Source organism: Homarus americanus, unplaced genomic scaffold, assembly GCF_018991925.1.
Source record: "Homarus americanus isolate GMGI-L3 unplaced genomic scaffold, GMGI_Hamer_2.0 scaffold17515, whole genome shotgun sequence".
NCBI lineage: Eukaryota > Metazoa > Arthropoda > Malacostraca > Decapoda > Nephropidae > Homarus > Homarus americanus.
In genome coordinates this window covers 781,421-1,069,778 of record NW_024733365.1, presented here as the reverse complement: position 1 = coordinate 1,069,778, position 288,358 = coordinate 781,421, and the positions used below count along the sequence as shown (strand labels likewise).

At 42.1% G+C, this 288,358-nt stretch overlaps 2 protein-coding genes across 9 annotated transcripts; both read left to right on the top strand.

Annotated features, from left to right (window-relative positions):
- Positions 1-53,642: 53,642 nt before the first annotated feature.
- Positions 53,643-167,021, top strand: LOC121869784 (innexin inx2-like). 8 transcript variants are annotated; one of them, XM_042371351.1, is made up of 4 exons: positions 53,643-53,900; positions 110,254-110,382; positions 162,529-162,718; positions 164,035-167,021. In XM_042371351.1, exons 3-4 carry the CDS (start codon positions 162,537-162,539, stop codon positions 165,155-165,157), a joined length of 1,305 nt encoding a protein of 434 aa, XP_042227285.1. In that variant the 5' UTR covers positions 53,643-53,900; positions 110,254-110,382; positions 162,529-162,536; the 3' UTR covers positions 165,158-167,021. The 8 variants fall into 8 exon arrangements, with proteins under 8 accessions (XP_042227285.1, XP_042227287.1, XP_042227284.1 ...); XM_042371353.1 differs by lacking the exons at positions 53,643-53,900; positions 110,254-110,382 and adding an exon at positions 71,556-71,664; XM_042371350.1 differs by lacking the exons at positions 53,643-53,900; positions 110,254-110,382 and adding an exon at positions 110,424-110,444.
- Positions 167,022-173,249: 6,228 nt separating this feature from the next.
- Positions 173,250-187,116, top strand: LOC121869783 (innexin inx2-like). Its single transcript, XM_042371344.1, has 3 exons — positions 173,250-173,393; positions 180,749-180,938; positions 185,622-187,116. Exons 2-3 carry the CDS (start codon positions 180,757-180,759, stop codon positions 186,787-186,789), a joined length of 1,350 nt encoding a protein of 449 aa, XP_042227278.1. The 5' UTR covers positions 173,250-173,393; positions 180,749-180,756; the 3' UTR covers positions 186,790-187,116.
- Positions 187,117-288,358: the final 101,242 nt, after the last annotated feature.

Below are 288,358 nucleotides of genomic sequence, written 5' to 3'. Positions count from 1 at the left end.
CACACTCAAATACACATAAATACCTACACAGCTACAAACACACACACACACACACACACACACACACACACACGCACATACACACTCATATACACATAAATAAACACACACACACACATACTCATATACATATAAATACCTACACAGCTACAAACACACACACACACACATACTCATATACATATAAATACCTACACAGCTACAAACACACACACATACACACACACTCATATACACATAAATACCTACACAGCTACAAACACACACACACACACACACACACACACACACACACACACACACACACACACACACTTAGACTTATCGCTGGTTCATAAACAAGATCAGTTTCACACACTTTTGATGATGAGGTCATTCTCTTGGCTGTCCTAAACTGTGTATGATTCAGTCTTTTTTATACATTAGGACACCTAACCTATGAATGTTTTATACATTAGGACACCTAATTAAAGATTGTTTTATACATTAGGACACCTAACTTAAGAATGTTTTATACATTAGGACACCGAACTTAAGAACGTTTTATCCATTAGGACACCTAACTTAAGAATGTTTTATACATTAGGACACCTAACTAAAGATTGTTTTATACATTAGGACACCTAACTTAAGAACGTTTTATACATTAGGACACCTAACCTATGAATGTTTTATACATTAGGACACCTAATTAAAGATTGTTTTATACATTAGGACACCTAACTTAAGAATGTTTTATACATTGGGACACCTAACTTAAGAACGTTTTATACATTAGGACACCTAACTTAAGAATGTTTTATACATTAGGACACCTAACTAAAGATTGTTTTATACATTAGGACACCTAACTTAAGAACGTTTTATACATTAGGACACCTAACTTAAGAACGTTTTATACATTAGGACACCTAACTTAAGAATGTTTTATACATTAGGACACCTAACTTAAGAACGTTTTATACATTAGGACACCTAACCTATGAATGTTTTATACATTAGGACACCTAACTAAAGATTGTTTTATACACTAGGACACCTAACTTATGGAAGCTTTATACATTAGGACACCTATGGATGCTTTATAAATTAGGACACCTAACTTAAGGATGTTTTATGCATTAGGATATCTCACTTAAGGATGTTTTATACATTAGGACACCTAATTTAAGGATGTATTATACATTATATATTGAGGTTGGATCTCATATGAAGAGGTAAGGTAGGAGTTTATAGTGGTAGGGTGTGAAGATAATACTGTATATTAACACAGGCTCAGTACAAGTGTAGCATATAAAACACAAATGCGTGTTACTAGCCATGAAAAGGTCACGACTCTGTTCTCTGCACTTTTCCCGTATCTGACGGGCAGCAAAGATCATGTCAGTGGTGCCACGTGATGGCTTAAAGCCACATTGAGATTCTGGGAGGAAGTTTTCCGCCTCAGGAAGAAATCTGTTTAGGTCTTTAGGAGGACTCGGGCGATAATCTTGCCAGCTATAGACAGCAGCGAGATCCCGCGGTAGTTGCCACAGTCTGACCGGTCTCCCTTGTTCTTATAAATATTGACGATGGAGACATCTTTAAGAGCTTGGGGGATTTCCTCCTGTTCCCATATATTCTCCAGGAGAGAGTGGAAATGGCTGGTAAGCAGAAGTCCTCCTGCCTTATACAACTCGGCTTTGTTATTTTTCATCTGTTTGATGGCAGTGGATACCTCATCCAGGGATGGAGGATAGCTGAGGTGTGCCAGCTCTAGATGCTGAGGAACCTGCTGTGAAGTCAGGACATCCACATCGGTATTTCGCTGAGCAGTGAATGGTAGTGCTCTTTCCAGCGCTGACGGTTGCATTCTTCGTCTTTAATTGGGGAGTTACCATTGGACGAGGGAAGGGGGACCACGCCATGAGTAGTCAAGCCATTTTTTTTGTATATTGTTTTAGCGGAATTGAAAAATTCGCGCATCTTGTGTTGATCCGCAAAATTTTGCTTTTTGCATGCAATATCTTTCCACCGTTCGTTCATTAGTTTGCAAAGGTATCAGCTTTAGTTCTGCCAGCACGTTCAGTAATGACGAGTCCCTCGATATTCGGGTTTTTTCAGTCAACCATTCCTGTTTTTTCTTTTAAACTGGCCGAGGGTCTCATTTCAGGTTTTTGTGATGCCAGCTTTGATGGGACTCCATTCGGTACTGGGATTTTGGTTGTTTGTTATTGGATTGTTTATCAGCCCATCGTTGAGCTTCTCTCTGAAAGTATGTGCTACCATTGGATTCTCCAGTCACTTGGTGTTAAAGCCTCTTCTGGATGCTTGTTGCCTTCGCCGTTTTGTGGTGAGCCACGCATGGCTCGGGTGACGAGGACATCTCGGCTATCTCTTTCTCTGATAATGATGTAGTCAATGAGATCCCAATGTTTTGATCGTGGGTGTTGCCAAGAACCATTGAACTTGTCAGCCTGCCAAAACAAGGTGTTGGTGATAGTGAGGTTGTGTTCAGCACACTTGTTGAGGAGGAGCTGGCCGTTGGGATTACACTGGCCTAGTTCATTTCTCCCAATGGTTCCCTGCCAAACATCAGCATCTCTGCCAACTCTGGCACTGAAGTCACCTAGGAGTACAACCTTATCTTCTCTGGGGATAAAGGTTCGCACTGTTAAGGTCGGCATAGAAAGACTCCTTGATGTCATCCTCTGCATTCATTGTTGGGACGTATGTACTGATGAAGAAGGCATGACAAGGGTGATTTATTGGGACTCAGATCGTCATGAGGCGCTCGTTGATCCCAACATGCATTTCAATTAGCCTATGCAGGATGGATTGGCGAATGGCAAAGCCAACTCCGAAAATGCGATTCCTCTCTCCAGCAGGATTAACCTTCCAGAAAGTATAGCTGCACCCCCATTCTGTGAGTTGACCCTCGTCTGGGAGCCGGGACTCACTAATGGCTGCTATGTTGATATTATACATAGACAGCTCTTTTGCCACAATGGCGGTTCTTCTTTTAGGACGCTCATTTGTACCAGTATCTTGAAAGATCCTGACATTCCATCCAGCTCTCATGAGAGGTTGTATAGTTTGTTTTTGTTTTGATCTGTGATTACGATTATGTTTTCGACCACATTAGGATGACCTTAATGGGTGCGGCTGTTCAGTAATTTTTTATTTTTGTTTAGGAAGACTATGGTTAGGGCACCTTTTCTAGCCCCCTTCTCATGTAGGGTGAGCAGAGTGGCTCCTGGAAAGGGTTGCTGAGTTGCACAGACAGGACCGGATTGCACCGCTGCCTAAATCCCAGTGCATAAACGACCATCTTAGCTCTGCCGCCCATGTGCAGAGTTATGACTGAAGACTCCCGGCAGTCATCTCTGCCTGTCCCCGTCGCCACTCGTCTGTCGTCATAGGACTTTTCGGGGTATAGGGGTTTTGATGATGATGAGAAGTTGATGAGCTGGATGATGGCTGTGCGTGAGTTGATTTATGTGGTGACGGAGGAGCACAGGCTGCTACCACACATCTTGGCTCTCCCTTTTCCTGATCCAGTGGTGCAATTAGTTGCAAGGACTGGAGATAGGGAGAGTTGCAATGGACTGTAGCCTGTCCATCTTGCATTGCTTTCATCTATCTGTGTAGTCGTTGGGTTCCCATGTCGGTCACATATTCTGCCTATACCGCCGTGGTCTTACTGGAGCTCTGTAAGCATGTCTGCCAGAAGCGGGCTCCACCACAGATTTTTCGTTTGGTGTTTACTCCCATAGCCTCTTACCTACCAAGGTTAATCTGCAAGGCAGCGGGTCAGTGGTTGGTAGGCGCCAGGACGTGTCCACATGCCAGTGGGCCTATGTGCCACCCCTCTGGGGCCCACTGCTACTCCGAGATCCCCTGCTGTTCTAGCCTGGGCCGACGAGGCACCCTGTTACAGTGTGTTGCCACGAGGAGGAACATCAGGAGTCTTGATGGTGAAGAGGCTGTGTACTGGCAGGGGATAGCCAGCGGCGGTAGCTGAAAGCGAGAGGAGCAAGCAGTGCTTGCACCTTAACACTTACATAATGCTGCCACACAAGACGCATTTCACCACCCTGTTTGCGAAAACACACACACACACACACACACACACACACACACACACACACACACACACACACACACACACACACACACACACACACACACACACACAGTATCACATCAACTCTAGAGCCCCGATTTAAACTTCACAATACCAAAGCAATAAAACACCAAATGAATCATTAGTATAGTACATTATCCTTCGACTACCCATTAAATATAGTTTTTGCAACACCAGGAAAACATCATATTTAATTTAGTATAACGTTTTAAAGCCAAATATAATATCATGAATATATACCAGAATATATGATTACAGTAGCATATCAACAATACGTTACAGTGAGACGTGAATGATACAGCAATGTGTCCTAAGTATAAGTAATTACTGTAATACCTGGTAATTGACATTGAGCTCAGGTAAATAATGTGAGCGGGGTGAAGTTATACTTGGGGGGGGGTCAGTTGAGGAGTTTTGAAGACAGATGATACTATGGGTAAATGATAAGAGCAATACTACTAACAATAACAATAACAATAACAATAACAATAACAATAACAATAACAATAACAATAATAATAATAATAATAATAATAATAATAATAATAATAATAATAATAATAATAATAATAATAATAATAATAATAATAATAATAATAATAATAATAATAATAATAATAATAATAATAATGTTGTTCGCCACATACAAATGAACATAAACACACATAGAGCTACCCGACGCACCTGTATTCGAGGGTGATCAAAGTTAGAGTTGGATGAAGGGGAAAAAGTCTCTCAGATTTTATGTCAGTTCAAAAAACACACTGGTATACAAATATGTCCTCCAGTTGGAAATAATATTTGTGGGTATCGTAGTTTATGAGAGACTTTGTGACGTATAGGTGAGACTAAAGGTTGTATAGAATGACGTGGGCGACGAAGAAGAAGACGAGGTGGTGTTTGGGTGGTAGACGGCTTGTTAGGTTAAGTGACAAGTAATTCAGGCCACTTTAGCTGTAATGATATAGTTAACTCACACACACACACATACACACACACACATGAAGGCGTTGTGCAAGGTGCTTCAAGACCCTGACTCCTAAATCACTTAAGAACCATTAAAACATCGTCCTGAAAAGGTTAAAACAGCATACTCAAAGGGTTAATGAATCTTCCTCAAAGGGATAAACCATAGTCTTGAAAGAGTTAAACCATTGTCAGGATGGGTTAGGTTAGGTTTGGCTTAGACAGGTTAGATTAGGTTAGGTTCAGTTTAGTTTAGCGAGGTTCAATTAGGTTAGGCTAGATTAAATTAGTGACGTACAGTTAAATCAACTACTGTATAGGGTATCACTATGGGTTGAACTTGACCCTTCGGGGAAGTTCAAACTATCCCTTTTACCTCTCTTACGCGTAGTCTCGTCTCTAAAGGGCACGACAGCCACTAGGAACACGGGAGAAAAAATCTTCAGTATACAAGGAGGTAGTGTGACCGGCACTGTACTCGACCACCTTCACTTCTCCAACTACAAAGTAATTTACGTATTTACAACTGGGTGGAATGGAGGTGCCCGAGTGAGAACTAGGGACCCTGAGGACTGGAGGCGAGTACTGTATCCACTCCTTAATTGTCCGTATATTAAAAGAGGTTTTTATATTTTAGGGAGTTATAAGACTTAATACATCAAGTTAGAAAGAGTCAATACATGTAAGTTAGGTAGTTAATACAGTTAAGTTAAGAAGTTTATATACTTAAATAATGTTAGGGAGTTAATACACTTATGTTAGGGAGTTAATACACTTACGCTAGGGAGTTAATTCACTTATTTTAATGACTTAAAACAGCTAAGTTAACTGGTTAATAAATTTAAGTTAGGGAGTTAATAGAGTTAAGAGAAGTTAGAGGATCGCATTACATTGTGTGAGCAAGAGAGTGTGGTCACCGAGCTTTCTAACTGATGGGTTAAGAGGATAATAGCTTGTTGGGCCTCTGGGGGCAGGAGATCCTCAGTGTCTGGGGGCAGGTGGACCTCAGTGTCTCTGTGGGCAGGATGACTTCGTTCCCAGTATATCTGTGGGTGTCACGTGAACGTGTTTTACATTTATATTTATATTTATATAATATCTATGGGCCATACTTTCTCTCTATTCATACTGTGGCTATGTGGCTTGGGATTGCATCGTACATAGAGTGACCATATTTCTTGGAGCTAAAAGCGAGACATAACAAAAATCATGAAAAAAAACCCTACAGCCCGTACACCAACACCGATTATACAGTTATACTTGACCCAAAACCAAAACATTTATACATAACAATAGTATTTGCCTACTTACCTTCTAATGCTCGTAATTTTCACTGGATAAGATTTCTTTTAACACCCCAAGAGTTGATTCTCGCCTATTGTAAAATTCCAAACAGGTTTGCTTAAGTTAATTTCCGTGACTAGTAAGGCTTTGAGGGTTGAGACTTTTAGTTGTGATTTTTCAAATGTCCACAGCTTGTTCAGTTGAGAGAAAACACGTTTGGTATATGAATTTGTTCCAGGAAGACACAGAATGAGCAGAATCAATTTTAATGTGTGCTGCGTTCCACACCGACACTTTTCCTCATAAATATAACTTGTAACACTAATTCAAAATCCATTGTTTTCTCAGCGTCTTTAACGAGGCCCACTGCATATGTGAAAAGTCTTGCAAGTGACCTGACCACTTGTGTAAATACTGAACACATGTCATGAAAATCTGTAACTATATTCGTCAATGCAGATGAGTCAATTAATCCATCTTCTTCAAGTTTGTCATTCTTGGATTGCAGATTTTGCTTCAAATTAGTGATTGTGATCATAACTTCTACTGCTGATGGATCTTCCCCTTCAATCTCTGACATGACTTGATGGAAAGTGGTTGACTGACTATGCACACAGTTAAGCCAGACTTCTGCACAATGGTTCTCAAAAAAAATCTTTAGCACAACCGGACACTTGTTGTGACTGAGAAAATACGACTTTAAGCCAGAAAACACTGTAAAGCCTCGCACACACACCAAGATATATTGAAGGAGGGAGGAAAGAGGGAAAGAGGGAGGAGAGAGGGAAGGAGGGAGGAGAGATAATAGGGTTAGAGGGAAAAGGGGAAGGAAGGAGAGGGAAGGATGGAAGGAGAAAAGCAAGATATGGAGGAAATGAGGGAAGAAGGGAGGGAGGGAGGGAGGGAGGGAAGGAAGAAGGGGTTAAGACTGGAGGGAGGAAATAAAGGGAGGCAGGAGAGAGGAAAGGAGGAATTAAAGAAGGAAGGAAGAAAAGGAGGGAGAGAAAGGAAAGGAGAAAACATTGAGTAAGTAAGAGAGGGAGGGAGGAAGGAAGGATGTTAATGAAGGAGGGAGAAAAGACGAGGGGGGGGGTGAAGGGAGGGAGCATAGAAGAGAGGGAGGAAAGGAGGGAGGGAGGGGGGCCATCCGTAGCACCCGGCCGTGTAGAATACTGAAATAAAAAAGTGTATATTGTCATGCCGGCAGACGGTCAGCGTTGTTTGGCTGGCTGCGCAGGTGGTTGTCTGGCCGGTTGACAGAATGGTTGCCTATTTGGGTGGCTGGTAAATAGTATGTCTATCTGTCTGTCTGGTTAACTGATTGGCTAACGGCCGGCTGGTTGGCTGGCTAACTGGCTGTTGACAGAATAAACGATTGACTGGCTAAATGAATGGCTGACTGGCTGCTCCTTGTGGCTGAATAGGTCGCCTCGTCAAGTTGCCCGACACATTTGTCAAGTTTGAAGGGTAGTTAGTTGCTCCTCTGTTTGATTACCCGTGTGCCTGGGTGATTGCTTCTACTTGGCACATTAGCGTGTGAGTGTCTAAGCGTCGTTTTACTTTGATAATTAAGCTCGTTGATCGGCTACTTTGATAATTAAGCTCGTTGATCGGCTAAGTGTTTTATGATCGAGTATTTGGTTTATTTTCTCAATGTCTAGATATAGGCCTAATCCGTGTTTATTTGTCTTTATGCGTCGATTCTGTCTGTCTATCTGTCTGTCGTATATTGTCTATTAGTGCTCATCATGTAAGTACTACCTGATTACCTGTCTGTGTCTGTCATTTCCTTACGTCCTCTGTCTGTCTAGTTCAGTGTGTTTGACTAGTTCTTTCTCTGTACGCGATTTGTCTTTACCGATTGCCTTTGTATTTATTGTTCATTAAGTACTGTCTGTCTGTGACTATGGACAGCTTAGCTACACTTGTCTCTCTGTAAAGGTCACTTCTGTGTACCTTCTGTACGTCTGTGGTTGCCTCTGATAATAGCTGTTTCTTGAGCATTACCCACTTCTTAGACTGTGATTGAATGTTGCCCCTTTAACTTGGGGTAGTGACTGTATTGTTGTTGTTATTGCTGTTATTATTATTATTATTATTATTATTATTATTATTATTATTATTATTATTATTATTATTATTATTATTATTATTATTATTATTATTATTATTATTATTATTATTATTATTATCATTCTGTAAAAATCCTACAAAAACATTACAAACATTATAGAAATTTTTTTTTTAAGACTCTAGAAAACTAGCCCGAGAAGACGACGCTGGGCAGTAAGTTAATATATTATGCCTGAGGAGGAGAAGACCCACCCGGAGGAAGGTATAACGCGACACCTGATTTATCGGGAACAAGTTCATGAACGAGAACCGTGTGCGTTGTGGTCCTGGTGGTGGGATAAGAGGTAGGGAGACATACAGGGGTATCTTAAGGATCAATACAGATAAGTATACGCTAGTGAACTATTTTCATCACAACCTCTCTCTCTCTCTCTCTCTCTCTCTCTCTTACTCCCTTGTACCTTTCGATGGGATGAATGAAGGGAGAACAGAGATCCCAGACTTAGGAGGAAATAGATTAATACAAGCAAGGTAATGACAGTGTCGGAGGTGAAAACTGGACTAACAACAAATATCACACACACACACACACACACACACACACACACACACACACACACACACACGTAAACATGATCTACAAAGTGAATCCTTGACACACACACATACATACAGACTAACGACGTCTCATAACAATGCAAATGCGTAATCTATAATGGAAATATGCAAGTAACATCCTTACATACAGAGCGCTCATAATAGCCCACTTGTTATTCAGTAGCTGTTGGGTGTATACGATAGTCCATGTTAGCGAGGTGTTGGAGTAGCCACATCACGCCCATTTCTGTGTGGGGAAGGCCCTGCCAGGATCACCTGATGACTAACAACTTAACCTAACCTAATGTAATTTAACCTACTCTAACCATACCTAACTTAGCTAAAACTAACGCTAACCTACCTTAACCTAACCTAGCCTAACCTAATATAAAGTAACCTAACCTAATCGTCAGGTAGCGTTAAGGCAGTTAATCATCAGTTGAAATAAGCTGTGGATTATTCTGTATATGCTCTTTTGTTTTGATGTGTGTGTGTGTGTGTGTGTGTGTGTGTGTGTGTGTGTAAAGTAATATCAAATATACGCTATGCAGATGATTTTGTTCTTATCACAGCTTGTGAAGACACATTACAAAAACTCGTTCACAGATTATTGGAAAACGGAAAAAAATATGGTTTATGAGTAAATGCTGTAACGACTAAAGTAATTGTTGATTCCAAATTGGAGATAGATCCCAAAATAAAGATTATGGAAGGCGACAGGGAACTTGAACAAGTGGAAACTCTTGTGAATTTGGCAAGTAACATTACCTGTGGTGGTTATTGTACTGAAGAAATCAAAATAAGAATAGGGCTAGCGAAAAAAACAATTAATCATCTAAAAGACCTAATGAATAGGGACATTAACTTCAATTTGAGAAAAGACTGCAGAAATGAATATGGCAAGGACTGATGTATGGGTCAGATACGTGGACACCATCAACAGACACTAAAAAGAGGTTGGAGGCCTTTGAAATGTGGTGTTATAGGCGGATGTTAAGAATAAGCTACACTGACAGGAAAACAAATGAAGAAGTACTGATATTAGCAAAAACTTAAAGACAAATACTTGAAATGTATAAAACAAAGAAAAATGAGATACTTTGGTCATATAATTAGGGCTGAGGAGATAATAACAGAAATATTAATGGGCCAAGTTGAGGGTAGGAGGGCCAGGGGGAGGCAGACACTGGGATGATGAATGAAATTTAAAACTGGGGCCCCAGAGAGATACAGATCCTTGGAGGATTGGTAAAAACAACCCGAGAACTTTTAGAGAGAGAATACAACGGAATATAAAGAAGAGTGAAGGAAACGGGAGTCATTAACAAAGAATGAGGAAACCACAGATGTACACGGAGATAGATGGATAGATATACAAACACACTAGCGTATAGAAACACAGACAGACAAACACACAGACAAATACTTAAATAATCAGACATTCTAGTAAGTAGACGAACAAAATAAATTACTCGTGATTCAACAGAGACAGACAAACATACAGGTATACGTTCAGGAACACACACACACACACACACACACACACACACACGAACCTTGTCAGTAGTACATCCCGCATGGTGACTCACTGCTAGGAGGTGGCGAGACAGCGTCCCTGATTATTTGTCTCACTAGGACCACCAGCTGCTACCTCCCTCCTTCCCTCCCTTACAGTCCACCACTACCTTCCCTCCTTCGCAGTACACCACCCTCCTTCCTTCCCTATCTATCTCCTTTCCTTGCAATACACTAAATCTCCCTCCATCCTTCCCTTCCTTACAGTCCTCCACCTCCTTCCCTACTTCGCAGTACACCAAATAACACCACTTCGAGGAATTCACTAGCATTACAGGTCGACAACACCAGACGGAAAATAGAAAGGGTAAATAACTAAGAAAAAACTAGTAAATCCAAACCAGTCTCCCCGAATTCACAATGATACCCTTATGCAGAAGGAAAACCTATCCATTAGTAACCAATAATGCCCAGATAGAACACAAAAGCAGAGGCACCCTCCTGGGCCTGCAAATATCCACGACAGGTTACTCCCATCATGTCCACACCAGGAAGGTAAAGGCCAAAAGAGATTTGAAAAAACTATACCGCTTTAACGCACTTCCTGAGAAAATAAAACTCCGACGGGTTACATCACTTATCATACCAAAATTAACTTACCCAGAAGTACCTCTTCATACTATGACCACCACCCAATTATTAAAATTACAGGTGATCCAAAACGAAGCCTGATCACAGGTGAAAGATACCCCTTCACTAGAACCACAGCCGAGATACAGAGAGACCTGAGAATAAGACCCATCAACCAGCAGCAGCACGCCCTGGCCAGCAGAGTCTGGCAAAAGATAGAACGATCAGAGCAAGAACTCCTTCAAAGACTCCCACCAGATAACGACAACAATCATACATGGTCCAAAAAAAGTTACCAAATCTCAAAAATTCCATTCCCACCCCCGACCTATACGGCCAGGCAATAGACAACCTCCTTAGACCGGCATCCGCCAGTAGGGTCGGTGGAATATGACATACGACCCCCAAAACACCCATATATGGGATAGGGTAGGCTGTCTAGTGCCCGTACCGACAGACAGTAACTAATTCAGGACACAACCCTAAACACTATTGGCTTAGCTAACCCCGCCTCCTCCTAAATTTCTTCAATTTCCGAACTATAACTTCCTTCCTCCACCTCTAAACTTCTTTTACCCCTTTCTTAAAAAAAACAAAAAACTCCCTCCCTCTATCCACACCTTCCCTAATGATACATCTTCCCTCCCTTTGAAGCGATTGGAAGCAGTTTTGAAGACGGACCTGAAATTTAGCAGGGAGAAGCAATTGGCCTTGAGGAAGGTCGTACACTGCCTCCTGCCCTCACCCTGACCATAAATTTACAGACACGAATAATTTACAACATCGGCATAAGTGAATCCTTTTTGGGGGACCGAAACTCCATTGAAGGTCACCTGACAGCTAGAGAAAATCATCAGTTATCAAAGAGTTAACTGTATACAACAACTTACATGATGTTAAGAAATCATTATTGTTACCATAGTGTAAGATATATCAGGTGTTGGGAAATAAGATGATAGTAGATTTATTTCAGGATGCTGGATTTTTTTTTTTTTTTACTGTGAATGACTTGTATTTGGTTTCTCCGGTTAAGGTAGCCATCAAAAACAACCTCAAGAAATTTAGTACTTTGTCCGTGTCTGAGGACTGTACTATCAAGGTGCAGGCGTCCAGATCAGAGGGTAAAACTTTATGTTTTGTGTAGTGGGGTTTATCAAAGTTCAAAGTCAGTTTATTACATATTATCCAGTTTCCTGACTTTAGCACAATTCATGATTCTTATCAAGGAATGAGGATCTGCGTGTCTTGCAAATAAAATATACTTTACGGGTGTGCTGGAGCGGACTAAACAATGTATGTACAACAGGAACAGTACTGGCCCAAGAATGGAGCCTTGTGGGACGCCATACTAATAGGCGAGGCCGACAATATCAGAGGCTTTTGAGAGGTCCTGAAATACTGTACTCCAACTGTGAACCGATTGTCTTTAGAGGAGTACAAAATGTGTTTGGTGAAGGAGAGTTGTGCACTTTGAATTGATCATCTTGTTCTGATGTAAAGAAAGTATTTTGTGATGATGTTAGTATCACAACAGAAGGAGTTTGGTCTACTATAGGCCAACTTCTCGAGTATCTTAGCGCTAGGGGGATTGATATGGGGCGGTAATTCTTGAAGAGACCTCTATCACCAGATTTTTTATATGCTGGGCAAAGTTTAGCATTTTTCAGTTTATCAGGAAAGACGCCACAAGTGAAGGAGTTACACATGTGTAAAAGAACAGGTAGTAATAGTAGGACCACTTTCTTTATGATGTTCATTGGTATACTGTCGTCGCCTGCTGCCGTATCTTTGCTGTAACGGGGAGGTGGGGGACAAGAACAACTCATTTCGTTATCTATTCCTGCTGTGGATCCCCTCTCACATAGGCATTAGTGAACATGATTGAGTTGATGCCTTAGCTAACTTGAGTCAAACAATGACAATGTTGAATAAAATCTAGGACTGTCAAACAGAACCCTAAAATGTGAAATAAGAAAAGAGCTTGCTGATGAATTTGAAGCCAGTAGATAAGTGCAAACAGGCACTAGCCAATCCATTGTACACCATGATGAGATGTATCAAATAAAACATGTAAAGGAGAAAGCAACACGATCACTAGATTACAAGATGTTATAACCGCTAGACTAAGGTTAGGATATAAGTACCTCTGGCAGTATGTCCCTCAAGCAGATGTGAACAAAACTAAATGTAGATTGTGTGGCCAGACATATGGCCACACACTCCAACACTACGTCTTAGACTGTGAAGAAAAATAGAACTTTATAGAGATAGATCCAAGCACACCGTTTATACAATGACACAGCACTTTATCCCTGATGACAATAGAACTGATATACTAAGGCTGTATCCACACTTCCACTCTAATACCTAATTAAAATTCTATGTACCGACTTTAACAAATAATGTACTGGAAATACTCTGTAACATTCATTGGCATAATATCAAAATCACTGGGGTCTGATAAACACCCTTTGTGGCCTGTACTCTAGAATCCTTTTTGTGTTGCCGCTCACAGGATGAGTATTGGGTGCACAATAAACTAGCTGTTGTCTGCGGGTAAATTAAAAAATCATTCCTTTTATTGATAAGGAATTTTCTCAACATGTTCCTGAATAGTGATAAAGTAATCATGAAGTGGTGGCCAGTGAGGGAAAGTTCTGCTACAGTTGCATCATCACTTGTAAGAGATTCCTGCCCTAGTGATGCATATCCTCCCTCCACCGCTATTCTCAATGGTACTCCCCCCCCCGCCTCCCTCCACTTCCCCCAGAGTGTTTAATGGTACAATTATTTTCCTCCTTCCTTCCTCTTTCTTACCAAGAAGTAATGAACATAACATCCCTTTAAACACTAGGAAAAGACATTCCCGCAACTTTCCTCTTACTTCATCTCGCGGCCTGAGTCACCATTGGTCGCCTCTCACCCTATGCTAGACGTCATCGGCTTCCACTTCCCGCCGCAGTAAGGAAGTTTGCTTAGTATTCTGAGTACGACGTCATTCCTATAAATACGACGTCAACCCCTGAGTACGATGTCAACCTTTGAGTACGACGTCAACCTTTGAGTATGATGTCAACCCTGAGTACGATGTCAGCCTTTGAGTACGATGCCAACCCTTGAGTACGATGATTTAACAGCTTAATACGATGACTACGATGACTTAACTCCTTAAGTATGATGAATTATCCTTTGAGTGCGATGTCTAAGTCATTGTAGTCAAGGGGCTAGTTAAGACAATATACCCAATGGGTTAATTTAAAGTCTCATTTACACATAATTGTAGGGTTTCAATTGTTTCTCCTACTTTCACAACACAACATACATACAGTATATCGTTTCTCACGTTTGAATTTCTAAATGAATTTATTATTATTATTATTATTATTATTATTATTATTATTATTATTGTTATTATTATTATTATTATTATTATTATTATTATTATTATATTTTCGTCCCCAGGCCCTGATGTAAAAAAATAAAGAGATAATTCATCGTACTCAAGGGGTCAAGTCATTGTACTCAAGGGGTCAAGTCATTGTACTCAAGGGGTTAGGTCATTGTACTCAGGGAGGTTACAGTTCCAAATTACACTTAATAGTACGCCTGGTAAAAATACAGTCCCACACTTTGTTGTATTATATTGCATTATTGTATTTCTGGTATAATAAACTGCATGTTTTATTTCAGGATTATATAGTATTATAAAGAATATATCCGAGTATAATTAACTATAATGTAGTATATTTATTTATAACTTATAGTATAATCGTCAGGAATTATACTTGATGACCTAAGATGGAATTTATATCAAAGAAATAATATATCTAAGGAACAATATAACTAAGGAACAATATAGCTAAGGAACACTACAACTAAGGAACAATATAACTAAGGAACAATATAACAAAGGAACAATATAAGTAAGAAACAATATAACTAAGAAACAATATCACTAAGAAACAATATAACTAAGAAACAATATAACTAAGGAACAATATAACTAAGGAACAATATAACAAAGGAACAATATAACAAAGGAATAATATAACTAAGAAACAATAAAACTAAGAAACAATATAACTAAGAAACAATATAACTAAGGAACAATATAACTAAGGAACAATATAACAAAGGAACAATATAACAAAGGAATAATATAACTAAGGAACAATATAACAAAGGAACAATAGAAGTAAGAAACAATATAACTAAGAAAGAATATAACTAAGGTACAATATAAGTAAGGAACAATATGACTAAGGAACAATATAAAGCTAACTAGGAAAATCTTTACACTGACAAGAACAGAACAAATGTGACGGAATTAGGAAACTCAGCAATAGACGAACGCAAGTGGTGAGGTATCGATGAAGGCTAAATGGACCCCTGGTTTGATAGGCTCCACCACTCACCCCATGCACCCACTCCTTCCACCCCATGCACCCACTCCTTCCACCCCCACCACCCACTCCTTCCACCCCTACCACCCACTCCTTCCACCCCTACCACCCACTCCCTCTACCCCCACCACCCACTCCTTCCACCTTCCACCCACTCCCTCTACCCCCACCACCCACTCCTTCCACCCCCCCCCCCACCCACCACCCCCACCCCACCCCTCCACCCACCCACCCCCACCCCAACCCCCACCCCCCCCACCCACTCCTCCACCCCCCACCCCCACCCACCCACCTCCACCCCCACCACACACCCCCACCACCACCACCCTTCCACCCCACACACCCCCACCCCCACCACCCACCCTTCCACCCCTACCACACACCCCACCCCACCACCCACCCTTCCACCCCACACACACCCCACCCCACCACCCACCCTTCCACCCCCACCACACACCCCCACCCCACCACCACCTCCTTCCACCCCACCACCACCCCCACCCCACCACCCACCCCAACCCCCACCACACACCCCACCCCACCACCCACTCCTTCCATCCCCTACCACCCACCCTCCACCCCTACCACCCACCCCACCCCCACCCCCACCCTCCTTCCACCCTTCCACCCACCCCACTCCCCCCCACCACACCACCCCCCACCCCACCACCCACCCTTCCACCCCACCACACACCCCACCCCACCCCACCCACCTCCAATCTCACCACACACCCCCACCCCACCACCCACCCTTCCACTCCTACCACACACTCCCCACCCCACCACCCACCCACCCCACCACACACCCCTCTACCCCCACCACCCACCCCTCCACCCACACCCCACCACCCACTCCTTCCACTCCCACCACCCACTCCTTCCACTCCCACCACCCACTCCCTCTACCCCCACCACCCACTCCCTCTACCCCTACCACACACTCCTTCTACCTTCCACCTGACACCAGTATTCCTTCCTAAAATGAGGTTACAAGTGAAAAGCATACTGTGCGTGTGTGTGTGTGTGTGTGTGTGTGTTTGTCCTTGAATATCTGTGTGTACAAGTTTCTCAGCACGTTTGTGTGCGTGTGTTTTGACAGCTGTTTTGTGTGTGTGTGTGTAACCACCCGAGTGATGATATAGGAGTATCTTGCACAGTGGAGGATGGTCACATGAGCCCCAGTCATTATGGGGGCCCACTAGAACTCAGGTCTATTAGGACTAGGCCTCAGTGTCGTTACCCAAACCAAGCCAAAGTTAACCCAACTTAACCTAACCAAAACAAAGCTAAGTTAAGTTAGGTTAACTTAACCTAACCTAACATTTTACACAAGGCACTACAGTTCTTCCATATCTAATCTATCGTATTTATGTTCTGATAATTTCCACACTCGGGGAAGCAAAAATTAGCTTGTGGGACGCTCTCGTAACATAAATATCTTGACGACAACAAGAAAGAGATTATAAAATATCCGAGGCATCCTCCGCCACCTAGCGTGACGTCACAAGTGGGGGAGGAGCTTACGTCATACCTTGTTCCTCGTGTTCGTGTTCTTGTTATGATATTTTTATTACCTGTACATTTCACAAGTCAATTTTTGCTTCCCCAAGTGTGGAAATTATCAGACATCAACAAAGAATATTTATTACCCTTTAAAATATGAGAATAGAAATACGATAGATCAAATGCTAAATAAATATCGTACAAACTGACCCAAGGCCTTACCTGCAAGGCTCGAGTCAACCCTTGGTTTGATTGGCTTCAAACCTATTGGGTAGGTTTGGTTATGTTAGGTTACGTTAGGTTAGGTTAGGTTATGATACGTGAGGTTAGTTAATAAGTTAGGTTAGGTTAGGTTAAGCCCCATTTGACACCACGCCAGTACCACACTCCTTTACCTGGGCACACACACACACACACACACACACACACACACACACACACCTTGCCACTCTCCTCTCTCACCTCTCCGACCCTCCTTCCCTCTTTCTTCTCCATCCTTCTCTCCTCCTCTCTCTTCTCTCTCGTCTCTTTCTTCTTCTCTTACCTCTTTCTCTTTCTTCTTACCTCTATCTTTTTTTCTTCCCCTCCTCTCGTCTTCCACCCACCTTCCACCTCTTCTCTCTATCTCTCCTCCTCTTCCTCTTCACCTTCTCCACTTCTTGTCTTTTTCCACCCTCCTCTTCTCGTCTCCTCTTCTCGTCTTCCCCCACCCATAACCTCTCCTCCCTCCCTTTCTACACCTCCTTCTCCTCATCCCCCTCCTCCTCTCATCTTCCTCTCCCCCTCCCCTCCTCCCCAACACCCTGGAAACCTGCCTGCCGACCACACAGGCGAAGGAGTGTCCAAGAAGAACCCAACAAGTTTCCTGTTTTTTTCCCCTTCGTCTCGTCATTTTCTCAAGTAAAATCGAATCGTCCATCTACTGGTCAACTCTAACCCATCAACTAACAAACCACTAAATGATGGAAGTCGACAAAATTGATTCGCCTAGGCAGAAACAGGCAAAAGTCACCACAAACGGCCACCTGTGTTCCCTTGACATTTGACACACGTGGACTCCAGCATCGGTGGTGTGTGTAGGTATGTGTTTGAGCTGTGTTATTAATGACCCGCCACACACCACCATGTCCCCATCTCCACAAACACACACACACACACACACACACACACACACACACACACACACACACACACACACACACACACACACACTCCCACACAGGATCCCACACACACCACCACCACAGCAGCCTACACATACCACCACCCCACCACAGCAGCACACACACCACCACCCACCACAGCAGCTCACACCACCCCCACCACAGCAGCTCACACCACCCCCACCACAGCAGCCTACACACACCACCACCCCCACCACAGCAGCTCACACCACCCCCACCACAGCAGCTCACACCACCCCCACCACAGCAGCCTACACATGCCACCACCCCCACCACAGCAGCCTACACACACCACCACCCCCACCACAGCAGCCTACACACACCACAGCAGCTCACACAATGTATGCAAGTTAATCGTTTTTGATGTTTAATTTTCGTGCTTCAGCTCTGGTGGTGGTGGTGATGGAGGTGATGTCAGAGGTGGTGGTGGTGGTGATGGTGGAGGTGATGTCGGTGGTGGTGTCACAGGTGGTGATTGTGGTAGTGGTGGTGATGGTGGTGGAGGTGATACCGGTGGTGATGTCAGAGGTGGTGGTGATGATGGAACTGATAATGGTGGTGGTTGTGGTAGTGGATGTGGAAGAGGTGGTGATGGTGGTAGTGGAGGTGGAAGAGGTTGTAATGGTGGTGGCGGTGTCAGAGGTGGTGAAGATGGAGGACTCAGCTAACACAAACATGCAGGCGATATATACACACACACACACACACTTTGAACAGTATTATACTGTACGTGAATGACTAAAGTTAACGTAGACCTTGTAGGATGTCACTTGTTCATAGAGAGACCTTGTAGGATGTTACTTGCTCATAGAGAGTACACTTGTTCGTAGAGAGACCTTGTAGGATGTCACTTGTTCATAGAGAGACCTTGTAGGATGTTACTTGCACATAGAGAGACCTTGTAGGATGTCACTTGTTCATAGAGAGACCTTGTAGGATGTTACTTGTTCATAGAGAGACCTTGTAGGATGTCACTTGTTCATAGAGAGACCTTGTAGGATGTCACTTGTTCATAGAGAGACCTTGTAGGATGTTACTTGCACATAGAGAGACCTTGTAGGATGTCACTTGTTCATAGAGAGACCTTGTAGGATGTTACTTGCACATAGAGAGACCTTGTAGGATGTCACTTGTTTATAGAGAGACCTTGTAGGATGTTACTTGCACATAGAGAGACCTTGTAGGATGTCACTTGTTCTTAGATCTTTGCTTGTGTCCATCGATGTCCCCCGTTCTGAGTTTCATCCCCTTCTGAGTGCGACGTTCATAAACTCCCAACGCGAGGACAACAAAAGCAATCCTAGTCTTTGTTTTATTCCACACAAAGTCTGTTCCTTCTTCCTTTTTAAGCAACGTGAACCTCCACTTAGTAAAATGCTACTACAACCACATAGTTGGCACGGGTAGTCCCCAATGGAGATTCACGTTGCTTAACAAGCACAATGAACAGACTTTGTGTGGAATAAAACAAAGACTAGGATTGCTTTTGTTGTCCTTGTGGCGCGGTGGTAGCGATCTCTGTTCACAATCAGAGGTCCAGGGTTCGATTCCCGACTAGTGAGGTATTGTTTGTATATGGAAGTCCGCGTCCTATATGGACTGATTATATATATATATATATATATATATATATATATATATATATATATATATATATATATATATATATATATATATATATATATATATATATATATATATATACATCTTGATAAAATCACACGGGAAAAGGGAAACAGGAGCTCTGTTGTTTCCCTTTTCCCATGTGATTTTATCAAGATCTATCTTATCCACGTTTTTATTGTGAATCTACATGATATATATATATATATATATATATATATATATATATATATTATATTAAACAGTTTGCTTCTAATTACAGAGTAAAGCTTTTGAAGGATTTATTTTACAATGATTGATAAGGTGTTGGTTAATCTTTACAGCATAAAATGACGAATCCATAAATACTGTGCATTCAATATTTTTCTCAAGGGCCAATCATAAAGTGCTTCTTCTATCTTGTTTAATTTATTAGCTTTTCAATAAAGTCAATATACAATATATCTTCAACAAATTTATTAGATAGAGTATTGAGAGAATATATCCAAGTTACCCAGAGTAGGAGGGCGCGGACAACCACGCTGGCTCAGGTCACGCCCACACCGTCCACACTGAAGGAGAGTGTCAAAGGAGGTGCTTTTGCTGGGTCAATATGAGTATACTGAGGTCAAGTACGGGATTAAGATGCGACTTGTAAGATTAAGTGTAGATAAAATGTAGCCTTAGGCGCTAGAGGAACGTTTTAATAGACCGGCTGTATAAATAACATACTGAGAGGCACTGTTCAACTACACTAAGACCGAACGTTACAAATCTCTCTCTCTCTCTCTCTCTCTCTCTCTGTCTCACCAGGTTGATCTTTGAGAGATGACTAAACATATACAAGGCAGATTAAGATGGTTGATTAAGAAAGCTGTGGAGACGTGTTATAAGACCACTGTAGGACCAGCTAGTGTTGTAGTCCCTAATATATGTATACACGCAGGTGTTGCGCCTTGGTCCACAACACGCTCTGGTTTTCAAAGAAAGTACTACTACTACTTTTTTTAACGTGACCTCCAGCCTTCCCCGGTAGCCACACCTTCGTCCCAGTTTTATTACCTTAATATTAAATATCCTAATACAAAAGTATCTACCCTGGCTGTGTTGAGTTAGTTGAGCAGCATTCAGTGACTGTTACCTCATAGTCAATAGCTGCGACCGTTGTCGGCTTTAGGGTCGAACATCTCACTCCCCTGAGGATAAGCAGTGCAGACCTAAGCAGAGAGAAGGACAGTCGACAAATAATAATAATAATAATAATAATAATAATAATAATAATAATAATAATAATAATAATAATAATAATAATAATAATAATAATAATAATAATAATAATAATAATAATAATAATAATAATAATAATGAAGACAAAGTACCAAGATATAAGGGCACTGTAGGACATAGGAGAAGACACCAGTACACAGAAGAACTCAGCACAATACAACAGGACACAGCAAAACACATGAGAACACAGAATGACACAGAAGTACACAACAGACCACAGGACACACCAGGACACACCAGGACACATCAGGACACATCAGAACGCAGCAGAACACAAGAGGGACACAAGAATATACAGCAAGAAACAGACTAGGTGTGTGTGTGGGAGACTTAGGAACGTCAGAGCTGTGTGTGTGTGTGTGTGTTTGCAGGTGTCCTTGGTGAGAGAGGCAAACATCTGTGGTAAACTAACAGTAAGGTAAGATGATAAATGTCACTAACTGGGACGTAATTAGTTCCTGTTGTATTGGTCTTGGGATCCTGCCAATCGGAAAGGTCAGCTGGGGAGGCTCACGGCAGGGGCAGTGTACCAGTAACTCAGTGAAAAACCAGTGACAACCCCTTGTACGTTTCCGTTTCACTCTACTTAAGATTAACCTCCTAACACCCTAACGCAACCTGGGTGGGGGGGGGGTAGATCAGGTTAGGTTAGGGGCACAATGTACTTAATAACTCAGTGAAAAAAAACCAGTGACAATCCCAATACGTTTCCGTTTCCTCGTATTGAAACATAACAATGGTAGAATATGGATCACCTAAAGATTAAGCCCCCCTAAGGTTATTTCACCTGTTAATTTAATACCGTAACGCTACCTTGAAGGGTTAGATTAGGTTAAGTTATGTTAGATTAGTTTATGTGATGTTGTGATATATAGTATGTTATGTTATGTAATGTTAGGTTAAGTTAGGTTACGTTAGTATGTTATGTTATGTAATGTTACACTAGGTTAGGTAAAATTAGATGAGGTTAATTTACATTATTTTAGGTTACGTTACTGTTCTTATCACAGATAGTGATGAGGTATTACAAAAACTCGTTAACAGATTTGTGGAAAAGGTGAAAAATATGTTTTAAGAGTTAATGCTGTAAAGACTAAAGTAATGAATGTTTTCAATGTGGAAACAAATCATAAAATAAAATTTATGGTAGGCAACAGGGTACTTAAACAAGTGGAAAATTTTGTATATTTGGGAAGTAACATTACCTGTGGTGGTAGATGTATGAAAGAAATAAAAACAAACACTGTAAAAGGCAAGCAAAAACAGCTTTTAATAATCTAAAAGACTTAATGGAAAGGGACATTAACTTCAATTTGAGAAAACAGCTGCTGAAAGGCAATATATGGCAAGGACTGATGTATGGGTCAGATACGTGGACACCATTAGCAGACACTAAAAAGAGGTTGGAGGCCTTTGAAATGTGGTGTTATAGGCGGATGTTAAGAATAAGCTACACTGACAGGAAAACAAATGAAGAAGTACTAATATTAGCAAAAACTTAAAGACAAATACTTGAAATGTATAAAACAAAGAAAAATTAGATACTTTGGTCATATAATTAGGGCTGAGGAGATAATAACAGAAATATTAATGGGCCAAGTTGAGGGTAGGAGGGCCAGGGGGAGGCAGACACTGGGATGATGAATGAAATTTAAAACTGGGACCCCAGAGAGATACAGATCCTTGGAGGATTGGTAAAAACAACCCGAGAACTTTTAGAGTGGAGGACTGAGGTCGCCAACCCTCAGACATGAGGACCGTACTCCGGGTGATTGATGTTACGCTAGTTTATGATATGTTAGGTTAGATTAATTTGGATTAATTTAAACTATGTTATGTTAAATTATGTGATGTTATGCTATGCTAGGTTAGGTTAGTTGTCTGTTATGTTAAGTTAACGTTAAATATGTTGTGATGTGTACAGATAAAGAGGAAGAAAGCCTTACCCAGCTACTATCAGGATGTCATTAACGTTATCTGTAAATATCAGTTCCATTGTCTTCTATCACCCTGGCTCTCACTTTATCACTTCCGGGGTTCCTCAGGGTTCCTTACTGGCACCGACTCCTTTCTCATTACCCATTAATTATTGCTCTTCTTTTAGTGACAAACAAACTCTCGTCATTCTTCTACAGATGACTCAACCATCCATAGATGGCCAGCGGGAAACATTAACCTGTTATCCTTCAGAGCTTCTTAAACATGATATAGATATATAAAACCAGGCGAGGTATGATACAATTCAATACAACTCTCAATGACATCAACATCCCATCAGAGTATTTTAGGCATTACCCTTACTTCAATTTTACCATGTCGAACTTCCTCAGAATTTTAGCGAAACCAACTTCTATAAATCTTGGACACATCTTCAGAACCAGGCACTACTTTACCATTGAATAATTGTAATTCTGTCTTGTAGAACCATTGCTAACCAGAACTTAACTCAATTATGCCCCGGTTTGGCAATGGAACTCTTACGTTGACTCCTGGCACAGTGTTTCTTGTTCTTATTTATTATATAATCACATACACTTCAAAACGGCTAGCTTCACATACCTGTAAACTTTGTTAAGAGATCATCAGTGAATACAACTCTCTGATCTCTGTTTGGATTGTCTTTTATTCTTAAGAAATAAATATGTAATTTTGCTGTAAAGTCGTCATTATTATTATTATCCCACCAACTATTCTTAATATTAGTATCACTGTCATTACCACCAATATTAACCATATCACCAATATTATCTCCCCTGAGGAACAATATAACAGTTTAATGTGTGAAATAACAATGGCCTCAACATAACAGTAGCCTGAACAAATGTCAAGAACACTACCTCTGTACATGGCGTTCACCCTGAGTTATACAGTATCGACTACCTGCACCTGCCAACCTGGACAAGTCAGTAATCCCATCTGAATGACCCATGAACTTCACCACTCAGGTACTTGGTGATGCCTACCTGTACACTACCTGTACCACATAATGAACTTAAAGGTGTTGGCTAACTGACCTTCTGTACCAGACGAGAGAAAGTGTATTGATCAAATAATAATAATAATAATAATGATAATAATAATAATAATAATAATAATAATAATAATAATAATAATAATAATAATAATAATAATAATAATAATAATAATAATAATAATAATAATAATAATAATAACATACATTCATACGTTGTCCCATATTCAGTCTTCTTTCACACACACACACCCTTGCTGCTCCCTTTCACATCCTCCCTCTTGTTTCCTCTCTCACACCCCTGCTTTGGTCTCATTTCATACCGACATCAAACCTAACCTAACTTTTTTGTATTTATTCATGTTTTTGTTTTTCATGTTTTACTTCTTTCCTTCTTTTCTTAATCTATGTTTTCTTGATTTTGATTTACGTTTGTGTTGAATCTGACGTTTTATCCCCCTTATTATGTTCAATTACCTGTACAGACACCCACAAAAGTCATGTCGTCTGTCCTACTGTTTCACGAACCAAAATTTTCAGACTCGTGAATCCGAAAAATTTATTGACCGTGTTTACCGATTCGAGTTCACGAGTCTGAATCCTGGGGTTCGTGAAACGGCAGGAGAGACGACAGGACTTGTGTGGGTGACTGGACATTGTTAATTAAGTTTCATTCAGTTAGTTTCCTTCACTTCATATGTCTTAGTGGACTATCTCAATTCTTCGGTTCATTTTCACTTTTAGTCAGACTGATATCTGGTCAAATACAATTAAATCATAAAATACGTGGCTTTTATTAAACAGATTTGTCCAGGTAAAGATTAGGCCCTGGTTATTTCACCCCAGGCTCCGTTGTGGGTCATTTGACCTGTGCCCGGGTGGGCTAATTCCAGTAAAAAAAAAAAAAAAAAAAGTTACTTAACCTAACCTAAACTAACCTCAAACAATCAATCAGAGTAACGTCCTCATATCTGAGGGTTGGCTACCACAGTCCTCCACTCTAAACGTACTGGAGCTGTTTTTACTAATCCTTTAAGCTAAGCTAAGCGAAGCTAACCTAACCTAACCTAACCTAACCTAACCTAACCTAACCTAACCTAACCTAACCTGGGGAGGAGGGGCAAATGCTCAGGCCATCAAATAGTCACCATTATTTCTAGCTCTGTTGGAAGCCTCCCAAGTATATATCCTGTTCTCAAGTGTTCTTAACCCAGTCGTCGCCGCACCTCAAACACGTATAAGTCAGTGACCTAACCCGCTTCACTGCCCGGCTGCCCTTCGCTCACAACCTACCCAAACCAGTTATCTACATCTCGCTTATTTTATTAAATTTACCTAATGATTGTAATATATATTTTTGGGGGGTTGACAATTTATGATCCAATTAAAAGCTCCAAACTCTTATTTTTTTTATTGGTCGAGTAAATAATAGTGAAAAAAAAATTTTATTGGTCGAGTAAATAATAGTGAAAGGTTATGTGCCAATGTTATCCATTCTGTTATTTTTCATATTTTTAACCTCTCAGGTAACTCAGTCCTAAAAGTATCTTTATATATATCTGTGTGAGACGATATGGCTCTACAGACGAAGGATTTTGACAACCCTACTGAGGTATCTGGAGTTGCAGTCTCGGAGATAGTTTTTGGAGCAAGTTACACAACACTTTGTTCCCTTCAGTCGAACTTCATTCACCACTCACCTCCTTCATTCCTTGCACTTTTATTTCTTATTATGGCATGTATCTCCCTTCCCTTACACAATACCTAATTAATCTTCAGCTCTTTAAATATACGAAATATATCCACCTCTTTTCACATAGCTAGAGACATATTTTCATCTTTCATATCTACAACGTACTAGATAAACCTGACTTATAAATAGGTCACTCCGTCAGAAACATTTGCCATTATAAAGATACGTTGTCATGTGTAGCTCACCTCTCTTAGTCAACCACAGTACGAGAGAAAGTTCCTTAATAGTCTGGTTCTGTAGATAAATTTTACTAAATACGTTTAATCATTCAGTAAACACTATATACATCTCAGTATATTTACAAAAGAATCCTATAGATGTGTCTCAAATATGTATTATAGAGGTATGTACTATTTATATGTATTATAATTATTATTTAAAGTATTAACGGTATATACGTATTATGAATGTATATTATGGATTATGTGAGGTTTATTTGCAGCATTATCAAAATGTCATGACTCGTTCTTGTCGTGTCTTGTAGCAGTTGACGACTGTTGGAGGTGAGGCTGTGGTAAATCCCTACAGTGTGGCGCCTTATCATGTCGTCAACGTTCTCACCTGACCGGGGACAATGACATGGTCCTCAGCGAGTAAGTTCAGCCTGACAGCAACGTATCAATGAGAACACGGAAACTATTTTATTCAACACGAACAAGCCATTAAGTATAGCAGTGGTACAAGACGTTTAGGTTAGGTTAGGTTAGGTAAGTATTAGGTGGTTAATCTTAAAGTGAAATAAACTGGGGTGAGGCAGAATCTCCAATTTAACCAACCATTATATTGTACCTTAAACTGGATTGTACAATCACAGACAAAAGTCACGTCGCAATCTTGTCCGAAGATTAAATATAACTCGTGAAACATTATGAGAGCCCCCTACAAGGCAGAGCGCACCAAAAGTTTAAGCCCTTCGGAATACGTTTTCACCAAATTTCACGCCACGACTTTTGTCTTACATTGTACACACACAAAAAAATATCTTTACAATTTTGTTTTAGGCAATATAATACAACGGACTAAAGGTTTTGACAACAGCAGCTGCAGTGTTCGTTTTGTAATTCATCATGACGTAAAATCAATTAGTTATTATACCTACTGTAATTCTCAGAAATAAACATCATTTATGAAGGCCTACCATACTCTTACACCCGATGTCTCCTGAATTGTGAACAGATTCCCCCAAGACTTAGCAAGGAGGTGGTGTTGATACTCAGAGTAAATCTCAGATGAAGCTAATGAGCACCACGATCTTATATATTTCTACGATACGATATATCTTTACTCAGGTGGTAAGCTATCAGTTAATATACACATTTGGCGCCTACCTGAGCCAAGGTGTGCAATCATTAAGCCACACACCTCCGCCATGGGTGGTCAGAGATAATCTTGAACTTGTATGTTGACTTTTATTTTTTAGTCCTGATCAAAATCTATGGGTTCTCTTCAGTAACAAAATTTTGATTTCGTTTCTAAGTTAAATTAAAATAATTTTAATTTTTTTTTGTCAACCATGAGTCAGTTATGTCTTTTCTCTGCCTTCTGACTGACTCGCTGATTCACTAACTCACTGACAAAGAGAGGAAATTAAGTTAGGCTGGGTTAGGCTGAAGAGCAGAGTATAGTCGAATAAAAAATTTTCAGATTAGAAGTTGTCAAGAGGTCACCCAGCACTCACCTGGCTACACTTCTCACAGGTAGGCTATAGCACCAAAGAGAAGGAGGTGTACCAGCATAATGTTATGATAGTCTCTTTGGAATACCTGAAAGTTCGCCCCAACTCCCAACTTTTTTCACCTGAAGATTAACAACCCAAATGTTAACTTAACCTAATATAACCTACCATAACCTAACCTAACTTATTTCACCTGAAGATTAAGAATCCTAATGCTAACTTAACCTAGCTTACTATAACCTAACTTACCCAAACTTAACCTAACTTACACCTACTTAACCTAACCTTACCAAATCCAACTTTACTTAATCTTACTTAACTTAAACTACCATAAGCAAACGTCAGCTTAACCTAATTTAACCTAACAATCTAACTTACCCTAACCTAACGACCTACGCAAACCTAACTGTCATGGGTTGCGTTAGGCTTACCCACGCAACCAACTCCAAAGTTTGTTTTACCAGAGATAAGACGCCCGGCGAGGCATAACTGGGACATGTATTTTTCAATTAGTGTATGTTAGCCAGCCTTTAGGGGGGTGGGCAGTGAAACAGAGTTGTACTGTTCATCGCTTCACACCCAAAAACCTCATTTTAAGGAGTATCCCCTGAGCCATGGGTTAGTTAAGACGTCGTCTCCATCCTCTCCCTCCTGAAAGGGGGCGAGACACCACACCACACAGAGTCCTCCACCGCCACTCCGTCCTGTGAACCGTCGTCGACACGAGACTAAGCGTGTTAACCTAGGTTGTTATCCCCGTGGAAATATCACGTGTGGATGCCTGGTTGCGACAAGAGCAATCCAGGCTGGCCTATCAAACCTACAGTAAATGGTTAATTAATTCACGCTTACAGAGTTCTCCTGCACGACACCCGTCTACAGTGACCGTGATCGACACGAGACTAAGTGTGTTAACCTAGGTTTGTTATCCCCGTGGAAATATCACGTGTGGAAGCCTGGTTGCGACAAAAGCAATCCAGGCTGGTCTATTGCACCTAATGGTTAATTCAAGTCACGCTTACCAGTTCTACTTGCCGCGACAACCGTCCACAGTGACTGTCAGTGACGCGAGACTATGTGTGGTAACCCAAGAGTACCTTTTTGTTGTTATGGCCGTGGGAAGAAGTTCTTGTGATGAAGCCTGGTTGCAACAAAAGCAATCCAGGCTGGCAGTAAATGTATCACTTGAAGAATTAAGGCTCTGTTAAGTCATACCACAGTAGAGTAATCACATGTGTCCCCAAGTTGGAAATTCCCTGTTTTAGAAGATTAATTTTATTACAGCGTGAACGTGAGTAAATCATATATCCATGCAAATTGTAAATCATTGTATGGAAGCTTGACAAATAAATGTAAGTGCAATTATCTGCCCGTATCTGTGATCCTATCTTATTATTACTAAAGGTAATGACTGATTGGTTATGACATAGTATAACCAATAACTTAGATGGATGTTGAAAATTAAATGAATTCATTAAATCATCATTTATCAAGTATAAATCATGGAATGTCGAGTGGTGGAGTGAACTTCTACGTAGATACCCCATAATCTCCTGTAAGTAATCAGTGTGAAGGTATCGAACTCTACGGTAAGAAATAAGAAATACGACATATTATTATCTTTATATAATATAATCCACTCCTACTACCACCGATTCATATCAAAACCATGACACTAACTAACCAAACGAATAATTAAAGATTAGAATAAAGTGAATCCTGCTTTAATTATACGAACGAATACTTTAATAATTTTACCTGAGTACAGCATCAGGTAAGAAAGGCTTGTTCGAGTATTACTTTACCAAAATACCCACTTTTCCACAATATATCAAATCGTTCTTCTTTTCATAATTTATTCTCTTTCTCACTACAACATAGACTACCATAGGTTTTTTCACAACATAAACTCGACGCACTGGGTTTTTTTTTTTATTCTCTGATGACAATGATGTTATGATTTCAGTAGTTACTAAATTTACCCACATCCGGCCAGGTGGTGTTTGTGGCGTTTGAACAATATCTCCCAGTGTAAGTGTTTCGACATCTCTATCTATACTTGTCTTTTGATATATCTCGCATGTGTTGTCACGTGTAGGGGAGAGTTATCATGTGTAGGGGTGTGTTATCATGTGTAGGGGTGTGTTATCATGTGTAGGGGTGTGTTGTCATGTGTAGGGGTGTGTTGTCATGTGTAGGGGTGTGTTGTCATGTGTAGGGGGTGTGTTGTCAAGAGTGTGTGTGTGAATGTGTGTGTGTGTGTGTGTGTTCGCACACAGGGTGGTGAAATGCGTCTTGTGTGGCAGCATTATGTAAGTGTTAAGGTGCAATCACTGGTTGCTCCTCTCGCTTTCAGCTGCCGCCGCTGGCTATCCCCTGCCAGTACACAGTCTCTTCACCATCAAGACTCCTGATGTTCCTCCTCGTGGCAACACACTGTATCTGGGTGCCTCGTCGGCCCAGGCTGGAACAGCAGGGGTTCTCAGAGTAGCAGTGGGCTACTGCTACTCTGAGAACCAGAGGGACGGTGCATAGGCCCACTGACATGCGGACACGTCCTGGCGCCTACCAACCATTGCCGGGCTGCCTTGCGGATTAACCTTGGTAGGTATAAGGCTACGGGAATAAACCCTGAACGAAAAATCTGCAGTGGAGCCCAGCATCAGGCAGATGTGCTTACAGAGCTCTAGTAAGACCCCAACGGCGGTATAGGGGGAAGAGATGACCACCATGGGAACCCAACGACTACACCGACGGACGAAGGCAATGCCTGATGGACAGGTTACTAAGGCGAAGCCCAACAAACTGGGCCATCGGCAGTCCATTGCAACTCTCCCTCTCCCCAGTCGTTGCAACACTTGCACCACTGGACCAGGAAAAGGGAAAGCCAAGATGTGTAGTTGCAGCTTTTAGTGCTCCTGCCTCACCACATTAATCAACTCACGTGCAGCCATCATCCAGCTCATCAACTTCTCATCATCAATACCCCTAAACCCCCAAAAGTCCTATGGCGACGGACGAGTGGCGACTGGGACAGGCAGAGATGACTGCCGGGAATCTCTCAAGTCACAACTCTGCACATGGGCGGCACAGATAAGATGGTTGTTTATGCACTGGGATCTATACAGCAGTGGAATCCGGTCCTGTCTAGAAAAGGTGCCCTAAACAAAGCCTGTCTAAAAAAACAACCTGACTGGGCAACCGCACCCAGTAAGGTCATCCTTATGCGGTCAAAAACACAATCAAAATCACAGATCAAAACAAAAAACAATTATACAACCTCTTATGGTCGCTGCATGGAATGTCAGAACCCTTCTGGATACTGGCACAAATGAGCGTCCTGAAAGAAGAACCGCCCCTGTGGCAAAAGAGCTGGCTAGGTATAACATCGACCTAGCAACCATTAGTGAGTCCCGGCTCCCAGACGAGGGTCAACTCACAGAGTGAGGATCTAGCTATACCTTCTTCTGGAAGGGTAAGCCTGCTGCTGAGAGAAACCACATTAATGGTGTTGGCTTTGCCATCCGCCAACTCATCCTACATAGGTTAACTGAAATGCCTAGTGGGATCAACGAGCGCCTCAAGACACTCCGAGTCCCACTGAATCACTCCTGTCATGCCTTTTTCATCAGTTCACACGCCCCAACACTGGATGCAGAGGATGACATCAAGGAGGCCTTTTATGCCAACCCCGACAGAGTGCTAATCTCTATCCACAGAGAAGATAAGGTTGTGCACCTTGGTGACTTCAGTGCCAGAGTTGGTAGAGATTCTGACATTTGGCAGGGAACCATAGGGAGAAATGGACTAGGCAAGTGTAATCCCAACGGCCTATTCCTCCTCAGCAAGTGTGCTGCACACAACCTCACTATCACCAATACCTTATTTAGGTAGGCCGACACGTTCAAGGGTTCGTGGCAACACCTACGATCCAAACACTGGCATCTCATTGACTACATCACTGTCAGAGAAAGAGATCGCCGAGATGTCCTCATCACCCGTGCCATGCGTGGCTCAGACAAACTGCGACACTGACGATCTGCTCGTCAAAGCCAAGCTCTCACTTCACGTCGCCCCAAAAAGACGAAGGCAGCAAGCCTCCAGAAGAGGTTTTAACACTAAGCGTCTGGAGGATCCAGCAGTAGCACATGCTTTCAGAGAGCAGCTCGAACATGCGATGATAAACAACCCGACAACAAACAACCAAATCTCAGTGCTGAATGGGGTATTCTCGACACTGTCATGACAAAAACCAGCAGAGAGACCCTTGGCCAGATCGTAAAAATACACCAGGACTGGTTTGATGAAAATGACCCGGCAATCACTGTACTCGTCAATGATAAACGTGCTGCTTTAACTGACTGGCAGGAAGAGCCCTCAGTCTCAGACCAAAGCTTTATACCTTCCGCAAGAAGAAAGCTGTGGTCCAGCGGGAACTTCGCAATCTAAAGAACGACTGGTTTGGAAATGAAGCATGTGAAACACAAAAATTTGTAAATCAACATAAGATGCGCAAATTTTTCAATTCCACTAAAATATTTTATGGGCCAATCACTTGACGGTAACTCCATAATTAAAGACGATGAAGGCCTCCTTCAGTGCTGGAAAGAGCACTACCATTCGCTGCTCAACCGAAACACCGACGTGGAAGTCCTGACTACCCAGCAGGTCCCTTAGCATCCAGAGCTGACCCACCTCAGCTATCCTCCATCCCTGGATGAGGTAGCTACTGCCATCAAACAGATGAAAAATGACAAAGCCTCAGGGCCTGATGGAATCCCAGCCGAGGCGTATAAAGCAGGAGGACCGCTGCTTACCAGCCGTCTCCACTCTCTCCTGGAGAATATACGGGAAAAGGAAGAAATCCCCCCAAGTTCTTAAAGACGCCTCCATCATCAATATTTATATGAACAAAGGAGACCGGTCAGGCTGTGGCCACTACCGCGGGATCTCACTGCCGTCCATAGCTGGCAAGATTATCGCCCGAGTCCTCCTAAACAGCCGTCTTACTGAGGCAGAAAACTTTCTCCCAGAATCTCAATGTGGCTTTAGACCATCACGTGGCACCACTGACATGATGTTTGCTTCCCGTAAGATACAGGAAAGTGCAAAGAACAGAGTCGTGACCTGTAGATGACTTTCATCGATCTAACCAAGGCCTTCGACTCGGTCAACAGGGAAGCCCTCTGGTGGACCCTCAGCCATTTTGGCTGCCCACCAAAATTCATCGACATTATGAGGCAACTCTACGATGGCATGAACGGCAGTGTCCTGCGCAATGGCACCCAGTCTGAGTTTTTCTCCATCCAAACGGGAGTTAAACAAGGGTGTGTACTGGCACCAACTCTCTTTTCCATTTTCTTGGCTGCCTTCCTTACTCGTGCCAGGGCCAATCTTGCCAGCGGGATGGACATCGAGTACCGGATGAAGGATCTTTCCAACATCAGACGACTCCAGGCAGGAATAAAGGTGTTGAAACCTGCGGTGTAATGGTCAGCATGCTAGCCTCGCAAACGAGCGGACCTGGGTTCGATCCCCTGGCAGGTTGAAACTATGGGCAAGATTCTTTACGCCATTTGCCTCTGTCTACCCAGGAGTAATTGGGAAACTGTGGCCGGCCATCTTCGTTACACGAGGGGCAACCATTATTTATTATATATAGGGGTGTGTTGTCATGTGTAGGGGTGTGACACGCCAACTGGACATAAAATACGTCAATTGGACATTCTATTAAGCACAGAAGCACAGGGAACTTGATGGTGTGATAAGAGCTGACTGTAAGATAAAACCTGTTTAATTTACTTGATGTAGTCCTCTCCATACTCTACCCCTGTTAACACCTGACACAAGCTTACCCAACTTGCACCCACCCACACCTGACCATAAGTTTACCCAAGTCATAATACCCGGGTGTGGGTAGTTACACATACCCACAGCATCAATAAAAATTAGCAAAATGTTACTGGGACCAAGACATCTCCTACAGGCATGAAGACCAGTTTACCGCTACTGTATTGTAGTGTTAATAAACTGGTTTGACTGTATTGCAAACCTTAACATTACCGGCTTGTTTGCCGCCCCGCTATCATGCCCTACTTTTGTCACTTCCTCTTATTTCTTGCCCCATTCACTTTCTACCTTCGTTTATTATCTCTCTCTCTCTCTCTCTCTCTCTCTCCGCTCATTATAATGCTGATCACCCTGGCAGCTGCCCACTAAGTATTGACTAAATCTCCAGAATTAATTTGGACTCGGAAGTGAAACCTAACCTAACCCAAAGACCCTAAACGTAACGTAACCTAACCTACACCTAACTTAACCTCCCTTAATCTATTCTAACCTAACCTGACCTTCAGGTGATCCAATCAGACTAGAGTAGAATGATTTATATCACTTGTTCTTATTAAGTTCGGGGCCCTGTAGCCCCCCTCCCCCCTCCTCTTTAGGAACTCTTGCTACAAGGATTGTTTGATTTTTTTGCTCCTAAATGACAGTTTTAGGAATGATTCCAAGTACGAAAATTTACGTGTCTGCCAGCTGGGTGTAGGTTCATTTGTGGTCGGTGTCGACCACTTATATTTCATTATATAAATAATCTTTAAATGAATTACAGGAATGATAACGTCATGGGATGTAAATGGTTAAACAACTAAAGACACACACACACATATATACAGGTATATATATATATATATATATATATATATATATATATATATATATATATATATATATATATATATATATATATATATATATATATATATATATATATATATATTTATATATATATATATACCTCACTAGTCGGGAATCGAACCCTGGACCTCTGTGTGAACAGAGATCGCTACCACCGCGCCACAAGGACAACAAAAGCAATCCTAGACTTTGTTTTATTTCACACAAAGCCTATAGATATAGATCTGTATATAGTGGGGAGGAAAAAATTGTTCACTGTGTCGTCAGGAAAACAATGAAGAAAGAATATGTTTATTAAGGAAAAATCACATGAAGAACAAACACATCAACCTCGACCTGAAGATGACACCTTCTTTGTGCTACACATTAATTGAACTGCACGTCTTTACAGGATGTGATTTAATGAGCACTTCAAAATGGAAATTGATGCCCCTAAAACCACACCTGAAATCACTTACTTTTAGTACTTTTCTGCAGCAGTCAGTCGGAAGTTGGAATGTCTCTGATGATCTTATCAAAGACCTTGAAAAGTTTGTCCGTACATTGTATGGCAGCAGTAGTTTGAGTGTTGATGACTTGCGACACTTCCTGCTCAACTACAATGATGATGTATCAACAAAGACAACCAACTACAGTGAGTGATCTGTCAACACTGTCTCCAACAAGAGCTGCCTTGATCAACACACAGGTGACACAGGTAAAAATTTATAGCCATAGCAGAACGACTACAGCCATGAGAGGGTCTGGTTGGTTAGATCATGGTGGGTGAGCCAGTCGGGTGTAGGACAACCCCCCCCGGAACAAATAATAATAATAATTTTTAAAATAATTATTTTTATTCTTTATTATTTACAGAAATATTTACACAACCATACACATGAATATTATAAAGGGAATATCATACCGTATCTAGGGGAACAAAACCGATAAAAAAAACATTATTCTAGAGCCCATTAGTGTCCAGGTTCATTTGGAGTTCATTTTATTTCCATCTGATGCTGAGGAGGATTTTCTTTAAGGTGTTGATACTAAATAAATACTGTATATCATAACAATAGCGGATCCAAGGTGGCGAGATATTTTACACGAGACAAGTGACGGGAGTTGTCGTGTTGGCGCCGAAATTACTGACCAGCTTGTCATGATAAGTGCCGACACGAGAACATATTGTCACAGGTCAATCAGTTCGGGATCTCCACCCCAGGAAGGGTAAACTTCAGGTGGGGTCATGTCAAATGTGTGTTGGCTATGTGACCTTAATCTACCCTTACATGACCTGTCACCCTATTGTTACAGAGTATATCCAATGTATACATTATTGTGTATCTTGATAACCTACTAATGAAGATGTAAACAACAAACATCAACAGTAGATATTTTCAAGGGTCATTTTCCCGAGTACCCAATCAAACTATTGCATTCCTTTAATCATTTATAACCTCCTATACTGTTCTCGGCCAAATGAAGGATGATGACCTTACACTTAATACCGATATTCCCACCAAACAACTTTGTCCAGGTAAAGAAAAACGTTTTCAAGTGAGGGGATATAGATATATATGTCCCTATTTAGTGACACTTATTCACTTAATTATGAAGACAATATGTATAGACATCTTGAGAAGTAATAATAAAAAAATGGGGGCTTTTGTCCTACTTTGCATTTCAACTTAGGTAGTTTTGTCCGGGGGCTTTTGTTCTTGGGGGATTTTGTCCTGTGGCCTTTTGTGCGAGAGGGGTTTTGTCCTTTAGGACTTATCCGGGTTGCTTTTGTCCAGACGCCTTGTCACTTTGGTGCCTTTCTCACTCTGTTGTTGATGTCTGGCCACCACAAGACCTGACAACCGTGACGCTGGTGACTGTTATGATGATATAATTATTAATATTGTGACAATTCTGATGATGATGATGATGATGATGACAGTGATTAAAAAATAAAACAAATATATTTTACAATTCCCTTAACAACACCTATATTGCTTTTTATATTTATATTCGCTATAATATATTCAGTTTATATTGTAAACTGATTAACATTAACTTATCATTGAAAATTTATTGCACTAGAAATTATAAAGGATGACTTAACATGTATAATTTTATCAATCAAACGTCATTTCCATCAACTATAAACCCACGTGGGCCACACCGCCGTCAAGTGATCCCACACACAACTGACAGACACTTTAATTATTAAAAACATCTCTAAATCCGTCATTTAGGAACCAAAGAGTTAGAAAATCACTGCAATAAGAGTTCCTGAGGTCGGTGGAAGGGGAGGAGGTTGAGAGGGGAGGACAGGAGGTGGGAGACGGGATGGGAGTGGTCGGGTGGAGGAGGTAGGGATGGGAGACGAGAGGGGGAGGGAAGCGGAAGGAGGGATACATGGCAGGATATCTGTGCTCTTCGATAAAGTTTCTTTGTTCAATATAAATTCGTATATCCGATGCCCTCAATCCTTCCTTTAACATTCATAAGTTGTGCTTTTCTTTTATATTATCCTCTATACAGTACAGTATTATTTCCCCTCCCATGCACTTTTTTTTATATTTATTTATTGGGCACCCCCTACATCCTTGTGTACTGCTTCTCTCCGATACATCCTCCATCCTCACAGGTGTCAGGGGTCAAACATCTGCCTCCGTATCTGACCCCCCCCCTTCTCCCTCCAATTCTCTTCCCCCTCCTTTTCCCCACCCAGTTGCTCATCACTTCCTCTCCGAATATAAACATCTGTCGTCCATCACTATAGAGGAGGGACTGTGAGGAGGGAGGGGTGGTCGTACATCATGAAGGGGGGGCGGGTCTGGAGGGAGGGAGGGATGGACGGTCGTTCACCATGATGGAGGAGGGATACAGTAAGAGGGAGGTGGAGTGGCAAGGGACGTGTACTGCCAGGGGTAGTTAACAGTTAACTGTTGCATGAGGGTGGTGTCGCCAGGTCGGTGGGTAAGTGGGTGGGCGGACAGCTTGTCGCCCGTGTCTGCCCAGGGCGGTGGCTGCTGTTGAACTTCGGCTACTGCTGCACATCTGCTGCGGCTGGACATCTGCTGTTATTGTACATATGATGTTGCTGTAAATCTTCTGCTATTGTCCTAATATTGCTGACCTGTGCTGTTCCTTGTGGAGCAATTTTTGTTGTTTTGCTTTTTTTAGCAGTGTTGCTTCAGTGTTCCTGATGTGCTGTTGTTGCTCATGCCACGTTAGGTGGCGTCGCTTCTGTGCTAATGGATGCTGTAACCTTACCCTCGTTGTGGTTGCTATCCTGCGACTGTAATAATGCTGTTTTTCTGTCTTGATGTTGTTTAGTGTATCTCATTGGTCACGTAGTTCTGCTGTCAGTGCTGCACGCTGTTGTTGGCAGGATTCCTACTTGCGAATCCAGGAAAAAAGTAAACAAATAAAAGTCACAGGAAAAAAGTCACTGAATCTAACCTAACCTACTTTAGCTGTTTACTGCTGATGTATCTGTTTCTAAATATATGTAGGGGTGTGACCTTAAGTAGTAGTAGTAGTAAAAACAGACCGTCGTAGAAGGAACAGATGAGGCACATCAGCAAGTAGGGTGAACGTAAATAACGTGGCCTCCAGCCTCCCCCAATAGCCACACCTTCGCCACCATTTATTTACCTTAATATTAACTATCCTAATACATAAGCAACTATCCTATCTGTGTTAAATTAGTTGAGCCGCAGATCGATGCGGCATTCGGTGACTGTAGCCTCATAGTCGATATCTGCAGCAGTTGACGGAGTAGGGGCAGAAGCTCTCGTTCCCCTGAGGCAGAGCAAAGCCGACCGAAGGAGAGAGAAGGACAGTCGACATCTCATCCAGGCTGTGACATAACTTCTGGGCTGCTGCTTCTGTTCGGACTCAGCTCCGCGAGTCTGGCGTAGAAACAAACATAGGCTGGATGAATATATGAGCGATAGGGGTTGGGTGTAAACGGGACTGCCCAGTATGGGCCAATAGGTCCGCTGCAGTTTCCTCCTTTCTTATGTTCTGATGTGTTCTTTGCAACTTCAACTACTACTACTAGTAGTAGTAGTAGATATTGACTGAGGCAAGTCACCGAATGCCGCATAGATCTGCGGCTTAGCTGACTGAGCTTGGGTAGCTACTTTTGTAATAGGATATTTAATATTAAGATAATAAAATGGCGGCGAAGGTATAGCTGATGAGGAGGCTGGAGGCCAATAAGTAGTAGTAGTAGTAAAAACAGACCGTCGTAGAAGGAACAGATGAGGCACATCAGCAAGTAGGGTGAACGTAAATAACTACTACTACTACTACTACTACTACTACTATTAATAATAATAATAATAATAATAATAATAATAATAATAATAATAATAATAATAATAATAATAATAATAATAATAATAATAATAATAATAATAATAATAATAATAATAATAATAATAATAATAATAATAATAATAATAATAATAATAATAATAATAATAATAATAATAATAATAATAATAATAATAATAATAATAATAATAATAATAATAATAATAATAATAATAATAATAATAATAATAATAATAATAATAATAATAATAATAATAATAATAATAATAATAATAATAATAATAATAATAATAATAATAATAAGAATAATGATAATAAAAAGATATAACAATAATAATAAAAATTATAATAATTGTAGTTACTACCACGACTACTACTATGCTGTCACTCGGAATCGAGTATGACGATCATCCTGAGGATGTCACCTAAGTTGGTGAGTTCTGATGTGACTAAAGAGGCCGATACGAGACCGGCAGAGTTGTTCACAGATGTTGCACATGTGTAGGGCTACATCTAGTGCGGGAGGAGCGGTGGCAGCCTCTTTCCGGCGTTGGCGCTGGTCTCCCTCGGCATGCAATCGGGCTAACTCGAAAGTACTGACACCTTGTGTGGTGCTCCTCCAAGGATTACGGTGTAGAGTAATCGACTCCCAGTGAGGCGGTCGATTTGGCAGTTTTTCAGGTTTGTCTTAAGACTACAGTATATCTTTTCAGTTGCTCACCAGCGTTGCGTTTACTATTCGTTAGGTGACCGTAAAATAGCTGCTTTTGCAGTCTACTGTCGTCCATGCGGGTAACATGGCCAGTCCAGCATAGCTGTTCATGGATAATGGTAGCGTCGATGCTCCTACAGTTGGTGTCAGCCAGAATACTGAAATTTGTTCTCTTGTCTTCCCAGCGAATTCGGAGGATGGAACGTAGACTACGTTGGTGAAAGTTTTCAAGTGCCTTGAGGTGCCTCCTGTATGTGACCCATGTTTCGTTGTGATATAGCAGGGTGGGGAGGACCACTCTTCGATATACGTGCAACTTTGCATATAATTTCAGCTCCCTACAGCTGAAGACATTGGTACGGCGTCTGCCAAAGGCTTGAGATCCACATCTGATCCGATGTAGAATCTCTTCATCGATGTCCGTAGTGGTGGACAGGTGGGAGCCGAGATACCGAAAGTGGATAACATTAGAGAGGGTAGTACCGTTAAACTGGATGAATGGTGGAGGTGTGGCTGAACCAGGGGCAGGATGAAAGAGAATCTGATTCGAACGTACATTCACCTCAAGGCCGAGGTGTGCATAAGCATCTGCGTAGGTGTTCAGGATATCCTGTAGGTCGCGTTCAGTGTGAGCGACAAGGGTGAGGTCGTCTGCATACTGAAGTTCAATAATGGAAGCTGCCGACACCTTTGCTCCTGACTGGAGTCGTGTTATGTTGAAAAGACCCTTCATCCGGTACTGGATGTCTATCTCGCCAGCTAAATTAACACTAGCACGAGTATGGAAGGTAGCCAAGAAAATGGAAAAGAGAGTTGGTGCCATTACACACTTTGGTTTACCCCCATTTGGGTGGAGAACAACTCAGACTGGGTGCCATTGTGCAGGACACTGCCGCTCATGCCATCGAGGAGTTGCCTCTCAATGGTGATAAATTTTGGTGGGCAGCCAAAACGGCTGAGGATCCGCCAGAGGGCTTCCCTGTTGATCGAGTCGAAGGCCTTGGTTAGGTAGATGAAGGCCATGTACATATCACGACGCTGTTTTCTGCGCCATTACTGTATCTGGCGGACAGCAAAGATCATGCCAGTGGTGCCACATGATGGTCTAAGGCCTCATTGGGATTCTGGGAGGAAGTTTTCCGCCTCAGAAAGCAGTCTGTTTAGAAGACTTGGGGGATAATCTTGCCAGCTACGAATAGCAGCGAGATTCCGCGGTAGTTGCCACAGTCTGACCGGTCTCCCTTGTTCTTATAAATATTGATGATGAAGGTGTTTTTAGGAGCTTGGGGGATTTCCTCCTTTTCTCATATATTCTCTAAGAAAGAATGGAGATGGCTGGTAAGCAGAGGTCCTCCTGCTTAATACACCTCGGCTGGGATTCCATCAGGCTCTGAGTCTTTGTTTTTTTCTTCTGTTTGATGGCAGTAGCTACCTCATCTGGGGATGGAGTGGGCCAGTTCTGGATACTGAGGGACCTGCTGGATCGTCAGGAATTCCACATTCTTCATCTTTAATTAGGGCGTTACCGCTGGATGAGCAGAGCGCGGCTGCGCCATGATTGACTGGCCCATAAAATGTTTTAGTGGAATTTAAAAATCACCTTGACTAAGTAGTTCACATTTGTCCACATTAAATTTCATCAGCCATTTTCAGACCATTCGAAAAATTTGATTAAATCTTCCTGTAGTTTTGCGGAGTCATCGTTAGATTTAATTACACGCCCTATTCCCGTTTACACCCAACCCCTATAGCACGTATGAATCCAGGAAAAAAATCACAGAAAAAAGTCACAGAGCATAACCTAACCCAACCTATTTTATTACTTTAAATGTTAATGCTAATTAAATAAAATGTGACTTTTTCCTATGACTTTTCTGTTCCCTACGACCACGTGTTACATCCACAATACCAGCAGTGTGACGACCTACGACCACGTGTTACCTCCACAATACCAGCAGTGTGGCGGCCTACGACCACGTGTTACCTCCACAATACCAGCAGTGTGACGGCCTACAACCACGTGTTACCTCCACAATACCAGCAGTGTGCCAGCTTACAACCACGTGTTACCTCCACAATACCAGCAGTGTGGCGGCCTACGACCACGTGTTACATCCACAATACCAGCAGTGTGACGGCCTACGACCACGTGTTACCTCCACAATACCAGCAGTGCGACGGCCTACAACCACGTGTTACCTCCACAATACCAGCAGTGTGACGACCTACGACCACGTGTTACCTCCACAAGAACATAAGAACATAAGAATGGAGGAAACTGCAGCGGGCCTATTAACCCATACTGGGCAGTCCCGTTTATACCCAACCCGTATTGCTCATATAAGCATCCAACCTATGTTTGAAGCTATCCAGCGTATTCTAGTTAATGATTATATTTGGTAACTTGTTCCTACCAGCAGTGTGACGGCCTACGACCACGTGTTTACTCTACAGCACCATTACTTACATAATTATGACCTGTATGTTAATTTCATGCCTCCTTTTTTGTATTGAACGCTTTTGTTAAACAATGTACTCCCCAATGCCCTCTTTACCTCATACAGTAAGTCATTATTTTTTTATTTTGTCCATTGTATATTTTCAGCTTCTGGCTGTTGTGCTTTTCAATAAACAGTTAATTATTATTATTAACACACACACACACACACACACACACACACACACACACACACACACACACACACACACACACACACACACACACACACACACACACACACACACACACACACACACACACACACACACACACACACACACACACACACACACACACACACACACACACACACACACACACACACACACACACACACACACACACACACACACACACACACACACACACACACACACACACACACACACACACACACACACACACACACACACACACACACACACACACACACACACACACACACACACACACACACACACACACACACACACACACACACACACACACACACACACACACACACACACACACACACACACACACACACACACACACACACACACACACACACACACACACACACACACACACACACACACACACACACACACACACACACACACACACACACACACACACACACACACACACACACACACACACACACACACACACACACACACACACACACACACACACACACACACACACACACACACACACACACACACACACACACACACACACACACACACACACACACACACACACACACACACACACACACACACACACACACACACACACACACACACACACACACACACACACACACACACACACACACACACACACACACACACACACACACACACACACACACACACACACACACACACACACACACACACACACACACACACACACACACACACACACACACACACACACACACACACACACACACACACACACACACACACACACACACACACACACACACACACACACACACAGAGGTCTGGGCAGGTGAGAAGAGGAACAAAGGTATAGAAGCAGAACAGGTGCTACTAAGTTAATGACACTGCTGGTTGTAGGTGTAGATGGTGGAGTAGTGGAGGTGCAACTGCCACCTGTTCCCACCACATCACCCATTACCACTACCACCACCACAACTAGCGTCTCACCCCCTCCAAACTAAGACAAGTGATGGTTTGTTTACATGGCAAGAGTGTCTGCTATGAGAGTTAATCTTTGTAAGGGAGAGTTAGTACAGGTGAGAGAGAGTTAGTACAGGTGAGGGAGAGTTAGTACAGGTAAGGGAGAGTTAGTACAGGTGAGGGAGAGTTAGTACAGGTAAGGGAGAGGCACAGGGAGGGTGTGTGATGTGATGTTGACGGTGGGCGCAGGTGTGGCGGGCACCAGGCAGGTTGAGGGGGGGTGGGGCGCCAGGCTAGGGGAGGGTAGAAGGCCAAACTGGAGGAGAGGAGGGAGTTAATGGATGAGAGGGGAGAGGAAAAGGAGGGAGGGTGAGGATGAGGGAGAGAGAGGATAGAGGATGAGGGAGGAGACGGATGGCAGAGAATAGGGGAGGACAGGGAGGGGAAGGAGGGAAGGGTAAAGAGTGAGAGAGGGGATGGAGGGAGGAGGAGAAAGAAGAGGGAGGGAGGATAGAGGATGAGGAGGGAAGTGGAGGAGAGGGGGGTTGAAGGGTGAGGGAGGCTAAAGAGGAAGGGAGGATTGAGGATGAGGGAAGAGGGAGAGTGAAGGGTGGGGGAGGGTAAAGGGGGGGGGAAGAGTAGGAAGGATAGAGGGTGTGGAAAGAGGGGGGGAGGGAGGGTGAAAAAGGTGAGGGAGGGTGAAGGGATAAGGGGTAGGGAGGGTGGCCAGGATACCTCTCTCTTCAGATGGTCAAAACATTACAATTTTCGATTAAAAAATAGAAGTTGTCCAGGTTAAAGGTGAACAGGTGGTACATACAAGCCCAAGGTAATTATACCTCAGGTAGTCTTTACATAAGATAATAAAAGGAAGGTAATTCTTGAAGATTACAGCCAACCCCAGGTAAATAATCTTAATAATTATCACTAAAGTTGCACCATAAAACAATAAATTGAAATATGATCAACGTTTTCCTTTTCATTTTTCCTCGAAGTGGTCTTGTATAAATAGGCTCATCCCGTCTGTCAGTACACACACTACTACTGTACAACTAATACTTTGCTGTCACTCGGAATCGGGTATGGCGATCATCCAGCCACGATACAATTACAGTATATGAGTTATTAATGATGTCACCTTCCCTGGTGAGCTGAGATGACTCGAGAGGTCGCTGCGGGACGGCAGGGCCGTCCACAGTGCGGGAGGGGAGGCGGCAGCGTCTTTCTGGTGCTGGTGCTTGTCTGCCTCGGTAGGCAGTCGGACTAACTCGAAAGTATTGACACCTTCTCGTGTGGTTCTCCTTCAAGCGTTACGGTGCAGAGTGATTGTCTCCTAAGTGAGGGTTTGTCTTATAACTATCCTTATACCTTTTCCGTTGCTCGCCAGCGTTACGTTTACCATTTTTTAGGTGACTGTAAAGTAGTTGCTTGGGAAGTCTACTGTCATTCATGGGTAACATGGCCAGTCCAACAAAGCTGCTCATGGATAATGGTAGCCTCGATGCTCCTACAGTTGGTGTCAGTGATAATACTAGCTTTTGAACTTTTGTCTTCCCAGCGAACTCGAATGATGGAACGCAGACGACGTTGGTGAAAGTTTTCAAGTGCCTTGAGGTGCCTCCTGTATGTGACCCATGTCTCGCTGCCATACGAAAGGGTGGAAGGGCCACTGCCTGATATTCGGGAAGCTTTGTAGATAATTTCAGTTCCCTACAGCTGAAGACACGGGTACGAAGTCTGTCAAAGCTTGAGATGCACATCTGATCCGATGTTGAATCTCCTCATCGATGTCAGTGGTGATGGGCAATTGGGAGCCAAGGTACTGTAAATGGGTAACATTACAGAGGGTAATACCATTAACCTGGATGGATGGTCGAGGTGTGGCTGAACCAGGGGCAGGCTGAAAGAGAATCTAAGTCTTACATACATTCACCTCAAGGATCTGCTGTAGGTCGTGTTCAGTGTGTGCGAGGAGAGTGAAGTCGTCTGCATACTGAAGTTCAGTGATGGAAGTGACCGACACCTTTGTTCCTGCCTGGAGTCGTTTTCTGTTGAAAAGTCCCTTCATCCGGGACTGGATGTCCACCCTTCTGGCAAAATTGGCACTGGCACGAGTAAGGAAGGCAACCAAAAAAATGGAAAAGAGAGTTGGTGCCAGTACACATCCTTCTTTTACCTTCGTTTGGATGGGGAAGAACTCAGAATGGGTGCTATTGTAGCTTCAACAACTGAGGTAAGAGATAGCCCCGTTTGTTACGTTTCGCCTTAGCAGCCTGTCCAGTGTCCATCCTGCATTGTATTCATCTGCCGGTGTAGTCGTTGGGTCCCCGTGTTGGTCACCTCTCCAAGACAAAAATGAGTATTTGCTCGAAACAAGTCTAACAGAGTACTTGGGTTAATACAAAGGAGTGTTAGTTACAAAACTAGCGAGGTTAACCTAAGACTATACCTTGCGCTTGTGAGACCTCACTTGGATTACGCGGTTCAATTCTGGTCACCGTATTATAGAATGGATATAAAATCCCTAGAAAGCATTCAGAGAAGGATGACAACACTCATCCCGGGCATTAGGAACCTTGAGTACAGATACAGATTAAAGAATCTTAATTTGCACTCCCTCGAGACGTAGAGCGAGGGGTAATATGATCGAGGTGAGTAAATGTAAGTCAGGGTAAAACAAAGGTGATGTTGCAAAGGTAGTGAAACTATCCAACCAGGAGTGATCTCGTAGCAATGGTTTTAAATTATACAAAGTTAGATTTAGTACAAATTTAGATTTAGGCGCCAGATAGGTAAACACTGGTTTTGGAATAGAGAAGTGGATGAGTGGAACAAGTTACCAAACATCATCATTAACTCGAACGCACTAGGTAGCTTTAAATATAGGTTGGACGGATATATGAGCGATAGGGGTTGGGTGTAAACGGGTCTGCCTAGTATGGGCCAATAGGCCAGCTAGAGTTTCCTTCATTCTTATATTCTTATGTTCATTGGAGTACAGATAGGAGGAGGAGGAGGAAGAGGATTCAGAGTGCATGATGTTGGGAGAACACAGGGTACAAATAGGATAAAGAGAGGGGTACAGAGTACAGGATGTTGTAGGACACGGGGTACAAGCAGCAGCAAGAGGAGCCTGAAGGAGGTACCCCAAGGCACACACAACCTCCTGTACAACTGTGGGTGTTGCAGGTGGTGGCGGGTCACGTTCTGCCACACACACTCCTTCAGCAGATACCTACGTAGAAATGATCCTCCTAGCTAGCTGTTGGAGTGTGGACCTAACTAACTGGATCACTTCAGGTACGACAGGAAGAAGATATCGTTGAAATTACAAGTAGACTCTATCATACTTAAATGGCATTTCTCCGCACAGGTTGGGGGGACGGAGAAAGTAAAACTCCAAGTCTCTGTTGTATAAATCGCTCACCGGGTCACATGAGCGTGTACATTATTCATTAAGACAAACAGGGCATATTCTAGGTTATGAAGCCACCTTGAGTCATGGGGTCATGTCTCAGGCCATGGGATCATATATCAGCCCACGGTGTCAGAAGCAAGGTTGTGAAATCATAACTTAGGTCACGGGGTCATAATCGGGGTATTGAAACCATTACCCCCGGTCACGGGGGTCATAACACATGGACCTGAGCTACTAACCAGATCACGAGGTCATGTTACTGGACCACTGCCTCGGGTGATACTCGAGGTTACGGTTGACCTTTCGAGGCAGTAGTATAGGTAGCGCCCGCCAACAACACCCGCGTCACTCGCAGGTGTACCACCACCAAATAACCAATTCAACGTATACAGTGGCATCACCTGAAGATTACCTCCCCTCAGCTTATTTCACCTGATGATTGAACACCTTAACAATATCTGTGGGGAGTTAGGTTAGGTAAAGCCAGGTAAGGTTAGCTTCAATTATGTTAGGTTAGGTTAGGTTTCAAGTAGTTAATCAGAAGTTGAAATTACCTGTGGTGATTTAATTTTCAGGCAATCATATCCTGTGTGTGCACGTCAAGGTATGCTGTAAGAGGAGTATAATGAATATGTCTATTGTTGATGTTATATGATGTGATGTGATGTCGCGCTTAAATTTAAATTTGTCTAATTTAAAACCATTACTACGAGTTCGCTCCTGGTTGGATAATTTAAGTACCTTTGTTATATCACCTTTGCTTAGCCCTGACTTCCATTTATACACCTCGATCATATCGCCCCTCACTCTTCGTCTCTCGAGGGAGTGCAAATTAAGATGCTTTAACCTGTCTCTGTACTCAAGGTTTCTAATGCCCGGGGTTAGTCTTGTCATCCTCCTCTGAATTCTTTCTAGGGATTCTATATCCATTCTGTAGTACGGTGACCAGAACTGAACGGCATAATCTAAGTGAGGTCTCACAAGAGCAAGATATAGTTTTAGGATAACCTCGCTAGTCTTGTAACTAACACTCCTTTGTATGAACCCAAGTACTTTGTTAGCCCTGTTTCGAGTAAATAAGCAGTTTGGTTAGGTTAGGTTAAGGTTTATTAAGTTACAGGTAGGTTAAGTTAGGTTAGGTTAAAATAGTTTAAATTTAGGGTAATTAATTTAGCTTAAGCAAGCTTATGTTAGGTTAGGTTTGGTTAGATTAGGTAAGTTAGCGTCAGGATGCTTTAATCTTTGGTGGGATAAGCTTGAGGTCGGGGGCTAATCCTCAGGTGACCTATGTAATTACTATTCAACAACATCAAAGTTAACCTTAAATCATTAAAAATCAATACAGTAAGATTGACCTTGAGATAGCTTTGACGGGCGTTAGGACTGACATATTCGGGTACTAACGGCCTTACCAACACGATAACACCAGTCAACTGTTTCATAATCATACTTGCAGCTATCGTACTGCTGGGTGGATGCACTAGCGTGGTTAATGTTTGTGTTGGTGGATGGATTATTTATTAAATAACCTCCAGCTATATTGGTTAGGTAAATAAAGTAATGTATGCAAATAAATCCCTGTAGGTGCGCATGATCCCTGTATATGCTGTGGTTATCAGCATATACAAGGTAATGTAATGTATTCGTAACCATATTAGATAAATGTAAGATAGTCCTCTCAAGTTGTTCTTTATCATATCGACTTATTGTTTACCGTAGTTTGCATGTGTGTACTGTTTATGTACTGTTTATGTACACTGGCGTTGGAGGGTTCATCATAGCCTGTTGCACCCTTCCTGGACGGCAGATCACTACACCTGGGAACCAGCAGACGGTGGAGCCTGGACGAGGTATTTAATGATCATCTGGAACTGGAATTCATCTGTCCTTCTAAGTTGTAATTGTTTTATTGTTGTTAAATAGACATTGGTGACCGATAATACGTAGACTACAATAATACACAGTATGTAGAGAAAGAAAGATATATATATATATATATATATATATATATATATATATATATATATATATATATATATATATATATATATATATATATATGTTTCTAATCTATTCAGGCTATTGTGGGTGGCTGTTGGGGTAGTATCGGCCATGGCCTATTGTGAGTTGCATGGATGACACCAACCCGATACGATACGAAGTCTTTAGTTAAGAGGTGAAAGAAGATTATTAGGGGTTGAAGGAAAAGTGGTGAACTGAAATACAGTAGGAGTAGGAAGAATCTGGGCTCAACCAGATCGCTTCAACACCAACCCAAACTAAGGTCATTGCTTATGTCTTTCCTGCTGTAAGGAATAATGAACGAGTGATGATGATTATACTATAATATATTTAAAAGGTTTATACATTAGAATATATCCCCATTATTTGTATTTAATATATATAATACAATAAGTAACTAGTATCTCAGGATATTAGTAAAGTCAAACACCCCCTTGGCCTCTCCAGACACAAATAGATGCAGTAGACGATAGACACAAGCAGATATATGCTATACTCTACTGAACAAAGGTTTTACACTTTTGACGTTTGATACACAAATACCTAAGCAATAGGCCTGTTCCAGATCCACCTCGACCGTCAACAAGTAACCTGAGACTTTAAAACTAGTGAACGTATTTCTCTTTAACTCGTTTATAATGTGTTAATCTTTACAGGAATCGTGCGCTACCATTCACGGATTAACTACGCTAAATCAAAGAGGTCCAAAAGTGTATGTGTGTATTATGCAAAACCAATATTATCCATACAGACAACTGGAAATATATATGCATGCACACACCTGCCAGACGTACACACACACCTGCCAGACGTACACACACACACACACCTGCCAGACGTACACACACACACACCTGCCAGACAAATAAATCATATACTAGACAACAACACGGAGGGTTCACTGTACACGTATTGCACTACTACCACTATCACCCCTCACCACCACCACTATTACCACCTCTCACCACCACCACTACCACCTCTCACCACCACCACTACTACCACCCCCCACCACCACCACTACCACCTCTCACCACCACCGCCACCACTACCACTACCACCAGTCTTTCCCTACCAATGCATTCTTCTCTTACCACCATCACCACCACTACTACTACTACTACTCCCACCAGTACCACACTCCTCCCTCCCTCCATCTATACCTACACCTCTCCCCTTCCCTCTCACCCAGTACCCCTCCCACCCCCCCTCCCTCCTTCCCCCCTCCCTCCCCAGATAGAAACAAAGGCGTAGAGGCAGGCGCTGGGCAGGTGTTTATCTCGGTAGCTCAGTGACATTTGTCTAAAAACTGGTGGGGAGGTGGGGGTGAGGGAGGTGGGGGGGGTGAGGGAGGTGGGGGAGGAGATGTGAGGAGGGGGGAGAGATGTGAGGAAGGGAGTAGAAGAAGGAGGGAGGAAGCATGTTGGGGAGGGGGAATTGATGGAGAAGAGGGAGGTGAAGAGAGTGGTGGAGGGAGGTGAGTATTGGGAAGGGGGGATATGGAGTAGGGGAGGAATGGTTAGGGAACGTGGGTTGGGATAGAAGTGTAGGGGGAGACGTGGTAAGAGCTGTGAGGTGGTGGTAGAGGGTAAATAATCGCTCAGCCACACATAAACACCCCCCTCCCCCCCTACTGTTACCCGACTCTTAGCAATACACCTTACAACATGTGTATGTGTGTGTGTGTGATTGGATGACCTTTCCATGCCATCCAGTGTGTATATAATAATAATAATAATAATAATAATAATAATAATAATAATAATAATAATAATAATAACTACACCACCAAGAACAAGAAGCAAGGTTTACAGCCGCAATTTGGGGTACACAGATTACAAAACACAGGATGACTCAAAGTTGCCGACGTTGACATGAAAAATATCATTATATATGTTGCTAAGAGACCGAATGTTCCCAGTTACGTCAATATATTGCTTAAGAGAACAGTTATACAAGGATTGGTCTTTACAGAAGTTTATTAATGAGTGTTGAAGTAATGTGAGTGTTATCCGACAGTCGTGTGTGTGTGAGTGATATGGGGGTGTTGGTTGGCATTGTTCAAACACACCCAAGACATAGTTTTCCTCGTGTTTGTTTCAATATTTGCAATTATAAGAGCTTGGGAGGCAGATAAGTTATATAGTAACACCCTGAGAATAATTCTTTTTTAGAATGTTTTTGGATTTTTTTCTGTTATTTGACTTTTCTTTGTGCTGTAGCCTAGTCGATATAACACTCGCTTCAAATCCTCAAGGTTTCTAGTTAGCGCACCGGATACACCCAGTCCATTCAGTCATGATGTGGATTTTACAAGAGGGGAAGCGAAGGCGACCGAGTGCCTCGTTTAGTAACTAAAGTTCAATATTCATTATGGTACATCTACACTTTCTCCTGCGTGAGCCTCGGGCGCCACGCTGGAGCTAAGTACTCTTATCGTGACCTCATTTACCTCATATAATTATAATGTAACACTTGAACACCCGAAATGTTTACCAAGGTACAGTACAGTCCCCTTCACTTGTGCGTTTACAGGAGCTCATCCGGTTTTGTGCAGTATGGCATCCCTGTGTTTGTTTACATTTGACAGAAGGAAACTCGCATTTGTAAACATACTATGGAATCAGAGTAAAGCAATATTACAACTAATAGCTCAATGTAATGATTGGTGGAATGTTTATATGACGAGCCCCTGTAAACACATATTTAAGGGAACTGTACATGATGAACATTGTTATGGCTGCCTTACTGGTTGTGTGTAACTTGATCCACTTCATAAACAATGGGCAGTGGGGTGTTATATATAGATTTACATGTGTGAGTTGGTTTGTATTTTCAATAGACAAAGGAACAAAACTTCACATTTATGAGAAATTTGGTTCGTGTTCACTGACATGTCTTTCCTAGCTTGACAAGAACTGGTTACGCTACAGGTGGAATTTGCCGCTTCTTTGGAAAACCCGCTGACCATAGCCAGCCCGGTCCCAGTCTGTTGACCCAGTCTGATAAAACAATCTGATATTTGATCCTGGGGAGTGTTATTCCTAGCCTATGGAAATAATTGTAAGTAAGGCCGTAAAATTCAGTTTCATGAGTACTGTGCATGTAGATTGACATATTACAGGCTTCGTTGACAAAATATTCCACCCAAGAAAATGATCAAAGTTTGACTATGAAATTAACTGTACCCTTTAATAAAATCTGTAACGACTTCCAAAATATTTGAAGAAAAGTTACTATAATATCTCTGTCTATAGAACTCACAGTAAGTAAACTGAATTACCTTCACTTGCCTTACCTGAGGGAAAAGAGCCAGGCGAGTGTTGGCTGACGTCATACTACCTCTTGATCACTTTTAATGTGATACCTTTGAGGATGATCAACAATTTATTTTGTCTACACCTTAGACTTCATGATCATGTTGCCATTATATTCTTAACTATTGTAATTTAATTATGGCGGACAATTCCCTTCGACATCACAACACCCACGTACCCGCCTAAACGACTGACCACACATAATCCTTATCTCCAACTCACTGCTAAAGTGAGAGCTCTTGAACGCACACACTTAACCTACAGACAAAATAACATCACACAGACCATCTACCTATACACTGACGGCTCTCTTAAGGACTGGAAGTGCTGCCATTGCGAGTTAGTCTAACGGTAATGTAATAGAGAAAGGAGCTAGAATAAGTAACTGGGCATCCACTCTACAAGCTGAACTATTTGCCATACTCACAGCCCTGAAACTTGTTGAAGACACTGCCACTGACAGTCTCATTATCACTGACTCCCTGTCCTCATTACTTGCGCTTGAGTCTTGATACTCTCAGCTAAACTCAAATTGGCACCCACTTGCCTCTGAAGTCAAACACAAGCATATGTGTCTTGTTGACGGGATATCAGGATGAAGTTGCTGTGGATCCTCTCTCACCTAGAGAGTTGATGCCTAAGGTAAACTCGCGTCCAACAATAACAATGTTGAATACAACCGAGGACTGCCAAAGAAAATGTTAAAAATTGTAATCAGAAAAGAACATGTTGATGAATTTGAAGCCAGTAGACAAGTGCAAACCCATTGTTTACCAGGATGAGATGCATCAAGTAAAACATTTATATGAAGCAAGTAATAAGATCACTAGATTACAAGATGTTGTAACCGCCAGACTAATGTGAGGATATAAGTACCTCTGGCATATGTCCCTCAATGTAAAGTGTGTGGCCAGACACATGGCCACACACTCCAAAACTACGTCTTAGACTGTGAAAAAATAGAACCTTATTGGGATAGATCCAAGCAAACCGTCTATGCAATAGCGCAGCACTTTATCTCTGATGACAAGATAGCTGGTATCCAAGGCTGTATCCACACTTCGCATCTAGTACCTAATCAAAACTCTGTGTACCGACTTAAACAAACAATGTTCTGGAAACATTGTGTAACATTCATTACCATAATATCAAAATCACCAGGTTTCGATAAACACCCTTTGTGGCATGGGGTGCACAATAAACTAGCTGTTGTCAGCGGCAAAGGTAACAAAAAAAATCACCACCCACTGCTTACTCCACCCCCGACCGCCCTCACCCTCGCGACCTCACTCCCCACCCATCGCCCTGCAGGCTCCTCACCACCCAAAACCTCCCTCACCACCCACGACCTCACTCACCACCCACGCGCTCTCTTACCACCCTCGACAGCTATCCCCTTGCCACCCTCTCCGGGCCACCCAGTTTGTGCCCTGCCGCCCACCTACTGAGATTTACAGCGTATAAAAGGTCTTTTGTTCTGTCTTTGGTCATGATGGACTAAATGTTTAATGAATGTACAGAGCGTGAGTGTCGACTCTTGTCATGTCACGTACATGTCATGTCATGGTGGTGGTGCTCCGTCATATCATGGGTGGTACTCCATCATGTCATGCCATGGTGGTGGTACTCCATCATGTCATGTCATGGTTGTGGTGCTCCGTCATGTCATGGGTGGTGTTCCACCATGTAATGTCATGGAGGCGTTGCTCTATCATATCATGGGTGGTGTTCCACCATGTTGCAAAGATGCTACAGGGGCGGTACACGCATTTTGCAGGAGTGGTACAGGGGTGTTACACGTACAGTACATAGTTGGTTCAGGAGTGCTACAGGGTTTGTACACACACACACACACGGTACAGAGAAGGTGCTGTGGCTCGTCGTACCTCAGGCAGGAGCAGCAGGACCAGGGGAGAGAGGGAGGGAGGGAGTAGTGTCTATCGCCACAACCCTCCACACCCAGCGACTCAACACACATTCACCCGCGCCCACACCGCCCGCGTTCACTGCCACGTGTTGCTAGTCTCTTTTTCACACAGTGCCAAATCCAACTTTGTTTTTCTTATATTATTTCGGTGATTTTACGAGTGCATTGTTTTGAGCGCCAGTGCCAGAACACAACTACACTACTGGATTCTCGACGGAGTGCCACCACCTTCACCGCCTCCCTAACTAGGATTGTGACGGTGCCATGAGTAGAGGAGGTAGGTCATGATGTTTTAAGGGTCATAGTTGAGGTCACCTGGACTTTATTTTGCTCTGTATCTTGCTTAACGTCACTAACTATGTGTAGTTTGGACAATGTTACATAAAAAAAATTATTATTCCCAGGTGTCGCTCGTCGTTCGTTGTCCATCTGTCGTAAAATTATCAATAGTGAATTTTTTCCCCTCCAACCTTCTGTTGCCGTAGTCGTCGAGGACCTCTTGAAGACCTTGAAGCAATACAGGTCTTGTTTTTGTCTGCTGCGTCCAAAATGAAACGGTAAGGGGAAGTGTTAGCGAGGCGAAATACACAGCTAAGAGTACTACAAACTTTGTTATGAATCCTTACCAGTTTTTACCACTCTGTGTCTGTTGTCAGTGGACACTAATTGCAAACATCTGTGCGGCTCTAAAACAAACACGAATCTCTCTCAGCATTTGTCGTGTGTGTGGGTTGGTGTGTGTGTGTGTGTGAGTGTGAGTGTGTATGGGTGTGTGTGTGCGTGCGCGTCGGGTGGTTGAGCTCGACGTAGGACGGATGTGTGCGTAAGCTAACCGTAGCGAAGGTCTTCCGTGTATGTGTGTGTGTGTAAGTGTGTGCGTGTGTAAGTGTGTGCGTGTGTAAGTGTGTGCGTGTGTGTGCGTGTGTGTGTGTGTATCAAGGCAGTGTAGTCACCATCTCAAACACACATTCAATGTAGGAAGATTCTAACCCCATTACCACACCACCAAACCTCCACCAAATATACGCAAAAATCATCTTTTAGCCTCCGTGAAGACAACAACAGGGAGTTATCAGTGTAAAGTGTGACCTAATGTGTTCTATTGTGACCCTAATGTGACCCGAGAGTGAGATCGAGGGATGGATGTCAACCAAAAAATCAGATATAGCAATTTTACTTCAAATACTTCAAAATATTCGATATTATGATGCTGGGATGGTATGGTGCTGGGATGATGTGATGCTGGGATGTTGTGATGCTGGGAAGGTGTGGTGCTGGGATGTTGTGATGCTGGGATGGTGTGATGCTGGGATGGTGTGGTGCTGGGATGGTGGTGTAGTGCTGGGATGGTGGTGTAGTGCTGGGATGTTGTGATGCTGGGATGGTGTGGTGCTGGGATGGTGGTGTGATGCTGGGATGGTGGTGTGATGCTGGGATGGTGTGGTGCTGGGATGTTGGTGCGATGCTGGGATGTTGGTGTGATGTTGGGATGGTGTGGTGCTGGGATGGTGGTGTGATGCTGGGATGGTGGTGTGATGCTGGGATGGTGTGGTGCTGGGATGGTGGTGTGATGCTGGGATGTTGGTGTGATGTTGGGATGGTGTGGTGCTGGGATGGTGGTGTGATGCTTGGTGGTGTGATGCTGGGATGGTGTGGTGCTCTGGGATGCCTGGGAAGTGCTGGGATGTTGTCATACTCTGATCTTTCACGTCCTCCTCTCTTCCTCCATCGTCCTCCTACACCCACGTCCTCCTCCCCCACGTCCTCCTACACCCACGTCATCTCCACCCACGTCCTCCTCATTCACCTCCTCCACCCACGTCCTCCTACACGTCATCCTACACCCACGTCATCCTACACCCACGTCCTCCTACACCCACGTCATCCTCCATCCACGTCATCCTCCACCCACGTCATCCTACACCCACGTCATCCTCCAGGCACAAGATATACGCGGCGAACCGTGGGTACATTCTTCTCAGATATCCGGTGAATTATCCCCGCCACCCTTGTCTCTTGTGATGACTCAACTGTGAACTCCTAGAGAGACTGTGATGTTGTGGTGCTGTGATGTTGTGGTGCTGTGATGTTGTGGTGCTGTGATGTTGTGGTGCTGTGATGTTGTGGTGCTGTGATGTTGTGGTGCTGTGATGTTGTGGTGCTGTGATGTTGTGGTGCTGTGATGTTGTGGTGCTGTGGTGCTGTGTTGCTGTGGTGCTGTGGTGCTGTGATGTTGTGGTGCTGTGTTGCTGTAATGCTGGGTTGTTGTGGTGCTGTGATGTTGTAATGCTGTGTTGCTGTAATGCTGTGTTGTTGTGTGATACGAGATTCTGTTGCTATAAATCTCAGTTACTACAAACCTAGGATGCTGTAGCCCCCTATGCTGTAAACCTAGGATGCTGTGGCCCCCTATGCTGTAAACCTAGGATGCTGTGGCCCCCTATGCTGTAAACCTAGGATGCTGTAGCCCCTACGCTGTAAACCCTGGGATGCTGTGGCTATGCATAAGCCTAGGATGCTGTGGTCCCTACGCTGTAAGCCTAGGATGCTGTGGCCCCCCTATGCTGGCAACCTAGGATGCTGTGGCACATGCTTGTAAACCTAGGATGCTGTATTTTACATGTAAACCTAGGATGCTGTGGCCCCTATGCTGAAGCCTAGGATGCTGTGGCTATGTGTAAACCTGGATGCTGTATTTCATAGCTGTAAACCTAGGTGTGCTGTGGCCCCTATGCTGCAAACCTAGGATGCTGTGGCCCCTAATAACATCAACCCTACAAGATGCTGTGGCCCCCCTACGCTTCTTGTAAACCTAGGATGCTGTGGCCCCTATGCTGTAAACCCTGGGATGCTGTGGCCCCCCGCTGTAAACCCTAGGATGCTGTGGCCCCTATGCTGTAAACCACAAGTGCTGTGGCCCCTATGCTGCAAACCTAGGATGCCATTTTATGCTATAGCCCTAGGATGCTGTGGCCCCTATGCTGCAAACCCCTAGGTTCTTTGGCAGCCCCTATGCTGCAAACCTAGGATGCTGTGGCCCCCTACGCTGTAAGCCTAGGATGCCCAATGCCCCTTTCATAATAATACTGTGTACGTGTGTTTGCTGTGCCTAAGTCGTTCCTTCAGAAGTTCATAATGTGATAGGTAAATTAATTATATGTTTGTAGGAGTATTAATCAGTTAATCTCTCTCTCTCTCTCTCTCTCTCTCTCTCTCTCTCTCTCTCTCTCTCTCTCTCTCTCTCTCTCTCTCTCTCTCTCTCTCTCTCTCTCTCTCTCTCTCTCTCTCTCTCTCTCTCTCTCTAATCTGTAATGTATCATGGGATATGTCCTTATTGATAATCTGTAATGTATCATGGGATATGTCCTTATTGATAGCCAGAAACCTAGTCAATTTAACCTTAACCTAAAGTAAATAATCATTAATCTAACCTAAACCTAACCTAACATAACCTCCTTAACCTCCAACCAAAGTAACCTAACCTAACCTAACCTCCTTAACCTCCAACCAAAGTAACCTAACCTAACCTAACCTCCTTAACCTCCAACCAAAGTAACCTAACCTAACCTAACCTCCTAACCTCCAACCAAAGTAACCTAACCTAACCTCCTTAACCTCCAACCAAAGTAACCTAACCTAACCTAACCTCCTTAACCTCCAACCAAAGTAACCTAACCTAACCTAACCTCCTTAACCTCCAACCAAAGTAACCTAACCTAACCTAACCTAACCTAACCTAACCTAATCAACCTCATACATATAAATAAACCCGGGGTATTTGATGAAGATATGGGTCAGTTTTCTTGCATGTTTGTGTGTAAGGATTAGGGATACAGGTTCGCTTCCTGGGATTACGACTACAGGTCCATGTCTAGGGATTAGGGATTGGAGGTCCACTATTGGGATTAGTTTTACTCTGCTAGACGTTTGTTGCTCTCAATAGCCGACCTACAGGAATTGCTATATATACATGAAACAGGTGTGTGTGTGTGTGTGTGTGTGTGTGTGTGTGAAAAAGACGTTCATAAACCATTATAAACACATTATAAATGTCTTCTCTTCACACACACACACACACACACACCTAATAATTACCATTAAACACAATAACTAAACCCAGGATGAACTACTCACTGCGGTATCACGTTAAATTATCAAGTTTCAATGTAGATATTTTGTTTTATTTCCATCTTCTTTTTTTTACCAGGAGAACTAGAGTTAAATGTCCAGTTTCTCACGATATCAGGTTCATTCAGGCTCTCTTAAGGTCTCCCCAACGTCTGAGGACCTGTTTTTTTTTTTTCCAAGGGTTGGTAAGTTAACACGATGTTACCTGAGCTTCCATTGGTTATTTGTACGGTGTTACGGCTCATCTTAAAAGCTCACAGGTAGGACAACGCAGGTAAATTAATTACATCCCCATAAACACACTGTTATCATCTATTGTACACACACGCACACACACACACACACACACCAAAATCTGTCTTGCAAGCTTTTGAACAGCTAAAATGACCTCTTAAGCGTACGTCCAGTACATACCGTTCGGGGATAAGCTTAATATTGTATTATAGAACATTGAGTTAAAAAGTCGAAAAGGAGTTGAATATGTGTGTGTGTGTATGTGTATGTGTGTGTGTGTGTGTGTGTGTGTGTGTGTGTGTGTGTGTAGAGATGCAGGTATAATCAATATATATGCAGTATATATAATAAACGCAGGTCACATAGTGCACTTCCGGGGTGGGTGGGACATGCGGCTACTTGTGTTGTTTAGTGAGCCAAGTGATTATGGCCACCTCTCAATGACCTAACTGCTGGATGAAGTAAGTGTTTGAGGATCTTATGTATTTCAAGTGAGGCTAAACGTAGTCATTGGCCCATTTCTCAGTGAATCTTACTCCTGTGATTCGCTCGTTACTACAGGTACAGGTATGCAGTCTACAGGCCGAACTTAGGGGAAATTATATAAATTTACGTTGGGAGCGGTAGGAAGATAAAGGGAGCCGCGTGGACCCACGGGGAGAAATAGGGAGCCGTTGGGATACTCAGAGAACCATGGGAGCCGTGAGGAGCTGTAGGGAGCCGTGAGGAGCTGTAGGGAGCCGTAGGGAGACAAGAGGCCCTGAGGATCCATGAAGAGACTTAAGGAGCCATAGGGAGCTGTAGTGAGACTTAGTGAGTCCCAAGGATTCATGTGGAAACTAAGGGACCCCAGGGGATCCATGAGTAAAGTTAAGGAGCCCTGAAGAGACTTTGGGAGCCCTAAGAGAGAGACTTAGGGAGCCATAGGGGGTCGTGTGAACACATGGGGAGCCTTGTCGACCTCCCACACAGTCAATTACTCGACCAAGACACCGGGGTGGCCTTATAATGAGTACTCCTGGGGAATTTTTTTTCCTAAAGACCCGAGGATCATTACCTGAGTCACCACAGGGACTCATCAGCCATAAGGTAGCGAGGGAGTTGTTGTACCGGGCGAGTGTTGTCACCAAGTGGGAGGAGGGTGGTGGAGGTGAGGACGGCCTGGTAGATGAGAAACCAGCGTAAAGGAACGATGGTACTTGAGGCATACTACAGAGAGAGAGAGATAATTGCTAACCTCATTCCTGTGATGAGGAGGTAAAGATTGACTTATTTTGACAAACCTATACCTAGACACGGAACCTAACCTAACTTAACCTAATCTAATTCCTGTGGTCGCTCCCTTCGTCAATATTAGATCTTATCACTCCCTTTCCCTTAACTTTAGCAAACCAAACCTAACCTAATTCAAACCAAACTTAACGTAATCTTACCTAATTTGACCAGGCCTAACCTAACCTAACCCCCTAAGGTAACGGTAACATAAAGGTGTTTGATCTTTAGGTGAGAAGGGCTGGGGGGGGGGGGGCTGAACTTGAGGTGATACGGCAAAGTGTTCCCAGAGGCCAGCAGCCATCAGGGGGAACAGCTGAAGCGCCTCTGGCCACGCCCGAGATCTGGGAAGGTTTTCAAGGTTTATGTAGTTGCCTGTAGGTGGGTCTCTGTGTGGCTTTGTCTGTCATCCCTGATATTACTATTGTGTGTGTGTGTGTGTGTGTATGTGTGTGTGTGTGTGTCTGTAGAGTGAGTCATGTGCATGTCTGTGTTCGTACGCGAAAATGTATGTGTGTATGTTTACGTGAGGATGTATGTGTGTATGTGTACGTGAGGATGTATGTGTGTATGTGTACGTGAGGGTGTACTGGGGACTTCTAATAAGAATGTTTACGATAATTCTTCATTATTGTGGATCCAGTAAACAGTTCACTAAGTCGTCGGTGTACAGGAGACAGCGTGGCCAGCAATGCACTCTACTTCCTTCACTTCCACAACCGTAAAATCACGTACCCATTTACAGCTGGGTGGAGTGGAAGATCCCCGAGTGCGAGCCAGCGATGCTTAAGACAGGAGGCAAGAGCTGTAGCCCCTCGGTCACTGCACCCCAAGTAGTTATGAGTACACTGACTCATGTATACTCGGCATTAACATGTTCACAGGTGCGCCGAGCTGACTACCACCCAACATTACCATAATTAAGGGTCATTGGTACTTCTACGTGTACAAACTTCCCTTTAAAAGCTCCATCACAAACACCTGTGCAGTCATTATACACCTCCTGGCCGTGTTACATTGCAGAAAAATAAACATGAGAATAATTTTCAATAATTTTGGTTTTGATGAAAAAGAAATACCTTAAAATTTGTCAGAAAAAAAGTAAAATACTGATACCAAAAGAACTTATGAGATATACTATATATAAATATATATTAGGTTAGGATAGGTTAGGTTAGGTCAGGTTAGGTTAGATATAATTACGATTGGTTAGGTTAGGTTGTGTTACTTTACGTTAGATTACCCAACAGTAGTAGACACAATGGTAGTAGTTACAGTAGTAGTAGATATAATTGGAGTAGATGTAATTGTAGTAGACACATTTTTTAGAATAAGTAGAACGGGAATAGATAAAGCGAGGAAAAAAATAAGCAGGTGAGCCCAATGTTTGTTTACACTGATCAGCTGACCGCCTCGACCGGAGAGAGAAATCTTGATCCATATTAAACACCGAACTCTGATCTGGAACGATTCTTGTAAACAGTGAGGAATATGGCCTTAAATACCGTTAAACCTGCATACTACTGGGATGGCTTATCACTTCATTATAGACAGACGACTATAAAGTATAAACGAGTTACTACTATTGGTTGCTGTGGTTCTTCTTGTTTCTCCTTTTATCTTTGAGAGGAGTTACGTGTACTAATGTCACATAATGGTGGCGTGTTTATTATAATTATATTCGCACACATGAATTAAATGGCACTCATATAAATTTAGTGGCACTCACACGTCTGTAGCGGTACTCATACACAGGAAATACTGTCACCACTAAAAAGGTCACCAATAGTGTCATGTCCCGTACCGGTAGTGCCTGGTTTCCGAGTGGTTGGTCCCTTGTTTAAGACTGAGTTACCGGTTGTTGGTCCCAAGTTTAAGACTGAGTTACCGGTTGTTGATCCCTTGTTTATGACTGAGTTACCGGGTGTTAATCCCTTGTTTATGACTGAGTTACCGGGTGTTGATCCCTTGTTTATGACTGAGTTACCGGTTGTTGATCCCTTGTTTATTACCGAGTTACCGGTTGTTGATCCCTTGTTTATGACTGAGTTACCGGTTGTTGATCCCTTGTTTATGACTTGAGTTACCGGTTGTTGATCCCTTGTTTATGACTTGAGTTACCGGTTGTTGATCCCTTGTTTATGACTGAGTTACCGGTTGTTGATCCCTTGTTTATGACTGAGTTACCGAGTGTTGATCCCTTGTTTATGACTGAGTTACCGAGTGTTGATCCCTAGTTTAGGATCAGTATACAAACACCGTATAAAGAGAGCGCAGGTATATGAGAAATAGTTAAACAGGAAACCGATTTGATCAAGTGTACACCACCAACGACACCATATGCTAAAACCTAGTCAGGTCTCTCTCTCTCTCTCTCCATCTGATCCTACGCACCACAGCCTTTATCATTACTATCTGGTCCTCTTCCCTATGTTTTAAATAACGTTTTGTTGACTCACTTATAATCTGACTGACTCACAGGAAGATAGCAATACGTTTAAGTACCTCATCCCTTCCTCGAGGATGTGCAAGGGTAGGATGGCTGTTTTACCGTGTTGTGTGAGTCAGTACCAGTAGTATAACCATGTGTGAGTCAGTACCAGTAGTATAACCATGTGTGAGTCAGTACCATTAGTATAACCATGTGTGAGTCAGAACCAGTAGTATAACCATGTGTGAGTCAGTACCATTAATATAACTATAATCATAACTACCAGCTTGTTGTATAAACCTAATTGGTTCATAAATATCCGGACCACATCGGGAGATACACCTAACCTAACCTAACCTAACCTGACCTGACCTGACCTAACCTAACCTGACCTGACCTGACCAGTGTGTGATATATGATGTCAGACCCACACACCCTGGGTTTGACTAGTATTACTCCAGGGTGAACTAAAACAGTGTAACTTGTATCTAACTCTATGACAACACTCCCCTAGTCCATCGCCAAGTATAATTGTGTTCTGTGAAGGTTCGGTATCCCGTCTCTGTATCGCCGTCACCCTCACAACTTCAAGTAACTAACTGGCTGAAGTCGAGGGTAATTGATCTCTGATGAATATAATATTTTATAGGAAGATGTTGACTAATACAGACTGAATCGCTGCTACCTAATCTAATTATCTACCTGTTGAACTACGACAATATGAACAAGGTCTCTCAGAAAAATAAATATGTACACCGCCTTAATTTTTCTTTTTCGTTGAAGATAACGTGAATGTTTATATTACTACAACAGCTACATTGTCAACACTTGTGGGTGACCTCGTGGATCAACAAGTGAGGACGTTGTATTACAAAAGCAATATTGTCCTCAGTTGTTGATGTGCGAGGTGTCCCATAAGAATTGACAATGTAGCTGTTATAAGACAAACATTCACGCTGTCTCCACGAAATTCTGTTAGGTAAATGGGTGTATATCTTGCTGAGACACACTGTATTTTTTCACCATAACAACCCCCTGGAACTGTTAGGTTAAAGTCATCTACGGTTTGAAAATATACTATCCACCAGTATAAGTTGGCACCTCGGGTACAATTTATTTTTCTAATTGGACTGAGTACACTACCAGCTGCACCTAGAATGTACTCAAATACATGATTATAATACGTTTAGTACACTAATGCCTATTACTTAGTTTGGTGATGCTCTGGATGTTGTGTTTTACTCGCTGTCTACCACACTTACTGTTTCACTTCCCATCCGTCAAACGTTGTGTTGTGTTGTCAGTGTAGGTGGCTAGTATTTGTATTTGTGATACGTAAAGTACTTTAGAGGTGTGAGAGACAGGAGTGACTAATGGAGGAGATCTCTCAGGGGTGTCGGTATGACGTCCGTTCAGTGTGTATGTATATCCTGTATGGTGGTGCCACAACTTGGCCCCAACCACGTAATGGTGGATATGGGGCGCCTTAGTATAAGTCCTAATGTTAATAGTGTCCTTTGGCTAATAGGTCCCAGGCTTAATAGTCACTGGTCTTAATAAGTCGCAGTGCTAATAGGGACTAGTCTTAATAGGTACCACTGTTAATAGACGCCTTAGAACTAATAGTTTCCATTGACAATAATACCCAGTTCTTAATGGTTCCTGGACTAATCGGCCCCAATATTAATAGCACTCAATCGGTTTGTATACTTAGTAATGAAGTAATGAACGTATGTATGTGTGTGTGTGTGTGTGTGTGTGTGTGTGTGTGTGTGTGTGTATAGTGATCATAATCGGTCTGTAACTCTGTATGCTGAGTAATGTACGTATCTGTGTGTGTGTGTGTGTGTGTGTGTGTGTGTATGTGTGTCTCTATAGCGATCATACTCCTCTAGTGTGTGTGTGTGTGTGTGTGTGTATATATCCAGCGCATGGCGACTCGGTATACACTATGAAGGCAGTGTTGTAGTGCTTTGCCACCCTTGTACAACAGTGTCCTTGTACACGATCCAACAACACAACCTCAACCACACACTCACTACCCCTGTCACTCACTCACCCTCTCCTCTAACCCACACACTCACTACCCCCTGTTACTCACACACACATCCCCCTGTCATTTACACACTCACTATCCCGTCACTCACACTATTAACACCCCCTTCTTTTAAATCTAAGAAAAAAGTCGCAAGAAAAAAATGTCACAGAACCTAACCTAACCTAACCTAACCTAACCTAACCTAACCTAACCTAACCAACACTTTGATAAATACTTTTATTACTAAGGGACTCTTGTCGTCTTGTCGTCACTAAGGAACTCTTGTCGTTACCAAGGAACTCTTGTCGTTACTAAGGAACTCTTGTCGTTACTAAGGAACTCTTCTCGTTGCTAATGGACTCTTCTCGTTGCTAAGGGACTCTTGTCTTTACTAATGGATTCATATAGTTACTAAAGGACTCTTGTCGTCGTTGCTAAGGGATTGTTGAGACAAGACTTCACTTACAGAAATCCTCACCAGCTCTACTGCGGGTTACAGGACGCTAGGGTATGTTAGGCCTTTTAACTGAGTGTAACTTATACCGAGTTTGTCACTATAATTAGCCTTAATTTCTGATTATTTGATACGTATCATTGATGCTATTGATTGCTTTCATACCATGCTGTAAGAGAGTTGTTTGTGTTATATGATGTTTGGTATTATTGTTATAAGTTCAGGACATACTTCACTATCTTATTATAATCAAACTCTATTTAAATTAGATTAGATTAGATTAGGTTAGGTTAGGTTAGGTTAGGTTAGGTTAGGTTAGGTTAGGTTAGGTTAGGTTAGGTTAGGTTAGGTTAGGTTAGGTTAGGTTAGGTTACGATACGTTGTATTAGACCACTGAGGTTGACTGTAGACGTGAAGACGATAAAGATTCTTTTTTGCATACGTTAGTGATCCCAATGAATGCGTCCCCCTGACAGACATATATAGATAGACATGAGAATATTTACAGGCCGCGGGGAGATGTGGAGGAGAGGGTGTGAACGAGGAGGAGGAGGAACAGAAAGAGGAAGGGGTAAAGATGAAAAATGGGTGACAGGGAGAGAGGGAGAAAGAAATAGGGAGAGAGAAACGGGTGGGAGGGTGGATGGGTGGGTCCCTCCTGACGCAACAACTTTCAGCTGTTGAATGATTCGTGTTTGACTTTTAATTATCTGTTGAATGAAAGAACGTATTCAAATCTAATAGACGCATCAACAAGAAAATACTCGTATACAAAGAGTTGAAGAAGAGGCTTGGTGCTTCCTGCCTCTTACCCACAACAGTGAAGCGGCTATGAAGGAATGATCCATTAAGTGGAAGGAAAACTGTTGTGTGTAAAAGCAAGTCAAGGATAACGGAATGAATGAGAGAGAGAGAGAGAGAGAGAGAGAGAGAGAGAGAGAGAGAGAGAGAGAGAGAGAGAGAGAGAGAGAGAGAGAGAGTTACAACCAACAACGAGCGTAAATATATTTAAAAAAAATCGTCTATATGGGAATTAGGGAAGGAAATAAATGAAGGTATGGTTAGGTTAGGATAGGTCAGGTCAGGTTGGATTAGGTAAACGTTATGATAGTTAATCTTAAAGAAATATAAACATGGGTGACTAATCTTCAGGTGGTCTGCGGGACATAACATATGATGACAAATAAAAGGAAGAAATAACTTACAGAAGAAAAATTTAATTATACAGTAATAAAAATGATAAAAAAATAGTTAGAAAAAGTGTGGAGTAAGTGCGTGTGAGTGAGTGTTTGAGTGAGAAGAAATTACGAGTTTGTGAGTGAGTGACTGTATGAGTGAGAAGAAATTACGAGTGAGTGAGTGAGAAGAAATTACGAGTTTCTGAGTGAGTGACTGTATGAGTGAGAAGAAATTACGAGTGAGTGAGTGAGAAGAAATTACGAGTTTCTGAGTGAGTGACTGTATGAGTGAGAAGAAATTACGAGTGAGTGAGTGAGTGAGTGCGTGTTTGAGTGAGAAGAAATTACGAGTTTGTGAGTGAGTGACTGTATGAGTGAGAAGAAATTACGAGTGAGTGAGTGAGAAGAAATTACGAGTTTGTGAGTGAGTGACTGTATGAGTGAGAAGAAATTACGAGTGAGTGAGTGAGTGAGTGAGTGTTTGAGTGAGAAGAAATTACGAGTTTGTGCGATAATGAATGAGTGAGTGAGTGAGTGAGTGAGTGAGTAACATAGCCTAGCCAAACCTAAACCTACCTTAACCCTTATCCGTTTACTGCTTACGTTTGCACAACAAGTAAGAAAATGAATAAGAGTAGGATGTGGGTAATACTTAACCCAAAAATGCATTTATATATCCCTGAGTTATGTTCTATGGCGATAATGAGGAGGTTTAGTGTGTGTGTGTGTGTGTGTGTATGGTATGTGTGTGTGTCTGTGTGTGTGTGTGTGTGTGTGTGTATGGTATGTGTCTGTCTGTCTGTCTGTCTGTCTGTCTGTCTGTCTGTCTGTGTAAACTGAACTGTGATGATAGTGTCGTCGGCCAAACTCGTGTTAATTAATGCTGTATAATCACTGTTGTGTATAACTTCACTTTAACAATTAAGATCTCTAAACACTACCATAGACCATACACTACCATAGACCATGCACTACCATCAATTAAAACTATAGAGAGAGAGAATAATCCCATGAATAGAAAAAAAAATATCCAGATCAAAGTCACTAAGCAAAGAGAAATTTATTTTGTGTTATTCTGTTTAATTTTGAAACACAAACAATACTTAGTTTGTCTGAGGTAAATATTCTTAAGGGCGGCGTGTTGTTAAGAAGCGCTGTTGATGGGGTGTGGTGGGGTGGAGGGGGGGAGTTAGGGAGATACGCAGACTGACGGGGAGAGAGGACGGAGAAAGAAGAAGGGAGAAAAGCTGCGAGGAGATAGATAGAAAAAGAGAGAGGAAGAGGGGAAAGGAGGGAGGGTAGGAATGATGAAAAGAGGGAGACAGGGAAAGAGAGAGAGGGAGAGAGGAAGATATGAAAGGAGGGAGGGGGGATGGATGAAGGAAGTGAGAGAAGGAAGGAAGGAAAAGAAGGAAGGAAGGAAGGAAAGATGCACGTAGGGAGACGAGGAAGAGAGAGGGAGATAAAAGGGGGGGTGGGGAGGGGGGGGTGAGGGATGGAGCGTGGTGGAGGTTAAGGCTAGCCAGAGAGGTTGAGGGTGACCGGCCATGAGAGGATGAGACTCCTCCATGACTCGACCACAAACTGAGGAATTTACCGAGTTATAAAACTCAGGAGCTGTGAGGAGCGTGTTTGTGGCCGCCTCTGATGCTGTTGACCACATTAACATAAAGCGATGTCATGGCCTCACCTTCGTCTGCCTGCTCCTGACACCTTAAACCTGGTGCCCCTAAAACCTTAAACCTGCCCCTAACACCATAAACCTGCCACTGACATCTTGAAACTGCTACTAAAACCTTAAACCTGCCACTGACACCTTAAACCTGCCCCTGACACCTTAAACCTGCCACTGACACCTTAAACCTGCCCCTAACACCATAAACCTGCCACTGACACCTTAAACCTGCCCCTAACACCTTAAACCTGCCACTGACATCTTGAAACTACTACTAAAACCTTAAACCTGCCACTGACACCTTAAATCTGCCTCTGACACCTTTAATCTGCCGCTGATACTAAACCACATCACTTGACACCTTTTAATCTGTTCTCTGACACCGTAGACCCGTTGCTGATTTTAACCTGCCACTTGACACCTTAAATCTGCCCTGACACCTTTAATTCGTCAAGGATACCTTAAATCTGCATGTGACGCCTCAAATATGTACTTTCTACCAAAGACTTACAGGTTAGTTAGGTATCTGCTTCCTTTTGTTAGACCAAGGCGGTAATGTAAAAATGTTTGATCCTCTCAACTTTGGATCATCATCTTTATAAAGCTATTGTTTAACCATTGACATTGTGTTGTGAGGCACATGGTCTCGCCTCTCTCTCTCTCTCTCTCTCAATCTCTGAGGCGACAATGATCTCTGAAATGACACTCTCCTATTCACCAGGTTTTACACACACAGCTGTGATGGTAATGCGAAAGCAATATGGTGAGTATTTGTTTGTGTGTGTGTGTGTGTGTGTGTGTGTGTGTGTGTGTGTGTGTGTGTGTGTGTGTGTGTGTGTGTGAGTTTATCCATATAAAGGAGGCAGATGTACCAGGGAGGAGGGAGGGAGGAGGGAGGGACAGATGTACGCAGCTGTAGATACAGGGGAGGAAACGTGCTGGGGATGAGAGGACACACATACACACACACACACACACACACACACACACACACACACACACACACACACACACACACACACACACACACACACACACACACACAGCACTATGCAGATAACAGTAACAACATAAAAACAAAGAGTTGTAAACATTATCCGTTTGGTTATGATAAATGGATATTACATTCAGATTAACTGCGATGAAAATTTATAACTTGATAACGAATAAGTGAATAATGCTGAGGTCAATTTCACTAAGATTACTGCAGTTTAAAGATAAATTTAGATTACATTAAGATTCGCCAACCCCCAAATTATTTTACCGAAGACTTAACCTAACCTAACCTAACCTAACCTAACCTAACCTAACCTAACCTAACCTAAACCAAATCATCATAATATGTTGAGAAAAGATCTCTTTCCAAAATTGTGATCTAAGCTTTTAACTTTTTTGACCAAGACAGTTAGTTAGGTAGTGAGGTGTAAGGGAGGTGATGTGGGAGGAGCCAGCGTCGTATACACAGGTGGGTCAGGTGTGGTGGGGCTAATACAGGTGTCCCGTGGCAGGTAAGAGTTACGACGGAGATACACGTACAGGTGAACACGTGGATAGTTTACAGGGAAGAAAGAAAAGGTGTGCAAGGGAAAGTGTTCAGGTGTGCAAGGGAAAGTGTTCAGGTGTGCAAAGGAAACTGCAACTTGTGTTTAGGGAAAGGCAGTGTGTGTGTGTGTGTGTGTGTGTGTAATAATAATAATAATAATAATAATAATAATAATAATAATAATAATAGTAAAAGTAACATAAGTGATGCGTCAAGTGTATCTTATAAAATAACAAGGGGGGAGAAGGCCATTCAACAGGGAATTTCAGCATAGTAACAATATAAAAGTAAGGTTAGCAGGGAGTGAACACACTATACTCTTTCCACGCTAACCTGGCCCGTAGGCCCCACCCCTCCTCTATACTAATAGCTGATTGGTTCATAGAAAATTCAACCTAAATGTGTTCCCAATTGGTAAGCAGACCTGTTATTATCTAAAACCATGTTAAATAACCTAGGTTATCAAAATGCAAATCATTTAAAGGCTTTAGCTCTTCAGAGAAAATGTTAGAAATTTTTCATTAATTATTATAAAATGGGAACCAATCAGCTATTTGTAGCTAAAGACGAGGGGCGTGGCTTATGGGCCAGCTTAGCGTGGGAATACTGTAGTTAACTATGAGTTGTTGATAATTTTTACAGTGGTTGGGATTGGGGTGTTCTTATAGTGATCAATACGTGGTCATATAGGCTAAATGCAGACGGGGGGATCTCGGGCGGGAGCAGGGGCCGGTGTCGAGGATGGTGCAGAAGCTTCACCCAAACTTGCAGATGAGGTCATGGCGATGATCAGAGAGAGCTGAGAGGGTCAGTGTATTGAGCGCTTCTTGATATGTGGAGTAGGAAGAGGAGAGAATAATCTTGCACGCCCTTTTCAGTGTATGTGTGTGTGTTAAGAGAGAGAGAGAGAGAGAGAGAGAGAGAGAGAGAGAGAGGAACGGAGGGATGGAGGTAGGGAGGGAGAGTGAGGGAAGCAGGGAGGGAGGGGCCGCAATAACACACCCTCCACGTGCAACAGAGAGGTGGGCGACATATAAACTAGACTCAAGTCGGCTTAACAGTTTAATGTGGCCGCGGGGTCACAGACAGCCAGATCTGACACCGTGTCCGAGGCAGGGCAGACTTCCTCACAGGCTGTGTCATACACCACTGGCAGATTACCTCGTATGTCGTTGAGGGACGCTGCATCATGTTGTGTTAGATCTGTGTCAGTTGCCTTTCTGTGTACCTGGACGACCTGGTGTACGCTACTCCGTGGACGACCTGGTGTACGCTACTCCCTGGACGACCTGGTGTACGCTACTCCCTGAACGACCTGGTGTATGCTACTCCGTGGACGACCTGGTGTACGCTACTCCCTGGACGACCTGGTGTACGCTACTCCGTGGACGACCTGGTGTACGCTACTCCCTGGACGACCTGTGTACTACAAGACATCAGCTGTCATATGCTGTGTCATAACTTATATCAGATGCTTCATATTATGGGAGGTGTGTCATTTGTTATGTCAGTGGTGCCAGGTCATAATACATGTGTCATATTGTAGCAGAGGTATCGTGTCATGAAGGATATGTCTTCCGCTTTGTCGTATATTAGATGTTGTGTTAGAAGTCGTATCGTAAATTGTGTCACGTGTCAGATCCTGTGTCACTGAATATATCACATATAGGGTGTCCCAGAAAAATGTCCATGCCTTCCTCCCTACCTGCTCCCTGAGACACCGAGTTGGAGGGAGGGAGGCAGGGAGGGAGGGAGGGAGGGAGGGAGGGAGGGAGCAGGCAGGGAGCAGGCAGGGAGCAGGCAGGGAGGACAGGGTGGAGGGAGCAGACAGAGAGCAGGGAGCAGGCAGGGAGGGCAGGAGGGAGGGAGAGAGGGAGCGAGGGAGGGTCATTTTTCTCTGACACCCTATATTGTGTCAGACGTGCCAAATACTGCCAGGCACTGTAAAAAATGCTGTTATGCTTTGTCATACAGTATACTATGTAATGCGTCAGATGCTGTGCCAGAAATGTCATGTGTCATAGATAATTATATCTTATATTAAATGGTGTCAGAGGCTGTCACGATCTACGGTGTGCAGTGTCATACATTACGTCAACTACTGTCATTCAGTGTTTCATTATGCCAAGTGTTGCTATGACTGAGACTGTAGTAGACACTGTATCTAATACTGCTTGCGTGGTGTCATATCCCACCATACACCGTGTCATATATTTTCCAGGTGCTGTCATACACTAACACACACACACATTGTCACTACACCACCACCTGAGCTGATATAAACGAGTTCTCCTTCCTAGACTCACCTCTATCCTCTTACCCGCTGCTGTGTATTTCCTGTGTCTTGTATAGGTGTACCGACGTGTGTGTGTGTGTGTGTGTGTGTGTGTGTGTGTGTGTGTGTGTGTGTGTGTGTGTCTGTGTCTCCCTGTGTCTGTGCCTGTGTATGTCTAGGAGTGTATCGTGTGTGTGGGAGTCTGTATATGGTGTGTATGTCTGTGTTGATGTGAGTCTATGCCTTTGTCAGTCTGTGTAAGATACATGTACTATATAGGAGTGTATTTCTGCGAGTATGTCCGTACGTAATTCTGTTATCCATGTTATGTGTATGTATTTTTGTCAGTAATGTATCACGTGCATGTATGTGGTCTGTAGTGCCTACTTACATGTATACCTCATTTGGTGTGTGTGTGTGTGTGTGTGTGTGTATGTGTGTACTTGCAATGTATCACAGGCACAGAGTCTCAGACACTCCCTAAAACTGCCCCCTTCCCCTTCAATCTCCCTCCCCTTCCTCCCCCTTATCGCCTCCCTCCTCTCGCTCTCCCATCTCTCCTCCTCCGCCTCCTCCCCCCCACCCAGGCAGTGTGCCGGCCACTTGTTTCCTCGGTACACCTGTCTGGGGGCGGAACACCTGTCCATTGATCCAGCAGTTGGGTGTTTGGTAGCGTACACGAGGGTGTTAGTCTGTGAGTAGCGTGTGGAGCGGCAGTGTACACCTCTCCTGTAGCAGCACAGCGCCTCCTTCTCCCTCTTCTCTCCACCTCAATCCTGGATTCCTCCTCAGACGACGAAGACTACAACTCAGGTAAGGACGACAGCAGGAAGTTGTGTGGGTGGGAAGGAGGATGATAGTCACAAGAACTTCACCTCTCGTCCACTGAGGTGTTTTTTTTGCAGTGATCTTTGACAATACCAACGACTGCCGTGTGTGTGTGTGTGTGTGTGTGTGTGTGTGTGTGTGTGTGTGTGTGTGTGTGTGTGTGTGTGTGTGTGTACGTCTCGTCAGTGGTAGCGTGGCTGGAAGGTGTTGTTGATCCTGAGTTATAGTCGACGTAGACCATACCTGGCCCCCTTTGCCGTGTATCTCTGACACACATACACTCCCTCCCCAGCCCTCACACCACAACTTCATAGCGATGTGCTGTGCCCCCCCTGGCCCACATACACTCCTCACAGCCCCTCACACCACAGCTTCATAGCGTGTGCTATGCCTCCTGGCCCACACATACACTCCCTCACAGCCTCACACCCACAGCTTCTGGCGTGTGCTGTGCCCCCTGGCCCACACATGCACTCCCTCACAGCCTCACACACAGCTTGCGTGTGCTGTGCCCCCCTGGCCCCACACACACTCCTCAGCCTCACACCACAGCTTCATAGCGTGTGCTGTGCCCCCCTGGCCCACACCTCCCTCACAGCCTCACACCACGGCTTCACATAGCGTGTGCTGTGCCTCCCCCTGGCCCACATACACTCCCTCCTGGCCTCACACCACAGCTTCATAGCGTGCTGTGCCCCCCCTGGCCACTGCCTCCTCCACAGCCTCACACCACAGCTTCATGGCGTGTGCTATGCCTCCCCTGGCCCCACACATACCTCCCTCCACCCAGCCTCCACACCACAGCTTCGCGCGTGTGCTGTGCCCCCCTAGCCCCACACATACACTCCCTCACAGCCTCCACCACAGCTTCATAGCGTGTGCTGTGCCTCCCTAGCCCCACACATACACTCCCTCACAGCCTCACACCACAGCTTCATAGCGTGTGCTGTGCCCCCCCCTAGCCCCCCACATACACTCCCTCACAGCCTCACACCACAGCTTTGTAGCGTGTGCTATGTACCTCCCCTGGCCCACACATACCTCCCCTCACAGCCTCACACCACAGCTTCATAGTGTGTGCTGTGCCCCCCCCCTGGCTCTCGGCACAATACGTCTACACACTTCCAATAACCAGAATCAAAGTGTAAGTTGTTCTAACACTCTTGGCAGCTTTCTCTTTAATCAAACGTTCTTTCTTCAATTAAGAGTTTTATTGCTATATGTTCAGAGAAAATTCATCGCTTCTGTGTATCTGATATACTGTAGACGCCTAACCTAACCTAATCTAACTAAATCAAACCTAATCTAAACTATCCTAAACTAACCCTAATCTAATCTCCCCATAGGTAGCGTTAAGGTGTTTAATCATCAGGTGAAATAAACTGGAGGGGCGAATAATAATAATAATAATAATAATAATAATAATAATAATAATAATAATAATAATAATAATAATAATAATAATAATAATAATAATAATAATAATAATAATAATAATAATAATAATAATAATTATTTACGTGATCCGACGCCCCAGTCCTCAGCCACATAGTGTGTCTGTGTTACTACCTGTTGCTTCTCTCTCATCACAACCCCTTCCCACCACACACACACACACACAGACATTTTAGACATTTACAATCCCAGGGTTGTGTTGACCTTCGTTGGTTGAAGGAGTTAGTGAGGGATGCGTGTTTCTCTCTGCCTGGTGGGTTATCCAGGCCTTCTTTCTCTTTCACAAGTAAACAATATCACCTCTATGCGGGATGCTTTAGTGCTTCGACGCTTTTGTGTGGTACTGAACTGTTGGAATCGGGCTGGACTGCTCTCTCTCTCTCTCTCTCTCTCTCTCTCTCTCTCTCTCTCTCTCTCTCTCTCTCTCTCTCTCTCTCTCTCTCTCTCTCTCTCTCTCTCTCTCTCTCTCTCTCTCTCTCTCTCTCTCTCTCTCTCTCTCTCTCTCTCTCTCTCTCTCTCTCTCTCTCTCTCTCTCTCTCTCTCTCTCTCTCTCTCTCTCTCTCTCTCTCTCTCTCTCTCTCTCTCTCCTCTCTACTCTCTCTCTCTCTCTCTCTCTCTCTCTCTCTCTCTCTCTCTCTCTCTCTCTCTCTCTCTCTCTCTCTCTCTCTCTCTCTCTCTCTCTCCAATTTTAAGCATTTCTTTTATTAAGGCAAAGGTTTGTCAAAATTTATAAGCGAAATCAATATTTAAACCATAAAATGGATTCTCTATAATTGTCTTAACAGAAATAGTGAAATGTTTATTGTAAGGTAATGGTTACGTTGGTGCTGGCTCTTATAAAGCATTGTTGGAGGTAATGTATAGCAGCTTTTGAATATGTGAGACTCCTACAGCAATTACACGATGCGATATAATATAAATAAATCGATTTAAAATATTGGTTATGCAAATTTAATAATAAATAAAGGTTTAATTTATATTGACGTTATTCTGAGATGTACATGAGGTAATGTGTACATGAGGTATTGTGTACATGAGGTAATGTGTACATGAGGTATTGTGTACATGAGGTATTGTGTACATGAGGTAATGTGTACATGAGGTATTGTGTACATGAGGTATTGTGTACATGAGGTAATGTGTACATGAGGTATTGTGTACAATTGTACATGAGGTAATGTGTACAAGAGGTATTGTGTACATGAGGTATTGTGTACATGAGGTAATGTGTACATGAGGAATTGTATACATGGGGTATTGTGTACATGAGGTAATGTGTACATGAGGTATTGTGTACATGAGATAATGTGTACATGAGGTATTGTGTACAATTGTACATGAGGTAATGTGTACATGAGGTATTGTGTACATGAGGTATTGTGTACATGAGGTATTGTGTACAAGAAGTGCTGTGTACAAGAGGTGGCTGTGTATGTACAGAAGGGTACAGAGAGACGTTCGGGCTCTGAACATCACCATGACAAGTGTCTGACTCTCGCTGGCTTCTCAGGTGGTTATATTTGTACACATGTAAGCAGACGTAAATGTTAAGCCTCTGGTCATTAGAAGAATGTGCCCAAGAGTAATAACTTTTATGATTTTTTTTTAACTTCTGACAGCCCCAAGACGGTCGTGTACTTCATCTTAATACATATAAATTAATAGCTTCATAAAAACCTAACCTAACCTAACCTAACCTAACAACGTCTTATATTAAACATAGAAAATTTTCCCATATACGAATTTATTTCTAACAAGTTATAAGAACATAGAGTTAACCCTACTTGACAAATCCGTCTTACTATGTGTTTAAAAGCCTAATCGGCCATTATTCTTATTTAATGTGACATACGCTTATACTGAATGTACTTATATACACAGACAAACACAGTAACTATGTTAATGACAATAATACAGTATATTTCTCGGTCATTCTTTCATGATATGTGAAGACCATAAATGTTGTCACCTGTCATAAATGTTGTCACCTGTCATAAAGGTCGTCTCGTGTCATAAATGTTGTTTGTCATAGTCTCGTGTCAGTTAACGAACAACAAAGTTACTTATTTCCCTGATTAACCTTACATGAGGTTTAACTAGAATTAGGATCACCTGTAGATTAGCCCACCCCAGCCTATGTCACCTGTTGATTAACCAACCTAATATTACCTGGAGGGTTAGGTTAAGTTAAGTTAGCTTAAGTTAGGTTTGATTAGATTAGCTTTAGATTAATTTAGATTAGATTGGGTTAAATTACTTAGGCTAGGTGAGTTTAGATCAGCGTTAGGTTAGATTAGATTAGGATACGTCAGGTTAGATTAGGTTACAATAGGTTTCGTTAGGTAAGGTTAGATCAGCGTTAGATTAGGTTAGGTTAGGTATGTGTTAAAGTGTTAAATCATCTGGAGAAATAAGTCAAGGTGTTTACTCTTCAGGTGATCCAACTATTTATGGTTTAAAAGATATGAATCTAGAAGGTAAAGGTGCAAGTGTAGTGACCAGCCTCGGATGATGTACTGCCTTCATGGAACACTGAATGACAGAGGGTAGAGGAGGAGGAGGAGGAAGAGGAGGAAGAGGAAGGGGGGAGGAGGAGGAGGAGGAGGAGGAGGAGGAAGGTGCTAGCCAACTCAACAGGTGACACTACACCACACACCCTCTCCTTTAACGTGTGTGTGTGTGTGTGTGTGTGTGTGTGAAACAAGTACGTATACTCAGGTTAACTTGAGTGAGGAAAGTGCCACGTATATACTTAATAAACGCGGCGGGGTATAACCACCCAAATGCTAACCTAACCTAACCTAACCTAACCTAACCTAATGCTAACCAAACCAAACCTAACCTAACCTAACCTAATGCTAACCAAACCAAACCAAACCAAACCTAACCTAACCTAACCTAACCTAACCTAACCTAACCTAAATGCTAACCTAACCTAACCTAACCTAACCTAACCTAATGCTAACCAAACCAAACCTAACCTAACCTAACCTAATGCTAACCAAACCAAACCAAACCAAACCTAACCTAACCTAACCTAACCTAACCTAACCTAACCTAACGCACGGCATGAATAGCGATCTGTGTTACTTGTATCAAATAACATCAAGTTACATTAAATGACATAACCTGTACGTTCTGTTAAATTATAATATTAATTCTTTGTTGCCTCAGAAAATTCATTTATGACAAGTTGCCTCACATATAAAATAATGATCGACAAGTCCCTGTGCACCTACAATACTGAACAATATTTGTGTTCCTTATTAGTTACAGATAGTACAGTGTTTTTTTTTTTTATATTACGGTAAATGTTGGAAATGGTCACAGTAAATGTTAGAAGTGAATACCATTTCCAATATTTCCTTTATTAATAAAAAAAAAAAAATATAGGTATAACAAGGTACAACTGAACAGTATATTGGTAATTAATTATTCCGAGCACAAGGACTCTTTGATCAACTTGTATATAAAATCTGAAGCTAAATCATAACTGTGTAATGACGCGCATATAATATCCTTATTGATAGCGGGACGCATGGTGACACTGCAGGATATACGTCCTTAATAGGATATCCTGATGACTAGTCCCCTACCCCTAGCCTAAACTAGCTCTAAACTGACACAAACCTAACCTAACCTGACCTCACGTAATATAATTTACCCTAACCTAACCTAACCTTACCCCCCTCCCGCAGAGAGCATTAGAATGGTTAATATTCAGCTGAAATAAACTGTGGTGTTCAACCTTCAAGTGATTCCTTACGAGAAACATTCATCTTAGGAACTTTTAAGAATGTTCGTCTTGGGTGAGCAGATCAAGGAGGCCGCCACACTGTCTTGGTTATCTACTCAGCGGCGGAGTCTGTTTGTTCCATTACCAACCTAAGACAACACCCATGTGCCCCAGTTAACACCCCATGTCTGCTGTGTGCTAAAATAACATGTCTCCAGTTAACATCCCTGTCTACTGTGTGCTAAGATAACACGACACAGCTCCAGTCAACACCCCCTGTCTGCTGTGTGCTAAGATAACACAACACGGCTCCTGTTAGCACCCCCTGTCTACTGTGTGCTAAGATAACAGAGCTCCTGTTAACACCCCTTGAGTGAAGGTCGAATGTAGGAAGGAGGGAGGGAGGGAGGAAAGTCGAGTGATGAGAAAAGGAGTGAGTGAGAGACGGAGAGAAGAGAGGGCTCAGCAGGACGGCTACGGACACCCACCTCCTGCTGTGGTGTACTGGCGGTAATTATAGGGTGAGTTACTCCAGTCTGCCCCTCACAATACCAGAGTTCTGCCTCACCCTTTCACTCTCCCACCGACACACATCTGTCCCGCCGAAATTAAGGTTTATTACTATCGTATATCTCCCGCGCTGAGACTCTAAAAGGGCGCTGAGACTCTAAATGAGACTTGAGTATTGTCTCGTGTGTGGAGGAGGAGGAGGGGGGGCCACTGGACCACAAGGGTGGTCAGGGAGGACAGTGGTGGCCTCCAAGGTAGTCAGAGAGGATGCTAGCGAGTGGCCTCCAAGGTGGCCAGGGAGGACGCTGGTGGCCTACAAGATGGTCATGGAGGACGCTGGTGACCTCCAAGGTAGTCAGAGAGGACGCTAGCGAGTGGCCTCCAAGGTGGCCAGGGAGGACGCTGGTGGCCTACAAGGTGGTCAGGGAAGACTAATTTGTTGTCAGTTTGAAAAGACATTATGCTGACGAGATCATCTCCTGCACGCCTTTGACCTGCTCCTTCTCTTTTTTCTTCAGTGTTTCATCTTTATCAGTTTCGCTTCAAATCTCCTCTTAAGGTGGATCCACGGAGAGCAGTGAGGGAGGGAGGATGCGAGAGAAGGGGGTAAGGAGGGAGAGCAGAGAGGGAGGGAGAAAGAGGGAAGGCATCTAAAGAGAGAATGAAAGAGTTACAGTGGAGAAAGGAAAGGAGAAAGGAAGAGAGAGGGAGGTAAAGAGAGAGAGAGAGACAGAGGAGGCCGGGAGGGAGGGAGGGAGAAGGGAAGAGAGAGAGAGGAGTAAATTGTCTTTTATTTATACAACACAAAATATCAATAATTGTAAATATAAACAGATGATTATACACTCGCCATTAGTGTTCACATGTATAATGGACACTTAATCCTTGCTACAATTAATGACAACAAATAAAGAATAGTAATGATACGTTATCCATTGAATCACTGCCAATCATTTTTACAGCCCAAAACTTCAATTAGGCCAGTTGACATCTGGAGGCTTGTTAACCAGTCCATGAATACTTTAATAAATAAGGAAATGGTTATCATATTGGTGAGTTTGAAACAGAAACACCCGAAATAAAACAAGTTATGATTCATATGATGAGGAGAATGAGAGACAAGGCAAAAGAAGTGAACAAGGAGTTACTGAATTACCATTGCAACAAAAGAAGTTTCGCCACAGATGATGTAAGTAAGAGAAAACCTTGGATAATTTGAGAGAGGGCAGCTGCCAAAACTCGCTTTACTGCTCAACAAAGTGAAGGAGCCGCCCAGTACCTCCTGCCGTCCATCTGATTGTCAACTCATGGCCAAATAGATTCCAAACAATGGACATCTTTAACCAGCTCGACCCAGCCAATCACAAGCCACCGAAGAGAATGTGTGTGTGTGGCTATTTTTACATTTACACATTGAACAGTCTATGTTTAGGGAGTCTGTGTAATATTGACTTGGGGTTTGTTCATTGTAATTGTGTTGAACACAATATTACACCTTAAAGAAAAAAACATTTTCCTCGTTAGAGTTTTTGAGAATACAGATATAGGCTACCAGTTTAAAGACTTATACTCTACTTCAAATGTTTTCACAAAAGGAACAGTAGCAAGAGTAACTCGTACCCCCTGCCTGAGGCCTCGTCCACAACCCAGACTCAACTATCACTCACTTCTCGACTGCCTCTCTATTCAGGTTACTAATCGTTCAGACAGCCTCTTGGGCTGTCTATGTCTGTAGGTGTTGGCATTTAGCTAACCGTGAGGGAGAGGTACTGTGAGGGAATTATTTATTTATTTTATTTTTTTGCCAAGGACGGCAGGTAGTTTATTGTGCACCGCACCCCATACCCATCCTGTGAGCAGTAGTGCAAACAGGATTCCAAAGCAGAGGCCACAAAGGGTGTTTATCAGACCCCAGAAGTCATGATATTATGGAATTGAATGTTACATAGTATTTCCAGTACATTGCTTGTTTAAATCGGTACATAGAATTTTGATTAGGTACTACATGACTTAGTATATCAGTTATCTTGTTATCAGAGATAAAGTGGAATGCATTATGTACACGGTGTGCTTGGATTTATCCCTATGAGGTTCATTTTTCTTCAGTCTAAGACGTAGTGTTGGAGTGTGTGGCCATATGTCTGCCTGTCTGGCTACACACTTTACATTTAGATTTGTTCTCATATGCCTGAGGGGACTACTGCCAGAGGTACTTATATCCTAACCTAAGTTTGGCGGTTATAACATCTTATAATCTAGTGATCTTGTTACTTGCTCCATATACATGTTTTACTTGAGACATCTCATCCTGGTAAACTAGTGCCTGTTTACACTTGTCTACTGGCTTCAAAATAATGCACCAACAAGTTATATTCTGATTACAGTTTTTAGGGTTCTGTTTGACAGTCCTAGATCGCATTCAACATTGTCATTGTTTGCCGCAAGTTAGCTAAGGCATCAAGTTAATAAGCAGCATGGGTCAAAGCGACATTCATGCGTTAATGACCTCGTTTAACCTGCCATTTGAGCCATTGTATACCATCAGCCCCTTACGACATGTCTAGTGTTTCAATCACAAATGATGGTGATATGTGACTGATAGTTGAAGACACATATCTGCCTCACTCTGCCTCTTAAGTAACTAAGTAACTAAGTGTACAGCAACAACATGTACAGCACCATGTATTGTACACTATCTTCACCTGAAAAAATATTGCATGTGTTGTACTGAAATAAATTCGTAACCGTTGCCTTCATCTAAGATAAACAGAAAAAATACAGGTCGATATTGCTTCAGTTTGGGAACTCATGCAGGGAGGGGACGAAGTTTTGTTTGAGACAGTACAATCCAGTCAGCTTTAGAAATTTATAGATTTGCCGATAACAAAAAGTTACAGTTATATAATTTATTGTTTCTGCTGATTTAATGACACAAATTCATCCTCACATGGCCTTGCAAGGTTACTGTGTTTGTCTGTTTAGAAACAAATATAATAAAATGTGATTATATGGTAGGACCGGAAACATAGACTCAGTGACAACTTAACACCGACTGTAATGTTTTGCCTGGAAGGACTGTGTCTGTGTAACTGTGTATCTGCGTGTCAATGTGGTTTGTCTGCCAGTGTCGTCTGTGTGTTAGTGTGGTCTGTGTGTTAGTGTGGTCTGTGTGTTAGTGTGGTCTGTGTGACTGTCGTCTGTGTGTTAGTGTCGTCTGTGTGTTAGTGTGGTCTGTGTGTTAGAACATAAGAATGGAGGAAACTGCATCGGGCCCATTGGCCCATAGTGGCCAGTCCCGTTTACACCCAACCCTTATCGCTCATATATCCGTCCAACCTATATTTGAAGCTGTCCGTCGTATTCGAGTTAATGATGATGTTTGGTAACTTGTTCCACTCATCCACTACTGTATCTCTAAACCAATGTTTACCTATTCCCCGCTTAAATCTAAATGTGTCTCTATAAAACCATTGCTACGAGTTCGCTCCTGGTTGAATAATTTAAGTACCTTAGTTATATCACCTCTGTTTAACCCTGACTTCCATTTATACACCTCAAGCATAACGCCCCTCACTCTACGTCTCTCGAGGGAGTGCAAATTCAGATGCCTTAATAATATGTCCTTATACTTAAGGTTCCTAATGCCCATGATTATTCTTGTCATCCTCCTCTGTATGCTTTCTAGGGATTCTATATCCACTCTGTAGTACGGTGACCAAAACTGAACCGCGTAATCCAAGTGAGGTCTCACAAGAGCAAGATATAGTCTTAGGTTAACCTCGCTAGTCTTGTAACTAACAAGTACTTTGTCAGCCTTGTTTCGAGCAAATACACATTGTTGTCTTGGTTTAAGATTCCTACTTATCATTACCCCTAAATCTTTCTCACAGTCGTATTTCTCTATACCAACGTTATTTATCTCATATGATATATGGTTTCTCTGTATACATCTCCTAGACTATGTACTTTTACATTTGTTCACATTAAATTTCATCTGCCATTTTTCAGACAATGTGAAAAAATAGTTTAGATCTTCCTGTAGTTTAGCGAAGTCCTCGACAAATTTAATTTCACGCCCTATTTTAGTATCGTCAGCAAATTTACTTATGTTACTATTTACGCCTATATAAGCCTATATCTATGTCGTTTATGTGTATAATAAATAGTAATGGCCCAAGTACTGAGCCTTGGGGTATTCCACTAGTGACGTCTCCCCAATCGGATTTAGTGTCATTAATGCTGACTCTTTGTTTCCTGTCCTGCAACCACGCCCTAATCCAGTTTAGAACATCGTCAATTCCATGAGCCTCCACTTTACGTATTAGTTCTTCGTGGGGGACCCTGTCGAAGGCATTGCTAAAGTCCGTCATCCACTGATTCGAACACAGATGAAAAGAATGATAATAGATTTGCCAGACATGAACGCCCACTTGTGAAGCCATGTTGGGAATCATTGATCAATTTGTGTTTCTTCAGGTTATTTCGAATAGAGTTTGAAATTATTGTTTCCAGTAATTTGCCTACAATTGATGTTAAACTAATTGGACGGTAGTTAGAGGATAGTGATCTATCCCCCTTCTTGAAGATCGGTATCGCATTCGGTATCTTCTAGGATTCTGGTACAACACCTGTTTTTAATGACATTTTAAATAAGTTTGCTAAGGGCATACTAAGCTCTTCCTTACATTCCTTTAATACTCTGGCAAATATCGGGACCTGGTGATTTATTAGCTTTTCGTTCATCTATTTGTTTATCCCCTATACTCCTCCTCCATATCGGCAAACATGGATCACGAGGAACATGAACTAACCACAGATGATGGCCAGTATCCTTACAGCTAACTTCTGCTGATGATGAACACCCTCACCTCATTCACCTCTACTCGATCCTCACTCACACCCAGCCTCACCTCACTCACACCCAGTCTCACCTCACTCACACCCAGCCTTACCTCACTCACACCCAGCCTCACCTCACTCACACCCAGCCTCACCTCACTCACACCCAGCCTTACCTCACTCACACCCAGTCTCACCTCACTTACACCCCTTGCCTTACCCCACTCACACTCAGCCCTGCCTCATTAGTTTCCCGCCAATCGTAAAGTGCATGAAACTTTTAATGGTCACATAAAAACGCAACATATGTATTTCACCGCAAAACTTTTAATGATGATAATTTTAGGTGATTTGTGGCTCCTGACTCTTTAGGAGAGAAAACGGTTTTATTGGTCAATTCACACGCACAGTTTATCTTACTTAAATTAACTTAACAAACAAGTTAGGGTAGTTTGTTGTAGCGCTATTGGGGTTGGTTAGGTTAGGGTAGTTGGTTTTAATGAGAAATAAGCTGGGGGGGAGGGGTAATTTTTAAAATAAAAAAAATGCATTATGATGGTTACCGGAGCAGAGTGTTCATCTGCGGCTGTGGCCAAGCTCTGAGACGGAGGTCCGACATGCGCGAGCGATGGTCTGGGCGGGTGTTTACCAAGCTGCTGCCTGTGTGGACACGAACAGCGTCTAGCGAACAGCGAGCGCGTGCAAGGTAAACATACCTGCTTGGCTGCCTCCCGCTCACTCCATGTTCCACCAACCTGGCGGAACCAATGAACACACACCAGCCACGTATTGCTCTTAATCATATATGATAACTAAACACAACCATCTTTACAGACAGGTGCAGCAGTTCTTGGTGAAGTACAGGGGCACCTCTTGGCCTCCCTTCCTTATTGTCCGTGTTAATGTAGAGGAGATGTGAGGCGCTCTGGTGCTCACGCAACAAGGGCTGAAGACAGACAGACAGACAGACAGACATCTATATACAACAGCAAACAAACGGACCCATGAAGACAGAAAGAGAAGTACACAGAAACTATAATGTCTGTGAAAATACAAATAAAGACAACAATGGTCAAGAAAAACATTAAATTTTGTCAGAACTTTGATGATTAGTTCAAGAAGTTAACCTCTCACGTGTCACCTGAGAGTTGAGGACTACCGGGCAAATATAAACGCCGAAATCTGACCCGAATTTTCGTACTTGGTTAGGTTAGGTTAAGTTTGGTTGTGTTAGGGGTATAGGTAAGGTTAGGTTAGGGTCTGTTTAGGGTAAGTTGGGGTAGGTTAAGTTAGGTTAAGGATAGGTGAGGCGAGATTAGATTAAGTTAGGGGTAGGTTAAGTTCTGATGGGACAGGTTCAGTTAGGTTAAGGTATGTTGGAGTTAAATTAGGTTAAGTTGTGATACGGTATGGCCAAATTAGGTTCTGCTTGGGGAAGGTTATGTCGTGTTAGGTTAGGTTAAGTTAAGATGAGTTAGAACAGTTTCAGCTTACTTATGTAAGGGGTTGGTTATGTTATGTCAGGTTATGTTAGGAGCAGTTTAGGTGAAGAGTATGTTAGGTTAGATTTAGTCTGGTTAGGTTAACAGTAAGTTATATCAGGTTGGCTACGAGCCCAAATGAGAGCCACAAGTGACTCTCAGATCATTCCAAGTTCAGTGTTGGTGCTTCAGTTTCCGCACTTCCCCACGGCCAAGGTACTGTGTTAGTGCCTCAGTGTCAGCGCTTCCCCACACCGAAGGCCACACATACCTGAAACACTAAACCTGGGAAGTGCTCGATAAATACCACCAGAGTTTGACGTTTCATATTAAATCATTTCTCTTACATTCCACCATTACGTTAAACAAAGACGCTATTGTTATTGTACAGTCTCAAGGACCAAGTGTTTTTGTATGTATTTAAGAGGCCGTAACTTACCAGACTGTTTTAGGAAAGTTTATTATTGTGACAACCAGAATCGTGTTGTGCTTTCTCTGAGATCAGTCTAGCAATTACAGGGAATCTACTGTGTAACTCGGAAATTTTTTTTATCTTTCTCATCCTCTTAATATATATATATATATATATATATATATATATATATATATATATATATATATATATATATATATATATATATATATATATATATATATATATATGTATATATAATTTAATTGCCGATACCTTCTATGTATTTATCTTTTTAGGAGATTGCTGACTGACTGGCCATAAACGTTCATGTCGAATGTAGATGTTAAAAATACATGTAACTAGGAAGATTCACACATAACAAACCACACCCAACCTATTTTAGGTGTAATATTGCTATATTATGATAGTAAACGACACGCCTTAAATGAAACTGGTCAACTTTCAACATGCACAAATTAATTTCCATTGAGTTATAGCGATAAAAAAAAAATTCCCCAGTCGTCAAAAACTGTACTTGCTTTTTAAGGCTAAGTCGACAATTATCTTTATTTAGCGAGGTTTATATATTTGGTAAGGCTAAACAATTTTAGAGTGTTCCTACATAGTGATCCTGTGATCGTTGTTGTCGCGTGTCGTGGAGGTCAGACTGAAGGACACCTCAGAGTTATGGCGCTACTCTCTATTGTCCACAGTCTCAGATATTTTTACGTTTAATAAACCTCGTAAGTGAAGATGTAACAATACACTTACTGACCTAACTTAAGCACAAAAATAGCACCTAAAAATAACATGAAAATTACGCTGAAGCATTACTTGACTAGATGCATTCATTTAACACCCGTAGGAGTTCACCGTAGAAAATCTTCATCAATATAATCTTTATGTTAATTTACTCTGGTGTTAAAGCAGTGTCTCAGTGTAATCTTACGTCATTGGTCAGATATAATAGTTTTGGTGTATTTAGCTTAACTCAACTAGTTAAGATATTCATGGTATGAGAGTTTGGGAATCTAGACCGGCTCTTGTCAGTTCATTCAGGAGATTAACTTCAATTTGAGAAAACAGCTGCTGAAAGGCTTTACATGGCAAAGACTGATGTATGGGTCAGAAGCTTGGACGCTTTCAGCAGACTCCAGAAAGGGGTTGGAGGCCATTGAAATGTGGTGTTATAGGCGAATGCTAAGAATAAGCTACACTGTCAGGAAAACAAATTAAGAGGTACTGACATTAGCAAAAAACTTAAGAGAGAAATACTTGAAATGCACAGAAAAAATGCGATACTTTGGCCATATAATTAGGGAAGAGGTTAATAACAGAAATATTAATGGACAAAGTGGAGGGTAGGAGGGCCAGGGGGAGGCAGAGGCTGGATGGGTGAATGAAATTAAAACTGGGTCCCAAGAGAGATACAAATACAAAACCCTGGAGAATTGGTAGAAACAACCTGAGAACGTTTAGAGTGGAGGACTGTGGTTGCCAACCCACAGATATGAGGACGGTAGTCTGATTGATCTTGTGTGCGAGTGTGGGAGAGAAGGAGGAAGAGGATGAGCAGGAGGAAGAGAGCCAGAGTCCGTCCAGAACTCAGGTGGTCAGTACAGGAGTCTCAATTCTTGGTGTTCATCCATGTCCCGTGGAGACCAGACTGTGCCATCGTGTCTCACTTACTGCCTTTATAACACACCATCGTCTCTCATCTCTTAAATATCACGGGCTGAAGATGAGGTATCTACCCCATCTCCTCTAACATAACCTAATGCTCACATACCTTAACCTAATCCGACCTAATATATCCTAATACAAACCAAACCTAACATAACATTAACCTAAGCTGACGTAGCATAATATAACCTAACCTAACCCCCCAGGTACCTAAATTGTATCTGATATTCATTCGAAAATTATCGACAAAGTTAATTGTGCTAAGAGTAACCCTGACAATGATTACCGACAAATAATAATGTAGACAACCCGAGATCACACACACACACACACACACACACACACACACACACACACACACACACACACACACACACACACACACACACACACACACACACACACACACACACACACACACACACACACACACACACACACACACACACACACACACACACACACACACACACACACACACACACACACACACACACACACACACACACACACACACACACACACACACACACACACACACACACACACACACACACACACACACACACACACACACACACACACACACACACACACACACACACACACACACACACACACACACACACACACACACACACACACACACACACACACACACACACACACACACACACACACACACACACACACACACACACACACACACACACACACACACACACACACACACACACACACACACACACACACACACACACACACACACACACACACACACACACACACACACACACACACACACACACACACACACACACACACACACACACACACACACACACACACACACACACACACACACACACACACACACACACACACACACACACACACACACACACACACACACACACACACACACACACACACACACACACACACACACACACACACACACACACACACACACACACACACACACACACACACACACACACACACACACACACACACACACACACACACACACACACACACACACACACACACACACACACACACACAAAAATACCCGTATATCCAGCCTCTCCACACTGTAGGGTTGAATGGTATATAACGTGTATGTTCTCTACCTAACAATCAGAGATATATCATTTATAAGCTGTTACCGCAAGCAGTAATGAGTAGGATGACCCATAAACAAATATCATGTTGGGTTGTAAGTCATGTCATGTTTATTGGGCGTGCCTGCCCGTATATAGAGTATTGAGTTGGTGGAGATGGAGAGGTTGGGGTGTTGGGTGGTAGTAAGGGGAGTTTGTTTGCATATAAACGCCTGAAGCAGCAAAGTCGGCCAGCCAGGGTTGGGGGCATGTGACGCCAGGCAAGGCACTGCCACTGTAGCTATCCCCATCAGAGAGTCAACACCTAACCTGTTTCTCTTGAGACCTTCAACACATAAGTTTAACCTGTACTTAAGTTTACACAGGTAGACTGTGTCCATTGTATTGCATTAACAACGTGGAAATATGGCAACTTACTGTAAGTACTCATTATAAGTGTTAGGATTATACTAATTACATAGCTATGATTGTTATGTGAATATATATTGGATTAAACATTTATGTATGATTGCCTATGTATGATTAATATTTGAAATACTAAGAATGAATTGTATTCAACAGATTTGACCGAATTATAACGTTCGTGTCCAACGTGAAAAGTCTGAGTATTCCTTAAACGCTCAGAAGGCGTTTACATAAGCCGTATATACCAATTACTATATCCTGCCGCCTTGGCCTCCAGACGAAAATAATTTAGTTTTTACTTTCTTAAAATTTGACAATTAAGTAATAGTTTTTATAGTCGTATCATTGTGTTAAAGGAGAACAGGACTAATTAACACGAACACCTGGTGATAGTAAACATCCTAACCTCCGTCACTGTCTGTCTCACTGGTGTAACTTTGGATCCCTTGATAATTACCTCTCCTCCTCCCCCCTTACTTACTTTATGAGTAACCACCGTCATATTAACCTAATCTAATCTAACCTAACCTAACCTAACCTAACCTAACCTAACCTAACCTAACCTAACCTAACCTAATCTAACCTAACCTAGCATAACACAATATAAATCTAACCAAACTTAACAATATATAACCTAACTTAACATAACTTCAATCTAATCTAACTTAACAGGACATAACCTAAACAAAAAATAAACTAACTTAACCTAACCTAACTTACCATGATATAACCTAACCTATCATAACATAATCTAACCTACCAGGAGCGTTAGGATGCTTAGTCGTCAGGTGAAATAAGCTGAGGCTAATCATCAAGTGATTCGAAGTTTTAGAACATCAGAAAATAAGAATGGAGGACACTGCAGCTGGCCTATTGGCCCACACTGAGCAGTCCCGTTTACACCCAACCCTTACCGCTCATATATCCATCCAGTCTATGTTTGAAGCTACCCAGCTTATTCGAGTGAATGATGATGTTTGATAACTTGTTCCACTCGTCCACTATTCTATTTCCAAACCAATGTTTACCTATCTCGCGCCTAAATCTAAATTTGTCTAATTTAAAACCATTACTACTAGTTCGTTCCTGGTTGGATAGTTTGAGTACCTTTGTTATATCACCTTTGTTTAGCCCTGACTTCCATTTATACACCTCGATCATATCGCCCCTCATTCTACGTCTCTCGAGGGAGTGCAAATTAAGATGCTTTAACCTGTCTCTGTACTCAAGGTTCCTTTGCCCGGGATTAGTCTTGTCATTCTCCTCCGAATTCTTTCTAGGGATTCGATATTCATTCTGCAGTACGGTGACCAGAACTGAACTGGGTAATCTAAGTGAGGTTTCACAAACGTAAGATATATTTTAGGATAACCTCGCTAGTCTTGTAGCTAACACTCCTTTGTCAGCCTTGTTTCGAGCAAATACACATTATTTACTAGGTCTAGGATTCCTACTTATTATTACTCCGAAATCTTTCTCACAGTCGGATTTCTCTGTAACATCGTTGTTCATCTGGTATCTGGTTTCTCTGTTTACATCTCCTAGACTAAGTACTTTACATTTGTCCACATTAAATATCATCTGCCATTTTTCAGGTCATGCGAAAAATTTGTTTAGCTCTTCCTGTAGTTTTGCGGAGTCCTCGTCAGATTTAATTGCATGCCCTATTTTAGTGTCATCAGCAATTTTACTTTTGTTGCTGTCTACGCCTAAATCTATGTCGTTTATAATAAATACTAATGGTCCAAGTTATAAGCCTTGGGGCCCTCCACTAGTGATGTTACCCCAATTGGATTTAGTGCCGTTAATGTTTACTCGATTTTCCTGTCCTGTAACCACGCCCTAATCCATTTTAGAATAACTCCCCCAATTCCACGAGCCTCCACTTTTCGTATTAGTCTTTCGTGGGGGACTCTGTCGAAGGCTTTGCTAAAGTCGAGGTATATACCACATCATAATCGTGTCCGTCATCCACTGATTCGAAAACAATTGAAAAGAATGTTAATAGATTAGTCAGACATGAACATCCATTTGTGAAGCCATGTTGGGATTCATTGAACAACTTGTGCTTCTCCAGGTGGTTTCGAAGAGTTGGAAATTATTGCTTCCAGCAATTTGCCTACAATTGATGTTAACCTGATTGGACGGTAGTTAGAGGATAGTGATCTATCTCCCTTCGTGAAAATCGGTATTACATTCGCTATCCGCCAGGATTCTGGTACTACACCCGTTTTTAATGACATGTTAAACAAATTTGCTAAAGGCATACTAAGCCAATAGTAGTGGTGGACAGTGGTCGTGGTGGCCATAACCATGGTGAGACAGTAGTAGTGGTTGACAATAGTTGTGGTGAAAGTGTGGTTTTGGTGAGGATGTGGGCGGGGTGGGGATGTGGTCGTGCTGGGTCAGTGGTCGTGGTGGACAGTAGTCGTGGTGGGTATGTGGTCGTGGTGGGTATGTGGTCGTGGTGGGGATGTGTTTGTGGTGGGGATGTGGTTGTGGTGGGGCTGTGGTCGTGCTGGGTCAGTGGTCGTGGTGGAAAGTAGTAATGGTGGGCATGTGGTCATGATGAGGATGTGGTTGTGGTGAGGATGTGATCGTGCTGGGCCAATGGTCATAGTGGACAGTGGTCGTGGTGGGGATGTGGTCGTGGTAGGAATGTCGTCGTGGTAGGAACGTGGTCGCGATAGGAATGTGGTCGCGGTAGACAGTATTGGTGTTGGGGATATAACCATGATGGGGTGTGGTCGTGGTCGGGATGTGGTCATGGTGAGACAGTGGCATGACACAATCGTTACACGCCAGCACCCTCAGCACACACCTTATCAGCGCCTAAAGTTTCCTCTCACAAATTGGACGTGAGAGCGACATGTTGTGTTCTACCACTGGAGGGGAAATGTGAGAACACTGCTGCACTGTTAATGTTTCATTCATGACTCAGTGGTAGAGGTTCCGAGGGTATTAATATATGTAATGCGTTAATACACAGGTGCACATGCGGACCCACGTACTGTACATGTAGCACACACACACACACACACACACACACACACACACACACACTGTACGCTTCCGAGGGGCTGTCTCCACCTTTCAGTCACTCACCTGTGGCGTCCCCCAAGGCACCAGGATGGGACCACTCTGCTTCCTTATGCTCATCAATGATGCCCTAAGAGAAACCCCTGCTCGCTGGAAATATGTCGACGACTCCACCATTGGGATCAGCGTCAACAATTCTGCTCCCAACTATACCGCCCTTCAGGATTTAATGAACAGTCTCCAAAACTGGGCCACCAACAACCATGTCACCATCAACCATACCAAGACCATGGTTATGCACATCAACCTCTCCTCCGACATTGTCCCACCTCCTTCCAATACTCTAGGTCCGAACACACTCCAGGTTGTAGATTCCACGAAGCTCCTCGGCGTCACCATAGACGACAAACTAAATTGGAAACCACACGTCAGTGAAGTTGTCAAATCCTCCAGTTTCCGTCTCCACCTCCTCCGCCGACTCAAGTCCCTCGGAGTTCCTGCACCCGAGCTCCTCAGTGTTTACACAACATTCATACTTCCCAAGCTCACCTATGCCTCCCCCACCTGGTCTTCCTCCCTAAATGCCACACAACGTAAACACCTAGAAAAAGTGCAAAAGAGGGCATGCAAGATTATTCTCTCCCCTTCCTACTCCACATATCAAGAAGCGCTCAACACACTGACCCTTTCGACTCTCACTGACCATCACCACGACCTCATCTGCAAATTTGGTAAGAAGCTTCTACACCATCCTCGACACCGGCTCCTACTACCACCTGAGATCCCTAGCCCGAGAATTGCTGTTCGACACCACAACCGCATCCAGCCCATACGTGCACGAACTGATCGCTATAAGAACAGCCCAGTCCCAACCATTGTAAAAATTATCAGTAACTTGTAATAGACCAGTATATTCACTCCCAGTAAACACTACTCCTTGCACTGTCACTATGTTGAAATGCACTGTAGTTTGAGCTTTTCCCCATCTAGTTATTATATATCTTATTTATATCACTTATGTTACTTGTATATTATTTGTAATTCGAAACCCATTCCCCAAATATGTAACTGTATATTTTCAGCCTTCTGGCTGTTCTTTCAATAAACCGTTAATTATTATTATTATTATTATTATTATTATGATGAACTGATCGTTGAAGTCATCTCGGTGGCTATCAGAGAACGACCTCTGTTGTCAGGTCGTCAATAAAGACCGTGTTAGGTCGTCAATAGAGACAGTGTGAAGTCGTCAACAGTGTCAGGTCGTCAACAGAATATTTAAGGTGTAGTTTTCCGTTGGCAGAGTGGATACAGTACTAGCCTCTTGTCATCAGAGTCACTGGTTCGTGCCCAGTACCCACAGTTCACCCTGATAAGCTATCTGACTACAGTTGGGGGAGTGAGGGGTTAAGTACAATGTCATCTTGTGCACCGAGAAAAAAGTTAGGAGTGAATGCGTGTGTGTGTGTGTGTGTAACGTGTGTGTGTGTGTGTGTGTGTGTGTGAGTGTGTGTGTGTGTGTGTGTGTGTGTGTGTGTGTGTGTGAGTGTGTGTGTGTGTGTAACGTGTGTTGTGTTTGTTTGGCTATCTATCTATGCATATGTTACGATTTTTTGGCGGAATCGGTTATTTTTGCAATATTACCGACATGCACATTGGTAATTCTGCAAAATAACTTACAGACAAACTAAACTTACCTGAGTTTATGGTTAGGTTTAGCTTAGGTTAGGTCAGATTAGGATGGCTTGTGTTGATTGATACACAGTTAAGTGGTCGTGTTCTTTTTTTAACTTTGGTTAGCCTGTTTGTTAGTTATTTCGCAAAATTACCAATATGCATGCCGGTAATTTTGAAAAAATAAACGATTTCGCCATAAAAAACGTAACATATATACTGTATCAATCTACGGTAAGCATCGTTCTATCTACTGTACTGTATAACCCGTACTATATGAATCATTTAAAGCGTGTTATCAGTCCTGGTTTTATAAATTCATTAATATGTATCTTCGCCTCTTGACTATAAACTTAAGCTTAAATAAGAATAAATAATACTTTATAACAAGAATTAAAGCACATTTAGTGGTTCTTGAATACTGAGTAGACGCGATCCTGACGTGGACACTTATTGTGGGACACTATACTGGCGGTAGGACGAAGACGATCAAGAAAATCACGTAAATAAAGAAATAAAATAAAAAAAAAGTCAAGAAAACGACGTAAGAAATTAAGAAAATCAAAGATAATCAAGAAATCGACGAGAAACTAAACAAAACAACGATAATCATGAAAGAAACTGGAGACTGAATGCGAAAGTGAATAAAACCAAAACAATACAAGGGGGTTACTGTAAACTCACCTTCCTTGCCTTCTAACACAACAAAGCCTCCACAAGCACAGGAATTTCCCTCTCCTCTACCCAACACACCGAGATTCCACGCCGTAGTGTTCGTTCAGCCACTGTGACGAAACACCTCAACCTTAATAAACTGAATGGGGGTGTGTGGGTGAGTCTTCTATTATTGTTGGAGTAAATGAGTTAGCTCGCCTTAAAGATTAACCTAACCTAACCTAATTCATCTTAAACCCCTTAAATAGAGTTAGGGTATGTAATTATTATCGGGTGAAATAAGCTGGGGGGGGGGGGGCTAATTTTCAGGTGATCCTCATAGTTTCAGGGAGTCATAGTTTTCCCGGTGTGTGTGTGTCACTTAAGAAACGGGGCTATCTGGCTTATTTGCAATTCATATAAGTATACATGGCTATAAATAAACCCGGTGACTACACATTGGTCGCTTTGTTATAGCTGAGGATATTGCCATAGTGTTGTTTTCCGACTCTCTCTCTCTCTCTCTCTCTCTCTCTACGCCACGGCTCTCATACGCACATTTTTAGTCAAGCAGCCAAAGAATGGAACCGTGAAATGTTGGTAATATAAGCTTTTTTTTGGCTGATATCACTCTGGCTTCCTTAGGCATGTTTGACTATATAGCGGTATATACTCTCGTGCGATAACAATATATCTTTCATGTTATCATACATTTTGATTTTCGCATTTGTTGGTCTTTATATCTGCCAGGTTATATTAACCATTGATCCATATTTATTTAGAGTTACATCTAGCATAAATATATACCATTAATCAATAATAAAATTCATGTCATCAATTTCCTCAGTTGTAAAAAAAAAAGAATCATTAAATTGACAATAATTGTAGTTAAAGCACTATAGAGGCAGTACACAGCTCAGCTACAAGTAATGAATCACAACAGCAGTTATATAAGAATAGTTACACCTCATAAACGTATCATAAACTACAATTTATTAATCATCATCAAAACTAACATCTTCATCATCAATTGAAGCAAAATCACCAGCCTCGACAGCGACTGTGTTGGGATTGCTACAGTTACCCATGATAAATTATTCGTAGTATAACATATACCTCAAGTTAATCATTGTATTCTCAGATTTTGCACAATATGGGCGTGCAGAAAAATTCACCAACCACTTTTGATTACTTAATTTTTGTCACTTCCGTGTAGTAACGTTCTTGGTTAAAGAACTCACTCTTAATAAACGTCACGATACTATACTCTTTATATGGGCATTATGGCAGCAACAATTCAAAAGTGAATACTCTTAAAAAACACATTTCAAAAGAACTTATAAATATGATCGCAGAGTAACATGCTCCAAGATGCCAGCTTGGTATCAATCGGATTTCAAAACCTGAGGCCTGAATACATTCAAGTCAGCCCCAAATCTTCATATTACCTTGATTTTAAGGCTCACTTAAAAATCAGGCCACAGTTCTCAAAACAGACATGTAGTTTCCCGCTATCCAATCTTCCATGCACGCGCTACTGGTGAATTGCTTGTTCTTCATAGTTCACTTCTGGCAGCCTGGAGTTTCTGCACCCCCACCCCCCTTACAGGCTGCACCACATAACGTGAGCAAACAAAGAAGGTTTGAGCAGCTGGTCACTCTCCAACGCTGATGACTGTACGGTAGTCGAAGCAAACCACCTGAACAAACTTGAGACTATTAGTAAGACATAATAAAGTCGAGTACAAGACGGGAATCAAGTGGAGATTATAGACACCACAGTTTAATTTACTAGATGACTCGACACCCTAACCTAACGTAATATCTCCAGGTACCGTTAGGGTGTTTAATCATTAGGTAAAATACTCGTAAGCTAAAGGGCTAATGTTCAGGTGATCCCAAGAAAGAAGCCTTCAGGTGTTGTGAGTGTGTTTCTCCGTCCGGGAAGAGTTTTTAAATATCTTTAAACATCCGGGATTATGCCTTTATTATTTTTCTTCAAAGGTTTTCGATGAAAAATTGACCATGGCGTAAAAATGATGTCTAAAATTGGGTCTTGGAAGAGAGAGAGTGTTGATCATTGGTCCTGGTCTATAGTCTAGTTCGCTGCACCGTTCAGTTTTCGTCGTGGACAGGTACGATTTTTCCAAAGCCTCTTCCCCTGACTCAGTCACGAAACTAATTTCAATGTCCTATTTGAGTCCGTACTGTGCACACTAGCGATTTTTCAAGAAATATTTATTTGATGTTTTATTTTGTTATCCCTAAGCACAATGCCAAATCGAAAATGTATATTCGCAGCAGAACTAATTTGAGTGCTTTTGAAGTGGCAGAGAAGAATGGGGAACTGAGTGCTTGGTATGTAGATCTGGTACTGATTTCTCTGTGGCAAATAAAGGAGCAAATGATTTACTGTACAAACTCATGTGAACTCAGACAAGCACAAGAAAGCAGTTCGAGGAGAGAGCTCATCAGCTAAATGGACAGACTGTTTTGTAAAACCAGGCAGTAAATGAAATGATGCTTTTACTGCAGCACATATAACATTAATACAACACGAATTAGTAGTTACTGGTACAAATACCCCGCTCACCCCTCTCGGCAGAATGTCCCCTTTCTGAATATTCAGATATGGCAACACTACAGTGCCTACATAATCTAGTACGGGAGCTTTCCCTTGATGAGGACAAATTCGTTGATTTTAGATTACCACTCGCTTATTTCAAAGCCTAATTAAATATGACATCAAGAAATTGGACACACACTACAGGAAACACACATTACCTCAGGAAAGGCTGGCCATTTGCCTAAAGTAAAATCCGAACATACTCTCTCTCTCTCTCTCTCTCTGTGACCTCAACAGCGACAGCACTATAATCAGGCCAACCACGCCATTATAACAGTTTATAACACACTCCACACACACACACACGCACCCTGAAGATGACACCCTCCTCCACCCTACTGTCAGGGAGCACTTGTATTACCCTTCAGTGTAATAACTCCCTAAAATGTAATATCTCCCTCAACAATCACACACCATTTGGCATTGTCAAATTCACCTTGGAAGTTGAGGATAAGGAAGGTTTGGGCTGAGGTGTTAGCTATGTAGTGAGCTATGCAGTGAGAAGTGCTCTTCCCTGGGCGAAAACCACACAGTACAGGTGTGAGTCAATCTTCCAGTTAAGGCGGTGGCGGCTCAGGCGTTTCAACTTAGAGAAGCAGAGGAGAAAATTGGTATCTAGTCGTCGTATTTTCCTCGTCTAGATACAGGGATGGTAGTGACAGTTTTATACACAACAGGCAGCTGTCCTGTGGCATATTAGAGATAGTTTGAATAAAGTGATTGTAACACGGATTTAGAACACAAAATGTTATTCCATCATCGGCAGGGACGGTGGAGAGACATCATTAATAATTCCCACCCGTTATAGATAGTCTCCATCTTGAAGGGTGTCCTGACATCTTCCCCCCCCCCTCCCGTGAGTGAGTGAGTGAGTGTGTGAGTGTGTGCGGTCTAAGTCAAACTGCGTGTTGGGCAAAATATATGTTAACTTCATTTGGTTTATTTGATAATTTTAATGATGAAATTGCGACTCCCACGCACTGTCTCTTTTTTGTTTTGTTTTACGTTTGTGAGTCAATTATCTCACCCAGTCCTAATAGGCTCTAATTGGTCTGGCTCCTATCCTAACCAGTTCTTACCTAACCTAACCTAAACTAACCTAACCTACCCAAGCCTTACTTAAACTAACCTAACCAGTCCTACCCAAGTTTTACCTAACCTAACCTAACCAATTCTACCCAAGTCTTTACCTAACCTAACCTAACCAATTCTACCCAAGTCTTTACCTAACCTAACCTAACCTAACCTAATCAATTCTACCCAAGTCTTGTCTTAACCTAACCTAACCTAACCTAACCAATTCTACCCAAGTCTTTACCTAACCTAACTTAACCTAACCAATTCTACCCAAGTCTTTACCTAACCTAACCTAACCTAACCTAACCTAACCTAACCTAATCATTAATGTATCTTTTTTCTTTCTTTGTGTTTCCAGGTGAGTGTGATTACCTGGCAGCTGGTCGCGGCTAATGAGGTTAATGAGGTAGGTGATGGTGAAGATATACCTGTCCACAGACTGACCACTGTAACGTCACATATAGCTGTAGCCTGACCACTGTAACGTCACATATAGCTGTAGCCTGACCACTGTAACGTCACATATAGTTGTAGCCTGACCACTGTAACGTCACATATAGTTGTAGCCTGACCACTGTAACGTCACATATAGTTGTAGCCTGACCACTGTAACGTCACATATAACTGTAGCTCACATACAGCACTGTTAAGATGGCGCTGTGTTAACTTTGCTACGGTGGTACTGCTGTGTTGACGTTAAGATGGCGCTGCTGTGTTGGCGCTGCTGTGTTGGCGTTATGTTGGCGCTGCTGTGTTGGCGCTGCTGTGTTGGTGCTGCTGTATTCGCCTGCTTTAATGAGCCAAACGAGTGTGTGTGTGTGTAGGGGAGGGAAGAGGGAGGGAGTCTCAAAGTCATACAAGAAATCCCGAAAGACTGGTTTCTATTTTTCGTGATCTCTCGTCTAGATAAATAAAACTGTTAGTTACGCTATCTTGATGTACTCGGTTATCTTGATGTACTCAGTTATCTTGATGTACTCGGTTATCTTGATGTACTCAGCTATCTTGATGTACTCAGCTATCTTGATGTACTCAGCTATCTTGATGTACTCAGCTATCTTGATGTACTCAGCTATCTTGATTTACTCAGCTATCTTAATGTACTCAGCTATCTTGATGTACTCAGCTATCTTAATGTACTCAGCTATCTTAATGTACTCAGCTATCTTGATGTACTCAGCTATCTTAATGTACTCAGCTATCTTAATGTACTACTAGTTTAATGTACTCAGCTATCTTAATGTACCTACTTATAGAGGTGTGGTTAAGTTGGGGGTGTCCATTAAATGAGTCACGGGTATGGCGGGTCTTGTGAGGATTGAAAATTGCTCTCTACTTCTGTACCTTGGTACTCGCCATAGCTTTAAGACTTTCTTACGTCTTTGTCTCCACTGTGTGTGTGTGTGTGTGTGTGTGTGTGTGTGTGTGTGTGTGTGTGTGTGTGTGTGTAGCCAAGGTCATCTCCCACACAAAGAAACAAGGCTGGTAGAGAGAGAGGAGAGAGAGAGAGAGAGAGAGAGAGAGAGAGAGAGAGAGAGAGAGAGAGAGGAGAGAGAGAGAGAGAGAGAGAGAGAGAGAGAGAGAGAGAGAGAGAGAGAGATTAATGTTCGTGTCATTTCATAAGCCATGTCGAAGGTTAGGCTTAGGTTAGGTTAGTTTGATAAGGTTGAACGAAGCGACCCAGACACTTTCGTCCCTCCCTCGAAGATTAGCCAGTTCAGTTACTCACACAAGATTAGCCAGTCCAGTTACTCACACAAGATTAGCCAGTTCAGTTACTCACACAAGATTAGCCAGTTCAGTTACTCACACAAGATTAGCCAGTTCAGTTACTCACACAAGATAAACCAGTCCAGTTACTCACACAAGATTAGCCAGTCCAGTTACTCTCACACGGATGATTCACCATTCACTGGGACACCTCAGAGGGTATTGATATAAGGCAGTTCAGTTTCAGGAAATATGATGCCATTCGGAAATTCTTGGTTGGAGAGGTCACTCAGAGGACCTTCCAAGGACCACGAGAGGCCTGTCAGCACTTAAGATAAACAGATAAGCAGGATATGAGTCGTGTAGTCAAGATTTGTATGTGATTTCTGTTCCTGTTTCTCTACGTTACCTGCAGCGTTACTATACTTGCTCTACGTTACCCGAGGTGTTACTGTACTTGCTTTACGTTACCTGCAGCGTTACTGTACTTGCTCTACGTTACCTGCAGCGTTACTGTACTTGCTTTACGTTACCTGCAGCATTACTGTACTTGCTCTACGTTACCTGCGACGTTATTGTCCTGTGCTCTACGTTACCCGCAGCGTTTTTTTTTCTTCCGGGGAATAGCCCACCGAAAGGGCGAAAAATAAGAGTAAGACGGAATTAAAAATTTTATTTTTTTTATTATTAATCTACACCACGAAGATGCCGGAAAACCAGCATTTTGAAGTAAGACATTATATGAGTATAGAAACACAGAAGAAGGCAGAGCATTCCACAGTTTGGTTGTGTGGGGAAAAAAGGATGTACTATAACGGGTTATTCTAGTGTGACGGACATCCACAGAGAAACGGTGGGCACCGCGGGCAAGATGTGCGTTACGAGCCCTCGGCCTTGCCGGCGGTACACAGGATGCCAAATCCAACGAACATCGCCCGTTAAAGTAACTTCTAAAAGAGAGAGAGTGAAGCAACATTGCGGGGAAGAGAAATGGAAAAAAGATAATCAACTAAAGGAGGAGAGTTAATAAGACGAAATGCCTTTGATTCCACCCTATCTAACAGTTGGACAGAAGAAGAGCCACCCCAGATATGAGAGCAGTACTCGAAGTTAGGACGAATGAATCCCTTATATACTTACTCGTTACTCCTGCGTTAGTACACGACTTTACTGACTCCTTTAGATACTCTCTCTCCCTAACACGTGATCGAAGTAGAAATACGAGGGAAGGAAAGAAATGTGAAATTTGGGTGTGTGAGTCTTCAGGTGATCCCAAAAATGGGTCACACGTCACTAATGCACTTAACCTGCTGTTAAGCTATGAAGCAAGTATCTATGTGAATGTCGACACACTTGCCTGGCCGGTGAAGGTGGAGAGTGTGACGAGGAATACAGTAAGTGGGTGACGAAGTGACCTGTCGTCTTGTAAGGAGGGACAAACGTCAGACCGCTCTTATGTAAACAAGAGAAGCGAGGATGACGGCCACCTCAGCAAACAACTACACCTGCAGCTTTACCCTCAGTTACACATCATTCAGGTGTTTATACAAGTATTCTAAGTATCTGAAACCATGTGAAGATTAGGCACTTCCACCTTATTCCTTCCTTGACCGGAGGTGGTTAGGTTAAGTTAAGTTAAGGTGAAATAAACGTATCTTCATATGACCCATTAATCTACTATGTGACGGACATAATCCTTAAACAAAACACAGAATATTAAATGACCTTCTTGAGTTTCCCACCGAGTCAGCTTGCATGTACTGAGTCAACAGGATATTGAATACATTTTATTTATGGCATCAGCAGAGAATGTAATGTGTTACTGTTTACTCCCAGCCCTCAACCCTTGCTGGCCAACTATTACCTCCTTGAGACAAAGAGGAATGTTGCTGTGGAATAGTAGATAATATATAAAGCTAATAAACAGATAATATGTAAAGCTAATAAATAGATAATATATAAAGCTATTAATAGATAATATGTAAAAGATAGTTAATGATTGATAATTTTCCTTTGATGACATCAATTGCCTTAGGTACGTATAACCGATCATCGCCAGCCTCAAATACTTGAACTCTTTACACTGAAGGAGAGATACTAGATGATCCAGCCCCCTTTAGGGCTACAGGGATGATGATTGACTCTAGTGGTAGTGTATAGTGACTCACAGACTCACGCCAAAGGTAAGGTGGAGGTGAGAATTATGAGCACCGCAAAACACCTCCAGAGAGACTTCCTGATAGGTCAGGTGAGGCCTTGAGCTGTGGCCCCAGGCGAAGCTCTTGGTCTGGCTCCCAGGCTGTTCTCTCTCTCTCTCTCTCTCTCTCTCTCTCTCTCTCTCTCTCTCTCTCTCTTTATCTATCTATCTATCTATCTATTTATCTATCTATATCTTCGCCAAGACAGCCAACAACACCCTCATAAATAAACACCTTTAAAGATTCTACAGTCACAAGCAGTTATGACCAGTAGTAACTTCACAACATGAAATACCTTGGACTAAAAATAAACTAACGCCTCTCTCTCTCTCTCTCTCTCTCTCTCTCTCTCTCTCTCTCTCTCTCTTTTGCCAATAGGACGCAACAAGTGATACCAATCGACGCTGGGAAGAGGCAGGTGCCCTCCGTTCTCTAGTTACTAACTCCGACGGAGAGAATATCCAGGTTCAGTCAGTGTTACCACCACTACTGCCTGTTGTTACTCTGATATGTGAGAGACTGTCTCTCCCTGTCACCTGAGACTTCGTACACGGCATCATAGCAACGTGCTATAGTTTTTCTTGTGTTGAGATATCGTGTGTGTGTGTGTGTGTTGCGTTGTTTTCGCTCCTGTAAGGACGTGTTCGATCTGTCGTGCTTAAGTGAACACATCATCGTTGTCATAACCTCGCTGACAGACGGTTGACCGCAGCCTGGCGTTGTACTTCTTCGCCGTGTAACAGTATCTTCGTCCACAGTGGCAGTAAACCCGGACACATGAGGCGGCAGTCCATGTTTGTCTGTCAGTCGCGATATACATCACACCATTAACAGTAAGAAGGGCGGTTTACTACCATTCTGCCAAACACTCGCTCTTAAACCTGCTCGGCCAAGCTAACACCGAGTCCCTGTATGTAGGCGTCACTTGTGGTTTATCTATCGGCCGGTCACCGCAATTCGACCGGCCAGATCAAGTTGCTGGACCGCCCCTCACCACGCCTTCCCCCTATGGGCGTATGGGCGCGGAAGTCATATAATGGCCCCACGCCCACTCGTCTCCCGCCTACGCCCAACACGATGGCCTCGCTGACCCAGAGATCACGTATTGCCTGGACCTGCTGGGTGTTGATTTCATATTCCATTGTGAGGGTGTGACTCAGCCTATGTTAGTGGACCGTTGACTCAGCCTATGTTAGTGGACCGTTGACTAAATATTGGTTATTGGACCTGTGACTCGGCAATGTTAGTTGACTTGTAACTCAGTGTAGGTTACTAAACCAGCGACTCAGTGTAGATTAGTGGACATGTGATACAGTGTAGGTTACTGGACCTGTGACACAGTGAAGGGGAATAACGCTAAACGCTCATGGGTCACTCCTTCACTCAAAGTTAATGGGTGATGTGTGTGTTATATTGCGTCTGTGAATCAATGTTTACATTTTTAAGCGTGTGGCGACCTTTGGTCCAATGGTCAGCATGCTCACCTCACAAGCGAATGGACCAGGGTTCGATTTCGGGCAGGATGAAACTATAGGCCAGTTTCTTTACGCCATTTGCCTCTGTCTACCCAGCAGTATTTGGGAACCTGGATGTTAATCGATTTGCGGATAGTATTCCGGAGTAATGGTTAGCCAGTGCAGTTGGCGAGTTGTCCGGTCTTCTCGTATTATTTCTTGACACTGGGTCATGCAACTCGTTAACTCAGGGTGTGGTTGTTGTGTTGGCGACAGCTTCTACACCTTAAACAAATTCACGCCTAGGTGGCCCTATAGGGCCGGCCATCCTCGTTACACGAGCGGTAACCATTATATTTATTATACATTCTAAAGCAGGTAGAGAGAGTCTGTGCTCTAGTCTGTGTTGTGATGGAGGCTCGGTGAGTCTGTGTGCTAATGGGTATAAACGAGTCACTGAATCAAGTGAGGTAAGACGAGTCTGTAAGTCCTGTTGGTGACTGTGTGTACCTCCTGCTGGTGACTGTGTGTACCTCCTGCTGGTGACTGGTGACTGTCTGTACCTCCTGCTCGTGACAGAGCGTGTGCCTCCCTTTCAAGAATGTGCGTAAAGAAGAAGCGTATACTGTGTGTAATAATAATAATAATAATAATAATAATAATAATAATAATAATAATAATAATAATAATAATAATAATAATAATAATAATAATAATAATAATAATAATAATAATAATAATAATAATAATAATAATAATAATAATAATAATAATAATAATAATAATAATAATAATAATAATAATAATAATAATAATAATAATAATAATAATAATAATAATAATAATAATAATAATAATAATAATAATAATAATAATAATAATAATAATAATAATATTATTATTATTAACGGTTTATTGAAAAAAGTTCTGAAAAAGTTCTGCAGCCGAAAGCTGAAAATATACATTGGACATAAATGACTTATTACATACATTGACATTGGTGGTTTAACAAAAGCCTTTATTAGAGAAAGGTAAAGGAACATACAGTGAACATACAGATTAATGTTTACAGTGGTCACGTAGATCATGTGAGCTAGGTGTTGAACAGCAGACAAGTAGTGTAGTAACTCCCTCATAGATGGCGTTATGAGGGGCATCACGTGGAGCACTAGTTCCCTCACAGGTGGTGTAGTAATTCCCTCACAGATGGTGTTGTGAGGGGCTTGATGTGGTGTAGTAATTCCCTCACAGATGGTGTATGAGGGACGTGATGTGGTGTAGTAATTCCCTCACAGATGGTATTATAAGGGGCCTCACATGGTGTAGTAATTCCCTCACAGATGGTGTATGAGGGGCCTGATGTGGTGTAATAATTCCCTCACAGGTGTGTGTGTGTGTATGATGTCATATCTTAACTCCTGAACTTAATCGTATGCAAATATTCAGGTGTATCCGGGCAATATAAATATCTCCCCAATATTCCCGTACTTTGATTAGTGTTTTAGATGGATTACCTCTTATTATTTTTAAGTTAGGTTAGGTTAGGTTACAATGGGGCGCTGTCTTAATAAGTACCAAGTAACTGAAGGCTTGTTTGAGCCCTTGACCTAGTGGGCCCCCAAGATGCGCGAGGAAAATTTAAGCCCCAATAAGACTGGGATCTGTCGGCACAAAGACCCATTAAACCTGCTGGTGGTGTATCTCTTATCACTGTATTTACCATCCCTTCTCTTCCATGCGGTGAAAGCAACACAACCTCGCATTACTGCCTGCATCATAACACTCGTTAGTAAATATCACTTGACTAGAATGGAATCACTACTGATTCAGATCACAATTACAATATGTCAGCGTTAACTAACATTGGTTATTATTATTATTATTATGATTATTATTATTATTATTATGATTATTACTATTATTATTATTATTTATTCATGTAAGGAACTAGTCTTTTGTTGACATATTTAAAGGAATCGAGTAAAATAATCAGTACTGTATAGAACAATCTGAACATCAACACTGGCCTGTATAAGTCAGTTACGTTCATTATTAAATTGATCAGTGGTAAAAATGTTCTGACCTGACATAAGTAGTGATTGTCTTACCTGAGGTTACTTCACCTGTACCTGTTATTATACTCTCTAGTGGCTTGACTTGTTCTAACCCGTGTCTGTCTATCTATCTATCTGTCTGTCTGTCTGTCTGTCTGTTTGCTACCCTCAAGATACGTAAGTAGAGAAGCAGAGTACAAAATAGAATAATAACACAGATAGATAACGACCAATACTTGTGAACCAGAACGGAATAGTTATTGAATGTAAAGTTAATTAATGCTGCCACAGGTCAGGTCAGGTGGGTGGTGGGTGCCAGGACGGGTAGCTCACCATTCCGGACTAACCTGCTTGTGTCACCAGTCTGCTACCCCCTCCCCTCTTCCCGCCCTTCCCTACCCCTCCCAACTGCCCTCCTTCCTACCGCACTACACTTCCCTCTCTGAACTTACCTCCCAATTGCTTTTTCTGCCCCGCCCTGCCCCTGCCCCTGCCCCAACCTGCCTCCCCCCCATCCTCGCCACCGCCTTCCTCCCTCGTTCCCTCACCACACCGGTTACACCTGTATGCTACCTGACGACTCGTTCAACACCTGGTGAGAACTGTGACCATAAATAACTCGTGTTCACCTGTTGGTCACCTCTCCAGTTTACCTTTTTAAACGCTTACTTACAGACAAAACACTTGGTTTACACAGACACCTTAAAGCGGATAAACGACTCCTAGTTCCTAACCTAACCTAACCTAACCTAACCTTTCTATGTGGGTGAGAGAGGATCAGGTAGATTAGTGAGAGAGATGGGGAGCCTAGCACATCTGTCACCCCTAAGCTAATTTATTCACTCATTAATTAGTGTGTCATGCCAATTGGTAACTAGTAGCCAGATGCTTTAATGAGGGACTTTGAATAACCAATCTCAGAGCGTAATTCACTGACTAATCACAAATCATCTTTTTTATTACCTACACACTCCTCCACCAATAGCCCACCATTTTGTCTACTCCCAGTATAAACTACAACTTGAAAAAAACTTACATTACGTTATCATATTTAACCCAAGCTAACCTAAGTTACCCTCACCTAAACTCCCATAACCTAACCTAATATAACTTTTCCTCTAATTTGTCAGATTGCCCTCAGCTCCAACAGGTTCCCAATACAAGCCAGCTTACCCTATTGATACCTAAGGCAAACTAACCAATAGGCTTAGGGCCTGGACAAAATAAACCCCAGTCCTAATGGTGCCTCAGTCCTAATGGTGCCTAGTCCTAATGGTGCCTCAGTCCTAATGGTGCCTCAGTCCTAATGGTGCCTCAGTCCTAATGGTGCCTCAGTCCTAATGGTGCCTCAGTCCTAATGGTGCCTCAGTCCTAATGGTGCCTCAGTCCTAATGATGCCTAGGCCTAATACGTTTGTCTTACTTAGAGTTGTACCGATGTATCCAATATATCAAGGTTCTGTTGCACGATTTGAAAATGATTGTGTTAAATGAGCTTTACATATATGTGAATAAATTAAATTTCCATACATATTATTATGTACTTTATAGTGCATCACATTAAATGTTTTATTGTTATTAAGTTTGAGTATCATGAAATAGTGTACTGGTGTTGTGTATTTATCAATCTTATTGTATTTATGCATTTTGGTAGTATAATTATCGGCAAATTATCGGCCATTTCTAAGTATCGGAGTATCGGTGTCGGCCAGCAAATTATTATCGGTTACATCTTAATCACAGGAGTAATATATAGACCTCCCAATCTTGATAGAGTCAATGAGCGACTTATCTGGGATGAAATGCGCAGGGCTTCCATACACAACAAAGTCTGTATAGTAGGCGACTTTAACCTTGGCCAAATAGATTGGACTGACCTTACGGGTAACTCAGAATCAGAGGATTTTCTCGAGACGATCCAGGACTGTTTCCAAAGTCAACATATAACCGAACCCACACGGGGTAATAATATACTTGATTTAGTTCTGTCGAACAGAGAAAACCTCATTAGCAATGTCGAGGTAGGGAACGAACTTGCAAACAGTGATCACAAAGAAATTAGATTCCAGTTAGATTTTCAGGGCAGACGTAAGGAAAATTACACTAAAGTACCAGATTTCAGAAGGGCAAACTTTGACAGTTTAAAGAGGCAGCTGAAAGAGGGGGTGTCGCGCTTGGCCGTGAACCTGACAGATGACTCGGACCTGATAACGACATCTGAGACTGCCGAGTTCCACGTCAATTTAAATAATGAGTTACTTAATGCACAGAGGCAGAACATACCATACAAAAAACTCAGATCAGACAACAATGACCCTAAATGGATAAATAATTATTTAAAGAACATCATTGGCCAAAGGAAGGCTATAGGTAGAAGGATAAAGCATGGCGAAATTTACCTCCAGGATTATTATAAGATATTGACGAGTAGGGTTAAAACCGAGATAAGGAAAGCCAAGAGGAATAATGAGGTAAGGATAGCAAGGGAGGCGAAGACAAACCCTAAAGGATTCTACCAAATGTATCAAACTAAAACACGAGAAAAGATTGGACCAATACGGTCAGATACCGGCGAGCTCACTGATAACGACGGAGAAATGAGTAATAATTTGAATAAATATTTTTCAACAGTTTTCACCACCGAAAATTTAAACATGATACCCGAGGCACAGACTCTATTCAGAGATAGTGAAGAAAACAAACTAAGCGAGATAGTAGTGACTAGTGACGATGTTAGTAAGCAAATAGACAAATTAAAGCCTTATTAGTCACCTGGTCCCGATGAGATATTTGCCAGAGTATTAAAGGAAAGTAAGGAAGAGCTTAGTATGCCCTTAGCTAAGTTGTTTAACATGTCCTTAAAAACAGGTGTAGTACCAGAATCCTGGAGGATAGCGAATGTAATACCGATTTTCAAGAAGGGGGATAGATCACTATCCTCTAACTATCACCCAATCAGTCTAACATCAATAGTAGGCAAATTACTGGAAGCAATCATTTCAAACTCTATTCGAAATCACCTGGAGAAGCACAGATTGATCAATGATTCCCAGCATGGCTTCACAAGCGGACGTTCTTGTCTAACTAATCTATTAACATTCTTTTCATCAGTTTTCGAATCGGTGGACGAGGGGCACAATTATGATGTGGTATATCTCGACTTTAGCAAAGCCTTCGACAGAGTCCCCCACGAAAGACTAATTAGAAAGGTAGAAGCTCATGGCATCAAAGGTAACACCCTTAAATGGATTAGGGCGTGGTTACAGGACAGGAAACAGCGAGTGAGCATTAACGGCACTAAGTCCCATTGGAGCAACGTCACAAGTAGAGTTCCCCAAGGCTCAGTACTTGGACCATTATTATTTATTATATACATAAACGACATAGATATCGGCATAGACAGCAACATAAGTAAATTTGCTGATGACACTAAAATAGGACGTGTTATTAAATCTGACGAGGACTCAGCAAAACTACAGGAAGATCTAAACAAATTTTTCGAATGGTCTGAAAACTGGCAGATGAAATTCAACGTGGACAAATGTAAAGTACTCGGTATAGGAGATGTAAACAGGGAAACCAGATACCAGATGAACAACAATGCCATAGAGAAATCCGACTGCGAGAGAGATTTAGGAGTAATGATAAGTAGGAACCTTAAGCCAAGTAAACAATGTGTTTTTGCTCGTAACAAGGCTAATAAAGTACTTGGGTTCATACAAAGGAGTGTTAGTTACAAGACTAGCGAGGTCATCCTAAAACTGTATCTTGCTCTTGTGAGACCACACCTGGATTACGCAGTTCAGTTCTGGTCACCGTATTACAGAATGGATATAGAATCATTGGAAAGATTTCAGAGGAGAATGACAAGACTAATCCCGGGCATTAGGAACCTTGAGTATAGAGACAGGTTAAAGCACCTTAATTTGCACTCCCTCGAGAGACGTAGAGCGAGGGGCGACCTGATAGAGGTGTATAAGTGGAAGTCAGGGCTAAACAAAGGGGACATTACAAAGGTACTCAAACTATCCAACCAGGAGCGAACTCGTAACAATGGTTTTAAATTAGACAAATTTAGATTTAGGCGTGAAATAGGTAAACACTGGTTTGGAAACGGAGTTGTGGATGAATGGAACAAGTTGCCAAATATCATCATTAACTCGAATACGCTGAATTGCTTCAAACATAGGTTGGATGCTTATATGAGCAATAAGGGTTGGGTGTAAACGGGACTGCCCAGTGTGGGCCAATAGGCCCGCTGCAGTTTCCTCCATTCTTATGTTCTTATGTTCTTATGTTTAAGTCCGAATGGGCCTCAGCCCTTATGTTCTTATGTTCATCAGTCCTAATGTTCCTCAGTTTTAATGACCCTCAGTCCTAATGATCATCACTCCTAATGACCTCAGTCCTAATGGGCTCAGTCATTGTGAGGTTAACGACCATCAATAATAATAATAATAATAATGATAATAATAATAATAATAATTAACGGTTTATTAAGATAAAATGGCAGCCAGAAGGCTGAAAATATACTGATAATGTATACAGCCTTAACAACATCAACCTAGAGAAGTCGACTTGTGAAAGAGACCTAGGGGTACTTGTAAGCCCGGACCTACGGCCTAGAAAACAGTTCGTTAATGTTCGAAATAAGGCAAACAGAGTATTGGGTTTTATATATAGAAGTGTAAGTAACAAGAGTGCAGAGGTCTTATTGCAATTATATCTTGCGCTAGTCAGGCCGCACCTCGATTATGCGGTTCAGTTCTGGTGCCCCTATTATAGAATGGATATAAATTCACTAGAGTCGGTGCAGCGAAGAATGACAAAAATGATTCCGGGACTTAGAAACCTTCCATACCAGGATAGGTTAAAGAAACTTAACTTGCATTCCCTAGAAAGACGAAGAGCGGGGAGATATGATAGAAGTTTTAAGTGGGTGAAAGGACTCAATAAAGGGATATAGATAAAGTTCTATATAAGCAGGATAGGACTCGGAGCAATTCAAGTTAAGTTTTTTAGGAGAGATAGGAAACTGGTTCACAAATAAAAGGGTGGACGAGTGGAACAAGCTTAGCAACTTTGTAGTAAGTGCGGGAACTCTGGAAAGTTTCAAAAGGAGGCTAGATAGATTCATGGATGATAGAGAGTGGTAGTAACTCTCGACAGGAGCTGCCATGCACAGGCCAACCGGCCTATTGCAGACTCCTTATTTTCTTATGTTCTTATATGGTGCAATCGGGGTGTGGATCACTTGATTGACAAAAGCTTTCAATACAATACATAAGAAACATAGACTCAACATATAGATTAACTATAGATCTGGTACTGTGGGAGCTGGTCTGTAGACATTCTTATGACTTCACTGGATGGCCATTGCGTTGTACCTGGGTGCTAATCCGTTACCTCACTGCAGCTGCAGATTCACGTGGTTCCGGTAGGTCCTTCAGCTCACATAGGGTGTTGGAGATGGTTTTTGTTGTGTGATATAGATTGGAATTCATAGTTATTCGCCTGGGTGGAGTAGGGAGTCCTCATTTCTCTCCTGGAGCAGCTTGAGTCTTTCTTGGCTTCTCATCAAGTGTTGGTGGTGGTCAGTGTACCGCGGACAGGGTGTGTTAGGTCCCCGTCAGGTCAACATTGACCGCTTAGCACTGCTTGTCACTCACAGTTGTTTCTTCCTTTCGAGTTGAAATTGTCACTTTTGGATATCACTTGTGGATTGAACGTCAATCTTTGCACTGTACTGTATGTGGGAGGATGTTGATAAATCCAGATGGGGAGGAGGAGATGGGGAAAGGGAAGGGCTTGACAAACCAGGCTGGCAGCTGTCTACATGGTCAAGAGACCACGGGCAGCGCCGACGTCCTCACCCTGTGAAGGCTCGAGACAACCTCACCGATGTTAAGTAAGGACAAACAAAATGAACTCAATTCTTAAGTAACTAAAATAACCTGACAAATTATATGAGGCAAAGAAAGTAATTATATAATTAACCTGGTGATTATAATTAAATGTGTAACTTTATTTACGGAAACATAATTGCTAACTCACCCAGAGTCTGATAACATGTAATATAAATCACCCAACTTGGAATTGTTAAAACATGTGTACTTATTAATCTTATTGACGTGGTCTCGTGAGGAGGTCGGGCAGCAGTGTGGTTTAGTTCTGTATGTCCGCTTCAAACCTTGAAAATCCCCAAAACCAATATATTTTCCGGGGTCAAAGGTCAAAGTTCAAGATTATGTATAACACTGAAGTAGGAAACATACAGAGGGACAAATGGCGTTGGCACCTATCTCAAGTGTAGGATGGTTTATTATTATTATTATTATTATTATTATTATTATTATTTTTATTATTATTATTATTATTATCATCACTATTACATTACTATTACTATTATTACTATTATTATTATTATTATTATTATAGGGTGAAGGAGGAGCGACGAAAGAGGGTCTTATACACAAATGTACTTAACTGAACGTGTGGCCTGAACCAGGGAACGGGACACAAGTATCGGCTAGGACCACATATTAAGAAGCCCAGGTGAACGTTCAGGTGAACTAAAACAAACTCCAGTACAAAAGAGTCATTTTAACCCATTGAGCCATTATTGACAGGTAAGATAATTTTGTACCTGGCTTAGTTAGGTTAGGTTACGTTACGTTACGTTACGTTAGAGTAGGTTAAGTTAGGTTAGGTCCAGTTTTTACATCACTTCAGCCACTGTATATATTTACTGAGTAGTTCTATCGTAAGGAAAATAACATCAAGTGTAGTGTGTATATGAAAAAATACAAATAAAAATGAGAAAATTCATCAAAACAAAATAAGGGAGAGTATTTTTTTTATCTAGTCATCTGTTCCAACAATTGAGGTGTTTCAACCTATCGACAAACTCACTTCTCAGATGAAAGATTTACAAAAGTGATCGAAAAAGAATGCCCAGGCTTCTTATGGTTAAAATCTGGGCAAACTTTTTCGATAGCCCTGTGTGACCAACTGGAAGAAAGAGTAACAGCAACTTCCCTACGTTGGTTGATATCAGTGAGGTGAATGTGAATTACTGTCCTACAAGAGATGATAATTTTAAAGCTAACCTAACCTAACATAACAAAATTTAATTTAACATAACATAACCTACTATTACCTAAAATAACCTATTCTAACGTAACGTAACCTAACGTAACGTGACGTAACCTAACATAACATAACCTAACATACGTTTACCTAACCGACGTAACATAATCCAACAATGTAACCTAACTTAACCCAAGCTAAACTTAGCAATCTAGCCTAACTCACCTAACATTAACCTAAGCTACTTTACCTTAAACCAACCTAACCTAACCTAACCATGAGGATTGTGGCATATGGGAACTTGAACTTATAAGGACTGGGGCCTATTAGAATTTGAAATCCTGATAAATGGAACCCAACAAGACTAGGCGTCAATATTACTTGGGGTCTATCAGGATTGGGGTCTACTAGAAGTGGGGTCTATATTCGGCCTGTGGTGTATTAAAGATGGTTCTAATAGGACTGATCTTCATTAGAAGTGAGGTGAATTAGGACTGGGGTCTATTACGAGTGGGGTCTATTAGGACTGAGGTGAGTGAGCATTAACGGCACTAAGTCCCATTGGAGCAACGTCACAAGTGGAGTTCCCCAAGGCTCAGTACTTGGACCATTATTATTTATTTTATACATAAACGACATAGATATCGGCATAGACAGCAACATAAGTAAATTTGCTGATGACACTAAAATTGGACGTGTAATTAAATCTGACGAGGACTCCGCAAAACTACAGGAAGATCTAAACAAATTTTTCGAATGGTCTGAAAAATGGCAGATGAAATTCAACGTGGACAAATGTAAAGTACTCAGTATAGGAGATGTAAACAGGGAAACCAGATACCAGATGAACAACGATGCCATAGAGAAATCCGACTGCGAGAGAGATTTAGGAGTAATGATAAGTAGGAACCTAAAGCCAAGTAAACAATGTGTTTTTGCTCGTAACAAGGCTAATAAAGTACTTGGGTTCATACAAAGGAGTGTTAGTTACAAGACTAGCGAGGTCATCCTAAAACTGTATCTTGCTCTTGTGAGACCACACCTGGATTACGCAGTTCAGTTCTGGTCACCGTATTACAGAATGGGTATAGAATCATTGGAAAGAATTCAGAGGAGAATGACAAGACTAATCCCGGGCATTAGGAACCTTGAGTATAGAGACAGGTTAAAGCACCTTAATTTGCACTCCCTCGAGAGACGTAGAGCGAGGGGCGACCTGATAGAGGTGTATAAGTGGAAGTCAGGGCTAAACAAAAGGGACATTACAAAGGTACTCAAACTATCCAACCAGGAGCGAACTCGTAACAATGGTTTAAAATTAGACAAATTTAGATTTAGGCGTGAAATAGGTAAACACTGGTTTGGAAACAGAGTTGTGGATGAATGGAACAAGTTACCAAATATCATCATTAACTCGAATACGCTGAATAGCTTCAAACATAGGTTGGATGCTTATATGAGCAATAGGGGTTGGGTGTAAACGGGACTGCCCAGTATGGGCCAATAGGCCCGCTGCAGTTTCCTCCATTCTTATGTTCTTATTACGAGTGGGGTCTATTAGGACTGGGGTCTATTACGAGTGGGGTTTATTAGGACTGGGGTCTATTACGAGTGGGGTCTATTAGGACTGGGGTCTATTACGAGTGGGGTTTATTAGGACTGGGATCTATTACGAGTGGGGTTTATTAGGACTGGGGTCTATTACGAGTGGGGTCTATTAGGACTGGGGTCTATTACGAGTGGGGTTTATTAGGACTGGGATCTATTACGAGTGGGGTTTAGTAGGACTGGGGTCTATTACGAGTGGGGTTTAGTAGGACTGGGGTCTATTACGAGTGGGGTCTGGTCCGTGGCCGCCAGAGAGGAGTCATGCATTGTACACGGTCAATGCACCCGAGTGTTGCTGAATGGACATGGAATATAACGTTGTGTCCGGCATCTGGCAGGTGTGGGGATGTGTAGTGAAGGTGTGGGGTTGTGTAGAGCAGGTGTGGGGTTGTGTTGTGCAGGTGTGTGGTTGTGTAGTGCAGGTGTGGGGTTGTGTAGAGCAGGTATGGGGTTGTGTTGTGCAGGTGTGTGGTTGTGTAGTGCAGGTGTGGGGTTGTGTAGTGCAGGTGTGAGTTTGTGTAGTGCAGGTGTGGGGTTGGGTTGGGTAGTGAAGGTGTGTGGTCGTGTAGAGCAGGTGTGGGTTTGTGTAGTGCAGGTGTGTTTATGTGTAGTGCAGGTGTGTTTATGTGTAGTGCAGGTGTGTTTTTGTGTACAACAGCTAGCATGAGAGTTGTTTTGTAGAGCAGTTGTGTTGTTGTGCTGAGCAGGTGTGTAGTTGTGTATAGGCTGCAGGTCAAATAGCCTCCATTGTTAGTAGGCCCCGACGTAACTTAACCTACCCTGGACTAGCCTTCACTAACCTAACCTAACCCATTCCACTCTAATCTAACCTAAAGCTTAGCGCACCCTAACCTAACCCAACCTAAACCCAACGTAAAGCCAACCTAACTTAACCTTCACTAAGTTAGGTTATTCTAGAAAGAACAGACATGGCCGAGCCTTACGAGTGTTGTAGGTCTCTTGATATAATCTGTAAATGATCATAGACGATACAGCCGTGTTACTGAACCCTGTAGGCCGGAGACAGGACCTCTCTCCCAGGACCTACAGCGAGGGGCGGTAGGGAGCGACAATCTGCTTATCACTTGTGGATTGTGTCACGACCGTGTTCCCTGATCATCCATATTTTTAAGAACAATCGGTACTAAATCGGATGTTTTAGTTGAACCTCTTATTTACCCGAGGTTAGCTAACCCAGGCCCTCCTCGACAAGGCCCACAGATGGAGCCAAGTGGCCAGGATATGATTAGGGCTCCAGAGGTGAAGCCCATCATTAAGGCTCCGGAGGCGGTGCTCACAACTAGGGCTCCGGAGTACGACAAAGAAGGACATAAAACATTGAACTCAACAGTAGAGAATGTTGTGTGGTGCTAGTCAATATGTTTCAATAGGCTGTGATGTGTTCATGGAAATTGGAATACGTCATGTAATATAACTGGTACAGTCCCCTACCTAGCCTACCCTGACCTACAGCAGGACGCAGGGGCCTGCATCATCCCTTTCCGTTCCCCTGCAGGACCGGGATCTCCCTAAGCGGCACTAATTAATGCCACTGAGGACTCACGTCCGGCATACCCATGTTGCGTGGTGAATTTTAGTTCGAAGTATCCATCAACGCGGGTTATTGCGTACAATACTTTTCTATCTGTTCTTATTATGTTGTTACTTTAATGTTGAGGCCAGGTGAGAAGTACAGAGCAAGGTCGTGTTGTGGTAGTGGTGGAGGGTCGAGTGACAGCCATGGAGGTGAGGCAGCACAGGGTCCCGCCGCCACCAACACACACGCCCAGCCCCAGTAACTGCTGGCGATCCGTGGGACCTGTCGGGTGTCGCTCTCACCCGGCCCTCCACCCAATCTGCCTTTCCCACACACCAACATTCTCACCCGACTCACCACCAATCTTCTGTAGCATATTTTGCCATATAACCGCAGCTGTAACACCCGTCACATAGCTGGTGTAACGGAACGCAGCTGCACATACACGCACACAGAATCCTTCCAGGCAGCTGTGACTACAGTGGTCTTCAGAAGATCAACATTGGCAGGTGGTTGGAGAACTACAAGACCTACAACACACGTACACACATACACACGCACGCACGCACACACACACACACGCACACACACACACTCAGGGGCGGCAGCACCTTTGGGTTGCTGGTACCTGGGAGCGGCAGCAGGACCTCCCCTCTGCTATGCCCGCATCAACGCCTACCCCAGCGCACCACCTCACTGGGCTCAGCTTTGCACCACTCCACCAGGCAGGCACTCCCGGCACCCCCCTCCTGTACCAATGAACTTTAGTATTTCACTGGTGCTACGGTGAAGACGTATGCCTCAGAGCAGCGCGGGGAAGGCACTCATATACGTCATAGCTCGCAACTTTCACTTAGCGACGGACAACACCAGTGATGACACAAACTGAGTGGCCCATTGTGGCGAGGCTGGCAGACGTCAAGTGAAGAAAAGGGCATTAATAGTACGTGATGAACTGAGCACAAAGCTTCCCTGAGAGTGCGTCGTCCAGTGACCTAAAAGAGAGTGTTTAGTGTCTTGGATAAAGTGACAAAGAAGATAATCACATGTTTGACAATTGACCAACACTAGTGTGAGTATTAGCTACCAACCCGTCAGCACAGCACCACCCCACGAACCCCTCACCCACCCCTACCACACACTCCTCACCCCTCCCCAACCACGCACCATAACAGGCGGCCATTCAGTGCTAGTTGTGGATAATGATATTACTGTAGTCGGAGTGTGTGTGTGTGTGTGTGATATATGGAGAGATACAGTCAGCCTTCACGGCCCAGTAACTATTGCGAAGCCAACCAACGTCTAATAACCCGGATTCTCCTCATCCCGCCTGTTCTTTCCTCCTCTTTCTCCCTCCTCCTGTTGCTGGCCCTCCTCCTACTCCTGTTCTTAATCCAACTCCCGTTCGCTAACACCTATACCTCTACCACTCGTCTACGCACCTAGGTTGTTTCACACCTTCGTTGTAAACAAAGGAGACAAAACAGAATACTATCAGCCCCATCACAAACCAATTGAGAAATCAGCACCAATTCGCCGACACTTCCCTCACACATACACTACGCTAACCATCCACCACCACAACCACTACCATCACTCACTCTACTACCAACACTTTTACATAGCATTATAACCAGTATACCAGCTGCACTTTACTATTATCCTAACACTATCACAACATTCGGTCACCATCGTCACTAAGTAACACTGTACTATCACTACCACTATCTCTTCAGTACCACTACTCGGACACTATCACCACCACTAACACACTAACACCTCCCTACTCCTCGTTCTATCCCTTTACCAACACAATCCCCCCCCTTCCTCTCCCTCCCACCAGTCAGTCACGGTGGCAACAACCCCCTTGCTGTAGCGGCCCCTCGCGCGGGTCCTAAACTGGCATCACTCGGCCACCGCCCATCGGCGCCCCAACACCCTCACCACCTCTGCAGTTCACCACCCTCGCTTGTGCACCTCCCCACTAGTGCCCCTCCCCCTCCCACGTAACCACCCACGACTACCACAACAACTAGCACTACTACCACTACTAGTACCACCATCACCGAGGAATATTAAACAGTAGCAGCAAGTGGAGCTGATGTAGAGTGTGTGTGTGCGTGGAGAAGGCCGCAGGAGCGCCCCCTCGACCCGCGCCTCGTTCCACCATGTTCCGCAGCTCAGGTGAGACAACTCCCAGGGCCTTTCCTCCTACTCTCTAACCTAACCTGAAGAGCAAATGTACACACACAAGAAAGAAAGGACTTATTATCTAATCTCCTTTTCCTTTTCTCACGACGCTCTTTTCCGCGGAAATTTCGATGCCCTACTCTAGTGATCCTTATCAACCTGCGTGTCGGAGCCAGTGGGTGTAGTGAGGCGTGATGTGGTCTTCACCGGGCTGCGGATTATTGGCCAACTCGGCCAACAAAATTCATATTCAGATTCACAACCGGAAGCTGAATGTGAGGTGAATGTGGACGACATGAATGGCTGGACCTAAATGTGTATTTACTGCTCCAACAAGTGTACCTGATACTGTGTTGGCTCACTCTCTCTCTCTCTTTCTCTCATCCACTTAATCTACCACATACCATACGTATTCCTATGACACGTACAACCTACACACATACGCAAATACATATAAAACACACACACACACACGTCTTACATGAAGTGGCACCATCAGTTGATCGAATAACACCTCGCCTTTAATCTTAAGTTAACTTGACAAAAAAATTTACATATTTCAGTGAGGTTCTCAGAAGAATATTTAGTTGGAGGCTGAAGGCGAGGATTACCTGATTGAATTCCTAATACTGCTCCTACCCTCACTGACCCCATTCCTACCCTTACTAGTACTGTTATTCCCCTCACTAGCACCGTTTCTACCCTCACTGGCACCTTTCCTACCCTCACTTGCACCGTTCCTATACCCTCTCTCTCTCACCTGGCACTGTTTCTACCCTCACCGTTCTTACCCTCTCTCTCACCTGGCAAAGCTCCTACCCTCTCTCTCACCTGGCACCGTTCCTACCCTCTCTCTCACCTGGCACTGTTCTTACCCTCTCTCACCTGGCACCGCTCCTACCCTCTCTCTCACCTGGCACCGCTCCTACCCTCTCCTCTCTGGCTTCCGTTTCACCCTCTCTCTCACCTCTCGCACCTGGCACCGCTCCTACCCTCTCTCTCACCTGGCACCGTTCCTACCCTCTCTCACCTGGCACCGTTCCTACTCTCTCTCACTTGGCACCGTTCCTACCCTCTCTCTCACCTGGCACCGTTCCTACCCTCACTGGCACCATTCCTACCCTCAATGGCACTAGACAATAATAACCTGATCACTGGAGCAGTTACGGGAGCAATTGATGGTCTCGCTTGATCTTATTTTCGTCTTTCAGTATTTTTGGATCAAATTCGGACAAGCCATCCCAGAGTGAGGTGCAAGATGGCGTGCTAAAGAGATCTTTTCTTTGTTTTGGGATGTTTGAGTTACCCTTCCCTTTGACTCACCCAATGCTCACAATGTACTCATGAGTTTGAAGAATATAAAAAGTCTTGTATTTCTGTATTTCTGTCGTACCTAAACCAGACACTAGTTTGAAGAATATTCGTGTATTACTGCATTTCTGTATTATCTTAAATATACACCATCGTCATACACTCTGTATTGTCTACACTAGTAGTAATCAAAGAAGAATATTTATCTAAAACCACGTATGTGATTTATCTCGTGTTCGGCAAGAGGCGAGAACTCATCACCCATGGTAACAAGAGCATGTTTCAAGATGATACTCAACCAGTTTACCAGATATCGTGTGTAAAAGAGACAATCTACGACGTACACACACACACACACACACACACACACACACACACACACACACACAACCCGCATCATCATCTACAATGCACGAGCCTAAAAAAGGGCGAGGAGGTGCTACTAAGGGATTAAAACCAGAGGAACCGACAGCAAATTAAACACAAGAGACGTATCTAAATTTAACAGACAGACAAATAGACATAATACTCTTCTAGGTATACGGGGAGAGTAAGTGTGGTTGGTGACCTCAGGAGAAGGATCATGGCTACTCCTTCACCTCTTAAGTTCGTCATACAAGAATAAATATGGTAAAGAAGGTTACAAGGTGCCCACATCAAGCGGGAGCGACCCATCGTCAGCTCAGATCAACACTAGTGCAGCCTTCTTCCCTCACTACCACTAACACACGTCACAGATACAAAATATTTACTTTATAGTATTGAATGATATCCGAATTCCATAATAGAGACGTTTATAAGACATCCAGACGAACATAAATGGATAGTAAGTCATAAAATATTCGTAATTCCTCAAGAATCAGGTAGCAGACGACGCCTCACCCTTGCCAAGAATGACTCAGGCCGCCAGCCAATAGGAGAGCGAGTTCCAGCCCGTAAATATGCCGCCACTCGTCTATCATCATGGTCCTTGTTCGCTGGCAACATGCGGGTGAACTCTCGTAGCTCTCAAAACAACATTGTTCTGATAAATACTGCGATTTTCACTTCATTTACTCAATTGAAAACATCTCCTTCAGAACCTGTCTTGGCATTTGGTTTTATATAGATGAGCCCTTCAATACTGATCTCTACCCCAGGAAAAAAAAAATTGCTACTCCATCACCATTGAAGTTGTCAGGGATCATCTGTGTAGAAACAACCGACCCTCCACCCACTCTGTCCCTCACCCACCCTCCCCCCTACCCACCCCCACCCCCCCAATTACACCACCACGTTCTTGCACTAAGACTTAATGTTTGCGTAATCGTTCTTAACATTAATGTATACGGTTATGAAACACTGAAGAAGATACATTTAAACTTGTCGGAAAAGAGAACGCGAGGAAAAAAATAAAGTAGATTTAAACATAATTCTAGTTAATAATGAAGTTTCTTAGAATACTCGTATATTTGTTTTCGTCAGACTAAGACACTGCTTTTTGAGGATATTTACTTCAGATAATATGATTGAACTTTACAACAAAATTTCAGATAATGAATGAACTTTGTATAATCACCATATGAAGTCAAAAACACCCAGCAGCGTGAGAAAGAACAGTGCAGTTTTGCTAATATAAGTTACTGAACCACTTGAGTACAGCAAATGAACAACAGGTGACGTCACGATTAAACAAAAATCTGCCTACCGCCATTTTGGAATGAAAAAGACACACACACACATACCTGCCTTCTACAGGTGTGTACACGGTCCTTCACTTATGTCAATATACGGTATATTAGTACTAACCTAACCTAACCTAACAAACCTAGCAATCAAATGTACAGTAACTTAAACATGATCTAAACTAACCTAACCCAAGCTAACCAAACTTAAACTAACCTACCTTTATCTAACCTAAGCTAACTTAACCTAATTTCAATAAAGTTTGATTATATTAAGGTAGTGAGAAATATCTTAAGTAAAACAGAGTCCGTTTTACCATATGAGAGTCCTTTACGTTTTAAGGTTTAACTTGTACAAGCTTTCCTAAACTTCGTAACTCTTGCCACAGTCGATAGGACCCCTGGCGCTACAGGACCTCGTTCTCTCATTGTCTCATCAGATAAATGGATCACCTGAAGTAACCACCCCTTACACTACCTGGGGGCGGAGGGGGGGGGGGTGGTGAGGCTAGATTAGTTTAGTTTAAGTAATGTAAGTTAAGTTAGGTTAAGTTGGAATAACATTAGGTTAGGTTACTCTTCACACCTCACATCTTAGTATGGCAGGTGTCCACTAACCTAACCTAACCTAACCTAACCAGCCACACTGGTTGGCTTGGTAGTCCAGACCTGCTTCAGAATGTTGGCATGAAGCATCGTTGTGGGGTTCATATGGGTCGATTTAAAGGTTCGTTAAGGATGTTATAGTGAGTCATAATGGTCTTGTTAGTGAAGGTTCAGAAGGTCGTTTTTGATGATTCATCCCACGTCATAGTGGAGCGAGGTTGGTGGCGTCTGTCAGCCTGTCTCTCTATCTCTCTCTATCCTGCCACACACACACACACACACACACACACACACACACACACACATAATTCTTTTAAAACAAGGTGTAAAGAGAGAAAGGAAAGAGAAGGAGATGGGGGTAGGAGGGAGGAGGAAGAGGAAGGAGGAGGTAGGGCAAGAGGGAGGATGAGATTGAGAAGGAGGAGGATGATGCGGAAGAGGATAAGGAGGAGGAGGAGGGGGTAGGGCAGGAAGGCGGAGAAGGGGGAGGAAGGAGAGGAGAGGCCTCAACATGCCCTCAATAAGTACGACCTCGCAAGTTTCTAGACGTTGGAGAGGTCCTAACCTACACACAAGAGAGACATACATACATACATACATACATACATACACCTTAGTTTGGTTTGTTTCTGTCACACGACCCTGACTGACTAAGTGACTGCTATCAGGTGTGATTGACTGACAGCCATTAGCCATCTGGTGTATACTCGTACGACTGAGAGCCATCAATTAGGCGTGAAAAATCAGTTTCTTATGACATAAAATATATTGACGATATTTCAGTGATATTTTTTCATTCAGATGTAGTGTTTAGGTTAAGTTAGATTAGGTTAGGTTTCTCTTCACCCTTCGCTTCTAACTATGGCAGACGTCTCTTAATCTAACCTAACCAATAAAAACACGCTACAGTGGTCATGGGGATAGTTTAGTACAATTTAAACTCTTGCCTCACACCCTGGATAAATTAGATTCAACGTAATACCAAGAAAAAAACATTTGCTTCAAGTCAGAGCAGAGAAGCAGTACAAATTGCGCCGTTGTTGTGTTGTACGCCGGTGCGGTTGAGCCAAGGACCTCTCCACTCCCGGTAAGTAGAACCTTTTGGCCTAGGTAAAGACTTTAGCACAGGTAAAAATGTATGAATCTCACCTGGTGGCTGTCGAAAGTGACCCAGACAAGTCCACTACACGGTGCACGAGAAACAGCTGCTGGTGGTTGAGGTAGAGGACACTTTATCGAGGCTCGACTTTAATAAGGATGCTTTGACGAGTTGCTGTGAGAGAGGTGCCTTATGATGCTGTCTCCCTGGTGATGTTGTCTGTCTGTCTGTGTGTCTGCCTGGTGGTGCTGTCTTACTGTCTGTCTGTCTGTCTGTCTGTCTCTCTGTCTGTTTGGTGATGCTGTCTGTCTGTCTGTCTGTCTGCCTGTGCCTTATGATGCTGTCTCCCTGGTGATGTTGTCTGTCTGTCTGTCTGTTTGGTGATGCTGTTTGTCTGTCTGTCTGTCTGTCTGTCTGCCTGTGCCTGGTGATGCTGTCTGTTTGTCTGTCTGTCTGTCTGTCTGTCTGTTTGGTGATGCTGTCTGTCTGTCTGTCTGCCTGTGCCTGGTGATGCTGTCTGTTTGTCTGTCTGTCTGTCTGTCTGTCTGCCTGTGCCTGGTGGTGCTGTCTTACTGTCTGTCTGTCTGTCTGTCTGTCTGTTTGGTGATGCTGTCTGTCTGTCTGTCTGTCTGCCTGTGCCTGGTGGTGCTGTCTTACTGTCTGTCTGTCTGTCTGTCTGTCTGTTTGGTGATGCTGTCTGTCTGTCTGTCTGTCTGCCTGTTGGTGCTGTCTTACTGTCTGTCTGTCTGTTTGTCTGTCTGTCTGCCTGTCTGGTCCTAATGAATCTCCAGTCTATATGATTAAGTTAGGTTAGGTTGGGAACTGGTAAGACTGAGGCACCATTAGGACTGGGGCCCATTAGAATTGAAGCACCAATAAGATTGGGGCACCATTAAGATTGGAACCCATTAGGATTGGGACCCGGTAGGACAGGGGTCCATTATAACCGATGCCCATTATGACTAAGATACCATTAAGACTGGGGCCTATTGGGACCAGGGCCCATTTGACCTACAGGGGGATTATGAAGTTAAATCATAAGCAGGACGTGACGGTGCAGTTGTTTAATACAAGAGTACGTTTAGCAGAACTGAGCTTAGTGGCGTAAGAGGGGGGAGGCAAGCTTAGTGACGGGAAGGAAAGAGGTAAGCTTAGTGGCGTGAGAGAGAGGCACGCTTAGAGGCATGATGGGAGAGGTGAGCTTAGAAGCATGATGGGGAGAGGTATGCTTACAGGCGTGAGGGAATAGAGGTGTGATGGGGGAGAGATAAGCTTAGTGGCGTGATGGGAGAATCTTACAGGCTTGATAGGAGAGAAGCTTGCAGGCGTGATAAGGAGAGGTAAGCTTAGAGGCGTGATGGGGAGAGATAAGCTTAGAGGTGTGATGGGGGAAAAGCTTAGAGGTGTGATAGGAGAGGCAAGCTTAGAGGCATGATGGGGAGAGAGGTATACACACCCTTATACGTGACGTTATGGTGTTGTAACGTAACAGTGACGTTGTGACGCTGTAACGTAGCATAACAGTGACGTTATTGTCCTTTAACTTAACATAAAACAGTGAAATTTAATGATTTACGTATCAACAAAACAATCGAGAATTACAAAACTCCCCCCCCCCCCTTTTTGAAACAGAGAGGCGTACGTGTGACACAAAAGACACACTGAGGCTTTGCACACTCGGTTCCACTTAACCACCCCATCGATCCGTAATCTGCCTCGTAGTGCCATCATCCTACCCCTCGCACCGACACTCTCTGCCCTCGCTGTCCCTCGTTGATATTATAACTATCCCATCCTGCTAAGAAGAGCCTTGGCTGTGTGAGGTGGAGGCGGGAGAGTACCTGGAGTGGTTTTGTGATGATTTCTCTGTTATATTCCTATTAGGTCCTATAACTAATAGGCCCCTGTTCTATTACACCCAATAGCAGAGCCACCTAGGCGTGAATTTGTTTAAAGTGTAGAAGCTGTCGTCAACACAACAACCACACCCTGAGTTAACGAGTTGCATGACCCAGTGTCAAGGAACAATACGAGAAGACCGGACACCTCGCCAACTGCACTGGCTAACCATTACCCAGGTCCACAATTCGCAAATCGATTAACATCCAGGTTCCCAATTACTGTTAGTTAGACAGAGTCAAATGGCATAAAAAAATACTGGCCCTTAGTTTCATCCTACCCAAAACTGCCTAACAGACCCCAATCTTAGTAGGCCTTGTTCTACTAGAGTCTAGGCTAGACCCTATTTTTAACAGAACCCAGTCTTAATGGCCCCCAACCAACAAGGGACCCATGTAAGTGTGTGTGTGTAGTCGAGATCTTTTGTATAAATAAATATCTCCCTTTGGATCTGACTTCATGTTCCTAAAACCCACAATCAACAGAAAACTTACTAAATAATAACGTATGTCTTGTCAGCAGTACTAAAAACCTAAAACACGGGAAGAAGACTCGTACAATAATCTCACGAACCAACCTAGTGTTTGTCATTGTTTGTAGACCTGCACCGTCTAGGTACGAAGTTTATTTACTGTCGTTGTCTATGTATATTGTATACTTGCATTGTTTATATGCATCTTGAATCAATGTAAACTTGTTATGATATTTGAGTGAATATCTATCTATCTAACAGGACCAAAGAGAAGTCTCAGGTGTCCCTGGCGGTTCTCTGATGTGCACAACGTAAACATACTGCCTTCATGGTCAACATTGTCAAGGCTCAGGACTGTATAGCCACTCGACGCTCACTGCTGCCCTCTAGCATATTAAATCGTTTCTCATACTCACTAAACTGTTTCTTAGACACACTAAACTGTCTATCACACACACACTAAACTGCCTATCACACACACTAAACTTACTCTTACACTTGTATTTTCTGATCTAGGTAACACACCAAACTGTTTTTCATACTTTTACCCTCTCCCTCCCACACACCAGACAGTAAGAAACATACATACGTTCAAGAAAATCGTAAGATCAACGTATTGACCAAGATGACATTTTCTTTGACGTTTTGTCCTTTACAAACGTTCACTAGGTTCAAATGTTATATGTTAATTTACACATTTACAATGTTCAGGTTTATCTAAATCTTTACAAACCAAAATTCATTTACATGGTTACACAGTTCACGTTTGTTTGTATATGTCAAGAATTTACGTTCATTCACGATTTTATAAAGTTGAAATACGTCTAAATGTTTATACATTATACATTCATCTACATTTAAATATTCACAATACTTATATTCATGAAATTTATCAACATGTGTCGATTTACAAAGCTCATATTTACCCATATGTTTAAAATTAAACATCCGTTTACAAAACTCACACACACAATTTGCTTACAAAATACAAGCTCATCTACAGATTTACATACCTACCCTCCCCCCTCCCTCACCATGCACCTACAGTACGTGTTGACAGACTGTTATGTGATGCCTGTTTTTTTACCTTGTGTTGGCGGGTGGGTGGGGGAGGGGGGGGGGAGGGGGAGGGCTGGTAGCATCCTAGTTGATGAAGAAAGCCTTTGTGTTCCTCTACTGCCACAGTCACCATTACCAGCACCACTACCATCACCGTTACCACTATCAACATCACTATCTCTACAACTGTTATCACCACTACCATTGTCACCACTTGTATCATCATTACTATTATCAATTAACACCAATTGGAAGACCTAAAAAAGTGAGAAGACACATGGACAGACAGACAAAAAGAGAGACAGACATTCACAGACAGCTAAAAAGAGCGAGAGGTGGAGAGAAAAAGAATAGGGGAAGGAAGGGAGGGAGAGATAGAGATTGAATAAAGCAGAGGCGGGAGATGTGTATCTAACATCCTCTTACACACCTGTACTGTACATAGATTGCCGCGACGGGGACGATTTATTAGTGAACGTATCTACTGCAACTGCTCGCCCTCTCTGCCAAATATCAATGTCCCAGGTAAAACATACATACATACATACATACATACATACATACATACATACATACATACATACTCAGTAAAATCGTCATATAAGCTTACATTGAAGATGTGAATTATACTAAAGCTCTTGGGAATTTCGTGTTTTCTTGTTTCCTTGTGGTTATCAGCATATACATGGACCACGCACACCTACAGTGATTTACTTGCACACACACACACACACACACACACAGACACTCTATATATGTATATGCAGGTATACAATATAATTAGGTATACAAACAATGGTAAACAACAAATCAATTCGACCAATGATAACTCAGAAGTGTCATCATATGCTCTATCTTTCTGGACACAAAGGTGAAAGTTCCCAAGCTGGATACTAAAAATGAAACATGTGTAAATAAACAACAAATTACAATCGAGAAAGTCTGTTAGTTTACGAAAAAAAATCTGGTAACCTAAAAGAATGCTTCATCAATATTGTGACCTTTGGCAACCTCCTTAATAACGTTTTCTCTACCGGGAAATTTAGCATAAGTCGCCTGTTAACATTAAAGTAGTGATATCATTCACTTATATAATACCCTCGACAATGTAAAAATAACATTGACAAAAACTAAAAATATATCTAATTCACACCCATTCTGGCAACAACTTTAAACATATTCAAACACGTCATAGATAATGTTTTGGTTAACTAGTTCAGTATTGCAGCCATAAATTAGGGTAAATAAGTTGGACATTAAGATTATCACTCAATAATATACTGACCTGCCGTGTGGTGTTGACTAACTGGGCACAATGTAGTCCACCTTCACTTGTCAACACACCTCATTAATGTCCCTTACAACACACCCTAGTTCCAGTAATGGCTACTTCACCTGCTTACACTCTAGTGGGTAGCTGCTCCAGCACTGGGTGTAGAGCTACCTACTTCAGCTCTGGTATGCAGCGCCATCTTGAGAGTCTAGCGTACGTGTAATTAGACCGTACTTTGACATCATGTTTGTTTTTGTCAGAATACAGATAAATTCAACCAAAGCTTTTACTAACTCACTAATAACATTATCATTAAAAATTTGTATGTTGTTTTTTTCGTATAACCGACAAGGAGCTAGTCTAATATGCTGTGTACCGAGCTGTAGTTGATCTACCGGGATATTGACACGAAATTGACCATATACAGTATATATATATATATATATATATATATATATATATATATATATATATATATATATATATATATATTTCATGTAAATCCACAATGAAAACGTGGATAAGATAGATATTTTTTTTTTCCCCAAATCTGGCCGTTATTAATTCGTTGTCATGTTAGCTGATGACTGGTATTTGTTAAACTAGAATAACCGCTTAAAAAGCTTAGTTAGTTGTTGAAACGCAGTACCGTAATAGATTATAACATCAACAACTGGGTGAGCGTGATCTTACGCTGTCAAGGAACTCTTGGTGGTTAACTGTGCCTTCATATAACATTGTAACCTTGACAGTCTTGATCAAGCTGACCTGCAGGACATAAAAGCTTAGGGGTGTATCATGATGGTTGTGTGTGTCAAGTGTGGACACCATAGCTATCCCGCTGATATATCGTTAGACAGATAGATAGAGTCGACACTGACCATCCAGTCACACAGGGTCGCACGAGAGACGAGGTGCTTTCAGCGGCTCATTTGTCACTTCTTCCCAGCCTTCCAGTTTAATATCCCGTATTTCAGGTTTTTCTCTCCCGCCGTGTTATGTGGTTCCACCCCCTCTCCTTCCCCCCTAAGTGGAGCCTCTGAGAAGCGAACCATTCGATTCAGGCGGCCACAGATGCTTTACGCTCGTCATTATTGAATTATATTGATTCCTTACCATCCTCCAGTCCTCTTGTAGCCCCTGGCCAAGCTAGACTGGATGAATGGGTTTGTTAGTCTTACTACTCTGGTCTGAATTAACTTGAACAGACGGAATCGAACCCGAGTTATTATTATAAGATTCCAGATTTGTTTTGGTTACGGATAGGGCAGGTTAAGTTATGGGTAGTTTCGATTAGATTACGGTAAATTAGGTTATTCTCGAGATAGGTTTGGTTAAGGTTAAATTAAACGAGGTTAGGTCACATTAGCTTAGATTAAGTTTGGTTTCTCAGATACTTTGATTAGCGTGTGCCTTAGTGTGAGTCCGTATATTGCCCTGTACATCAAATAAACTTTACGTACAGCGGCGGTGATTAATAAATGATTACATGATCTTATTTAGGCGATTTAATTACGATCATCCTGCTAATACAAGTCTGGATACTGCAGAACCATCCTCACTTTATCTGAATTACAGTGGGACATCAATACAGTCTGCTTGGTAGACATGACTGGCTGTTGTGTCGGGTCATGTGGCGGGTCATGTGGCGGTGTTTGTAGACCGAAAATAAACAATTGACAGTAAATACGAGTCCTTGGAAGACTCACCGGGAATTTGATAAAGAGAAAACGAAATCAAGCTTGGTCATAATATACCAGGACAGATATGTTCAGACTGGACCAGAAAACTGTAGTGATCGAAATAAAGCGAAGACTCCTGCTGTTGCATCAGCCCGAATTTAGACGAAAAGTTTCACCCAACAGAGAAAAAGAGAGATGTCCGTCCTCAGTACACTGTGCGTCGGGTCACCGCGGTCACCAGTACCCGATTGAGGAAGAGTAGATGACGTCTGATATGGGCTTGGCGGCGTCCGTTGTGGGTCAAGCAAAGCAAACTACAGGTCATATGGGTTCCAGTACTAACAATCCCTAATCCTAGTGACCACCCCACCCCCTCCTAATCGACCCAACCATGCCATTAGGGTTGCCCCCCCCTCCCCCCCACCTCCGTCTATAACTGAAGCTTAATAGTGGCTAGTTTAGATTGAGTTAAATTGAAGTAGGGTTAGGGGGGTCCTTTAGGATTGGGTTCCAAGTGGAGCAGCGGGACATGACCACATCCTCATCAGCTCGTCTTGTCTGCTGCCTCGCCCACAACCTCCTCCTCTTCCCCCCACCTACTGCACCCTCCCCATCCTCCGTCTCCCACCCCACTGCCTCACCCTCCTCCTCCTCCTCCCACCCTACTGCCTCACCCTCCTCCTCCTTCTCCCACCCTACTGCCTCATAATCCTCCTCCTTCTACCACCCCTACTGCCTCACCCTCCTCCTCCTTCTCCCACCCCTACTGCCTCATACTCCTCCTCCTTCTCCCACCCCTACTGCCTAATCACCTCCTTCTCCCACCCTACTGTCTCACCCTCCTCCTCCTTCTCCCACCCCTACTGCCTCATACTCCTCCTTCTCCCACCCTACTGCCTCACCCTCCTCCTCCTCTCCTCTATCATCACGTCAGCCCTTCCATCTCTGATACACCTACAAAGCAGTTGTCCTGCAGCATCCACACCCAAAATCACGCTAACAAACATCCAAAGCCACGCCCACATTTACACCCACAATTACGCCCACAGTTACATCCACATTCACAAACATGCTCACAACCATACCCGTAAGCCCACGACTACACAAACACACTTACTTTAGAAACCCACCATGTGATGTGTATGTGTGTGTGTGTGTGTGTGTGTGTAAAGTGCAGGCTGCTTAACACATTATGATTAAGGTGACCCTAAGTGTGTGTGTGTGTGTGTGTGTGTGTGTGTGTGTGTGTGTGTGTGTGTGTGTGTGTGTGTGTGTGTGTGTGTGTGTGTGTGTGTGTGTGTTTGTGTGTGTGTGTGTGTGTGTGTGTTTGTGTGTGTGTGTGTGTGCTGGCAGCTCAACATGTTAGGGTGACCCCGTGTGTGTATATACATAAATTTATCTCAAGGCCGCACCAGCCACCGACACACTAACGGGCCGTACTGGTTGGCTAGACTGTGTCTATACATAAGAACATAAGAACATACCAACACCTTTGGGGTGAGGAAGGGGGGGGGTGATGTACACACTATATAACCAACACCTGGAGCGTGGCGTTCGAGTGGATACAGAACTCGCCTACTGTCTTAAGGGTTCGCTGGTTCAAACTCATAGCATTCCCACTCCAACCATTTGTAAATAGACACCAAACTTTATGGATGTGGAAGTGAAGGAGGTCGAGTACAGTGTCGGTCAAGCCACCTCCTTGTTTACCGAAACCTCAGTATAGAGTGCTGTATCTAGGGCCCAATGGATCCCTAAACACGGGGTGGCAAAATGCATCTTAGGGTCGAATAGAGGTCAGGAGGTCACATTGAGCTTAGGGTCGCTATGCTCCCATAGATCTCATGGGGACGCTAGAGTCACTTGGGTCTTGCTGCGGTCACAGGGGATTTTTTTTTTAGTCCAGGTATCAAGGACTGAAGGACGTGGCCGACAGGTGGTGTCTCGTTAAGTAGGGACGATAAATTATGGTTAAGGGATTAACGCAGTTACTCTCCTTGTGTCAAGTCAGGTCAGTTCAGGGAAGGCTTGACCTGAGGACACGTTTCGCAACAGAAGCTCCACACTCGTACCTTAAAACTGCTTTCTATATTTTACCCGAGTAGGTAGTAGGCAGCTATCAAACAGGGAGGTACTACCGTCTGAGAAGATATTGGAAGTGCAATATATTGTTTAATGGTAGACCCTGCTGCTGTATGTGACCAAGTCCCAGGTTGCTGATCTGACTTTCTGCCTCATTTACACACAATTGCAGGGTCTCAATTGTTTCTCTTACTTTGACAACACAACATACATACAGGTATATGGGTTCTCGGTATTTTTTCTTCTTCTTATTTATTATTATTATATCATATTTTTATTATTTGTTATAATTAAATTTGTATTATTATTATTTATTTATTATTATATTCCCCCCGCCCACCCAGGCCCTGATGTGGGTCATTAACCTGTGCCCAGGTGGGCTAATTCCCGTAAAAAACAATCTAAGCTAACCTAACCTAACCCCCTCAAATAGCTTTAGAAACGTTAAACAACAGGTAAAATAAACTGGGAGGAGGTTAATCTTCAGGATATCCCAGATGTTAAATTCATGCCATACCTTTGTCAAGAAGAGTAACAACATCAACAGACAGAACTACACCCGAGACACGTGCTGACCAGTAATTAACTCTATTAAAAACCATGACCTTGACCTTTCACCCTTCGAACCCAAGACGCACAATATCACCTGTAGAGGTCGTCCAGTATAAGGACTGTAGTAGCTCTTACGGTTCTTGAGTTATGATGATGATACTACATACAGTTATACGCGGGAGGCACTGACCGCCCTACTCACACTCGACCCCATCACTGTGAGTAATGAGGAAAATATGTTGAGGATGATAAACACAGTCAAGCAACCCGGTTCTTGAATATCTGATGAGAGTTGAAGGATGCCAGGGTATATGGAGTGAAAACAAAAACAAAATAATAATAATAATAGTAGTAGTAGTACGAGTAGTAGTAGTAGTATGAGCAGTAGTAGTAGTATGAGGAAGAAAGATGGAAAGATAACAGTTACAGATACACATCCACACATGAACACAAATACAGTCAACTGTATCCACGTTACAATTGTCACAATTAGCGTACGAGGAGACTTAATCTCTTAAACAGACTACTAAGACAGAGATAGCTAATCTGTGTAATTATGCTTTTGATGACATTAACGCATTTCTAAATATATATATACACGTTGTGTATGAGGTGTGTGTGCAGGGGCGGATCCAGGAATACAAAAAAGGGGGTCCAAGAAGTTTTGGGTGGGGGAACATGGCGAGGAAAGCGAGCCCATCCAACTGGGGGGTTTTGAGAGGACTCTGTAAGCCCCCCCCCCCCTCCCCGAAATTGTTTGAAATCTGACCAATATCATGGGCATTTTGAGGCCATATTGTAGCCATGTGCAATTGATATTAGGAGATATTCTAAAGTCAATAGTAATTACTTTTTACTCTACAAAAGCGTCTGAGTACAAGACTGCATTAAAAGAAAATTATTGGACTTTCCTGATGAAAAGGGGATCCGGACCCCAGGGCCCCCTTGAGCCTGTATCCGCCCTGGGTGTGTGTGGACTGATAGATAGGTAGATAAATAGATTTTGTCCTTACATGCGACAGTGATAGACATACACACAAATATAGTGACACACACACACACACACACACACACACACACACTGGCCGCCCGAGTCACGTGACCCAGGCAGCGGCTTGTGTAATTACTAGGTCAGGGTCTTAAACCAAGCCATTATGAATTGTTTTGTCAGGCTGGCCACGAGTTGACTGGTGTGGTGTTAGTCTGTTGTGTTGTGCTAATGTATTTTACGGTCAGGGTCTCTTATTGTCGTTCACTGACACTTAGTTTAAGTTTAGGTGCTTCATGAGTCAGGGTCTTTTAATCCCTGTTCACTAAGTCTTAGTTTCGGGAGCTTCAACTAACAAGGTCCTTAAGCGTTGTTCACTAAGTCTTAGTGTCTACACAAAAGGAACAAATTTCGAAAAACGAAAAGATAATTTGTTCTTGTTTATTTCTAACTCTCCTGTATATACTACTTGATGACCTCCGCTATCTATCTCACCCTAACCTCTTTATCTCACCCCCAACCCCTTCTATCTCACACCCAACCCCTTTTATCTCACACCCAACCCCTTTTATCTCACACCCAACCCCTTTTATCTCACACCCAACCCCTTCTATCTCACACCCAACCCCTTTTATCTCACACCCAACCCTTCTATCTCACACCCAACCCTTCTATCTCACCCTAACCTCTTTATCTCACACCCAACCCCTTTTATCTCACACCCAACCTCTTTATCTCACCCTAACCTCTTTGCTCACCCCAACCCCTTTTTATCTCACACCCAACCCCTTTTATCTCACCCAAATCTCACACCCAACCCCTTCTATCTCACACCCAACCTTCTAACCCTTCTATCTCACCCTAACCTCTTTATCTCACACCCAACCCTTTTATCTCACACCCAACCTCTTTATCTCACCCAACTTTTATTCCACCCCCCCTTCTATCTCACACCCAACCCCTTTTATCTCACACCCAACCCCTTTTATCTCACACCCAACCCCTTCTATCTCACACCCAACCCCTTCTATCTCACACCCAACCCCTTCTATCTCACACCCAACCCAACCCAACCCTTCTATCTCACCCACCCCTTCTATCTCACACTTGGCCCCTTCTATCTCACCCAACCCCTTTTATCTCACACCCCAACCTCTTTATCTCACCCCTAACCTCTTTATCTCACCCCAACCCTTCTATCTCACCCCAACCCCATCTATCTCACCCCAACCTCTTTATCTCACCCCAATCTCACCCAACCCCTTCTATCTCACACCCAGCCCTTCTATCTCACACCCAACCCCTTCTATCTCACACCCAACCCCTTCTATCTCACACCCAACATCTCTATGTCATCCCCCTACCCATCCCAGACCTGTCTCTACCCCCTTCCCCACCTTCACCACCCCAACCCTACCTGTACCCTCTCACCTGCCGTAACTAACTGTATATTAATTTTAATCCATCGAAGCTTCACATCACTTATTTGAGACCTAAGCTGTCTTATGCTGTGGTCTGTGCAGCGAGAAACTGGGACCTCTGCTGATTTGTTTAATAATGTGTCTTTATTTCCTATATAGTTCTCAATTCTCTCAGTTCTCACGAAATATTTCACACACCCTCCACACTTTCATAGTTCTTACAAAATGTCCCACTTCTCTCCATACGTCTCACACATTGGCCCACACCCTCTCCGTATGTCACCCTAAATGATCCCTCCCCCCTCTCTCTCTCTCTCCTTCCCTTACCTCCCCTCCATATGTCATACTAACTTCCATCTCTCCGTTTCTTTTATACTTCCTTCTTTCCTCTCCCTCTCTGTCTCTTTTCTCCCAGTCACACCCCTGTATTTCATCCACTCTCGCTCTACCCCTTTTTATCTCTCCAGAGTCTCTGTCTCTCTCATTCTCTCTACCTTCCTTCCTTCTCTCCCACCTTCATCCCTCTTCCTCCTTCCTTCCCTCTTTCTCCCTGCTTTGCTATACTTCCCTCCCTTTCCACCACCTTCCCTGTCTCCCTTCCTCTCTCCCTGATTTGCTATGCCTTCCTCTCATTTTCTGCTTCGCTATGCCTCCCTCTTTCTTTATACCCCCCCTCACCTTCTCTCTCTGTCTCTTCTCTCCCCTCCCTCCCACCATCCCCCACGTCTCATTGCACACAAACTCACAAAGGTTAGACAAGTTGTCCAGGCCGTCTCTCGTCTCTCGGTTGGGCTGTTTCAAGGCTAGCCACTTTCTCACTCCTCAGTAGAAGTGCCCTTACGTTGTGGGTGTTACTACGTATTATACACTGAGAGTGAGACGTGGAGATACTATGTCAAGAGTGGCTGGAGGTTAATGGCAGAACGGAGCTATTATGTGTGTGTGTGTGTGTGTGTGTGTGGTGGTGAGGCTGGTGGCGTGTGGCTGAAAGGAGTGGGTAGCCGTGTCCCTCCTCTCCCACCTCACCTCTATCTCCTTCCCTCCCTCCTGTCTTACCTACCTTCGACCTCCAGGTGGACACACCTCCCCTCCCCTTCCCCCCGACTACTCTCTTCTAACCCCTCCCTCCCTTCATTCCCCCTTCCCTACACAGTCTTCCTCAACACGATCCTACCTCGTGTCCTCCGCTCCCCGCACATGGCTGCCTTACCACGAACTGCTCCTCTCCCCCTCCCCTTCACAGTTACTTAGAATGTGGTGGTGTTCGGTCCTCACTCACACTACCCACCACTATTTCCTCATCAACCATGTTTTCAGGAGTCGTTATGTTTATTTACATCATAAAATCCTAACCTAACCTTCACTCTACTCAAGTGTGTTCCAGAACGCTATCCCACTACCTTAACTTAAACTGTATATGAAAAATAAGTATTTATCGACTCAAAGTCTTTATCCACCTACTTTGACAGTTATGTGTTTATAAACATCAGCTGCCACAGTAGACAACACCCCCCCAAACCGCCCGCTGCGCCACGTGCTTCTCCCACTCTCTTTATCCGTAAGTGAGGGTCCTTTATGATGCCAGCCCTCTTGCCCCTGGTGCTGGCCCTGGATATCTCCGCCCTTCCCTCAGTGTTCCCGGCGCCATCCTCCGTCCCACCCACACGCCCCTCTATCATCCCTGACCTCCACCAGCAGTGTGGTCCGCCCAGTCCTCCCTCACTACCTAGCCAGGCCTCACCTGCCCGTCCTCTCCGCTTGTCCAGCCGTGTGAGCTGCTGACACGCACACACCTGTACCCCAGTTGTTGTGGTGTAGCTGCTGACACACACACACCTGTACCCCAGTTGTTGTGGTGTAGCTGCTGACACGCACACACCTGTACCCCAGTTGTTGTGGTGTAGCTGCTGACACACACACACCTGTACCCCAGTTGTTGTGGTGTAGCTGCTGACACGCACACACCTGTACCCCAGTTGTTGTGGTGTAGCTGCTGACACACACACACACACACACACACACACACACACACACACACACACACACACCTGTGGAGTGTCTGCGTCAGGTTTACAGTGACCGCGGATGAGAGTTTCACCATTGCACGACACCTAACAGGTATCTGTTGTAAAGGTACTCTCTCGTTAATTGGTACAACGTGACGTCACTCGTTCCTGGAATTATCGGTGAGTGTTTCCTCTAGGACGTCCGACTCTGTGGGATTTTAGTGAAAATCCTTAGATGAAAATGAGTGTTAAATGACTGTAACATTACTTGTAACTTCCTGTGTAGCGAGACTAGTGACGTCACCAAGGCACGTGCTCCACCCTACATGGGTTCCCCACCTGCCAGGCCTGTGAGAACATCCAAACTTGTACTCTTCTCTTACTATATACAGTTAGTTACATTTTACATATCTAATTCACTTATATAAATGATGACTGACACACATGTCAGTCCAGTGCGATAAAGCGTGAGGTGCTAACTCCACACATGGTAAAACATTTACTGTATAATGACGTACACTGAGCCAGTGTTGCCACACACCAGCATCCTCAGGATTCTTTATTTTGCCATAGACGAAGTGAATGTTTGCATCATTCAGTTGTGAGTCTACTCTCTGCTACCATCACCATCTGACAAACATAAAAATGGTGTACAAGACGTGACGAAATGAATAATGCTTTACCTTTGTGGAGTGGCTACGTTACCCCTTCCCAAGGCTGCTTCTCACACACAGTGAGTCCCGGACCTGCATTACCTGCTCGGTCGTCGCGCGGGGTGGACGTCAGTTCCTTCTATAGCCTGTTGACCACTCCGCCTAGGGACCCTACCTGGGACGGACGTGCACGTGGCTGCTACTCGAAAAGTTATCCACACAGTGATATAGTATTACAACCTGTTTGTGAATCTTTACTTGTACAAGTGTATATAGATACGACCAAGAAGCCTGCGCCTTCTCTGCACAGTCTAGTGCGGTGTTGTTGTGAACGTTGGAGGGAAGATCTGACCTTGTGCATCTCCTCTGAAACTTGAGTGTCCGTCCTCGTGCTTCTCGCTGTGTCTTGTGGTAAGTGTTGAGTGTGGCCTCCAGCCTCACTGCTACTCTCTCTCTTGTCCACGCCAACATTGTAACTAGAGGTGTCACACTGACGCCAAACAAAAAGATATTCACCTCGACCCAGACACGAGCACTTCAATGAAATAAAAGATGTGCAATAAACAAAATTAACTCGATATACTTGTCACACATAAAACACATATAACAACCATTTACACAAACCATACATGTCAGTTGTGCTCTAACTCAATACATATAAAGGAGTTTAATTATCGGCTATATAATTAAGCCGTGTGTGAACATCACCATCCAGTGCATCCACAACTTGCCTTGTCACGTGTTATCAGTAGCACGTGAGTTATGGTATCCTCCTCCTACAACTGGACAGCAATGTGGGTTATTTACTATACATCGTCTGGCCTTCAGTACTGACAGTGACATGTTTTATTTGTTATGTCCCCGTATTGCCAACTTCTCTAGAGTTTTTCGTTGTTTATTAGTTAGATTGCATATTTGTCCAAAGGTTTCAGTTCTTTATATAGTCATACATTATATAATGATTAGGAACACAAGTACTTATTTAGTAATTTGAGTACTTGTAAACACGAGGTTGTCGAGACATCTTTTCATCAGTCGTATGTTGGCGTGAGTGTTGCCAGCCGCCTCGGTCAGGACAGTCCGCCGTGCCGTCTGGGTGTGACATGCCTGTGGTTTTCAACTTGTAATAAATAAGTCGAGTTTACCGCGAATGCAACAGCTGCAACGATGTTAGAAAAAACTGCGTGATACATTGTCATATCCTTACAAGTAGAACTATTTGTGTACACACATCTCTTGTTGACTATCGCCAGAGGGCCTCCCGGACACCATGGGAGAAGCCAACGAACCTCCCCCGCGTTGTTGACTCTTCGTTGGCCGTGTGTACAGTGGCTTGCAAGCGTGCGGGCGAACTGAGTAACTTGACCGGCCGTGACTCACAGTAGAAGCCCTTCCTGCACCACCACCACATGGTACTACGACCAGCTGCAATCCTCTGTACACCATAACTGTACATAGTGTTAATCTTGACATCCACCAACTATGTAATCATATAAAAATGAGTGTTAGAGGAACACCTGTCGTGTCCTGTATACCTGTCTCGTCACTGGTTAGTTAAGACCACTGTAAGATGTGTTGGACCTCAGCTCCCCGGGTTGTTACTCTATTTATTAATTGGATGAAATATGCTGGGGTGTCTAATCTTCAAGTGATCCCGTGTATCCCCTCCTCCGAATAATCTTAGTTATTGCTGACCTCTGGCATTGATGTCATCTAGTGCCAGCTGCTTCAGAGTCACTGGCACACTCCGATACAAGTGTCCCCACGAAAGCGCCGAGAAGAACTTTCCTCGAAGTCGCGTTGGTCGTATAAAACTGTTTTCGCCCATGTCTACTCCCTCCCCTCCTCACTAGCACACTTAAGAACATAAGAATGGAGGAAACTGCAGCGGGCCTATTGGCCCATACTGGGCAGTCCCGTTTACACCCAACCCCTATTGCTCATATAAGCATCCAACCTATGTTTGAAGCTATTCAGCGTATTCGAGTTAATGATGATATTTGGCAACTTGTTCCATTCATCCACAACTCTGTTTCCAAACCAGTGTTTACCTATTTCACCCCTAAATCTAAATTTGTCTAATTTAAAACCATTGTTACGAGTTCGCTCCTGGTTGGATAGTTTGAGTACCTTTGTAATGTCCCCTTTGTTTAGCCCTGACTTCCACTTATACACCTCTATCAGGTCGCCCCTCGCTCTACGTCTCTCGAGGGAGTGCAAATTAAGATGCTTTAACCTGTCTCTATACTCAAGGATCCTAATGCCCGGGATTAGTTTTGTCATTCTCCTCTGAATTCTTTCCAAGGATTCTATATCCATTCTGTAATACGGTGACCAGAACTGAACTGCGTAATCCAGGTGTGGTCTCACAAGAGCAAGATACAGTTTTAGGATGACCTCGCTAGTCTTGTAACTAACACTCCTTTGTATGAACCCAAGTACTTTATTAGCCTTGTTACGAGCAAAAACACATTGTTTACTTGGCTTAAGGTTCCTACTTATCATTACTCCTAAATCTCTCCCGCAGTCGGATTTCTCTATGGCATTGTTGTTCATCTGATATCTGGTTTCCCTGTTTACATCTCCTATACTGAGTACTTTACATTTCTCCACGTTGAATTTCATCTGCCATTTTTCAGACCATTCGAAAAATTTGTTTAGATCTTCCTGTAGTTTTGCGGAGTCCTCGTCAGATTTAATAACACGTCCTATTTTAGTGTCATCAGCACTTCTTAACAATCCTTAAATTATTTTGTAAGGCGATTTTATTGAATATCTCTCCATCCGTTTATCCACTTATAGTTAATTATATCTGTATATTCATTTATCTGTTCACCCATTTACCTATATACCTATACATAATATTTATCAATTTATCTATATCTTGTTGTCTGTCATCAGTACTTTTAGTTTTGTGTGTGTGTGTGGGGGGGGGAGGGGGGATTAACTTATAATTTGAAAATCAGAATTGCTTCCATTTTTCTTAAAATTTCAATAAATGTAAATGAATAATGCATAATTTTTAATCAAACACCGAAACATTCCCTAATAAAAATGTCAACATTCCATAAGCACCAATACAATTTATCTTCATTAATATTGTATCATTCTTAATCAAGGTTCTCATTCCTAATAAATATTGCATCATTCCTGTTCAATATTGCATCACTCATGATCTAGATTGCATAATTCCAAGTCAGCATTTTATAATTCTCAACCAACGTCTCATATCCCCAATCAACATAATTATATACTATTATTTCCAATCAGTGTTTTGCACCACTTTTGATGACCACTGAATAATCCCAGGTCAGTATTGTAACATTCTTTGGCCAGTGTTGTAGTTATTATCGTTATTATTATTATCATTGTTGTTATTATTATAATTATCATAGACCGTCTCAGAACCAATCAATGCTGGTCAATCTCGGAAATAATTTTGTTTACATAAAGTCTTCCAACTGTATATTACTAATCAGCAGGTGAATCATCCTTAATTTGCCATGTATCGTCCATTCTCTCCTACTTCTCTTAATTATTGCATTATTCCAACTACAGTCGCTCCTTTCACAGCATCCGCATGACCACTCTCAACACCCGGCCTAATCGACTTACAATTCATTATTTTAACGTCAGTGTAAACTATGCTTATATACGGGGAATTTTGCCGTTACTTCCAACAGATAAACGGTGTATTTGACTAAAAGGGATTACGGTGGGGTTATATCCGACCACATGAAGCCGACCAACTCTCCGACATGTACCCGGCCGGCTTGAGGTGAAGGGGGGAGAGGAGAGAGCGTCCATGTCCAGGGAAGTCATGTTGCCGCTCTGGTCCTGGGTACAAATTGGTGTGTCCACGGCCACTCACACTGCCCTTGTTTTTGTCTTCTAGGGAGTCTCTCTCTCTCTCTCTCTCTCTCTCTCTCTCTCTCTCTCTCTCTCTCTTCTCTTTCTCTCTCTCTCTCTCTCTCTCTCTCTCTCTCTCTCTCTCTCTCTCTCTCTCTTTTCTCCTCTCTCTTTTCTCTCTCTCTCTCTCTTTTCTCTCTTTTCTCTCTCTCTCTTTTCTCTCTCTTTTCTCTCTCTTTTCTCTCTCTCTTTTCTCTCTCTCTTTTCTCTCTCTCTCTTTTCTCTCTCTCTCTCTTTTCTCTCTCTCTCTCTCTCTCTCTCTCTCTCTCTCTCTCTGTAATGTTCAATGACCCTCTATGCCCGCCTCCCCTTCCATAGACACAATGGCTTTTGTATCTTCGTCGTGATTAGATCTACACTGTGTAAAATGCTTGTGTTGTCCGCCACGTAGCTCCCTATTTACAAAATGTCAGCGGAGGGTCGGTTGCTCCACCCCTGTAAACGCCTGACACCCTGCTGCTGACAGTTGTATCGTCCTATCTATACCTTTAAAAGACATCACTGAAAAACAACATATCAATTCTGGCAATCAAGTCAGAATTCAGAGAGAGACAATAATTCCAGAGTTTAGTTTTCACTGTTGTTGTTGTGTAAAGTTCAGTAAAAAAAAAAAAAAGAAAGACACGACTTTTTATTTTAGTTAACTGTCTCAGAAATCAGAGCATAAGAAATAAAAACACAATGGTTGATATTTTGAGACACAAGCTGGGTGTGCTGCCATGATAAGGACACCAGTATTCGTGGTAGCTATCTGGGCGACCCTTCTCTATTGTGGTTGTCTAGACGTCTGTAAACTGATTGGCTTCTATAAGACCTGTACTGACTGGTTCTATTATAAGACCTGTACTGACTGGTTCTATTATAAGACCTGTACTGACTGGTTCTATTATAAGACCTGTACTGACTGGTTCTATTATAAGACCTGTACTGACTGGTGATATTATAAGACCTGTACTGACTGGTTCTATTATAAGACCTGTACTGACTGGCTCTATTATAAGACCTGTACTGACTGGCTCTATTATAAGGCCTGTACTGACTGGCTCTATTATAAGACCTGTACTGACTGGTTCTATTATAAGACCTGTACTGACTGGTTCTATTATAAGACTTGTACTGACTGGTTCTATTAAAAGACCTGTACTGACTGGCTCTATTATAAGACCTGTACTGACTGGCTCTATTATAAGACCTGTACTGACTGGTTCTATTATAAGACCTGTACTGACTGGCTCTATTATAAGACCTGTACTGACTGGCTCTATTATAAGACCTGTACTGACTGGCTCTATTATAAGGCCTGTACTGACTGGCTCTATTATAAGACCTGTACTGACTGGCTCTATTATAAGACCTGTACTGACTGGCTCTATTATGAGACCTGCATAGTAACTGGCTTCATCAGAATGAGTCAACTGTTGTAGCGCGTTGTTAGTGTGCATCTCAGGTAACTAACTGTCTACCTGCCTGGGATCTCTTTATTCATTACGTATTAAGACTCTCCCTCTGTGGTTTTTCGTCTCATCTTCATCCATCTTACCTCCCCTTTTCTCTTTAGTAATTATTGATGTTACCTCTATAATTTGTACGGGATCCTTCATAATTGCTCGTCTTTATCTTCATTTTATGTAATTTTCCGAAAACAGTGAGTTTTTCTCCCTCACCTGACAAAGAAGCCGAGGAAGATAGTGGCATCCAACACACCTTCCCTTTATGGTAGAGCCGGGCGTGTTATGCTAATGTGTCCTCAACCTTACCAACAACAGCAGGTGTGTCTGTCTATAGCTAAACTCTTCCGCCAGCCTTAACGTATGCACTCAATGATCAGACAACTACGAAAGCTGGTCATCGAGGTTTAGTTGAGATTGAAAGTCAAGTATCTGGTGTGTGTGTGGCGTTCGTAGGTCAACTTCTTTCCGATAACATTGAAAATTAACACTAACTGTGGCCTAACTTCAATCCAAATTAACCTAACTTAAACCTAATCCAACTCAACCCAACCTAATTTAACCTACCCTACCATAACCCAACCATGACTTAACCTCGCGTGTAGACTCCTCTCGTCAGGTTTATGGTAGAGGTTGAAGGCTCAGTCGTTCTCTTGCTCTGGAATGAAGTTTGACCAGACGTGGGTCGGTGCAGTGCTTTAAGGCGACTTCCTCTAATTCTAGGGTAACCTTTGGATCACCTTAAGATTAACCACCCACAAGTCAACATAACCTAAAGATTAACCACCCTAATACTAACTTAACCTAACGCTAACCTTACTTACCCCCCTCCCAGGTAGCATCAAGATGGTTTATCTTCAGGTTAATTAAGTTGGGGAAGTTAAATCTTCAGGTAATATCAAACTTTTTAGCTCGTTTTCATATCGTTTATTCAGAGACAACAGTCCAGGTACGGCGATTTTTTAATTTATTCATAAACATGGAGTCGTCTGTTGGGTCGAAGACAATATGTTGATAACAAAGGATCGGAGCAATATTTTACAAGCACTGAATCATTCTAAAGAAAAAAAACGTGTACAATCCCGCAAAACCAGTCTGACCATTTGACTGATGAAGCCATCTCAAAACTGTGTCGGCGCTACACGTCCTCAGTACCACCAACACACTGCACCTTCAAGCTACACTATCTGAGCTCAGGTCTTTGAGAATCGGTTATCACTGCCGTCTGAAATACCAAAGTCAATTACCTGCATTTTTTAACGTTGATGGAAGACAACATTCCCACCAGCAGACAGTTCCCACCAACAGGGAGACACTTACCAAGTCTATTGACCAATTGTCTATAACCTTTCCACCGCCTTCCTCCTGCCCACAGGTGGTAGAGGCGCCAGGTAGCTCCCTCCACCACCCAGATGCGGGTTTCCCTTCACTAGCCAGTCACTCCGTGGGTCTCGAAGAGCCGGGAGGAGCCTTGGCAATCTTGACCTTGGTAGGGAGGGGAGGGGGGGAGGTTGTGCACCTGCCGACGACTGCCTCCCGCCCCTCAACTCCTACATGCTGGCGTCTCGCTTTATTGTTGTTGCTCTCACGCAGGTGTTCTTGACTTGTGAATGGCGGGGAGGATAGCGAGTACTGTCAGTCTGTCTGTCTGTTACGTACAGCCGAACCACCTTAGCCTTTCTGATTCAGTTTCCCCTTAATTTAGAGTCCAGAGTCGTCGTCTTCGATTTTGTGTTTTCGTGTCAGGGCGACAGTGTGATGGCCTTCGACTCTGCTTGTTCTGTGTGCTTGTGTGTCCTGTCACTTAAATGTGTCTCAGTCGCCTTTGTCTGTGTATTTTTTCTTCTGAATTTGAGTGACTGTGGCAATATTTGCTTTAATTCAATTCTCCAGTTATTGTGAGTTTATCGTTAACGTGATTCATCTCTGTGTCTACGGTTTTCACAACTCCATTTACTCGTTTTATATAAGTATATATTCCACATGATTGGTCATATGAGCCTCAGTCCTGATGGATTCATGTCCTACTGGGCCCCAACTTAACCCAACCTCACCTAACCATTAGCATATCCGTCCATTATAATCATAGCCTCTTAAGACTGGAGTCTATTATACCTGGTCTGCCACTCCCAATAATTGAGACAGGTTGGGGCCCATATGACCAGTTTGTGTTGCACGTGTACACCCTTTACTGTTTCAGGTACAATACTTGATACGTGCACTTGTGAATTATTTACCATTTTATACATCGACATTGCCAGTCTGTACGTATATCTTCACTATCTGTATAAATCTCACTGTTTACGTACAGGTGTTCGTGTCTAGGTAGTCGTGTCGTGTCTAGGTACGTGCATCTGGCTCCTCGTTACTCCCTGTGCTTGTCGACGAACCTCAATTTGCTTGACCACTTCCCTTCTTCCCTCCCACAACATATTACCAGGTTCTCCACTTCCTGGCGAGGGGCTCCTTCCCACACCCCCTGCCCCCCTACTCTCCTCCCCCTGCCACCCTCCACTCTCCTCCCCTGCCACCCCCACTCTCTCCCCCTGCCACCCCCCACTCTCCTCCCCTGCCCCCCCACTCTCCTCTTCCTACCTCCCCCTTCTTCGTCTTCTCACCCTCCTCCTCCTTCCTCCCCACCCCCTCCTAGTCTCCTCACCCTCTTCTTACCTCTCCATCCAATCTTCGCTTCCCATTCTCCTCCTGTCTTCACCTCAACGAAGCTTTATAGTTAGTACAAACATCCTGTAGAACACTGATACACGGTAACGGACAAGGTTGGTGGTAACGCGTCTCTACTCTGCTATAATGGCCCACTTTGTGTCGTCTGCTAAATAACTTCCTTTAGTTAGATAATAGTTCGTTAACAGACCTCGTAAACTATCCTTCCATGGCCTACGGTATTAAGTAACGTATATGAGATTATCCTTAAAGATCAGTAACGTCCATAACGGGGAGTTGGAGAATGGCAAAGGCGGTACTGGTGGTTCAGGGCTAGAGGAACGCAGTAGTGTGGCGCCGTGTGAAACTCCTACGTTAAGTTCATTTTATTAGTGAATATGTCAAGAACGCATCTAACGATAAACCAACATCGATAAAAATGACACCCAAACTATTCAGAGACTTTAAGTTAGGTAGCTGTCACTTAACACTTATTAGGGTACGAAAATCAACATGATGGTGGTGTTGAAGCTACCTGGAGCCATGAGTCACCAGTGTGAGTGTTGGCTATCATCCCCACCTCTTGGACCTACGCCCTCCAGGTCCTGTGTGTGTGTGTGTGTGTGTGTTAAGGATGGGCACATTTCTCCGTGTAGATTTAGCGTCTGAAAAGGCTATATTAGTGTTGTTTGAAAGGTACAAATGAGAGTTTCAGGTCACATAGGCCCCGAACTACAAAATTATATTCTGTACATGATCGGGACTTCTTACCAAACTACACTTTGATAAAATAAAATTGGAGTAATTAGCATAAAGATGACGTATTGTACAGATAAATTATTACTCGTTTGTGGCGTCTCTCTCTGGAGTTTCAACGCGATGGTAGTAGTAATCTGGGCGTTGTAACAGCGTGTAAATTCCCCATAGTGGAGGGTGTTACCAGATCCAGCTGATAGTAACCACAATACAGCTCATTATTATGTCGCCCGTTGTGTGTGATAGTACTTTAGGAAAACACACACACACACACACATTCCCATCCCCATCCCCATCCATACACAGTACCCTACAAACACACATCCCTCCCATCTTCACACATCACACTACCCTATAAACTCTGCCTTGACCTGACCAGATTCAGATCAAGCCATGAGGTCTTATGTTAGGTTTACTTAAGATCATACCATTGTTATATGAGATTAGTTTAGTTCCCCAAGCACATAATCTCTCACAGAAAACGGATATCGTTGTTGACATTTAGTACATCGTGTCAAAAGCAATCTGCTCTTATTATATGATTCACTTGTGTGTTTGAGTTACCGATGGAATTTCTTTGTTGTTTCTCCTCCTTATGTATCGTATATATATATATATATATACATATATATATATATATATATATATATATATATATATATATATATATATATATATATATATATATATATATATATATATACAGTGCTAGCAATTTCAACAGTAGTCGCTTCTTACTGAACAACACACACACACACACACACACACACACACACACACACACACACACACACACACACACACACACACACACACACACACACACACACACACACACACTCTTTGTCTCTTAACTAGTGCCAATTAAAGGTAAGTGCCAGTACTGTGGTAAAGATAGTGGTTAACTGTACAAGGGATTTAATCACTAACTGGATAAGCAATGCAGGTAAGTTGAGGATAGATTCTATGACACAAACAAGGGAAGTCGATGGATTATATGTAACTAGGATAGTGAGGTTTGTTAAAGCCCCTTGTTTACCCAGCATCCTGGATCTTGTCTCCAGATGATGGTGTAATGATAACGATGACGTGAGCTGTGCCAGGGCAGTTATCACATTGTTTCGTTTGTGTATCAAATCAATTAAATAAATGATTATGGGGACTTTAATAATAAATTTTGTCCATCTAATTTGTCTGGCTTTATCCACAGTACGGTTAATGGAGACGATGATGTGAGTGGCGGAGGTTGGAGGGTGTGTGTGTGTGTGTGTGTAAGGGGAGCCTGGTAGTTGATACCACCACCCTCCTCCCTCTCTCCTCCACCTCCCCCCATTGTGATCCTCTCTTGTTTTGTCTCAAGTCTAACGCCCGTATTATTAAACAACATCTTCCCTTGAAGAGGGTCGTCGTGTTTCAACCCGAGTTTTAAACTAAATGAGTCCTGAGGGACACCACAGTACAGTACTTAACGGGGTGGTGTGGCGCAAAAAATAACTAATTCCCCAAATATATATATAAATATATAAATATATAAATATATATATATATATATATATATATATATATATATATATATATATATATATATATATATATATATATATATATATATATAGTAGGGCAGTAGGCAGTACTCGCACGACCCACCGGGTGTTGATCGGGCAGTACTCACGACCCACCGGGTGGTGGTGGGGCAGTACACACACGACCCACCGGGTGTTGGTGGGGCAGTACTCACACGACCCACCGGGTGTTGGTCGGGCAGTACTCACACGACCCACCGGGTGTTGGTGGGGCAGTACTCACACGACCCACTGGGTGGTGGTGGTGGCAGTACTCTCGACCCATCGGGTGGTGGTGGGACAGTACTCACACACACGACCAACGGGTGGTGGGTCACACGACCCACGGGTGGTGGTGGTGGTCACACTCATACGACCCACGGGTGGTGGGTCACACTCACACGACCCACGGGTGGTGGTGGGGTAGTACTCACACGACCCACTGGGTGGTGGTGGGGCAGTACTCACACGACCCACCGGGTGGTGGTGGGACAGTACTCACACACACACACACGACCAACGGGTGGTGGGTCACACGACCCACGGGTGGTGGTGGTGGGTCACACTCATACGACCCACGGGTGGTGGTGGTGGGTCACACTCACACGACTCACGGGTGATGGTGGGGAAATACTAACGCGACCTGCGTAGTGATAGGGCAGTACCAAAGGGGACACTGGCGGCAATGCAGTACCATTATTTTAGCCAGACAAGGACTACGTGCTTCTCAACCTCCCACTGTCACGATCTCTGGCCACAACTTGCTGCTGGTGACACCAAAGACATGCTGCTGTGTCTGCCGCAGTATATACAACTCTCCTGTGTCTGCTGCAACACTGCCAATCTGCAGTATGCACAACTCTCCTGTGTCTGCTGCAACACTGCCAATCTGCAGTATGCACAACTCTCCTGTGTCTGCTGCAACACTGCCATTCTGCAGTATGCACAACTCTCCTGTGTCTGCTGCAACACTGCCATTCTGCAGTATATGAAACTCTCCTGTGTCTGCTCCAACACTGCCATTCTGCAGTATGCACAACTCTCCTGTGTCTGCTGCAACACTGCCATTCTGCAGTATATGAAACTCTCCTGTGTCTGCTCCAACACTGCCATTCTGCAGTATATGCAACTCTCCTGTGTCTGTGTCTGCATCAACACTGCCATTCTGCAGTATATGAAACTCTCCTGTGTCTGCTCCAACACTGCCATTCTGCAGTATATGAAACTCTCCTGTGTCTGCTCCAACACTGCCATTCTGCAGTATATGAAACTCTCCTGTGTCTGATCCAACACTGCCATTCTGCAGTATATGCAACTCCGTTGTGTTTGTGGGCAGGTAGCGTCAGCAGCTGATACATATTGTTGTAACAAGAGGTGTGTCATCACCGCTCCTGCTCCCACCCCCCTCCTGGCCTGATGTGAGGGGGTAACGTGGACCCCAAGTCCTAATAGTCACTTACCTAACGTACCCACTAGGCTGTGGGCCCTAAGAACACTTAATCTTAGGACCCCAATCCTGATTTCCTTGTGCACTATTTAGGACTGGCTTCCATTTCAGATTCGCCACCACGCAGCCATTTGACGTTCTCTCTCTCTCTCTCTCTCTCTCTCTCTCTCACACCCGGACGCAGGGCAGGAATACCTCCAGGGAGTCTCACGTTACTGTCATGTTAATACACTTCTTGTGAGGAGAGGAGGAGAGTGTCACTTACTCCTGTCGCCCAGGCTGTGTCAGCCAGGTCCTTGTCTGTGTCACCCTGTTATTCGTCGTTGTCACCCTGTTGTTTGTCTGAGTCACCCTGTTATTCGTCGTTGTCATCCTGCTGTTTGATAAAGTCACCCTGTTATTCGTCGTTGCCACCCTGTTATTCGTCGTTGCCACCCTGTTATTCGTCGTTGCCATCCTGTTGTTCTTCTATGTGATTATTATGTTTACCCAGCACACACGACTAGTGGGTCAGGTCAGGTCAAAGGATGAGTTACTTCATATCAGTTTACTGTGTCTTTTGTGGAGATGTGTGTGTGTGTGTGTAAATGTCTTCTGTGAATATACATGTCTCTAGTGTGTATGTAGGTGTCTGCTGTGTGTATATACGTGTTTGCTCTGTGCGTATACGTGTTTGTCCTGTGTGTGTTCGCGTCTGCTAAGTGTATACGGTGGACGGAAATAAAGTCCACAGGAAAAAGTCACATGACTTGTACACATTGACAACACAATATATATATATATGATGGCATTGCACGCAGGTTATGTTAAGTTAGGTTAGGTTAGGTTTTTTCCGTGCCTTTTTATCTGTGACTTTTTTCTTGTGACTTTTTTCCCTGGATTCGTGTATACTTGTCCCCTGTGTAGAAATACGTGTCTGCTGCGTGCTGTGTTTATATTATTTTCCTGGATTTAAAATTTCACAGTAATGCGTCTTGTATTTGTGCTACTATAGTATGCGGTCTACCGAACATTTCTCCTCGATCTTTGTGCTGTTATTCTATCTATAAGAATTAAGTGTGTGTGTGTGTGTGTGGTGCCCCTCCACCACCACTGGATGTTGTGAGTCTAGTGACGACCGGCTCAGGTGTTGGCGATAGTCACATGTGTGTCGCCGTTCACCACGTCTCATGCTAAAGATTTAACATCTTCTGACTATTAAACAACGGATCACCTTGGGATTAGCTACAGGTAATGTCTCTTAAAGATTAACCCCCAGTTCAGTTCAGCATAAGGTTAGCCCCAGTTCAGGTTAGCGTTAGGGTCGTTAATCTTACGTTGAAATAAGCTGGGGCTAATTTTTCAGCCGAAATAAACCGAGGGCTAATTTTAAATTAAAAGAAAATGTTTGCTAATCTCAAAGTGAAATAAACTGGGGGTAATCTTCTGGTGAAATAAACTGAAGGCTAGTCTTTAACTTGTGAAAGAGACAAGGGGCTAATCTTCAGATGAACTAAACTGGGGGATAATCTTAAGTTGATCAGGACATTATTCCATGAAAATATACCAGCAATCAGCCTCTTGATTATCTTAATTATACATGTGATACAATTTGGTTAATGCGAGAGAGAGAGAGAGGATGTAAGGGGACTTGAGAGCGTAGATAATCAGTAATTCACTCTACTGTAATGTCACACACCATCTGGTATTTTTATTGTCAAAGTTATTACTACATTAACTTTGTAATTATTCTCTGATGTTCCCGTAATGAAGCGAGACCTTTTATGTGGTTACCAGTTTATTAGTCACCTATGTCTACAAACGTGCACATATCCATTTGTATTAATGGTCACACATACATAGAAGTTTTATATATCCATTGTAGTGACGAAGGGAATATGTTAATAGTGTACACGAACACATCTTACTAAGTACAGGAAAAAATGACAATCTGACATTAGGGTTATTTTTAAAGAATTAAGTTTCCGTCTTGAACGTTCATCATCACTCACAGAAATATACGTTGTTGTTGTGCTTTTTTATCTAAGTACCAGGAGTTCAAACACAAAACGTTCATGTCCTTACTGTTTGTTTAAAAAAATAATTACTGGAAGACATTCTCTGGTTTCGTTTCATGTGTCATACGAGAACAACAACAGCACTTGACAACACCGTGACTATGTTGAGTAGTGAGGCAATCGGTGGCGAGAATAGATAGATAGATAGATAGATAGATAGATAGATACTGAGTAAAATCACCAGACAAGTTTTCATGAATCTGCGTAATGTAATACAATGGACAGAATATGTTATATCATGCAAATTTAGGCATACATTGTAATTATCACCTTGGGGGTTATAATTATGGCATCAGTGATCTAGAAACGCCTGAACACAATACAGTACTGTTAACTCACTTGACATTGTATAGCATAAGCTTGTCTAAACTGGGTGAGTTTTGCCCTTGACCGGGTTAGTCAGAGTCATGTGATGGTGTCTTTAACATGTGATGTATATTCAGATAATTGATTCAGATGTTGAGGCATGGTTCAGTGACGATGGTTGTTGTGTGTTGATAAACGAGGATTACGAGTCCTGGTTCCCATATCTTGTACCCGGTCATTTCCAGGCAGGCGGAGAGGTCATTGTGATGGGGATATCGGTACGTTCCAGCCCAGCTCTTCCGGTTTATCTGTAAACATGATCTAAGTACATATTGATGATGAATCGCTATTTATGCTCAGGTGGTGTTCAAGATTCTCTGAGCTCAGCAAAGATTGAAATCATGGCCGACTGCCTGCTTGTTGATGCATGATGCGCCTGGTTATCGCTGGCAGTGCATCAAGATCAGGTACTTGACAAGGCAAGACGTCACATCTTTCGATAATGCTTTTATCCGAATTAAGTGTTTGACTTTAAAAATTCAAGAAATTTTACGACTGTAAATAAGAAAAACCGAAGCAATCCAAGTTTTCATACAATTTTAAGGTATTTTTTTAAGAAGGAAGCAAAGTTTCAACACAAACTGTTACTGAATCTGTAATATTATGACGACAATCTTAGCACCTGTGTATTGTGAGTCTTGTGTTGTTCATCCAACAGAGAGAAGAGATCTTGACTCCATGGCACTAGTATCGTGTACACGGCTGTTGTGACCAAGAGGACTATCAAACATTAAGTTTCCAGAGTGACGCCACCAAACACATATATTGTGTTGGCAGATCATTCATAACCTCACAAGATTGGTTTTCAAGTTCAGTCTATACAGTATATGATGTGCTGACAGCCATAACACACTGCTGACAGTTGACCAGGTGGAAGGTGTTGATGTGCGCCACGCGGTCATACAGTTCGTGGGTGTCAGCGTGATCAGATTAGTTCATCAGGACGACGCTGGGTCATGCACTGCACTGCCATGTTTACTGCTCTTCCCATTTGACCACACTGTTGACTGGGCTACTTAGTGTCGCAGCAGCTGAGGTATATCTGAGACTAGTGCACTTTAACACCCCATTAGCGCGGCCATATTATCAACACATGAGGATCTTCATTGCCTATGACAGGTTATTGACCAACAGTATAGCGTCCTCATTCTTGAGACGTAGATTCCCCTCATTAACATACCAAGTACTTGTCACTAACGCAGTTGGTTACTCTGATGGAACAAATTAATCTCGAATAGGAGGAAAATCATGACAACGGTAGGCTTCTGTCTTGAAATAAGGGGGGTGGGGGGGGTACTGGAGTTTCGATAAAAAAAGTAGTAAGAGGGAGGGAGACTTGTAAGTGGGAAGGGAGAGAAAAAGAAGAAGGGCACAAACCAATTTGCATCAGGCTCTTGTTACAGACGCCATCCACCCATGAAACATTTGCGACAGGATACATCGAGTCAGTTGGAGCCTCTACACAGGAAGCGGCGTCTCTCACTTTGATGAGAGAACCTCATCTCTGACAGCATGTGATAAAAATAATGGTGTGACCCTTTAGTACAGGATGCAGGAGAAGACGTAGGACGTCAACGGTACCCAGACAGCACATGTCCTGTCAACGGTACCCAGACAGCACATGCCCTGTCAACGGTACCCAGACAGCACATGCCCTGTCAACGGTACCCAGACAGCACATGTCCTGTCAACGGTACCCAGACAGCCATGCCCTGTCAACGGTACCCAGAGAGCACATGTCCTGTCAACGGTACCCAGACAGCCACATGTCCTGTCAACGGTACCCAGACAGCCATGCCCTGTCAACGGTACCCAGAGAGCACATGTCCTGTCAACGGTACCCAGACAGCACATGCCCTGTCAGCAGGACCCCAGACAGCACATGCCCTACCCAGACAGCACATCCGGCGGTGCCCAGACAGCATGTCCTGTCACCCCAGACAGCACATGCCCTGTCAACGGTACCCAGACAGCACCCCTGTCAACAGTACCCAGACAGCACACATGCCCTCAACAGGGCCCAGACAGCACATGCCCACAATAAACGGTACCCAGACAGCACATGCCTGTCAACTTGGTACCCAGACAGCACATACCTGTCAGCAGTACCCAGACAGCACATGCCCTGTCAGCAGTACCCAGACAGCAGCAGTACCCAGGCAGCACATGTCCTGTCAACAGGACCCAGACAGCACATGCCCTGTCAGCAGTACCCAGACAGCCTATGTCCTGTCAACGGTACCCCGACAGCCATGTCACCTCAGCAGTACCCAGACAGCACATGCCCTGTCCAACGGACCCAGACAGCACATGCCCTGTCAACGGTACCCAGACAGCACATGTCCTGTCAGCAGTACCCAGACAGCCATGTCCTGTCAACGGTACCCAGACAGCACATGCCCTGTCCCAACGTACCCAGAGAACATGTCCATGGCAGTGCTGGGACAGCACATGCCTGTCAGCAGGACCCAGACAGCACATGCCCTGTCAACAGGACCCAGACAGCACATGCCCTATCAGCAGTACCCAGACAGCATGTCCTGTCATGATGCCCAGACAGCACATGTCACTGTCAACAGTACCCAGACAGCACATGTCCTGTCAACGGTACCCAGACAGCACATGTCCTGTCAACGGTACCCAGACAGCACATGTCCTGTCAACGGTACCCAGACAGCACATGTCCTGTCAACGGTACCCAGACAGCACATGTCCTGTCAACGGTACCCAGACAGCACATGTCCTGTCAACGGTACCCAGACAGCACATGTCCTGTCAACGGTACCCAGAGAGCACATGTCCTGTCAACGGTACCCAGACAGCCATGCCCTGTCAACGGTACCCAGAGAGCACATGTCCTGTCAACGGTACCCAGACAGCACATGCCCTGTCAACGGTGCCCAGACAGCACATGCCCTGTCAACGGTACCCAGACAGCACATGTCCTGTCAACTCAGCACATACGGTACCCAGACAGCACATGTCCTGTCAGCGTACCCGAACAGCCATGCCCTGTCACAGTACCCAGAGGCACATGTCTGTCACATGCCCAGACAGCACATGCCCTGTCAACGGTACAGCAGTACCCAGACAGCACATGTCCTGTCAACAGCCCAGACAGCCATGTCCCAACGGTACCCAGACAGCCATGCCCTGTCAACAGTACCCAGAGAGCACATGTCCTGTCAACGGTACCCAGACAGCACATGCCCTGTCCTGTCCTGTCAACGGTACCCAGACAGCCATCATACCTGTCAACGGTACCCAGACAGCCATGCCTGTCAACGGTACCCAGAGAGCACATGTCCTGTCAACGGTACCCAGACAGCACATGCCCTGTCAACGTACCCAGACAGCACATGTCCTGTCAACGGTACCCAGACAGCCATGTCCTGTCAACGGTACCCAGAGAGCACATGTCCTGTCAACGGTACCCAGACAGCACATGCCCTGTCAACGGTGCCCAGACAGCACATGCCCTGTCAACGGTACCCAGACAGCACATGCCCTGGCGTCGTAGAGGCTAATTCGTTGTAGGGTTCATTTATAGTTGTCAGGAGAAGCCTAAAGGTCACAATTCCTATCTTTTACTGTGATAACAGTATCCATAAAATAATAATAATTACACAATTACACAAATACAAAAAAGGAAGAAATTGTAAATAACGATGGTGAAGGACAAGTTTACGACGCCTCAATGCTGTCAGGCCCTTGGGTGTTGGTGTAAACCTTAATCAGAGTATGGACAGTCGTACACATGTATACAAATACACATGCAATCACACACATTAAACAAAAGTTACTGAGCTCGAAAATGACCACACAGACACACACAAGTCCTGCTTAATGAATGCGGATAGTCGGGCACCACAAACCTGCCTCTACTTGGTCTCTTGGCTCAGGTGTCGAGTGTCGTATCTCCGGATTGACCAGCCTACAGAAATCATGAGAGGCAGTACTGTCGCACACCAGCACGTGGCCACTTACCTGACCGTAACCCAACCTAAAGCTACCAGACACTATTCCACCTCATCCTAGCACTGTGGCCCTCTTCTTGGCATTGTTGCACCGCACCTAGCACCGAAGCTCTTTTCCTACGGCACCTAAGTTTGGTTCTCTACTTAGCACTTTCCACTCCAATACTGTACTGTATATTTACCTACTTTCCCTGACTGCTGGAATCCACAATGTGCTGTACACCACATTGTACACACGTCGATCAGAGACGCGAAATACACGATGGTGTGTGTATACTGTATACGATGATGTGTATATAAGATGGTGTGTGTATATACGATGGTGTGTGTGTGCTTACTATGGCGTGTATAAAAGATGGTGTGTGTGTGTGTGTGTGTGTGTGTGTGTAAATAAGATGTCGTGTAGGTATATAAGATGTGTGTATCTAAGATTGTGTGTATATACGATGGTGTGATTGTATGCGATGGCGTGTACGTTTAAAAGATGGTGTGTATTTAAGATGTTGTGTATATACGATGGTGTGTGTATCGTGTACGACCTCCAGCCTCACATCTTAGGTTCAGTGTTGTGCCGATGTAATGTTGTTAGCGATTTAGTAGGACGATAATGCACAGAGAAGATAGGCAGGAAGGAGACATCTACGTGACTCGCCCACACAACCCTCGCTGGCACCCTCATGTTCATCCATTCATATGCAAAGTGACGTTTGGTCTCGAGTATCAGAGTTCACGGCAGATTTCACTTTCGACTGCCGACCCCAGAAGACACCTGAAACGAATAATTTTAACTTTAATCGTGTAGATTTCTGGAGGATGACCTGCTCGAGTATGAGTGTGTGTGTGTGTGTGTTTGTGTGGGAGACCTCGTAGTGACTTGCCTCCCCAACTCTTCAGCACCCTCTATTAAGCTACACTTTTCTTCTTCCTGTTTTACTATATATATACAAAAAGATCTGTCAAGGAAAGATGGAAGGAAACCAAGTGTACCAGAATGAAAGTGTTTTGTGGCATCGTGTACAGACACTCCTTACTAATATGTTAGGTACCGCGGAGGGACCGAAGTGTTAGGGTCAGGCGATACGGGTTGATATGTCAGATGAAATGTCGCCTTTGTAGGAGGATATACTGCACATGGACGAAGAGGGAAGACGAGGAAGTAGTGATTGTCTTCTAGGAGGAATGAGGTGTGAGGGAGGGTGTGGTGGTCTTATTGGAATGAATGTGAGGTGGTGAAGGGGGAGGGAAGATGGAATCAGTAAGACGGAAGGAGGAAAATTTATTAGTCAAGAACAGAATGATGTCAAAATAGGGAAGGAAGTTTAGTTCCAGGTTGAAATGAGGAAAATCATGTCTTTCAGCGGAACAGATGAAATGTGTCAGATATCAGAGAGAAAGACAGAAAATGATGTAAATAAAATAAAAACAGAGAGAGAGAGAGATTTTAGAATCATTGGGATGAGGATCCAAAATATATCCGTAAATTTAGTGGATTAGAAAACTTCACCGTTTTATCATCACCATCATCGTCTTAAGAAAAAAATCTCAGTCAGGAAGTCAGTTTACAAGAGAAAAAAAATCACGTGGCTGTGTATGCCAGAACATGACCCATTGGCCGCGAGCAGCACATCAAGTGGTGACTCACAGGGGTTGCAGGTTAAATGGGCCCAAGTTCCACTGGTCCCCCAACTTAAGATTTGGGCCCGTTAAGAGTTTGGGGCCCATTAATAATGAGGTCCTCTTAACGAGTCACCAGCACAGGGGTCCAGAAGGAGGGGATGTCCCCTGGAGATGTGCTCCTTACACCTTTATTTCACGCAAGGCTCAGCAGGGGTGGCCCTGAGCTGCACTTTAGAAAGGCGGAGGCGAGGGGTCAGAGGTCACCCCCTGGACACTTGAAAGTAAACAACAGGTTATCTGCCTCGTCCACCTGGTGACTGTGTTTTGTTGAGTGGTGAGTATATGGACGAACACAAGGTAGGAGGGAGGGGGGAGAAGGAGTATTCAATAAATACAACATGACTCATAACAAGAAAATGAATGAATAGCGTAACGAGTCAAATGAGAGGAAATGAACGTAACAAGAGCGGGAGAAGTGAGTAGGGAGGGAGGGGCGGACTGTGTGAGTGAGGAAGGAGGGGCGGACTTGCTGAGAGTGGAGGGAGGAATGGGGTGTGGGTGGGAGGGAAGGAAGTGTGGGAGGAAGTAAGGCCGGGGTGTGGGAGGCAGTGGGATTAGATATTATGGAGGGAGTGATGGAATGTTGCAGCAGGTGAGTGTGGGAGGGAGGAGGAGATTTCTGGGAGGGGACCAATCGTGTCACCAGTCCTGCAGGGGTGGCCTGGGAGGAGGGGGAGAAGGCGATCCACTGAAAAACCACCCTGGCGTGTTTTTGTGTCCTCCTGAAACGGGTGAATGGATGTTGGTCTTTACAAATCCAGCGACACAAATATACAAGCCGCCCTGTAGCGCTTGGGGTTGTGAGCACTGAAAGCTTGTGACAATACTCCTCGACTGTGGACTTTGATTATACTACTCTTGGTAGGCTTTTTATATCAAGAATCATCTCAACAGGTTGACTCGATGACTGCCTCGCCCCTGATGCCAACCGGGGTGTTTTCTTGTCCTAGAATATAAGTTCATCTTGAGATATAAACAAAGATCCTTAGGTTGAAATACTCCTCCTTCACGTACCAGACATTTTGATCGTCTCCCATTACAGCGCGGGACTCAGGCCGGGTCCGGTTTAGTGCCCCACACCTTGGCAACCGCCGATCATGTAAGATTCTCTCTTGCCTAGATCCTCCTCAACACCACGTCTTGCCAGATTTTCCTGGGATATCTTTTCTCCGTGATGTACAGCAGAGACCGTCCCACAGCCAAGTAATGTTTATGGAAGACATAAAAGCTACTTCTCGTGAACAGAAAATGACAAGACAACACCTCACACGTATAAGCGAAGAAGTTGATTGGTCAGCTGGGCCTTAGTAAACACAGACACACCCGGGGATTGGCTCAGGGTCGACCCACGTCACGGAAGGGGTATTTCCTTGTGGACACTCCTCCACTTGCACGAATTATCCTAACACACACACACACACACACACAAACACATGCGTCACGTCTGAGGTCTGACGTCATATATGTCTTTTTTCGAAGGGTTATTTCTCAACTAGTTCAGGTCACATGATCTTAAACCTCTGTGATCACTGGCGACATCTAGAAGAGGACTGAGTGAAGCAGATCTTACAAAGCGTGAGCATGTATGTGATGCGGATGTCCATGAGTCTTGAGTGTGTGTGTGTGGGGGGGTTGACTTACTACAGGTAGCCGTCAGTGGAGGAGACCAGGATCTGGTCAATGTCGGAATGTGAGGGGCCGAGAGAGAGAGGCCCTTGTGAGACAGTGACGTCATGAGGACTGCGGCGTCTCCTATATCTCTTAATTACAAGCCAGTAAGCGAGGCTGTCACTCCTCCTGTGGCACTGCTTCACCGGGATTCCCAGGAGGATTTGTAACACAGGGACCCAATCAAAAATCAAGTGAGCTTCAGGCTAAATATAACCTAACTTAACGTAACCCTAATCTGATGTAACGTAACCTAACCTACCCTAATTTAACCTAACTTAACCTAACCCAGTCTAAACTTCTCTATGTCTAGTCTAGCCTAATATAACTTGTTCTGAAATGGCCTAACCTGCCCCATAACGTTACAGATATTTGTATCGTCTTTTTATACAAGTAAGGATCTTTTCATCAGAAGAATGTGATGATCCGCCTCGTATCATTCCGATCGTCATCTACAGTAAGTCGTGGGGAAAAACGACAGGGTCACCCAGGGCACAGAAACTGACCTCGACGCACACGGGCACTGCTTTGGAGGTCAAATAAAGGTCAAGAGTTTAAGGGGAGAGGGGAGTGTTCGACCTGCTTCCCAGTTGGGTGCCGTAATGTTTCTGTGCTTTATCCTGTGTAAAATGGGGTGCCTAATGAACTAGCCTCCACGTGACGTGCTAGAGCGAATCTGAGGAGGGGTGAGGTGACGTGAGTACAAGGGCTTCTTACATTGTCTATTTTTCATTATTCTTATATATCTTTCTTGCAGTTATTCAATACATCTCGTTCGTAATGGTTAGCTTTTTTGAGGAGTAGCCTACCCGGGCACAGGAAGAAAAATAAAGAAAAGACCTAGTAAAGAACCAGACGAACTAGATATTTGTGGGGAAGAAGAACCAAACGAAAAGAACTTCAGAATAACAAGTCTACGGTCGTAATAACCCTAACAGTTGACGGCCAGCAAAACAAACACAACAACACCAACACCAACACTACACCCAGGTCCACCACACACCCACACTACACCCAGGTCCACCTTACACCCATATAGCGAGCCTCTGATATGACAGATAAGATTAATACGTGGCACTTTGACGCCAGATGATGATCGTCTGCGATACAGTGTAGTAAGGACGAGGCATCAGAGAGGAACATAATGACGAAGCGTGGTGAGTGGTGACGATATGTAGCACTGAGGCCTTGTGCTTTGATCTGACCACACTGGGAGCTAATCGGGCTTTCACAGAAGTTCACCACGTCGTCGACCTCGTATGGGAGTGTGAGAATACTGGCACGAACGGTGAGATTTGTAGCATGTGGGATCATAGGGTATTGCTATAGCACTGTCAGCAACGTTTGGTCATCAGCCGGTGTCAGAAGCGTTTGGTCTTCAGCCACTGTCAGAAACGTTTGGTCATCAGCCACTGTCAGAAACGCTTGGTCATCAGGCAGCCATGCCTCATTTTTCTCTTAGATTCCTTCATAACTCCAACTCATCACTCACAAAGTCCTCTATAAACTTGATGGCCTTTCTTTAAGTGACACACACACACACACACACAAATCTACCCCTGCTTCTATTTCTAGGAATATATTTTATTTCCAGGGATACATTTCATTCTGCTCAGTATTTGTTCAGTCGTCTCAAGTATTACACACCACCCCACCACACAGCTGTTCAGAGCAAAGCGCAGTGTTATTTCTTTTATTTTTGTAATTATATTTGTTCTGCCGTGTAGAACAATAACCCCAGACTTACTTCTGCTAGGCTGTTGCGTTTGTGCATGTATTATTTGTTACGAATCCTGTTACGTCTGAATCGTATTTTGTACAACGAAAAACCATGTTCGTTTCGTGTACCAGAAAGATTCGTGTCTATTTTATATACAATACAGTAAATCATGAACAGAGAGAGGAGAGGTGGCGTGGTCATCATATAATTGGCTGATAACATTTTTAACGGCGACAATCGTCAATATGTTATATTCATATGTAAACTAAACGAGTAATAGCCTAGTCAGTAACGAACTGGATCACGCACGGCAGCAGCAGGGCTAACAAGGAGCACATATGAAGGTTAGCATCCCTTGTTTACTGCGCCAGATAATCAAACAATCCAACTAAACTTAATTTAATCTAAGCTAACACCCCCTTAACGTTACTGCCACACGGCCACACGAAAAGAAACCTACGTTATATAACGGACCTCCTGTGTAAACAAGACATTACGAGACCTGGCACAATTGTTAAGAGTTTTCCGAATTGATATTTACAACCTAACCAATATTTCCTCTGGTTGTTATTCATAAGACATCTTACACAGTGTTAGTAATAGGGTCTAGTTGGTATGGTATGATGTAAGCTTAAATCAGAAGCCATTGTGTCTGCATTTACCTTGTGTATCGGTTTGCTCGGCATAATGTTTTGGTTGAGACTGTGTCGCGACCTTGCCAATGCTGCCCGCTGTAATCGAGAAACTGGCCCCTCTTGTAACACACCGAGGTGTGTCTTACATTACAGGCTCACGTGGAATCTTAGTTGAGAACATGGTCAGATAATTTCACCATGTAAATAGTAAGTTGAACAAGTGTAAGTGTGTGCATTATTTTGAAATGAGGACTGGAGGCTTTATTTAGTAGAGGCGGCCAGAAAATACGGCCTCACTACGACTGAAAAGGATTATTGATAATGTTTAATCATTACTAGAAAACATATGAAAAGCTTATTGGACCTATATACTCGCCCTTGTCTCTAGGACATGGTTTTTAAGCTTCCGTGACGTAATGTAACGTGTTGAAGGCCATATGTTGTACGCAGAGAACAATTACAGTATTTCCAGCTAGATGTTGGGGATTTTACCGTTTCATGGATTTATTCCTCTCTTTATGGTCGGGTTGTGTTGACGAGACAGATGTAACTTAGGGGCTCCTGTGCTTTGGACAGTCGGGCACAACAGCTTTTTAACACCAGGCTGAGGGTAGACCGTTGGGATGCCTCACTTTACCACCTGTTCCTGGTTATAGTGTGGTTGCCGCTCTATTCTGTGAGTGACATATCATAAAGTGCTCCGGATGTTATAAAACTGTAGTCAGGTGTATATCTGACCGAATAACCCATGACCTGAGGAACCGATAGTCTCTCTCTCTCTCTCTCTCTCTCTCTCTTTCTTTTACTGGTATATTATACCATCCTCTGTATGTGTACAAATACAGTGCAATCTCCTATCATGTACAAATACTGTACTCATTCTAAATACATAAGAATGGAGGAAACTGCAGCGGGCCTATTGGCCCATACTGGACAGTCCTATTTACACCCAACCCCTATTGCTCATATATCCATCCAACCTATGTTTGAACTGATTGGAAGGTAATTAGAGGATAGCGATCTATCTCCCTTCTTGAAAATCAGTCTCGTATTCGCTATCCCACAGGGTTCTGGTACTACACCTGTTTTTAATGATATGTCAAACAAATTAGCTATGGACAAACTAAGCTCTTCTTTACATTCCTTTAATACTCTGGTAAATATCTCATCGGGACCTGTTGACTTATTAGGCTTTAGTTTATTTGTTTGCTAACATCGTTACGAGTCACTAGTAACCCGCTTCACTGTCTCAGTATATAGTTGGTGCCCCGGGTAGCATGTTTAAGTTTTCAGTTAGCTCGCCGGTATCTGACTGTATTGGCCCAATCTTGTCTCGTGTTTTAGTGTGATACATTTGGAAGAATCTCTTGAGGGGTTAACTTCGCCTCTCTTCCTACCTTTACTTCATTATTCCTCTTTGCTTTTCTTATCTCGGTCTTAACCTTTCACCCAATGGGGTCATTGGCATATGACTTGGATTTTCTGTATGGTATATTTTGTCTTTGCGCATTAAATAACTAATTATTTAAATTGTTATGGTAATCGTCATCCTCATATCTCGTGGTCAGGTTACCTGGTAAAGTAAGGTCACCATCTACAGTCACATTATGCGAGGTCACGTTATTTACACCCTCTCGTGAGGTCATGTAATTCAACCCCCAAGCGTAACAACCCTTCTTTTAGCTGTCTTTTCAACCTGTCAAAGTTTGCCCAACGAAAATCTGGGACTTTATGCAATTATCACTTGAAACTGACATTAAGTCCTATTTTGAATCTCACTTCTTTGTGATCGCTGTTAATTACTTCACTCCCTGCCTCGACATTACTAAGGAGGCTTTCTCTGTTTGACTGGACTAAATATAGTATATTATTACCCCGGGTGCGTTCGGCTATACTGTATATTGACTTAGGAAACAACACTGAAAAGTTTCAAGGAAATCCTCTGATTTGGTATTACCCTTAAGGTCGGTCCAATCTATTTGAATAAAGTTAAAGTCGTCGACTGTACAAACTTTGCTGTGTCTACACTTCGTATTTCATCCCAAACAAGTTGTGCCCTTCAACCCTATCAAGATGAACTCCTGTGTTAAGTAGATGATATGCAGTAAGTCGATTCATCCAAGCATAACCTGAGAAAGATAGTAAGATAAAATCTTATTCATACTCGTCAGCTAATGTTAAGTTCCGGTGGGATGAAGCAGCTCAAGTAAGCAACGAATAGGGGGTTTTACTGACTCAAGATTGTGGCGGCATCTGGTACTGTAGACCCCCAGATGATTTCAGTCCGTAGCTCAGCGACCAGCTCACACCACTCATTGTTACGCAGCCGTGCAGTCGAGTGGTGGACTGCGAGGTGATACCACGAGCACCACACACGTTGATTCATTGAGTGAACTACAGTAAGTCGTGTTGAAATACTTACTGAGTGATAATAATTTGTTGTTTAACGTGTTAAATGATGGCATTATTATTTTTGTTTTAAATACTGTACTATAAACAAAAAGGAACTTCATTTGTTGTTCGTGAGTGTAATTATTTCGTTTGGAGCTTAGTGCGCCTTCCCATGACAGTGAACACAAGCTCACACATACACAGTGATTATCGATGTATAAGCTATTGAAAGTAAATTAGTGTAGATAAGTCCTCGCATAGCCAGTAAGGTGAGTTATTCTGAACTTCAATTAGCGTGGATCATATGGATGACTGGCTGGTGTAGTTGAGGGAGTCACTATCTACCTGCACTAAAACACGTGTCTGTACGTTGTGTTCATAAGGTTCCTAGTTAGACGTGCCGGGGATTTTCCTATCGTTATATTTTGTTGGATACCAGGAAAATTACTGTATCTTTCCTACTGTGTGTCTGCCAGCAGTCAGCCAGGCAGCTACCAGCAGAGAGTGTGTGAGCTGTTGTCTTGTGAGTCTTTAGTTTTCAAGTGTCTGATCATGAGCCTCGCCCGCAGGAAGCAGCTAACAACACAACTACATGGTAACATAGAAATAGGCTATGTTTTGACAACTCATGTGCGACTGTTCGTGCCGTGTGTTACTCTTACTCTGCTGGTCGCATAAATGGCTTTAGTTGAATTGAATTGAAACAGTTTATTAAGCCAGAAAAACACAGATGCGGAGTGGATAACAATAACAATATTAACATGGCTGAGCCAGTTGAGAAGCTGAGCTCTCCTGTAGGCACCTGTTATCAAAGACGTTACACATTGCACGTAAATCATACACTGTATTAGTTGGCGTAGCAGGACTAATTCGTTACGTCTAATTGTCCGTTATGTCTCAAGGCAGGAGCATGAGACTAGTTACTGTACGACACCTACCATCATCTTTATCTGTATATTGCGTGTCCATATATTTCTTATAATATCGTCCATGCTATAGTTTTAATAGAAAGGGATATGTCCAATAGTCTTCCAACCATTAAACAATTTGAGCTCCATTAGGACTGGAACCATATCCAAGTTGCTGGGTTAGGTTTGAACCCATATACAGTATACTTCGATTGCTTGATTCTGGTACCCACTAATTTTTTTACCCAAATTTTTATTCATGCCACACAGAGTTCAATGCGTTATTGACTTCCTCAGTATGTTTATGACCACCAAATTTACAAAAAACTTGTTTCCACAGGAGCGAGGATGCCTTCAATCGGCGCGGGCAGTGTGGACATTCGCTCCCTCTTGGGAAGTGTTCTAAACGCTTTCAAGACCAGAGCCAATCAGATATGTGCGGCTACTTGCGACGGCCTCGTGCTCAGGATGCACTATCGGTGGACCTTCTGTCTCCTGCTGGGTACCTTCCTCACGGTGTGGTACTCGTGGTAAGTATCCCCTTTCCCTCCCTTCACACCCGAGTCCCTCCCATATACCTGTGCCCCGCCCTTACACCATTCTCCCACCCACGTCTCACACCATTATCATACTCACAAGCCTCTCTCCCACCCCACGCCCCCCTCTCCCACCCCATGCTCCCCTCTCTCATCCCATGTCCCCCTCTCACCACTCCCACCCCGCCCCCTCTCCCACCCCACGCCTCTCCCCCCCCTCTCTCACCCTCCCACCCCACGCCCCCCTCCTCCCACCCCATGCTCCCCTCTCTCACCCCCATGCTCCCTCACCCCGCCCCCCCCTCTCACCCCACCCCCTCTCTCACCCCACGCCCTCCTCTCTCACCCCGCCCTCTCTCACCCCATCCCCTCTCTCCCCCCGCCCCCCTCTCTCACCCCACCCTCCCTCTCTCACCCCACGCCCTCTCTCCTGCCCCTCTCTCACCACCTCCTTACACACCACTGACTGCATTATATGTATCGTAAGCGGTCTGGTATGTAACTAAATGTTCTTGTTAAGAAGTGATAAGTCACAATGTAGAAGTAGGAATGTATATGACAGCAAGTAATTGATTATAACTAGCAAAAACAAACACGGAAAGATTCAATCATTTTAGTGATTAATAATATCTGTGATCCCTGAAGATGTTCATAATCATGGAAGAACTTGGATTCTTTCCTGTTTCTGTTTTTAATGGTTACTTGTATATGATAACTATCATGTGGCCTCTGTGATATGTTATCCTTGCACATGCGAGTATATATTATGTGTGCATCGATATGTAAAATTATATCGAAAATTTTATATCTTAACAATCATTAAGAAACATGTATCTTTTGGATATTAATACCGAGTATTACCGAGAGAGAGAGAGAGAGAGAGAGAACTTCCACCTAAGCCCCTTAAAAAGCAAATGAGGTTTCTGCCAAATAGGGATAAATCTGTTGTTTTTATTGTTCTAAATCAATAGAAATTAACGTGTATGTGGTAAAATATGTTCTGTTTCATTTGAGGCGTCAATTACCAGCATAATAAAGCAAAATTATACCTATAGTAGGTTAGTTTAAGGTTAGGTCAGGTCAGGTTTGGTTTGGTTAGGTTTTGTGTGAAACTTTTCATTTATATGTAATTTTATGATCTACAATTGTACATGATCATTTACGGCCAGTCAGAAGCTTCCAATAAATGTAAATACTTGTACATAGAAGTTATTGGTAATCGGCAATTATCCCTATTAAGCTATTTAGCATAATACAGTATATACATATATTCTTACTCATTGTTTTTAACAGTTTTGTTTACGTTTCAGGTATCACCGTGACGTCATCACTTGTGTGTCACACTTCAACGCAGAAACACAGGTCCGCCTCGACTACATCAACATCTGCCTTTCGTACCCCTTCGTCGAGGAGGACGGATCCAGACGATATTTACTCTTCTACAGATGGATATCTTGGTCATTCGCGTTCCTAGCTGCAGTGTATTATATACCACGAAAGGTATCCAAGAGCTTTGACAATGCAAGATGCAAGAAACTTTTGGAAGATCTCGCTGCCAATGCTCATAGGTACGACCAAGCAGAGAGGGAGCTAGTGGAGAGAGCCGCGAGGTACATTATCTTCAACATCAAGACTCACAATGGATTGTATTGGAAATTTCTCACTGTCAACATTATTGCCCTATTAGTGGACCTTTTTGCTATGCAGTTTCTCGACTTCCTGCTCCAGGGACGATTTATTCAGTACGGTATCAAGTCCTACCCATTCTCGAGGGACCCACACACCTTCACAGACTACATATCAAAAACTTTCCCTCCATTCGCCTCTTGTGAGATTGCTAAACAAAATCAGCTGGTAAATAAACGTACAGAGATGTTCGGTTGTCACTTGACCATCATGGAGTTATACGAAAAATTGTTCTTGGGTCTATGGGTGTGGCTCATCATGCTCACCTTTGTCACTTGTTGCTACATCATCTTCCTCTTCTTAATGTGGCTTCCATGTGTCCGAGTTTATCTTCTCCGCGTCGCTAAGCCTGTCCACGCCAGCGATAAAGTTAGAGGGGTTGTACATGCAGTGACACAAAACTGTAAGATTGGTGACATATATCTCCTGTACCGCCTGAAGGGACACCTCAGCCATGCCAGGTTCTACGAGCTGATGGTCAGACTGTCTGATCCCAACTTGTGCAACAAGCAGATTCAACAGAGTGGGCCTGGGGTCATGCCAGAGAGTAAGGACAAAGTTCCGCCGAATAAACAGGCAGACACCCTAAGGCAACGACGACCCAACATGCCCCAGGACCCACCAGTGAACCCTGAGTATTTGCATCAACTGTTGGCAGGCAACCCAGAGATGATGGGAAGACATCCACAGCATCCAGACCAACGCACTCCATTACTCAAGACAAACACCAGCATTCTCATCGAATAGTCAAACCCAGTGATCTATAAGTTACTACTGTGCTGATGCTGCCAAGAGCTGGTGCTCTTCCAAGGGCTACACCTTCACCTTCAGACACTCTTGTCACCCCACCGAGACATTTTTGTGCTACACTCGAGTCAAGTTTGTAGCTCATATGATCTAACAAATAACGTGTGGTTTCACAGTTCTACTTTCTGATTTCATCCTTGTGTGAAAAGCAGTGATGTTGAACTTTTATTTGTTATGATGTGCACAAAGCCCGAGTATGGATTCTCAAAGATGACTAAGTTATACTGGTTACACTGTGGTTATCAGCGCAATTATAACGCCTTTCTCTTTAGTTCTTGAAGCTTTAGTTAGCCGACTAGATGTGTCATCACCTCTTTGGTTAAAAGAAAGAGGTTAATGTAATTACTATAGGAACTTGGGCAAAAAACTCGTAATGGGCTGACCTGAGCAACGGTGTGGACTGGAAAGGCTCACAAATAGTTCATAGAGATAGGGACCAAATCCTGTATAATCGACACATCTTTCACTGTGGTCTGTAAACCCAACACTTGTGTGTGTGTGTTCAGCTCCCCGCACCACAACACCATTCCCTGGAAGACTGCTCTGGATGCTCACCAAATCTAATGATCTCGTGGCACACCGGGGCAGCATCTCTCAGCTATAAGTATTCTGGAGAGATTACGGGCGAAGACAGGGTGATTATCGATAATTCTGCATGGTCATTGTGCTGAAAATTTTATGTCTCCTCAATGCTCGAGGGAGGGACTAGTTTGTACAACTTCCGATAGCAGTGGCGTTACAATACAGTACTGCATATCAGGAAGGAAACAAATTTCTATGAATATGTTACAAGAGACTCGGCCAAGAGGAAATTCACCGATAGTAATCAAGTGGAAAAATATATATTGTAGTGTGAATCAACAAAAAGTAATAAGGCAGAAACTTTATGTATATGAAAAATGAATATTATATAACAATGTTATTTATTTTACTATGAAGTGGTGAGTTAGAAAGTTCATCAGCGTGAGCCAATCTAGTTCACTGAAGGCATTAAAGAAACTGTACAATAGTTAGTCCTGAGTTATTTCCGCTTCAGCCATAAAGGAGGAGGGTGGTATCAGCTCTCTACCCGCTCTCCTCCCCTCGTGTAAAGGAAGACTCTCCCGACCCTTGATCTACACAACTCCCAGCCCTTTATTTGTCAGTTGTTTTTAACTAGAGTATCCATCAGACAATGTTCCCCCACAGCGTGTTCTTCTAAGTGGTCCAGCCACTACAGTACCTCTCACACCCACTACAGCGCCCCTCAAACCCAGTACAATGCCCCTTCCACCAACTACAGTGCCCTTCATACCCACTATAGTGTCCCCTCACACCCTCCGTAACTAAGAGTCTCTGAACACTTTTGTCTCCCCAAGTTGGCTTACGGTAAACTTTCCATCATTTTCTTTAAATTCTCTAATATGTTAAAGAATTGAGAAGAAAACGGAGACGTTTTTTGTACTTTTCATTCTTGACGATGGTGTTGTTGAGTCTGTATGTCTTCCCCCTCACTACTCACTTTTAGTGCTTTCAAGAATAAAAAAAAGAAGCTTTTTTTCGGTTCAGTCGTTTACAGCGAGAAAATAAACAGTGTTTAGCTAGAGAGAAACATTGAACAATATCATTAATAAAAGACTGTGATATTTCCCTAAGTTTAAGTGATATTTTTTTAAGCTGGAATCCTCTGTTGTAATTATTATTGTTTTCTAGATCCCAGTAATGCCAAATGTTAGTGTGTGTCTCTCCCTACCATACACTTTGTTTTGAAGATTCTAAGGAATTGTCTACTTTGTACGATCTTTGAATAAAAACTTTTTTAACACTTATGTATGCACCCCTAAGATATATTCAAACATATCATTTACCATTTGTTTAAGGAATCGTCAAATTGCATGGAAATGTTGGATATTCTTATTAATTTGAAATAAAATTCTGCCTTAATCCATGAAATGGGACACAAAAATAATATTACATTTGGGACATAAGAAGACCAGGATGATATACAAGTAAAATCAAACAAACGCCAGTGAAAAAGTCCCACGTGTCCCTATTCTAGGATGGTATTTTAGAATCACACTCCACTGATAACAATCCTAGAATATACTGACCACTACACCTTGCTGCTGCTGCTTTGTTTTCAAACTTCAGAATCACAGGTTTACATAAGTGTCTCTCATAGCTGGAGATGATTTTTTTATTTAACTGGCTGAAAAAAATAAAAACCGAATAATTTTTTTTCATTGTATGATAATAGACACATTACTTTGGTCTTGTAGTTATACTAGAACTATTTTAATTGACACACAGCTGTCCAGCTATTACTGGTAATTAAACGTAACAGGTTCAGGTATATTCTCAGTGTTATTTTAATGCTTTCTACTGAACCAAATATCCATATACAACTTATGTAGCTCAGTAGAGTATCTATCTTAAAGTAATGAGACTCAGTTTGACAGTGGAAGAAGATTTTTTCCTTAACTACGGTCGTGTTTCCAGTACTGAAGTCGGACCAGCTGCTGAAATCCCCCAAAACAGGAAAACATCCCTAATATATACCCAACCTCGATCCACCTCCCAGATTAACAGTGAGCAGGTGTTCCTACAACCCTCAACAACTTGGACTGCAATACTAAGTTCATGCACGCGGTCTCTCTGCATATTCTGCCATTGTCACTATCATTAATATTTTGTTTAAGCCTCTCCTTCGTCCTGCATTTATTTGACTTTTACATCTTCATCTGGGACATCACTGATCTCACTGGTGGATGATTGTGTCACAGTTAGCTCTTGGGATAAACTTCAAGTGGTCTTCTGTAAATTGACAAACTGTTTTTCTCTCTGGGGCCTGACCTGGTGTGGTACAGGTGGAGGAAAAAATGAGAGTCTGAAAGCGGTGAAGGTGGGCAATGCTGCTTATCAGTGGAAAGTGGTGAAATCTTTTAAATGTATTGCAACAGGGCTGGTGATTAAAAAGACGAAAGCAGCTACGTGTACCAACACTTCTGGAGGACGAACTAGATAGCAAAGATGATAAATATATGGTCAGTACTTCAGAAGGTAAGCAAACCTTAATAGTTGTGGATTAGCAGATAAGATAAATGGGTCGTGCATTCTGAATGGGGTACATCTGTCTAGGACTGGTGCGGCAGCCATGGCTAATTCAGTGTTGCGTTCTTTAATTATTTAGGTGAACAGAAGAGCATAAGAATCAAAGTGGCTGAAGTGGGTACAAGAATATGTAATACAAGGGTGTAAAAAAAGAGAGTAAAGCGATATTATTCAGGGAAACTAGCAGAAAACTCGCCAGAGGGAACAGTAGAAGTATTAAAGATACTTTGATAGAAATTATAACGCTTATATGTACAGAAAGGACGGATTTAACATTTACAGAAACTTGGATTAACATAGATTCACGAGTTACTTGTTGAATGTCAAATTAAGGGGTATAATTTTTTTTTTCACACCGATAAATTAAGCAATAAAGGACGAGGCGAATCCTGAGGACTTATTTCCACATGAAAGCCAACTCGTGCCACCTTCTTTGTCTGATATGGGCAAGTTGCGACATGGTGTGAAATATGATTTACTGGAATGTCTCATACCAAGGACAAAGCCATCTGTAGTTGATATCCCCAATGTTGACGCCAAAGTACTAGATAGAGCCGATGTGGTCCACATGTTACCACCCAATGAATGTAAGACAATTGCAGACTACTGCATGCAGAAAAGGTATTCAAGGATATGTGATGTCACAGCTACAATCAGTCAGAAGAGTAGACATCGTTTGGGATAGATACTTAGAAGGTAGCCTAAAGGAGGCAATTAGAGAGCACAGAGCTGGAAAATGTACTACCACCAATCAAAAGGTAGTGGCTGGAGCCTCTGTATCTGTTGACTGAAGAAGTTTCCTATGGGTCAGCAGCAACAAGGAGGAGTTGCTTCAGTTTCTGTCTGATGAAGTCAAGCGCATGTTTACTGAAAACAAGATTTTGGTGGCAACTAAAGACGAATATGTGCTGCCAAGTGGTGAACTTGGACACACTGCTCATCTTCAACCCACAAATCATTAAGAGGCTGATATCAGGGTTATTCTTTAAGTGCAACACTGTGCAAATGCTGATTGATATCGGTATTGTAGTTTGGGCAGTAGCATTCTTTCACAGACTGGATCTTGATGAACTTTGGGTTAACTTTCGCACATAGAAGCACTTCCAGAACATTACTATCCATACCCTTGGAAAAAGATTTTGGCCACTGGGAACAAAGGCACTCCTAATTTTTCATGTCATATCTAGGTGTGACACGGTCTCCTTCCTAGAACGTGGAAAAAAGGTTTACTTGGGAGGCATGGTCTTCTCTGCCTGAGTTGTCTGATGCCTTTCTTGCGCTCGCTTGCAGTGAAACTCAGCAAAGATGTTCTGTGCCAGATAGAAAGATTTGTCATGTAAAGAGGGAAACTTTTATTTCTTTATCTTCTATAACCTTCTTTCTTTCAATGTTCTTTTTTGTGTATTCCCTCTTACTTATATTCGCAGCTTTACTTAGTTATATTCTGTTCAGTGGATTAACCTGGGAAAATCACATTCGTTTAATTATTATACTTGTATCTTAGGCTGCCACCAACCAGGCTTTTCTTTGGAATATAACTTCTAGAATCAACAAGTGGTAGCGTGGTAAACACGAGAGGTTAGGCAAGTGAAGTTTTATTATATTTTCTGAAATGTCAATTGTTAGAAGGAAGGAGCAGTGATACCCACATTCTACTGAATTAATATTTATTAAAATCAACTCTGAATATTATGACAACCTGAACCTTTACCCACAACAACAAAAACTAGATTCAATCAATAATTACTTTATTGTAACACTTAGACAAAACTGACAAATAAGTCGTACTTTATAAGTAGCAAAAATAGATCTTCGATTAACAGTTGCATTCAATACTTATACCTCCTTAAGGGTATTATTATACATCACTCTAAACACTTGTCAATAGCACAGACTGGTAGCATTACTTTGAGCAACATCCTATTACTGTTCAAGAAAACATATGCCAGTACCTCAGCTGGAAGTATAGATGGTCAAATCACACCATATTACAAATTATGTTACTGGTAATAGTAATATTTGTTTCAATATTCAACGTGGGACAATACCAACACATCAGCTGTGAACACAGATTGTCCACTCACCACATACAAGCAACTCTAATATTGGCAATAGTAATATTTTATGGATTCAATACTCAACTTGGGACAATTATTCCCAATAATCATCCACAATAATGTACACAAAAGATAGTAGCACATATAGTCAGGATTACTACACCAGACTTACACCTCTGGTCAAAACAACTGCTGCTCGGCAGCATCTTCGACTGTTAAGTTAATGGTTGTCCCTCTTGTAACGAGGATGGCCGGCCCAAGGACCACTTAGGCGTGAATATTTTTAAGGTGTAGAAGCTGTCGCCATCACAACAACCACACATTGAGTTAACAAGTTGCATGACCTAACATCAAGGAATAGTCCAAGAAGACCAGACAACTCTCCACTGCACTGGCTAACCATTACCTCGAAACACGATCAGCAAATCGCTTAACATCCACGTCCCCAATTACTGCTGGGTAGACAGAGGCAAATGGCATAAAGAATCTTGCCCATAGTTTCACCCTGCCCGGGGATCGAACCAGGGACCTGCGATCAGTGGGCGAGTGGATGAACCAGGTCTCAATGCGGCCAGCATGGGAGACGATCTCTGGAGCATGTCCGACAACTAAAAACTACCGGGCTCAGTGGGGTGTTCTTCGGCTTCTGCAACCTTGAGCTGTGACCCCTTGTGGGGTGGGCGTCTGCCAGCTCTAGGTATGGACACTTGACTGAGTAGTGCCCTTTGAGTTGTTTATACACCCCAATTAGGTCCCTCCTTGGCCTTCTGTAATAAAAGCTAGGCAATTACAGGCGCTACAATCTCTTTGGGTAGTTGAGGTGCCGAAGTGCAGGCACCAGTCTGGTGGCCCTCCTTTGGACATTCTCAATCAACTGACAGTCCCTAGCATATCCTGTTTTTGTACAACAATTCTACAACTCCTAGTCTCCTACTATATCAGTATAGGAGATGTAAACAGGGAAACCAGATACCAGATGAACAACGATGTCATTTAGTAATGATAAGTAGGAATCTTAAGCCAAGTAAACAATGTGGTTTTGCTCGAAACAAGGCTAATAAAGTTCTTGGGTTCAAACAAAGGAGTGTTAGTTACAAGACTAGCGAAGTCATCTTAAGACTATATCTTGAGCTTGTGAGACCTCACTTGGATTACGCAGTTCAATTCTGGTCACCGTATTACAGAATGGATATAGAATCCTTGGAACGAATTCAGAGGAGAATGAGAAGACTAATCCCGGGCATTAGGAACCTTGAATATAGAGACAGGTTAAAGCATCTTAATTTGCACTCCCTCGAGAGACGTGGAGCTAGGGGCGACATAATAGAGGCATATAAATGGAAGTCAGGGCTAAACAAAGGGGACATTACAAAGGTACTCAAACTATCTGACCAGGAGCGAACTCGTAACAATGGTTTTAAATTAGACAAATTTAGATTTAGGAGCGAAATAGGTAAACATTGATTTGGAAACAGAGTAGTGGATGAGTGGAACAAGTTACCAAATATCATCATGAACCGGAATATGTTGGATAGCTTCAAACATAGGTTGGATGCTTATATGAGCAATAAGAGTTGGGTGCAAATGGGACTGCCCAGTATGGGCCAATAGGCCCGCTGCAGTTTCCTCCATTCTTATGTTCATATTGTCACGTGCCTGTAGCGTGCATGTCGTGTGGTATCTGTTTATGCCTCCACTCCACACAAGCTATTAATAACTTGTTATTTTTACTATTATCTTATTGTTGTTCTTAGTTACTTAGGTTAATTGTATATCTATGTATGTCATTAATATGCATCATTTGTGTTACTCTGTTTAGTCAAACCAAGAGTAGTATTAATTAGTTATAAGACTATTTGGCAACTGTCCTGAGTCACGTGAGCTAAGACGCTCCTCACTCACATGCTGTGAGGCCAGAGCCAAGAGACTCCCTCTCTAGTAAACCATGGTATAGGCTATAGGCAGGACTTGTCCACAGTACAGACGTGCCTTGTTCAGTCATCTACAATACCCTAGTGGTATCTGGTAATTAGTGGCACGTTAACTTAGGCCTAGGAAGGGATCCTGGGGTTAAGGAATCTCCTATTTGGTAGGAAATAACCAGTTGGTTGTGATTGCTGTATATATTTTAATGTCTGTGTTTAATATGGTTAATGTTAAGTAGTATTCATTTGATTTAACTCCTTAACGGTATATTTTCACCCTTCCGGCATCACTCTTATTTTAATATACAATCACTTATTCCCTTAAATTCCATGGTTACTAGACAGTACTCCTTTAAGAACATAGATTGAATTATTTAATTATCTTCCCATTTGTGACTCACTTACTCCAACTTATTCTTATTTATTCAAGTACATTCAGTTGAGTCGGTTTTTGTGGGGATAATTAGTGCCGTGTTCCCTGTTTGTTCCTTTATTTGATGATAACTTGGGGTAGGTTTCACTCCCCAGCTATAAATATTGGGATCACGACAATATATTCTAGAGTCATATGGCAATGATTTTGTGGTTGTAGGCGTCTTGACCTGGGCTGTACTTCCAACTCGGTGGAGATTGAGTTTTCAAAAATAAAATCGTGTCAAGCATTAAAAATCCTATGCATGTCCGTCCCTCCCTATTCGTAAAATCATCAGTGACGTGAATACATATTGCTCCAACACCAGGAAAAGACTGGCGCATATGACACAATACTATTCTGACAAAGGATATTTCTATGAACGTATATAGTAAGATGTTTTATAATTATTCAATTATATCACGAAATACAGTGGGCAATGTCCCAAAAAGGCCAACATGTGGTTGGCCTCAAGAAAATAAATCAAAGGCCAACTCACCTCGAAAAAGGCAAGATTGACACCTGGCAACCCTCATCTGGTAAGTCCCGGATACTCGCAAGCTAGGCTGGGCCGGCCCGCTCAAGGCAAGCCCGCTCGGCCGTGTCGTCAGCTTAGTCAACTTACTCAACCAGTGGGACTACAAGCGTTAAGGAGAGTACAGTGGTATCACGAGCATCATACCGTTCCAACAGTAAGTAAATGAACTACGTGATGTTACATGAAGTATGTGGTTATCTTAACTTAATGAGTGATAATAGTTTGGTGTTTAGCGTGTTAAATGACAGCAGAATTATATTTAATTTACATATAGAAACAAATTTGTTTTAATCGTAATCAATGGAATCGATTTCACACTTTTTGAGGATTCGCAATCGACTTCAAGGCAAAAGGAATCATACTCATGGTTACATTTCATGATCATAACATATCAAATTGACATTGTGGAGAGCAAAGGTCAGCGAGACTTTACCCATGTCAGGGGACACAGAGTTGGTCAATTCCCAAAGGACTTAATGCTTCTCTAATCCCTCCCTTGACCTGACTCCTGTTGTATAAGTTATATTATTGGTCGACAGTTTGAAGAGTGGTAATTTGGACCAATGACAACTATTGGATTAGTAGATCAAGTGACGCTGGCAACTCATTCTCACTCGGCAGCAAGACTGGGTGAAACACATCAAATAACAGAAATCTGTCAATCAATTTATTTATTATATTATAATTTTTTATACATAGTGTAATATGTGCATGAAATAGAGCTTGTGAAAATTAATGACAGATATAGGCGTGGACATCAACATAAGAAATTTTGCTGACGACATTAAAATGGCCTATTTTAGTGTCGTCAGCGAATTTCTTTATGTTGTTGTTCACGCCTATATCTACCATTTGTATTAATAAATCTGACGAGGACTCCAAAAATTACAGGAAGATTAAACAAACTTTTCTCGTGGTCTGAAAAATAGCAGATGAAACTTTAATGTGGCAAAATGTAAAGTACTTAATCTAGACCAGTGGTTCTTAACCTTCTTCGGGTCGCGCCCCCCACAGCAGTTGGTCCTCATCTCCACGTCCCCTCCTTCCTTCATATAAAATTCTAAATCTAAAAATTCTAAAACCATGGCCATAAACACCACTCAAAGTAGACAATGCGTGTTTACAATCCATTTTGAGTTGGCAAATTTCGTTCTCGTTATAAAGACGAAACAATTAGCAGTCTTTTCAATTAATACAAATAATCACCATTATTGTTTCGTTCATAAGAAGTCTACGCTAAAACACACCTCAATTGAAGAAAGATATGCGTGAGTGTGAGAGATTGAAAGTTGTCACGGGCAGACGTCGCGGGCGACTGGCGCTTGAAACCGTCGCAGTCAGTGTTGACAAATTTTCAAATGTGAACTATCGTACTGGAGCCTCAAAATTATCGGTTCTTCATCAATTATCGTACAGTTCCCGACATTATAACTACCTTAATTCAGTCACTTTTAGTATAATTTTACATTTTGAATGACGTAGTTACCATTTACAGTACGACATTTTGAGGTATCCGTGGGGAGCGAGACCCCCCCCCCCCAACGAAAATCCAAATAAGGACATACACACACCTGTTAAGGCCATTCCTTATTTTTGCTCTACGTTCGCCCCGCCCTCCTGAAAATTACTTTGGCCCTTTAGGGGAGTACCCCCCCGGTTAAGAACCGCTGGTCTAGGAGATGTAAACAGACAAACCAGATATCAGATGAACAACATTGATATAGAGAAATCCGACTTTGAGAAAAATTTAGGGGTAATAAGGGTTAGGAATCATAAACAAAGACAACAATGCGTATTTGCTCGAACCAAGGCTAACAAGGTACTTAGATTCATGCAAAGGAATGCTAGTTACAAGACCAGGGAGTTTATCCTTAGACTATACAGTATATCACTTAGATTATGCAGTTCGAGTCCCTAGAGAATGATGATAAGGCTGACAGTATAAACCTTTTTTATGATGACAGATTAAAACATCTGAATTTACACTCCCTCGAGAGACATAGAGTGAGGGGCGATATGATCGATGGGTATAAATGGAAGTCAGGGTTAAACCAAGGTGTTATGACAAGTGTATTTAAAGAACATAAGAATGGAGGAAACTGCAGCGGGCCTATTGTCCCATACTGGGCAGTCCCATTTACACCCAACCCCTATTGCTCATATATCCATCCAATCTATGTTTGAAGCTATCCAGGGTATTCGAGTTCATGATGATATTTGGTAACTTGTTCCACTCATCCACTACTCTATTTCCAAACCAGTGTTTACCTATTTTGCTCCTAAATCTAAATTTGTCTAATTAAAAACCATTGTTACGAGTTCGCCCCTGGTTGGATAGTTTGAGTACCTTTGTAATGCCCCTTTGTTCAGCCCTGACTTCCATTTATACACCTCGATCATATACTGTAGCCCCTCACTCTACGTCTCTCGAGGGAGTGCAAATTAAGATGCTATCTAACCTGGGGCAAACAAGTAGCCCTGGTTTTAAATTAGACAAATTTAGATTTAGGTACGAGATAGGTAAACATTTGTTTCGAAATAGAGAAGTGGATGAGTAGAACAAGTTACCGAACTTCTTCATTAACTCGAACACGCCTTTGCAATTTTCTCCATTCTTATGTTCTTAAATCTGCGGTAAAGTATAGTAAAATCATAATTGCAACAACAAAAAAATTGATCATGCAGAAATTCTATAAGATGCGAGAATTTGGAAATATTGAGTATGATTTTCTATGAATAAACTCATTAATAAGTAGGTACCAATTACATTTATGTACTTAATAAATTAAGTATTTTCTATTATTAAATATTCACTATTATATCGTATTAAACTCCATTCATGACTTTGTTTTCTTTTGATCACCTAATTTGGAATCGTAGGAATCATGAATATAGTTTTTAATGTAATCATAATCGATTACATTACTTTTAGAAGGAATTGTAATCATACTGTAAACTTGCAAGGCAAACGTAATCGATTCCATTTGTGGAGGACTCTTAACATGTCTGTGAAGGAGGAAAAGAAGATTGTCAACCTCAAGCTAACAAGGCACCCACAACAAGCAAACAACACCAAGAAAACACCACACCCAATCAACCGAGAAACCATTGCCCAACCTGACACGCACCTGACGTTCACCTGACTCATGGTCCTGCCCCCTCCCCGCCGCGTCCAGGCAAGTTGCTGCTGCCTCAAACGTACAACCCCACACCACGCAAGCTGTGTTAAGCCGGTGGATGGAAATAAAGTCCACAGGGAAAAAAGTTACATGACTTGTACACATTGACAACACAATATATATATGATGGCATTGCACGTAGGTTAGGTTAGGTTAGGTTTTTCCGTGCCTTTTTATCTGTGACTTTTTTCTTGTGACTTTTTTTCCTGGATTCGTTAAGCCACGGCATCTGTCCCCTCCCACAAAAATTCCCTTCCATCCTCTCTCTAAACTTCCACTGAACCTCCTTCCCCCTGTCGCTAGCCCTTATCCATCCATATGCGTAGATCACACACACATACACGCGCGCACACACACGCACAGACCATATATATATAAAAAAATTTTACGGGAATTAGCCCACCCGGGCACAGGTTTAACGACCCACAACGGGGCCAAGAGGGCGAAACAATAGGAATAGAAAGAATTTAAAATTAGAAAAGAAAAGGGTTATATTAATCTACACCACGAAGATGCCGGAAAACCAGTTTTTTAAAGTGAGACAGATTGTATAAGTATGGAAACACAGAAGAAGGCAGAGCATTCAACAGTTTGGCTGTGTGAAGAAAAAAGGATGTACTATAACTGGTTATTCTAGTGTGACCGACATCCACAGAGAACGGTGGGCACCGCGGGCGAGACGAGTGTTACGAGCCCACGGCCTTGCCGGCGGTACACAGTATCCCCAATCCACCGTACATTGCCCGTTAAAGTACCTGTAAAAGAGAGAGAGTGAAGCAACTTTGCGGCCTAGAGAAAGGGAAGAAAGATTATCAGCTAAAGGAGGAGAGTTAATAAGACGAAATACCTTTGATTCCACCCTATCTAACAGTTGGATAGAAGAAGAGCTACCCCAGATATGAGAGCAGTACTCCAAGTTAGGATGAATGAATCCCTTATATACTGTACTTGAAGCAACTGCTCAGGACTGAAGTAGTTGCGGCATCTGTACAGCATTCCCAGCTTTCGGGGGGCAGCTGTTGTGGATGTGTGACTTTCATGACAAATTGAGGAAATGGTGAGGCCAAGCATATCTATTTTAGAATTTGGCAGAATGATTGCGTCCTGAAATGTGATTGGTGGATCATCTAATTTAGAAAGTGTAATTGGTAAATACTGAGTTTTATTACTATTGAATTTAACCAAGTTTCTACCTCCCCATTCGGAGATGCTGTACAGTTGCTGTTTTATTAAAACTGTTGCATTTGCGATGGCTTGTACAATTAAAGATTAGACCTGGTGGACAGGTAGGAGGCGAGATACCGAAAGTGAGCAACATTAGAGAGGGTAGTACAGTTAAGATGGATGGATGGTGGAGGTGTGTCTGAACCAGGGGCAGGTTGAAAGAGAATCTGAATCTTTCGTACATTAACCTCAAGGCAGAAGTGTGCATACGCATCTGCAAAGGTGTTGAGGATCTCTTGTAGGTCGCGTTCAGTGTGAGCAACAAGAGTGAGGTCGTCTGCATAATGAAGTTCAGTAATGGAAGCTGCCGACACCTTTGTTCTTGCTTGGAGTCGTCTTATGTTGAAAAGACCCTTAATCCGGTACTCGATGTCCACCCCACTGGCTAAATTGACACTGGCACAAGTAAGGAAGGCAGCCAAGAAAATGGAAAAGATAGTTTACTTCAGTACATACCCTTGTTTAACCCCAGTTTGGATGGGGAAGAATTCAGACTGGGTGCCATTATGCAGGACACTGCCGTTCATGCCATCGTGGAGTTGCCTCACAATGGCGATGAATTTTTTTGGGGGGCAGCCAAAAAAGCTGATGGTCCACCAGAGGGCTTCCTTGTTGGCTGAGTCGAAGGCCTTGGTTAGGTCGATGAAAGCCATGTACAGGTTACGACGCTGTTCTCTGCACTTTTCCTGTATCTGGCGGGCAGCAAAGATCATGTCAGTGGTGCCTCAGGAAGATGTCTGTTTAGGAGGACCCGAGCAATAATCTTGCCAGCTACAGACAGCAGCGAGATCCGCTGTAGTCGCCACAGTCTGACAGGCCTCCAATGTTCTTATAAATATTGAAGATGGAGGCGTCTTTAAGAACTTGGGGGATTTCCCCCTTTTCCCGTATATTCTCCAGAAGAGAGTGGAGACGGCTGGTAAGCAGAGGTCCTCCTCCTGTTTTATATACCTCAGCTGGGATTTCATCAGGCCCTGAGGCTTTGTTATTTTTCATGGAGGAAAGCCTTACTGGTGATCCGACAAAAGAGAAAGGCGGTCAAGGTGACTGAGAATATGAGAGTTTAAGATAGTTTCGAAAATCTTAGAGAGGGATGAAGTGAGGACAATGGGGCGATAATTAGAGGGATTGGAATGGTCACCCTTCTTCGGGATGGGCTGAACCAAGGCATGCTTCCAAAAAGAAGGAAAGGTTTGGGTTTTGAAGCAAAGGCGAAAGAGGCGAGCAAGCACAGGGGCCAGAATTTCAGCACACTCCCTCAAAACACGAGGGGGCATTCCGTCAATATCTATAAGAAAATCTCCCTAAATTTGCCAAAATAACTGCTGCTTGGGGCAGAAAATAATCAAAACACCTAATTTATAAACATTATAATACCAAATTATGCTTCGGCATAAATTATTATCATCATCATCATAAAATGTGTATTTTATGGTGGAAAGCGATATGGCAGATGCTTAAAGTTCTTAAATAATAAAGTTGCTTCTCTGTGTTGTACACGGGGGGGAACCTTCGACTCCTCACTTCCCAACCCTCCCTGCCTCCACCACCCAACTCCTACTCTGAGTTGCTGGTAGATGAATTACAACAGATAATTTACAGGGTAGAATAATGTTGTGTCCTCTCATTTCCATGAGGCAATTATGATGAGAATACAAATACAAGTGATACTCAGCATTTCAAGCAATGGGAATGAACGTGCCAACACCATACTTCCATCTCCTCTTCGCCACACATCAGCATGATTATATATTCTGCTAAGATGACCAAAAGAGCACATGTAATTAATCGGAAATCATTTTCAATCCAAAATAGCTTTTCTTCAGCTCATAAATTTACTAAGTGAATTAGTTAAAGCAGTGTGTTGTGTCGTCAAAACTAGTGGTGGGATGGAAGTGGTATCTTTCAACCTTGATATACAGTTATGCCGTATGTCGCAATAAAACTATTTTTATTCTAATAAACTAATATTTAAGAATTTAGGTAATTTAACGGAAAATTTGTGGCTATTGGTGTTTTGGTACTCAATCAGTGTTATATTCCAAGCATTTAACAAAGTATGAATCGAAGATATCTACAGACAAAAAAAATTACCCATAGGTGATAATGAAGGAACCAATGGCAACATTAAGGGTATTATCGACAGCAATACTGTATATCCTATTATAACCAAAGAAGAGTTTTATGGAAAGTAATAAACCCTAGCAGGAAATAGATTCAGTTTTGCCTAAAATACCCTTATTATACCCTACAATGGGGAAAATATCCAAATTTTAATTTTGGATATGTAGAAATTCCCAAGTTACCCCGAAAAATCATTGGCGTTTTCTGTGAAGTATGAATCCCGTGCATTCATAATTACCCCCTGAATTTTTTGGAGGGAATGTTCCAAAATACACCCCCCCACCTCTTTTGGTACCATTTACTATGAGTTGTGTTTTCTATAATATATTAAAACAAAATACATGTATACAATAATGATGATGATGATGATGATGGTATATTCGTCATATTGAATGTATTATCATAGTTGTATTGATGAAAGGAGCCTTTACCGACATGCAGATACACTTGTAGTGCAGGGAGGTGGGTTCTCCAGATAGTCGTTCATAATAATTGAACTTCACCAGCTCACCTTACTGAGCTATGTGAGGACTTACCTATCTGTATATCGATAATCACTCTAAGTTTTAATGTGGTGTCCCACAAGGTTCTGTTCTTTCACCTACTCTTTTCCTTCCTTTTATCAATGATTTACATCACACTACAACTAATTCTATTCATTCTTACGCTAATGATTCTACTCTTCCCTCTTCCTAACTCTCAAACTAGATCTGTTTCTAGAGCTGATATAATTACAGCTCTCAATGCGGATCAGCAGTACAAGTCTACTTGACCCCCAACATTAACTTTGAGGTCCATTAGGAATGAAAGCCAACACTAGATGCTGGGTTAGGTTTGAACCCATTAAAACTTTGGTCCCTTGATTTGGACATCAACTAATATTTCTACTAACACCTATATTCATATCATATAGCTTTCAACTTGTTTTTTACTTTTTCAATATGTTTTTGAAAACCCAAATTACCCTAACTTGTTTCCACAGGAGTAAGGATGCCTGCAATCGGCGCGGGTAATGCGGACATTCGCTCCATCTGTGGAATTGTCCTAAACGTTATCAAGAGCAAAGTCAACCATATATGTTCGGCTACTTGCGACGGCCTCGTGCTCAGGATGCACTATCGGTGGACCTTCTTTCTCCTGCTGGGTACCTTCCTCACGGTGTGGTACTCGTGGTAAGTATCCTCCTTCCCTCCCTCACACCCGATTCCTTCTCTCAAACCACTCTTCCTTCCACAACCCATTCCCACCCACGCCCCTCTTCCACCTATATCTCTATCTTACCACCCATGCCCTTCCTTCACCACCAAGTCTTCCATCCCTATCCCTTTCTCATTTCACTCTCCCACCCACTACCGTCTGAATTGTATGTTTTGTTGGTTGTTTTCTAGGGGGCAGTGAAATTTTGCTCAAAGCTGCACTCTTCAGGCATTGTTCCTTATACATATGTAAGACTCCATGCCAAATTTGAAGCTGATATGTCGATGTTTAGTCTGCCGCATTTTCTACTGAAATTTTTAAATTTACCTACAGTACTAGCCAAACAGCCGCTGTGGCGGTGCAATGTTCTGTTCAGTGTTTATCAACTTTTCTTTCATATCTCTTATTTCATTTAAGTTGTCTTGTTGCAGATGAGTATGGTGCTATGTCTATATTGATTATCAGCCTTTTCTCATTTCATTTCTCAATGTTGTGTTACTGTACTGTAATGTAGGGAAGACCTGGGTAAGTTGCCGCTTGTGACCGATACTTGATTAGTGATTATGCTGGAGCTGCCATTGCTACTGCCACCTTAACTGACTATGGCATTATCACAAAGGATGACAAGAGTCAGGTTATTGGACCACATAAGCTGCGGGATGCGAGACAAAAATACCGATTTAAGAGGCAAGAAATTGAGATGGCTAGTTTAGATAATTTGACGTCACTCTATTTTGATGGTAAGAAGACCGCCACTCGTGTGATGATAAAGAATGAGAAGACCGAGAAATGGAGTTCGAGGATGATGGTGAAAGATCATTATGTCATCATGGTTGAGCCTGGCAATGAATATCTCACACATGTGACTCCCAAGACTGGACACGGAAAGCAGATTGCCAAAACTATTCACGAGTTTCTGGTGGAGAAAAATCTAACCCAGCAGCCCATTGTGTGTGTTGGTTGTGATGGAACCAATGTAAATGTAGGATCAGAAAATGGAGTCATTCATCATCTTGAAATGTTACTTGGTCACCCGCTCCATTATTTCATATGTCAGCTTCACGGAAATGAGCTGCCTTTCCGCGCAGTTTTTTATCACTATGATGGTAAACCAAGTGGTCCTGAGCATTGGCGTGGTCCCATTGGAAAGCAGATCAAGGAGTCTTTGTCTGAGCTTCCAGTTGTCGCCTTCCAGCCAGTCAGTTTCCCTGATTTCCCTGTGTTTAATGATGAAGTGGAGAAAGATCTGTCCTGGGATCAGAAATACCTGTATAGGATTTGTAAAGGAGTTATCACAGGTGTTGTTGAAGATGACTTGGCTGCTATTGAGCCAGGTCCTCCCTGTGTGTCAAGGTGGAACACCTTATGGAGTAGAATCCTCAGGCTGTATGTAGCAACATCAAGACCCAGCCATGAGTTGAAAAGAATTGTCATTACAATAATAAAGTTCAGTGCTCCAATGTGGTTTTACATCAAGATACACCCTTACGTAACACACGGCTCAAGGAACGTATTCCAGTCCCTGCTATATATGAAACACCTGAATAGTGAGGAGGAGACGATAGTGAAGAAGGCTGTCCAGAGAAATGCATACTTCGCCCACACAGATCAACTTCTTCTTGGTATGTGTGCAGATGAGGACATGACTGTTAGAGAAAAAGCTGTCTCAATGATAAGAAAAATTAGAGAGGAGAATCAGCAAAAGGAAGAATGCACTGGCAGATCTGAAGAGGAGGAGGAAGATTCTGATGCTGCTGTTGACGAGAATTTGTTAAACTATACTGATGAGGAGGGTAAAGATGGAGATGGGAATGAGGATGTGCCTCCTGTAGTCAACATGAGAAAGGTGGTGACTCCGAAACTAAAGTGGCAAGCAAAAAACTATCATTCCATGATTAACTGGAGGAATGAACTCAAGACTGAGCCTCCTTACATTGCTTCTCTGTCAAATCTACAGGTTAATGACATTCTTGAGACACCATTAGTGGTGCCCAAGTGGCCAAACAGCACTCAGGCGGTCGAGAGGCATAAAAGTGATGACTGAAGCTTGCACTGAAGTGACGGGATACGAATCGAGAGATGGATATATTAGGCAAAGATTATTGTCTAGGAAAATGATGCCAAGGTTCCGCACAAAAAAGAATTTCAATATGAACTTGTAATGATTTTCTATACGGTGTACCTGTAAAATAACATGTGAATTAAATCGATGTCACCCATGTAAAATTTATCATTATCCTGGAAAACATTAAATGACACCTAATTTTTGGTATACACTAAAAGTTGACAAAAAGTCGTTCGCGATGCGGCAGGGTAAGTATGCATGAAATGGCATGGAATTTTGCACAGGTGTTTGTTACAGCCATACAAACGATGCCTGAAAAGTGCAGCCTGCAACTCAAATAAAAGTGTTTTTTCCCTGCCCCCTACAATGTTTTCCCAACTAGTCTTCATACTACTACTACTACTACTTTCTACGTGGCCTCCAACCTCCCCCAATAGCCACACCTTCGCCACCATTTAATTACCTTAATATTAAATATCCTAATACGTAAGTAGCTATCCTATCTGTTAAATTAGTTGAGCCGCAGATCTATGCGGCATTCAGTGACAGTCGCCTCATAGTCAATATCTGCAGCAGTTGTCGTAGTTGGGGCAGAAGCTCTCGTTCCCCTGAGGCAGAGCAAAGCCGACCGAAGGAGAGAGAAAGACAGTCGACATCTCATACAGGCTGTAACAACTTCTGGGCTCCTGCTTCTGTTCGGAGATCACCTCCGCGAGTCTGGCGTAGAAACATCTTGCACTTGGTCCCATCCCACCAGAGGTTGTGAACACTAGAGGAGTGAAGCTGCCTTGATCAACGTTATGAATTCTCTCCCCATATGCCCTTCTCTTGTCGTTCTTGTTCCTCCTATGTGCAGCATCGAGAGCTAGGTTACGGTGACATGCGGCCATGGGATAAAAAATCCTGATGTCGAAGAAAGCTCGCTGTCCCCGCGTCCAGAATCCTCGAGCACTGACGTCCACACGGGCTTCGTTAGATGTGTTTGAAGTCCTGTGTTGAAAGATCTCACCATCCAATGGAAGGAGGGTCGGTTCTACCATGACATCCCGGCAGATTTCCTTCAACATATTTGCTGTGAGGTCCCTTACCTCGTCATGCCTCATGCATATGAAGCCCCCCCTTCTTGCACACCATGGCGTGATCGCCATCATAGGAAGAGCCACACACGCATTGGGAGGGCAAACCTTCTACTGGCCGACCGTACCTTAGAGCAATGGCATCTGTAAATTCTTGTTTATTAAGACTGAAACCATTTGCCCTTATCGGTAACGTAGTTAACCAGTTCGAGGCGCCCACCTCCTGCGCTATAGCTACTTTTTTTTTCAAATTTTCTGGTACCTGCAGCAACAGTTGCTGCAACTTATCATTTTGGCAGTGCTGTCGATCTGTCGTAATGGACCTACGAATCTTATTTACTTCACTGGTATCCACTTCCCCTGTTGCATTCTGGGCTATTATGTGGTCCGTGAGGGCTGCCGTGAGCTTAAGTGAATTTTGAATAGCCACACCTTCGCCACCATTTAATTACCTTAATATTAAATATCCTAATACATAAGTAGTAGTAGTAGGAGAGTAGTTTAAAAAAAGTAGTAGTAGTAGTAGTAGTAAAGATCATGTCAGTGGTGCATAAAAACAGTAAAAAAAGGTTTAAACCTAACCGTAGGTTTAAAATAACACACCCTGCACCGAGTACTCAAACACAAATGTTCACTACTTCCTAATCCTATCAGTGGTGCAGACACCAGCACCCCGTGAGGCTGTGATCTTACCTGTACAGCCACTCAGCTTGGCGGTTCCTATGAAATGTAATACACGGGCCGACCATGACATAAAGGGTTTACCGTAGTAACCGAGATAACTGATCGGTCACTAATCCTCGGAATAAGTGACTTATTCATATTAAATGCAATGGGAATAGACAAATATAATTGCGCCTGCAATAATGACTACAATTGAATTTTTATTATTTATGATTACAATACAAAATAATTGATTGCAACTAGTTAACTACGATTATCTCATAACAGATACGGAGTAAAAATATATGTACAGTATGTGTGTGGGTGCATTCAGTGGTTGTTGTAAAATTATATATAAAAATTTCATGCAACAGTTATTAAGAGAAATTGTGTTTCTGAATATTCACTTAACAGTAAATGCCGTATATATATTACAATCAAAGTGTGTGATTAGTCATTTCGTGAAATGACTCGCCATCTTGTGTAAAAAAAAACTCTTAACTTAATCTAATTTTAACCTATCCAAACCTATTTTATCCTATCCTCACCTACCCTAACCTAGCATAACTTAACCTAATATTAGATTGGTTAGGTTGAGTTAGGTATCCTAATGAAACCTACCAAGCCTAATCCAACCTTACCTATTCTAACCTGACCACGACTAGACTTCGTAAAGACAGCATTCATTTGGTTTTGTTAGGTTAAATTAGATTAAAATTGTTTACATTACACAACTTGACTAGTCATTACACGAAACTGCTGATTACACACCTTGACTGCAACATATATAGTACACACTCACACTACCGTAATTTTCAATTACCGTGTTTATATCGGTTTTCTTTATATTTCAGGTATCACCGTGAAATCATCACTTGTGTGTCACACTTCAACGCAGATGCACAGGTCCGCCTCGACTACCTCAACATCTGTCTCTCGTACCCCTTCATCGTGGAGAAAGGAGAAAAAAGATATTTACTCTTCTACCGATGGATAGCGTGGGCATTCTCGTTCCTAGCTTCAGTGTATTATATACCACGAAAGGTATCCAAGAACCTTGACAATGCAAAATGCAAGAAACTTTTGGAAGATCTCGCTGCCAATGCTCATAGGTACGACCAAGCAGAGAGAGAGCTAGTGGACAGAGCCGCGGGGTACATGATCTTCAACATCAAGACTCACAATGGATTGTACTGGAAATTTCTCACTGTTAACATCATTGCCCTATTAGTAGACATCTTTGCTATGCAGTTTCTCGACTTCCTGCTCCAGGGACGATTTATCCAGTACGGTTACAATTCCTACCCATTCTCGAGGGACCCACACAACTTCACCGACTACATGTCAAAAACTTTCCCTCCATTCGCCTCTTGTGAGATTGCTAAACAACATCAGCTGCTAAGTAAACGTACAGAGATGTTCGGTTGTCACTTGACCATCATGGAGTTATACGAAAAATTGTTCTTGGGTCTATGGGTGTGGATCATCACTCTCACCTTTGTCACTTGTTGCTACATCATCTTCCTCTTCTTAATGTGGCTTCCATATGTCCAAGTTTATCTTCTCCGCGTCGCTAAGCCTGTCCACGCCAGCGATAAAGTTAGAGGGGTTGTACATGCAGTGACACAAAACTGTAAGATTGGTGACATATATCTCCTGTACCGCCTGAAGGGACACCTCAGCCATGTCAGGTTCTACGAGCTGATGGTCAGACTGTCTGATCCCAACTTGTGCAACAAGCAGATTCAACAGAGTGGGCCTAACAAGCAGATTCAACAGAGTGGGCCTAACAAGCAGATTCAACAGAGTGGGCCTGGGGTCATGCCAGAGAATAAACAGGCAGATATCCTGAGGCAACGACAACCCAACATGCCCCAGAACCCACCAGTGAACCAAGAGTATTTGCATCAACTGTTGGCAGGCAACCCAGAGATGATGGGAAGACATCCACAGCATCCAGACAACGCACTCCATTACGCAAAAAAAGCACAAGCATTCCCAGCGAATAATCAAACCCGGTGAGCTGTAAGTTACTACTGTGCTGATGCTGCCAAGGGCTAGAGATGCCTGGCGACAGACCGGTGCTTTTCTAAGGACTACACCTTCAGACATTCTTGTCACCGAGACACTTTATATGCTACACTCGAGTCAAGTTTGTAGTTCGTGTGATCTAAGATAAAACGTGTGGTTTTCACGGTTCTGTTATCTGATTCTAACCTTAGGTGAAAAAAATGTGTTATGAACTATAATTTGTCATGATGTGCACAAAACCAGAGTGTATTAGCCCCTGTCTCACGGCAATAACAATTATATAAATTTGGGTTAATACAATTAGTTTATACAATCCAATCACCCCACTGTAATTTTCCATAAGCTGTGAGGTGCTATGTGCTGTTCACGTGAGGGGAAATTCCTCTATCAGTAAACCGACCTTGATCACCCACATGAATCTGATCTATGTATATAATATATATATATATATATATATACAGTATATATATACAGTATATATACAGTATATATATATATATATATATATATATATATATATATATATATATATATATATATATATATATATATATATATATGCTGATAACCACAAGGAAAGAAGAACACATTCCCACGCTTTCGTGTAATTCACGGATTTACTTGCATATATATATATATATATATATATATATATATATATATATATATATATATATATATATATATATATATATATATATATATATTTCATGTAAATCCACAATGAAAACGTGGATAAGATAAGGTACTCCGTTGTTTCCATTTTCCCGTGTGATTTTATCAAGATATATATATATATATATATATATATATATATATATATATATATATATATATATATATATATATAATTCATTTAGATCCACAATGAAAACGTGGATAAGATAAATCTTATCCAAGAAGTTCCCAAGCGCTTTCGTGTAATTCACATCTTCGGGGGTGAGTTGAGGGATAACAAGCATTGCATTGACTGGGATAATGCCTCCTCAATATTACCTTGTAATTCAATTGATAGTAGGAACATCATAGAATCTAGTCTCATTAAACATACCGAAGCATTCAACATGAATTTGAGTAATGGCATGTACAAACTGGACAATTTTGTAATTAAGAAGATTTGTAACCAGGTGAGAAGGCTGGGTCACCTTACCCTCTGACCTGACTACCGACCGTTGCGGTGCTATTTAAAGATTAGTAAAGTCATTACCTAATACCTGACCATTGTGGACCTGATCTCACCCTCCTCTGTATATATACACCTTGTTTTGTACTTCTCTGGTTGAGCCCAGATTCTTTCTACTCCTACTGTATTTCAGTTTCACCACTTTTCCTTCAACCCCTAATAATCTTCTTTCACCTCTTAACTAAAGACTTCGTATCGTATCTCCTTAGTCTGTACTCACCCCTGAAGATGTGAATTACACGAAAGCGCTTGGGAACTTCGTGTTTTCTTCTTTCCTTGTGGTTATCAGCATATACCTAGATCACGCGCACCTACAGTGATTTACTTGCATATATATATATAATAAAGAAGTCTGTCTCTGTCTGTTTGTCTGTGTGTCCGCACGAGAATCTCGGAAACTACTTTACCGATGTGGACTAAACTTGGCATGGATAGCAAGTGTCATGTGGGGATCTCAAAAAAAAATCCTGTTACAGTGGTGGGACGTTTTGTTAGATATGGCACTCTGTTTACATCACAGTAAAACTCCAGAAATGGCCCTAATAAACCTCGCAATAGTAGTGACTGAAGAGTTATTATTTGCCAAACCGCTGACAACAGACACGAGAGGCTTGTCAATATTTCAAGTGGCTTAACGTTTTTTGCTGAAAAAATCATTCCTCTGACAAATGTTATTACTGCAACAGATGGTGCACCAGCTATGATTGGCCGTCAACTTGGTTTCATAGCACATTTAAGGAATGCAGCACCCGACGTCTTTACTATTCATTTTTAAACTAATCAGTGTCCGAACTTTCAAAGGCAAGAATTAAACTGATGTCAAATACTCAAAATGGTAGTGCATTGTGGGCGGAGCTTCTAAAGACACTGAGATTTTTCCGTTAGATACCCTGTGATAAGCAGTAAACAGTTTACATTTCAGAAGACTATTTACTTTCCATAATACAAAACTGACAACAATTTCAACACTCTTATCGGATTCTCTGATATTCACAGATCAAAAAGATATGATTTCAGGTTGAATGGTGATTCCGTAAGTTCACGATAAACATACTGATTGATTACATAAATATATATGATGCTTTCACCATACACTCAATACACCTAGAATGCTTTATCTCACTGTAAGAGAGATTTCAGGATGTTTAAGAGAAAATGGACGGCACCTATCACTAGAGAAAACACGTCTCTCTCTAGGGGTAACTCATCAGTTTCACACCGGTTTTGTGGACGGTGGAGCAGATATGAATAATTAAGTGTTGAACATACTAGCCGTGCGATTGTAACCATAACATCAGCAGTATCCCCCTTCACCTAGATACCTTTATAGATCACTGTATAGCTGTATATCTTCTATTGCCCACAAATCTGATGTACTTAGGTTCTGTGAGAACAAACTCTCTAACGATATTGTACATTTGTATAACATCCCTAATTATAATAGACACTGCGTCAACACGTCACGACACAGTGGTGGTGTCGCACTCTATGTTGATATTAAACATAACACATTTGTAAGAGATGACTTAAAGGTTCAGGAGGAGTTTTTTCACTGAATTACGTAATAACACACGAAACATCTTAGTAGGAGTAATCTACAGAAGACCCCCACGCTAATGTAAGGAACTTTCTTGATAAATTATAGGAGCTTGTCTCTATCATAAGTTCAGAGAGGAAACTTTACTACATTACAGGAGATTTCAACCTTGATCTACTAAAATCAGAAACGGACACCAAACCCACCAGAGTAACTTTCACCTCTGCCACTGTGATAGATCATATCTGGACTAACAACACTCCTAACAATCTTGCAAGTGGAATTATTTATAACAATATATCGGATCACTTCCCAGTTTTTGCCATATAAAAAACAGCCACAAGATCTGAAAGGCCTAGTAGAGTCTCAATAAAATACAGAGCCTACTGCGCCGACAACATGCTCCTTTTTGAAAACAACTTAATGAATGCTAAGTGGGATCTTGTTTATGCCTTCGAAAACAAACGTGAGCTGCTTCAACGTAGTTTTCTTGCATCTTTAATGCTTGCTTTGATAAATGCTTCCCCTTCAAGACCAAGTTAGTAAAAACTGTATCCATCTTCAAACCCTATATTACAAGAGAAATCATGGCAATGATAAAAGAAAAACACAATCTCAAAAGAAAAATTGCAAAATAACCCATAACTTTCGGCGAATCTTACCGAAGTGTCAGAAGTAGAGTAACTCGAGCAGTTAGAAATGCCAGACGTAGCTATTATGCAAATAAGCTCCAGTCAGCATCAGACAACAGTAAGAAAACCTGGAATATCATCAGTTCTATTCAGAACAAGAACACTCAACCTACGCCCACCTCCCCCCCCACTCAACTGTTATGATAAATGATCCAGTTGTAACGGAACCCTCCCTCAGTACCAACCACCTCAATGCCTGTTTTATCAAAGTTGACAAATATTTTTCAGAGAGGATCACTAATCACCAAGAGGAATTTAGAGCCTACCTGCAAAACAGACAACAAAATAAGCTGTTCTTATCCCTGTTCTAGCATATGAATGATTGACCACCATAAGAGGCCCAAAGATGCAGCAGCAAGCGACGACAAAATACCAATGAGTATCATTAAGAAGGTAGCCCACCTGCTCTCTTACACATTTGTAACTCAACCTTCACAAGTGGTGTCTTTCTGGATAATCTGAAAATTGCTAAAGGTTTACCCAGCATGTAAAAAATCCGGGGCTTTTCAAGAATCACCACCCCATATCAGTCCTCCCAGCCTTAAGTAAGATACTGGAGAAGCTAGCATGCAGTAGACTAAATTCTTTCTCCATTGTCAATAACATCCTTACAGATGCTCAGCTTGGATTTAGAGCTAGAAGGTCAACTGAGAGTGCCCTGTTATCCTATACTAATGACATCTTAAACTCCTTTGATGACAGTCACTTCACATTCGGAATATTCACTCACCAAAAATAGGCTTTTCAGCAAGCTTCAACGCCACTATTTTAGTGAGGTGAGCTTCGCTAGTGCACTTGCTATGTTCCAAAGGAAGGAGGGTACTATGATGTAGGGGGAGCAGTGAGCATGTGAAGGACCATTTGACTTTATTTATCCTTAGATTAAGCTACATTAATTTGTTTTTTCTAGCGTGCTGTCTGTGGGTCGAGGAGTAAGACCCATTGCCATGCAGGGTGCGCCTGACACCTAGTGAGACAGGTATCTTGCTTTGAAACAGGAGGCCAATTTCCACCGACCCCCTTCCCGGACCTGTGAAAAGGAGTGGGTCTTCAGGAAAGCCAGTGGAGCCGCTACACCCTGTACGTCATAGGGACGTGGGGCCTTCCCAGAGTCGGCTTTCCCTATAGCCTGCCACAACCCATCAGCCGATCCTCTGACTGACAGTGGGCAGACAGACCGAGGGTGAACAAAGAGATGATGCTGGTTGGTGGTGTGACTGGCCGTAGCAGAGAAGTATTGGGGGAGGATCCCGACTGGGCAGAGTTGGCAGTGCTCGCCCTGTACCTTCCATGCCGGAGCAGCTACTGGCTGGAGCCTGTGGTTCTCCTACTCATTTTTCGTCAGGGAGGTGGGAGAAGATGCCAGGGACACTGCAGAAGGTGGTCCAGTGGTCAAACCTCGTGAATGCCTTGAGCTGGGAGGACCTGAAGCCCATGGCCAGCACTACTAAGAAGAGGGCCTTTGACAGTCGGATGGTGAATGGATCCTATGGTGAGACAGATATCAGATTAAACCATGTCCTGGTAAAACCTTTATAGTAACAAGAACATGGGAAAAACAGACAACATAAGGCCAGTGGCCCTCAGGCTAGGTTATCAGTATAGTTCACAGGATTGAAGGAGCATTGCAGAGTCTGGGTGGAGGGAGTTAGGGTTGATGGCCGGTGCTTTCAACCCAGCACCGAGTTGTTCAGTCTTGCCGTAGTGGAGAAGGCGAGGGCCACCTTCTGCCTCTACATGGCATCCTTGGTCGGTGGTCTGGGCTACCTGAGAAGGCCTGCCATGGGAGAGAGGACTGGGTTAATTTTGGAGCCCATAGGAACTCCACCAACTCGTCTGGCACCCAGTCATCCTGGGGGGGAGAAGACTAAAGGGGCAGGAGAAAGGGAGGTGATGAGGGAGCTGTTCCTTCCAGCCGCTGCTGTCCAGATCGACTGGAGGTCCAGGCCCACCTTCTCCCATGGAAAGAGGGCCTGGCCGGCGACCCGGGCCCACCTCCTACCTCCTGTAGCATTGCCAATCGGTAAGGACCTGCAGTGGACAGCACGGAACAGGAGGCCAGAGAGTCAAAGGCGTCCAGGGTCGCGACCGGGGACGTTCCTAATAGAGCTGAGACCATCTCCCTTCTCGACAGGTGGAGCTGCCAGAACTTAAAGTACTCCTAACTTAGTTGTCCGCCCGTCGTCGGACCTCTAGGTCGGAACCGGGGAGAGAAAACTAGGTCTTACCCCCACTTTAGTCTCGAGATAAAATGGCCAGTTTCCCCTGGTGCCATTCCTGTGGGACCCGAGCCCACTTGTACGCCACCTGGCTGATGATGTCATTAGGTGTCTTAGAAGAGAGGGGAGTGTCTGTAGGTGCGGGGAAGTTCCCTTCTCCTGACTAAGGCCTGGGCCTTGTAAGAACTGGAGATGTTGATGTTACTGAGACCGGCCCCTGGTCTGAATCGCAGTAGTCAGGCAGCCCCTGTGATGAGTCGGCCCTCTTTGACTCAGAACCCGACTCTGAGGGGGAGTGAGGGTGGGATCCCTGTACTACAGGAGGTTGGTTGGTGGTGGTCTGGGCCTGCTGCTGCTGCAGCTGCTGTGCCCTGAACAGGAAGAAAGAGCCTTCAACATCTCCAGTGGCAGGGCTGGGGGTGAAGGGGGCGGGGGGGAGGTGTTGCACTACCTGGGGTGGCCAGCATCTCCAGTAACGACCTCTGGGCGGCTGGGGCCTGGCCTATATGGAATGATGGAGGAGGTAGAGGGGCCGTCCACGGCGGCACAGTGGAAGGTCGCCTGGCCTGGGGGAGGGAGCCATAGAAGGTCGGTAGGGGAGAAGGGTCCATCCTACCCGAGCCTCCTAACGAGGGCTGGTAAAGGTGAAGGTTCGGAGGGGGTGAGGACCGCCTCTCCAAGGACACACTGGACTGCTGGGACAACCCAGCTGGGGCCCTGGTGGAGTCTCGGCGTTCGAGAACTGCCGCTTCCTCCTAGCGAGCCCGCTTCCTCTTGGACGCTGTCCTAGGCGACCTGGGGTGGAGGTGCCATTTGTATAAGGACTAGCGGGACTCCTGGAGCGGTGACGGTGGCGACTGGAGGAGGAGTGAGCACTTGACTCCCTGGAAGGCAAAGGGGAGTGCTGTGTAGAGCCCGAAGTCTCCGGGCGGGGAAAGGTGGGCTCCCCGGTGGTCGACTGGGAAGCCGGAGGAGGGAACTTGGCTCGGGGTCCTCGGTAGAGTGGTCTCTACCCGCGGGGCTCGGTGGCGGCACGTCCTCAACCGAGAACAGAGATCCTGGTCCCTCCAGGAGAGGCGGGAGCTCCAGTGTCTGGCTGAACTGGAGGCTGCCGCCCAGCGGTGACTAAGCTGTTGCTAGAAAATGTGGGAGGTGTCCACATCTCCGTCGGCATCACGGAGAAGCCCTACCACCCACCCAGAGCACACTGTACAGCGACTCAGGTCGAACTTGTCATCATTCTAGCAGTGGATGTGGGCTGAACAGGCGGAGTGGCCATCCTGTTGGAACCTGGCCGAACACCTCGGGGCCAAGCAGGGCACCTTCTGGAGCTGGGGGTGAAAACCAAACAGGAGAAATAAAACACTGGAGCAGGGAAGTAGAAGGAACTACAGACGTCTCTCTGTGCCACCAAAACCCGAGCCAGACAATGAAACCGAGTAACAACTCGTTGCGTGGGCCTGGATGAGAAAAAAAACAAACAGAGGGTGGAAAAAGAGGGCCACCCACGTGGGGAAAACCAAACAATGAAGCGATGCCCTTGAGGTGAAGCATCACACAATAATTAAAAAAAAGGGGGGTGGGGAGGGGGCTAAAACACTTAAAACGGAAAATCAAAAAGCCTGGAAATGACTGAAAACAAGAGGGCACTGACACAAGCCGAAAACAACGCCACCCCTCCTCCTAAATAACTTAGAAAAGAAAACATCTTTGCAAACTGCTGACTAAAAAATGCACAGATGGTGTGAAGAACAGACACAGACCATAATGCGAAGAAGCCGAAGCAGGCGAAGAGTTTGGAAACGTCTACCTACAGCAGTGAGGCCTGGAAGAATGACCACCTGAATCTAACTCAGGTAAACCATACACGGCGCAGGCAGTAAAGGAGCTCTTCTGGGCAGGTACCGATTCTCTCAAGTTTACAGTTTTCTTCATGTTAGTAGCAGCCTTTACTGATATAGATGTGTTAATATTGGCCTTGTTACCTCCTAGGGTGATATCTTGAGGTCTAATATAGCAAGTGCACTAGCAAAGCTTACCTCACTAAAAAATATCATGCTGTGAAGGTGTGGTAAAACTTACCCCCACCCATCCGAGAAAAGGATGCGTTTCTTTCCTTTTATATCATCTCTTAAAAAATCTATATTTTCTAAGTATTAATATTCTTGTAATACCTACTTTATTTCATATATAGTCATGTAGATGGATAGAAATTACAATTGCAATAATTATATTTCCCGAATAGGCATGATACTGACAGTTCTGTCCTCTTGTTCCAACCAACGTTGTACTGCTTCCCTCCCATATCATATTTATTTATATCAGCCCCACTGTAAAATATGTATATACTTATAATACAAATGTAAAAAATAAATAAATAAATAAAATAACATAAACAACGAAGTGATAACCGTGGAATCATTCTGAAATCTTTTTACTAACACAATGTTACGTGTACTTTTCCAGATGATACTAAATGTTACATAATACTTCCTGGAGATAATTGTACAGTATATACCAGTTGCCTTCAAGAGAGCTCAGGCTCTCAACTGCCTTAGCCATGTTAATATTGTTATTATTATCGACTCTGTATCTGTGTTTTTCTAGCTAAATAAGCTGTTTCGATATCAATATCAAAAGACAGAGAAGATGGACAAATGAGACGTCACGAGAACAGCTAAAATTTGGTTAAGGTAGAAAACACTAATTTGAGTCTCGTTGCACATATTTTTGTCTCCTAAAATTGACATTAATACGAATAATGAGTTAGATAGGCCATTCTTACAGTTGACCAGATGAGAGAAATTTAAACACGTAAACATTCCCGCCTAAAAGTATGTCAATAAAAAGCATAAAATGATTAATAAAAGTAACACTGCATATTTTTTTCTCAATTTGTAAGTTTGAATATGAAGGCATTTGTCAATAACTAATAACATTTTATGCCAGAGAAGAAAATTATTATAAGATTGATATTTAAACAAAACTCCTCCAGCCTTCAGCAGCTTCTCTCTCTCTCTCTCTCTCTCTCTCTCTCTCTCTCTCTCTCTCTCTCTCTCTCTCTGAAACTTCCAGAGGAGTGAATTAGGCGAACCGCTAGCAGCTTTTCAGCCAGCTTGATAGAATTAAGTAAGGATTTCAAATGGCATTTCATTGAATTCAAGCAGAGGCAAGGAACTCTTCCCGCACAGCAAAAATACATTTTCTGGGCTGCACTTTCCAAATGCCGGAGAAGCGGGGACTAAATCATGATGAAAACAGCCCGAAATAGAATTCTACCTCACAGCTGATCGATCTTCATGCTGTATGAAAAATACAAAGTACATTATGCCAGATATGATTTAAAAGGATACAATCAATTCTTATCAAAAGGTTTCTTGAGCTATATCGGTTTGCTTGGGAAACTGTATTCGTGTCACGGCAGTCTGAGCTTCATAATTGAGCTACACGTACAATACCAGATAGTCATATCTGTGATTGCCTGCGTCTTTGCGTTTTTATCTATGTATCAGAATCCCAGTAGCACTATTATCACCAACCTAACCTTACCTTATTTAACCACATATACAGTATGTAGGTAGTAGGCAGCTATCAAACCGTCCGGGAAGATATTGGAAGCATAATGTGTTCTCTAATGGTAGACCCTGCTGCCATATGGCATCACGAAATTGTGGTTCTTCATTATTATTATTATTGTTAAATATATTAATATTTACTATTTCTAATTTTTATTTTTTATTAAAATTTATATTAATATTAATTATTATCATTAATAATAATAATAATAATAACAATAATAATAATAATAATATTATTATTATTAGAATTATTAATATTAATAATAACAATATTAATAATGATAATAATAATTATTATTATTATTCTATTTTGGCCCACCAGGCTATGACCTGTGCCCGGGACGGCTATTCCCCGTTAAAAAAGAAAAGAAAAAAGTTTAGATTAGATAGCGAATGACGTCTTAAATGAAACAGTCGATTTTACAGTGGATGTACTAACACTAATGGAGGGACAACAATAATAACAGAAACTTTTCCCTATTTTGCAATCGAATCCGTTGTTTTTTAAAGGTTAAGTGGACGTGTGTGTGTGTGTGTATACACTTCAAACTATTTTAACCAATTCAAGGTCGTTTTGTATGTACCATTATAATTAAAATACGTGTGATTACTCATTATTAATATATTGTTCGGAGAAGTCAGGTTTGTTTGAATGAGGCAAGTGTGCATTATATTGGAAGAGTTAAGTTTATTATAATGAAAATTTCAAATATCAGCGAGTGCATTTACGAAACGGCTTGTGGTCTACTGTATATGAAAAGATCAACTATGTTATGAAATGAACTGTATACGAAGCGACCTGTATCCTAATCGCATTTTTTTTATACTGAGCAAGTTACGCCATCTCTTAAGTTCCTCGTCATCTGAGTGTATTTTTATTTCACTTACCGTATGCCAGTTGTCTCCAAAGTATTTTTTTTCTCTCCGTTATTCAACCAAATTCCCCAAATCACCTCATACAACCATAATGGACCATGGCGTCTTTTACAGTTTCCCATATCTCTATTCTGCTCTCGTTTTCTATAAGGCATCAGCACTCATCTCACTGCTACAATAGACAATCGTGACTTTAAAGGGTAAAGCTCCACAAATCATTATTTACGCGACAAAACCTCATACACTTATCGCCACTGGGGTTCAATAGCGCCTGGTGACCTCGTTGGCAACAAGAAGCGTTTCGTGGGCGGCTAGAGTCATATTTTGACGTGACACATATAAACAGGGTTATACAGACGTGTACTGGTCCCCTGGGTATACTGTCACACTCACCCAGAAAAACTACCCAGCCCTTGTGATAGTGTCAGCGCTGTTTACACCTCCGTTACTCAGTTGAAGGTGGAGGAAAAGGCACGTTTTACAAGTGGTCGGCTGACGCTGACCCTGCCTCACGAAATAGCTGAAATAATGAGTACACACCAAGAAGCAAAACAAAAAAAATATAATATATCGGTGCTGAAGGAACTTACTCGCCGTTCTGGCGGTTGGTATTAAAACAAGTACAGTATTTGCTATCGTCGCCACCCTGAACTAGGTGAACTTTTCCAATATGGATGATAACGATGGTTTTCTTTCATTGCAAGGAAATTTTGTTCATCATTTAAGATTTCCATGTTATTACTGTTACTCGCATGACAACCAACCCACCAACGGTACTTGGATAAAATATATTAGAAGGAACCATAGCAGATAATTTCTTATTCCAAATCTCACTATCGAATCATAATGACATCGCTTCTTTTTTTCCTTGTGCTGTGTTTCTTGTCGTGTCACGTATCGCGCTATTATATGTCTTGTTCTTGTAGCTCCTGGGTCATGAGGCGAGGGTTTAGGAGGGAGATAGGAAGAAACTGGTTCACGAATAGGGTGGTGGACGAGTGGAACAAGCTTAGCAACTTTGTAGTAAGTGCGGGAACTCTGGAAAGTTTCAAAAGGAGGCTAGATAGATTCATGGATGATAGAGAGTGGTTGTAACTCTCGACAGGAGCTGCCATGCACAGGCCAACCGGCCTATTGCAGGCTCCTTATTTTCTTATGTTCTTATGTTATGTTCTTATGTAAACGATTTCATCTGGTTGTTATAGATCACATGGTGGTATCAGGTGTTGTGTCAAGGGCACCGACGTATTCGATTTCCGACTGAAGTGGCGAATTGGGTTCCTTCATGTACAGTACATACAAATGCCGATGGAAGAACAACCTTTCGAAGGACTAGCATTCTGCCAAGAGGGTGGCGTCAACCACTAACTGGTGAGAGCTAATAGTCAAGGGTTAACACCTGCCCAGTCAGCCTCCACCACAGCAAGGAGACACTTACAAAATGGTACTCAGAGCAATTTACTTGCTTTCCTTCATTGCGTCACCGGAGCGAAGTGAGACGCTTGCCGTATTTTGAAATTTGTAAATCTTGTAATGTGAACTCAGGTTAACAATATAAATATATATATATATATATATATATATATATATATATATATATATATATATATATATATATATATATATATATATATATATATATATATGCAAGTAAATCACTGTAGGTGCGCGTGATCTAGGTACTGTATATGCTGATAACCACAAGGAAAGAAGAAAACACGAAGTTCCCAAGCGCTTTCGTGTAATTCACATCTTCAGGGGTGAGTACAGACTAAGGAGAAGTCCAAAACAAGTTGTATATATACAGAGGAGGGTGAGACCAGGTCCACAATGGTCAGGTATTAGGTAATGACCCTACTAATAGCACCGTTGCGGTGCTATTTAAAGATTAGTGGTTATCAGCACACACACACATATATATATATATATATATATATATATATATATATATATATATATATATATATATATATATATATATATATATATATATATATATATATATATATATATATATATATATATTAGAAAATTCCAATGCTTTTCATTTAATGCAGTGTTGTACTCAGGCGCTTTTGTATCGTAAAAAGTAATTACCACTGACCTCAGAATATCGCCAATATCAAGTGCACATGGTCTCAAAATGCCCATGATATCGGTCAGATTTAAAACAAATTCCAGGGGGGCTTACAGCGACCCCCAATCCCCTCAGCTGAGTGGGCTCGTTCTGCTCGCTAAGTTCCATCACCCATAACTTCTTGGAACCCCCATTTTGATATTCCTGGATCCGCCTCTGCCACATCAAAGGTTGATGCTACAATTCTGAGGCTTATAACAGTTGCCTAATCATCTTTGGTGACAACATAACCATGGTTTCATTGACTTAGTTATAACCTAAATACTCGACTTAAGACATTTCAAACACGCTAAACGGCTCATCCCATCTTCCTTCACCTCGTTTCTCTCTCCCATTTCCTTTCTTCCTTTTCACCTTTCTTTTCATTTTCCTTATTCATTCCTCTTTCCTCACCATCCACCTCATCACCCACTCTCCTGACGTCACTCCATTTCCTTACTAATTTCCCTCTTCTTATCGTCCGTCTTGTTTCCTTCACGATTTGCTGGTTATTACATTTTCTTAATGCTGTCGTCTTCTTTCCCATTTTTACCAACTTTTGTATCCTTTCTTTCTTCATGTTTCTTGTTTCTTACATTCTTTTGATTACCCATCCTCCATACACCCACACCCCCACCCTACACCCACACACTACAACTTCACCCTCACCCCTACTCCATCCAACCATACCCTCACCTTTCCCCCATACACACACACACACCCTCACCCTTCCTACACACTCCTATACCCTCGCCTTTACACCATACACCCAAACCATACACGCACACACTTAAGCTTCCTTCATATACACACACACACACACACCCTCACCCTTCCTTCATACACACACACACACCCTCACCCTTCCTTCATACACACACACCCTCACTCTTCCTTCATACACCCACACCCTCACCCTTCTCCCAAAAACCACAACAGCATACACCCGCACCCTCACCCTTACCCCACACACCCACAACATACTCCCACACCCTTCCTCCATACATACACTCCCGTACCCTTCCTTCATACACACACACACCCTCACCCTTCCCCCATACACCCTCATCCTACCTACATACACTCACACCTTCACGCTTCCTTCATACAACCACAATAACCTCCCACACCCTTTCCCTTCCTTCATGCTACTACAACTTTGCTGTCACTCGGAATCGGGTATGACGATCATCCACCTATGATACAATGATATGAGTTATTAAGGATGTCACCTTCGTTGGTGAGTCTTAAGGTCACTAAAGAGGCCGATACGGGACCGGCAGAGTCGTTCTCAGATGTTGAACATGTGAATGGCTCCATCGAGTGCGGGAGGGGCAGCGGCAGCGTCTTTCCAGCGTTGGCTCTTGTCTGCCTCGGTTTGCAGTCGGGCTAACTCGAAAGTATTGACACCTTGTGTGGTGATCATCCAAGCGTTACTGTGTGGAGTAATCGTCTCCCAGGTGAGGGGGTTGATTTGGCACTTTTCAGGTGTCTTAAGACTATCCTTCTACCTTTTCAGTTGCCCGCCAGCGTTGCGTTTACTATTCGTTTGGTGACTGTAACGTAACTGCTTTGGCAGTATACTGTCGTCCATGCGGGTAACATGGCCAGTCCGACGTAGTTGTTCATGGATAATGGTAATCTCAATGCTCCTATAGTTGGTGTCAGCGAGAATACTCTCATTTGTTCTTTTGTCTTCCCAGCGAATTCGGAAAATGGAACGTATATTACGTTGGTGAAAGATTTCAAGTGCCTTGAGGTGCCTCCTGTATGTGACCCGTGTCTCGCTGCCTTATAGCAGGGTGGGGAGGACCACTGCTCAACATACGTGCAACTTTGTAGATAACTTCAGCTCCCTATAGCATTAGACACGGGTACGGAGTCTGCCAAAGGCTTGAGATGCACATCTGATCCGATGTTGAATCTCTTCTTCGATGTCCGCGGTGGTGGACAGGTGGGAACCAAGATTCTGAAAGTGGGCAACATTAGAGAGGGTAGTACCGTTAAGCTAGATGGATGGTGGTGTGGCTAAACTAGGGGCAGGCTCAAGGAAAATCCGAGTCTTATATCAATGCCGAAGTGTGCATCCACATCTACGTAGGTGTTCAGGATATCTTATAGGTCGTTGTTTTTGCTCCTCCCATACAGTCATTGCCTGAAAATGAGCTATAGATTTTGAATGTATATTTAGGCCTTTGTTCTTTTCAAAGGCATGATACCAATTTAAATATCCTTTGTGGGTGAAAATCTGATCTGTGTTTGAAGATTTCGAAAAATGTCTACAACAGAAGCAAAATACTGCTCCCTTTTCCTCTGAAAATTCAAGCCATGGTCGTTCACTATACCAGGATAATGAAAAATCACGCTTAAAACTACCATACTGCTTTGGATTGAAAGACGCAAGTGTCATGGGTTGCGTTAGCCTTACCCACGCAACCAACTCCAAAGTTTGTTTTAATAGAGATAAGACACCCGGCGAGGCATAACTGGGACATATTTTCCATTAGTGTATGTTAGCCAGCCTTTAGGTAGTATCCCGACGGCCATGGCTTAGTTAAGACGTTGTTCCCATCCTCTCCCTCCTGAAAGGGAGCGGGACACCACACCACACAGAGTCCTCCACCGCCACTCCGTCCTGTGGACCGTCGTCGACACGAGATTAAGTGTGTTAACCTAGGTTGTTATCCCCGTGGAAATATCACGTGTGGATGCCTGGTTGCAACAAGAGCAATCCAGGCTGGCCTATCAAACCTACAGTAAATGGTTAATCAATTCACACTTAGAGTTCTCCTGCAAGACACCCGTCTACAGTGACCGTGATCGACACGAGACTAAGCGTGTTAACCTAGGTTTGTTATCCCTGTGGAAATATCACGCGTGGAAGCCTGGTTGCGACAAAAGCAATCCAGGCTGATCTATTGCACCTAAATGGTTAATTCAAGTCACGCTTACCAGTTCTCCTTGCTACGACAACCGTCTACAGTGACTGTCAGTGACGCGAGACTATGTGTGGTAACCCAAGAGTACTTTTTGTTGTTATGGCCGTGGAAAAAAGTTCTTGCGCGGAAGCCTGGTTGCAACAAAAGCAATCCAGGCTGACAATAAATGTATCACTTGAAGAATTAGGGCTCTGTGAAGTCATACCCACAGTAGAGTAATCACATGTGTCCCCAAGTTGGAAATTCTCTTTTAGAAGATTAATTTTATTACAGCGTGAACGTGAGTGATTCATATATCCATGCAAATTGTAAATTATTGTATGGAAGCTTGACAAATAAATGTAAGTGCAATTATCTGCCCGTATCTGTGATCCTATCTTATTATTACTAAAGGTAATGACTGATTGGTTATGACAAAGTATAACCAATAACTTAGATGATGTTGGAAATTTAATGGAATTCATTAAATCATCATTTATCAAGTATAAATCATGGAATGTCGAGTGGTGGAGTGAACTTCTACGTAGATACACCATAATCTCCTGTAAGTAACCAGTGTGAAGGTATCGAACTCTACGGTAAGAAATAAGAAATACGACATATTATTATCTTTATATAATACTTTGATTCCTACTACCACCGATTAAACCAAAACCATGACAGCAAGCTTTGGTTGCACCGGATCAGCATTAATTCCTACAAGATCTGAATTGTTTGCACTCTTTGTGTGTTTCTCATGGTGTAGATCTCAACATCTGCTGAGATCCACTATCACTGGCACTAGTTGAGGCACGAACAGGAGAAAAATATGAAGAAATTGACATAGATGACTTTCTTCTGTTTGTGATGCTATGCTGACTTATGAGAAATGTCTAGAAAAAGGTATGAAGTAAAGTTATTCCTGAAATTTAGTACATAGTACATGCTATATTACGTAAGATTTTTTTGAGAAAACGCAGACTACAGTCTAATTATGCATTGCATTCCTTATATTACACAAAGCCAAACGTATTGTTACTTATAAGTAATGATGGGCAAATGGAGAAAAAGCACTTACTATCTCCTAGGAAATAAAACAGACCTAATTTACGTCACCAATATATTCACCTTACTTGTAAGTAATGATTATTACGTACACAGGAAAGCACTTGGTATCTGTGATAACAAATAAAACGAACCTTTTCGTCACCATCATCTTCACCTTACTTGTAAGTAATGATAATTATGAATACAGGAAAGCACTTGGTATCTGTGATAACAAACAAAACGGACCTTCTTTACGTCACCATCATTGCCACCTAGTTGCAAGAATTGATGATTATGTTCACAGGAAAACACTTGACACAAACTAAAACAAACCCAATTTTCCTGAACACGGTGATCTCCATCTCACTTGTAAGAACTCATGAGGATATAGGCAGAAAAACACCTGATACCTGAAGTGTTCAGGTGGGGACATGGTGGGCAGGGCGTTCACACACATACTTTACAAGTCAAGACCGGGATGTCCAAGGGGGGAGGGAGCCGGATACGTGGGCAAGCATCAGCAACTAGTGTGTCTCCCTGATTAACTCAATGAGTCATCCCTAAACATTTCTTGTAGCATTAATTACTACAAATAGGAACTTTGGATTTTACTTCGTATATTAGAATTTCAGAAAACGCGATTCACAAAAAAGTATCTGTTGCCTTGCAGTCAGTTTTGGAACTGGGGTGGCAGCAGTTAAAATTAAGGGCAGTGCCCCGACTGCCCCCCGTGGCGACGGGCATGCTTCATACACATACACCCTCACCCTTCCTCCATACACCCACAACATACATCCACACCCTCACCCTTCCCCCAAAAGAACACAGCATACGCACACCCTCACCCTTCCCCACACACCCACACCTTACGCACACACCACACACCCTTCCCCCATACAAATACAGCATACACCCACACCCTCACCCTTCTCCTATACACCCACACCCTCACCCTTCCCCAATCAAAACATACACCCACACCCTCGCCCTTCCCCAATCACAACATACACCCACACCCTCACCCTTCCTCCACACTCCTACACTCTTGTGACCCTGTATTTTAAAGCCTGGAAATATTTACATCTGGATTTCTTTTTACTTTGTAGAGCTCTTGTTAACATTGACATTTCCTTGGAGAGTTGAGCAAGTTTTAATTGTGGTGAGCACGACCCTGACATCTTACCTCAACTTAACTACTTTTATATTATCTACACCTGTGCTTTATTTTAATTATTGTAGTTGCTATTATTATATTATTGTTACAGTTAGGTTAGGTTAACATCTTTTTTATTATCGCTTTTATTATTGATCTAACTGCTTATATATTTCAAACTTATTATTATTATTAATAATGTTAATATTGTTTTTGTTGATCGGTATTTTAGTTATTTTGTAATTTTTTTTAAAGAGATTGGCCCATCCGGGCATAGGTCACCGACCTACTTCGGGGCTTGGGGCAGAAATGAAAAGAACAAAAAACAGATCCAGGGTGAAAAACGATAGAATATTGTGTTGTCAAAGTAAGAGAAACAACTGAGACCCTGCAACTGTGATTTGTCACAATTTTTTTATGCCATATAGCAGCAGGGTCTATCATTAGACAACACATTATGTTTTTAATATGTTCCGTTTTATAGCTGCCTACTACCTACCACCTATAGCATTATATAGTTTATTTATTTTTAAACTACGTGGCCTCCAGCCTCCCCCAATAGCCACACCTTCGCCACCATTAAATATCCTAATACATATGTAGCTATCCTATCTGTGTTAAGTTAGTTGAGCCGCAGATCTATTCGGCATTCAGTGACAGTAGCCTCATAGTCAATATCTGCAGCAGTTCTTGCCACAATTTGTTTTAATGTTATTGTTACTCCCGTCACTGTTATATATGGCAGCAGCTATGGGTCATTCGGTAATCCACTGATTCAAATAATCTGTAGCTCGCTCATTCACTGACACAGAGTATATTACCAACTGTGGCTGATATTAGTAAGAAAATTGGGCCATTACTACCATTACCAGGCTTTTTAACTGCTGCTGTTGTTGTTTTTGTTTTATTATTATTATTATTATTATTATTATTATTATTATGACATTTATTCAAATTTCTCTGCTGTGCTTTTCGTCTTCTCAAACACAAGTTTTTATTACCCTTAGATATACATTCTTATTAATTAGGTCTTTTGTATGAACCTTTTGTCTCTTAACTAGTCATTACAGCCTCCAGATGACTTACAGGTCGCTCTCGTCGTGTTCCACAGAGGAAGTGTTGATTGAATGTCCTTGGTGGGACATATTCCTCTCCTGCTCTTCTTCCCACAACCCTCACCTACCTCCTCCTCTTCCCACAACAACCTCACTCCTCCTTCTCAAGGTCTAACTCCCTGATGATATTCTGATGTTTATTAAAGAGGGAGCTGCTTCTCAAATCCAGTCCCTGGTTTCAGGTCCTCACTGGGGAGTCACAAGCCAATGGTTGTATATAACGAATTAGCAGACCTCCAGAGAACCTGCATTTTAAGTGTTATATTTCCCGTGGCAACAGCGCCGCTAAAAAATAGAGGGAAAACTTTCGAATTTTGCTGCAAAAAAGAGAGTTGAGGTCTTCCTGGTTCAAGGGCTTTAATTCCCGTGAGTATAATAACGCCTGCGCCTAACCCTTGATAAACGACTTGTGCCACTGGACGTCGCTCCATCCGCTTCATTTAGCTCACCCGGGCTGGATTATAGAGATGCATGAACACGACAATCTGAAAACTCCTCAATATTCTAAATTGATAGGGGTGAGTCACACCTTACTTGGGCGGGAGCAAAGAGTGAGAAGAATGATGACTTGGGATGATTATAAAGGCACAATATATCATACCAAAGTGCCACTTGACGGTGAATATTGCCAGATACGTCTTTCACAGGCACTTGTCTACCTAGGATTTTCTTGACGAACTCCTGGTGTCTGCTGCGATCTTGCACACACACTTTTAGCGCCAAGTTTCAGTCTTGGCGCGACATGGTAATCTTGGCCTGATTAAGATGATCAGACTAGAGGAGTTAACTGGTACCGCTTTAACATTTCCATAGATCCGTGAATCATTTATAGGTGATGAATCTCTACTGAAATATTGAAGAATTATCTTATAGTTCTAGTTAAATCAATTATAATTGCTCTACTATCTTTTATATGTACAGTATTCCCTTTTCAACAGGCGCAAAATTTCGTTTGAATAACAGCCCTAAGATATGGCATCATATCTTAGTAATATTTTAATAAAATTAGTTGACAACAACATGGCTACTGGTGATCATGTGTTGCTAATGGATGACACGAGGGGTTCAAAGAGGGTACAATAATGTTGTGTGTGTGTGTGTGTGTGTGTGTGTGTGTGTGTGTGTGTGTGTGTGTGCAGTTCAAAAGATATCGAAGTCTTTAAACTGCTTGGGGAACATATGAGCACGGGAATCGAGGAGACTGTAGGGGGAGCGGGTAAACAAAGTGAAAGGTTACAGAGAAATAGTGCGAGGAATGATGACAAAACTAAATTAGGCAGGGAGTTACAGCCTAAACGCGACAAAAAGAGACTAAGATCACGACAAACGTAAATGTCTACTTTGCAAACAGTAGAAGTATGAGAAACAAAATGGATGAAATCAGGGCGTTCTTATGTACCGAAAATATTCGATATAATAGCATTCACCGAAACATGGATAAATTTAGACTCAGGTGAGTTACCTGTCGAATACCAAATTGCAGGTTACTAATTATTCCATACCGATATGCAGATTAGGAAAAGCGGCAGAGTAGCAATCTATGTCAGGGATAATCTGAAGTGTGAAATAAATAAGGAAATAAAAACTAAACTGAATACAGAAACAATTTGGATAGAATTAGCCGATGGTAGGGAAAAATTAACAATAGGAGTAATAAAAAGACCTCCTAATCTTGATAGAGTTAATGAGCGACTTATTTGGGATGAAATGTGCAGGGCATCCAGACATAGCAAAGTCTGTATAGTAGGCGACTTTAACTTTAGCCAAATAGATTGGATTGACCTTGCGGCTAACTCCGAATAAGAGGATTTTCTTGAAACAATCCAGGACTGTTTCCTAAGCCAACATATAACCGAACCCACCCGGGGTAAAAATATACTCGATTTAGTACTGTCAAACAGAGAAAACCTCATTAGTAATGTCGAGGTAGGGAACGAAGATTCAAATTAGGATTTAATGGCATTAGCAAGGAAAACTTCATTAAAGTCCCAGATTTCAGATGGGCAGACTTTGATAGTTTGAAAAAGCAGCTGGGAGAAGGGGGTATCACGTTTGGGGGTCAATTACACGACCTCACGTGAGGTGACCTCACATAATGTACCCACAGAGGGCGACCTCACTTCACCTGGAGACCTGACAACGATAACCTCACAAAATCTGAGGGTTGAGGTTGACCTGATCACGAGACCTGAGGTTGACGAGTTCCACAACAATTTAAATAATGAGTAACTTCATGCACAAAGGAAGAACATACCATACAGAAAACTCAGATCAAACAACAATAACCCCAAATTGATAAATAATTATTTAAAGAATATTATTGAACAAAGGAAGGCTATAGGTAGAAGAATTAATCGTGGTGAAGTTTACCTCCAAGATATTATAAGGGAGGGTTAAGACCGAGATACAAAAAGCAAAGAGGAATAATGAACTGGAGGTAGAGAGGAAGGCGAAGGCAAACCCCAAGGGATTCTTTCATATGTATCAAACTAAAACATGAGACAATATTGGACCAATACCGGCGAGCTAACTGATAACGACGGAGAAATGATCAAAAATCTAAATAAATATTTTTCAACAGTTTTCACCAACCGAAAATTTATACATGATACCCGAGGCACCGACTATATACAGAGATAGTGAAGAAAATAGATTAAGCGAGATAGTAGTGACTAGTAACGATGTTAGTAAGCAAATAAACAAGCTAAAGCCTAATAACTTAATAAGTCACCAGGTCCCGATGAGATATTTGCCAGAGTATTAAAGGAATATAAGGAAGAGCTTAGTATGCCCTGGGTGTAGTCCCAGAATCCTGGAGGTTAGCGAATGTAATACTGATTTTTCAAGAAAGGAGATAGATCACTATCCTCTAACTACCTTCCAAACAGCTTAATATCAATTGTAGGCAAATTACTGGAAGCAATAATATCAAACCCTATTCAAAATCACCTGGAGAAGCACAAGTTGATCAATGGTTCCCAACATGGCTTCATAAGTGAACGTTCATGTCTGACTAATCTATTAGCAATCTTTTCAACTGTTTTCGAATCAGTGGACGACGGGTACGATTATGATGTGGTATATCTCGACTTAAGCAAACCTTCGACAGAGCCCCCCACGAAATACTAATAAGAAAAGTGGCGGCTCATGGCTTGGGGGGGGGGGTATATTCTAAAATGGATTAGGGCGCGGCCACAGGAGAGGAAACAGCGAGTGAGCATATTAACGGCACTGAATCCGATTGGAATAATGTCACTGGTGGAATACCCCAAGGCTCAATACTTGGATCATTATTATTTAATAAATACATAAACGAAATAGATATTGGCGTAGACAGCAACGAAAGTAAATTTGCTGATGACATTAAAATAGGGCGTGTAATTAAATCTGACGAGGACTCCGCAAAACTACAGGAAGACCTAAACAAATTTTTCGAATGGTCTGAAAAAAACATGAAATTCAATGTGGACAAATGTAAAGTACTTAGTCTAGGAGATGTAAACAGGGAAACCAGATAACAGTATGAACAACGATGTTATAGAGAAATCCGACTGTGAGAAATATTTAGGAGTAATGATGAGTAGGAATCTTAAGCCAAGTAAACAATGTGTATTTTGCTCGAAACAAGGCTAACAAAGTACTTGGGTTCATACAAAGGAGTCGACGTTATAAGACTAGCGAGGTCATCCTAATACTATATCTTGCGCTTGTGAGACCACACCTGGATTACGCAGTTCAATTCTGGTCACCGTACTACAGAATGGATATAGAATCCCTAGATAGAATTCAGAGGAGAATGACAAGACTAATCCCGGGCATTAGGAACCCTGAGTACAGAGACAGGTTAAAGCATCTTAATTTGCACTCCCTCGAGAGACGTAGAGTAAGGGGCGATATGATCGAGGTGTATAAATGGAAGTCAGGGCTAAACAAAGGTGACATTACAAAGGTACTCAAACTATCCAACCAGGAGCGAACTCGTAACAATGGTTTTAAATTAGACAAATTTAGATTTCGGCACGAGATAGATAAACATTGGTTTGGAAATAGAGTAGTGGATCAGTAAAACAAGTTACCAAACATCATCATTAACTAGAATATGCTGGATAGCTTCAAACATAGGTTGGATGGATAATATGAGCGACAGAGGTTGGATATAAATGGGACTGCCCAGTATGGGCCAATAGGCCCGCTGCAATTTTCTCCATTCTTATGATCTTATGTTCGTGTGTGTGTGTGTGTGTGTGTGTGTGTGTGTGTAAGATCACATAGTGCCGTGCTAGTTTCAGGCATTCATAGGATCCCTCAACATGTTTTCAAGATAAAGTGGGTTTCAGATTGTGCCAGCCAGATCTATATACAGTATAATTTACCACGGGTGAAATTTGTCTCAGAAGAGAATCCAAATCTTTTACTACACGTTAACTTACTAGTTCTTCCATTACCAAGAGTTCCAAGCTTTAAGGCAATAATTTTTGTACTTTGGGTTAAGCAACATTGTTGTGAACAGAAAATTTTTAAACTGTCAATATACTATACACTTTCAAGTTGACGAATCTATTTTTTCCTAATGATATCTGCAGGTCCGTTTTAACATTCTTATTCCGTTTTGTTGTTTCATTAAATTACTTAGAAAACACTGTATACAAATGAATACAGCCCGAACGTTTAGAATCTTTAAGAGTTGTGTTGCACGATACTAAGACTCGACTTAATTTGAAGCCTCTAAATCTATGGCAACAACAATAAATGAATGAAGTATTTGCACGTTAATTGTTCCAAACCATATAAGTTCAGCTTGTGAGACTGACCCTCGTGTTGAGTTTAATAAGTAATTTCCAAAATTTGTAAATTATACTGAGATAACTTATCATGGGAACAGTAATTGTCCATTGAAACTCTGATAGCCTTAGTGAAGCTGCATACCATCGTCAATACTCAAGAAATATATTACAAAAGCTAAATAGCGGTATAAGACAACACACCATTATTTTGGCCTCATGAAATATAATACATCAATAACGTAAAAAATATTTCGCTTTGTAATCCAATTTGTATGATAATTCATACCAAATGATTGACGCACTAAGCTGTTTTAGGCACTTGGATGAACACCGTGTGTAGTACTATATTGGGTTATACCTGTTTTGAGTGATCAGGTGTCAGGCATAATACTATACGGGGAACTCAAATTATTTTCGACACACTGGCGTATCGTGGCACCTTTGTCATGGTGTTCGTCAACAGAGAGAGAAATACTAACCATCCAGAATTTTTTTTCTCAAATATCCTTTTTGACTCAGCCGTGAATTTAGCCAAATTATCAGTGTGATAATGGGCATGGTACTAAACACAAAAAAAGCCTTCCAAAAACCTTTTAATAATTTTTTTCACAAATAAATTGAATATAAGGATTTATGATTTCGAGTACCAAAATAGGCAACAGATTTGATGGTAGGGATATTGGTGTTTCAGTGTATAACAATAAGAATGTTGCAATTTTCGCCCGCTCATTTTTATATACTGACCGGAATATAAACGATGCAAATTTGTTACGCAAATTAAAAGCCCGACCACAAAACTCAACGAATTCATGGTCATTTTCATCATTTGTAATCATGATTAATTTTTTTCCACGGACGTACAGCACTGGTGTCAGGGGAGGGCTGTGGGTACTGGAAGAGGGATGGGGGTACTGGGAGAGGGCTGGTGGTACTGGAAGAGGGCTGGACAGTGCCGGTTGTACTGAAAGAGGACTGGGCATACTAGAATAGAGCTGGTTGTACTGGAAGAGGACTGGGGTTACTAGAAGAGGGCATGGGGGGAACTGGAAGAGGGCTAGAGGTACTGGAAGATGGTTAAAGGGACTGGAAGAGGGCTGGGGGTAGTGGAGGAGAGTTGTGAGTACTGGAAGAGAGCTTGGGGTACAGAAAGAGAACTTCGGGGTACTTAAAGAGAGTTTAGGGGTACTGGAATAGTGTAATGGCCCCTGTCTCATCAACAGGAGTATTATATAAATGGGTTCTTTACATTTGATTTATATTCAAATTCATCCCCTGTAACTTTCCACTGTCTATGAGTTGTCATGCCCAGATCACGTGAATGGTAGCTTCCTTGGGTTGCGGCTCATTTGACTATATGTCAGCACATGTGTCAGCTTGCATACGCCGGCGCCCACAGCTAATCAGTCAGACTCATACACTTATATAGAACGGACGTTGATTACACGGTCTATTTACATAGCCGCCGTCCTCTCTCTTCATGCTCATAAATAGTGGAAGTTACGGTAGATCTCCACTCAGGAATTATATAAGCAATACTTTTTAATAAAAGAAGAAACTTCAATTGGGTTTCGTTACTAAAACCCAATATAATATAAATGTACCAACCTGGTTAACATTGAATTAACCAGCCGGTTCATAAAGGCTGCGGGTACTGGAAGAGGACTGAGAGTACTGGAAGATGGCTGAAGGTACTTGAATGAAGCTTGGGGTACTGCAAAGGGACTGGAGGTACTGGAAGGAGGCTGGGGGTAATGGAAGAGAGCAGCGGCTAGAGGTACTAGAAGAGGGCTGGGGGTACTGAAAGACAGCTGGAGGTAATGGAAGAGAGCCGTGGTACTGGAAGAGAGCTTGGCGGTGCAGGAAAAGAACTTTGGGGAACTGGAAGGGGGCTAGGGGTACTGGAAGGGGGCTAAGGGTACTGGAAGGGGGCTAGAGGTACTGGAAGATGAGTGGAAGACAGCTGTGGGTACTGAAAGAGAGATTAGGGTTACTAGAAGAGAGTTTGGGGGTCCTGGAAGAGAGCTGGGGGTACTGGAATAGGACTGGTGGGTACCGGAAAAGAGTTGGTGGGTACTGCAAGCGGGCTGGTGTACTGGAAGAGAGATGGGAGTATTGGACCAGGGCTGGCGGTGATGGAAGAGGGCTGGGGGTACTGGAAGAGGGCTGGAGGTACTGGACGAGAGCTTAGGGGTATTGGAAGAGAGTGAGGGGGTATTAGAAGAGAAGTGGGATATTGGAATAGAGCTGGGTGTACTGGAAGATGGCAGGTTGTACTGAAAGAGGAGTAGAAGTACGGGGAAAGTGCTGGGGATATAAGGGTGAGTATCAACTTTGTGGACTGAAGTTAACTCTATGATAGTGTGTGTGTGTGTGTGCGAGAGAGAGTACAGGTGGTGTAACGCATCTATTGTGGCAGCATTATGTTAGTGTTAAGCTGCAAGCACTGCTTGTTTCCTCTCGCTATCAGCTACCGCCGCTGGCTAGCACTCGTGGCGAACAGTGAAGCAACCTTGCTTAAGTGTTCCCTGCCAGTACACAGGCTCTTTACCATTAACACTCATGCTTTGCATTCTCGTGGCAACACACGGTAACTGGGTGCCTCGTGGGCCCAGGCTAGACCAGCAGGCGATCTCGGAGTAACAGTGGGACCCACAAGGACGGCGCATAGACCCACTGGTACGTGGACACGTCTTGGCGCCTACCAGCCACTGCCCGGCTGCATTGCGGATTAACCTTGGTAGGTATAAGGCTACGGGAGCCACTCTGCTCACCCCACATGGGAGGGGGCTAGAAAAGGTGCCCTAAACATAGCCTGCCTTAGACCTGACTGGGTAACCGCACCCAATAAGGTCATCCTAATGCGGTCGAAAAAAATCATAATCACAGATCAAAGCACAAAACAAACTATATAACCTCTTATGGCCGCTGCATGGAATGTCAGAGCTATTCTGGATACTGACACCAATGGGCGTTCTCAAAGGAGAACCGCGCTTGTGATCATGGATTACCTGGGGTCCTCTCACTCCAGCCACGGGAGACCGCCGCCGAGGATGACACCACCACCCGGCAGGTCACAAACCACTATGATTATGCAGTTGACAAAAACAGACACATTTATACAACTACTTATGTAATAATGCCAAACTGATCGTTATTATTATTATTATTATTATTATTATTATTATTACAATATATTTTAAAGAGAAACTGAGATATGATATCTTAATCTCCCTTTCTCCCCCACCAGGCAGATCAGTCCATCTCTGTCTCCATTTTTTGTCTTGTTTCACTTCCTGGCATCGTCTCCTCTTCGACTTGTCCTTTTTGCTATACTTTCCTTTCCCTTTCCTCCCTTCTCCCCCTCCCATACTTCATCATTCCTCGCACCAGTTCCTCCCCCCCTCTCATTCGTCTACACCTCCAACTCCCTTACACATTTCTCACTCTTTTCCTCTCCTTTTATCCGCCTACATTTCCTACTACTTCGTATATTTCTCCACCTCTTTTTGTATCCCTCCCGCCCCTCCCTTCCCCCCACCCCCTCTCCCCCGGCAGCTAGTGTTGCAAGCTTTATCAGTATAATTAATAGAGCTATCGCGTGTCTGATGATCCACCCTACTGTGGACAGCGGCGTGGTACTCAAAGTCAGATAGAGTGCCAGTGCCACTCAGGATGTCATGGCAACCCTGTGTGTCAGAACCAGATAGAGTGATAGTGTCACTTATAACCAGGTAACCAGACAGAATAAAACTAGATAGAGTCACTTATGACAATATAGAGTATAACCAGATAGAGTGGTAGTGCCACTTATGGCCAGATAGAGTGTCAGTACCAATTAGGGTACGACAACAATTTTGATTTCCTTAATGATTATACTGATATTTTTTTTTAGTGTACAAGAAACAGCTCATAAACAGCACATAAACTCAAAACAAACAAAAATAAAAGTTACGTTCTTACAAACATACAAACTCACAGTAAAACAAAAAGAGTATACCCAATTACATACACGCGCACAAACAAACTCACGCCATAATAAAGCTAAGCCCAATTTCACAAAGACATGCACATTAAAGACTCACATACAGGTCTATAAAAGCTACGACCAATCACAGACAAACACGCACACAAACATCCACAAAAACACTGTACTTCATACGACACTTGTCCTATACAGTACATCAAAGATATAAAACTCACATGAGCAAGACAGTAGCTTCTGACAGGGGTGGGTGGAGGGGAGGGGGGGGGGCGGTCAGTCCTCACCAATAAATTACATCAACTTCGGCCGTGTACTCAGCAATTGGGTTCTTATTTAATAGTAATCTTCGCCTCTAAATAACGCAAAGGGAAAAAGAAGGAATTAGTTTTCCTTAGTTTACGTAGCCTCCGAATGTACAGTGTGGGAAATAGAAGTTATATTAAGGATTCTACTTCGTGTTTAATTCCCCTGTTCGTGGCCCCGGTGGGAGTATTGACTTCCAGGTGAATTAGACAATCAACTGAGTTAGAGTAGAAGATAAATTAGATTGCCAGTTGGACTGGACTGCCAGACGGATGAGACGAGTTGCTCCAGGAGACACTCGGTCCCTCCTCTCTCAGCGTCGGGCCAGGGCGTCTTGGCAACGTAGAATTAGTAACCCCGTCCTCGGTGCTGCTCTACGACCTGACTTTTAAACCTCTGGCCTTACAATAAACATAGACATACACTTAAGTCACAAGTAAGCTCTGCGTCAAGTACAGTGTGAATGGTATAATAAATAAAATGATGTGGAATGTGAAGTGGCCCACACAAATACGCGAACCACACGGACACACTCCTACCTAGTACCGTAGACGTTTCATGTGCACAGACACACACACATACACATTCAGTTTATTACTATCGTCTTTTCTTGTAGGATTGAGGGTGATAAGGAATCAGAGGCACTTTGTCATCCTATATATCAGAACAATAGCTGAATAATCTGAATGCAATTAAACTGGACCGCCACAACCAATTCATTCAAGCAATCACCTAAATTAGACGACCAACAGAGTTAAACGCCATCTAGAACTACACCCCTGATTGCGATAGACCCACTGACAAGGTAAATTACTAACTAAAGTTGACAGAGAAATTATTACATTTCCCATTCACAGGATAGTAGCCGCGTGGGACACTTGTTTTGTTTTGTTGTTATAAATATTTTTACTGGTATTCTTAATGCTTTTGTATTACATGTATTATATATTTTCTTATTATCTTTCTTTTGTTTAATGCTTAGTAGTTTATTATTGGCATTTATTTAATATATTTATTTATCTGTCTAATGAAGCCAGAACAATATATCATGGCTTCATTTCCTCTATTTCATATTTTGTTTGCCAAGTTCATCATCTTTTATGTATCTAATTTTCCATTTATTTGTTTTTCGGTCACTAAATGTTCGCAGAATATAAGTGTGAAATATATAAAACCGGCCTGATACAAATAATTTACATACTTTTATGAAATTAAGGTTCACAGATTTTATTCTTCAAATATTTACAAACAAACTTTCTTAAACACTTGGTTAAAAATTGATCCGCCCCCAAAAATGTCAGAACACCTTATAAAGTTTTAATTGACTGTCTTGCATTCTTAAAAGTTTAGATGTTAGGTTTAGTCTTGTATCACTACTCTGCTACGCTGTAATTATATTTTTAGTAAACAAAAAGAGATAAAAAAAACGCAACAGACTCAGGATATTAATATCGTTTAATGGTGATGGTGATTCCCTTCTTATAGCAGTTTAACATTTTCTCTCCTGTATCAACTCCCTCATGTGATGTTACAAGGGCATAAACACCTTTTCCCTTAACTACTGTACTATGATAAGGTCTTACATTCCTTCTTCACTATACAGCAACTTTTTCACTAGAGACTCATACTGAAGTACAGGTGTTGTGTTGGACTCCCAGGTATATAATTTTCGTGTGTGTTGTGTCGTCGTGGTTTTGATGCCGTCAGTGACGACCAGTTCCCTCTAGTCATCATATTCTCGATTTTTTCTCTACTTAAGACTACGTCGCTGTGACTGCCACCTTCGCACTTTTTCTTTAGTAATGAAAAATCATACGTTCTAATATCCTCAATTAAGTACAAAATTAAAGCATAAATCTTCGAAAATCTTGGTCCATATCTATCATAATGTTATTATGGAGGTATTTTTTATCATTGTATCTCATTTCTCCTGTTAACTTCATTTAGGTTTGTATTGTTACATCCATCAAAGGCGAAACTGATGGAGTATGGAGTGAAAAAAAATAATAACAAGCTTCGTCTGCTCTACGACGTCCCATCGTCCCAAATTAAAATTGTTGCCAACTCCGCGTTGAGACTATCACACACATCTCAATTTTTCTCGCAGAAATTACATAAGTTGTTCTAAAAACCTAAAATTCATAAACAAAGTCGATGAAGTTCTTCCTGAAAATGTAACATTGTTGTCAGATTTTGGAGAAAATTTGGTATATGTTGTTGATGTGTTGGAGGCTTCGGTTACATACTGTAGGTTTGAACTTATCACATGTGTTGTTGACAGTATTACTTTGATCTGGGGATCTTGTTGTTGTCACAGGTGTAAGGCTCGAGGCGGGTGGTAACGCCTACTGGGGGGTTTTACTTACCGTCCCAAGCTATAATATGACCCAGGACTTTTTATTTTATTGTTTTAATTGGGTAAGTATTTATGTATAAATGCATGTATAAAATAAAAATATTTACGTATGAGTATACTAATGTATACGTGGACTTGTCTTCTCATGTGTGCATGTAAGATATACATCACTAAGCATTAATGCATGTATGCCACTCTATTGTACACACAAAAAAGTGTGAGTACTTTTTCCTTTCAATCTTTTAACAATTCCCATATTGTGAGCGTGAGGCAAGGTGCAATACAACCGTATGTGAATCTCATCGAACCAGTGAATATTACGTAGTAGTTGCGTCGAGTATTCTAGCGTACAGACAATTAAACAGGCACTGAGTCGAAGATTAGGACACACTGGATTGGCCAATCATTTAGTCAATTAGGGAAGGTGTGAGTTGGTTGTCCAATACATCTTAAATACGGATTGAAGTGCAGCATAGGGGTCTGAGTTTATGTGACGAAATTCTCACTTTCTCTACCTTTTTGTTTTCCTTCTGTCTCTCACGCTTGTTTTTGCTCTCACTCACACTCTTGTTCTCTCACACACACTCTCTTGTTCTCTCACACTCACACTCTTGTTCCCTCACACACACACACACTCTTGTTCTCTCTCACACACTCTCTTGTTCTCTCACACTCACACTCTTGTTCCCTCACACACACACTCTTGTTCTCTCACACACACTCTCTTGTTCTCTCACACTCACACTCTTGTTCCCTCACACACACACTCTTGTTCTCTCACACACACTCTCTTGTTCTCTCACACTCTTGTTCGCTCACACACACACTCTTGTTCTCTCTCACACACACTCTCTTGCTCGCTCTCTCTCTCACACACACACACTCTTTTTCTCTCACACACACACACTCTTGTTCACTCTCACACACTCTTACTCTCACACTCTCTTGCTCGCTCTCTCTCTCTCACACACTCTCTTGTTCTCTCGCAATCTCTCTTGCTATTTCTCACACACTCTCTTGTTCTCTCACTCTTAATACGTCCACAAACAGGCTTGACTCAGTCTCTTACTAATTATCATGGGGCAGCTGCTTCATGTTTTACAAAGGCTCCTCATTGTTCTATTTATCGTGCCTTGCAACAACCATATATTCCTTTGTAATTATTCACACTGATTTACACTCCTTGAAAAATTCACGCAGACCTTTACAACATATACTGTAAACGCGGTCCTTGGCAACACGTCTTCCCCCTCACGTCATTGCGTACATATTGCGTGTAGAGCAAAAACTAACTTTTATGATGTTTTAAACTGCACTCACAAACATATTTTGCCTTTGGGAGTGGATGTATGAGTCAATGACTATTATTATAAGTTTTTATATATATGTATTAAAATAACTTATATGTGAAATGAATTAAATAGCTATAATTTATATGTAACTATTAGTCAAACTAATTTATATGTACAGTATGTGAGTTAAATAAACATATCAAAAGTCTACAACATAAAAAGAAAATTAAGAATATGCACTTTTTTTGTTTACAGCCGTAAGGGCACACACACACACACACACACACACACACACACACACACGTTATTTAAGCCGGGAACACAAATAGTATGCTCAGGCTAATGTCATGTTAAATCCAGTTAATTGCCAACTCGGAACTTCATTCCCAGTTTCTGACAGAAAATTAGCTGCAAATTTGTCGAGTTAAAACAGTTTAAACGACATATATACCGCGTGCGGCGGGCGACAACACAAACACTACTCTTGATTCTTCACTTTTTTACATCAACATCCAGTTAGTCTTGGGTGTCTGTCTTCCTGGTGGTCTCAGTTACGCACTCATTCATATAAACAGGAATTTGGAATGAAGAGTTCCTTTTAAAACGTTAGTATACCATCTGTTAATATATTTCGTATTATTTACAACCGAAGTTCGTAATCCATCGTAGACGATAAGTTTATTCGACCGGCGCGCACGCGCACGCGCACGCACGCACGCACACACACACACACACACACACACACACACACTAATGGGAGTCTGAGGTCTTGATTTCCTTCAAACAAGTTTATAATTTTTGTTTGTATTGCCGAAGAAGAACGGGAGCAGCAGAGTGTACTGTACAGGGAGGCATGGCGGGGTAGCTCTCACGCCTAGGTGAGTGACTCGCATGATTTTTTTTTTTCAAAAGACAAAGCAGTGTTACTATATCTAGCACACCTGAAGGGTTCTTACAGCATGACCCCACCTCGTTACGTCCACACCACAGTCAGGCAACACTACACACGCCACGCAACACTATGATACACACAGTAATGTTTACAGATTTATCAACTACACGGTATGCAAGAACCAATTTGGGGAGCTAAAATTAGCTCAACTAAATTGCTTGGGGGGAAATCAGTATCTGCCCACGATGCCTAACAGAACACAAACCAATGGTTAATGCAAGAGTGAGGTTGGTTGTAGGAACAAGAGATGATGGAAGCCAGAACACAATAGTTAACAGAATTGGCCCAAGCAAAGTGAAGGTAAAGTGAAACACGTCTTTGGTGCTTCACACACACACACACACACACAACCATCAGAACCAGAATATAAAAAAGAAGTACGTGATTTTAATTAAGTTAGCAAGTTAGTGTGGAGAAACAAGACAAATGGCGAGAGATGGAGCAAAATAAGTTCTACAACATGGCCGGAGAGACACGACAGATCAATCTATATAGTTAGAACATCGGTTGGCGGTAATCACAGTAACATAACTTTCTGATTTATTACAAAGTTACATTTTACCAAAGGTGTTAATATTATAATCTAAGTTTATGTATAAGAACAACATATACTGTGCTGTATCGTGGGAGATGGAGACAAGGGCATTGCTTCTCACGGCTGGTTGGGATCCACTGAGCAGAGGAACACCAAAACACACAAAACTAATCACCATTCCTAACACTATTAATTTAGAGAGTTTCCTTATTATTCGCCAAAATAATGAGAAACGAATGAGACGTGTGATGATATTAATGATATAACTTTTGAAATACATACACAATTTTCACGTTGATAATTAGCAAGTTAGGAAAATATACATGAGAACAGTTGCTATGAAAAGTAATGATTAACTCCCAGCAAATCATTGATAACTTTGCCAAAACATTCAGATTAACGAATGGCAAGGTAAATCGAGTCAATGTATGGAAAAAAAAAGAGCAGGGGAACTAGAAAAGGATTTAGAAAATGAGGAAAGACAACAAAAGAGAGAGCGAGCAAGGTACAGTCGAGAAAGAGAAATCGAAGCTTTTGGAAACTGGAACACCAAACAAGGTTAGGTTAGGTTAGGTTAGGTTAGGTTAGGTTAGGTTAGGTTAGGTTAGGTTAGGTTAGGTTGGGTTACTTGTAAGTTCGAAAGTCTTTTATCGTTAACACTACCCTTTTTTGCCTTTCATTTGGGCGACTGTGATCGGTGCAGGCCATGTTATGTACCGAAGGTTTAGTATTTAGCGCTGTATCGCTATATCCAGACTTGTCCAACAGGGCAGTAATGGCCTGTGTGGTTCTCTTTCCTCTTATAATAAGTACTGTCAAAGAGAGAGAGAGAGAGAGAGAGAGAGAGAGAGAGAGAGAGAGAGAGAGAGAGAGAGAGAGAGAAATCCTACTCAATCTCTACTAAGATCTCCACTGGCCTACTCACCCGCCACTTCTGGGTAATGTAATGATGGAAGGACCGACCTGACCAACAATTTTCTTAAGTATCTTATAAATGAGTTTGTGGTATATTTTATGTACAGTGCTTGGTGGTGTGTAGGGCGAGTGTGTATAAGTAGAAATTTATATTTATGTTGAATAATTATTTTCTTAAGATTCTCGCGCATGGTGATTTAAAATCTTATGTACGGTAAATTATACACACAAGTTAATGAAATTGTGGTCGGGTCAGATTTTATTCTCATTTTCATCCTGTATTGAGGACAAAGTTGTGACCCTTGAATATTTAGTCTTCGTTATAAGTAAAAGTGCTGAGTCATACCCGTATATTTTAGAGAGCTGAGAAGTATACTAAGGAGGAGGAGGATCAGTGCAAGTATTGTCTGCCGCCGCGCTTAATATATATACACATATCTATGATACATGGTGGAGCGGCAGACAGTATTAGGTTAATATATCAACGTAACTTTGCGAAGAAATGAAAACAAATCATCCTGCGGGAATCCAAAAGGCGAGTTAAGTGAGACACTAACCAAAGATTTTTGTTCCAATCAGTTCAAAATTGGCGCCATAACAGATGTATCCCCGCAATAACTTGGAGCGCGAGACAAGACACCAGTATTACCAGTCACCCCTAAAATATATGAAAAAAAAAGTCACTCGCGTCGATGTGTCTGAAAATATCAACCATGATTTAAGATATTGAGTTGAGTTTTCCTTTATACATCGAGGATTCATATAAATACTATCTCGCGTCAGGATAATCCGCCACTTCACCCGAACTAGCTGTTAGGGACAACTGATAATAGAATAGGGAAACCAGCCGACTTGGCAACATTTCAAGTTCCAGAAGGTCCTGGCCCGTTTTCTGTGAGTTATGGCGGTGTTCAACATGGCTTGTGGGGGTATATTCCCTGTTCCTGCCGCTTCCCACCAACATTTGTGACTTTATTGAAGAAAGGAGCCAGAGTTCCTGCTGATGTTGTCATCTCTGAGACAATTTATTTTATTCCTGACAATTCTCTTTATATATCTGCTTTGGGCACAGGGCAATAAGGAGGTTCCAGTCGACAATGGAAACGGCAGCTGACGCAATAAAATTTTATTTAATGTTTTATTGCCTACTAAAGAATTGTGACATGAGATTGGATATTTTTTCTTACCGGAATTCTGTGTTTTCAGGAATGAGACTAGCCTTCAAGATCATTTGCATTATTGACTTCCAAGGATAGTGGCTATTCCTTTGACACAAAATACCGCGGCAGATTAGTTTCAAACCTCCACCCTTCACCAGCCATAAATATTGTGAGCGGTATACGAGTGAGACGGTAGGGGAGGGGGGAGAGAGAGCACGAAAACTGATGTGACCAAATACATTGACTTTAAAGGTAGTAAATTGGTGTAACTTGTTCTAGCTCGCGGTGAGGTGGTGTCCTGCTGGGGCGATGCTGGGGCGGGGGGCGGGGGGGGGGGGTGGTACGCGGTAACTAGTGGTGCCCTAAGTGTGTGTGTGTGTGTGTCAATCAAAGTACTGTTCTCACATCTGAGGTTGGCGACCGCAGTCCTCCACTTTAAACGTCCTTGGGCTGTTTTTACCAATCCTCCAAGGTTTTTTTATTTCCCCCAAGGAACCAGTTTTTAATTTCATTCATAAATCCCAGTCTCTGCCTTCCCCTGGCTCTCCTACCCTCAACTTTGAACATTAATATTTGTTATTATCCTCTCATCCCGAATTATATGATCGAAGTACAGTACTGTATATCACGTGGTAGATGGTGCTACAATAGTGCTAGACTAAAACGGTGCTGGAGTTACAATGGAGTATTGTATATGGTGGTAGATATATGATAAGATATTATTTTAGAGATATGAACTAAGGGAAGTACAGTACATTATTAACAGACAAGTGGTCTACATTCAGGCTCGGCTTACCTATAGTAGTCTAGTACGCAAAAATGAGAAAATTGAATATGCATTATTTAACAATAGTAACACGGGGATAAGTGATACCTTGCAGCATCAATAGGTTTAAGCTGTTGAGAAATGGAAGGACACGAGAGGGTAGGGAGTCTATGAACAATAAGTAAGATGATTGAAGGAGGTGAGTGATGAAGAAATACGACTAAACATAACTTGGTGCATCAAGTAATAGTGGTAAGACATAATTACTCGACTACTTATAAAACCTGCAAATAAAAATTAAAATAAAAAAAAATCTCATTTTAATTTCCTCGAACCATTTTCTTCTAATTTCACGACGTCATATCTTGTCCTTTATATTTCATAACGTACAAATACTTAAAAAATAAATTATAATCTTCTGCGCACGGAAAAATCTGTTTCTAATTGAAAAGTAAACATACTCGGTTTAGGAAGACGGAAACAAACGAAGAGAAAATTGCGTGGAGCAGACCCTGATTGACTGCAAAACTTTCCAAATATTTTCCTGTCATTTGTTTTTCATCAGTAGTTGTCTCAGGCTCTGGTCGATGGATTGAGGAATTACGTTTTAATGTAAAAATGGATGAGGGTGATAATCAGACACATTTAATAAAAAAATTTTTGTTTTGGATCAAGCAATTCACTGATCACCAAAGTTTTTTCAATGCCGGAAAGGATCCCCGAAATACACGATAATATGCGCTCACCATTGCGCTTCAGTGAGTTCTAACACGAATTTTTACTTAGAAAAATAATCTCTCACTAGTCGGAAATCGAACTCCGGACCTCTGGATGTGAACAGGGAGTTACCACAGCGCCTCAAAGACACCAAAAGTAAACTAAGGATTCTTGCTCTTCTGGCGCGGTGGTAGCGATCCCTGCTCACACGCAGAGGTCCAGGGTTCAAATCCCGACTAGTTTGGAAGTATTTGTATATGGAAATCCGCGTGTTATATGTACTATGTACTGATATATATATATATATATATATATATATATATATATATATATATATATATATATATATATATATAATTATTTTAGCTCATTGGTTACATCGGCGTATAATAACCATCGGCAAACGCATAATTAATTAATAAAATTTTACGAACCTGTCTGATAGATACACCACACTGTAATACATACTACTGCCTACATGGGTGTAAACATCAACAGCCGTAGTATTATATACGTTACTTGCCAAAATTTCAGTTTCACTAGAAGTGGCTAGCAAGACACCCCAATTCTGGCATGTTGAACCACTGCCACGTCCTGAAAGAATCACAACTACATCAGGGGTAGAGTCAGATAGAGAACTACTCCTCTCTTTCTCTCACTCTGTCATCCTCTTGCTCTTTTGCTCGCCTACTCGCTTTCTTTCATGCTATTTGTTCACTCTCTTTCCCGCTAACTTGTTTCCTCTCTTTTGCTTTCCCCTCTTTTATCCTCCTCCCCCCTCCCCCCTCTCTCTTTGATCTAGAAGCAACAGGCAATGTGTGTGTGTGTGTAGAGGGGATGGAACCTGCGTTGAACACCCTTAGCTCGCCTCTCCATTAAAGACATATCTGCATCTAATTTGCAGCAGCGGAGTAACTCTACACACTCCCCCTGGGAGATTAATGAAGGGAGGAAGGCTCAGAGATGCGTTGGGGGGAGAACAGGTGATGAGGAGTTAGTCTAAACCTTGACTGTCGCTCGAACGAAAACAAGTTTGGGAAAGACAACTCTCTCTCTCTCTCTCTCTCTCTCTCTCTCTCTCTCGTTTTTCTCCTTCCCTCCCTGCATTTCTCTTTGATGGTAACCGTGGTATACGCCCCACACAAACAAGCTCCACATTCTTTAAATTGCTATAGAAATCAATCATCAAAAACAAATTTTACAAATGAAAGGAATCATGTTTGTGCAAGACCCCCTGAAAAGGCTTTAATCTTTAATTATGTAGTACTATATACAGTACAGAATTATGTATTTGTAGTCAGTCCGACATTTTGTTTCCAAATTGTAACTATGGAAGTATTCAATATTTCTTGAGAGCATAGGCAATATTATTATGAGCCATGAAATAAAAGTTACTGAATGTTATGTGTGTCTTTCATGCACAGTTTTTTTTTACGTTTCGTGTCTATTAGAGGATAATAGACAAGGCAGACATAAGGATGTCACCTTCGTTGGTGAGCTCTGAGGTGACTAGAGAGGCCAATTCGGGACCGGCTGTGAGCTTCTTAGAGCACACATCTCAGTGGCTCAGAGACAGGAGTTGAACTGGCGATAGCCGGCTACTTAACTGATGACTCTGCGGTCAAGGTGCGAGGGCCGAGTGGTGAATACACTGTCACATATCCAGTTGACGAGTACTCACGGTTCATAGGAAAGTTACCGTGGGTGATGTAATTATATAAACATAACGTATGTAACCCACATTTATATAAGTATTATTGTCTGTTAGGCAGGGGCTAATACATCGCTCGGCCACCACCCTCCGAGTTCTACGAGGAGTAAGCTAACCACATATTATAACATAACACCTATGGATGCCTATCGATGCCATAAAAGACAATGTTCTGTAGCTAAACTGAGGAATCTACAACCAGAGGTTGAGAGTCTGAATTCATAGCATTAAATGCCTTATGTGTCAGGGCTGTAGCATATACAATTGCAACTTTCGAAAAGACATGTCTGTAATATCAAAACATACATAAAATTGATAAAATGAGATAAGGTTGGTACAAAAAAATGGGGTTACAAAAACCTGAAGACAAATAATATCTTCAAATGAAGGGGTTTGTGTTTCATTGGGATAAGTAAATAATGTTAAATTGTCAGACACTAGATTGAGTTTGCTGGGAGCAATATTATCATTTAAAAAATAAAGATATCAGATCTGTAGTTAAACTCAAATTAACAGCATATTCAGCTGAGAAGTTCGGATGTACTGATATTGTGGTTAAGTCAAGCGACACAGATTTTGTTCTTTTATGCTTATATCGTTTCATAAAATACCGCAGCTTCAAAGGTGATGGATTGCAAAAATTGGGCAGGGGTTTGAAGTAGAGGCAAATCATGGGGAAAAACGCGCAAAAAATGACGGAGAAACCTAACGAAACCTCCTATACGAGAGAAACCAGAAAGATCTGACCTAAACTCATAGCTCGGGGGATTTGAGAATGAAGTGATGGTATATGTAGGAGGAAGTGGTGGAATATTGTCTTGTCATCGTTGTATTCGGCTTGGAATATGTACAAAGAGAAATATAGTTCTATATTTTGCGTATGAACACCTGTAGCACTTCACAAAGATTGACAAAATACCATGAACCTTAAAAATGTCATTGGCAGCGGCTACGTTTTCAAATACACGATGAATGATTTGCCAAGCCAAGAAAGAACACCCGTGTAGAGAGAAGCCATTTTATGACTAGTCAACTGCCTACTAAAATTCAAAATTCGGAGGATGTGCAGGAGCATCACGTGACACCAAGAGCAATAGTGATTAGCGGGACATAGTCACGTGACACCGAAGCTCACGATGATTGGCGGAAGATACTCACCTGAGTCATATGTAAACAGTCTATCCTATGTGAAATCATTAAGTCCAAAATACTCGAGAAATATAAATTTGCGGAGGAAACATAACTGAATAAAGTTTTATTTTTTTCCCTATATAAATACGATGTTCCGTGGTCGACCTTTTTCCGACTCTTAACCAACAGATTGTGTGTATTATGCGAGAATAAAATCCATATCAAGGGGGTAGTGAGTAGGAGTTCCTTTTATACGGATACTGTGTCCACCTGGTCTCACGTCACACATACTGTACGCCATCTGCTACTAACACTCAACTACCAAAATGTAAATTAGACTCAACATGCACCTCATCCCGAGTTATAAGTCCATAGCGCATACAAGTCAAGAGCATTTGATTCTAAGCCATTTGTATATGATTGACAGCTCTTTGTGCATTTGCTATTATATCATATGCGCCTGAAAATGACACCAATGCGTATAAGTACTCGGTAAAAAAAAAAGTATCTTTCAGGGGAGGTCCGATGAATTTGGAATTGAACAATCGTGTTGTCTCGCTTGGGTTGGTAGGCGTGATTGTAAGATATTTCCTACCTATTATGGTAGGCCTAATTTAGTTATTTCATTCGAAATATAAAATTAGTTCTTTGCAATATGATTGGTGAATAGCAGTATGTCTTCTTCCGTGGTGTCATTTTGTTTCGCACAAGAATTGTAAAGATAGTTATTTTACCGAGTGTACCTGATCTCAACGCGTTCACGAAAAAAAAGTGATAAAGATAGATTCAGTCTAGCCAGAATTCATTAAGAGTGAATGACAGATAATACGTAGTGTCCCCTCTCAGCTTGTGTGTGATATGTGATGCCAGACTCACGTGGTTGGTACTGTGGGTCGACTGGTAACTGTTTCAGGTGGGAGAGGGCAGCTCGCCGCCTGTAGTTTTAACCTTTTACTTGAAAAAGATAAAAGGCTTATACACCACACTGAAATAACGAAATCTTTACCTGAGCTAGATGGGGAGGGGGGAACACTCGCCCTTCAAGGCATATGTGTCGCCAGGATAACTGAATATATTCTCGGACAAATATGTGTGTAGATGACCTATACACACACATTCTCGTCCTGCCACATAACAAATGAGAGAGAGAGAGAGAGAGAGAGAGAAGTGCGATCCATGACTATAATAAAGTCATTCATGCTGTTGTCTTGTTAAGGCAGTCATATTTATAAAGGCGTGGGTTACTTTGCTATACCACTGTACAGTACCTTCACCATATCTTGCTGTACATCTGTACCTCCACCACACCCTGCTGTACCACTATACCTCCACCACACCCTGCTGTACCACTGTACCTTCACCACACCCTGTTATACCATTGTACCTCCTCTATACCCGGGGTAAATAACCAATATATAGAAGTGAATTGTGACAATCACAATGTATATATTAGTTTCTAGTACGAGTATTTCTCGGGTAAAACAACAAAACTATCGAGGGAAATATTTTCATGCAAAAAAAAAACGAGTGTTTATCAGTATATGAGATTATCTTGGAAACACGTGGAATAACATAAAATAATAAAGGAGTATAACATAATATGTGTCACTGGATGACGACAAATTTTGCATAAATCATTTCTATAACTTCCATATTCTAAGTAAGCAACTTGTTTATGTCTTGTTTATCTCTCCCTGGCGTGTGTCTCAGCCTCCTGGTTATCTTGGTTTTCTCTGATTAAATCATTTATCATGAAAGGAATGTTTCACTGATTTTAAGTTATGTAGTGGAGATTCTGTAAGTTAGTCGAAGTGTATTGTGTTGCAATATTGCACACAGGTCTGTCCTGAGCTTAATAACGGTGGCTAGTATTAACTCTTATTCGATGAGACTCCCTGCTCTCTGCCCTCGAGGCTGTGATTCTATTATACGAGCATCAAGTTAATGTTTGAACACAGGCACACACTCTTGTAGAAATGCTTGTAAGAAAGCAATTTGTAAACAGTAAGAGTCTAGCATTCACCCCCCCCACACACACATATCAAACTTTTTTTGGGGGTGGTTTCAATTCCAAAGCGCCCACCACACCCATGCCGTCCACTACACCCATGCCGTCCACACACCGATGCCGTCCCACACCCATGTCCACTACACCCATGCCGTCCACTACACCCATGCCGTCCACCACACCCTTGTCGTCCACCACACCCATGCCATCCACCACACCATGCCATCCACCACACCCATGCCATCCCCACACCCATGCCATCCACCACACCCATGCCATCCACCACACCCGTACCCCACACCACCCCCCAATACCACATACACAACAGTACTCTTTCATCTGTTTTTAACAAGGAAATTAAACATCCTTAGCAGAAAAAAAAACTATAAGACTTCCATTATATTGAAAAACAGAAAGACAATCTACCACCATTTCTTGATTTCGGAGATGAGGCAGCACAGAAGTGAGTAAATATTTAACACCACTATATAAAAAAATATACATATATTAATCTAAAGTCATACTGATTAAAAATAATTTATTCACTTTGTAACTCGTCTACAAAAAATTCGAGACTAAATAATTAATATACGCGCTCGACACCGGTGAGAAACTGCAGGAACAAAAGACAGCAGGAGTTAAATATTTATAAGAGGACAAAGAACAAGAGATACTCTGTGAAAATGTAAGAGATAGTGTTTTAACTGTGATGACGTGTAGGAGCGTTGATACTGACTATGGTCTCTTTACTGAATGTATTTGATACACGCACACACACCAAACTTGTGCCTAGTTATGAATATCTAGCGGTGTTAAGTTTCGCTGTAGTGCTGTGAGCTGTTAATGCTGTTTATCTCGCTGTGTCGTTATCTTGTATTAAGACCGGGATTTTTTCTTTCTTAAAAGCTTCCAGCGAAGATACATTTTCTGTATCTTAAAATCTCACGTCACGAGTTTTTTTATGTCTTTAAACTGGCAGTATAAAAGACCTGTACTTGCCTTAAACCTCAGTGTACAAGGATTTAAGCTGTGCCTTAAACCTCACAGCACATTGAATAATGCGGTTTCTTAAGCTCTCGCATTACGGAAGATTCTTAAGACCTTAAGACTCTCTTCATAGAAATTGGTTATATCTTAAAGAATAAACTCTTTATATATATTCCTAATTTACAGTCACAGTAATGACGAGCTATGATGTGAGTTTAATTACATATTATCTCTTAGGGTTAATCTAAACGCAAGTTTCCCTTCTAAATACTTAAATTTACTGTGAGCGTTTTAACACTACTGTTACTGGTGTCCGCCATAAGTTTCTGTTCTGGGTATAAAAATACGTTGGTTTGAATGGTGTGTGTGTGTGTGGGTGGGTGGGTGGCTCGAGCAGTTTCGTTCATCACTCGCCCACACCGACTGAACCCTCGTTTACGTATTAAATTTGTTTTAGCACATTATCACTGTGTATTTATTAATGCAGCAGTTGTCTCTCATGTGATAGTGGAACTAATGTCAGTAAGGTCATTTAGGTAGAGGTTACGTATTGACCAATCCGGTTATGATACGTCAGTACTATGGCGGAAGAGGTGGCGTCTGTTGCAGGCTGGTGTCCACTGTAGTCAGTCTCGGCACAACTGTCTTAAGTTGAGTATATCCTCTCTCTGGTGTTTTGGGAGTTGGCATTTGACTATTGAGATTTGATATTGATTGTGTGTTATCTTGATGGACCTTCAGTCCTTACTCAGCCACTTCCAAACATCATATTATTATTGTTATTTATTTTATTTTGTGTACATATGTAGTGGTGGGAATAAGTTATTAAATGTTCATATATTTATTGACTTGTTTAGGTTTTGACCTGTTAACTTGACCTTTGTTGGGGGGGAACTGGGCATTGAGAATATAATACTGATATATTTGAAGGACTTCAGTGATTTGTGTTTATGTAATGATCTACCCTAGGGTCGTAACAACTACAATGTCAAAGCTTTTTGCAAATTAATGCCGCCATTGCTAAATTACGCTCCGTTATAAATTATCACCATAAAAATAATTCACTGGGGATAAAAACGACCACCTGGATCATAAAAAAAAGACTCTGAAATCATAAAAACGAGTCGAGTCCCGACATTATATTAATAGCACTTTTGACTCCCGAATCATAAAAACTACTCCCGGGAACATAATAACAGCACTTTTGAATCCCGGGATCCTAAAAACGACTTTATCATCATCCAATCTACCTTGTTTTGGCTGCAGCTCGAACAGATGTAACCTCTCTTTGAATCGCTAATGAATGACCTCTACTGCCTGACCTTCTACCGACTTGGATTGTCAGAGTTTACGGATCATTCCTTTGTGAGCTGGATCACCTTTGTCGGGGCCTCTAACGAGCTCCAGTTGTTAGTTACGGTTCGATGAGAAAGCAGAAAAAATAATGTGCTATGTTAGAGAACGAAGAAGGGAGATTTTAATGAGAACACATGAAGGAATGTACAGGTAAATGTGACGTTTTTGCTCTGTATGTGTAGGTGCAGGGGGCTCCTTTTTCCCTTCCTGTTCTTCATTATATTTTGTTCTAAATCTAATCTGATAGTTTCGATCATATATCTTTAACTGATAGAATTTATTTAATAGGACTTTTATTATTTAACGATCGCGTACCAACCTTTCCCTCAGAAAAATGTGTCTGTATGTGTTATTATGTATACTGTATTTACTGTTATTGTTAGAACGTGTGTGATACATTTCCTATTGGCATCAGACGTGTGGAAAAAGTAACTGTGGCAATCATCAAGAACGATCAAGACCATGTTTAGACTTGGGGTCTGTGACTCGGTGTACGGTTTGCTGCTCCACACTGTCTACTGGGAAGATGTTTACATTAAAACTTTTATGATTAACTTTTTGATGGGTTGGAACATCCTGCTTAGCTTCCCGGCCACGTATCTGTAAGTCTGTGTAACTTATAACTAAAATATAAAGTGTTGTGATGACTTTCGGCAGTGAGGAGTTTGGTTCTCACAGGTTCACTCTACAAGTTAACATACTAGGTACTCTTCCTTTAAATCCCTCACGCTGTGTTTGTATTGTCAGGCACAGTTGTTGAATATTGAGGATATTGCTTGGATAATCTCGTTTAAGTATTTACTCTAGCTTTTCTTATAATATTTATTAAAAATTAACTTGTGAAGATGTAGAGTATGTGGCTAATCTTTATCTTGAAAAGGAAGAAAAAATAATTCTTAATAAATCGTATTATGAAAAGAATATATCAACAGAGTACCCAGTGCTATCGACTGTGCCTCAACCACAGTGTCTCTTTAGAAATGTTTTCTTCATAAATACGTCGTTGTAATTTTAATTACCACCACCAAAATTAAACACTACGTCACGGCGGTAAAGGAGGAGCAGCAGTAGGTTAGTGCAGCTGAGTTTCCCCCAGCATAGAAATTGGTGCTCACGCAGGGAACTTTATTATTTGTGTTATCGCCGAGTTGGTGAGGTTAAGGCACTTGTAGGCTCCTTACCCTCAAATGACATCATTTTGGGTTGTGTATACTTAGTTCAGTAAGCACATTTCCTATTTTAATTGACAGATAGTTCTGGGTGTGACGGATGTTTTTTAAAGTGCAGTTTAACGTATAAATGACCAATTCTTGGTCACCCTTGATTATGATTTAGATAATTTAGTAAATAATAGGCAGTAAGACACACTTAATACATTTCTGTGTACATATCACAAACGCTATATGTTATTGCAAAAACAGATAGGAGAACACCAGAGGAAACATACTGTACTGACCCCGAAAAATGTTTAAGGAATCTAAAGTTCTAAACGAACCGGAGAGTCATGACGTCATGTGTAAACAAACCCGAGAACTGACATGAAGTAGAGTAAGCTAAGATACTAAAGTTAATTTGGTTCACGTCACTTTTCATACACTATTTAATGCCGTAGCGCTGTTCTTAAAAAGCATATTAAAGGAGATTCTTAGAAAATGTCAATTGGTTATTCGAGCGTCCCTACTTGCTCCTGCAAGGAGTGTTTAGTGCTTATGTAAACAAAAGTGTAATAAACGTGTCCTAATAAGGCAGTTAGCTTAACCTACACCTTTACGTCGATTATTGCTAGGTATACATATTCTACAAGTACACACACTTTATATTCTCAACCCGCCTGCTCAGATGTTATCAAACCCAAAATAAAGTTTCTGCATTGTACTAGAAGCATATTGATGTCAATATAGAGTTTGAACAAACATACGGACACATGAAATTAATAAATAAATTTACTTGGAAAAAACAATAATAAAATTGCACTGTATATAGATGTTTGGAACTAACAATTACTGTTTCTACTTACAAAATAAAGAATATTATTGGTAACACAGCTTCAACACTCGAAGAACTTAAACAATACCCAAGCCTGTCTGGATATACAGTATAGTGAAATATAATGACATTTAAGTGACAGTGACATGTAGTGAGATATAATGACTTATATTACAAACTCGCCAACATTAGCACATCTTCTTTGAGGACAATGGCTTAAACTATCATACTGTATGGGTTGGGAGAAACCATTGTCCTTAAGGAGATATTGACCATTGTCCTGAAGGAGATATTAACCATCTTCCTTCAAGAGTTATTAACCATCTTCCTTCAAGAGTTATTAACCATCGTCCTCAGAGTTATTAACCATCGTCCTTAAGGAGTTATTAACCATCGTCCTTAAAGAGTTATTAACCATCGTCCTTAAGGAGTTATTAACCATCGTCCTTAAGGAGTTATTAACCATCGTCCTTAAGGAGTTATTAACCATCTTCCTTCAAGAGTTATTAACCATCTTCCTTCAAGAGTTATTAACCATCGTCCTTAAAGAGTTATTAACCATCGTCCTTAAGGAGTTATTAACCATCGCCCTTAAGGAGTTATTAACCGTCGTCCTTAAGGAGATATTAACCATCGTCCTCAAGGAGTCATTAACCATCGTCCTCAAGGAGTTATTAACCATCGTCCTTAAAGAGTTATTATCCATCGTCCTTAAAGAGTTATTAACCATCTTCCTCAACCCTTTTGCCATTTTATTTTGGCTACCTCTAGACGATTTTATTCAGCTTAGGGTAACCTCCCGCTGCGAAAGGGTTAAAGAGTTATTAACCATCGTCTTAGAGTTATAAATTATAATCAACCGTTCTCGGAAGTTCTCTGTCATATTCCATCGTTTCACACGCAGAGCCTGACAGCAAAACAGTCTCATGAATATGTAGGAAAAATAGAATTATAACTTCATTCCAGCGGGATTTAATGAATATGAATTTGGGACGACAAAAAACTGTTGATCATCTGTCTCTTTCATTACGTCTTTCTTCTTCACTCAGTGGAGAAGAATGGGGAAGAGGAGGAAGAAGAAGAGGAGGAGATTTACCTCATTATTCCTCATTAGAGAAAAACATGGAGTCTCCATCGTTACTTCGGTGTGAATCATTCACCCAGAGTGTGGGAGACTGTGTGTGTGTGTGTACGGGAATAAAAATAATCCCCCTACATTAGTCCGCTTCATCCGTTTTCTAAAAGAAAACAAAAAATCAGTGATATTTAAATTCCATAGTAAGTTCAAACTTTCAAAAATATTCAGGACTGCTTTTTTTTTAAACTTAGTTTTAACTGAAAGTTTCTTTAGTAGAGTAATTGGAGAGTCCCTTAATTCTCTCTCCCACACGAGGCCAGAATCACAAGTGGCTGTTACTGTCACTCAGGGCTAACGTTCCCCTAGTGCTGTAGTTCGTGGCCAGGGAGTGTCGCCATCCAGGGCCAGGGGTGCCACCATCTATGGCCAGGGATTGCCACTATCCATGGACACGGAGTGCTACCATCCATGGCCAAGGATTGCCACCATCCAGGGCCATAGTGAATCACCATCCACATCCAGAGAGAGTCACTATCCAGGACCAGAAAGAGTCGCCATCCAGGACCAGAAAGAGTTACCATTCAGGGCCAGGGAGAATCACCATCCTGGGCCAGGAAGAGTTACCATTCAGGGCCAGGGAGAATCACCATCCTGGGCCAGGAAAAGTCAACATCCAGGACTAGGGAGAGTCACCAATCAGATAGTAAGCATCTATCAAACAGGGAGGTATTACCACCTGGGAAGATATTGGGAGCATAATGTGTTGTCTAATGGTAGACCCTGCTGCCATATGGCATCACAGAAATTGTGACCAAGTCCCAGGTTGCTGACCTGACCGACTTTCTGCCTCATTTACACACAATTGCAGGGTCTCAATTGTTTCTCTCACTTTGACAACATAACACGGCATAACCAGACAAAACAAAGAAACATAATTAGCCACCTGGCTTGACAAACATATAACATAATATATTATATTCAGACGATACAAAAGATAACACAACCTAACCTAACAAACATTGGTAACACTTTAGAGAGTAAAAGCGATCGCTGGCCCTTCGTGCCCGGTGAAAGTTTGAACGCTCGTGCTTGGCTAGCGCGAATGAGGATGCGCCAAGTCCGTAGACTTGCATCGTTTTCCATCGTAAATAAAATGGTTAGTAAATGCCTTCCTAAAGAAACCATCGACATGGGACCAGGTTTGTTCCATTCTAAGAATTTTTTGCGATTTTTCCACCAAGTTTGATGAAAAACGATTGTGCCGTTTTGGCTGCCCAGAACAGACACACAGAGAGACAGACACACGGCTATTCCTATAGTATATTAGATAACCACCAAATACAGATAACCCAGTCCACCCCTACCAGGACATACATATATATATAATGAAAATATTCCTATAAAGGATAAAGCTTAACCTTCCCTCGCCATATAACATGGTACAACCACAGACAATACCCAATTATATTAAATCAAAGATATAACAGGGTGAACCCTACAGCTTATGCCGACGGTGGTCCTGCACTGGAGAGTGTGAGTACTCCGCCCCCTCCTTAACCGGCCCCACACACCACTTGATACCTCCAAGTGCACAATACCTTTACTCCCTGCCACTCCCTCACACGAGACTTCCACCAACAGGCTTCCTGATCGGTTATAATCCACGCTGTCCTGTCACCCTCTGCCGACCAGCCTGTGGGAAGCCACAGCCTCGACTAACAACAGAGATCTCAACCAATCATGAGGGTTCCCTATATTAGGTCAGGAGTTACTGCTAACCGCTAGTTTTCACCCCTGCTCATTACATATACACAATAAAATAACTAGTATGAAAACAGTGTACACAGCAGCATCAGTCGGTATATACTGTACAGTATAGTAAGGAATATGTATCGAGTCATACCTGAAAATTTGATGTTATAAAATTTTTATAGCTGTGATACATGTAATCTTGTATTATTTATGTAGTCCAAAAACCATGAATCAGACGACCCTGTTGTTTTTCATCTCATATAATGTTGCAAGAGATACTGTTCTTGATATACGTTAGTTATGTATAAGGTAATTATGGTTAAGTGTTCTGACAGGTATGAAAAAAATATATTTCTCACCTGATGGTCACAGAAGGATAATTAATGGAAGAGAGGGAGGAATAGGAAGAGGAGGCTTTTCAATCTACAAAGTAACAAGTCTTATTTTATATTACATTAACTTTTGTGATGAGTCTTATATTTTTTAAATTTCCAGCGTGTTTTTTTTTTCTGAACACAAGGCTGACACATTTCAGTAGAGGTTGAGGCTACGTGAGTTATTCAGGTGGAGTGGTGAGGTGTTGTTATGGTGGTGGGTGTGGGGAGAGACAGGCCGACAGCTCACCCGACACCACGATAAACACAACTGACGGGAATGACGGCCAACACAGCGCCCTCCTTCCTTCTCTCCCTCCCTCCCTCTCTATCTTCCTCTCTCCTTCCTTCCCGCCCTCCCTCCCTCTCTACCTTCCTCTCTCCCTCCCTCTCTACCTTCCTCTCTCCCTCCCACCTTCACATTCCCTCGTCCCCTCCTCTTCCCTTCTTACTGTTACCATATGAGCCGCATTATAAAACAACGAAAAAAAAAATGAAATAAACCTAACCTAACCTAACCCTCACCTAATCTTAACATGGCGTAACTTAACCTCAATAATCTAACCTTTACTAACCAAATCTAACCTTAACCTCGATTAATCTAACTTCCCCAATCTAATCTTAATAAACTTAACCTAACCTAAACTAACCTAACTTTAACCTGGCGTAACCAAACGTACCCCAACCTGACTATAACCAAATAATATCCCTAACTTAACACAAGACTAGTTTACGAGACCAAAATCTGCTTTTATAATATTAAAAAAAAATCAGTCCGGTTCTCTATCCGGATTCGGCTATACGTCTGCCTCTTCACTGTAATAGGTTCTACAAAAAAAAATTCACCAAAAGAGATATAAATTTTATGTTACCTCTTTATGACATGAAATTCAGAAGAGAGAGAGAGAGAGAGTTGAAAATATCCAAATGACTCTTCCTTGCTGTGAACACGAAGAAAAAACTACGAACGAGATCGAAGTGAAAGGTTTGTACCATGATCTGTTACTATGACGTGTAGTGTAGTCAGACTCACCTACCACGACTTGGCTGAGGTGTTGTGGCTCAGTGCAGCATTAGCAGTGTTCTAATTCAGTCTGTATTTCTTGAGTCAAAGTCACCTACTGTGGTATTTATTGAGTCTTAATACTCGCAGTGTCGTAAAAATCATAAAAAAATATTGACCTCCACAAGGCACAGAAAAGCGACAAGTCTTGGCATCAGCAGAAAACCTTCCATCTATGAAAGTCACAAAGAGGCATGGACGGTAGTTGGTGGGAAGGGGGGAAGAAAAGGGAGGATTAAAAAAAGAAAGAGGGAGAAAAGGAAAAGAGAGAAGGATTTAACAAGGAGGGGGGGAGAAGGAGACGAGGAGGGGTAAGTTGGCAAAGGTGGAGGGTGAGAGATTTAAAAAAAGGAGAAAGGATCTACAGTTTGAGAGACGTATGCTGAGATAAAACTGAAAAGGACGAGAGTAAGCGAGAAAGGGATTGTGGGGAGACAGTGGTGAGGAAAATAAAAGTTGGGTGTAGGCAAGTGGGAGAAGGGAGGAACGGGGGTGTCAGTGTGTGGAGAGAGAGAGAGAGAGAGAGAGAGAGAGAGAGAGAGAGAGAGAGAGAGAGTAGGGGGGGCATGGAAGATAAAATTCGGTGAGACAGGAAGGGAAGGGGGGACGAGGGAGGGCAGGCCACTACACAACATTATTCTTTGTTTATTTCGACCTAGTGAGGGAGAAGGAGGGAGAACACAACAACACTAACACCAACAGGAACTCCCCGGCATTGTTGACAACCTGATTCCGGCACTGATGACCTCTGACCTCAGTACTCAGTGAACCCTGACCTCAACATATGACCTCTGGGTGCCGAAAGGTGGAGTCCAATAAAAAAAAAAAGTCTGGTGTGCTTGGACATAACCCCTTTAATCTGAACTGTTCCGTCCCACGCTACGTAACACATCTTGAACACCACAAATGAACACAACACAGTAAATATATCTAAGTCACCTTTGACCTAAGCTGTAACTTTTCTATGACTCGTACAATTATTTTTCTCTTAGTTAGTATCCTATCCACATAGGCCATCTTTTTTCCCCAAGCTGCTCAATTCCATCGTTTTCTGTGAAATTTCGTCAAACATTGTCTTGTATGACCTAAAGTAATGTCATACAAATTTAAGTCCCTAACCCCCTAGCTCTTTGTGGGGTTAGTAACTCCTTTAGGACTTGCAGGATATTTTGTGAGTGTGTGTGTGTGTGTGTGTGTGTGTGTGTGTGTGCGTGATCAAGGTCAACGCTGTGGATCAGAGGTCAAGGTCAATACCTGTTTTTACGAACACTAGACCGGTTTTTTTTTTTCCAAATGAGCAGTTTTTTGTATAAATTTCTCTTGTAACTTTTTCTTGTACACTATAGACCACCATACTTTGTTTCATCATCAAGACGACGAAAAAACTCAAATTTCGATCTTCATTTCTAAACAAAGAACAAATCCACAACAATTGTGACATGAGACAATAGTTTTCATTTTTTGTAATATATGATTTTATGCGTAATTTTTTATTAATAATTAAAACAATGAATGAATCATTGAGGATTTTACGCATGTAAAAGGAAAATGTTTCATGATTAAAACTTTTTTGTATTTCGAGTCAGCCTCTCATTATGCAGAACAATACACCACTGCCACAGGACTGAAACAGCACCAAAGAGCTTGCGGTTATCTCCCACACACACACACACACACACACACACACACACACACACACACACACACACACACACACACACACACACACACACACACACACACACACACACACACACACACACACACACACACACACACACACACACACACACACACACACACACACACACACACACACACACACACACACACACACACACACACACACACACACACACACACACACACACACACACACACACACACACACACACACACACACACACACACACACACACACACACACACACACACAGCCACACACACACACACACACACACACACACACACACACACACACACACACACACACACACACACACACACACACACACACACACACACACACACACACACACACACACACACACACACACACACACACACACACACACACACACACACACACACACACACACACACACACACACACACACACACACACACACACACACACACACACACACACACACACACACACACACACACACACACACACACACACACACACACACACACACACACACACCCCGGTCAACATGTACACTAAAAATTATACCCTCAGAGGATCAGGGACTCACAGCTTGCCGTGGACCCAGGAGTAGTAGCAACTCTTCCTTTCCATTATTTTTTGGATCTCCTGGATCGACCAAGTGGATGGGTTTTTGCTAGCACACAGGCTGCCGAACTGGGCTGTGTGGGCTGTGATCCTCTAACAACACCGGCAGTCGAGGAACATGATATAGAAAACGTTAGTAATTTTCCTGGGCGTTCAATATTTTAGCAGTTATCCTCGTTAACATAATACATAGGATAACAGTGAGTTCATTGTTGTGGTGATCTTGTGATAGAAAGGGTCTGATGCCTGTTGGTAAAGTGAAACAATGAGTCAAAATGAATTACAGAATAAATTACCTGGGTGGGTGATCATGAATACATCTGATGAGTATTATAGTAGAGGCGGTGAGGTCAATCATGGGGACGGGGGAGGCGAGGCCATGAAGCCCGGTGGAAAGTTTGATTAGCTGGTGAGTAGCAGCTTTGGGGCCAAAAGAAGCCAGTCCGAAGTGACTCGTGAAAGTGAAATAGCAAATAGATTTATCAAAAACGGAGGAGGAGGAGGAGTAGAAAGAGAGACGCTAGAAGACGGAGAAGTAAGGAGGAGTAGTAGAAAGAAAAAGAGGAGGAATAGGAGGACAAAGAAAGGGAAGACGAAAAAGGGGACTGAAATAAATTGAAAGAGGAGGAGGAGGAGGAGGAATGAAAGAAAAGGAAGGAGGTGGAGGAAAAAGAGACAGATTATAAGAGTATGGAAACACAGAAGAAGGCAGAGCATTCCACAGTTTGGCTGTGTGAGGAAAGAAGGATGTACTATAACGGGTTATTCTCGTGTGACCGACATCCACAGAGAAACGGTGGGCACCGCGGGCAAGACGTGTGTTACGAGCCCACGGCCTTGCTGGCGGTACACAGGATGTCACATCCACCGAACATTGCCCGTTAAAGTACCCGTAAAAGAGAGAGTGAGGCAACATTGCGGCGAAGAGAAGGGGAAGAGAGATTATCAACTAAAGGAGGAGAGTTAATTAGACGAAATGCCATTGATTCCACCCTATCTAACAGTTAGACAGAAGAAGAGCCACCCCAGATATGAGAGCAGTACTCTAAGTTAGGACGAATGAATCCCTTATAAACTTGAATCAACTGCTCATGAGTGAAGTAGCTACGACATCTGTACAGCATTCCCAGCTTTCGGGAAGCAGCTTTAGCAATGCTGAGGATGTGTGGCTTCCATGACATATTAGAGGAAATGGTGAGGCCTAGCTCATCTATTTAAAATTTGACTGAATGATTGCGTCCTGAAATGTGATTGGTGGGAGATCATATAACTTGGAAAGTGTAATTGGTAAATACTGAGTTTGATTAATATTGAATTTAACTAAGTTTCTACCTCCCCATTCGGAGATGCTGCACAGATCCACATTGATAGATGTAATGATATCAGCTCTAGAACAGATCTAGTTTGAGAATTGGGGGAAGGGGAAACTGTGAAAAAGAGTGAAGAGTAGAATCATCAGCGTAAGAATGGATAGAATTAGTCGTAGTGTGAAGTAAATCATTGATAAAAAGAAGGAAGAAACTATGACATGATTATGAACTAATATTTGTGGGTGTGAGTGATAATTTTGCAAAGGTCAGATGACGTGAAACTTTCTGACTAATTACAAGAGTAGAAGAAAATTCAGGCACATATGAAATCATAAATGGATAAATCAATTCGTATTAATTTTCTACAAAATCATAAACCAATGTAAAGTTGCAGTAAACCTTAAAAAGAAAAGAAGACAATCTAGATAGGCGGAAGATACGTTTGAACAAGCTGTGGGATGGAGAAGAAAGATAAAATAGAGAGAGAGGGGGAGAGACAGAAGGCACGAACAAATATTTTTCACCCCAGATTTAAAAACGGGTGGGGACACTAAAGGTGGTGTCCGCCGGGTTGATCAAAATTTCAGGAGTCACCATGATGCCTGGAGAGAGACGTGGCACTATAATCCTGTTGTCTGAAGCTGAAAATATATTTATTTTTTACTTCATATTTTACCTGCTACCACATGGCTATATTTTCGTAATTATTAGTATGTTACAGAGTATTATAGGGACAGGCATCGAATGTACTGTGGTGTGTTGACCTGTGATGCTTAACACTTGGCCGTGGGATGATTCATCTGATGGTGGGACGTAAGGCTATAGCTGTGACATGTATAACTGAGACGTGTACAACTGTGACGTGTACAACCGAGATGTGTACAACTATGACGTGTACAACTGTGACGTGTACAACCGAGATGTGTACAACTATGACGTGTACAACTGTGACGTGTACAACCGAGATGTGTACAACTATGACGTGTACAACTGTGACGTGAACAACTGTGACGTGAACAACCATGACGTGTATAACCGTGATATGTACAACTGTGACGTGTACAAGTGTGATGTGTACAACTAAGACGTGTAAAACTGTGATGTGTACAACTAAGATGTGTAAAACTGTGATGTGTACATCCATGATATGTACAACTGTAACGTGTACAACTGTAACGTGTACAACTGTGACGTGTACAACAGACTTGTACAACTGTTTCGGCAAGAATTCGTCTTCACTGTCAATAAGAACACTCCTTCCTCTGAAGTGTGGTCGGCTGTTAACCGTATCAGGGGACGAAGGTAGAGTACACCTACAGTATACCTCAACTTGAGAGTGAGGGACGGATTCTGGATAAACCTCTAGACATTGCCACCTGTTTAGCCCGCCAGCTCGTGCGAGTTAGTAGCTCCGCGAACTATGATCCTCTGTTTGTTCTTGAGAAGGAGAGGGCCGAGAGGATCCCCCAGTCCTTTGACGGTGGGAGGGGGTGGGGGCAGGACTATAACCATGAGTTTTCCGAAGACGAACTCGATCGTGCTTTGAAATTCTGCTGAGGAACCAGTCCTGGACCGGATGGGATTACATACGAGATGCTACAGCACCTGAGCAGGGCAGACCTGCTCAGGTGCTAGGGATCTACAACGCGATAGGAACGTCAAGGGAGTTCCCAGTCTCTTGGAGATATGCGCATGTCTTACTTATTCCAAAAAGGAGTGGCGACCTTACGACCCCAAGTTCGTTCTGACCTATTGCTCTCACGAATTGCCTATATAAAGTCATGGAGAGAATGATTAAACGTAGCCTAATGTTCTATTTAGAAAACAACAAATTATTAAACGCCATAGCAGGAGTACACTGGAGCATCTAATAAGGTTGGAATCAGATATTCAAAAGGCATTTAAAGGTAGAAAATTTTGAATTAGCGTATTCCAAGACATAGAAAAAGCCTACGACATGACTTGGTGAACTGGGATTCCCATGATACTTCACGCTTCGAGTTTAATGAGGCATCTACCACACTTTATATTTTTTTTTATTAACGACAGGAAATTTGCTGTCAAACTTTCGAAGAATATTTGTCCTCGAGAATGGGGTACCCCAAGGTAACGTTTTTGGTCCTGTTTTATTTTTTATTATAATTACTGACTTCACATCACCAGCCCCTGTGCCACGAGGAATTAGGATTTCCCTCTATGCCGATGATTGTGCTTTGTGGTGTTCCAGTCACAATGCACAGCAGTTAGCTGAGGGGGTGCAAGAAGCTCGCTGCCGCTCAACAGTGGGCACTAGAAAAAGATCCCTTTTCAGGCCAGCACTTCAGATATATAATGCTCCTGTTGTCTTTCAAAATTAGGTAAAACTTTTAGGCCTAACTTTTGACAAACGCCTCACTTAGACAGAGCATATTAATAACGTAATAAATAAAACCTCCAATTCAACTAACATTCTGAAATACCTATCGGGTAATTCACGGGGAGCCGATAGGAAGTCGTTATTGATGTTGTAAAAGTCCCTCACAGATACTGTACTTCCGTTGGATGGCTCAAGTTTTCCGCGTTGTATTCACTTTAACTTGGTAAGATAGTTATTTCTTAGACTGTTGAATATCACTATTGCATTATACCATCAACAATAACACCCTCCCTTTCCTATATATAATTATATTTTTTTCATATATCCTCACGTATATGTATGCGTTAGTCCACCTATATTTATGGATAAACTTACCTTTATTCACGCACACGTACCCTTCCATATTCATAATTAATCTGGCATACAGGACTTGGTATTCAGGAGCAGTAGCTTGTTAGTCCTCCACGCTTACAAATTAAATATTTTACGCCCATAAATCTCTGGGATGAAAACAATGGGACACTGTGAAATATCCCCAAAACGCATCATTATTTTCTATAGAATTATTATATTTGCGGCCGTGTACTGAAACAGGTATTATTTTATGATATTAATTAACGGTAAAGCTGATGACCGGGGCCCCCATCTCCAATATTTACGTCACATCAAATAAAAAACAATATTAAAATAAATAGACCGACCTCTGCATAAAATATCAAATGCCGTTTAATTATCAGAACACACATTGTTACACTGGCGTCACCGCAGATAACATTCACCACATTCTAAATGTGCTTTTGATACTCGTTTTTTTATTCACATTACAGCAATAAAATAAAATTGCTACACGGGTTAGCCAACGTTGTAAAATATATTTAATGTTTTAACGTGGCTCATGTAATTTGATTTCAGTTCGGAAACCACACAATTAAAAAAAAAAAAAAAACTATGATACTCCAGTCGCTAAATCTTAATTATTGAAATGCACTAAAGTGGTGAATCTTACATAACGTATATATTTATTAATGTTAAAGTCCTGGGTGAGCAGTAATGAGGGGGAACATATCACGAGTTATGACCGCTACACTTGAACCATGCGGCGGTCGACAACGTTAAGAAGAAAACTCGGAAATTCGAGACGTGGGTTAGGACAGATGATGAGCAGGACAGGAGGATGTATACCAGATCCAGGAACCAAGCAAAGTCAGAGTGTAGAAGGGCTGAAAAAAGAGTTCCAGAGGCGGCTTGCCAGCGAAGTCAACTCAAACCCCAAAAACGCGATGGTAGTTACGCAGATTCTGACCAGTACACGGTGAAGGCGTTGAAAGAAAGGTTCATAAGAGTCCCTGCCCTGACATGGTACATCCCAGAGTGCTAAGAGAATTGTGCAACGAGCTTGCTGAGCCCCTGAAAATACTGTTCTGTAATTTCCTGGATGAGCAAAAGGTCCCCAGTGATTGTGTTATGTGGCACCGAATATATATTGAATTTATACCTTACCTACCTTACCTGTTCAGAGGTAATTACCCTGCTTGTTCAGTAGGTAGTAAGGTTATTTTTTATATTACTTTGTTCCTATATATATATATATATATATATATATATATATATATATTAAGCAAATCAGCCTGTGTCGTGTATTAGTTAGGGAAAATAGTTTGATAATTGGCGACATGGTATCAGTACTGGTGGGGTCAAGGGTCCACCCAATGAGGGTTAAAGGAAAGAGAGGAATATTCAGGGAAAGTTGTTGGAGCTTCCAACAACTTGATGACATAAACCACTGACTCTTCAGGCTTCTACGCCCTTAACTCATGAGACATAAAGGCAAGCATGAACTAAGCATGCTTCCCTGTTGGGCGCTGTAAACGCTTCTGAGCTTCACCTTACACAAGGATGTAGGGGAGTGCCCAATAAATAATAAAAAAAAAAGAAAGGAAAGCGCGGCGCTCTTCAGAAGTAGCTTTGAAACTATTTCTCGACCACCTGACCTTGTCCTAAGTGTAGGTAGGGTTAGGCCCAAACCTTACCCCATATGAATGATGCATAAGATAAAAATAATGTGGTTCAAACCGCAATAATACCGTTTAATTTCCTCATTACACTTACCTCTGTTGCTCCTTTGGGAAGGCTGAATGTTGATGGGGATCATATATCGAAATATTTATACACTCAATTATTTCACCCAACAAACATTTTTTCATGGATAACAAATCTTTAGTTCCTGTTTACTAAAAACTAAATATAATAACTATATTTAATATTAAGAGTTTTCTCAGGGATATGCCATAGAAGATAAACGATGGTGCTGTCAGCTGTTGCGTGAGAACATTACTAAAATGGTCGAGTAATCAAAAGCGAAATGCGGCCTTTATTTTTGCCTTCTCATTCTTTAACCCTCATTGGGTCCACCAGCTCAACCGGTGAGTGGGTTCAGTGGGAAGCGACAGACGAGCTTGGATGGCGATAGAGTATGGTCCTGGTACAGTTGGTTCGGACATATGTGTATGGTAAGGCTGAGGTTAGGGTTTAGGTTAATTTAGGCTGTGATTGTTTGTTTTTCATTTGTTCTTTTACTTGTCTTTGTTAATACGTTCCGCAATTTTATTACATTAAGAAATTATGCAGTGTATGATTCCTCCTTAATATGAGTTAATGTGAGACTTATTAAGAACCTGGCGGATATAACATTAGAGCCATTATAGTGTTTATACCCAGCTTGTTGTTGTGACCACTGACGGCAGGGGTTTGTTTCTTTATGCTTTCACGATCAAGCTTCACCTCTTATATCACTAGTGGCATAACAATTGGAAAATGGCTTATGTGAGTCCTATTTTCAACAAGGGCGATAGTCACTAAACGAATAATTATCGACCAGTGAGCCTGACCAGCATACTGTACTTGAGAGCATTTTATGAGATGCCAAGATGGAACATCTACTACGAAACAACCTTGCAAAGGATTCCCAACACGGTTTTATGCTGGGACGCTCCTGTTTAACACAATTACTCCCAAAAGCTAATTTACGAGCACCCATTTTTTAAATAATGCGCTCAAGACGGTTTAAATTTGCCGTGTGTACAGTATTTTCCTGGCAGTGGAGTCGCATGTGATGCCTGGTTAGGGGCTTGTAAGTTAAGTACTGGATGTTTGGACTTAAATTCTGGAACTGGGTGGTAATATCGACAATATATATCTGGACAATGTATACCTAGATTTTGTCAGGGACTTTCGACAGCGTACCCCATGAAAGGCTGAGAATTAAATTGGAAGGGTACGGACTCAGGGAAGTGTCCTATAGTGGATCGGTGTGTGGTGATTAATGGTACGAAATAAAAAATGTGTACCCGTGATAAGCAGGGTACTACGGGGCAGTGTATTGAGCCCGTTGTTATTTGCTTGTTTCATAAATGGCATGCCAGAAGCTATACACTCCTTCAGACAAATGTTTGCGGACGATGCCAAGTTATTTAGATAAATGAAAAAACCCCAAAATTTTTATATTGTTAACTGGGGAGGAAGACTTCTCACAAAATTATGTTGTGAGTAAAGCCACACGGAGGACCTACTCTGGCCAGGTGGTGAAACTCACAAGCAGATGGTGATTATCATGATAACAGCGACATCAACATATCAACAGGCGAGCGGCGTCAAGCACCCCACCAGATATTAGTCCACTTTCGTCAAGGACTGTCCCTGTTGGTGCCGAGACGAACACAAGGAAACATATTAACATATTCTTTTGATTCACGTCCATTGGTAAAAATTACACGAATTTCTTTTAATTTACCACCATTAATGATAATGTCATTAAATCATTTATTTTTCCACAACTGTATAATTTTGATTCGTGATCATTGCTATAAACAACACTAACATAATCATTACTGTAAATACCATTAACATATTCATCAAATTCCTAACCACCAAAAAAAGTCATATCATTATAGTCAGGTGTACTTCCCATCTATTTATAACATAATATATGAATTCACTTCTTGGCGTGAGAGAGAGACTTAATCTTCGTAGTTCAAATCATCACTAAATTGTTCTGCTCTAAATCAAGCTGACTTAACTCTCCTTATCTTTGCATTGTATTAGAAGGGTAAAAACGTGAGGCTAAATGTAATGTATGAGGAAGCTAAACTTACTGATATTCTTTGTATCTAAGGATTAATAATATATTAATTCATGAGAAAGGAAAATGACCAAAGATAAATTATATACTGCAGGTGGCAGACAGAGATCCTAAACTTCCACAGTTAACATTTACAAACAGTAGCCTCATAGACTGACCCATCAACCCACAACATTCACCACAAGTTTCCAGGTGAGCTTCTTGGTCTGCAGGTATCCTCGCTATACACGCACGCACGCACGCACGCACACATATATATAGATTACTGGACAAACTGTAATGTATTTGATGATATGATGCCCATTGTTTCTCTATTTAGGTAGTTAATCACTGCACTTTACATATTAATATACAGTGATAAAGTTAAATACTTCATTTACCTTTATATTTTCCGATAGCATATGACTGCACAAACAAGTCCAGTTCTCTTGATTTTTTTTTTCGTGTCTACCTATCTGGCTTTAGGAGACTCGAAATCCTAAAACGAAAATTGTATCTCACGTTATTCATCTCAATCCTCACTGGCCATTGCCTCCCCCACGGAAGCAATGGCCAGTAGGAGGAATCCTCCTCTCCCAGTTCATTTTGTGCGTCCCGCCAAAGTTACAAATGCTATTCAAAATTAAGCAAACTCGGGAACATAAATCCCAACTTGTGGTCACCAGCACAAGTCAGGATCTACCAAGGGGGTCTCAGCTGATGAAGGGTGGATAAGCCTAGTCTATGTGATGGTTCTAATCCACACTATACTGTAGCATAACAAAAACGCTTCCTATATCTTTCTCGTTTAATATTATAGCACTAGAGTACGGTAGAGAATAATCCATGTTGTAAATCACGAGACACTACAAAACGTACACTATTAACCACGAGACACTACAGAATGTACGCTATAAACCACGAGACACTACAGAATGTACTCTATAAGCCACGAGACACTACAGAATGTACCCTATAAATCACGAGACACTACAGAATGTACGCTATAAACCACGAGACACTACAGAACATATACTCTAAACCACGAGATATCTAGAGGCCTAAGAGAGGACCAGTAAACAGGAGTAAAGTGTGCGAGACATTCCCTCCCTACCCTATCAACTTCCCTCTTTTCCACCTTAATGTACCTTATCTCAGTCCTCTTTCCATGCACACACATACCTCACCTCCCCACCATTTAACTCGTTCCCATCCCAACCTGAATCCACCTCTACATCCAAACTTTTATGCTTTACTTTCAACCACTTCCCATCTGGTGTGTGTGTGGACGTGATGGGGCGTGGAGGCTAGTGAAGGGGGCGCGAACTCGGCAGTGATGGTCGAATAGTGTGTGGAAGTGGCTGGCATAGTGAGAAACTAGCGTGTAGGAGTAGGGGGAGAGGTGAGGGAAGAAGGAGGAGGGGGAAAGAAAGACGGAAAAAAATGTAGGAGGGAAGGAGAGGAGAGAGGGGGGGGTGCGATAATGAGATAGATGAAGAGGAGGTGGGGGGAGAGAAGAAGGGAGTTTAGAGGTGGTGTGTAACATGTTTAGTGAGGTGGTCTCCAGGGTGTGTGAGGACTTAGTCAACACAGTGTGGCCGCTTTATATCTTCCCGAGTCAACTGAATCATTAATCAAAGCTTATCAGCAGAAATACTATAAAAACGGTAGAGGTGTTGGAGATCCTTCACGAATAATACATCAAGGAGAGTTGACGAGGCAATTGGGTAGACAATGGGGGGTTAAAGATGAGAATGTTAGAAGGTTGAGGGGAGAGGGGAGAGAGAAAGAAAGGACATTAGTGAGGTGTGGAGGGTATGAAACGTCGAAAGGGGGAAGCTTAGGGAGAAAGAAATATTTTTGGGGAGTAATGTAAGAATTGTTGTTGTTGTTGGTGGTGGTGGTGGTTATAGTGGTTTGGTGATGGTGGTGATGGTAATTATAGTGGTTGTGATGGTAATTATAATGGTGGTGATGGTAGTTACAGTGGTGGTGATGGTAGTTACAGTGGTGATGATGGTAGGCACAGTGGTGATTATGATAGTTACAGTGGTGATGATGGTAGATACAGTGGTGATGATGATAGTTACAGTGGTGATGATGGCAGTAAAATTGGTGTGGTGGTGATGGTGGTGATGGTGGTGGTGATAGTAAAACTCAACTGGTTTAATGAAGATCTCAGTCAAGTAGTTGAGAAGATGAGGTATACACCACCTCAACAGACAGGAAGCCAAGATTCTGCGACGAGATATCCTAGAGAAAAAGGCAGGTGTTTTCAGGCTCTTTCTCGAGCACCTCAGAAGCTGACTCCGTTGTTCCCACACTATGATCCTTCCGACATATACTGTTAGATGGCCCTGGTATTTACTCCTCCGGGAATTTATTTTGAGAATGCATGATGCTAGGAAAACATGGCAACATAGTGCTGTTATTGTTTTGATGATTTACTAATGAACCACTGGGATATATCATCATTTAAATTAATTAATGCGTAAAATCTGACTTAAACTGCCATAAGAATTTGAATGCTTAGATTCGAGATAGGCTACATTGGGTAAATTTTAAGTTTTGGTCATCCCTGTACTTAGGCATGCAGACTATGTTTTTTTTTATGGTTTGCGATGTTATGAACGATTTAGACCTTCATTTCTATCGGAAATCACTAATTTTGAGTTAATACCCCCGATGTATGTTGCTTAACCTATAACTCATCATACCCTAACCTAACCTAACATATGACCTGTATTTTCTTATGCGATCGAAAAATGTTTTGCCACAGAAATCACGTAGAGATAATGTGTCTTATTGTTTAAAGTACTCAATCCCATAGTTAGAATCTTAAGGTTCCCCAGATGACCCAAACCAAAATAATACCAATATTGTTTGGAATGTTTATTCTATGAAATTTGTAGTATTGGCCGCTAATATCCATTGAATTAGTTAATGTGCTTAGTAATATTTATATACTCAAAAAAGTATTACTATGTTGCACAGTAAAGCACAATTAATTATCTAATAATATTTATTTACAGAGCTGATCAACCGAGAAGGTTGGACAACTACATCCAGGGTTCATCAAGGCAGATGCAAGAAATTTACCAAAAGTAGAGTATTATCAAGAACTCTGCCATCCAGCTATGAAGCACGTTAAATTACACCTGTCATATGATCATCTCAAGCCCATCCCCTGGCCATGGTCATCCATAGTCCTCCCACAACATTAAATAGACATCAGTGACTTATATTTTCCGGACGTGAAATAGAGAACAGTGATGAAAACTTCCATGTTGGAGTTATCGGTCTTTTGCATCATTTTAGCACACAGCAAGTAAATACACGCGATGATACTTGAGTAGTAATTTATTTTAACCGAAAAATAAGGTATACCTGTATATATCAACTTAATATTCACATCAAAATGATCTTCACAACAGTAGGTGCTGGATTTTAACACGGGGGAGTGCCGTCGAGCAGCAAGCCACCATCTCTTTCTTATCTTCCGGTACTGTGATGAATGTTTTGCTGGGTGAGGATTTGTAGGTACTCTTGCAAATTGGCACGAAGCAACAACGATTCTTTGTCCTTTGCTTGAACATTATATATGGCCACAACCAATCACAGATCTTTTCGCAGTCACGTGACTTTTTAGCAACTTTAACCTTTTTTTATTTTTGGGCCCAATTTATTTAAAAATATCATCACCATAGTGAATTTAATTGTTTTCTTTGCTCATTGACTTGCCATCTTACGAAAAAATTCCGACCGTCAACTCGTCCATTAGCCAGGTTCAACTAATCACATGTTTCTTGGCGAAATGGTTTAACAATTAAAAATTGCCTTCTTTCGGGTGTTAATTAGCATAATTTATGCTTTGGATATTTTTTTTCCTCTTGCCCCGAGGAACACTTATGCCAAGTGGGACCTTTGCACTATTAATGCAGTGATCCCCCATTTTTTAGCCCTTACCAAGTCTACTATCTTCACCATCATCAAGATATATCAGTTCTTCCTACAGTACCTCAAAATTTTTATCCCCATCTCACCTTCCCCCAGAGTAATAAAAAATTCCCTTAGTTACCTTAAAGTGAAAACTCTCGCTTGTGTAATCACGTATTTTTCTCTTTTACAAAAAAAAAAAAAATCCGTCTCATCCTCCCTTAATACTGGGAAAAATAATTAGTAACAGAGACGGGCGGTGGATATGATGTTGCATTCATTTTGTCAATAGAGTTGGGAAGACGCGGGAGGCAGCCAATAGACTGTGATCTACACTACAGTTTTACTGGTTCAGTTACTGAACCAGTGACAGGTAATGACACAAATAAATGGAGGTATTAGTAATCAATATATAAGAAATAAAAGTAGAGATAGCGATGACCAAAACAAACTGTAAATTAAGAAAAATAATTAAAAATACTTTTAACTGAAAGAAGGATTGACGTTGTAATAAAACAAAACAAAAGAGAAGAAAAATAAATGGAATGAAAAACAGCTCGTAGCTGAGGAGTGAATGTTGAACAGAGCGAAGATAAGCCTCCCATATCATACTGCCACATCAAGTTGAACGACAGTTTTATTATTAATTACAAAGAAAGAAAGAAAGAAATAAAAAAGAAAAGAAAGAGACTTATCGTCCACCTCGTGAATATCTCTTTCTTCAATGTACAGTAATTCTCCACACTGGACAAGATGAGACGAGAGGGACAATATTATCTCAGTTGCCCAAAGATTTTATTCCATTTTCTATGACATAAAAGGAGGAGTAGAAGAGTTATCAATACGTACACAGTTTTATCCCCTCGGAGAAAAATACATGGAGGGACCCGAAATTATATATCCTTCACTGCATATATATATATATATATATATATATATATATATATATATATATATATATATATATATATATATATATATATATATATATATATATATATATATATGAAGGAGAACGAAAATTCCTCGGGAGTTTGGTTATTCATAGAAACGCTGAAAAATGAAACCCGGGAAGGTATACTGTAGATAGACTATCGCGTTATATCCAGAATTATCTCGTGGCACTGAAGTGTATCCATGTAAGTTTGTTGTTGTTCTCAGGATTATTTAAATCATTTAAAAAAAGAGGAAAATGAAGGTGCTCTGTATGTGAGGTTTTCTTCCTACACAGACGAGGAAGGAAAAATACAAACAGACAAAACAAAAAACCTAACCAAGGAATTCCCCCACGAGGAGCGGGATTACTTCTGGCCGAGCAGGAGAGAGCAAACTATCGCTGGGAAATTGTTCCTGGACTGAGAAAATATACTTTTAATCCAGGGAAGGACGGTGGAAATTTTCAGAACTTTGCCAGATGGAGGACAGTTCTAATCTTGGACGAGGAAGGAAAACAGCAAACATGACTCATGAAAGAAAAGCTCCATGCAGGTTGGATTAGGGATTAAATATTCTGTTTTGTATCAGGGTTAATTGTTCTAATCTGGGTTCGGTTTCGAATATTACAGTTGTAAATGGATTGACGAAGTTTTGATACCGAGGCTTTTGATGTTCTTATCTGTCCTGGGGGTTAAATACAAAAAGCCAAGCGGGACTGTACAGAGGTTATATCCCTCATAAAAAAATGGGTAGGGAATAAGTAGCAGGAGGGGAAACAGTTCGTGTGTGTACTGTCCCATCCATAGCTACCCCACGCTGTTAGGTTTTCATTGATCCGAAGAAAAAGTAGATTACATCCTTAGTGGTCAGGTGAAAGTGGGAGAATTGCGATTATATATATGTTGAATATAACAATTTGGATATAAGGAGTGAAATAGGAATTGAATGCTGTGTGTGGACCCAGATACCTGCTTGGTCATCAGGTCTTCATCAAACACCTGGAAATGACTGTATGCAAATGTGCTCCTCGCTGGCACACGCAGATAAAGGGTGTCCGGCTGGTTGCTTCTCTTTGATTGGGCTGCGAATAGCTCTTCTCCCACGCACTCCGGTATGTTCTTAGGCGGTCTTCACTGCTGTTGGGATAGGTGACCTGTATTCAGGTGATTTGCTCGTTTTTTGTGTGTTTTTGTGAGAACAGAAATGACTTGGTATGGTATCATTATTAGGTAATATGTAAGGCTTTTCTTTGAGAAATAATTCGTCTATGTTTTCCTGGATGGTGATGTGCCAGTGTCTGTCTTCAGTACCTCACCATTATTATTTCCCTAGGATGATCCATCCGTGCCCCCTATGAGTGGTGATTCATCAATATTTCCCTTGTGTGGTGATCCATCAGTGCCCCCTATGAGTGGCGATTCATCAATATTTCCCTTGTGTGGTGATCCGTCAGTGTCTCCCTTGATGATGATCCGTCAGCGTCTCCCTTGATGATGATCCGTCAGCGTCTCCCTTGATGGTGATCCGTCAGCGTCCCTTGATGGTGATCCGTCAGCGTATCCCTTGATGATGATCCGTCAGTGTCCTTGAATACAACCCTTCACCGTCCCTGCATGTGATCCTACGAGAGAATGCCCTGGGAGGACGTGCATCAGGCCCGGCAGAACAGATGGAGTGGTGTTTGAATAGACAGTTCCTGTGACAGCAAACTGACGCACCACCTGGGAGAGTATTTGCTGCGCCCGACAGATGACTTCATGAGGTCGCTCGCGAGTCCAACACAATGGTCTCTGGCAGGACACGAGAAGGCCAGTGGCTATTGCAAATTCCGGAGTATAAATAGACGTGTTGTGGAGCGTGTCTGTTTCGGGTATTTGTATGTACAGTACCAGCCTCAACTTTCACATCTCTAAATTATGGGCTTGTTGCCCCAGTGACGAGGTACCCCACACGCTCTTTATCTACACCGGAGTATTATATATATGCAATATACTCTTAAAGGAGCGCAAATAGTTTAAGAGTTATCATATTTGTCCAGCAAAATAGTGGTCCTTGGTTTGAGTTTTGTGCGAAGTTGAAATTTGGGTAAGTTCCACCGCTCCATATGCCTCCATATGTCATCGTATCAGTGATTGAGGATCTGGACATAAATCAATAAGTGAATCGAATTCAAAGTTAATGGGTAGCCAGTACGGGTGACAAGTCGTCCGGTCTTCCTGGGTAGCCCCTGATACCAGGTTATACGGTACGTTGATCATGTGTGTAGTTTACTGTCTGTGATAGCAGCAATTTATTCAATTTTCCACTTAGCTGACCGTATCAGACCATGAGGAGCGTAACAACTTCCACATCCCTATAAATTCGAGCATAAGTTTTTCTTTGATAATTATGATAAGAAACGCTCCTAGTTCCGGTGGAGTCTCAATATGAAGCTTATTTGACATAATCTCGTTGCCGAACTTTGGTGAACCTGTTAAATTCTTTTCCGCATCTCCAATAAAGGAAAAAAAGACTTCAAGCTGCGCATCTCTGAGATTCTGAACTCAGGTATAATGTGGGTTTGAGAACTTTATGAAAAGGTGAGGATAGAGGACGTGTCACACCTCCCATGTCATACAAGGGTCATTATTAATAAACCTTTATATGTTGATGTCAATATAACCTGTATATAAGATTAAATGACCTTCATTTATGTATAAATTACTCTTACACCTTTACTTGTGTATTGGCACTTGTTTCGGTGCTTCAGCTGCCTGAGATAGTAAACACCGTTCAATAGTTCTTAATTTCTATGATATTAAACCTTAAAAAAGATATATATCAGACTTTATCATGTGTGACTAAGTGCCAGGGTGATGACATAAATTTTTCACCAGTACTGTAAATGGTCTTCACATTCTGAATAAAACATGACTATTTTTGGATGCATTATTTTTTTCGTGTATTCACGGATGTACGTAAAATATTAATATATCATTTAATTTTTTTGCGTATCGGAAAAAGCACAACATGCAGGCATTTGTTATTCATTGTGCGTCAGTTACCTCTCATGGTAGGTGACGGGAGGCGCCGCGCCGGCCACACCACTCACATCATGTTTCGCTGTTATGTTATTATTCCTGCCCTGAAGTATGATGTGGGTAGTGTAATCGCTTCCTTCTTCTACAGTATGTGTCTATCGTTGTAAATGTGTGTAAAATTTTATTATACGAGATTTGATCCTGAGATATTCGGTTATGGATGAAAATTGTCTAAAAAAAAACCGACTTTCTTTTCCAAACTCGCCCCATCTTTGTTCCTGCCATGTAGACAACTTTTATGAGACTAACGTTCGCCTTTACGTGATATACTGCTTTTACACTCAAGGTGGGAGGGTTCGCCTCACTCCTCCTCAACACTTCTCGACAAATTCCAATCTGAAGCTGTGTGCTGGTCAGTAGTCCAGCGCCACACCTCGCCTCCCTCTCCTGCATGACTCTCCTTCCCTCTCTCACTCAACCTTTATTTTAATGGGCAATGTTCCGATGCAATTCAAACCATTATCCCTCGCCTATTCAACCCAGCCGCTCTACTTGCTACTCAAATAGTTGTCATCACGGCAGTGGTGAAGTGGCATACAAGAGAACCTTCTCCCCATTCTCATCTTTTATTCCTAAGAATATTGCTCAACACAAACATTTTAATATGAAATACATGTAAAATTAAATAGAAAATTTGTATATTCAGGGCAGGATGCAAATGCACTACAGGAGGATCTAAATAAACTGCAGGAGTGGTCAGAAAAATGGCAAATGAAATTCAACATCAGCAAGTGCAGCGTACTGAATATTGGAAGAACAAATACTGTCAATGTATACAGCCTTAACAACATCAACCTAGAGAAGTCGACTTGTGAAAGAGACTTAGGGATACTTGTAAGCCCGGACCTACTGTACGGCCTAGAAAACAGTGCGTTAATGTTCGAAATAAGGCAAACAGAGTATTAGGTTTTATATCTAGAAGTGTAAGTAATAAGAGTGCAGACACTGCAGAGGTCTTATTGCAACTATATCTTACGCAAGTCAGGCTACACCTCGATTATGCGGTTCAGTTCTGGTGCCCTTTTTATAGAATGGATATCAATTCACTGGAGTCGGTGCAGCGAAGAATGACGAAAATGATTCCGGGACTTAGAAACCTTCCATATCAAGATAGGTTAAAGAAACTAAACTTGCATTCCCTAGAAAGACGAAGAGTGTGGGGAGATATGATAGAAGTATTTAAGTGGGTGAAAGGAATCAATAAAGGCGATATAGATAAAGTTCTTATAATATCCGAGCAGGATAGGACTCGTAGCAACGGATTTAAGTTGGATAAGTTTAGGTTTAGGAGGGAGACAGGAAGGAACTGGTTCACAAATAGGGTGGTGGACGAGTGGAACAAGCTTAGCAACTTTGTAGTAAGTGCTGGAACGCTGGAAAGTTTTAAAAGGAGGCTAGATAGATTCATGGATGATAGAGAGTGGTAGTAACTCTCGACAGGAGCTGCCATGCATAGGCCAACCGGCCTATTGCAAACTCCTTATTTTCTTATATATATATATATATATATATATATATATATATGATTGTGTTACTTTTTTTGCGAAATCGGTTATTTTGCAAATTTACCGGCATACATATTGGTAATTTTGCAAAACAACTTACACACAGACAACCTAAACTAACCTAACTTTATGGTTAGGTTAGGTTAGATTAGGTTGGCTCGTGTAGATTGATACACAGATACACAGTTAAGTGATCTTGTTCTTTTTTTTAACTTTGGTTAGCCTGTTTCTAAGTTATTTGGCAAAATAACCGATTTCGCAAAAAACGTAACACACACACACACACACACACACACATACATACATATATATATATATATATATATATATATATATATATATATATATATATATATATATATATATATATATATATATATATATATATATATATATCACGCTATTTTCTTATTAAAAAACTCTTCCTCCGCCCATTCATCTGCTGCCTTAAACAGAAACACTCTGGGTCGTGTAGACATACCGGCGGCTGTGCTGTGGGTTGAATGGTGTGGCAGCAGAGCAGCTCAACAACCACACATGTTTCGTGTACTATTTACACGTGTGGTGGGGAAGGTGGCAGGTCAACACTGGTTGCCAGTGTTTGATGGAAGCTACGACTCTAGTTTATGCCAGGGACCCCGGACTCAAAAGTTTGTACGATGTGTATTCCTTTGTAAATGAAGACGTACAACTCACTTAAATGGTTAACTTAAACTGAAACATAAAAGTAACGTCAGGAGATAACCTCAAAATTACACTGCAACTCCACATTAACAAGATAAGGGACAAATTCTTTACTTTAACTTTTTTGGTGTTAAGTGAACGTATTTAGCTAAGTAACAGTCTCAGAGTAGTTTTGACAATAATTTTGGACTTTATTTCAATAATTTTAGCAAAAGTGATACCCATTAAAAGCATTCACACTTCTTCACCCACGAGGAATATTTATTGTAAGAACATTTGAGAAATCTGGACCCAAGTTTTGACACCACAACCACCACCACCACCCAAACCCACCTATAATGAGGGTAACTCAGGTAGAAAAAATAGTAAGAGTTATTTAGTTATAGGATTGTAAAGCGAGGAAAGTTGGCAGCATGGCCGATTAGTTATTTAACCGTTATTATATATTCTTAGGGGAAAACTTCTGAACACCACTTCTAAGTACACCTATTTATTAGTTAACTCAATGTCATGGACACATTAATAAATATATCGACAATGACTCCCGGACACAAACATGAAATGGTTACATTTCCCACCGTAAGTAACTCACCCTATGGATCGCTCTGACAATGACTTAAGTGTGGCTTGAGGGAAGCCCAGCGGCTGGGGAATGTCTGCAGGTGTTGCTGAAGAGAGTTGTCCCAGCGTGTACTGGGCTCTGTCTCTTGTGGGAGACTCTGCAAGCTGATGGACTTAGTGCTGGGGAGGGAAGTCCCCCTCCCGACCTTGAAGAGTGTGACTTCACCTGCCTCTTGTTTCTGTTTCTCCCTGTCTGTCCCTGGGGAGGAGCTGTGTGCCCCTTATATTGGTGGCGTCAGGCCGGCAGATGTCATCACTAATTAACACTAATCTGGGCGTGTTGAGACAGCTGTGTTTGAACTGGTGCGGGCTGGGGTGTAGAGTCTTGAGATAACACGGTCATGACGCCAGTTTGACTCATCACGCAGCGGTGAGAACTGTTTCATTGTGACCGTGACCTCTGCTGGGTCAGGTCTTAATCTCACTGTAATTACGAAGGGTGGGTCAACTTATGTGGGTGTACACCTGCACTTCTACTCACTGCTTTGTGTGTTCTTCTCTGGGCTGTAAGCTGTGGTCTGATAAACAATCATTACACACCACCACCACTATCACACCAACACCCCCACCCACCACCACCTCCACTCAATGAATAAGTTCGTGTTATTCATTTGGGTGAATTTTATATAAAGCAAAGGTGCTCGCTCTCTCTCTCTCTCTCTCTCTCTCTCTCTCTCTCTCTCTCTCTCTACATGTACTAACATTATGTACTTACAAATTCAAAAAGCGAAGATTGGTGAAAAAAATATCCAATTTCCGTGGTATTCGCTAAAGCCGCGGTGTGTTGACTCGCATCAAAGACTTTTGCCGAACTGGCCGCACAAGTTACACTCCCGGAGATATTGGCCGCCGCCAAGCACAACGTGAACCGAATTGTGATTATAGCGACATTATCTCCTATACATTTTTCTGCTTTAGTTGGAAACTATATTATTATGTCACTTTTTAGTATTTACAATCAAATATGTACACAGAAGTGTTTAATATAAATTTTCGTTCATTCGTGATTTACTGAAAAAAAATGAAGAAAAAATATAATTTATGTAAATTAACTTATATTTCTGAGAAAACTTTGAGATCTTGGTGTTTGAACACGACGAGCGCTATGTACTGTTCAGCGCTATGTACTGTTCAGCGCTATGAACTGTTCAGCGCTATGTACTGTTCAGCGCTATGTACTGTTCAGCGCTATGAACTGTTCAGCGCTATGTACTGTTCAGCGCTATGTACTGTTCAGCGCTATGTTCTGTTCTGAGCTATGTACGGTTCAGCGCTATGTACGGTTCAGCGCTATGTACTGTTCAGCGCTATGTACTGATCAAAGATATTTTATTTTGAGTGAAAGTCATATATTTTCATCCTAATTCCATCTTATACTATTTTTATTTTCTTTTTTAATTTCATTTCGTGATGTTGAAGTTTGCTTTATAAGAATAATAAATAATGGCTGCTCCTCGTGTAACGAGGATGGCCGGCCCAAGGGCCACCTAGGCGTGAATTTGTTTAAGGTGTAGTTGTCACCAACACAACAACCAGACCCTAAGTTAACGAGTTGCATGACCCAGTGTAAAGGAATAGTCCAAGAAGACCTTACAACTCGCCAACTGCACTGGCTAATCAGTACCCCGGAACACAATCCGCAAATCGATTAACATCCAGGTTCCCAAATACTAATATGTCTCCGCTAATATGTTTTTTTCAATTTATGTAATATATCTCACCTACAGAGAACATGATGATTGATATAAAGACTATTTAGTAACTTACTCGATACCATAATACAGGCTCATTTTCTCCTTTTTGTCGTGGAGGAGGGATGGCGTAGGTGGGTGGGTTCTCCGCAGACAGCCTGGCTGACAGTGCCCGCCATAACCACGATATACACACGCTTAAATCACCTATCATGACATTGGTAATTGGAAACAGGACAGCTGAACCAATTGTCGATACTCTTAAACAATTCTCCTGTCCTCAGAATAACCTTCGGAATGGCTGCAGATGACGCTATCGACCTGGGTATTACCAGTCCTCCCCGCCTCTTTATTTATGGCAATGAAATTTTGAAGTAAACTTTAGAAGTCAGTTTAGTGATCAATATCCGATGTAGCTGTCGATACTGAAAAAGCTCGTGTCGTCACAACGTCTTTCTCTGGGAAGCAAAAGGTTGAGCCTCCCAGAACAACTAACTTCGAATACTATAAGTACTAGTTTACTGAAAACAAAGTAGGATATCCCCAGGCGATAGTGAGGTCGTGTTTGGGGCTGGAATTCAGGTGAGCGTGCTCTTAAGACACTCAGCGAGGCTCACAACACACACGCTTAACTATACTTGTAGAACTGTCGTGATGTATAAGCGTTAGTATTTGCTAACCAAGGAGTAGAAGGAACAAGAAGGGTAAGACGAACTAAATCGAGTATATTATTACCCCGAGTGGGTTTGGCTATATGTTGACTTGGGTAACAGTCCTGAACTGTTTCAAGAAAATCCTGATTCTGAGTTACCCGTAAGGTCGATCCAATCTATTTGGCTAAAGTTAAAGTAGCCTGCTATACAGACTTTGCTATGCATGGATGCCCTGCACATTTCATCCCAAATAAGTCGCTCATTAACCCTATCAAGATTAGGAGGTCTACAGTATATATTACTCCTATGATCATGTTTTCCCAACCATCGGTTAATTTTATCCCAATTGTTTCTGTAATCAGTTCAGTTTGTATTTCCTTATTTATTTTACACTTCAGATTATCCCTGACATAGATTACTACTCCGCCTCCTTTCCTAATCTGCTTATCATTATGGAATAATTTGTAACCTGCAATTTGGTATTCGACAGGTAACTCACGTGAGTCTAAGTTTATCCATGTTTCGGTGAATACTATTATATCGATTTTTTCGGTATATACCAACGCCCTGATTTCAGCCATTTTGTTTCACAAACTTCTACTGTTTGCGTAGTAGACAACAACAATAACAATAATAATAATAATATAACAACAACAACAATAATAATAATAATATAACAACAACAACAACAACAACAACAACAACAACAACAATATTAATAATAATTGTTACAATAATAATAATAACAATATAACAACAACAACAACATTAATAATAATATAACAACATAATAATGAAATTAAAAAAAAATACTAATACTAATAAAAAATAAATATTATGAAATAATAATAATAATAAAGAGCAATAAATAAATATAAAATATCAAGAGTGAAAAATAATATATGTATGTTGTGTTGTCAAAGTAAGAGAAACAATTGAGACCCTGCAATAGTGTGTAAATGAGGCAGAAAGTCAGATGAGCAACCTGGGACTTGGTCACAATTTTTGTGATGCCATATGGCAGCAGGGTCTACCATTAGTCTTGATAATATTCAAAAGTTAAAACTTGTTACCTTATGAACTGATTAGTAATTAATTTTTTATGATATTTTGGGAATAATTATCACAACTTTCGTTATGTCGAAAATATTGCTGAGCATAGTAAATATATAGTTTGAGTTGGTGACTTACACTGTAGGACAAATGGTTTGGGCTTTCTTTGTCTTGCATTCATTTGATTCATTGATTACCTAATTATATGCAAAAATTATGTATACAATATATTTCATAATAGCTGACCATATAAAAGGATCTACATTAAATTTATTTGATTTCATTTATAACAGAAGCGAATATTTTAAAATTATATTTGAAACTTACAATGGTAAGTAACGCTCAAATTCATATTTACAGACGTAAAAGTATCTTCAATGGTCATTAAAAAAGATAGATACTGTATATTATAAGGTGGTTCAGTAGTTAGAGTGCGATATACAATATGTGATGCTACACAACCCACCTGGAGTACTAATGTTGTGTTAGCCGCGTGCTAGGATGTGTAAACCACGCACAAAATTAAGTTAAGTGGTCAGAAGCCGCAATAGACACTAATATTGTGCTTTTAGGGCATCACAGTCAGCCGCGATTAATTTTTAAAAGATACTAAAAATGTACTTCGGGCCTCCAAGTTCATTAGATAATCCCCAACATTACACCACTGTAAAATAAAACAAAATTTTTGGAGCAAATCTGAGTGAAAAAGGTTAGTGTCCTCAGGCGAGTGTTATCCTAGCAGGCAAAAAGTACCTGCGAGGGAGGGAGGGAGAGAGAAAGGGGGGGGGGGGACAAACCTCACTCTCCTCAGGTCCACGTGGAGGTAAAAACTCTTAACTTATTCAGGATCGACCAGAGCTGCCCACCTCTGTTCAAGTGGGGGCAATTTTTTTCCTTCACAGTGTGAGGGGGGTGGGGGAAGGGGAAGACCTGAGACCGACCCCACCCTCTCCCCCAGGAGATGCCAATCTAGATAAGGTGTCGTTAGTCTAACAGGACGTTTCTTAGGTATTTTCTGGCCTGAGTGAATGACCCAGCGTGTAATGCTTGGATTATTTGAAAACCCGCTGGCGTATGTTTTTTAATATATAAATTTTTGTAAATATTTTGCTAAGAACTCTGTCAATTATGTCATGTCGTAGACTACTCAGTTTTAATATCTAGCTACATCCGGCAATATTTGTTATGATTTTTCTAAAGATCATATCTGACATACCTGACGCAGCACAGTATCGTCGGCAGTGGAATTTTTTTTTTTTTCATTTTTCTTCAGCTATTACCAACCTTCCTGTATATATTGTTAAAATAGTCAGAATCTTCAGGTTTTCAATACGAGTTAATATTAAGAAGGTACACTTGCCTCAGTAGTATTTCAAAAGCATGAGGTGTAAGTTAATTACCTGTAATATTCCCTTTTTCCAAATTTTTCAACTCCTTATAAAGTAATACATTATCTGATGTACAGGGGAAGAGACTAAACATTTTGTACTATAAAAAAAAAAGGTGTAATCATGTCTAGCCTGAATGTCCGCCCATCAACAAGTTCAATTATTATAGTTAGGTGGTTGGTATCCAACTGACCTGAACTATGGACCAATAAACAAAGGCAACAATAAGGTTAAGCTGGGAGAGGGACCTTAATCCAGGTTCAACTCCTCTTCCTTTTTGACCCATTGAGCCAAACACGTGACCTGCCGATTGATTAGAGTGGGTCGCTAAAACTTGCCATTTTCTCCAAGCAATGATGTTATTTACAGGACGGACAACTTCATGGAAAAAGAGTTTTTCAACTACAAGATCCCCATTCATCAGGATTATGGGGCCCATGCACGACAAAACTGTGGGAGATCATTAATTTAGTCTCAGATGGTGTTCGGAGCCAGGGATTACGACACGTTAAGGTTTTTCCCTACACAACTTGAAGTACAGACAGAAATACGCTATCAAATTTGCCGGCACCATTTGTCCATCCTTGGAGAATGCAAGGCTCCGTGTGAACGTGTTTGTGTATGTGCGTGTGATGTATGTACATTTTTTTTAGCAGTGTGATGTAGTAGTATCATTTATTCACAACATTTATTTGTGAAAACATGCGTTCCATTTGGGTTCACTGGTCGACGTGAATAATTCAAAATCTTTACAATTCCATAAAAAAATGAACAATAGAAAGTGATCCAGTTGATGGTGCGAAATCGTGTGATTTAAGAAGAGTGTTTTATTAAACATTATGTACTGTGGTAAGAACTCTCTATGACTTCCTCTCGAACTGGCCTTGAGAGAGGAAGGCAAGTCTACTACACTTGATATGAATCTATTTGTTATAGTCAGGTTGGTTAAATGACTTTATCATAGAGCACTGGGTGTTTATAACGTATGTGTACACTTTTATGGTCAATTAACTTTGTATGCACATATAACAGAAATAATGTGTAAATGACATGTAAAAGGCAAAGTTAATAGAGTTGCATTTTTCTCGGAATAATTACCATCTTTCATAATATACTGTATATTCATCCCTCTCTAAGGTTGTCGAAACTATCTTAAGCTCTCATTTTCTCCGTCATCTTGAAAGCCTTTCTCTTTTGTCGGATCACCAATATGGCTTTCGCCAGGCGAGATCAATTGGCGTTCTGCTCTCCTACTGCAACCATCTTTGGTCATCCTCTCTTAGGAATTATAGGGAAACTTTCGTCGTGGCCCTCGACATCTTCAAAGCATTTGGCAGGGTATGGCACAAGTGTTTCCTTTCTAAACTTCTCTCTCATGGTTTCTCTCCCCCACTTTGTTTTCTAATTTCTAGCTTCCTTGAGAACCGATCCATGGCAGTTGTTGTCGGGGATCATTCTCTCGCTCTTTCTCTACCAATGGTGGTGGTGTCCCACAGGGTTCTGTTCTCTCACCTACTCTCTTCCTTCTTTTTATCAATGATTTACTTCACACTACGACTAATTCTATCCATTCTTACGCTGATGATTCTACTCTTCACTCTTCTTCACAGTTTTCCCTTCCCCCCAATTCTCAAACTAGATCTGTTTTTAGAGCTGATATCATTACATCTATCAATGCGGATCTGTGCAGCATCTCCGAATGGGGAGGTAGAAACTTGGTTAAATTCAATAGTAATAAAACACAATATTTAGCAATTGCACTTTCCAAGTTAGATGATCTCCCACCAAACACATTTCAGGACGCAATCATTCTGCCAAATTCTAAAAATAAATATGCTAGGCCTCACCATTTCTTCTAATATGTCATGGAAGCCACACACCCACAACATTGCTAAAGGATCTTCCCTAAAGCTGGGAATGCTGTATAGATGTCGTAGCTACTTCACTCATGAGCAGTTGATTCAAGTTTATAAGGGATTCATTCGTCCTAACTTAGAGTACTGTTCTCATATCTGGGGTGGCTTTTCGTCTGTCTAACTGTTAGATAGGGTGGAATCAATGGCATTTCGTCTAATTAACTCTCCTCCTTTAGTTGATAATCTCTCTTCCCTTTCTCTTCGCTGTAATGGTGCCTCAGTTTCTCTCTTTTACAGGTACTTTAACGGACATGTTCGGTGGATTTGACATCCTGTGTACCGCCAGCAAGGCCGTGGGCTCGTAACACTCGTCTTGCCCGCGGTGCCCACCGTTTCTCAGTGGGTGTCGGTCACACTAGAATAACCCGTAAATAACCCTTCTTTCCTCACACAGCCAAACTGTGGAATGCTCTCCCTTCTTTTGTTTCCATACTCTACAATCTGTCTCACTTCAAAAAGCTGGTTTTCTGGCATCTTCGTGGTGTAGATTAATATCATCCTTTTCTATTCTAAATTTCTTTTTACTTTTATGTTTTCGCCTCCTAGGTCCCGTTGCGGATCGATGACCTGTGCCCGGGTGGGCTATTCCCCGTAAAAAAAAATAAAAAATACAAGTTACAATGGTGGGCATGCAAGACTTTATGTTTTATTGTACCTAATTTGTTCATGCTCTCTCTCGCTCTCTCGCTTTCTCTCTTAAAGGTTTAAATGTAAAATGTCTCTGTACCTTGAAAAAAAAAGAAGATGAACCACTATTAGACACAACACAAAGTCTAGTGAAATAAATACCTGGTGAGTAAAATTATTGTTTCACGAAGTAACGCATCAGTAGTGTGTGTTCACAGGCCTTAAATATTCAATAACTTCAAGGACTCATGTTTGAATTTCGATTCTTGCTTTTTGTTTGATTAGATAAATTATTCACATATAGACATTATACAAATTATATGAAAAGAGTTTTTGGTGACATGTAAATCAATAAATACAATATTGTAATCACAAACGTTTGAATTTTTTCAAAGCTCGATTCTGTAAAATAAGACAAAATTACGGGTGTTATTCTACCACTTGCGGTCGTACACTTTTGGTATACAATAAGGGCTCCAAGACAAACTTTCTTCTCTCTTGTAGTACTGTACAACCATACGAGTTAGTATAAGCGCTGGACGATGCCTGGTGCAGGTCGACGGAAACTTTTGTACGGCACCAAGGCGAGGAAAGGAAGGAACGTATGTTTAATATGCCAGCCTTGGGCCCCGCGAAAAGTGGAGAATGTTTGTATTGCAATTAGCTCAAGGGCGACACTTTAATCTCAAAGTGAATGCATTAATGAGATACTTTGTAACTCCAGCCAGAGAAAAAAGAAACTTGGGCAACGAAAAGCCTTAAATGGAATTACGTGATAGAACAAGGATGTCGGGCACTGTTTATCGGTATGTATAAAACTTTTACCTATCTCAGTCTATATGTCTTTCACCTCTTCAAATATTTATTTCTCAATAAATTTCATATTTAACTTTTTTTGAGAGGAGAGTTATGTGTCGTACTCATGTCTTTGGTTTATCCCTCCACGATGCTTCATGTGGTCTTCCCGCTGTGACGGCCATCGTCGTGGCACACCCAATATTATTCTAATTCCCCGTGATTCCCTCAGAGTAATGTCGCCCCACACGTACATACAGTGAATTCTTCCACTCCAGGCTTGCTAAGGTGAAACAGTCGCCAAGTACCAGCATAACTTTTCTACAGCAAATGATTGGTTCACCTTTATACTAGATTCCTAAACACACACACACACACACACTACAACTACTTCTTTGCTGTCACTCGGAATCGAGCATGACGATCATTCAGCTTTGATACAATGATACGAGTTATAAAGGAAGTCACCTTCATTGGTGAGTTCTGAGGTGACTAACCAGGCCGATACGGGTCAGGCAGGGTAGTCCACAGATGTTGCACGTGTGGGGGGCTACATCTAGTGCGGAGGGGCACTAGTATTGACACCTTCTTGTGTGGTGAGGGAGTCGATTTGACACTATTTCAGGTTTGTCTTAAGATTCTCCTTATAACTTTTCAGTTGCCCGCCAGCGTTACGTTTAGTTTAGTTTTCGTAAGGTGACTCTAAAGTAGCTGCTTTGGCGGTCTACTGTCGTGCATGAGGGTAACATGGCCAGTCCAGCGTAGTTGTTCATGGATAATGGTAGCCTCGATGCTCCTACAGTTGGTGTCCGCGAGAAAAATAGCATTTGTTCCCTTGTCTTCCCAGCGAATTCAGAGGATGGAACGTAGACAACGTTAGAGAAAAATTTCAAGTGCCTTGAGGTGCCTCCTGTATGTGCCCCATGTCTCGTTGCCATATAGCAGGGTGGGGAGGACCATTGACCGATACACGTGTAACTTAATGGATAATTTTAGCTCCCTAAAGCTGAAGACATGGGTACGGAGTCTGCCAAAGACTTAAGATACACATCTGATCCTCGTTTTTGGACAGGTGGGACCCGGGATACCGAAAGTGGGTAACATTAGAGAGGGTAGTACCGTTAAGCTGGATGGATGGTGGAGGTGTGTCTGAACCAGCTGCAGGTTGAAAGAGAATCTGAGTCTTACGTACATTCACCTCAAGGCCGAAGTGTGCATACGCATCTGCGTGTTCAGGATCTCCTGTAGGTTGCGTTCAGTGAGCGCAATAAGGGTGAGGTCGTTTGCATACTGAAGTTCAGTAATAGAAGCTGCCGACACCTTTGTTCTTGCCTGGAGTCATCTTAAGTTGAAGAGACCCTTCATCCGGTTCTGGATGTCCACTCCGCCGACTAAATTGACACTGGTACAAGTAAGGAAGGCAGCCAAGAAAATGGAAGAGAGAGTTGGTGCCAGTGCACACCCTTGTTTAACCTCCGTTTGGATGGGGAAGAACTCAGACAAGGTGCCATTTTGCAGGACACTGCCGTTCGTGCCATTGTGGAGTTGCCTCACAATGGCGATGAATTTTGGTGGGCAGTCAAAATGGTTGAGGGTCCACCGGAGGGCTTCCCTGTTGATCGAGTCGAAGGCCTTGGTTAGATCGATGAAAGCCGTGTACAGATCACTGTGCTGTTTTCTGCACTTTTCCTGTATCTGGCGGGCAGCAAAGATTATGTCAGTGGTGCCACGTGATGGTCTAAAGCCACATTAAGATTCTGGGAAGAAGTTTTACACCCCAGGAAGAAGTCTGTTTAGGACGACTTGGGCGATAATCTTGCCAGCTACGGACAGCGGCTAGATTCCCGCGGTAGTTGCCACAGTCTAACCGGTCTCCCTTGTTCGCACGCACACGCACACACATGCCCCCTTCCTACCCATACTCAGGCGTGGCCCTCCCATCAAACACACACACGCCAGCACCTCATATATTCACCTTGGCCGCTAATTTGTTTAGGTCACGCAGGCAGGTCACCCCACCAGCCCGACGTCGTACCTAACACCCACCGTAACTTATCTTCCGACTAGGCAACATAACCCTCAATTAATTCTTACAAATATGGCGTTCCGTGTTGACATAGTGTTCGAAATTACATTATTGTATATATTTATAAAGTAGCGAAACGAGTTAATTTTATACGCTTGAATAATAATCGGAATTATGTTGTCTAAAGTGTTTTAATATATAGGCTATATATATATATATACACTGTAGTGTGTGCTTCTGATTTTTCTGATACATTTACTTGACATGATTGAAATAAACAAAAATATACATTAGAGTAGGTTGGTGGCACGTAGTGTCTTAGTCGTAAACTAAAAGGTTTTTAAAAATGAAAATTATAGCCATAAAAGGATATTAACTTATGTAATGTGATATTAATATTGTGTATAATATTCTAAATAATTTTCTGCCTTGCCGCTTGCATTTTGTTTACATCAGTATATCCCAAGGTCACTTCTTACGAGGAAACGTATCCTTGAAAAATGCTTAAAGGAACAAAATATCGCTGTGACCATCACAGTGCTACCCGAAAGGTTGTCAACACTCAGGTGAGGACGGCCGCGCTGAAGTAACAAAATACTCCAGCTTGGATGAATTCAAGTTTTTAAAGTTGTTGTACTGTGCTGTAATATACTACACTGCAGTACTGTACTAACAATCTTACTTAGAAAGTTAGTTACATCGTATTTGAGGGCTGTTGTAACCTGGTAATCAAAACTGCAACCATTTCTTTGGAGCCGTGAACACTAAAGTGGCGTATCTAGCCATAATGGAACTAAAACTACAACAATATGGGAACATGAATATATGATTACGCAATTATTTCGTTCCAACAGACTTAAAGATCCCATCTTTCAGTTTTTTTTTCTTTTTGCATGAAATGGACTTAAGAGTTATTGACCCTACAGAAGACTCTAGAGCAGCCAGTTGCATATTTTCAAACTAAAATACATTGATAAGGAACGTTGTCTACCAAATTTAATCTCAGCTCATATTTGGCCGACGAGTAACAGGAGGAAATATGAACCATTGTTCCATAGTTTAAAGGCCACGTTCCTCTTGGGAAATTATTTAGCTAGTAGCCTTGTCGTTCTGGATCCAGTTGTGTGCTCTACACCTTTGAGTAAAGACCCTGCTGGAAACCTTGTGAGTAAGTGTGTGGGATTATTCCCTTCTGGTGTTGTAAGCCGTAGTCAAGCTAAAATGGTGACATATGGGACAGATACGAGTGATCAGTGTGATGTTTTGCCTGATTAGGATTTGAATGGACTGTTTGATGTTAAGCCAGAGCAGTTAGATGCAGGTTTGGTGGATCAACCTGTTAGTGATGTGTCAAGGGATGTGAAGACAGATTCTAAGGATAGTGTGAATGTTGATTTCAGTAGCCTTCCTGTCACAAGAGAGATGTTGATTTCTGCTCAAGAGTCTGACCAGCCGTTGGTTCCAATATTTGCTAGGGTCGTATCAGAACCAGAGAGCCATTATGAATCTCTGTGTTTTTATATTTAATATAATATCTACAAACAACCAAGAAAAATATATTCCAAATTTCCTCAACTCTTTTTTTACTTAATTTCTGAGGTTTCGGACACCTTCCTCATAACACGACGCGGGAAGACTTAGATGCAAGAGTAGAAAACTGTATTTGTTTATACACATATTTGTTTACTTCACCCCATTCATATTCAGTAACCACTCAACCACATCCGCCTATAACACTATATATGTTATAGGCTTTCTCGTCCCCGCCTTTTTCCTCTCTTTCTCTCTCCACCCACACCTCCTGCCCCTCAGCCTCACATCTCTCCCTTCTCCCTACTTACTCTCCTCCCCACTGTACCTCCCGATCCTCTGTGTCTCCCCACCAGACAACCCTGATGATCACACAAGCTAGTGAGGACACGACCCCTTGACTTCCAGCTGACCTTCCTCCCTTCCCCTCTCCTCCATCACTCCTTCTCTACACCAACCGCTTCTCATCCATCCCCACTCCACCTCTTCCTCACTATCGCTCTTTTTCTTCGCAACCCATTCCTCTCTTACTCCCAATTCCCAACACCCCACCTCCCTCAACCCCCCTCTCCCGTCTCCAGCAGCTGGTAGACTAATTACTTGATGTAGCTCTGTGTTCATCTGGTTTTTGCCCGGGGACGCTCAAATTAGACCATTAAGCTCGGTTAATCTAATTAGTAAGATGCTGTGTTGAAGGTGTGGGGTTAGCCGTTCTAATCTATTTTCACCTGGACACTAATACTGTGTGGAGAATCCCCAGGCCTCGGGCCCTTCCGTACCCGGGCCCTCCCTCTCCCGGGCCCTCCCTCGCCCGGGCCACACGTCACGAGGGCCCCATCTCACGCAGAGCTCACCTAACCCGGGCCCCACCTCACCTGGACCCCTTCAAACACGTCATTCATACACACATACTTCACAAATACACACATGCTTCACATATGCACAAACGTCATATGTACACAAACACACTTTACACACTTTACTGACACACTCACTCATACACATTTCAGATATGCAAATGAATGGCCAAGCGGCAACTCTTTAGAAATATACGAATCATTTATAAGAAACAAAACCTAAAAAAAAGCGATAACAATGTAAAATTCACATAAACGTAGAGACAGGTCAGCTTCAAGAACTAAATCCTTCAATATGTATTTATCCTTTGTTTACTGGTCAGGAGCCAACGTTGGCTAAAGGAACCAGTGCAAGTGCAAAATATTATATCCAACACAGCGACACATTCTGTGGAGCGCTTGTGACTGTCTACTCCACGTTGCCCAAAACTCGGTCGTGTCTTTCAAAAACATGTCACAAACTCGGTCGTGTTTTTCAAAAACATATCCACTTTGGCTGTTTGTCTCAATATTATTAATTTTTTTTCAAATACCAGTTGAAATAAAAACACTCTCAAATAGAAGAATTGCAAAACGCAAAATTTGTTTTGACATTTCCTCTGAAATATTCAAACCGTCTGACTGAACTGTGTTCGTAAGTCCAGGAATCAATACATATTAATTAAAGATTTAAAAAAAACTCCGTGAGTAGTTGAGACCATCGACGGTTTATTACCTACAAACTAAATGCATCTATCAGTGGTGGTGAACATTGTTCTGTCTGAGGATTGGTGGCCGCGATCCTCCACTCCACCAAAATTTAAATCTCTCCAGGGACCACAATTTTTTACTTAATTCAACCCTTGCTGTCTCAGCCTTCCCCTGTCCCTCCTACCATTTACTGTATCCTTTACTGTTTCTCTAGTATTTCCTCAACATATGACCAAAATGTCTCATATTTCATATTATGTAAATTTCAAATATTTTTCTCGTTAGATATGCCGGTGTCAGTAGTACTTGATTTACTTTTTTATCATTCCAGCCTCTGACTCCGACAATGTAAACTGACTGGTACCTTGTGTTTCAGCAGCCTGTTCCTCAAACTGACATTAGTATCCTTTTTTAACAGAGATCTTCCATAATTAAAGGTTCTTTTTGGTTGACACAATTTTCTTATAAATTTTCTAAGTGTGTATCATATAAAGTTGGGTATTATACTAAGCCTTGTCTAACTCCCAGTCTTAACCATAAAAAACAGTAGTAAGGTGTTTATAACAGACTAATTATACAGTATACAATAACTCTTCGGTTTCATGATGACAATATTTTTCTCCAGAGTTCTATTATTAATGAGTGTTATTTTTCCTAAAGCGTTAATACGACCATTGTTTGTTATGTAATCAAAGGTTTTCAAAATTCACAGGATAAGTATAAAGATGCGTCTGAACCTCTTAGTTGTTTTGCAGTGCACAGTATGTATAAAAAAAAAGATGGTTATGACTGTTGTACTGAGAATTGTTAAAAGTTTATGAACGAGATATAAGTAAGTGATAAACTTCACTCAGCTATTATAATAATTTCGTGGAAGTTAACAGACCAGAAAAAATAAACAAATTTAGCTTTTTAAATTATTATAAGGAATATAAAAGAAATTATATGAAGCCTTTATGAATGTTTTAAATCAATAAAAACAAAACAATACAAGATATGAATAACAATAGTTATACATTCTAAAGTTGTCGATGGGAATAAAACCAAAAAAGTTGAATTCTTCGAGTCTGTCTTATAAATTTCTGTTTGATAATTTAGTCATTTAGTTCTTAATAAAACATTTCCCTAAATTTACAGAATCTATTATTTGTTTAAAAGCTGTGCAGTATATTGTATACCTAATCTAAACTGCGTACAGTAAAAGCCTATTGCCGCGGCAACATCCACGGGTGATATGCCTCCATGGTAAATTTTTTCCAAAGATGTAATGAGACACAGCATTACAGAAAACCATTTTTAAACGTACATCAGTTGATAATAATAAGACAAAATACGGTGATTATTCCCCATACACCGGCAAACAATTTAGACACGGCAAACAAATTAACGCAGTCTTTCATGCTGAATTCAGTGATCATGAAAGTTTGGAAAATACATAATTATTGAGCTATGGACCTTCCTACCCTGATAATCTTGACTCTAAATCAAAGCAGACGGAAAATTTAGCACTAAAAACGCAACCACAAGAACCTAACCTAACCTGGCCATTGTACTCGTCTAAAGGGTAAATATTCCACAACACTGGTGAACGATTAGCCTCGTAACCCGACACCGACGTATGATTTAGGCTCGTTTACCGTCGTTTACGTATAATTAACCCAAAATAATATAACAATGCACAAAATATACTACAGAAATAACAGTACTTACCAGGAGCTGTGGGGGTCGCTGTGGGAGGTGGAGAGGCCTTGATCACCACCAACTTTTCCACTGTTTCTGCAACGGCAAAATTTACACTCGTTGAAAACTGCCACAACACTTTTAATTTAACATTTAAAGTAACTGTTTTATATTTTTATGATCTGTTTTTGCACTTATTATACTGTACACTTAACGACACTTTCCCATGTATCTTGAGTTACGTTTACTGTAGTATTTATGTTGAAAGTGGGTGAAGTCCGGGACAGCAGGGATGGCCGTCAAGTCTGTACCACACCAACCAGCCCATCCCTGTGATACTTTCCATGCTTCGCTCAAGATAGAGCGAGCTCACTTGTCCCGACTCATTCCGGAAAAATATTAAGTGAATTTCGTGGTTCAGATGGTTCAAATTTTATTACTACACCGACAAAAATATTGTATGAATGAATAGCGATAAGAAATAGGCCTTAAATTATAACAGACGAAAGTGTTAATTTACGATGAGGCTCAGCAGTCGTCAGCGAGTCGGAGCTGGGATGTTAACATTCCAATAATGTTTAACGTTCATAACAGTGTTGTGAAATTTGCCGTATCCGGATTACCACTTCTTCTAATTGTATTTATCAAAAAGAAATAATATCACTCGATGTAAACATCTGTAATAAAGTGCTGGAAGAACTTTCATAAAATATAATGATGATTATTATTCGTTGTAAAGCAGCCGTCGGTAGGGGGTAGGCACCCGATATTGTTTCCAACAATACAGGGGTATGAGCACTTTTTCCTTCCGATACCTCGTTCATCGGGATGACTAGTAATAGACCAGCACAAACACTATCAATCTGCATCGCGCTTAGGAAGAACTAGGAATGCGGGCCGAAGTACGAAGTGGGCGCCCAATCATCAGGACAAACCTTATTTAATCTAGACCAGTGGTTCTTAACCTTCTTCGGGTCGCGCCCCCCACAGCAGTTGGTCCTTATCTCCACGTCCCCTCCTTCCTTCATATAAAATTCTAAATCTAAAAAATCTAAAACAATTTCCTCTTGAATTAAATAGGAAAATTGAGAAACTAGTTTTTCATTTGTTACTTTAATTACTTTAATTATTTATAAGAGTCTGTATAAGCAACCATCGCAGTCACTGTTGACAAATTTTCAAATGTGAATTATCGTACTGAAGCCTCAAAATCATCGTTTCTTCATCAAATTATCGTACACTTCCCGACATTATTACTACCCTAATTCAATCACTTTTAGTGAAATTTTACATTTAGATTGACGCTCGTGAATAAAGTCGATTTCAACGGGCTCCCTTGCCGTTTTATCAATTAAAAAAAAATTATAACATTAATTGGCGAAATCTGCTACTAAAGGTGTAGCTAATGGGGTATCATATATATTGTATCCCCGTAGAGCTTTCAACTGTCATTACGATTGTCATCCGAGTACACTTAGCTTATTAGATATTTCAAATGACATTTCTTCCGATTATTGATTTTTTGCCCGCAAAAAACATTGTTTTTAAACTGGTTCATCACAAGATCGCATTGGAAAGTCTTTCATTTCGTAAAAAAATGTTTAGCATCAATTTCATGAAATATAATTTAAACATAACTAAATAGATGAATACAAAAAACATTTTATATAGATTTCTATTTCCAATGCCTCACAAGGAATGTAAAATAAAAAATTTCACTAAATAAACTTCATAATACTGTTTCATTTATACAGCTGTTTTTACACACACACACTTACTACAGGTAGCAGTGAACCGATGATTTTCCTTAATCCCACAGCGAAATAAAACAGCAGTTTGTGTTGCATGAAATCAACGTCTTTAGAAAGAAGTTTGTTTAGCATCGGTTACATACGACTGGATTAATTACCTGAAAGGGATTAATCGTTTGAAGATAATATTAGTATAAATTAATGATAAACAAACAACCTCATAAACAGCCTGCACACAGCCGTGCCCGATGAATGATGTTCTTTAACATACCGATTTTTACTTATGTTTAAGTATCTAAACATGAATTCATATAGGTTGGCCCAATGCTCTATTCTTGTTTCCTTGCTATAAGCAACTTGAAAAGACCCAAATGGCAAACAGAAGGAAGCCAGACAGACGAAAGGGAAAAAAGAAGAGGGAAAATGCAAATCGTATTAGAAGGAAGGTTAAGAACAAGCAACTGTAGAGAAGGTAGAAGAAGAGGAGCAGGAGGAAGAGCTACTCGAAAGAGAAGCAAGAACAAGGGGAGCCAGACGTGGAAGCAGGAGGGGGGGGGGTAGGGAGTCGAGGAGGGCGCCGGATTAGGTGGTGGCGGCTGGGATCATTTAATCAGCTGTGGCGACAAAGACGGGATCGTAGGGAGGAGATCAACACCAGGCGGGGAGATAAGTTTCGTTGCGTGAGATGACACCCTTTTTAGGCCCGCCCTCAGTCCCATCCAACCTCATCACATCTCCCTCAGCCCCTCCCATCATTATCAGACCTCATTCAGCCCCTTTCGTGACATAATCTATTTTGCTCCATCTCCTACTCAAGGTCTACCTCGTGACACAGTCCTTTTTACGTCCCCCTCTTCTTCTTATTTCCTCTTTCCTATCTATATAAAGTTCCTTTCGTTCCATCATCCTCTTCTCTCTTTCCAGGTCCTTCATTCCGACTGCTAGATTCTCTCACCATCTGTTCCATCTTCTTCAATCCTTGCACATCCTTAATGGTCCTCCCTCCTTCTATTCCCTTTAGCCAGAGATGTGATTCTGTGGAGGAACTTTACTAAGTTTCTCGCCAGTGAGACTTTCATTCGAAGTTTGATCTCTGTTTAGGTGTCCTCCTCGTGTCAACTGTCTGTGGTGAAGGTGAGGGAGTCGTGTATCAATAAGGTAACGAAGGAGTAGATTCGACCATCATCCATGCTGAGTTTATACTGCGTGACTAAGAGATAGGGAAGATAGAGAGCAAAACCACCCTTCCATTTCATTGACAACAGCTGCTAACAGTAACGGAGTAGAGGTAAACTAGAATCAAGAACATCAGAACATCACTTTCAGAGTCACTTTTCAGTACTAACCGAAGAGGTTGCGGCAGGAGGGGGTAATGGCAGGATAGAGGTAGTGGCAGGATGGAGGTAGTGGCAGGATGGAGATAGTGGCAGGATGGAGGTAGTGGCAGGAGGGGGATAGTGGAAGGAAGGGGAAGTGGCAAGATGGGGCTGGTGGCAGGAGGGGGGTGTAGTGGCAAGAAAGAGTAGTGGCAGGAGGAGGTAGAGACAGGATGGGGTATTGGCAAGAGTGTGTGATGGCAGGCTGGAGGGTGGTGACAGGGGGGGTGTAGTGACAGAATGGGTGTAGTGGCAGGAGGGTGTAGTGGCAGGAGGGGTGTAGTGGCAGGAGGGGTGTAGGTGTAGTGGCAGGAGGGGTGTAGTGGCAGGAGGGGTGTAGTGGCAGGAGGTGTGTAGTGGCAGGAGGGGTGTAGTGGCAGGAGGGGTGTAGTGGCAGGAGGGGTGCAGGAGGGGTGTAGCAGGAGGGGTGTAGTGGCAGGAGGGTGTAGTGGCAGGAGGGGTGTAGTGGCAGGGAGGTGTAGTGGCAGGAGGGGTGTAGTGGCAGGAGGGGTGTGTGGCAGGAGGGGTGTAGTGACAGGAGGAGGTGGTGGCTGGGGGGGGTAGTGGCTGGAGGGGGATATTAGCAGGGAGAGGTAGTAGCAGGAGAGGGGGTGGTGGCAGGAGGGGAGAGCGGTGGCAGTAGGAGGATAGTGGCAGGGCAGGTAGTGGCATGAGGGGGTAGTAGCAGAAAGTGTTTATGGCAGGAGGGGTGGTGGTGGCCGTATGGGGATAGTGGGAAGACGGGGTAGTCGCGTGATGGGGTAGTGGCAGGAGGGGTGTTGTAGCAGGATGGGAATAGTGGCAGGAGGTTGTGGTGGCATATTGGGGTAGTGGTAGGAAGGAGGCGCAGAAGGAACAATAAAAGAAACGGAACCCTGTTCTACCACTCACACATTTACCACACACCAGCAACAACAAAGACAACAAAAATTTCAGAGTTAAGAACAACATCAGTAAGAAAAAGCAGAACAAACCACTGTTACCTTCAACAACATAATCAAACAACAGCGTAACAAACAACGTGATCACAAGAGCAGAAAAAGCCAAAGAGAAACATCACAATCATCATTAATGTCATCATCATCAGCCGCTACAAACTGACGAGACAAGCAGCAGAAGCAGCAGCAGGAGCAGCAGCAGAAGCAGCAGCAGAAGGGAGCCCAAGATTAATCATGTTATGAAGGATCGGGAAGGATTATGCGGCAGTGCAAGATGGCGGCTTAGCGCTCATCTGTCGACACTTGTGGTGCTGGAAAGGCGAGGGAGAGCTCTCCCAGACTTACCGCGGATGAAGGGAAATTGGGAGTTCTCCTAGACTCGTAAGAGTATGTGAAGAGGACGAGAACTGTCTTAGACTAACAAGGGTACGTGAAGGGGACGGAAACTGTTTTAGACTAATAAAGAAAACGCGAAGAGGACGCCAGCTGTCTTAGACTGACAAGGGTACGTGAAGAGGACACCAGCTGTCTTAGACTGACAAGGGTACGTGAAGAGGACACCATGTGTCTTAGACAGCAGGGGTACGTGAAAAGGAAGAGTGCTGTCTTAGACTTATATTTCGTCTACCCAAATTTGCTCTCAATCTTCCGCGTATATGTTCAAGTAAACTTCCGTGTTGTCGCAAACCTGCACGTTCAAATTTTTCAGTGGAATAAAGTTGTAACTCCTATATTTCTGTGATAACCCCTCTAAGACGTTGATTTTTCCCAGTAACTGCCTGGACTGTATCTGTTGGGCGTTCATCTCTTTACCGTAAACAGGTCAGTAGCGTTAGAGTAAGACAAAGCTTCAATATATTCTACCTTCCTCTGTTTGTGGGACACAGCGAAATTCTGCAGACATGCAGAGTGAATAATCCAGCGATGAATAATTCAAATGGGGGAAAGAGTGACGAGGAGAAGGTGAGAAAAGGGAGGGAGGGAGGGAGATGAAGGTTCCGTGGGGACCAATAAAGAACCATCTGTAAATAACAATCTCGAAGGCACATCCTGACGGAGGATTTCCGTTCGAACTGACAGCTCTGTGTGTGTGTGTGTGTGTGTATTTGTGGGTGTCAGCGTAGAGTGAGGGTTATGGAGACGTGTGGGTGTCTGGTTGGTGGGTAAAGTGGTGGATTGTGTAAAGAGAGAATGTGTTGGAGTGTGGGCAGATTGCTATGAAAAATTGCAGATGAAGAACAATAAAGCGATAAATATGACTGGGTTGCAGCGGAAGAGGCGGAGGTCGGGATAAGGGTATAGGAGATGGATGAAAATATTGGGTGAAGAAGTGTGGAGAAGAAAAATATACACAATAGAGGGACGGGTAAGTGGATGAGGAAGCACTCTGGTAAGTGGGAACCTTCGCATTTAGCAAAATTAAACGTGTGGTTCTTCTCTTCGAGAAACAATACTCCAGTTGCGTTCAGATTTACTGTGACAAAATAGGACTTTCGGAAGTTGGCAAGAGGGACTTGTTGTCCCAAGTTTCGAGGGACAAAAGTCAATGTTGCAATGTTTTAGGTTGTGAGAACTGAAGCTGCCAAGTTTTGAGTTACCGAATTCATTGTTACCAAGTTTTGAGTTGTAAAAAACACTGTTACCGAGGCTTGAGATTATACCCAAGTTTTGTTAGTTTAAATAAATAAATGAATGAATAAATAAATAAATAAATAAATACGCAATTTTAATGTCTAATGAAACAGATTTGAACATGTAATGAAGATAATACTCAAAATAAACAATTCATAATCGAATTGAATATAAATTCTTGCAGTAACACGTCTCTCTGCCTTCGACGATAGAAACATTTAAGACAACCCAATACCATTACAAAAAACTCTTTCTTTTAAAATTTCATTACTCTAGATATAATATGTACTGTACAGTACAGAAATTTTCCTATGCTGAAACTTCGATGTTTATTGGACTCTGGACATAAAAGAAAAATGTCTAAAATAGTGATGGGTGAACGAATCCTGATTTTATCAAACCACCTGGATTTTTGTTTACAGTTAAGGAAGAGTCTACAGGTTCAAAGGTGTCAAAACACACACACACACCAAAATGATACCGAACCATCGTTGAACCTCTAAAATTATTCCCCAACCTACGATTTTAATGCCATCGGGAAGAATAAACAAGGCCACTTTTCCTAAGATACTTAGTGAAGACGGTTTGGGCTACATATCAAAGACGCTTTAAAGGTATCAACTACAATAATAAGAGGAAAAAAACATTGTCTCAATGGATATTGTTGTTTATTAAGGTGGACCCACAGCTAAGGTAACGTGCACTGTTCCTCTCTAAATTGGTCATCGATATTCTCCATACTGTAATGTTAAAGAACGTCACTAACAGATTTACAAAATTGTGTCAAACGTCACTGTACAGACTTACTAATCTGTGTCAAGCGTCACTGCTGCATGTCCCCCTCGAGCGTCGCTGCTACAGACTCACCAAAGGGGGTTTATGAGAGCTATTCATTTTCTCGGAGCTAGTAACGTGAGGACTTACTGCGTGTGGAAGGGACGAATATGAAATTGCTTTCAGCCAGGTTGTTTCATAAACTGGTGTACTAGTACGTACTGTTGTCACCGTTATGTTGGGATAAATTAATATAGGAGAGTTTGATTTATTTTAGAGATTATATATAAATAATATTTGACACGGATGGAGAGTGGTCGACTGACGAGACATTCCCGAAGGGGTATGTTGACATCGCGTTCAAGGAGAAAGATAATTCACTGACGGACTTTGTTTATTTTTTTCTTCATCATTTACCAGGAGACATGACCATAATGACCCACACACGCATAATAGCTATATGGAGGAGGAAAAGGTTGCCAACAAAATATTTATAAACTTCAAAAGAAAAGGTAAAGTAAAAATTTACGAACTCAAAAGAAAAAAAAAACGTGGAAAAATCATTTTACGAGTTTTAAAAAGAAGGGGGGACGAGGAAAAGACTTCAGAGAGAGTTTCGTGAAGTGAGACTCAGGTGTGGGAGATCAAGGAGATTACGACACCTATTCAGACTCAATCCAATAGGAATTACTACGTTCTTGACCGAGCGACGTAGCAGAGTCGGCAGTTAATCAGGGGAGGTGTGTGTGTGTGTGTGTGTGTGTGTGTGTGTGTGCAGGGTGGTGTAATGCGCCTAGTGTGGCAGCATTATGTCAGTGTTAAGGTGCAGGCATTGCTTGCTCCCTCTCGCTTTCAGCTACCGCCGCTGGCGGAAGAAAACAGCCTCTTCACCATCAAGACTCCTGCTGTGCCTCCTCGTGGCAACACACAGTAACTGGATGCCTCGTGGGCCCAGGCTAGACCAGCAGGGGATCTCGGAGTAGCAGTGGGCCCCAGAGGGACGGCGCATAGGCCCACTGACATGTGGACACGTCCTGGCGCCTACCAACCATTGCCCCGCTGCCTTGTGGATCAGCCATGGTAAGTACAAGGCTACGGGAGTAAACCCCGAACGAAAAATCTGCGGTAGAGTCCCACATCAGGCAGACATGCTTACAGAGCTCCAACAAGAACCCAACGGCAGTATAGGCACACACAACCTCACTATCACCAATACCTTGTTTAGGCAGACTAACAAATTCAAGGGTTCGTGGCAACACCCACGATCCAAAGACTGGCATCTCATTGACGACAACATTGTCAGAGAAAGAGATCGTCGAGATGTCCTCATCACCCGTGGCCTAAGCGGCTCAGACCACTGTGACACTGATCATCGGCTCGCCATAGCCAAGCTCTCACTTCACGTCGCCCCAAACGGCAAAGGCAACAAGCCTCTAGAAGAGGTTTTAACACTAAACGTCTGGAGGATCCAGCGGTAGCACATGCTTTCAGAGAACAGCTCGAACATGGACTAATAAACAATCCAACATTGAACAACCCAAATTACAGTGCCGAATGGGATATTCTGAACACTGTCATAACAAAAACCGGCAGAGACCCTCGGCCAGATCAAAATAATACACCAGGACTGGTTTGATGAAAATGACCCGGAAATCAATGTCCTCATCAATGATAAACGTGCTGCTTTAACTGACTGGCAGAACAACCCTCAGTCTCGGCCCAAAACTGATTCCTTCCGCAAGAAGAAAGCTGTGGCCCAGCGGGAACTTCGCAATCTAAAGACTGACTGGTTTAAAAATAAAGCATGTGAAACACAAAAATTTGCAGATCAGCACAAGATGTGCGAATTATTCAATTCCATCAAAAAATTTTATGGGCCAATCACTCGTGGTGCAGTCGCCCTCCGTTCATTCGACGGTAACTCCATAATTAAAGACGATGACGGCCTTCTTCAGCGCTGGAAAGAGTACTACCATTCATTGCTCAACCGAAACACCGATGTGGATGTCCTGACTACCTAGCAATTTTCTCAGCATTTAAAACTGACCCACCTCAGCTATCCTTTATCCCTGGATGAGGTACCTACTGCCATCAAGCAGATGAAAAATAACAAAGCCTAAGGACCTGATGGAATCCCAGCCGAGGTATATAAAGCAGGAAGGCCTCTGCTTACCAGCCGTCTCCACTCTCTCCTGGAGAATATATGGGAAGAGAAGGAAATCCCCCAAGCTCTTAATGACGCCTCCATCGTCAATATTTATAAGAATAAGGGAGACTGGTCAGACTGGCAACTATGGCGGGATCTCGCTGCTGTCCGTAGCTGGCAAGAGTTTTGCCGAGTCCTCCTAAACAGACTTCTTCCTGAGGCGGAATCCTTCCAGAATCTCAATGTGGTTTTTGACCATCACGTGGCAACACTGACATGATCTTTGCTGCCCGACAGATACAGGAAAAGTGCAGAGAACAACGTCGTGACCTGTATATGGCTTTCATCGACCTAACCAAGGCCTTCGACTCGGTCAACAGGGAAGCCCTCTGGTGGACCCTCAGCCGTTTTGGCTGCCCCTTAAAATTCATCGGCATTGTGAGGTAACTCCACGATGGCATGAACGGCAGTGTCCTGCACAATAGCACCCAGTCTGAGTTCTTTCCCATCGAAACGGGGATTAAACAAGGGTGTGTACTGGCACCAACTCTTTTTTCCATTTTCTTGGCTGCCTTCCTTACTCGTGTTAGTGCCAATTTAGCCCGTGGGGTGGACATCGAGTACCGATGAGAGGGGGGGGGGTCTTTTCAACATTAGACGACTCCAGGTAAGAACAAAGGTGTCGGCAGCTTCCATTACTGAACTTCAGTATGCAGACGTCATTCACTCTTGTTGCTCAAACTGAACGCGACCTACATGGGATCCTGAACACCTACGCATATGCGTATGCACACTTCGGCCTTGAGGTGAATGTACGTAAGACTCAGATTCTCTTTGAACCTGCCCCTGGTTCAGACACACCTCCACCATCCATCCAGCTTAACTGTACTACCCTCTCTAATGTTATCCACTTTCGGTCTCTCGCCTCCTACCTGTCCACCATCGCGGACATCGATAAAGAGAACGACAGTACACTGCCAAAGCAGCTACTTTACAGTCACCTAACGAATAGTAAACGTAACGCCGGCGGGCAACTAAAAAGGTATAAGGATAGTCTTAAGACAAACCTGAAAAAGTGCCACATCGTAACGCTCGACGGAGCACCACACGAGAAGGTGCCAATACTTTCGAGGTAGCCCGACTACAAACCGAGGCAGACAAGCGCAAACGCCGGAAAGACTCTGCCAACTTCCTTCCCGCACTCGATGTGGCCCTCCACATGTGCAACATCTGTGAACAACTCTGCCGGTCCCGTATCGGCCTCTTTAATCACCTCAAAACTCACCAATGAAGGTAACATCCCTAATAACTCATATTGTATCATTGCTGGATGGTCGTCATACTCGATTCTGAGTGACAGCAAAGTAGCCCTGTAGCAGCATGTGTGTGTGTGTGTGTGTGTGTGTGTGTGAGGGGGGGAGGAGGGAGGGGGGGGAGAAGAGAGAGAGAGAGAGAGAGAGAGAGAGAGAGAGAGAGAGAGAGAGAGAGAGAGAGATAAATTGTCGTTGTATGTCCTGTAACTTAATCAAAGTTTATGTTTCTAATTTATCATCGTCTATTTTCACTCTAATATTGTCTGATCCTTTCGTCTTCTTAAAACCAACGTCTAACAAAAAAAAAATTAATCACAACTAAACCATATTAGGAGCAGCCCCTTCCCAGGCATCATCATAACCACCATGGCCAGCTGTGGTAGATACGGGACTCGGTATTTTCCAAAAGTAATATCGACCCTCTTCTCAACTTTCTTCAGCAAAGATAGGTACACTGAAGCTGGAGATAGCACAGTTCTTGCAGGCCTTCAAGCTCGCCAGAAAGTAAACACTGTACTGGATCATTACCCATAATGCCCCGCGTCTGAATAACAAATGAAGCATTTCTTTGTTTACCTCTCGTAGCTCCGGCCGCTCCGGTGTCGCTCCGGACTTAACTGCCTCATCACTTGGTAACGAGGAGGCTAACGGCTTTACGTCTAACTAACTGGTTTTATAGGTATCTTAACAAGACACTTGAGCTACTGGGTTAATGGCTAGTTCCGCTTATCAGGTTACAAAGAAATAGCTCCTCGTTACTAGACCGGGTAAAAGGTTTAGCGGTGGGCAAGAATAAGATACAAGTCTCGGGATATATCACACAGGACCCGACAGTAAGGTGAAAGAGCTCTTATCTACTACACGATCATAGACTAATGTTAATGGACTCACTTCAGGTCATTGGTTGTTGTAAAGACTCTACATCATATCTAGATACTTAAGCTCAGTTCTCCCTTTTTTAAATTGATATCTTTATTGTTGTTTCCCTGACGCTCCTTTATTGGGATGTAAAACGAGGATGGTTTATATGAGGATTGTGTTTTATAAGTAGATGATATTCAGCAAAACACACACACACACACACACACACACACACACACACACACACACACACACACACACACACACACACACACACACACACACACAGGTCAACATATGTCTTCACATCTCAGAGTAATGACGAATCTTAAACTATTCATGACTATCCATTAAAAGTTAAAGTTCATCCATGCAACTATAAATAAAATAACGCATATAATAATATAATAAAGTCTCTTTACCCTAACAATGAGAAATTTTCAATTCACAATATAAATAGCAGAAGAAAAAAAATCTGCCTCCTCCCACTGGGCCGCGCGTCGTGACTAGGTAAAATTGAGAATCAGTGAATGTTTTAAAATTTTAGGAGAGTGAAGCATGTGTCGGGACTGTTTCGAGAAGCGAAGTCATTATTTTCGGTGAAGTTACGACCACTTCAAGAATGCGTAATGGTAATATGATAAAAATAGCTAAGGGCAAAGGGAACGGAGAGAGGGTGCGTGTAAGATTGACTGGAGCCTTGATATGTACGGGAAGTGCAGTAACAGAACGCGTCTATTATAGCAGTAACAATGTATGCATAACGGTAAATGTTGGGAAGGCGTGTGTGGGTGTACTTACTCTTGCACTATAACCGAATAAGCTTAGAAGGATGAAAAAAATAAAATTAACCCTGATTCGTGTTTGTTTTCGAATAGTTTTATCGACCATGTAATAAAGCATGGCATGAAACAAATATGAAGACGTCAAGCATATCAAGGTTAAGTTAGGTTAGGTTAGGTTAGGTTAGGTTATGTGAAACTCGCCAATGTGTATAAAAAAGGGTGATATTGTTACATTCCATTGTCTATTTTCTCTTCAGGTCATCCCATAACTACCATGTTCATCTAGACGCTGAATATTAATCTTGTAAATGTAGATTATGCTCTCAACTCCAACACTCAAGATGTATTATTAGGCTTTGTGATGGTCTCGAGGCCGCTACACAACCTTTTATTGTGATGAATGTTGCCCAGAGATGATAAAACATTAATAAAATCTTCCTCTTCGTACTTCGCTTTAATAAAGCAGCCGGAGAATTATTTGAACTACCAAAGTCCGTTCGCCTCTCTCTCCGAACCACAAACCCCGAGATCCTGACTCGATGAATCCGAAATATTTATGGACAGAATAATGTATCAGTGTACTGCTTCGGGTTCACAAGTCTAACGCCCGGAGTTTTAATCACTCTCTTTCTTTCCCTCTTCTACGAAGAGCCCGCCGGTAGGAATTGTTCCTTTTAGTGGTGGTTTTAATTGTTCGAACCTCTTCCCCTCCATGCAGGACCATCTAAGGTAGAGTTGGTGCCTGTCCACCATCGCTAATGCATCATGGGTCGTCTTACTCGTGTGGTTGGTATGCTGGCGGTGCGTTTATTTACATTACAAACGCTGGCCTATGTATTAATTGAGTATCTGACCCTGGTTCATACCATACAACTACAGTATAAACAACCTGTACTGAATTTCTTGGATGTTACTGATAACTGATTCTTTTCTGAGCCTAAATCGATCAACAAATTCATTATCGCCCATTACTGTGCATGGTACAATTCTGACGAGCCATCGTCTGTGTCGTCGTCTTAGCACGCCACTTCCTCCAACCTTTCATGTGCCTCAGATCTATCTACTGTAGGTCTAAGTTAATCCAAAAATTACAGATCCGATCTCGCCAATTCATTTTTCTAAACTTTACTTCTCTTTTGTCACTGTTCGACCTGTTAGTTACAAGCACGGGGGAAATATAACCTTTCTCAGGTTTTCAATGTAATTTTGAACAATTATAACCAATATAATGCCAAAATATTAGGAAGTGGCTAATGAGTCAGGTTGATACAGTCACCAGAAATGAAAAAATTATTTGACCAATAATATGACCACTCACTCAAAAGGCTATTCCCACCTTGTCACACATACACACTAAAAAAAATAATATGAGTATGAAAAGTGAGTGAATAGAATATCTTAATTGTCTAAATTGATGTACCATTTTTAAAGGTATATGACTACAGTAGTAATATACCTTACCTAACTCAACTTTTAGGATTCATATTTTAAGTACTGATTTACCCTCATTATATCTTATGTGTTTCTATTACCTAAGCTTTTTTCTACTCCCGATATATTTCAATAATTTAAATGTCATATACGCTGACGTCACAGTATCATTAAATAATCAAACTCCATCTTCCCATCTCCCAGTAAACTTCTTTGTATTATGCACCTAATTTAGCCCAATGGAACTATAAGTTTACCAAAACCAAATACTGTATTTCGTGATGAAAAAAATAAAGCCTGCAGTATTTCACATATTATATCATGAACCACTGTATCAAAGGTCTTTTTGCATGTAATGTTACCATTCCCGTGACAAATTTGGCTCTATCCATTTTAAGACTTCTAGCCCAGAAACTCGCCAGTTTATATTTTTCCTGACGAATACTCACCTACAAAACCACTAAAAAGTTTAATAAATTACCTTAAATGTGCTTACCTGATTAGTGCCAGTGTTAGAAAGATGAGATGACTCCAGTAAGTGAACGAGCTGGCACTTGTCAGTAAACAAAAACAAGTCTCTTGAAAATGTCGTAATAATGGCCGTAAAACCATTAATGTAAAAAAAAAGGGTTATAAATTTTCCAATACTTTTTTTTTGTTCATTAATCGTATTTACTATAAATATCAGGGCCTTACTCGGGGTTCGTGGTTCAGGGGAAGAGGGGAACGAAGTTTTAGTAGTTGACTGTACAGGGTACTTCTCAGACTCAGTAAACTGTAATAGTGAGATTTTTTACTTTACCTATGTACATTAATCTAATTACTTAACACATTTTTTTTAATTTAAAGACCTTAGAAAGGGATCAAACATGTGTCGCCGTCAAATTCATGATTGAAGCATCTCCTTGCCAAAAGTTGAACAAATGTGAAAGAGGATATTTTGAGCAGATGGCACATGAAAAACACATAAGGTATAATAAGCCGTAAATGTTATATAAAAGATACATTTACGACCACTTGTGGCCCCACAGTATGACAATCGTATACAAAATATGTTATGCGGGTGTTTGAACTGAATATCACCAATGTTATTCTGTGATAATAACAGTTTGATCTGGGAGAAGAACTTTAAAGGTACATAGGGCAATTTAAGTATATTTTACATAAACAAATATTCACTAATTGGCTCTCTAGTGTTGGCCTTTGAAAAGAAAATGTTGAATGAATCATAATCTTTTAATCCCATTCCTCACCCTTACCAATCATCCCTACATCATTAGATAAACTTCCTCACACAGTCTACTAAATCCCTCGGCCAGTTTTTAGTAAGGCACTCATTCATTCACACTATACACATGTTTAAGTAAGAATGAAAAGGTTCACCTCTCAACCTGATCCATCTATAACTATAAGAATATTAACACTGCCGACTAACAGACACAGACCAAAACCATTCGACGGATATAATTATACACTAACTTACGGTGTGACACTATACTATACCCTTGGAGGATGAAACTTTAAATTTCCACAACATTACAAGTTGCTTTTCATCTTCAAAAAACAATCTCCACAACACACATAAGAGAGAGATGACAAGCAGTAAGGAGACGAATGAAACGCGGTGGCCAGATGAGGAGAGGCACTTATACAGGAAGGAATAGCACTTGGCACTGCCGTCTTTACCCCCGTAGTGGCACCCCAGACGCTCGCTCACCCCACGCCCTCAACCTAACACCTCCTCCCCTTGACTCTTGCCTCCTAACTCCTCACGACCTCTAACTCACCTCCTCCCAGCGACACCATCTCCCCAAAGAACGATGCCTCCTCACTCTTCACCCTTACACCATCAACCCTTGATTACTGCACCCTCACTTCTCACTCCCCCGTCCATGACACCTCCAACCCAAGACTCATGGCTCCTTACTCCTCACCCCTTTCTCAGATCCCTCCATATAACACCACCCCCCTTAGATTATATTCCCCCTCTCTCCTCACTCCTCACTCTCACTCTTCCTCTCCAATGTCTTACTTCGGCTCCAACAGCCCTGTTATGACCGCTCGGAAATGGTTGTTGAGTGAATAGAGGCAAACAACTTCATTTCTGTGAGAGCAGCCGTGGGTAAAAAGCTAAGGGGGAGGGTGGGAGAAGGGAAAGGAGGAGGCTAATGGTGAAATGTTGTGTGGGGAGAAGGGGGTGGGTGGGGGGGCAGACTCTCGCTCTTGGCTGAGTGTAATGTTCGCGAACTGACAAATGGTGCCGCACCTCACGAGATATTGACAGCGGAAATGTTCGCAAGGTGATACACAGTGTCGGAGGACGAGGGTGAGGAGGAAGATTGGGAAGGTGTGGGGGTAGACAAGCCTGGGTGTGGGGGTAGTCAGACAGGAACAGGGTGTGGGGAGGGGGGCAGTCAAGCAGGCACGATGTGTGGGGGGCAGTCAGGCAGGCACTGGGTGTGGGAGGTAGTCAGGCAGGTACGAGGTGTGGGTGGTAATACAACATTGAGTGGAATAATGATAATAAAATGCAAAAGTCAGGGTATTTACCTCTAAAAGTAGGAGTCATTTTATAACTTTGAAAAAAGAAAACGAAATACTCAGCATGTTTAAATAGAAAATAAATCTTCTAGACTCGAGAGAATGAAGAGTGATGAAAGTGAATGAATATTTAGTGACAATTTCAAATTCGATTTGATTTCAATAATTTACGTATATTGCATTGCCACACGAGTCAGTCATCCAGTGATTTCACTTATCTATTCATTTATCGCTTATTCATTCATCCATCTATTATTTTCATGCACGTAAATATGAATCAATAAACACCAAAAAACCCTAACTTTAGTCAGAATAAAAATTAAGCTCCTGATTTTGGATGGTGTCAATATTCTATAGGGACGTCGACATTATTTCTCGGTTACTATCACTAATACGTCTCCCTCTGTGGTCTCTCACCTCCACGGCAGTACCTCATCACCTTCCTCCCGTCCCTAATCCCCCTCCCGTTCCTTACACCACCCACCAGTCCCTCACACCCCTTCCCATAAATTCTTGCAGCTTATCACACTCTCCACCGCACTTAATTTTCACGGCGGTTTCTGTCGCGCCTTCCCAACCAACGACCCCCACCCTCATTACTCATTATCCCTGGCACATGA

Bases quoted from the DNA above. Each gene is read 5' to 3' on its own strand.
- LOC121869784 (XM_042371346.1), top strand. From the start codon at position 161,833: ATGAGCCTCGCCCGCAGGAAGCAGCTAACAACACAACTACATG. The intron at 161,876-162,528 runs GTAACATAGAAA...TTGTTTCCACAG, and splicing joins GCTAACAACACAACTACATG to GAGCGAGGATGCCTTCAATC. The intron at 162,719-164,034 runs GTAAGTATCCCC...TTTACGTTTCAG, and splicing joins CTCACGGTGTGGTACTCGTG to GTATCACCGTGACGTCATCA.
- LOC121869783 (XM_042371344.1), top strand. From the start codon at position 180,757: ATGCCTGCAATCGGCGCGGGTAATGCGGACATTCGCTCCATCTGTGGA. The intron at 180,939-185,621 runs GTAAGTATCCTC...TTTATATTTCAG, and splicing joins CTCACGGTGTGGTACTCGTG to GTATCACCGTGAAATCATCA.